Source organism: Myotis myotis, unplaced genomic scaffold, assembly GCF_014108235.1.
Source record: "Myotis myotis isolate mMyoMyo1 unplaced genomic scaffold, mMyoMyo1.p scaffold_m19_p_12, whole genome shotgun sequence".
NCBI lineage: Eukaryota > Metazoa > Chordata > Mammalia > Chiroptera > Vespertilionidae > Myotis > Myotis myotis.
This window is the reverse complement of record NW_023416316.1, coordinates 5,358,734-5,645,206: the sequence shown is the minus strand read 5'-3', so window position 1 is coordinate 5,645,206 and position 286,473 is coordinate 5,358,734. Positions and strand designations below refer to the sequence as shown.

Genomic DNA, 286,473 nt, shown 5'->3' with positions numbered 1-286,473 from the left:
CTGTTTAAACACTTCAGTACCTTCTCATCGATTCTGCTACTCACCAAAAATAAAAAATATTTTGGTACTGCAAATAAAAGCAAATATTTGATACCACTTGGCATTTTTCAAAGCATTAATTAGCAATTTGCTGAATAAACATTGCTGTGTAAATCAGCAACCATTTCCTAATAATTAAAAGCCAGTCAGATACTATCAGAACACCCCCTCGGTGTCTGCTCCAGCTCCAGGAAATGGAGCTATTTCTGCTGCAGCCACCCTTACAGCTGTGGCTGCAGCAGGAGTAGCCGGGAGAGGGTGCCAGTGGTCCTGGGCGGGCCAGCCCCTGAATTACAGCTTGGGCTTGGGAGGGAGGGAGCCGGAGGTGCTAGCAACGGGCTGGAAGGGGAAGGGCACCCACCTTCTCTCTGGGGGCCTGGGCCTCTCAGGGCCCCACAGGTGGTTGAGGCAAATGTGAGAAGCAGATCTGGCCAAGGTTTTGTGATTAGAGTGGGAGTCAGTCTGGAGTAGGAGTCGCCCGGGCTCGGGAATCCGACTGACATGCTGGCTTTGTGACCCCTACAAGGCACTTCTCTGAGTCTCAGGCCTGTAAAATGGGTATCATAAACGTCCTACCTCATTGGATTAGCCTGAGGATGAATGGATGGAGTTCATGTGCTTTGCCCATAGTGTGCGCTCAGCAAATACGGATGGTCGGTTGGTTCTGAGTGGGTTTTCGTCTGGGTGACTTTCTCTGGGTCCAGTCTCTGCCCCTCTATCTCTCATCTTCCAGCTCTTTCTACCCAATGAAGATGGTGGAGGCATCTTTGCCCATCAGCTCTTTACTCAGCTGCTCTTCAAAGCATCTTCCTGGTCTGGGAAGCAAAGTCCTAATGACCGACTGAATCCTCCCCAGTCCCTGGGCTTGGCTGGGATGGGAGGGAGGAGGGCGGGGATGGCCAGCTGGTGGGCTACTGGAGGGCTAGGGCTGCACCAGGCGGACTCTCACCCCTAAACTGTGTGATCTCAGACCCGGGGCATCCACAGCACTTGGGGCGGACGGGAAGATTGGTCTGAGCAAGCCGAATTGGGGGGTGGGGGGGGGCACTCATGCTGGAGAGCAAGCAGGTGACCTGAGCCTTTTTGTTTTAATGCTTCCTCCCTTCCTGCCGTTTGCTTTGAAAGGACCCCGGTTATAGGGGAAATGGGGGAGTGCAGAGGACATGGGCCACCAGGAATGCAGGGGAGCGGGGCCCCAATGCTTAGAAATGGGAGGAATTTCTAGCGATCCTGGAGGCACCTGCCGGGGGCAGGGCTGGCCCTTGGTGGGACCGACGGTGAGAAGGAGGAGCCATCCCCGGGGTCATTGGAACCTCCAGTGATGGTGCACCTACTGTGTGCCAGACCCGGGCCAAGAAAGTCCCATGCGTGTCCTAGTGCACCCTCCTCACACACGGGGATGAGGTACTACTGCTGACCCCATTTTGCACAAGAGGAAGCGAAGGCCCTGAGAGTCTGACCCTTGCCCAGGGTTACAGAGCTAAGAAGTGGCAGAACTGAAACGAAGCCAGGCCCCTCTGACTCCAGAGGCCATATCCTTAATGACCAGGCCAGGCGGCCTCTGTGAGTATAAGGGACGGATCAGAAACCCCTGGCCCACCTGAGCACGGGAGGCAGAGCCTGAAGAGGAGGTGGGCAGGCGGTGGTAGGTGGGAGCAGATTCTGCAAGCACTTGACACGGCCCCGAGGTGCTAGCCTGCAGCACTCCTAGGAGGCTGGCTGGGTCCTGGTGCGCCCCAGCCATCAGGGAGCTGCAACCCCAGCTTCAGGCCTGAGCTGACTGCAGAGGGAGGGAGGGAGGGAGCTGATGTCCCAAGACCTTGTGCCATGGCATCTCACCCGCCTTACTGCTCTCGGACAGTGACACCCAGAAAGAGCAGACAAAACCTTCCTGAATGGGATTTCTTTCAAGTAACTTTATGGTGATTCTCTGTTAATTTTTTAAGGTAGTAAATTGCATGAATTTCCTCATAATACATGTTGAGTTTAAATCCAAATTTGCCTTTTTATTTTTTCACCCAGAACCCGGTCAAAGCCCCAAAACAAGGGGCAAGGGGGGGGGTTCAATTTCCTGAGGCTTCTGCTCACATGACCACAGACTGGCCTAAACAAACAGGAACTTGTGCCGTCCTGGGGCTGTGCTCCCTGGAAGGGGGCCAGAGGAGGGTCCTTCCTGCCTCATCATCTTCTGAGGGCTCCTGGCTGCGTCCCTCCAATCTTTAGCAGCCCACCTTCAGTCCTCAGGCCCTTTCCCCCATGTTTGTGGCCCTGGCCCGTTGTTCCCAAGCCAGCATCCGGTTATCAGGGTGCTCTGTGCCCTCATTCAAGTGCCCACTTCCAGTTCATCAGGTGGCCCTGCCTCCTTGTTCGCCTGTCCACTTAGGGCTGATCAAGTGGCTCTGCCCCCTTGGTGAGGAGACCACTTTTGCTTGATCAGGTGGCCCCACCTTCTTGTTTTTGATCACCTGTCTCCACCCCTCTTGGCAGCTGGGGGAGCTGCCTGTGAGGTCGGCTGAGTTATTGGGAAATTGGCTTTGGATGGAGACCTCTCTTCCCTCTGTCAGAGCCTCCGTTTTTGCATTGGAAGTATGTGTACCACAACCCAGGTGCTCCAAGAAGGGCCTGGCCTGGGACTACCCTGCACCACCCTGCCGGGCGGAAGCACAGATGCAGGGCTGTCTCCCCCTGTGATCCTCTTCACTGAGAGGTCGAGTGGGTGTCCCTGGCGGAGACCGGTGCTCAGCTGTTCCCAGAACCTGGTCAAAGCCTCAAAAGGAGGGGCCCGTTTCTTGAGGCCGCTGCCCAGATAACTACAGACTGGCTGAAACAACCACCAACACATGCTCTCCCAGTTCCTGCGTCAGAATCTGAACTCTAAGTTCTGGGGCTGTGCTCCCTAGAAGGGGTCCTGCGGTGGTTCTATCCTGTTTTTTTTTTTTTTATCTTCTGGGGGCGCCTGGCCTCATCCTCTCAATATTCACGTGGCCCCTCATCAGTACTCACTTGACTTGTTTAAGATTTTTGCGTGGCCCCACCTCCTTGTTCACGTGCCCACTTCGGGTTGATCAGATGGCCCCTCCCCCTTGTTCACTAGCCCACTTCCTTTTGATCACGTGGCCCCACCCCCTTGCCAGTTCGGGGAGCAGCCTGTGAGCTCCGCTGAGTTGAGGGGGACATGGGCTGGGGGTAGGCACCTCTGCTCCCCCTCTCTGACCGTCAGCTTTGGCATTTAGAGACTATGGTCGCCCAGGTGCTCCAGGAGGCGGAGGCCCAGGCTGGACTTATTAGGGATAAGGCCTGGGAGTTACGGGTGGGGCTGGGTGCTTGGCAAGGTGGCGAGGAGTCCCTGAGCCATGTAACCTGCACTGCCCACCGAGGAGCCTGCCCTGGTGTGACCACTGCATTGTCATTGAGGAGGAGCCCCTGGGGTAGCAGGAAACAAGTCCGAGGCACAGACACAGGGATGAATCTCCCTGCAGTGAGAGTTCCAGGGGTGTCTCCCCTGCTGGCGACCAGGGCTCAGCTCTTCCCAGAACCTGGTCAAAGCCCCAAAAGGAGGGGCAAGGAGGGGTCAATTTCCGGAGGCTCCTGCTCAGAGCACTACAGACTGGCCGAAACAATGAGGAGAATATGCTCTCCCAGTTCTCAGGGCTCCTGGCTGCTTCTCTTCAACCTTCCTGTGGCCCCTAGTCAAACCTCACTTGACTCTCTACCATTTTTTTGTGCAATGATAGATTTTGTCTGTGAATGTTTCATTCAGGATTTTTGCCTCCATGTTCATGAAATAAAACTTTATTTTTCATACTGTTATCTTTTTTATGATTGTTATTAAAATACTACTAACCTAGAAAGAGTTGGGAAACAGTACCTCCTGTTCTGCTCTTTCACATACACTGGTATGCTGGTTAATTTTCTGTGTCAGCTTGACTGGGCCATGGGGTGCCCCAATAATCGGTCAAACAAGATTCTGGGTGTGTCTGTGGGGTGTTTTGGATGAGATTACCGTTTGGATTGGTGGACTCAGTAAAGCAGATTGCCCTCCCTACTGTGGGTGGGCCCCGCCCAACCAGGGGAAGGCCTGAATAGAATAAAACGTCTGGCTCCTCCCCGAGGAAGTGGGAACTCCTCCTACCTGACTGCCTGGAGCTGGGACATTGGTTTTTCCTGCCTTTCTTTCTTTCCTCAAATGGAAACATTGGCTCTTACCAGGTCTCACGCCCGCCAGCACCTGGACTGGAATTACACTGTCTGCTGTCCTGGATCTCCAGCTTGCAGACTGCAGCTCCCGGGTGTTGTCAGCCTTCACAATCATGTGAGTCAATGTCTTCTAGTCTTTATATATATATATAATCTCCCACTGGTTCTGTTTCTCTGGTGAGTCCCAGTACAACTGTGATTATCAATTCATTGAATGTTGGTCCTTGTGGGCTTATGGGAGGTGGTTTGGGGTTAAATTTTACATTAATGATCCAATTTTTACTGATAATAGGTCTCTTTAGAGCAGGGGTCCTCAAACTTTTTAAACAGGGGGCCAGTTCACTGTCCCTCAGACCGTTGGAGGGCCGGACTATAGTTTAAAAAAAAAAGCTATGAACAAATTCCTATGAACACCGCACATATCTTATTTTGAAGTAAAAAACCAAAACGGGAACAAATACAGTATTTGCATTTGCATGTGGCCCGCAGGCCGTAGTCTGAGGACCCCTGGGATAGAGTTTCTAATTCTTCTTGAGACAGTTTCGGTGTGTTACATTTCCAGGAAATTGGTCGTTTTGGGTTAGGTGTTTAATTTTATTGGCCTAAGGTTGTTTAAAACATTCTTTCGTGGTTTAAAACATCACTGTTTTCTCTTCTTTGTTAATTCCTCGTGTCCGTTATTTGTGCCTTCTCTTTTTCTTAACTAGCTTTGGGTTTATTGATTTTATCATTGTTTGGTTTTAAACTTATTTGCTTCTGCTCTTCATTATTTCCTTTGCTTTTCTTTTTTTGGGTCACTCTGCTATTTTCCGCCCTAATTCTAGAGTTGGGTGCTTAGCTTATTAATTTCTCTCTTGTTGTCTAATATAAATCGAAGCCTTGCCCTCCAAGGCTTAGCTGCACCTACAAGTTTTGACATGTACAATCTGAACAATCCGTAATTATTCGTTTTTTGATATATGTTATTTACAACTCTGCCGTGATAGGGAATGTCATTCCTTATCTTTTTATTAATTCTAATTTTTTGCATCGTGGTAAAAACAAGGTGATTTGTATGCTAGAAACTCTTTGGGATTTGTTGAGATTTGCTTCATGGTCTGGTATCGGTCATTTTTGCAAACACTTCTTATGTCCTTGAAAAGAATAGGTTTTCTATAATTGTTTGTTGCACAGTTCTATGTTTATTCATCATATCAAACACATTTATTGTCTTGGTCAAATGTGACTCACCTTACAAAAGTTTTGCCTGCTTTATCTATAAATTACTGATTATTTTTTTAAATTTTCCACTATGATAGTGGATTTGTCAGTTGTAAAAACATTTTTTTATGTTTTTGCTTTATATATTTAGTGAAGTTATGGTGTTAGGTACATGCATAATAATATAATGTAATTATTATATACTAGTGGCCCATTGCACGAAGATTCCTGCAATAGGCCTTCCTTCCCCTGGCTGCTGGCACTGGTTTTCCTCCGGCACCTGGGACCCAGGCCTTTGGTCCGGCCACAGCAGCAAGGCTTGGCTTCTTTCCCGGCGACCCAGGCCCCCAGCCACTCCTTGAGCGGAGTCCAGGGCCGGAGGGAAGCTTGGCCTTCTCTGTCACCGGGAGCAACCCAAGCCTCCTGCTCGCTCCAGCTCCGTGACTGCTGCCATCTTCAGTCATCTTCAGTCTTCGCTCTGTGCCCGTGTATGCAAATAAACCGCCATCTTTGTTGGGTTAATTTGCATAGTCACTCTGATTGGCTGATGGGTGTAACGGAGTGATGGTTAATTTGCATGTTTCTCTTTTATTATATAGAATACAGGTGAGGTGTTCCTTTTGTCATTATGTACTGTTGATATTCTCTTGCCCTAATCATGGTTTTTGTAGTCTGTTTTTCCCCCTGATGTTAATATAGCCACCCCAACTATTATTTGGTTAATATTTGCTTGGTATAATTTTTATCCCTTTGCTTTCTATTTTTCTTGCATACAAATAACTAGATTTTGACTTTTCAAATTCATTCTGAAATCTGATCTTTAATTGGATAATGTTTAGTCTATTTGCATTGATTTTAAGCTGTCAATAGATCTATATTTAATTCAATTGTATTATTTTGTACTTTTTACCATACTTTCTATAAAGTGTATTTTTATTGATTTCAGAGAGGAAGGGAAAGGGAGAGATAGAAACATTAATGATGAGAAAGAATCATTGATTGGCTATCTCCTGCACATCCTCCACTGAGGATCGAGCCCGCAACCCAGGCATGTGCTCTGACCTGGAATCGAACCATGACCTCCTGGTTCATAGGTCAATGCTCAACCAGTGAGCCACACTGGCTGGGCCAGCATACTTTTTATTTGCTTATTTTCCCCTCTTCTTTTGGACTGGTTGAATTTATACTCCCCCTTTCCCCTCTCCATTCTATTTTTAGCCTTATAGTGGTTACCTTTAACCTTTTAAACATTAATTTAAATTTTAGAATAGCTTTAGACTTATGGCAAAATTTTGAGAGAGAAAAACAGAGGTTCTCATATACCCCACCCTCAGTTCTCTCTGTGATTAACACCTTACATTACTATGGTTCAATACAGTGAATGAGCCAGCACCGATCCATTAATATTACCTACAGTATATGCTTTATTCGCATTTCCTTAGATTTCCCCGAATTGCTCTTTTCTATCCCAGGATCCCATCCGAGTTACCACATTCCACTCAGGTCTCCTTCGCTCCTCTTCGCTGTGATAGTTTCTCAGTTTCTTTGTTTGGGATGATAGTTTTGAGGAACACTGGTCAGTGATTTTCTAGAATATTCTTCAACAGGGATTTGCCTGGTGGTCTTTCTATGATTGGCCTGCGGTTATGAATTGTGCAGAGGAAAATTACAGAGTTAAAGTGCCGTTTTCACGTATCAGGTCAGAGGCATCAGCATGACGTTTCCCTGTTGACAGTGACCCTGAGGTTGTGTTTGTCTGGTTTCCCCTCTGAAATGCTGCTCGTTTCCCCCTTCCCATGCTCTGCCTACTCGTTGGGAGAGAGTCACTGTGTGAGAGAATTCACTCTGTGCAGCCACAGCTTGGGGGGCGGGGCGTTACCCTCCACCTTTCTGAGGGCAGAGTATCCACGTAAATTATTTGGAATTCTACTGCATGGAAGATTTGTCTGTTTTCTCCCATTTATTTATTAATTCAATAATTTATTTACATAAATGTACACTCATAGAGATTTATTTTATATTTTGGGTATAATCTTCAACTTTGGCCTTTGGGAACTTACTCAACTGGCTCCTGTCTGCCTCTGAAATATTGCTATCTTTGTGTGGGGGCATGAGCACACGTGTGTGTGTGTGTGTGTGTGTGTGTGAGCACTTTCTTACTTTCTGGCACTACAAGACACACCAGGTTCATTTGGTATATTCCCTCCCCCATTCCTAGAATCAGCCATTTCTCCAAGAGGTCCTCATTCTTTTATTGGAAATGGCATGCAGGAGAAACTTGCCTCTAACTTGTTAACCTTAATGCTTGACTTCACAGGTATTAAGCCTAATCAATAATAATGACCTTCCTCTTTCAAAACCTTAAACATTTTAACTCTTAATACAACCTCTAGGATTGCATGTTATACTCGTACAGTATTCCGGTTCTGTCTTATTTTTAAACCTCCTAAATTCATCATCATTATTATTGGTCTGTCCAGCCCAAAGCTTGTTCAGATTTACCCAGGTTTAAGCATGTCTCACCATTGCTCACCGTTGCTCTTGCGTCTTCCCCTTTCCTTCTGGGTTCAAGTTCATTTTACTTGAAATACATCCTCTAGTCGCTCTTTCTGAAGCAGCCTGAGAATTACAGTTATTTCTTCCTTATTCGTGAGTAATCGTTTAGTTATGCACCGGATTCTAAGTTGACCGTTGTTTTCCCCTCATCACTTCGAAAATCTTATTCCGTTGTCTTTGGCTTTTATTGTTGCCCGAAACCTGCTTTCAGTCTAATTTTCATCCTCTACTGGCGATCTTCTTTCCTCTCTGATTATTTTGAAAGTTCTTTTCTTTGGCTTCAGTGTCTTACAATTTCATTCTGGTATGTCAGGATATGAGTTCTTTTTAAATTATCCTTCTCAGAACATATTAAACTTTTTGAGTTGCAAATATTTAAAATTATTTTTTTCGAAAATTGTGATAAATTACACATGGCATAAAATTTATCATCTTAAGCATTTTCAAGTGTGCAGTCCAGTGGCATTAAGTACGTTCACATTGTTGTACAACGGTCACCACCATCCATCCACAGATCCCTTCTCATCCTGCAGGGCTGAAACCCTGTACCCATTCCCCGTCCCCGGCCCCTGACAACCACCGCGACGCATGTATCTCTATGAATTCGGCTACTCTAGGTTCCTCATAAAACTGGACTCATACAGGATTTGTCTTTTTTGTGACTGGCTTATTTCGCTGAGCACAATGTCCTCAAGGTTCGTCTATGTTGTAGTAGATGTCAGAATATCCTTCCTTTTTAAGGCCGAGTAATATTCCATTGTATGTATACACGTTTTGTTCATCCCTTTCACCTGCCAGTGGGCACCTGGGTTGCTTCCATCTCTTGGCTACTGTGAATAATGCTGCGGTGAACATGGTGTGCAAATATCTCACATCCTATTTTCCGTTCTTTTGGGTATATACCCAGAAGCGGAATTGCTGGATCATATGGTAATCCTGTTTTTAATTTTTTGAGGAACTGCCTACTGTTTTTCATATTGGCTGCACTATTTTACATTCCCACCAGCAGGACACAAAGTCCCCATTTCTTCATATCCTTGCCAGTGGCTGTTATTTATTATTTTGTATTTTTTGCAAGTAGCCATATTAATGGGTGTGAGTTGGTATCTCATCGTAATTTTGATATGCATTTCCCTACTGATCAATGATGGTGAGTACATTATGGTGGGTACTGAATATTTAAAATCAATTCTGGATCGTTCTCAATCCTTCTCTCCAGCAGCTGTTTCTCTCATTCCCTCTCTCCCCTGCCTGAACCGCAGTGGGGAGCGAGGGAATAAAGTCCACCCTTCCCTGAGAGCACAGCCCCTGGGGATGTCAGGTCCGGCTTCCCTCCCAGCTGAGACCCAAAGCCGAGCCTCCTGTCCCCGTGTGAGCAACCCCCTCCTCCCGCCCTGTTCCCAGCCGCCCACCCTGGCAGCTCACCCGCTTACTCTCCGGTTTTCAGCTCCCACTCTGTTTCCTGCTCCTGGAAATTTCCTCTGTGTTTCTGTAAGCTCATGTGTCCCATGGTGGTGAGCCCTTCTAGGTGTTGGTGGCAGGAAGGTTTTGGGGGTAACTGGTCCACAGCAGTTCCAGAACCACAAGCTCTGCCAGGTCATTTGCAAAGCGAAACAAACCTGACAAGAGAGAGCAGCACAAAGAAGGCTGCAGGCTAATCTCATTTACAAATATAGATGCAAAATCTTCAATAAAATATTAGCAAATTGCATCTAGCAGTGGAGTAAATGAACATTCCAGTGACCAGGTAGGGGATATTATTGGAAAGCAAGGACAGTTCTATTTTAGGAACTCTATTAATATAATTCATCATATTAATAGGCCAAAAGGGAAAAACCAGGGATGATAAAAAGGCACTTGATAACATTCAGCATCCATTTCAGAGAAAAACCTCTCTTGGAAAAATAAAAATAGAAGGACCCTTCTGTAGCATGATCAGAAAGGCCTGCAGGGACCTCTCATCCTTGACGGGGGAGGAACCGCAGCCCGGGGGCCTTCTGAAGCCAGAGAGGGTCCCCTCCAGTTGCCCGTTTCTTCTGCCCGAAATGAAGAGCAAGTGCCATGTCCCCACATCTCTGACTTCGTTGAAGCAAAACATTCTGCTCACCCCGAGAAGCCCTGGCTGTCTTGCTTCCCAAGCGCACACTTTGGACCCAGACGACTAGAATGGCTGTGTCATGTTGGACAAGCTGCTGGGTGTCTCTGAGCCTCAGTTTTCTCATATGTGAAATGGGGCTAAGATTCTCTATTCCATGGGGCACAGAGAACCTCCCTCCTTCCCCATCTCTCCTCTAGCTCTTTCCTCCCCTCCCCTCCCCTCCCCTCCCCTCCCCTCCCCTCCCCTCTCCTCTCCTTTCTCATACCTCCATAACCCCCAGGCCTGGCCTGCTAGGTCTCCTTACCCCAAATAGGCTCACTGAGTAGGGGCATTTGGGGAGACCCCAGAGTTAGCACCCAAGGACAGGAAGGTAGCCTGGGGCCGGACGGGGGGCTGGCCTGGGACCTCTCCCCAGGGCTTCCCACCCTGAGGACAGGAGCCCTGGAGGTCATGAGGTCCATCTGGACAACTGGTCCCACTGCGGGAGGTGTCTGCGGTCTGGCCTAACAGGGGAGTCCCCAGGGCGAGTGGACACCAGCTTGGAGAAGAGAACTCTGTGCTCCTCTGGAAAGACAGCCTCCTGCTAATTTCTTCTTCCTCCTGGGTTCCTGCCTCGGGCAGAGTCTGGAGTCACTGCCCGAAGCTTCTCAGAGGAAGACCAAAGCCGGAGCTGGGCTCCCAGGCCTCCTGGTCTCTGCTGGCTGTGCCCAGCCTTCTCTTCCCCTGAACTTCACCATTCTTTATCACCCCCAAACTTTCCTTATGCGTCCCCACCCACACCTCTATCCACACGGTGCCCCTTCTGTTTCTCACCCAGTAGTCCTTGGCCCATCAGCGAGCATCTAGTCCTCTCCCGGCTACAATAGCTCAGTAACCCCTGTGTTAGTCAGTGTATCTGCCAGGCCTTTTCTCTTCTGCATCCTGACGCTCTGACGTCTTGGGAGCTGCTGCCACGGGAGGGACTGCCCCTCCCAGGGTTAGCTGGTTCCTGGAGATAGTTCATGTCTCACCTGGGAGTGCACCTGTCACATACAAATCAACCAATAGAGAGCCCACACCCCAAGCACCTCCATCATGGGCTCTGACACTCTGGGCTACTATCCACCTGCCCTAATCCCCCCAGGGCAGGTGCCAGATGGCTAGGGGCCGTCCCTATGCCCTAGAGCCTGCAGCGATTATTCAAACTAGCTTACTAGCCATTCTAAACCAGTTTACCCCGCCTCAGCCATTCCTTCTCAGGAAGCTACAATCCATGAGGACTCTTCCGCATATCTCCCCTTCCTTCCTCTGCTTCCTGGCCCACCCTGGTGCTTCCCGGTGAATGTCCCATGTCCCGTGTGGTTCAGGGTTTGGGCTCTGGAAGAGGGGCCACAGGCAAATGAAAGAGAGAAGACAAGAAATAATAATTTGGAAATTGGGGGGCCAGGCGGGAGCCCAGTGCAAGAGGAAGGACTCCGCTTGTGCTCAGGCCTTGCCATCCTTTTATTCAGTTTGGGATCCACCTATAGCCCTTAGGCAAGTTCCAGTAGCAGGCAGCCTATCGTATCAGTAAGGATTTACATGACTATCTGGTGGGGAAGTTGCTTCAGCTACCATTGTCTCACTAAACAGTGGGTGCATAGCTCTGCCCTTTGCCAGGACTCAAGGGCCACCAGCCTTCCGGGCTCCTTGTCCACACCTCTCTGCTAGTGAAGACAGTAGGCGGCTTCCCACACTTCTTCATGTGGCCCCTGGTGGCGTGGTCCCTTGTGGGTGACCCCTCATGGGTGGCATGCCCCCTCCTCTTGGGATCTGTGAATATAGCAAACTGCCTTTTCAGTGGCTCATCTTCTGACCTATTGGCCTCACGTTCTCTGAATAACAATAAGACCTACATTTTAAACAGTCAGGATAGGCTCAGTTATGCTGCGGCAGCGAACTGCCCTCCAGGTTTCAGGACACACAAGGCTTGTTGGTCAGTGACCTTCCAGGTCAGTGTCCTCCACGGGGACTCAGCGACCCAGGCCGCCGGAGGCTGCCCCCTCCTGTAGCTGCACCTCTGGGGACAGTCTTCCCTCCGCAGTCCAGGTGGAGGGTCAGGAAGTTCTGGAGGATGCGCACAGCCCACTGGGCCGAATCAGCGCCGTAGACCCACTGACCGCAGGGGCTGGGCGGTGTGAGTCTCCTCTGTGCATGCGCAGAGGGAGAAACGGGAGGTGGGTGTGGCCGGAAGCCTCTGCCACACCCTTCCAGCCGGGTGTCAGTGTGGGTGTGTCCCCCTCATGTTCACCCCAAAGATTCACTGGGTGCGTAGGCTCCTGTCACCTGCGGGAGGTGGTGGCTGCAGCTGGACATCTCAGTTGGTTCAGTGGAAACCTCATTTTATCATCTCCCTGGGACAAAGCAGCCCAGCTTGGGTTTGCCTGTCTACAACTTAAAACATGTACAAGGAGAGAGAGAGAAAGAGAAAGAGAAAGAGATAGACAAACAACTCCAATCCCAACCAGGCAGAGACACAAATAGCGACTTTTAATTATATAATCTGCTTCTGATGAATTTATTTCTGACAGTTTTATAGGTTGACGAGAGAGTGCATTTTAGATGCACCCCCTCTCCCCCCTCCACCACCATTATTCATTCTGGGCTCTTTGAGCATAAAAATTGTCAAATGATTTTAATACAGTTTTGAGTTTTATGTTTATTGTCAAGGGGAAAAAAAGTCCACAGCAATTACCGAGTCACATGCCCCTTAAATCGTGGTGTTCCTGACAGCAAGAACAATAAAATATGTTTTTGCCCAAACCTTTTACTGCTCGGATGGACGTGGCTTCAGCGACAGCTGCTTTTCTTCCTCTGAGAACCGATTATGAGAAGCTGACTTGGAGCCGCTCCTCGGCGGGTGGTGGGAGGCTGCTCTGCACAACACATGTTTGTTCCTTTGGAGAAAGGTCTAGGCCAGTGGTCGGCAAACTGCGGCTCGGCAAACCGCGGCTCGCGAGCCACATGCGGCTCTTTGGCCCCTAGAGTGTGGCTCTTCCACAAAATACCAACTTCTGTGCATGGGCCACGAAGTTTCAATTGCACTGTACGTGCACGTCCGCACGTGGTATTTTGTGGAAGAGCCACACTCAAGGGGCCAAAGAGCCGCATGTGGCTCGCGAGCCGCGGTTTGCCGACCACGGGTCTAGGCCCAGATCTGGGCCCAGAGAGGGAACCAGGTAAACTGAGATGGGGCAGGTCTGTGCCTTCACCCCAGTGTACGCTGTCTCGTCGGTTTGCGGGGGACCTGGGAGGCTCACCTGGCCTGGTTGGTGTTAACCCCTGGCCCCGGGCCGCCCTCCAATCAGAGAGCCACGGAGAAGGCTCACCCATCAGATAACCTGCCAGGAGTCAGCCTGGCACCTTGGGTTGGTTCCCCCACAAGCAGAGCCTGGGCGGGGGTCTCGGAGCAGGTAGTCCACATGGCACAGCAGCAGGAGAGGGGAGGAGAGGGAAGGGAAGGGAGCTGAGAAATGGTGAGTGGCCTGCAGGTTGCCATCAGGCAGCGAGAACATTTTGCCGGGAGCTGCAGGGGACACGGGAGAAGCCGCCTCAGAGCTGTCCCAACGGAAGGGCAGGCGAGCGTGGGGTTGTGCCTTTCTGCCTCCCTTCTCGGCTCTGGGCTGCTTCTAGGGGATGAGCTCCCTAGACCTCATCCTCAGGAGTCACTGTAACAGTCACTGCTTCAGGGAAGCCCCCCGGATGCCTCCGTTTTGCTCAGGTCCCGTGGTCCATGCAGTCCCCCCCGCCCCCCGCCCCGTTCGGTAGCACTTACTAGAGTTTCAGTGAGAACACATGTGTGGCGCTGCTGTGATTTCATGCTTCTCTTTCCCGCTGGGCTCACACTCTACAGCAGCGGTTCTCAAGCTGTGGGTCGAGACCCCTTTGGGGGTCGAACGACCCTTTCACAGGGGCCGCCTAAGACCATCGGAAAACACATATATAAATTACATATTGTTTTTGTGATTCATCACTACGCTTTAATTATGTTCAATTTGTAACCATGAAATTGGGGGTCACCACAACATGAGGAGCTGTATTAAAGGGTCGCGGCATTAGGAAGGCTGAGAACCACTGCTCTACAGGGACAAGGTCTTGGTTCGTTTTATGCGGCTCTACCTAAACACTGCTGATACCCAGCCGACTGCAGAACTCATTAGCTTTTTAGTGTCATTTTTCTTTCATCCTATCTCCCCTGTCTCCCTGGCAAAGACATGGCCATGTGACTAGGTCTGGCCAGTAGAATATAACTGGAGGTAAGGTTCACCCAGATGTGAGGTATACCTTTAGTGAGATACATACACCTGGAAGTGAGCGACACCTGGAGGTGAGGGACACCTGGAGGTGAGGGACACCTGGAGGTGAGGGACACCTGGAGGTGAGGGACACCTGGAGGTGAGCGACACCTGGAGGTGAGGGACACCTGGAGGTGAGGGACACCTGGAGGTGAGCGACACCTGGAGGTGAGCGACACCTGGAGACGAGGGACACCTGGAGGTGAGGGACACCTGGAGGTGAGGGACACCTGGAGGTGAGCGACACCTGGAGGTGAGGGACACCTGGAGGTGAGCGACACCTGGAGGTGAGGGACACCTGGAGGTGAGGGACACCTGGAGACGAGGGACACCTGGAGGTGAGGGACACCTGGAGGTGAGGGACACCTGGAGGTGAGCGACACCTGGAGGTGAGGGACACCTGGAGGTGAGCGACACCTGGAGGTGAGGGACACCTGGAGGTGAGGGACACCTGGAGGTGAGGGACACCTGGAGATGAGCGACACCTGGAGGTGAGCGACACCTGGAGGTGAGGGACACCTGGAGGTGAGGGGCACCTGGAGGTGAGCGACACCTGGAGGTGAGGGGCACCTGGAGGTGAGGGACACCTGGAGGTGAGGGACACCTGGAAGTGAGCGACACCTGGAGATGAAGTATACTTTTAAGTGAGATGCACCCGGATGTGAAATACCCCTGGACGTAAGGAACACCTATAAGTGAGGTGCACCTGGACCTGAGGTACTTCCAGAGCTGATCTGTGCAGCCTTCTGTGTTCCTCCTCCCGCTGTGCCAGTGGGAGAGGACCCCACAGAGAACTCGGAGGCCCTAGGGGACATCAGAGCCACCGATGCAAGGCGCCCGGGCTGCTGAATGACTGTGTGGAGCAGAACACAGCCCTCTCCACACCCGTGGACTTGACTCCTTTGCCCTGGTGGGAAAGAAGCCTCTGTTGTGGGAAGCTGCTGAGGTTTGGAAGCTGACTTGTTACAGCAGCGAGCAGACTTGCCCTAGCTAATATATGTCCTGTGACGAGGCCCCAGGAGTGACCAGGTTCCATCTTTCTCTGCTTTCAGTGTCTGCCTGGCTGCCACCCTCCATCAGCACAGGCTGATGTGTCCAGGGGAGGCGGGAGGGGGCGGTTTTCAGGCATTGGTTCTCGGACCCACCCTCTCCCAGGAAGGTGTGAGCCACGTGAACACATGGAGTCCTGCAGCAGGGACAGCGGGGAGGACCTGGGACTCCGAAGTCAGGCAGGTATGCGAGCCTGTGCTGTCTGGACCGTCACTTGTCATTTCTGATGATCATGCCCGCCTCCGGAGACACCTGAACATTAGAGGAGCTCGAAAGTGAAGCTCTCGGCGGAGCACTTGGCACCCAGCAAACACCCCATAAAAGGGAGTTATCACAGTTACGATGATGCCTCTCAGGTCTCAGTTGAAGGAAGCCCCGAGTTGAAAGCCTTTTGTCTCATTCCATTCCCACGCCAGATGGCCCCATTTTTCCTCGCAGGTTTCGCAGTTCTGGAGCGGCCCGGGGACTATTACACAAACCCCAATGCATCTTTGAAGTTAGCAGCTAATTAAGTTCCGGGAACTTATAGATCTGGAGTTTTCCATGTGCCAGAGGCAATTGCTTGCCGGCTCTCATTTCCACACGTGGCCTTCCAGGGCCTGATGGAGGCTGTAATTGGGAGCCCTCTCCCCGACCCCTGGCGCCTTCTGGGGCAGCCCCTCTGCCTGGAGCCAGGCTGCCCTTCTCTCTCCCACCTCCCAGCCGGGCCCACTCTGAGCCTTCCTCTGCTGCCCCTTGCCGGGTGGGGGAAGGGCCCGGGCTGCCTGTGCTTGGGCTGGGAGGCAGGGGAGGATCTCCAGCCCCAGTGCTAGGAACCCATGGAAATCACCCCTCCTGTAAGGCACATGAGGTCCTTTGTTATGATGAGTAAAATGAGTTTTTGCTGCTGAATGACTGAGCGACTTGTGTCTGTTCAATGTGTAAGTGATCACCCCCTTTCCCACCGCACTGCCTCTCCACCCTGGCAGCCGGGTGGGCACCCCACCCCCAGCCCCTACTGGGCTGTCCCCAGGAGAGCCAGTTCCCCCCTCCACATGCAGAACTCCCCAGCCCAGGACTGGGACTGGAGTGAGGCCGGTGAGGTGCTAAAGGTGCTGACCACCCACTGGCATGCCCCTGAGAATGGGCACCTCTTTGACTGAGATGCCCCACTCTCCTCACCCTTGTCGGGACCCTGTCCCAGAGAGCCCCTCCCATCTCTGTGGGAGATGGACTTCCCTGGACACAGACCAGCAGAGGCGGCTCTCTCCTCCCCTGCCACCTCCAGCTGTGGGCTCTGTGAGGCCAAAGCAGCCGTCCTTGTCCTTTGCCTAACCTGGCTCACAGTAGGTGCGCAATAAACACTGGCGAATAAAAGAAACTAATTGCTCCCAACCACTCAGATAAAATTTAGCCAGAGGTGATGTTGGTAAGGCACCGAGCTAGACTCTGAGCACGCAGTAGGTGCTTTACACATGGGAGGGCTGTTTGAATTGAAGTCCTCCATGAACAGCCTCAGCAGGGGAGCATGGGGGCGAGTCTCTGATCTGGTTCACGGGATGAAGATCTAGGTTTTTAAGAGGAACTCAGATCCAGTCTGGGCCTAAAGTGTGACAGACCCTGAAAGGAGTGCTGTCCCACCCCTAATATGTGCGACGCTACTGGGCATCCCTACATCGTCGCCTCATTTGATCTCTCTTACTTTATTAATGGTTGTTTCAGCAGCATGATTCTATCCTTCACCCACCCAGCTACTCTGTGCTTGTTTTGGCTTTGAATCTTGTTTGGCTCTGAATATGTCTGGGTGGTTCTTGAAACTTCCAGCACAATCTTATATAACACTGTGCCAGACACAGTACAAAGCACTTCCACATACGTTAGATCATTTGATTTCTGATCTCAGGCTATATTAATAGATATATAGAGTCTAAAACAAAGGAGATGATAATCCTGATCATTTCTGATTTAGTGAGAATGTACCCAGTGTTCCCTCCTCAGGGTGCCCCACTTAAAAGAAATACCTTGGTAATTCTGAGAGCTCAGAACCACCCAGATGCATAAGTACTCTACGTAGTAAGAACAGATGAAGGCTAGAGGGATGCTTTGTCCATGGATGAGAGGAGTCACTGCCTTCCATTTTGTGGTTTAACTTGTTTCATGAAGGATTAAACTTAATGGTGGGAGGCAGCTCCCCAAGAGCCATCCAGCCATGAAGTAGGCTGCCTGGCTAAGTGGTGAGCTCCCTTCACCTGTGGCCAGTGAATCAAAGGGAATAGCCATGCTGCAGAGACAACTGTATGGAAGGAATAAGCTTTTAAACTCTTTCAGATGTGAGGCCAGGAGCCTCTCTTGTTGTAGAAGACCAAAGAAACCCAAGCGACGCTTAGAGAAATAGAGTTACACAGCTTTATGACGCCGGTGGTCTCGGAGGAGTTGCCTCCAAAGTCGAAGCAAATCAATATGGTGGAAGCTCTTCTTTTATCCCCTTTGGTTTCTTTGTCCCCCAAATATGGCATGAGACTCCCGGACCTTTCTCGGGCTTTGCAAAAAGCCCTGTGCATTGGGGTGGGGGCCGTGAGACCACATCTAAAGGCCTGGCCTGGTGCCAGTGCTGATAACCCGCGCCGGGGGTTGTGTATTGTTCATGGCTTATGGTCTCTGTAAAATGTGAGCATTTAGGTAACAGGTCTTGCAAGACCGGATTGTGGAGAAAGGGACAGTGACTTAATTATAGGTTATCAAGAATGTACATTAGGGTACTGGCACAGGTTCAGATTGCTAGCCCCCTCAAACATCAGGGTTACATTGGAATTAGCCTTTTAGCCTTCTCACTCTGAGCTACAAATACTTCAGCCAGCCAGCCGTCTTTCTCCATTCATCTTTATCCACTCATCCACCCATCCATCCACCCATCCATCCATCCATCCATCCAATAAATAATTATTGAGCCCCAGCCATGTGCAAGGTTCCATGTCAAGTGCTGGAGGAACAGTGGTGAGAAATACAGCCAGGTTCTTGCCCTCATCAAGCTTCCATTCTAATGGAGGAAAAGTAATGAAGGTGAATGAGTCTTCTGACAGGGGAGGGACCCACCTCTAGGAGGCTTTTAAATCTGGATTATTTTGTGGCCCAAGGCTCAGCTCACCAGCTCAGTGATCTGCCAGTCCCTTGCAGGATGTCCAGCTCACGTATAAAAACTTGAAACAGGATACATTGCAACCTGTCCCCCATCCCCCGCTCCCCAACGGGGCTGTGGGTGTGCTGAAGCCCCCTCGGGAGCCCTAGCCTCTCGCACGGTGCGTGGCACAGAGGAGGAAGGCATAAAGAGTTAGATGACTGAAGGGGTGGAAGGATGGGAGGAAGGGTAGGCAGATGGGAGGACTGACAGATGAACTGCAGGCCAAAGCCAGAGAGCTGTGGCCCGCCATGGCTGTAGTGAATTTCAGAGGCTCCTTTATCCCCGGCCAGTCGCCTCTGAGGCGCCACACAGTCTGTTGGTTGAGGGCCTTGGCCACTCTTGTCTGGGTCAGGTGACCTGAGCTCCGACTGAGCCACTGAGCTGAGCCTCCAACCGCCTCTCACCTGCCCCTCGCTAATGGGAAGATCAATCTCCTGGATGGAGGGGATGGAATCGATAGGGAGTTGATTAGTTCTGTCTTCTCTCTGCCATCTGTTAGCAGCACGATGGTGTCATGGAAAGGGCACAGGCCAGCATCCGACAGGCTGGAGTGCATCCTGCCTCACCCCGGACACACTGGGAGCAAATTGCATCCTCCCTCCAGGCCTCAGCCTTCTCATCTCTAAAATGGGAGTAATCTACCGCCCCGTGGGCTTGCTGTAAGAGCTCCTGGGCATCGGAAGAACCAAGGAGGTGGGCACAGCAAAGGCAAGGTGGCCTTGGGCAATGAGCTCCCAGGGCAGGCAGCGAAGGGCCCGCGACTTTTTGCCACACGCTGGCATCAGCGTTCCTAGCAAGAGCCTCAGACTCACTTCGGAGGCTCTGTGAGCTGCTTGGCAGGAACAGGTGGGTCTAATTGGCGCCCGTGCCAGGGTACCCTCCCCTCCCTGCTGGAGGAAACGGGGGTCATGGACTCTGGGGGTCCCATGTATATCCCTGGACTTAAGGACAGCCCTGAGCTCCCGGGACACAAACTCAGCCCCGGGCTCAGTGGCCACACACTCACTCTCAGAACTTTGTGATGCGATTTCTTATTTATTTTAAAACCAATTTATTACTTTTTTTCTGATTATAAAGCCACCTTAGACTTGACAAATACAGAAAAAAAACAAAACAAAAAGAAAATGAAAATCTTTCTTAATCCCATCACTCCCCACCCTTAACCTGCATCCTTCTTCCTTTTTCCTCCTATTGATGGTAATAGAAATAGCCACCCTCATCTCTTTCTTGCTGGTCGGATGACTGCACCTGCTTATCTGGTTTGCACGCACAATGGTCCGTGACACAGGAACTCTTTCGCCTCCGATAAAGTGAAGGGTGGCGAGGGGAAGCACCTTGCCCAAGGTCACTCAGCTTGAGAGTGGCAGATGATTTATTCATTCAGCAAATATTTGAGTGACGGGTGAGATGTATAAAAATCTCTGACCTCGGGGAGTTTGCATTCAAGTGGATCTGTCAGACCCAGACCTGGTGCTCTCTGTCCCGAGCCCCACCTTCCTGAGACAGCCCTCTCTGAAACAGGAATTTTAGGAGAACATAGGCAGGTTTAGGGAATTTTTAGAATTGGGGTCCATGGAAAATAAACAGGGCTACAGACCCGGAGAAGATACATCTCCATAACACAAGGAAGCCAGGTGCAGTTACATTTCCATAAGACAAGGGAGCAGCAACAGGTATATTTCCATAAAACAAGGGAACTGGAAGTAGCCAAAAAGGTCTATAGTTAACAAAAAAAAGAAGAAGGAAGAAAGTCCCCAAGGAATAGGAGGACAATGAGGGAGGAGGGCCTCAAGAGTCACTATAGTAACCAATTTGAATGGGAATATTGACCAATCAGAGGGGATATCAGGACACAGGAACTACCTTTATAAACCATGGAAATAGGAAGTTGGTGGGACCTTTTCCCCCTTCCCATGCAGGAGTCCATTCTGTGGGACTCTTTCCCTCTCCCCACATGGGAGCCTGTACTTGTTTTTCAATTAATCTCCACCTTTGCTATACTACCCTCTGTCCATGGATTCATTTTTGACTCCGGCGGACAAAGAATCCGGGTCCCAGTCCAAAAATTCCATATCATCTCCATCTTTGTAGGCATGCGGAGTGGGGGCTAGGATGTGTCATCCGCTGATGCTCTTCTGTGAGCCCTGCATCCCACATCCTCAAACCGCAGGCTTGATTTTCGGCCATGGAGCAGCCTGTTAGGTGACTGGGGCTGAAGTCTCCAACTGCAGGTGCCTGGCGAATGACGCACAGGGGTCTGCCTTGGGGCCCCTGTGGGCTGTGGCCACCCATGACCAGGCCTCTGAGGTTGGCTGGAGCTCTGGGTGGCCTGGCCAGGCCCATTCTTCCTGCCCATGGATCCCAGCTCTCCTCACAACTCTGTGGGCCCATCCGCCAGTTAGGGAATGAGGCTCAGAGAGATGCGGTCACTTGCTCAGGTCACACAGCAGAGGAGGCAGAGTGTCTGCTGGAAGGCAAGGCACGGGCTTCCCTCTGCCCTCCGCTGTAGTGATCTGGGGTCACACCGTCCCTGGGGTGAGCGGCCCTTGGTTTCTGTTGGTTGTTTTCTGTCTATCTGTCCATCGCTCTTCCCCCTCTCTCTGTATTCATCTCTCACCTTACCTCATTTTTATTTATTTTTATTTCTCAGTCTTTCCCTTTTACTCTCTCTGGTGTCTTTTTCTCTCCGTGTCTATCTCTTTATGTCTTTCTTCCTTCACTCCACGTCTCTCTTCCTTCTGCCCCTCCCACCCCAGCCCGAGAGCTCTCTCTCTCCTGGCCCCTGGGGTGTCCCCCCAGTTGGAGAGGCGGCCGAGGCCAGGTTGGGCCAGGCTGTGTCAGGTGCCGTCACCTCACCTCCTTCCCGTGCACAGGAAGGTGGCTCTGTCCGCTCTGCCTGGCGTGGGTGCCTGCGATTTCATCTGCCTTTGGATTTGAAGCTCAAATTGCACATCAAAAAGGATAATGCATCTTTAAGCTGTTACAACGACTTCTCAATTTTTCATTTCCTGTCAGGGTGGGAGCTGCAGGAGGCAGGGGCGGCGTGGAGCCTGTCTCCTGCCAGTGAAGTGTCTGCCCGGATTGGAGCAGTAGGAAACCCAGGGGTGATAAATCGCTATTTCTAAGTAAATTTCATGCATTTGCCCTTTGGTTAAAGTCTCCCTTCTCAGTGCTTTCCCTGTGCACACAGCCCGACTAATAACGCGCCGTGCAAGCTCTCTCCGCTGTGACAACTGATTGCACTTTGAAGTAATAATGGCTGATTTAATAATTGGTATAATTTTTCACTAGTACCTGAATGTCATCGACGCAAAAAATAAGCTACCTGGACCCATGGCGGCAGCACTTTACCTTCCTGGGGAAATCAATAATGCATTAACCCCCCACCCAGGACCCCAAGAAGCCAACCTCTGGTGGATGCTGTTATTGGGGGGTGGGGTCACCCATGGAGCCTTGAGGGCAGCAGTGTTGGACAGAGAGTCCTTAGGGTGGGCTGGGCCCTAGCCTTCCCAGGCTAGAGGAGCAGTGACAGAGAGCCGTGAGCCCCCCAGGACCCAGCCCACCCTCCAGGTGCCCCCTGCAGAGGTCCAACCCTGCTGGGGGTGCAGAGACTTGCCCCCGCCCCCCACCCCCCAGCACCAGCTGCCATGCGCACAGATCACGTGTCTGTCTGTGTATGCGCACACGCGAGGGAATTGAATTCAACTTCATCATTATGTATAGGACCCCACTCCGAGCCAGGAACTGTGCTGGGGACAGAGTGGTGAGCAAGATCGACGAGGGTCCTGCCCCCAAGGGGTTTTCAGTCTGAGGCCACCTGTGAGCATGGGTGTGAGCATGTGACACATCTAGACACACATTTCTGGTGGTGCGTGTGATGTACGTGTGCTCATAAATGTGTGCGTCTGTCTAGGTCTGCAGGTTTGGGTGATGAGCATCACCCACGTGACAATCAGGGTGTCGCACCCCCGCACCCTGCCTCGCTTGGCTTTGAGAGTGCGTCCCTTCCCAGACCTAAGCTAGGCAGCTTCTCCACATTGAGCGGGGCCAGGTGCCACAGGTGCTCCTGCTGCCCAGATCTACCTTCCCAAGGCCCTGCTGCCCGTGTCTTTTCATGCCCTGAGCTCCCCCTTTTGTACCGTCCTGCCCTGCCCCTGCCACCTGCCTGGGCAGAATATCCCCCCAGGCACAGGGCACAGGCTGCAGTGAAATCTGGATGCCATCCTTGGAAGAGTCAGATACGCATGTCTGAGGCCAATTTTCCATCTGAAAAGAGGGCACCAGAATCCCCAACTCCCGGGTCCCGCAAGGATGCAGGGGGTGTGTGAATGTAGCACATTTAGCCAATGCCGGCCCAGAGTAGTCCTTCCATCAACAGCTCCTGACTCGCCATCCCGGCCCCAGCTGACACTCCTGAGTTCCCTGAGGACAGGGAATATGTTGCATTTAAGTCTGGAGGTCCATTGACTAGGACAGCCACGACACACAGTAGGTCCACCACAAACATCTGTTAAGCAGAGGCATGGGTTCATTTTGTCAACCATTAGCATAAGAGATGAATGGGTATGTGGAGATACCAAAGGACTTGGTGTCTACCTTTGGGGCGATGGGGCTGGGGTTGCCTCCCATCCAATAGGTAGTTTGCCAGAGTTTTATAGGGAACAGCGGCGGGGGGTCGGGGGGGGGGGGGGCGTTCCCTGGCCAGATCTGGGCCCGGGTCAGAAAATCCACAGCCCTCCCGCCCACTGCTGTCTGACTGTGAACTGGGAAATCGATTTCAACTTCATCTCATCTCAAGATCAAACATCTTAAGTGAGATTATTCACGTTCCTCCATTGTTTCTAACTCATTTCCCATTTTCCAGTTGAGAAACCCTGCCAGAAGCGTTCTGTGGCAGAGATTAAAACAATTTCGGAAGCAGGCACCCAGTTCTTCTCTTTGGATGGTAAGCAAATTGGATGCCTGTGAGAAGCAGGCAAATTTTATTATGAACACATAGTTTGCTACTTAACTATCCTTAAGACCCAGGGTGCCGTGAGTTCACAGCAGGGGGGCTCCCGAGGGGGCAAGATGAAGGGCAGGGAGAGGTGGGGGCAAAACAGACCCCCAGCTGGGCCACCAGCCTTTTCTGCACAGCAGGCGCCAGTGAGATCCTCACCGCCAGAACCCCAGTCTCTTGGGGTGGAGGGAATGGGGGGGGGGAGGGAGGGGGGAAGGGAGCCACATTTGCTGGCACCCACTAGGTCCCAGGCACCATGCCAGGCGCTTCCAATGCATAACTTCTCTGAATTGTCACAGAACTCCTGAGGGAGGAGGAATTGCTTTGACCACATTTTAAATGAGGAATCAGAGCTTCAGAGAAGGAAAGTAACTTACCTAAGATCACCCAGCAAGTGGTTTGTGAATCGGAATTTGAATCCAACCCCTGTTCTTCCCCGCTGTGGTGGCCTGGCTGCCGGAATGGCCACGGCGCTTCACCTCTCCCTGCGCCCCAGAGCAGCATCTAGCTCCCCCCCTCCGTCTGGCTGGCCTGCGACCCGCTTGGGCAACAGAAACCGATGGAAGAGACGCTTGGGCAACAGAAACTGATGGAAGAGACGCTGTGCTAGCTCTGAGCCTTGGCTTCATAGAGTCTGTGCACCCCGCCGCCCACCCCCCCCAATTGAACTGCTCATCCCAATTCAATGGAAACCCTTTATGAGCCACTGTGACCCTCATGCGGAATCACAAACATCTTCCTGGAGGGTTCTGGCACTCCTTCAGCACCAGAGGGCCCGTGGACAGGCACCTGTCACTGTCCCCTTCCGAGTGCCTTTGCCCCGCGAGGCTGTATCCAAGTTCCCTTTGGCCGTCGCTATTTGTAACTGTCACCCACATGGCCCCGTCTTGCTAACGAGTAGCCTGACCAGGGCACAGAGGAGGCAGGGTCCTGCCCTCCAGGGACCAGTGCCTGGCGGGTAGACAGCAGAGCAGACCTGGGGAAGCACGGGGGACCCCCGCCCCCCATGGCTGCGGAGGTGGGGTGACTTCATCTTCACAAGTCTCTTCCCAGGCGGTTCCCTTAGCAACAGGGCCTTGCTTTGACAGCCGCCTTCACAGACAGTCTGCTTTCGGGGCTCCTTCCTCAACCCCGTGCCCCTTGTGCAGAGCTCTTTGCAGGGAGTGGAAGTCAAGGCCAGAAGCAGCCCCTTCCTGACCCCGGGAGTCAGGCTGCCCTGGACCCTCAGGCCTCCTGGGCTGCTCAGGGCTGGTCCTCGCATCCCTCCCGCTCCCCGCTTCCTCCTGCTGCAAACCCTAGTTAATTGAATCTTGCTTCTCTCCCCACCACTCTCTCTGCCTCCTCCTTGCTTTTATCTACCTCCTGACTTCTCTTCCCTCCAACACACCTGCACTCCACCTGCCTTTCACCCGCACATTAGCGATGAGAGCGTCTGCACTGACATTTAAAGTTCTTAATATAGGCCTTGGTGACAGAGGAGGGGCACAGAGTTCCCACACGGGGGGCAGGGGGACCGCCCTCCCCCAGTCAGAGAGGAGGGGCAGCCGGAATTGGGCCCACAAGCCTGCAGGCGTGCGCAGGCTCTTCTGTCTGTCACGTCCTGGGCCCCTTGTCTAGGGGCTCCTTGAGGCCGCCAGGCGTGCTGGTGAGAACCCGCTGCCGTGTACTGAGTTCTTTCACCCCGTCAGGCCCTGTGCAGGGAGCCCCTCTCCCCGCGGTATCACCGACTCCCGATAGCAGCCTACAGGGACTAAGCGTAGTATTCCCATTTCACAGGTTAGCAAACGGAGCTCCCAAGAGGTTGGCTAACTTACTGGAGGAGAGGAGGCCAAGGCGCGTGTCCTGGATTTAGCCACAGCAGTATCGCTGGGGATCTTAGAAAAGCATCAGTGTGAGAGGGAGATTGATCAGCTGCCTCCCACATGCACCCTGACTGGGGCTGGGGATCAAACCTGCAACCCAGGTATGTGCTCTTGACCGGAATCGAACCCATGACCCTTCAGTGCCCGTGTTGAGTCTCTAACCATTGAGCAACAATGCCAGGGCATCACTGGAGATCTTGATGAGCGTTTCCGTAAAGAGCTGGGGGAAGAAGCCAATTGCCGGGGGAGAAGAGGTAGAGCAGAGCAGACAGTTCCTGGGAAATACTGTTCGTGAGGTCCAGTAGCGACACAGAGAGGGGTTGAAGGTGAGGAGTTGTTCTTGTTTGCTTATTTTTAGGATTGGAGAGACTTGAGTGTTTAAATGTGAATGAAAAAACTCCAATAGAGAGGGAAGGAACGGGGGTGAGGGAGGGCGTGGACCCCCAGGCGTGGAAGGGGCCAGAGCATTGGTAGTGGCCTGGGGTGAATTTCTCCAGGAGGAAGCCATGTTCCCTCCACCATCCAGGAGGGAAGGAGGCAATGATGGATGCTGGTAGAGATAAGCAAGTCGGTTCTATGGGAGGAAGCAGCGACATCACCAGCTTGGGGAAGCGGGGGGACGCAGGTGGTTTGAGGAGAGCTGAGAAAGTTGGCAAGAGAAGAGAATGGGAGAGAGAGCTGACCAGGGAAACAAAAGAATTGCTAGGCAACCACCTGAGCTGGGGCCATGAATGTATCGGGGCATCCGGAGAGGGGCACCTCTCTTCCCAGTGCGCCCAGTGACTCTGCGCCGGGAGCTGGAAATTGGCCATGGTGGGAGGATTTACACCATGGAAAGTGGCAACTGCTACAAACCAGGATTTAGCTCTTCTTTATTCCAAAAAACTTGTATTGGTCAAAAAATGGAAAAATACGTTACAGGATTTCTCAGTCTTTAGTATGCTAGTGTACATGGTAACCTGGTAGAAGTGGATGTATATTTATACATGCAGCACTCCAGTTCTTATTTTTGACCACAGCATTTCCCCCCCACCAGACCATCTCCTGGGTCCAGTGGTCCATTCAGTGGTGAGCTAGAGCTGGCTCACACTGGCTCGTGAGAGCAAAGCTTTGCATCTCTTCCCAGCGAGGCCAGTGACATCATGTTGTAACTTGAAAATTGGCCATGGTGACAGTACTTACACCATGGAAATGGGAAAATGCTATAAATCTGGGTTATTTTCTCTAGAGAGCTGGTTGTTAAATGTTTACCAGCACACCATGGAAATCCCCCACTGGTCAATGCAGCACAAAATAAAAGAAAAAGAAATATGTAGTAAAACTACATAGAGAGAAGGGACAGAATTGTTTTTCACATATTATATGCTTATTTACCTAGGAAATCTGAAAGCTCAACTAGAAACTATTACAATTAATCAGGGAATTCAGTAAGATGCTGACTTCAAAGAAGTATTCAAAAATCAATACCTTTCCTATGTACCAGCATTAATCATCTGGAATATATGATGGAAAAAAGATGATATCCACAATGGCAACAAAAATATAAAATACTTAGCAATGAACTTAGCAATAAATGTGTGAGACTAAACTTAACATAAAAATAAGAATTGACTGCGTGGAAACGCCTGCCGTGTTCACGGAAAAGAAGATTAAAAAATCATCAATTCCATTAAGATTAATCCATACATTTAATTCAGTGCCAATTAAATCCCAAATGTATTTTCTTACTTGCCAACATCAGTTCATTGGGAGTTATATATAGGCAAGAACGCCTAAGAACATCTTAATAAATAAAATTGATTAAGGTGGGAGCCACTTCCAAGGTCAGATATTAAAATTCATGTACCGGGAGGGAGATGTTGCTGGCTGCTCCATTGTCCACCGCTGATTCACAGTTTGCAGAATAGCACCTGGCCCACCGACGTGCTCAATACATATCTGTTGAATAAGTGAGGGAGTGAGTGAGTGGATGAATGAATGAATGAAATGCCTTGTGAAGGTATAATGACTCAAAATAGTATGAATTAGTCCAATTAAAAAAAATGAGCCAATACGAAAAAATAACAAGTATATATAACGACTATATGATAAAGGTGGCATTTCAAATCGGTAGGAAAAAACACGAATAATTGGTGAGCCATTTGAAAAAAATAAAGTCAGACAATTGGACATATATTAGTAACAGGATTGGTTAAGCAAATTATGTTGCATCCTTAGGATGGAATGCTGCGGACCCATGAGGCGATCTTACGGATGGTATCTGTCGGCATGGGCCACTAAATTGCTAGGCCGAAAGGGGACCAGGGAACAGAATTTAAATGCGGTTAAAAGAACAAGTGATGGAGTCAGAACTTGGGCTCCTGGTTCAGCTCTCGGACTTCTGCTGTGTGACCTTAAGCGAGTTGCTTCAGTTGTCTGTGCCTCAGTCTCCTCTTTGGTAAAACAGCCATAATCAAAGTGCCTGCCTTCATTTTTTTTTTTTTTATTGTGAGTGATAAGTATGAGGAAATACCTGTAACGTGCTTGGCATTGTGGCTGCACATAGTAGGTCCTCAATAGATGTTTGCCATTACCACAGCTTTTGCTGAGCACCTCCAGTGAGCCCTAGAGGGACAGGGATGCGTGGATGCAGTCCTCGCCTTGGAGGGGCTCACGGGCTGTGAGGAGACCAGGGAGAGGTGGACGTGGCTGTGAGCGATGGCGAATGCTCTCCGGGGTGGGCTCTCCTCAGGGGAAGTGCCTGGCGTTCTGGGGACAGAGCAGGCACGGCGCCAGCCAGCAGGTAAGAGACGGTTCCTGAGTGTCCCCTCCCCTCAGTCCTGAGGGACCATCAGGCATTAGAGAACAAGGGAGGGAAGAGCATTCTGGATTGAGGGACAGCATGGGCAAAGGACCAGTGGCCAATCGTGTGGGGGTGGAGATGGTGTTAAGGTAGAGGCAGCAGGTGAAGATGAGACAAAAGAGTGAAGGGCCATGGGTGCCGCGTTGAGGCATTGCAGGCAGATGGCCACAGGGTCAGATGGGCAGTTCACAGTCGCCACCCTGGCTGCTGTGTAGAGAATGAATTAAGTGGGGGCGACTGGAGTGGGCATCCAGGCCAGTGACGGAAGTGGCCAGGTAGTGACAGCGCTGGCTGAAGCCTCTGAGCCAGCATTAAGGACCTAGCTTTTGAGGATACAGGAGCAGATGGGATGTCCCAGATGAGCAGCGGAAAGAGCCCAGAACCACATGCAGGGCTCAGCCTCAGACCCCCGGGGCGGGGGCGGTAGTGATGCCACTCGCTGAGGTGGAGGACAGAGGGGAAGCACTGGCTTAAAGGAAGGTTAACTGGCTGGTTTTGGACCGTCGATGAGATGCACAGCCGACCTCCACACAAGGATGCTCCAGAACAAGACGGACGCTCGGCTCTGAGTCACAGTGCCAGCCAGCAGGGAAGAGGCCCACCTAGACCCAGCCTGTCTCACGGGGAGCATGTGGGCCAAGAGGGGCCAGGAGGAGCCCCGAAGGACTTGGGGTGGCCGTGGCGTGGAAGCCAGAAGAGGGTGCACAGGGGTGATGACCAGATCAGTAGCAGGAGAACCAGGGGCGCCCCGGGCCATGGCTGAGTCAGGGAGGGGGAGTCAGGAAGGCATGAGCTGGGAGCAGAGCCAAACCCAGAAGGTCAGGGAAGATGAGCAAAGGGGCCACCAGCTGGCGAGGCGGGTTTTGGAGGCGAGTTCGTGGGAGCAGTCAGTGCAGCGGGGAGCAGGGGCACGGGTGGAGCAGAGAGGAGCCAGCTCACCGGGGACCTGGGGGCCAATCAGGTTTTTAATAAATGCGTTGTTTTAGAACAGTGTTAGGTTCACAGAAAAATGAAGGGACTACAGAGAGTTCCCATATACTCCATAGCCAGTCTTTCCATTATTTGCATCTTACATTGCTATGGTACATTTTTCACAGTTAATGACCCAATATTGACCCATAATTATGACCTAAACTCTGTGCTATGCTCAGATTTCTTTGGTTTGTACGCAATGCCCTTTTCCTGTTCCAGAATCCCAAGTTACCTTCAGTCGTCACACCACCTGGGTGCAAATCCTGGCTCCAGCATTTGCAAGCTCTGTGACCTTGGGCAGGTTGCTAACCTCTCTGTGCCTCAGTTTTCTCATCATAAAACGGGCATGTTGATAATAGCCGTTCCTTCCTCATTAGTTTTTTTTGGTGAGGATTCAATAAACTACGACTTGTAAAGTGCTTACAATAGTGCTGCTGCGTGTGTCTGAAAGCAGTATAGCAGATCCTCAAATACCATCATTTTGTTATGTTGATGAGATGCTATAGGAACGTAACTCTTTTCTTTTATCCTCACCTGAGGACATGTTTTTATTGACTTGAGAGAGAAAGAGAGGAACATCGATGTGAGGGAGAAACATTAATTGGTTGCCTCCCGTACGCGCCCCCAACTGGGAATTGAACCCGCAACCTAGGTATGTACCCCAACCAGGAGTCGAATCCGCATCTATTTTTCTTTTCTTTCTCTCTCTCTTTTTTTTTTTGGTGTACAGACAAGGCACAGCCAACTGAGCCACTCAGCTAGGGTGGAACATAACTCTTGTTTATTTAAATTAGCCTATGATAAATTTAAGTTTATTATACATTGTTTTGCTTAACGTTTCAGAACCTATTGATGATGTTAAGTGAGGACTTAAACATTATATAACTGTCATTTATGATAATAAAAGCATAATATGCTAATTAGACTGGCCGTCCTTCCGGATGACCTTCTGGATGAAGCCAGGGCTGCGAGGGAAGCCCGGGTCCCGGGTGCCGGAGGGAAGCCGGTGCGGGAAGCCGGGGGAAGGAAGGCCTACTCTTGCACGAATTTCGTGCATCGGGCCTCTAGTAATAACTACAATTATTTATTGAGGTCGTGACCACATGCCAGGTACTGGGCCTAGCGTTGTACCTGCTGTATCTCCCTGAGTCCTCCCACAAACTCCAGGATGTATATATTGCTGTGCCCATTTCACAGAGGCATACATAGGCGGGGCCCACACAGCTCCTCACACGTCACTCACCCCTTTTTCTCTCTTTTTGTTTCACTCCGATTTTTTTTCTGTCCAGATACACAGAGCCACGTGTTTCTCCCAGGACCCAGGCTTCTCCCGATGGTCACTTTATTTCTTGAGTTGTACATTTATTTATCATTTTAAACCTTTATTTATTTATTTATTTATTTTATTTTTTTATTTTTTTTTTGCCATCTTTTTTTTAAAATTTTTTTTAAATTTTTTATTTATTTTTATTTTATTTTTTTTTATTGCTTAAAGTATTACAAAGGGTATTACATATGTGTCCATTTTATCCCCCCGCCCTAGACAGTCCCCTAGCCTCCCCTATCACCCAATGTCTTATGTCCACTGGTTATGCTTATATGCATGCATACAAGTCCTTTAGTTGATCTCTTACCCCCCTACCTCCTGCCCCGCAACCCTCCCCGGCCTTCCTGCTGCAGTTTGACAATCTGTTCGAGGCAGCTCTGCCTCTGTATCTATTATTGTTCAAAAGTTTATAATGGTCTCTATTATCCATGAATGAGTGAGATCATGTGGTATTTTTCCTTCATTGACTGGCTTATTTCACTTAGCATAATGCTCTCCAGTTCCATCCATGACGTTGCAAATGGTAAGAGTTCCTTCCTTTTTAGAGCAGCATAGTATTCCATCGTGTAGATGTACCACAGTTTTCTGATCCATTCATCTACTGATGGGCACTTAGGCTGTTTCCAGATCTTAGCTATGGTGAATTGTGCTGCTATGAACATAGGGATGCATATATCCTTTCTGATTGGTGTTTCTGGTTTCTTGGGATATATTCCTAGAAGTGGGATCACAGGGTCAAATGGGAGTTCCATTTTCAGTTTTTTAAGGAAACTCCATACTGTCTTCCATAATGGCTGCACCAGTCTGCATTCCCACCAGCAGTGCACAAGTAAAAACATAATTTCACAATTATAGAAAATTCGAGAATAGTACAAAAATACCTATATACCCTTCACTCTTATTTTTATTTTGCCTCATTTACTTTATCATATCATTGCACTCTCTCCCTCTAAATGGTATAAACAATTTTAAAGTGTACAATTAAGACTTTTTTTGTATATTCACAATTTTTTTTGTATATTCACAACCATCGCCACTGTCTATTTCCAGAACATTCCATCCCCCTAAAAAGAAAGCCTGTATCCTTTAAGCGGTTACTCCCCATGCTCCTTCCCCCAAGATCCTGGCAACCAGTATTCTATTTTCTGTCTCTATAGATTTGCTCACTCTGGACATTTTTTATAAATAGAATCATAAAATATGTAGCTTTTTGGTTCTGGGATCTTATACTTAGCATACTGCAGGGGTCCTCAAACTTTTTAAATAGGGGGCCAGTTCACTGTCCCTCAGACCGTTGGAGGGCCGGACTATAGTTTAAAAAAAACTATGAACAAATTCCTATGCACACTGCACATATCTTATTTTGAAGTAAACAAACAAAACGGGAACAAATACAATATTCGTATTTGCATGTGGCCCGTGGGCCGTAGTTTGAAGACCCCTGGCATACTGTTTTGAAGGTTCCCCCACGTTGTAGCATGTATCAGAACTTCATTCCTTTTTTTTTTTTTTTTAATATATTTTATTGACTTTTTTACAGAGTGGAAGGAAGAGGGATAGAGAATTAGAAACATCAAAGAGAGAGAAACCTCAATCAGCTGCCTCCTGCACACCCCCTACTGGGGATGTGCCCACAACCAAGGTACATGCCCTTGACCGGAATCGAACCTGTGGCCCTTCAGTCCGCAGGCCGACGTTCTACCCACTGAGCCAAACCAGTTAGGGCGGAACTTCATTCCTTTTTATGACTGAATAGCAACATTCTATTGTATGGATATACCACAATTTGTTCATCCATTTATCCGTTAATGGATAGTGGGGTTGTTTCCACTGTTTGGTTCTTATGAATATTGTTACTATGAACATTTGTTGAAGTTTGTGTGTGAACATGCTGTTAATTCTTTTTAGTAGGTACCTAAAAGTGAAATTGCTGGGTCATATGGTAACTATGGTTTTTCAGAAACTTCCAAACTGTTTTTCACAGCAGCAGTACTGTTAAACATTCCCGCTGGCAATATACTGGAATTCTAATTACTCCACATCCTTGCCAACACGTGCTATTTTCCATTAAACAATTATTATTCTAGCCATCCCAGCGAGTGTGAAGTGGTATCTCATGTGGTTATGGTTTTCATTTCCCTAATGACTAATGATGTTGAGTATCTTTTTCCTGAGCTTATTGGCCATTTGTTTATCTTCTTTAAAGAAACGTTTATTCAAGTTCTTTGCCCATTTTAAATTGGATTATTTATCTTTTTGTCGTAGAGTTGTGAGAGTTCTTTATACATTCTGCATAGTGAAACTTTTTGCAAGCAGTTTCTCCAGTTCTGTGGGGATTTTTTCATGTTCTTGATAATGTCCTTTAATGCACAAAATTTTTAGTTTTGATTTTATGTAGTTGTTGTTTTTTGTGCTTTTGGTATTATATTTAAGAAATCACTGCCTAATTCGTTGTCATGAAGGTTTACATTTACATCTATGTTTTCTTCCAAGAGTTTTATTATAGTTTTAGCTGTTACATTTAGGTCTTTAATCTATTTTGAATTAATTTTCATATTTCGTGTGAAATTGGGGTCCAATTTCCTTCTTCTGCAGTTGTCCAAGTACTATTTGTTGAAGGGACTCTTCTTTCCTCCATTGAATGGCTTTGGTATTCTTAATTTTTCCTTTTTTTTTTTTTTTTTAAGCATAGTTTTGCTAAATTTAGAATTCTTAGCTGACAATTTTTCTCTCTCCAACTTCCATGGTTCCTGTGAGAAGTTGGCTGTTCATATTATGGAGGAGTCCTTGTGTATGTAACTAGTCACTTCTCTCTGGCTGCTTCCAGGATTCTCCTTTTGTCTTTGTATTTCTGCAGTTTGATTACAACGTATGTCTGTGGATGTCTTTGGGCTTATCCAAATGGAGGTTCTTTTAGTTTCTTGGGTATGTAGATTCATGATTTTTAAAAATCAACTTTGGGAAGTCTTTGGCTCTTATTTTGTCAAACATTCTTTCTGCCCCTTTCTCTCTCCTCTCCTTCTGGATTTCCGGTATGTGTTTGTGGACGGCGGGATGATATCCCACAGGTCTCTTAGGCTGGGCTCATTTATCTTCATTCTTTTTTTTTTGTTCTGCTCCTCACACTGAATCATCTCACTTGACCTGCTTTCAAATTTGCTGATTCTTTCTTTTGCCTGATCAAATCTGCTACTGATCCCCCCTGGGTGAATTTTAAAATTTTAGTTATTGTACTTTTTAACTCCAGATTTTCTATTTGGTTCCTTTTTATAACTGCTAAGCCTTGATTGGTGTCCTCTATCTGGCAAGACAGCATTCTCACAGGTTCATTTTAGTTCTTCAGACATGGTCCCCTTGCGCTCCTGGTCTCACCTAAGATAGCTAATTGAGTAAGTGCGATGTCTGGGTTTCCATAGGTTCAGCTTTATTCACTGCTTTTCCCCGTGTCTGGGCCGTGCTTGCTTGCTCCTTTGCCTGCCCCTTTCCTTGCTTTCTGTGCTCCACAGGCTCAGCTGCCTTCCAGGTCTTCACAAGCTGCACCTCCCCGCTCAGAACCTTTACGCACACCAATGCCTTAGCTCAGTCGTTGGCAAACTCATTAGTCAACAGAGCCAAATATCAACAGTACAACGATTGAAATGTCTTTTGAGAGCCAAATTTTTTAAACTTAAACTATATAGATAGGTACATTGTTATTAACTTAATTAGGGTACTCCTAAGGCTTAGGAAGAGCCACACTCAAGGGGCCAAAGAGCCGCATGTGGCTCGAGAGCCGCAGTTTGCCGACCACGGCCTTAGCTGGAATGGCTGCACCCCCCCCCCCCCCCTCCGCCTCATTAATGCCTCCTCACACCTTAAAGCAGCGGTTCTCAACCTGTGGGTCACGACCCCTTTGGGGGTCAAACGACCCTTTCACAGGGGTCGCCTAAGACCATCAGAAAACACATATATAATTACATATTGTCTTGTGATTAATCACTATGCTTTAATTATGTTCAATTTGTAACAATGAAATTGGGGGTCACCACAACATGAGGGTCGCGGCATTCGGAAGGTTGAGAACCACTGCCTTGAAGCTTTTATCACATTAAAGAATTCCCTCTTTGGTGTGGGTAAGAACATCAGTGCTAACACTGTGGTATGCTGTTCCATTTAAACTGTCCATTTTTTCCATGTCCCAGCATCATTTCTGATCCTGAGTTCTCAATCCATGGGCTATGGTGGGAGAGGGAAAAATTTCATCTTTCCACGGTTTACACTCCCATCCTTGCCTCCTTTGGGATGACGCATGGGGTGTGGGAAACCTCGCCTTATCCCACACAGCCGGCTCTCCCTGGGCCTCTTCATCCCTGGTGAGGCCCAACCCCTCTCCTATGGCCCCACAGATCTCTGTCCCTCTCTTTTCTCTCTTCCCTCCAGTTAATAATCTCTTCTCTGTGATAAAATCAGTCCTTCCTTCACCTTTGTGGCCAAGCCCCTTGTCTATGCCGTATGTCTCTACCTGGGGACCAATGCCAGCTGGGATTGGATCAGTAGTGAGTGAGATGAGCCCTCGCTGCTCCAGGTGAGCAGTGTTGGCCCAGCGTCCTGGGTGCTCAGAGGAAGGAAGACTCAGGGGCACCATTGGGTGATCTGTGACCATCATGAGGCATCATGGGCATCCATGGCGACAAGGGCAGTGCCTGGACTCCACGGGGGAGGCGAGAGGAACCAGGATTGACTCTGGTTTAGGGGAGCCCAGGACAAGTGGGAGGCGGGGCGGAATGAGCGGTGACTTGGGGATCAGTGCGGAAGCAGGGGCTCCCGGGAACCTGGCAGCTGCGCGTGGACTCATTATTCAGGGGATGATCCCTTGAATAATGTGAAAACTTCACTCTGCTCCATGGCCTCAGGCTGGTGAGGGTTGAGGACATTTGGATTCCATTGAGAAAAAGAAAAAGGGGACAAGATCAAGGAGACAGGGAGGCAGGGTGAGGCCGAGGAGGAGAAGGAGAGAGAGGGACAAAGACTGAGTGAGGAGGGAAGGGAGATGGAGGAGAGGGAGATGGAGGAGAGGGAGATGGAGGAGAGGGAGAAGGGGAAACAGTTAGCAGTGGATACAAGTTGAAAGTGAAAGGCATCCGGCAACCTTGCACTGCCTATGAAATGATATTAACATTTTATTATTGTAAGGTGAGCTTTTTAAAACGGAATTTTAAATGTTACCCTGCTGTTCGGGAACACAAAAACCTTTAATTTTATGCAAATGAACAGCGAGGAGCTGAGCGCTTAATGTAAACGAACACTTTCTTTGTAGGAGAGGTTGGAAGAGAGAGAGAGAAAAATTCCCCCGGATTCTTTAATTGCTGTCTGAAATTATGTAAATCCTAGCACCAGGCAGATCACAATCACCCCGCGGCCCTCCCTGCCAGCACCGCTAATGTCTAACAAAATATCGGTGGGTGACATTTAGACGAGGTAATGCAAATGAGAATTAATTTTTTTCCAAGACAAAGGGCAGCTGAAAGATCACCTCCTTCCTACACAGGAGTGGGGAGAGCTCCGGAATGCCAGCGCTGGGCTGGGCTGGGGCGGACACAGAGCCCTGGGGCATGGACCTGACCTGGGGCCCAGGTCCCCGGATTTCCGGCCTCGAGGAGTCTTACTAACTCTCTGGCTATGGTTCCCAAGTAATTTCTCATGGAAACCAGGTTAACAAATGTAAATAGCCATAAAAATATATATTCCTGTACATGGAGGTGAGTGATCCAGTCTCGGCTATAAGGCAGGTCCACACACTTGCCCTTGTCCCCTGCTCAGGATAGCCCCACAAGGTGTGGATACGAACCTCTTACATGAGGCGGAAATCGGGGCTCAGAGAAGTCTGGGCACCTGGCCAAAGGCAGGTACAGCTGATGGCAAGACCTGTGTCCGCTATAGAAGGGAGTGCTCTGTGCTCTTCTCTCTGTCTCTCTCTCTTGCTCTTGTCCCTCCATCTCCCTTCCTTCCTTCTTTCCTTCCTTCCTTCCTTCCTTCCTTCCTTCCTTCCTTCCTTCCTTCCTTCCTTCCTTCCTTCCTTCCTTCCTTCCTTCCTCCCTCCCTCCCTCCCTCCCTCCCTCCCTCCCTCCCTCTCTCCCTCCCTCCCTACCTTTCTTCCTCTTTCTTTCTTTCTTTAGCCCTTCTTCCCTCCTTCCCTTGCTTCCTGGCCCTTTCACTGAAGATGCTTTTCATTTAAAAAATGCTTTTAATAAAGAGGGCATGCAGAGAGAAAGCCAGGGTTTCCCATTAAACACCTCCCTCCCCGCCAAGTTCTTTTTTCTCCTTGAAATAACCTCCATACACATAACACAGCCGGGTCAGCTCCGGCTCATCCCTAAGTTACACAAATGTCACTTCCTCAAGAAAGCCTTCCTCGGCCCCCTCCCCCGGACATTGACCATGAGGTCGTACATTCCAGCAGGGCAGGGACAGGGTCTGTGAGGTTGTCACTGCCGCCCCAGCATCTAGAACATTGCCTGGCACTGCCTTTGCTCAGTAAATGTTTAATGAACTCATGAATAAATTAGTGATAGGAAAGGAGGTTGTGTACTGGTCCAAGTGATCGTGGTGGTTTATGTATAAAAAAATGTGAAGCAAGAAGCAGGAATGATTCTCTTAACGGTTATTCCTGGACTTGCAGAAGCACGGTTAGCAGTTGGAGGGAAGGGGTCAAGATTCTTGCGCGTTAAGAGAACTTTCTCCTGTTAACTTTGTCTCAGTGCCAACACACTCACACCTTGAATCCCACAGGCGGTTGTGACTCAGCTCAGCCAACTCCTGGTTGTCTTACGAGTCTTTCAAGGCAGTTTTTCATCCTGAGACAACCCCTCCAGTCACTCTGAAAGAGGCTTTGGGCTTGAGCCAAATCTGGAGGCGGGCAAGTCTGTTAAAAACAAAACAAAACCACTCTATTTTTTATTGTCTGCCTTAAAAAGATAGTATCTGAGTCGCATAGCTTCTCAAGGGTGATCTGAGACGTAACCTATTTTTCCTGCTTCAACAATCGGGGGAGAAACTGAGAAATTCTTCCCGTTTCCCACCTCAAAAAGTTTGAGGTCCAGACAAGTTCAAAGGTGACTTCACTCAAACCTAAGAAAAAGCACAGCAGTGCTCTCACATTCTTTTCAAGCACAGAGAAAGAAAATTTTCTTTTTTTTTTCTTTTTTTAAAAAAGCCTCAGTTAATGCTCATGAGCTCCAGGAATTAAAAACAACAACAACAACAACAAAAAACCAACAACAACAAAACACACACACACTCTGGGTGTGTCAACCAGCGGGAATTTAACATGGGGATTGGTGGCTGTGATAGAAGAGCCCAGAATCCCAATGGCGGGCAATGACGCCACCCCGATATTGGCAGCAGCAAGAAGCTGCCACCATGAGATGGACAAAGGGAGGAGAGATGATGCCAGAGACCAAAGGCAGAGGTCACCAGGAGGAGGCTGGAGCCAGAGGCACAGGGGTCCAGCTAGAGTCGGGGGAAATGCAAAGCTGAGGATGGAGACACATCGGAAGGAGGGGGAGGAGCGCCACCCCCTGGCAGCCCTCCCAGATCCTGCTGGCGCCTCCCAGGGGACTTACCCAGCTGGCATCCTGTTGAGACAGGAGGTGGGAAATGCAGCCTGTCTGGGTCGGTCCTCTTCCCCTACCCTGACCCAGACCAGAGCAGAGAAGGGCTGAGGCGTGGATGTGAGAACCAGCAGACAGAACATGAAACCTCTGAGGTGGACCTCAAACAAAACCAGCCAATGATTGAAATCAAAGCAGATGGGCACTTGTTAACGTGTGACCCAGTTGACAACACCTGAACTCTGATTAATCTTAACATCGCCAATTAAATCTAAAAGCACATTGATCCAAAGCACCAGAAGGAGATAAGAGAGAGCATGGAGGGAGAGAGAATGTTTGAGGAGATATTATCAAATAAAGACATTTTAAAGCAAACAAAAACACAGAGACTTTATATTCAGTCTTTTGCTAAAGGACCTTCTAAAAAAGAAGAAAAGTGACCCTAAAAGGAAAGTTCAAAATGTAGATAGGAATGATGTGTAAAGAAAATGGTGAACATGTGGGTATATCTAAGTAAACATCTATGATAATAAAAGGGTAATATGCTATTTAGACCCGATGTCATTCTGGACATCCTTCCTGACGAAGCCGGGGCCAGAGGGAAATAGCCTGGGTCCCGGGTGCTGGAGGGAAGCCGGTGCCAGCAGCGGGGGGAAGGAAAGCCTACTCTTGCACGAATTTTTGTGCATCAAGCCTCTAGTTTATCATATAAAAGAGTAAAAGAACCTATCAAACTTGGAAGGATTACAAAAGGATGGAAGAAAATACTGGATAAAAATAGCATGTAAGTCAGGAGGGGTTATTTGAGTTAAAATGTGTTAAGGTCCTTGAATTGTTTGGGGTAGGGTAAAGATACTGATTAGTTTCAGTATCTGTTCAGCAAAATAAGCCTGTTCATTTTCACAGGCATGAACAGATACGTTGGCATTTGAAACCATTAGGTTTTGGCTTGTTTGTTACACACCAATGTATAGCTGGTACATTTGCCCTACCAGATACTAAAAATGCAGAAAGCTGCAGTACTAAAGCACAAAATAACGGAACAGACTAGAGTCTAAAGATGGGCCAAGCCCTAGCCGGTTTGGCTCAGTGGATAGGTCCTGGGTTCGATTCTGGTTAAGGGCACATGCCCAGGTTGCAGGCTTGATCCCCAGTAGGGGTCATGTAGGAGGCAGCCAATCAATGATTCTCTCTCATCATTGATGTTTCTATCCCTCTCTCCCTCTCCCTTCATCTCTGAAATCAATAAAAATATTTTTTTAAAAAATTAAAAAAAAATAAAAATGGGCCAAAATAGTCCAAAAATTATTCCACAAGTGATATGAGGACAATTAGCTACCCATTTGGTGGAGGGGGGCGGGGGGGGGGGGGGTGGAACCTATTCATTTTCGAGTGCTGTTGGGTGGTTGATTTTTGTATTTTGCACAAAATTTATAATTATCGCCTGTGTGTGGATAAGTGCAGTAGGAATAAAACTCTCCAGGGTTTTACTTTTGCTGTTATTTGCCATTCATAATGAATGAAAACTATAAAAGTGAAACCGTAAAATGCTAGGTTTCATTGGAGTTGTGTGGTCTTGGTAGTAAGTGCCTATCAAATGTCATGTGCTCCTCCACCTTTGCAGCCGCCTCTACATGAGGTGAGAACATATCAGTTTCTTGTGGAAACACTGCTAGTTGCTTACCCAATACCCAACCTTCCCCTTGTGGTTCTCAGGAGAAGGCTAGATTTGAGGGGAGCAGCAATGTGCCCCGCTAGGGGAATAATCAACAAAAGCACATTGAAGTGTGAGGCAGTCACCAAAAGGATTATAAACAAAAGAAAAGACAAAGAGAAAAATGAACTCATTAAAAGGCATTTTTGAGGGGGAAAAACCAGAGTGCAATGACTCATATCGAAAAGCTATCCTCTCTCGGCTGCTGAAATCGTGATTTTTGTTTTCATCTTCAAACTGGTCTGTGTTTTCTGAGTTTTCTACAAATCTGATTTAGATTCTTTTCTTAAAAAATATTGTAGAAAATTTATTCAAAATAGCACATTGTTTCCTATGATTTCATGAAGTGCCCTGCCTTTCATGAATTACTGGCTCAGGTCCTTGGCCAACTTCGTTTTTATTGGGGTTTCATTTGCCCCTTATTGATACATAGCATCCTATATAATAAAAGGCTAATATGCAAATTGACTGAACAGCAGAACGACCGGTCACTATGACGTGCACTGACCATAAGGGGCAGATCCCCAAAGCAGGAGCTGCCCCCTGGTGGTCAGTGCACTCCCACAGGGGGAGTGCTCTTAGCCAGAAGCCGGGCTCAGGGCTGGCTAGTGCAGCAGTGGTGGCGGGAGCCTGTTTCGCCTCCATGCCTCCATGGCAGCGCTAAGGATGTCTGACTGTGGGGGGAGGGAGGGGTGGGCCTAAGCCATCAGTTGGACATCCCTTGAGGGCTTCTGGACTGCGAGACGGCACAGGCTGGGCCAAGGGACACCACTGAGTGCATGATTTTCGTTCACCAGGCCTCTAGTATATAATAAGGATGCTAACACTTTATGAGTCCTTAGTTAGTTGCTTGCCTTTTAATTTTGTCAATGGGATTTTTAACATGTAGAATTGAATTATTTGACTCCAGTGAAATTCATCAATATGTTCCTTTGATAGTGATTCCTTAGGGTATAAGCCTGCAAAGTTCTTTTCCTTTCAATCAAGTAAAATATAGTCTTTATTGCATGTGTAGTCTTCTAGGTTTTTCCTATTTTAATTTTTGTTGTTGTTGTTAATCCTCACCCGAGGATATTTTTTCCATTGATTTTATATAGAGTGGGAGGAAGGGAAGGAGAGAGAGGGAGAGGGAGAGACAGACAGAGACATCGTCAATCCCACAAACACCTCAACTAGGGACTGGGGCTGGGGATCAGAACTGCAGCCCAGGTATGTGCCTTTGACCTGGAATTAAACCCGAGACCTTCAGTGCTCAGGCCGGCACTCTAACGGTCCAAGGTCCTGTTTTAATTTTAATCCTATAAATCCTATGGAGATTATATTGGTAATTGATAAGATAAAAATGTAACTTGAGTTTGCTTTTTGTTTTGTGAAAACAGATGGTTTCTCTAACCTCCTTTGTCAAAGCGTTGCTCCTTCCTACCCTCCCACCTCACAAGGATTGGCATGTGTTCTACAACATAAACACAATAGAAACAGACTCATAGATACAGAGAACAGACTGAGGGAAGCCAAAGGGGAGGGATGTTAGGGGTCGGGGTGGGAAAAGGTGATGGAATTAAGAAGCACTAATTGGTAGCTACGACATAGGCACAGGGATATGTAAGGTAAAGCACAGGGAATACAGTCAACGCTATTGCAATCATTGCCTATGGCGCCAGGTGGGCGCTTGAACTATCGGAGGGAACACTTGGCAACCTGTATGCATGTCTATCCGCTGTGCTGTACACCTGAAACGAATGCCACAGTGTTTAACACAAACTGTAATTGGAAAATGAAATAATTAAAATAAAGCATTTCTCCCAGATGCCCGTACAGCTGGGGGTGGCAGTGGGACTTGATTCTGGCCAATGAGATACAAGTGGTTGGTTGTCTGCTGGGGACTTCTCGGGAGAGTCCTGCTTCTCAGGATAGATACTGGTCCTTCCTTGTTCCTCTCCTCCCTCCTCCTCCCTCCCCTGGCTCTCCCCTTTCCTCCCTCCTTTCTGCTTTCTTCATTAGGTCTGTAATGTGGGTGGGATGTCTCAAGACAGAGCAGCAATTTTTCAAACTCAGGATGAAAGACATACACCGAGCCCTAGCTGGTTTGGCTCAGTGGATAGAGCATCGGCCTGCGGACCAAAGAGTGAGATTCCCAGCGAGAGCACATGCCCGGGTTGTGGGCTTGATCCCCAGTGTGGGGCGTGCAGGAGGCAGCCGACCAATAATTCTCTCTCATCATTGATGTTTCTATCTCTCTCTCCCTCTCCCTTCTTCTCTGAAATCAATAAATATATATATAAGGGGAAGGACATACTAGTACCGCGAGCACGGTGGAGGCGGAAGGAAGCAGCACTACTCCTGAAGTAGCTCTGTCACCCTTGAACTGTCCACCTCTGGCCAGCTCGCTTCGTAAGAGGGGCCCTGCTCTCAGGCAGGGGCTCAACACCAGGAGTTGGGTGCCTGTTATATGCAACCAAATGCAACTTACCTTACACGTCAATGGAACGTATATGCGAATGCAACATCGTATATGTAAGTTCTTATCACTAAAGTCTGTTTTGAGTGGCTTATCATGTTCTGCTGAGGTGTCTGTCAAATACCTAAACCACAAAACTCTGGTATTCATCTTCCTATTATTATTATTTTTTTAATCCTCACCCGAGGATATTTTTTCCATTGATTTTTAGCTAGAGTGGAAAAGAGAGGGAGAGACAGAGCGAAACACCGATGTGAGAGAGACACATCGATTGGTTGCCACCCACATGCCCCCGACCAGGGCTGGGAGCCTGCAACTGAGGTATGGGCCCTTGAATGGAACCAAACTCGGGACCCTCAGTCCGCAGGCTGATGCGCTATCCACTGAGCCAAACCGGCTAGGGCACCATGACACGCTTTTTAAGTCATACACTAGTGCCCAATCAGGTTTATATTTGGATAGGGGTAGTCCTCCCTGACTACCTCCTTTTTTTAAAAAAAATATCTGTACTCAAAGCTTTATTCTTCCTGGTAAACTCTAGAATTACTTTATCAAGTTGGTCCAGCCCATTTTGTCTGTTGACTGGAGCTGTATTAAACCTATGAAGTAATTTAGGAAGAATCCACATCTTAACCACATGCATCTTCCCATCCTTGAGCCTGGTGTGTATGTGCCTTTCCATCTGTTCCAGTCCTCTCTATCCCTGAATAGAGGTTGGCAGCATCTTTCACATACAATTTCTGCACAAGTCTTGTTATGGTAACTGCTAAATTGTATGCTTTTATTGCTGTTATAAATAGAATCTATTTTATCTTATATCTTATAACTGGTTATTGCTAGCATATAGAAAAATTACTGATTTTCAAATATTTATTTTGTATTTGACTGTTTATTTATCCTAAGCGTTTTTCAGTTGATGCTGTTCTGTTTTCTAGGCATATAATTGTATCATCTGTAAATAATGATGATCTCCTATTTGCCTTTCTAGTAGTTAAACTATTATCTCTGCTTATATATTTTATTGCATCGAGCAGGAAAATGTTGAATAAAGATCAAAGTAGTCATGCTTATTTGCTTTTGAGCTCACAGGGAATGTGTCTAATGTTTCCCCGTAAGTGCAGTTCTATGGTTGTTTTAACATAAGTATTCTTTATTATGTTAATGAAGTCTCCCAGTCCCAGGTTTTGAAGAGTTAAAATTAGTAATGAGTGTCAAGTTTTATTCTATCTCTTTTCTGCATCAATTGAGATTCTCTCTCTCTTTTTTTTTATTGGTCCTTCTAATAGTATGTATTATGTTATTGGGTTTCTTACATTTAAGTAATCCTTAAAATTGTGGGGTAAATCATACTTGGTTGTGAAATATGATTTTAGGGCTATCATTATTTAAATTTCCTCACTTTACAGGATTTTCACATCTAAGCTCATAAAAGAGGTTCATCTATAACATGGTTTTTGTGGTAACTCTCTTCGGTGTTGGCTTTAGGTTCCACCAGGTCCGTAGAATGAAACAGGGAAGGTAAATTAAATTAGGGTGAAGGATGGACCCAAATCTCTACGCCTCTGTGGTACAATTAGACACCCACACCTTCATCTCTTCATATTGTGCAGAGTGTGTCCTGCCCCTTGGCGCTGGGTTCGTCCATGTGACTTACTTTGGCCAATGGAATGAGAGTAAACGTTTTAAGAGCCTGACATGTGCTTGCCATTCTGCCAACACCGTGCAAACACACACACCCCAGTTAGTTTACTGGCTCCCAAACTGAGAGACACATAGAACACACCTGGGCCCTACAGCTTGGACTCAAGTCCAGCTAAGGCAAGATGAGATCAGCCAAGGCCCAGGTGACATGCAGATGGGTAAGCAAGAATGAATGATTGTAGTTTGGAGGTGGCTTGTTAGGTAGCGATATTGTGGTAATCGCTGACTAATACACTAGGTAACTTCCCACCTTTCCTGGCATATACTATTTTCCTTTTCTCTAAAGGACTTCTTTTCACATTTCTTGCAAGGTAGGTTACTGGCAACAAATTCCATCCATTTTTTGGTGCTCAGAGAAACACTATTTCTCCTTCATTTTGAAATGATAATTTCACAGGGTAGGTAATTTTATGCTAGTGATTTTTTAAAATTTTAATACATTAAATATTTCACTGCAGTATCTTCTTGCTGACATGGTTTCTGAGGAGAAGTTGGAAGTAATTCTTTGTTCCTCTCTAGGTAGGATGTTTTATTCCTCTGGTTTCTTTCAGGATATCTTTTTTATCTTTGATTTTCTGTAGTTTGAAAATGATATGCCGAGATGTGTGTGTGTGTGTGTGTGTGTGTGTGTGTGTGTATGGAGGCATTTATCATGGTTGGTGTTCTCTGAGCTGCTTGGATCTGTGGTTTGGTATCTGACATTAATTTGGGGGAAGTATCAGTTGTTATTGTTTGAAGTAATGTTTTCTGCTTCTCTCTCTCTCTCCTTCCCTTCTGGTATTCCCATTGTGTGTATGTTATACCTTTTGTAGTTGTCTCACATTCCATGGACATTCTCTTGTTTTTTTCAATCTTTGTTCTCTTTGATTTTTAGTTTTGAAGATTTCTATGGCTATATCCTCGAGCTCAGAGATTCTTTCCTCAGCTGTGTCTCGTCTCCTAATAAGCCCATCAAAGCACTCTTCATTTCTGTCACGGTGTACCTGGTCGCTAGCATTTCCTTTTTGTTCTTTCTGAGGACGTGCATGTCTCCGTTTCTCCGCTCACATGGTCCATCTGCTGTTGCCTGGGTGCTGGTGTTGTCCCTTAGAGCTCTTAGCATAAGAATCATATTCGTCTTAAATCCCTGGTCTGATCACCCCAACATTCCTTCCTTGTCTGATTCTGATGCTTGTCCTGTCTCTCCAAATGGTGTTTTTTGTCCTTTACTCTGTCCTTTTTTCTTGATGGCCAGACATGAGGTAAAAGAAGCTGCTGCCAAGAGGCCTTTGGTGGTGTGGCGGTGAGGTGTGGGGGAGGGAAGTAGCCTGTAGTCCTGTGGTTAGGTCTCAGTAGGTTTTTTTACTGAGCCTTTGCCTCTGGCTGTGAACTTCACAACGTTTCTCAATTCCCCCCTCCCCCCCCCCCCCCTCCCCCCCTCCCCCCCCTCCCTCCCTCCCTCCCTCCCTCCCTCCCCCACTTAGGTCGGACAGGATGGCTGGAGTGGCTGGAGTGGCTATTCCCCTTCCCCCGACCAGTGAGGCTCTGTTAACTCAGTTTCCCCCAGAGCCAGCCTTGCTAAGAAGATTGGATAGTCTGGTCTATTTCAGAATGGTTCCTTTCTCCTTCCCCTGCCTGAGGCAGGGGGGTTTTGTTTTTTCTTCTCCTGGAGTTGACAAGTGTGGGGGAACCTGACTGGGTCCCCTGGAGTGTTTAAGTCTTGGCCTTGTCCACACTGAACCTCCCTCACTTTGCCAATTACAGTTCAGATTTGCCTCCTGGGCACTGGTTCCTGCGGTGGGTTCACTGTTCTGGTTGCTGTGACTCCCTGCATTTGAGGCCCAGGTCCCTTGAGTTCCGGTGCAGGAGGTCTGGGGAGGGACCGGAGGATTTGCGTGTCTAACATGTTCCCAGATGCTGCTGATGCTGGCCGGGGACCACCCTTCAATCTCGGGCTTAAATGTGGAAGTTTGGCATCACGGACCCTGGAGTTCTAATTGGATCCACTAGTTACGTCTGTGTGTGTGTGTGTGTGTGTGTGTGTGTGTGTGTGTGTGTGTGTCACATGATGTCGCTGAGCCTTGACCTTCTCATCCCTAAGTGGGGAAGCTTATCACCTCCCTTTCCAGGCTTGTTCTGACGTGAAGTGAAGGCTGTATTTAGGGTGTTGGTGTTAGGGGGCCCTCAAAGATTTGAGATTGATTATTATTAGTCTCCGTGACTTGGGCATCCATGGGGGATACTTCAGTCTGGGCTTGACTGGCCTTGGGCGTGACAGGAGCGGAGATGTGGGTCTGGCCAGGGTAGGGGAGTCAGTGGATTGGTGGCTGTGTCTTTAACTCCATCTTCCACCCCAGTGCCCTGCAGTCAGGGGATGGGGTGTGGAAACTGGGGTTCCCCTGTTTCTGCCAACATAACTAGAGAGATGCGTGCCAGGCAGAGTCCCCCAGAAGCAGGTCCTCAGCCCAGGGGGCTGCTCCCATTGCTGGGTGTGGCCCAAGCCCCGGAAAGCGGGCTGTGGAGCCAGGCAGATGTGGTTCTAGCCCAGGGGTGGGCAAACTTTTTGACTCGAGGGCCACAGTGGGTTCTTAAATTGGACCGGAGGGCCGGAACAAAAGCATGGATGGAGTGTTTGTGTGAACTAATATAAATTCAAAGTAAACATCATTACATAAAAGGGTACGGTCTTTTTTTTCAATAGTTTTATTCATTTCAAACGGGCCGGATCTGGCCCGTGGGCCGTAGTTTGCCCACGGCTGTTCTAGTCCCAGTCCCCACTCATGCGTGGAAGCCCCTTTGGGCCTCCCCCTGCTTCTGCAACAGTGATAACAACCGCAGTTCTGTCTGCGAGTTGCCGGGGTTCCGGAGGCCGTGCTTCCAGAGCGCCCACACAGGGCAGGCCAGGAAGGGGGCTCGGGAGGATTCAGGTCTCGCTCGAAGCAGGTGCTTTGTCAGCATCTGTCTAACGAGTAAAAGGCAGCTGTAGTTGGTGTTCCTCACAACCTCACTCTCCATTGCTCCAAGCCACCCTGAGCCCCACCCAGGGCCAGGGCCAGGGCCACTGCGCACCCCCCCCCCCATCCCCCCGGGTCCCTCTACCACTTCCCAGGTCACTGGCTCCCAGAGCATCCACTCTCCATGGCCGCCCCGCCCCGCCCCCCAGCTTTGCGCACAGAGTCCTAAGCACCTTAACCAAATGGCGAGGGTGCTGGCATTGGGGTAAGTGCTCCAGTGGCCTTGCTCTGATCAGGAGACCCCGAGTGACCTAGCTGCTTCCAGAGCTCCCCTGCTGGGTGGAGCCACGGTTGTGGTGATGGTTCATTTTCTGTGTCAATTTGACGAGGCCACGGGGTGCCCAGATAGTTTGTCAGGCATTATTCTAGGGTGTCTGAGGGGATGTTTTGGATGAGATTTACATTTGAATTGGTGGACTGAGTAAAGCGGATTGCCCTCCCCAGTGTGGGTGGGCCCCGTCCAATCAGTTGAAGGCCTGAAGAGAAAATAATAAAGGCCAGCTGTCTTGCAAACAAGGGGAACCCCTCCTGCTGACTGGAGCTGGGCCATCAATTACCCTTGCCTTCGGCTGCCTTTTGGGCTGGGTCCACACCATCGGCTTTCCTGGGCCTCCAGCTTGTCTCCTGCAGATCTGGGACTTGTCAGCCTCCATAATTGTGTGGCCCATTCCTGTAATCTCTCTGTTGTTCTGTTTCTCTGACGAACAGTTGCTTCATTGTGCCCAGCCCACCACCCCCATTTTCCATCCCAGTGCAGCTCATTCATGGGGATCCTCATTTCACCTTCTCACTCTCAGCCTCTTTCACACTCACACACACTACCCCCGACTCCACACCCAGCCCCCTGACTATGGAGTGCTGGTCCATAGTCCCCCCAAACATTCCTTCCCTGTCCCTCACTGTGACACGTATACTCCCGCTCTGGCCAGAGCTGATCAGCCACAAGGCTGGGTAGGGGGAGGCCTGCCCCAAACCCCAGCCTGACCAGGGACAAGTAGGGGCCACGCCCTTTCCTTAATACTCACTCCTGGTTAAGTGCCTGGCAGAGGACTCAGCCCACCGTCTGCCCCGGGTAGGAGCCATGCATGTGTGTGAGTGTGTGTGTGAGTGTGTGTGAGTGTGTGAGTGTGTGTGTGAGTGTGTGAGTGTGTGTGTGTAAGTGTTGAGTGTGTGTGTGTGTGTGAGGGAAGCTGCTGCCCTCCTCACCTCCAGCCCAGTCCTCCTCTTCTCTCCCCAGCAGGCTAGGGGGCCAGTGGTTGCTGCCGGAGCCGGCTGCTGTCTGCCCTCATTAATATTTATGACAAGGAGAGGAAGTTGCATAAATCTTCCCTGATACTTAATTAAACCAAACTTCTTTTGATTTCCCCTCTTTCTGCCTCACCGACTGTGGCCAGCATGCCTATTAGACGGGCTTCCTCCTGAGTGACCAGGAGAGGACGGGAGCCCCCGCGCATTCCAGTCATCAGCTGGAGCTTGGGGAGCCGGGGACCCTCCACACCCTCCGAAGACTGTGCACGTGGCTTTGGGCAGAGGCTCTTGGCAGCCTTGGGGAGGGGCAGAGACCTGGGAAGATGCTGGCTGCACCCCTTAAACATGCCTCTTCCAGACTGGAAAGATGGAGGTTTGCAGGTGCCTGGGGAGAGCTGCTGCCTGCCCTCCTTCCTGCTCAGACAGGGAGGCTGGAACTAGTCCCAAAGCTCTGAGGAGAAGCTGAGTCCCCTGGAGAAGTGGCACTGGCGGGAGCCCCTCCTCCCCTCCCCACTTACCACACTGGCACCCGCGGACCCACGTGAACCTGGTCAGAGCTCGCGGCTCCCTGCCCTCCAGGAGCTGCTTAGCACCGGCTGACATATCTTTGATGGGGAATCATATACAGGAAGCAGCTTGACCCCTGAAGGCCCCTCTTAGCGTGGGATTGACACCGAGCATTGACTTTGCTTCAGGCTTATCCACAAATCTCAGCCAATTTTATTAAAGAGCCGCGTGTGGTGTGGAACATGCCAGGGAGACAACTTTATTTATAGATCTTGATCGGCAGAGAGGAGCCCGCGCTGGATTCCGGTGGTGCCCCGGCCGCAGGTGGGAGGGGGTGATTGGCAGGTGTGGCTCCTCACTGCCCCCCTCCAACCCAGCTGCAGGAAGAGACACACAACGCACGTGCAGACAGACACATGGGCATGAATGCAGGACAGACACATGTACATTCACAGGGGCATGAGCAAACACACACACATACAGATGGGTGCTCACAAGTCCCACAATGCTGTGGGCTGAACCGTGCCCTACCTCCCCCCGAAATTTATATGTAAAACCCTAACCCCAATGTGGCTACACAGTTGAACCTTGAACAATGAGAGGATCAGGGGCGCCAAACACCTGCACAGTCTGAAATCTGTGTGTAACTTTTGACTCCCCCAGAACTTCACTATCCTTGGTATCCATGGGGATTGGTTCTAGGACCCCTGGCAAATACCAAAATCCACGAGTGCCCAACTCCCCTACCTGAAGTGGTGTAGAGCCATCATACAGGTGGGCCTCCCCATCCTCAGACTCCCGGGCGGGGGAGGGGGGGTCAAAAACAGTCCAGGAATTTATTGAAAAAGATCCATGTATAAGTGGGTGCATGCCATTCAAGCCATGTTGGTCAAGGGTCAACTGTATTTAGAGACAGGACCTTTAGGGAGATAATAAGGTTAAAGGAGGTCATGAGGGTGGAGCCCAAATCTAATAGGACAGGCACGTAAGAAAAGGTACATCTCTCTCTCTGAGTGTGAAGCGGGAAGGCCACGCGAGGACACAGTGAGAAGGTGGCCATCTGCAAGGCACGAAGAGATTCTCGCCAGAAACCGAATTTGCAACGTCGAGACCATGGGCTTCTAGCCTCCAGAATTAGGAGAAAACAAATGTCTGCTGTTCAGGCCACTCAGCCTGTGGAACTGTATGTCAGCTCATGCAGACCGATGCACACAGGGCCGCCTCATACACCTCATACACAGGAACAGACCCGTGGAGCCATCCCTACAGACATGCTCACAGCCGTGCACCACTTCGCTCACCTGAGACCCAGGCACACAGACACACACACTGACCCGCTGGACCAAGGCAGTGCCTTCCCTGATTGGCCCCTAGCCCTAGAGAGCTGCTCAGTGATGGGCTGGTGACCGGGGGGTGGGGGGCAGGGGAGGGCGAGTGGAGGTACACATGCATGTGGGCTGTAGGAACTTAGACCTGTAGAGATGCATGTGCAGACATTCGTGCCCTGCAGTCCCACAGACAGCGTGTGCAGACATCTAGAATTAGTCACAATAAACAATACCTACAGGACCGGCTTGCCCTACATAAATGCAGTCGGCGTTTATTGGGTTAACTATGAGCCAGCCATCTCACACATAACGACTCATTTTCACTTTCTCAGCTTTGTAAAGCATGACACTACAGGGATGTCAGGAAAGGGGCACCAGGTGACACAGCGGGAGGCAGGCTGAGCTGGTCCACCCAGGGCCACCCTTAACCACGGCATGGGGCAATCACAGTAATGCTGATAACCGCCACCTTTTCTTTCTATTTTTTAAACAAAGATTTTTATTGACTTCCGAGAGGAAGGAAGGAGAGAGATAGAAACATCAAGGATGAGAGAAAAATCATTGATTGACTGCCTCCTGCACACCCCCTGCAACCTGGGCATGTGCCCTTGACCAGAATCGAACCTGGGACCCTTCAATGCGCAGGCTGACGCTCTATCCACTGAGCCAAACCAGCTAGGGCGTCTTGAGGGCTCCCCATGTGCCAGGCACGGGTGAGCCAAGCAGCAGAAATCCTGGGGAGACATTCCTCTCCGTGCCTGTAGTCTTGTTGACGGGGTGATAACTGACACTACACGTGCAGGGCTCCAGACCTGGCTGACTCAGTCATCCGGGAAGGGCAGGGCAGAGAGGCACCGCCAGCCATGCCGCCGTGGAGGCCAGCTAATGGCGAGGTCCCCGGGTCTCCTCATCATTAATTTCACATGCCATGTGGCCATTAATGTGGACGAGACGTAGACACGAGTAGGTGACCTGTCTGGGCTGGGCAGACAGGCCTTCTCCCTGGCTGCATCGAGGTCAGACCGACAATGTTCTGGCTCCAGAAGCCTCTCTCTGTGGAGACAAGGGTCCTGAAGGACACGTGGATTTCCGCCAAGTGTGCATGTTCAAGGAAGATGGACTTGAACCGAATTTCCTGCGGCTCCTTGTGCTGAGCCTGGGCGTAAGGTTCAATGACCACTCAGAGCTGCTGACCCTGAGGACTCTGGGTATTGGGAGGACATGGTAGGGCTGAGAACTGTCCCCCCAGACAGCAGAGGCCCACGGGTTAGGAAGAGAGGGGAGACACTGAGCCGGGATCGGGGCACCAGGACTGGGACCAGTGGCCTCTGGGCTCCAAGCTGCATGGCCTCGGGGACGTGGTAGTAAGGGCAGTAAGGGCGCCACCCAGGCAGGACTCCTGACCTCGTGTGAAAGAGCCTGGGCCTGGGTAGGAAACGGAGGCAGGCAACCAGCAGTTAGGACAGGGCATCCAGGTGAGCGGGAACAGTGGGAGGGAACCAGGCTGCAGGGATCGGGCTTCTCCCACCCGGCTGGTGAGGGGACTGGCCTGGGGCAGGGCTGCTGGGGAGGGAGGCAGGCAGGGGTGACAGGGCTCCTGTGATGGCAGCAGGGCCACCTGTAAAGATGGAGTTTCCAGCGTGGCTGAGAAGGAATGTGGAGTGACTGCTTAATGGGCTTGGGATTTTACTTTGGGGTCATGAAAATGTTTGGGAACTAGATAGAGGTAATGGTTGTACAACATTGTGAAGGTACTAAATGCCACGGAATTGTACACTTTCAAACGGTTGATTTTATGTTATGTGGCTTTCACTTAAATTGAGAGAGAGAGAGAGAGAGAGAGAGAGAGAGAGAGAGAGAGAGAGAGAGAGAGAGGACGGGAGGGAGAGAGTTGGGCATTGAGCTGTATGCATCTCCCCTTGAATATCAGCTCTGTCACTCACTAGCCGGCTAACATTGGAAGCATGTTTACTATAACCACTGTCCTCATCTGTTAGATGGGATAATAGTAGCACTCACCTAACATATTGTTCTGGATAAAATGATGAGATGGATTTGAGAGTATCTAGAACATAATAGAAACTCTGCCAGTTTAAAAAAATAAGCCAAAGGACTTTCTAAATTGCCTTATGGTCTCCTACCATCCCAAGCCTCACACACACACACACACACACACACACACACACACACACCATAGACACACACAAAAAATGGCAAGTTTCAACAGCACTTGGGACCACAGCTTTGGTTCAAAACTTTGCCAGCCCATGGGCAAGGTTTCCAGTAGCAAGGATGCCCTCTACCCCTCCTACCCCCACCCTCACTACACACATCATCCGCCCATCCCTGAATCAAGGCCTCCCTGAAGTATGCATCCCAGTGGAGAAGTGCTGTGGGGTGTCACCCATGTGGGGTTGAGAGGCCCTTAAGAAAATCGAACCAGAAGAGTAGCAGGACAGGAGAGGTGCATTCTGGGAATTGTAGTTGGTCATAATTTCCTATAAGGAAAGAACTATAGAGGGTTCAGAGCACCCAGACTTATTCAAAACACTAAGAACACAATGAAGCAAAACTGTAAGAGTGATAGGGAAAAGCCTTAGGGGCCTCAGAATTTTACGCCCATGTTGTCCAGTGTGAAAGCCGCCGATGTGCTTCTATAGATAAGAACAGGCCTGGAACGTCATCCTGAAAAAATACTTTAAGGACTGTTCTAGCGCAGCTCTTCCTCACCTTTTTCATGTGATGGCACGACAATAAGGTGATCATGTTTGCACCAGTCACTGGTTTAAGAACGTCTGCTCTCTCTGGGACCTGTAGAATGAGATGCGGGCCTTGGGAAGATCATTCTGGTTGTGTGCGTAGAACTGATTGGGGGGACACGACTGGGAGCACAAAGCTGTTAGGAGGATGTCTCCGGCAAGGGGAGCAGCTGTGAGCTGGGCGGACAACTGGGAGGCCAAGCGGGGGACGTGCTTCCGAGAGGGCGAACAGCCATGCCGGGTGCTGCTGCGCGGCCACGGAAAGTGAGACCTGGAACCGACCCCCAGAATTAGCCGTGGAGGTCACTGGTGGCTTGGGTGTGAGTGGTTTCCAAGGAGTGGTGGGTTTATCGGAGAATGGAAGGAAGAAAAGGGGAGCAAAGGGTACTGATGGTGCTTTTGAGGATTTTGCTGCAAAAGGGGTTGAGTGACAGGGCAATAGAGGGAAAGACAGAATCAAAAGTTGTGTTTTGTATAAGATGGGAGAGATGTCAGGAACTGGGCAAGGGGAATGGTTCATCGGGAGGGAAATTCGGTGATGTGGGAGAGAGGCTGCAGAATTAATGGGCCATGTCCACCCTTAGTAGCAAGAAGGGTAGAATCTGCTGTGTCCTGCCTCGGTTGGTTGGGCGTCGTCCTATGCACCGAAAGGTTGCTGGTTTGATTCCCAGTCAGGGCACATGCCTGGGTTTCGGGCTCAGTCCCCTGTGGGGGGTGTGCAGGAGGCAGCCTGAGGACCTATCAATATTCCACTCTCACATCGATGTTTCTCTCCCCCTCTCCCTCTATAAATCAATAAAAATATATTTTTAAAAATAAGGGTAGAATCTAATGCTCTAATGGAGGGGTGGTTTAGTGTGATGGGAAAGAAGCCAGAGGGTAGATGGTGCCTATGCTGGTGAGTGGATAGATGTGGTGGTGGGTTCCGAGACAGAAAGGATGGCAAAGGTGGTGTTTGACGGATGAGAAAAGGGAAGGTTTGAAATCATCTAGGAAATGAAAGAAGGTCTGGACTGGGGAAACACAGTACAATTGCTGGGTTATATCAAGGCCCATTGAGACTCCAGGTCATAATTTTAAAGTGAGAGCGATGGTCATGGTTGTGTGGTTTTCTCTAGTCACACTGAGCTGACTGGACGCAGGGAAGGAACTTGATTGAACGTGGATTGTGTGTTTTTTTCCCACGTGTGTATCCTAATGTGAGAGAAGGGTAGGGTGAAGATAAGGGAGATTTTAATGGCTGGCCATGAATTGGAAGCTGAGTAGGAAGGAAAGCAGGTGGGAAGGTGGCATCAATGACTGCAAGTCTGTATGGGGTGGAGGTAGAGAAGGAGTAGGCTGGAGAGACAGAACTGATGTTCAGAAAGTGTGGAGCATGAAATGGAAATTAGGGGGATGCTACTGGAATGAGAAAGTCTACAGTATGACCATAGGGTAGAGTGGCTGAGGCAGAGTGGAGGAGATGATAGAAGAAAAAGAACTTGGACACTGGAAGCCCAATGTGTTAGAAGGAACATCTTGGGGTATCTTGAAACCATAAAGAATAAGACATAGAAATGTTGAAGGGAGTACCAGTAAGCCAGGAGCTAGACTCAGTGAGCCATGAGGAGCAAAGGGCATCAGTGGATTACAGCAACAATCAGGGACAGAGTAATTGGTGTGACAACTTGAGGTTCAAAGCAGGGGTTTTTCAGGGAGAAGAGAGGAAACGAGATTGATCGTGGCCCCAACTTTTCCTACTTTCCTGTATCCATGCCCATTGCAATGTGACCTGGCAGAAACTTCTATCAAGAGCTCAGATCTATTCCCTACACCTTGAGTTGCGTTGGCCAATAGAATGCAGCAGAAGCAATGGTGTACCAGGAACTCAGGAGGCCCAGCAGCTTTCAACTCTTTCTCAGAACCCGGCCCAGCTGCCATACGAGCAAACATAGGCTAGAAGCTGAGGGACCACATGAGGCAGAACCCGGTCATCCCAGCTGAGGCCATCCGCCATTAGCCTATGGATCTGCAGAGCTGCCTGCCCAATGCACAGCTGACCAGAGACAGTCGAGTGAGCCCAGATAAAACTAGAAGAACCAGCCAGCACACCTGGAAACTCGCAAACCAAGCAAATGCTTTTGGTTGGGAGCTGTTTGCTTCTCTCTTGCTGTGTAACAAATCACCTTGAACTTAGGGGCTTCAAACATCACCCATTTATTAGCTCACAGTTCTGTAGGTTAGAAGTCTGGTTGGGTTCTCTGCTTAGGGTCTCGTGGTCAGTGTGTTTTTTGTTTTTTTTTCACTGTTGAGCCAGGTAGCGTACTATATTTATATTCTTTTCTTATGCAACTTGGAGTTGATAGCCACTGGCTTTTTTTTTTTTTATTCACTTAGATTTTTATGTCACTATGACTATTGAAAAGAATTGTAGGACCTGAATACTCCTTCTTACAAGGCCAAAATCAGGTCTTCTCCACTTTCTGTGCCTGCGCTCTGGGCCCATCGTCCAGCTGTGGTCCCTTCACCTCTCTTGTGTTCTAGACCCTGAGGCTTCCTCCTTCACTCCCTCTGTTTCATAGGATCCATCTATCAGTAAGTCCTTGACAGAGAGGAGGATGTTTTTCTGCATGTGCTTTATTCCCCCTCTCACCATCGGTTACCCTGTGGGCCGCGTAGAGACTTCCAGATAGAAAATCACTTCCTCTCAGAGCGGTCCGGACGTTTGCTCCCCCGTCTTCTGGTCTCACTGTAACTGTGGAGAATTCTTTGCGTGTGGTCTGTTTCTTTCCTTCTATGGAAGCTTTTAGGGTTGATTTTTGGGGCCTCATGCTCTGAGATTCCACAAGGATGGGCTTTACGGTGGGGCCTTCTCCCTCACGGCTCTGGATCTTCAGCGGACCTTTCCGTTTGGAAACTCATGTCCTTTACGTTCTGGGAACGTGTCTTCTATTGTTTCTTCCTCAGTTTCCTCCCTGTTGGGAGCTCTCTTCTCCGTTGTTGGAGCGCCTACTAGTGCGATGTTGGATAACCTCAACTGGTCCTTTACGTTTTTAATCTTTTTCCCATTTTTTTTTTTTTCATTTCGGCTCCTTTGGCCTGAAGAGCACCTAAGTGGGAGAGTTCTTCAATTTGTCTTTGAGCCTTTCTATTAATTTTAACATTTCTCTTAGCATGTTTTACATTCCAGCAGTGGAGGACTGTCCACCATATTGAATACTGGAAGGCAATGCTTGACGAGCCTTTTAATTTTTTTTTCATATTTGAGATTGTGGGCTTTGAAAATCACTTTGGAAGCCCTGTGTGCCAGGCAGGGAGGGGGGAACCTGCAAATTGGTGGGCTCCGCCAGCACTGACCAGGCAGGGCCGTGCTCATGTCACCGGGACTCCCACATGTTAGCGTCCATGAATCTAGGACTCGCATCTCTCAAAAACAAAAGAGCAAACTAAACCAAAGCAAACTCAGAAATTCTCTCATTTCTTCTTGGGGATAGATTCCCGGCGGTTAGAGCTCTAGAAGGTGAGTGGCAGAAGGAGCAGAAGGTGGGGTGGGGTATCGGGGTCGGGAGGGATGGGGCCTCACCATGTAGCATGCAGTCTTGGGTTTCATCCTGTTTTGGGCACAGGGCCTCTCACCTTCCTCTGAATCAGGGTGCCTGGGTCCAAGCCTTTCTGACTTGTCCAGAGAGCAAACACGTCGTCTCCCGCTGGTAGGAGGGGAACACTTGCTGTGAGGGTTAGAAAAATAGGCCAGGGAGGGGCGGGCGTCTGACAGCTCCTTCTACAGGCTCCCAACCAAATCCACCAACATACAAGCATCCTTCCATTTCTCTCATTAAAAACACACCTCACTTCCACTCCCTTCCTCAGCTTCCGATCTCATCTCTTCCTTTTATTTACAGCAAAACTCATTGAAAGAATTGTCTTCTGCCCAGTATGGCAGCCACTGCCTGCATGTGGCTATTGAGCACATGTGGGCAGCCAGCCGAGATGGGAAGGTGAAATGCCCACCAGATTTCAAAGCCTTGGTATGACAAAAAACACAAAATATCTCCTTAATAATTTTTATGTTGATTCCATGTGGAAGTGATAATATCTTGTGCGTATTGGGTTAGGGAAAAATCTTTTACTGAAATTGATCCCCCGTTAGTTTTTTTTCCCCCTGTTTTAAATGTGGCTGCCGAGAACTTCCTATGTAGCTTGCATTCTGTTTGCATTGGGCAGGGCTGGTCTGAACTCATGCTCCAATTTCTCCCTTCTTGTACCCTCTCGACCTCACTCCGCACTGGCCTCCACCTTGGCCATTCCACTGAAGCAGTTCTCTTACGGGTCACTGACAACTGCCAGGGCACTGACCCCCAGTTCTCGAACCACAGCGTGACCACAGCTTGCTTGTGACGCGAGCCGCTTTCTTTCCTTGAACTCCAGGGCACCACAGTCTTCTGGTCTCCCTCCTACCCCTTTGACGGCCCTGCCCCGGCCCTTTGCCCAGGCCTCCACCTCCCCCACCTCTAGGTGCTGCCACGCTCCAGAGCTTGGCCCCCGGTTTTCTTGTCTACCCATACGCATTCCCTTGGCGATCTCATCACTCTCACAGCTTTAAATACTACCTGTACATCACCGGGGCCACCAGCCTCGGCTTCTGCCAGCCTCCCCACCCTGGCTTCCTTCCTCAGACCCTGCAGATGCAGGCCAGCCCCAGGGCCTTTGCATCTGCGGCTTGTTCCCTCTGGTGGAATACTCTGTCCTCAGCTTCCTGAATCACTCCTTCCCTTTCCTCAGACAAGGCTCTACTCACCTTCTTGGGGAGACCTCCCTAGCCGCTCTGTCTAAAATCGCACCCCTCCCCATGCAGTACTTCCTATCTTTTCTGTCCCTCGCTTTCCTCCTGAGCTCTTCTTGCCGTCGGATACCCTGTTTCACCAACTCCGAGTCTGCCTCCCCAGCTAGAATGCAGGCTCCGTGAAAGCCCCGCTCCAGCACAGCCGACCTCGACTGGACTAACCCTCCTGCTCCAGCCCCGTCTTCCTTGCTTCCTGGAAAGCCGATGCCCCCACTCTCAGCACCTTTCTGGGGTGCTGGGCTGCGCTTCGGGGAGCTCACTGTTGGCAGGCAGCCCCTCTGCTGGCTCTCGCTGTTTGTCTCTTCCAGCCTTCCTCACTCCTCATCCTCATTCCACTCCCAGCGCGTCCTGACATCTCTCTCTCCTCTCACATGCGCTTTGTGCTGGTGGGCTGATGTCCTTTCCCTGCCTTTTCCTTTAATGAGGTTTCAGAAGGAAGCAGAAATAAAAACATTTTTCAGCCGACCTCATTTAGCTGTTAAGTCCCAACGTACTATGGCGGGGGACACCTTTCTACCCTTGATTGTATAGGGTCTTTGTCCGTGTGCACGTGTGCACGTGCATATGTGTGTGTGTGTGTGTGTGTGTGTGTGTGTGTGTGTGTGTGTTTCCATTGTAATTGGCTGCATGGGACTCTGCTGTGTAGACAGACTATAACTTATTACACTAATTCCCAGCACTGGACTATTAAAGTTGTTTCTAATTTTTTTGTTATGATAAAATACTATAATTCACATTGTTATAATGTATCCCCTCCTATCTGTATGATTATTTAAATTCTCAGGAGTGGATTTTCAGAGGCCAAAAGGCATGTATATTTTTAAGCCTTCTGATACATGTTGCTAAATTACAATTCCAAAAAATATTCCAATTTACAGTCCTCCCAGCAACAACTGGGGAGGGGGGAGGAGCCTGCTTCTCCCTGCCTACACCAGCGGTGGGTATTATCATCATTTTAAATCGTGAACAATGCGATAGGTGAGAATCTATCTCACTGTTATTGTAGTTTGTATTTTCCTTAATTCCTAGTAAGGCCGAGCATCTTTTCATAGCTATTTGCCTCTTACATTTCTTCATCTGTTCATGACATATTGTAAAAGATAAAAACAGGTTACAAAACATTATGTATGGTGTGATCCTACGTTTGCAAAAAAACCCCAGTTTATCTGTGAGTAGAAAAATAAGACGGGCAAGAAATAAGCTAAATATGGACCGTGAATGAGTTTTATTTTTCAAACTCTTGTGTATTTTCCCAATTTTACACAATGAATGTACATTATTTTTGTAACCAAAAAAAATGTGATTTTAAAAGTAGCCATTACAGTAATCACACTAAAGCAGCCCAAAGTTTTAAGAATAAAGTTGGGTAACCACAGCAGCCACGGGTTCATGCAAAAGCCCAGCAAAGCCCCAAGGACATCAAAGATGGGTTTCCTTATAACTGCAGAAACCCTGTGTGATCTATTCTGCCTCCAGAAAGGGCAAAGGTGGGCGGCTGGGGGCGGGGCAGCGGGCCCAGGATGTGGCCAGTGGATACCAGGCGCTCACAGGCATCAGTGGGTAATTACATCTCCTTTTAACGCATGCAAATTGTATCAGTATTATTTATATATTCAAAGCCACGGATGAATAATATATGCATTTATGCAGAGGTAATTGCCTTAGCCAGGTTCTTCCTGGGACTTTTATTGTCTCCCCAGACACTGAATATTCAGCTCCCCTCTCCTGTCGTGGGAGGGTAGGGGGGGTGCAGTGATCATGTTCGCAGCCCCCACCTCTTCAGGGAAGGGGAGGAGGCTGAGCAGGGGAAGGAGACCCCGATTCGGTGTGTGGGGGCAGTGGAGGCCAGGGCGCTGGACTTCCCACTCCAGCTGATTCCTCTGCGGCACCTTTGGGAAGGGGATTCTGGGGCCGAGGGACAGGTCTTGGTTCTGAATCCCTGAACCTGGCCCCGGCGATGACATTCGGCTTCGTTCTTTGGTGCAAACTGTTAGTCCTGCAAGTGTCTTAGTGAACCCTGGACGTCAGCCCTGTCCGTGCAGCAGCTCCCTATAAAAGGCCTCCACCACCCTTGCTCTGTAGACAGTCATCTTTCTGAACCTCCAACCTTGACCTCTAACCTGTGCCTTTTTCAGCCTACTCCAGCCAGATTGGGCGGGGCTGGCTGGGACTGTCGAAGGCCTGTGGTCTCTGCCGGAGCCTCCTGGGTAAAGACCTCCCCGTCTTCTCTAGCCCCTGCACCCCTGGCCATTTCCTGAGGGGGTGCAGGAGGGAGCTACGAGGCATCTTCAGTGAAGAAATGGGAAACCAAGTCAGGCTGCAGTGGGTGAAGGACATGGTAGAATGTCGGGATCCACGGTGGAGGGACAGACCCGTAAGCCGGGCGCCGCCCTGTGTCACCTTTTCTGCGCATCTCATGTCTGAGAAGGTGCCACGTTGGGAGAATAAGCTCAGGGGCTCACCTGTCCCCCTGGCCCCCCACCACCCGGCTTCCCTCCCTCATATGCCAGGACCAGGTGGCAAGCCCACGAGGGGATCTATGTGGACTATTTTAAGGGAACTGGAGGAGAAAGGATTGAGAGATTTGATGGAAAGAAAAACATGCTCAAGAAAATAATTTAAGCCGCGGCTGGTGTGGCTCAGTCGGTTGGAGCATTGAATGCACCAACGGAAAGCGGAGAGCCCTGTGTTCTTCTGAGGCAGGAGGGACAGGGCGGGCGTGTGAGTGCCAGAGATGGTGCGGGTTCGTCAGGTGGAAGCTGGGGAGCTGTGGCCTGGGGCCCTGTTCTGTCCACTAACACGAGACAAGATAGGCCCTTGAGCCAAAACCGGTTTGGCTCAGTGGATAGAGCGTCAGCCTGTGGACTGAAGGGTCCCAGGTTCGATTCCAGTCAAGGGCATGTACCTGGGTTGCGGGCACATCCCCAGTGGGGGATGTGCGGGAGGTAGCTGATCGATGTTTCTCTCTCATCGATGTTTCTAACTATCTCTCTCCCTTCCTCTCTGTAAAAAATCAATAAAATATATTTAAAAAAAAAAAAAGATAGGCCCTTGAGAGCGGGTGAAGGGGTGAGGAGGGAGTAGACTGGGGAACATGGTAAAAAAAATTGCAGTAACTTCTGAAGGAGCGGGAGAGGAGTCCCACATTCTCTCTCGCATTCGCCTTTGTCAGGAGCCATACTTTCAAAAGCCATCCCGCGCCCTGGCCAGGTGGCTCAGTGGTTGGAGCATCATCCCGTACACTGAGAGGTTGTGGTTTGATTCCTGGTCAGGGCACATACCTGTGTTGCGGGTTCCATCCCTGGTCGGGGCATGTGCGGGAGACAACCAATCAATGTTTCTCTCACATCAATGTTTCTCTTTCTTCCTCTCTCCCTTCCTCTTTCTAAAATCAACAAACATATCCTTGGCCCTGGCAGGTTTTTCCAGTGGTTAGAGCGTCCGCCTGTGGACCCAAAGGTCACAGGTTCGATTCCTGGTCAAGGGCACACAGCTCAGTGGCAGGTTTGATCCCTGCCCCGGTCAGGGTGAATGTGGGAGGCAACCAGTTCATTGCTGTTTACCTCTTTCTCTTCCCCTCCTCCTCCCTTCCACTCTCTCTCTAAAGATCAACGGGGAACCCCCCCCCCCAAATATTTGGGTGATCCTTGGATTAAAACTACATACATACATACATACATACATACATGCATCCCAAAGCAGACCACCTCTGACGACCTTCACTGCCACCACCCTGGTGCAAGCCCGCACCCTCTCTCACCTGGGTGGCGCAGGAGCCTCCTCACCTGTCTGCTCCCGTCCAGCTTCCTCCAGGCAGTCCTCCACAGCAGCCAGAGGCTCCTCCAGGGGTCTCACCTCACAATCCAGTAAAAGCCAGAGTCTTGCCAAGGCCTCTGACGCCCTACAAGATCAGCTCAGCACACCCCTCCCTGCCCACTTCTCTGCCATCGTCTCCGACAACCCCACCCCGGCTGTCCCTGCCTGGGGCTGGCCTGGGCCCTGCTTTGGGTTGTGGGTGTCAGCTGCTGTGGTTCAATCATCTTAAAACTCATCTGAGGTGGTGTGGAAACCCACCTGCCAACACCACGCCAGGAAAGGCCCAGACACGGCCAACTGCACAGCCAGGTCATGCTCCCACCGGGGCAGCGGCTGCTCGCCAGGCACAGGCTGTGGGGGTGTGGGGCAGCCGCTGGGGGCCCTGCAGATGGCAAAGGGGATGCCATGAGACAGGGAGCAGCAGGGGCCAAGCCCGGGCTTGGGGAAAATGATGGGGGAGAGGGGTGTTTCGAGGGTGTATTTAAAAAAATAAATTTATCATGAAAATATTCAAGCATTCTAAATTGCAAAGCATAATGAACACTCTGTACCCATCAACCATTTCCAATTATTATCAACTCATGACCAGTTTTGTTTCATCTCTATTGCCATTCACTCTTCCTCGGTCATTTTGAAGCCCATCCCAGACATGATCATAGTTGAACCTTAAATACCTTAGCAACATATGGGGTTTAAATTTCACCCAGAGCTGCCCCCTGGGCCAGGTAATCTCTTGCTTCTTCATTCTCGGGACCAGACTGGGCTCAGAGTCCAGGCCCCAGGCTGGGTTTGGGGTTCCTTGGACACCCCAGCCTTCCCCCTCTGGGCTAGGTTTGCAGTGAAGGACAGTGTCTGGGGTAGGACGCTGATCTTTCAGGAAATGATGTTGCCGAAGAGGGTGGTTGAGGGTGGCTGCTTGGAAACAGGGACTTCCGGTGCCAGCCTGGAGCTCGGGCCACGCTGGCAGAGGGGGCTCAGCAGCAGGGGTGGGGACCAGGCAGCCTTCGGGGGCCCTTTCCGAAGTGGCCTACAGCAAAGCGCAGATCCTCCTCAAAATCCCAGCCGGCTTTTCAGTTGAAATTGACAACTGGATTCTAAAACATTTATGGAAAAACAAAAGACCTATGATAGTCTGACCAATCTTATAAAAGGAAAATAAAGTTGGAGGAATTATTCTACCTGATTTTAAAACTTACTATAAAGGTATAGTAATGAAGACAGCAAGATCCGGCATAAGGGTAAATCAAATGGGTCAACGGAACCAAATGGAGTCAAGAAACCACAATGAAATACCATCACACCACACACAGTCAGTTGGTTTTTTGTTTGTTTTTTACAAATATCTTTATTGTTGAAAGTATTACATTTGTCTCCTTTCCCCCCTCCTGCCCCCGTTGACTCCTTCTAGCCCTCACCCACCTCCCACCCCCACCCCAGACCTTCACCACACTATGTCTGTCTCCATTGGTTATGCATATATGCATACAAGTTCTTTGGTTGGTCTCTTTCAATGTGAATAAGAAAAGCATTTTCAATAAATAATGCTGGAACAACTGGATAAAGTTATGGGGAACAAAAAAAAACACAAACCCTTGACCCCTACCTCACACCACACACAAAGATTACTTCAAGAGAATCATAAAAGCTATAAATATAAAGGAAATACAGGAGAAATACATTTGTGACTTTAGCATAGGCAAAAAATTTATTAGAGAGGACACAGAAGAACTAAAAAAGAAAAAGTTGATAAATTGGACATTGTAAACATTGAAAACTTTTTATCAAGGGACACTTATGAAAATAAATGGGTAAGGCAGATTAAGAAATAATATTAGCGTTTATCTGGCAGAGGACTTGTATTCTTTCTAAATTTTTTCTTATTGGTTGATTTTAGAGAGAGAAGAAAGGAGGGAGAGAGGAAGGGAGGGATGGAGGGAAGGAAGGAGAGAGAGAGAGAGAGAGAGAGAGAGAGAGAGAGAGAGAGAGAGAAACCCTGATTTGTTGTTTCACTTATTTATGCATTGGTAGCTTCTTGTTACGTGGGATCGAACCTCAACCTTGGCGTTTCTAGACAATGCTCTAACCAACTGAGCTACCCAGCCAGGGCCAGACTTGTATTCTTAGCATATAACTAATGTCCTACAAATCAGTAATAAAAAGGCAATCTAAATAAAATTGAGCAAAATACTTGGCCACTTCACAAAAGAAAATATGTAAACGGCCAATAATCACATGAAAAGCTGATCAATAGCATTAGTCATAAGGAAATGCACATTAAAACCACAACGAAATACCATCCCACGTCACAGAACAGAGAAAAGGTGTAGAAGTTGACAATATCAAATGTTGGCAAGGACATGGTGCAACCAGAAGACGAACTTGGCTGGCGAGAGTGTAAAATAGTACAGCCTTTTGGAAACAGTTTAAACGTTACTTAAAAAGTAAGAGACACTCACTCTACTGAGCAATTTCCCTTCTACGTATTTACCCAAGAGAAATGAAACGTATTTCCACACACACGTTTGTGTACAAATGTCCACGGAAGCTACTTTTCATAATAACCACACACTGGGAACAACTCAAGTGATTCTCAACAGGTAAATGTCCCCGTCAGCACACTGTTGTGTGGTCATGCCACGTTGTCTACTCAGGAATACAAAGGCACAGCTTGCTGATGCAGATCACAGGAGTGCATACTATCTGATTTCATGGACAGGAAGTTCAAGAACAACTCACGTATTTGTGGCAAAAAAAAAATCAAACAGTGGGACTAGGGGGAGAGAGTTGACTGCAAGGGAGCAAGACAAAATGTCACAGGAGAAGGCAAGTGTCCTGTGCCTTGGTTGGGATGGTGATCTCATGGGCAACACATTAGTCTGTATTTAGGATCGTACACTTCAGATCTGTGCATTTCATTCTGTGCAATCCCTTCCTCCCACCCAAAGCTGGGAAACTTTCAGATGATTCCCCTCAATCCCTGAGACCCAGAGAAGGCAAGGCACCAGCCTAAGACCACACAGCCAGTTGGGGCACAAGTAAGTGCTGGAACCCAGTCCGCCCCCCACCCCAACTCTCCCATTGTGTCCACCAATTGGGTCACCTCTGACTTCCCTGCCTTCTGAGGTCTCCCGGGGAAAGAGCTGAGAGAAGAAAGAAAGAAGGATGGAGTGAAAGAGGGACACCCCCCACCCCAACCCCGCACGGCTTCCACAAAGCTGGGGAGAGGCTTCTGCCGGCCAGGCTTGGGCAGCCTGACTATCCTCTTATGTTAAGGAGAATCCTCAGTAATGAGAGGGTTACCAGGGCACCCACGGGTGGTGGGCACAGCCCTCCCCACCTTGCAAGGGCTGTGAGGATGCGCCTGCACAGTGCAGGCAGGGAGGGGGGCTAGGTGAGAGAGGGGGAGTACATGGGAGGGGTCGGCAGGGAGGGGAAGCCGTGCTCGGGAAGAGGCGGCCGAGCAGGAGCCTCCAAGGACTGGTTCGCCCCTAAATCACCGGCCCCATGAATAATAAATAAGGACCGCTCGGATCCTTAATAGTAGTCGCATGTCTTATTAAACTAATATTTCACAAACTTTTATTCTCCCTGTGGTTGGAGGTCAGGAACAAAGCTCCCCACCCCCCCAACACACACACACACACACACACACACACACACACACACACACACACACAGTGGGCGGGTGGCCTGCAGTGAGGACTGGGGGGCTGGAGGCAACTGGGGTGTCGGGATGTGCTGAATGAAATGCACACCCCAGCCTGCCCCCTCCCAGAGGGCCTGGAGGGGACCCATCAGTCTCCATCATTTGTTCATTCATTCAGCACATGACGGGGTTCCTTGTCAGTGCTAGGCCCGGTGCAGGGGACACGGAGATGGGTGAGACCCCGTTTCTGCTGTGAGGGGCTCCTGGGCGCAGCAAGGGGGTGACAGACCCCTAAGCAAACCTTTGTCCTTGGGAGTGAGCAGTGCCCGGCATGGAGGCCTGAGCTGCTTGGAGGAGGGACAGCGTGGAGGGACAGCATGTGCAGGAGGTGGGAGGCTTTGCAGAGGACAGACCTTGTCGCTGAGTCCTGGCTGCCAACCTCAGGACAAGGGGACACACGGCAGGCGGGCGAGCCGACCTGGTGTCAGCCCTGCTTCTGCCACCAGCCACGTGGCCTGGGGACTGTCTCCTTGCTGTCTGAGGGTCTAGAGAGGACAAGGGACATTCCCAGAGAGCCTGCTGTGCAGGGAGCCGGGAGGGGCCCCGGAGACCTGGGGGGCTCAGCCAGGAGCTGGAAGGGCAGGGACCCTGGGGAGCCCGAGGCCCAGGATGGGGATCCAAGCATGCCCCTACTTTCCTCTCCGCCAAGGATTGTTTTCCGTAAAGATCTGGGCTCCAATCCTGGCCTGTCACTCATCGGTACAAGCAGACTCCTAGTCTGTGTTCACCTTGTCTCGAGCAACTTGCAGGGTTGTTGAAGGAACGGTTTGATATTAAAAGCACACAGTGGTGCCTAATCCATGTCTGTTCCCATCACTCCCCCTTGCAACCAGTCTTCTGGTCCATCCCATCCACTTCCCTCCACTCCCCCCCCCCCCCCAGAGGCTCCAGTGGTTGGGCTCTGGGTACCAAATCCAGGATATCCCATCCCCACGGCACCGCTGACCACGGCTCTCCCTCCCCAGCCCTCTGACTGGCTTGCTCAGCTCCATCACTCTCCCTGCTGGGGCCAGACCAGCCCCGCGCCAGGCCCTGTGTGAGCCGCGGGCTCTGGGCTGGGTGGAGACACAGACATGCCCTGAGGAGCTCCCAGCCTTCCCGTCTCACTGGGAGGCAGCCGCCAAGGCCCACACCACCGCCCAGGGGAATGCAGGTCCTGCTGGCACCTTATTCCCTCTAGTGAATCCGGCCACCAACCCTGCGGTGCCAACCCCAGGTCTCTATTTCCAGCCCAGACCATTCTCCTGAGCATCAGGCCCTGTCTCCAAGGCCCCCCAGATGTGATGTCTCCCAGGTCCTTCCGACTGGACAGGGCCCACACTGAATTGCCCACCTGCCCTGCGGCCTTTACCCTTTACGAATGGCGGCATCACGCCTCCATGGATGGGGTTCCCCACCCCCAGCCCCATCCGGGCAACTGAAATCCAGCCAGTCCTGCCTCTGGGCGGACTCTCAGACCTCTCCTGCCCTCGCACCTGCTCCCACTGCCCCGGCACTGGCCTCTCCTCCCTGCCTCCCACCTTCTTTCCCCAGACCCTCCGCAGTCTCCCTGCTTCCACTCTCCCCCAACCCCCTTCCTCTTACACCCACTGTCAGCTTAATCCACCAACCGCTCAGGCCGAACCTCAGCGAGAGTCCCTGGCTCTCCCCTGCCCGCACAGTGACACTCGGGCTCAGGAACCTACATTCCCCACGAACAGCTGGTCCCGACCTGGCACTCTATAAACATACAGCGTGGGCAGAGGTGGGTTTACAGTTGTGAGTACGTGAAACACAGCTTATTCTTGTATTATTAGTTATTAGTTATTGTACTGTTTTCCATATGAGTAACTGTAACCCTCCTTTTACCATCCCTGTAGTTCCCTCTACACCCACGCCCCCAATAGACACACATGCGCGCGCGCGCGCGCACACACACACACACACACACACACACACACACACACTGGTCCAGTCACCCATTGTGAGCTATGTCCCTTGGAGATATATATATATATATATATATATATATATATATATATATTTTTTTTTTTTTAATGCAGAAGAAGAAGGAATTAGAAGAATATAGACCAGTGATGGCAAACCTATGACACTCATTTTTTTGGTTGATTTTTCTTTGTTAAATGGATTTAAATATATAAAATAAATATCAAAAAAATAAGTCTTTGTTTTACTATGGTTGCAAATATCAAAAAATTTCTATATGTTACACGGCACCAGAGTTAAGTTAGGGTTTTTCAAAATGCTGACACGCCGAACTCAAAAGGTTCGCCATCCCTGGTATAGACCAATAAATTGCATTTCTTGGAATGAGCTATTTAACCTTTCTGAGATTCCTCATCTATAAAGTGGGAAGGCAATGAACTATTATCAGTAACAACAGGATCATCGTATGAGTTGCAGTATCTCACTTAAGACTCTAGAGTGAAGTGTAAAGCGATGATCTGTGAGCACACACGAGGAGGAAGTGTGCCAGCCCAGGAGAGGGATGGGTTCTTAAGGAAAAGCCACCTCTGCGTGGCCCGTGTTCGTGTCGACGGGTGGCCACTCTAGCAGCTCAGGAAGTGAGGCTGAGGGAAGGAAGCCAGGCTCCTGGGAGGTGGGACACACCTGTAGAAGCGACAGGAAACGTGGGATGGACAAAGAGCTGAGTGAGTAACCACCAGTATGGCAGCCTCTGTGCACAGGGGGCTCTGGGGGAGGGCCCAGGCTCGGTCTACAGCTGTCTTCGCAGTTCCTGGCGCAGGAAGGCGGAGGGAGCTCTGCTGGTCCCAAGGGGCTGGGGGCAGAGAGAGATGCTGGCTCCGAACCAGGGCAAAGAGAGATAAGCTCAGTCGCTTCAAGGCATGAACCAGGGACCCATGGGAGCTCTTCTGCTTGGAAATGACTTAAAGGAGAGAGTCCCAAGCGGTGGTGATGGGGAGGGTGATAATGACAGCAGCGGCCCCTGATGGGGCTTTCCCTCCGTTGTTCGCCCCTTATACTCACAGGCTCTATGATCCTAGAGCAGCGGTTCTCAACCTGTGGGTCGGGACCCCTTTGGCGGTCGAACGGCCCTTTCACAGGGGTCGCCTGAGACCATCCTGCAGATCAGATATTTACATGACGATTCATCACAGTAGCAACATGACAGTGATGAAGTAGCAACAAAAATAATGTTATGGCTGGGTCACAACATGAGGCACTGTATTTAAAGGGCCAGAAGGTTGAGAACCGCTGCCCTAGAGGAAACTGGGGCTCCAGCAGGTCAAAGGACTTGTGCAAGGTCACCTGGGCATTGAGTGTCGGGACCAGGACCCAACCTGGGACACACGGCGTTAGCACCTGCTGCCCGGAGCTGCCTCCCTCGGGGCGGCCACCTCAACAGCCTGCACACCAGGGGTTTTCATGCTCTTGACAACGCGAAGCAAATCACAGAAGAGATGAATGGGAGAGGACTCCGTGGCTCCTCGCCAAGAAGCCTCAGGGCCCCGGGGAGTACTCCGAACCCGTGCATTGAGGGTAAGGAGGACGCGTGTTTCCTGGTAACCCAGAAGTCACAGTTTTTCCAGTTAATCACGGCACGTAAAATCGTCCCCCTCCGGCTTGCATGAAGAAAGCAAGAAGAATGGCTCAGCGAGGAACCTGGCATTCTGCGGGGTATATTTCCCCGGGACTAACACAAGATCTTTTAAAGTGTAAAAAAAGTTCAGAAAGAACCCCCTCCTCCCAATCTTCAAATAAGACGGATTTCAGGAGGGGGCTGTTGGCTTTCTCTCGTGGTTTCATACATACCTGGCGCGTGACTCCGAGGGGCCCATGTCCTCTCGGCGGAGGAGCACAGTGCCAGGGAAAGAGGCTGGGGAACATGTCCCAGAACATTGATTCCCGAGTCCACAGCACAGGACAGGGGCGTGTTGAACATGGTTTGGACGGAGGGCCTCTCAGGAATGTTGTCTCCATGTATCAACAGATAAAAACGAGTGCCAGTTCGGGGCCACTGTGGTCTGGGAACCACACATCTTTTTTTTTTTTTTTTTTAATATATTTTATTGATTTTTTACAGAGAGGAAAGGAGAGAGATAGAGAGTTAGAAACATCGATAAGAGAGAAACATCGACCAGCTGCCTCCTGCACACTCCCTACTGGGGATGTGCCCGCAACCAAGGCACATGCCCTTGACCGGAATCGAACCTGGGACCCCTCAGTGCACAGGCCGACGCTCCATCCACTGAGCCAAACCGGTTTCGGCGGGAACCACACATCTTGCCACAACGCGCTCAGAGGCTCTTATTGCATCTGCCTAGAAGGATATCGAGCCACAAGCAACAACAAGACATTCATTCCCAACCACAGCACCTTTTGCACAGGTACTCAGAAGGGGGCTGTGGCCATGGCAACTGGGTGGTGGCAGGTCAGTGTCCAGGATTTGGCGAAGGGAGAGGGCAGGGCCAGGACTGGTGTGATTTAAGGGAGGGACTCTGCTGTAAGAAAATTTGTTTTTGTTTTGTTAATCCTCACCTGAGGATATTTTTTTCCATTGATTTTTAGAGAGAGTGGAAGGGAGGGAGGAATAGAGAGAGAGAGACATTGATTGGTTGCTTCCCGCATGCGGCCCAAGTGGGGCCAGGGATTGGACCTGCAGCCCAGGTACGTGACCTTGACTGGGAATCAAACCTGAGACCCTTCAATGTGCAGGCCGACCACCGAGCAATACCAGACAGGGCATAGGAGTGAGATTTGGACATGGCCTGAGTGTTAGTTCGTATTAGAGAATTATTGTTAATTTTATTAGCTGGGATAATGGTGGCATTTAGGTAACATTCTTATTTGGGGAGACACATGCTGAAGTATCTGGGATATTATGAAGTACCTCGTGTTGTTAGATCTGTAAGGTACTTTAAATGTAAATAATTGTTCATTCTTGGGGGTGTGGGTCTATGGGAGTTCAGTGTAATGGTCCTTTTAATTTTTAAAATACATTTTTATTGATTTCACAGAGGAAGGGAGAGGGAGAGAGAGATAGAAGCATCAATGATGAGAGAGAATCGTTGATTGGATGCCTCCTGCACACCCCACACTGGGGATCAAGACTGCAACCCAGGCATGTGCCTTGACTGGGAATTGAACCGTGGCTTCTTGGTTCATAGGTTGATGCTCAACCACTGAGCCATGTCTCTGGGCAGTAATGTTCCTTTTCCTGTTCTGTGTGTTTGGACATTTTCATAATAAATAACAAGGAGGGGCCCTCAGAGATGGTGTGTCATCTGCAGGTTCCTGGAACCCCAGATGGGCTGTTTGTTCTTGGGGTGACTGGCATGTACCAGCTTGTGCACATGTCCCCTAAGGTCCCAGGGGCTGGGCACCGTGATGCTGGCTCCCGGGAGGTCAGAGTGCCGCTCCCATTAGAGCTGTGGATCCACCTCCCACAGGAATAAGTGAGGAGTGTAACTTTGGGAACCTCAGTAGCTTAGGGGTCAGTTTTCTGGGCATATGTTGGTCGAATACAATGGGGTGGGCAAAACCCTCCTAATTGTCAGTGGCCCCTGTATTATCTGACCTCTACTTACATCCTGCCATGATAGTATAGCTCTTTGGTTTTCTTAGAAAATCTTTGAATAGTAATGAAGAGAAAAGGCAGGAAGAGACGGCTGATTCTAAGATGGGTTTGTACAGACCTAATGGCTGCTCAAAAGCTTTATTATTTAAGGTTTCCAGGGAAAAGAAAGGGAGAGGAGAACATGGCATCTTCCTGACCCAGAACCACAGGCTCTGATGCTCTGATGCATTCTCCCTCTTGACCTGTACCGAGGTAAAGGTCCCTCCAAGGGTCCATTTGATCTCTTCTTGACACAAATGAGCACATTCCTTCAGAAAAGACATTTGTTCGATTCTGGTGAAGGGCACATGCCCGGGTTTGGGCTCGATCCCCAGTGTGGGGCATGCAGGAGGCAGCCGATCAGTAGTTCTCTCTCATCACTGATGTTTCTATCTCTCTCTCCCTCTCCCTTTCTCTCTGAAATCAATGGGGGTGGGAGTGGGGGGGGGGGAGGGAAGGCAGCAATTTTTTTAAAAAAGTACCCATTTAAAACAACTTTACAAGATGATGATCTGGGGTTCAGTTCATTCGGTACACATTTCTCATGCTCTTCTGTGTGCTAAGGCTATGCTAGTGGGAGGTTAATTTCAGGATAAGGTATCAATGATAGGTAAGCAAAGGGTGCGTACTGGAAGCCATAATCCACAGGGCACTTATCTTGGAGGTGGGAAAGAGAATGGGCAACTTACTGAGGACATGATACCTGAAATTGTTTTCAAGGTTGTGGAATTTGCCAGGAAAAAAAAGTTTTTAATATGTTTTATTGATTTTAGAGAGAAAGGAAGGGAGAGGGAGAGAGAGATAGAAACATGAGTGAGATACATCAATGGAGCCCGCAACCCTGCCTGACTGGAAATTGAACTGGTGACCTTTTGGTGCATGGTCGACGCTCAGCCACTGAGCCACACCAGCTGGGAACCAGGAAAAACTTTTATAACTATGTCACTATAGTTCTCACGGATGTATTCTACTTTTAAAAAGATAGAAAAATGAAGAAACATTCATGCAAGGGTTAAATAGTTGTCAGCCTAATAAGAACCGATCCTCCTGGGAAAAAAATCTGATCTGGGCCCTGCTTCTATTTATTCTACTTCTTGTAATTATTTAGTGACCTTTCTTTTTCTTTAAAAAAAAAAATTGAGTTATAATTCACATACCATAAAATTCGCCCTTTTGAAGTATACAGTTTAGTGGTTTTTAGTATATTCACAAAGTTGTACAACAATCACCACTATTGAATTTTATAACATCATCTCCCCTCAAAGAAGCCCCATGTCATTCATTCCCAGGACCTTTCCTCTTGAGGTCTCCATTTATTGCTTGGCGAAAGCTGATGGATTACTTCTCTTGATACTGAGTGTCTTTCAGAATCACAGTTGCCACAGGCTGTGGATATTAGCTGGGGCAGAGGCTTAGCAAGTTTTGGGGTATCAGCAGTTAGCCACCGTTTGCCTGGAACCACAGGATGTGAGTCATAGCTCTAGAATTAGGAGGAATCCTGTGACCAGATGTTTCTCATACTTTGCAGAGTTCAGGTCAAATTCAGGAGCTGGTTGCAGGTAGCCTCTTTGGATGTCACCAAGGATGGATGGCGAATGAGTGCAGGGGTTCTAGTTGTGGGGAACCTGCAGATGTTCTGACCCCCAGGGCACCCCCCCTGAATGACTCCTGGGGATCATGGAAACTTTGCCATGTGCCACACCCCGGAGGGAGAAGCTCTGGGGTACTTCCAGGGTGAGGGTGCTTTGACTTGGGTGGGCCTAGAGTAAATAGAGAGAAATGAGACTGCTGTGGAAATAAGGCCTGGGGCTGGCCTCTCCCAGCCAACGGGGCCTTAGGAAAGAACCTGGGGTATCCGTTTGCTGTCCATGGGCAGCGCCCCCCTCCCTCCCTCCTCCCCCAGCGGTGCTCCCCCCTCCTCCCTCGCGTCTCTCTCTCTCTCTCTCTCTCTCTCTCTCTCTCTCTCTCTCTCTCTCTCTCTCTCTCTCTCGTCCTTGGCTGCATTCGAACCTCAGGCCCTTCAATCCCCAGGCCAATGCTCTATCCACTGAGCCAAACCAATCTGCACTCCTCTACCTCTCTTTTTTTTTAGGGCCTAGGGTAGAGGGTTTCAATCACCTTCTTCTTTCTGGTAGACTCAACTAAGACCACTTGCTGAGGGTGAAGCACTCACATTTACCTCTTGTTGATCACTGAGAGAGAAAGAATTCTACAGGGCCCCTGTAGTTACATTGTGAAAACCCTACATGAGGAGAGAGAAAAGGAGAATATGTCATTTCTTTCCATGTCTCTAATATTCAGAAATATTCCTCCAAGAAAATTGGGGAGAAGAGACAGGGAATAAGGTTATGGGTGCCTAGCTCCTGAGAAGCCTTCTCAGACTCTGAAATAACAGGATAACTCCCTGTGCACTAAAAGGCATCTCTGGTCCGCCTCGGTCTTGAAGAATGTCTTGGCTTAATAGTCCTTTTCCAGTGAGCAGGTTGCCTAACTTAGTGAAAAAGTTGCACCATGTCTATGTTTTCCATCCCATTCCTCTGACCTCATCTTCTTGGATTTCTTCTCTGCAAAGCCAATTGAACAGTTGTATCTCAGACTCAGGCTCAAAAATCTCTCGGATGAGTTGTCACACCTGTATCCTACTCTCACCTCACCCTAGCATAACCATGTGTACATATTTATCTACATTAAAAGATGGTGAGAACATCAAGAGAGAATATTGGGAGAGCTATGGGTATATTGACTACTTATTATCTCATCCTAATCTCTATTATTGCAGTTCTTCCAGAACACTAGTATTTTGCTGTGCTTTTCTCTGAAGTTTTCCCTGCCCCTTTGCTTCACCATTGACTGCACCCACTCTACAGGGATTGTCATGTGTTAAAAGCACAGTGTAACTAATAGAAATAAAGAGTGCAATGCCCCCTCCCCTAAGGTACTCCTCCTACATGGAGTCTCTCACGGATGGTCAAAGACAAGCAGGGTAGGTGCATGGTAGAGGGTTCAGTGGGAATGGGTAGCAATTGGAGAGACAAAACCTTGAAAGAATGGTTCTTTCTCTTGTTCTTTTCCCTTTCTCGCTTTGGAATGACCCACCTGTTGCAACTCCAGTGTGACTGGTTGAATGAGAAGGGACTGGGATCTTCTCTCACCTGTAAGAATGAGCTTCCCTTCTGAAATGCTCATCTACTAAGACTTTATGAAACACTGATGGTAGGGTGGGAGGGAGAAGACTGCTTAGACCTGCCAGTAGGGAAGGGAAATCACATTAAAAGGGAGAGGAAGGTGACGTTATGTCCTTCTTGTGAAAAAGTCAGCCCTTAGATTCTGAGAATATGGGGTTCTCTTAACAGAAATAGGGTGGATGAACAGCTTGGAAAGAAAGGTTCTGAGTTGGATTATAGATATGTTGATTTTATTGATCTTTTTGCTGGACATAAGTAGGTGGATTGTTGGTTCCCAGGAAACTTCTCGTTGAAAATACCCTTCATAGCTCACCCCTTTCTCTGGGGAATCCTTTTTCTTTCCCCACCTTCCCCTCACACCTACACATAAAGCAAAAATGCAGTTATGTGATTTGTCTGGAAGCAGCCATTCTCTTACTTGACCCTGTCTTCTTGACTTTTATCATGGAATAAGAAGAGCACTTGACTCATGTGGGACCTCTCTGGGTCTCCACAGTGATTGGATCTGGGACTGACACATGACTCAGCCTGAACCTACGAAATAAGGGTGTCCCAAAATTCACGCAAGAAGTAATTTTGATAGAAAACACAGGTTTATAATTAAAAATTGTAAATTTTTTATTGATTCATAAAGTATACAGTATAGGGTTATGTATGGAATAGCATATCGGGTAAACGGATTATCATGTTGCGATAGTGAGCACCATTAACTGTTATTGCCTAACCAGCCCCATTAAAGGGTGACGGCATTGGGAAGGTTGAGAAGCACTGTAATTAGACAAGAGGACCAGAGTGGTTATTTCCATCCAATGTGACCAGAACCAGGACAGAGAGAAGCACAGGCTGGCACTGGGCCCCGGGGAGAGGACCTGGCACAGACAGGAACAGGTCATTATAAAGACTCTCCTGGAGCACATACCCTTGACCAGAATCGAACCTGGGACCCTTGAGTCCACAGGCCAATGCTCTATCCACTGAGCCAAACCACTCAGGGCTCTTCTCCTCTCTTCTTTTTCCCTAGAAGAAGGAAAGGAGAAAGGCAGAGGGTTTTGAATCCGTACCAAAAGGAGGGAAAAAGAAATCTACATGGACACAGAGCTGTCCAAGTAAGACCCCAGAGGCTTGACATAGTGTACAACTTGAGGAATTATGATGTGTTCCAACCATAAAGTGAAAGAAAGGATGGAAGGAGATGAGGTTGGAGAAAGGGGGGGTCTCAGCCTGTCCGCACACGGAAGTCATTACAAAGCCTCTCTTTCCCACACTCCATCTTCACTCTCTTTCTCCCTTTCGCCAGGTCATCTATTTGCTTTAAGATAACCCCTCAATTGAAAATTGAAAACAATTCAGGCCTTCGTCAGGATTTTCACCTTTATCCTGAGAACAATAGGAAACCATTTGGCAGACTTAATTACATGAGTGGTCAGAGCAGGTTTTCTTTTTAAGTTTATTCTCGTTGCTGCATTGAGAATGGTCTGAGAAGGAATGGACAAGAAAGATTTGCACAGAGCAGTCAGGTGGTGACAGGTAAGAGAGATCATGGTGAACTGAAGTGGTGGTAGCGATAACACAGAAGGAGCATTGGACAGGTGTGGAAAGTATTTCCAAGGTAGAATTGATAGGTCTTGCTGATGGGTTGAATGATCTTTTACTCTCTCTGCCTCCACCCCCTTGGGCATTTAACTTTGACATGTCCTCTGCCTCTGTCTCTGGACTTGACCGTGTGCCCGGCTTTGGGTAATAGAATGAAGCAGGAGTGCAAGTATGGTGCTTCTAAGTCTACAACTCAAGAGGCCTTGCTCTTTCTTGTGTTTCTGTCAGCTCCATGAGGACATTCCTGAGGTCGCCTCCTGGCATGGAACAGATATGTGGCAGAGACTTGAAGTGCCCAGTCAGCCCAGTTGAGACTCGTCTAGACTCTAGCCCAGCCGTGGGCAAACTACGGCCTGCGGGCCGGATCCGGCCCGTTTGAAATGAATAAAACTAAAAAAAAAAAAAGACCGTACCCTTTTATGTAATGATGTTTACTTTGAATTTATATGAGTTCACACAAACACTCCATCCATGCTTTTGTTCCGGCCCTCCCGTCCAGTTTAAGAACCCATTGTGGCCCTCGAGTCAAAAAGTTTGCCCACCCCTGGTCTAGCCTGTCCGCCCTGCTCAGCACGAAGCAGGTCCCTGGTTCCGCCCTTGGAGGCCTGGCTGGCTGGAGCCGCTCGGGGAGTAGCCAGCACCGGGAGGGGCCTGGCTGGCCAGCCTGGGAGGAGCGCTTGGAGCAGCTGAGAGTGGTGGCACCTGATTGTCAGGAAGTGGGAGGGGTGGGTGCTGTGACTAGCTCCCAGGTACAGGCATGAATGGGCAGGCCGAGGCGGGGAGGGAGAATGGGGGCAGCACATCAGTTCGATTTTGAGGAAGGACTTTGTCAAGTCAGAGTTCCTCAAGGATGGTAATGAGTTCTCCGTCCTTGGAGGTGGCCAAGTGAAGGCTGGGTGACATTCTGGGGAGATAAAGAGGGGGGTCCAGGTATTAGTGGATGCACTGGGCCTTCAAGGGTCCCTCCAGCCTGGGAATTTCAGAGGGTTTCCCGTAGACCGAGCCTGCCACCGGAATGCCTGTCCTTCCAAACCCACCTCAAGGCCCACATCCAGCACTGCCTCTTGCAGGGGGCGTCCCTGCCGCTGCCCGGTCAGATCCCGTCTCCTTTTCCCGGCTCATTCATGGTGAACTAGACGCCCTATCAAACGGGAAGAATCAAGTGAAATGGAATTGCGTGGAGCTGACCAGAGCCAGGCCCTACAGTCGCACCCACTCCGACAGCAAACGCTGGTGCAGGCCCAGCTCGCTCGCGCTGTGTCTCTGTCTCTGGCTTTGTGCCTTTCCCCCTCTCCCTGCCGCCTCTCTGTCCTCACACCTGCCTCTCTTCCTGCCCTGTCTCTCGCCGCGTCCCTGTCCACTTTGTCCTCTCTGTAACTCCTGCCCCTTGCCCCGCACAGCCGCCACAGGGCCCACTTCCCCTGTCTTGCCGGTGCGTCCTTTGTCTTCGTGGCCAGTCCGGGCCGCTCTCCCTCTCTCCCTCCATTTATGAGCCTGTGTGTGAGTGGACAGGGCAGTGGGCTGGAGGCCACTCGCTAGTGACCCGTCTCCGCGATCACCTCATTATTTATCACCAGGGACGCCAGTGCTTCCATAAATTACCCCAACCCGGAGCCGCCTGCGCCAGAATCAATAGTCGCCTCTCGACTAATATCCAATTATTAATAACCACGGGGAAGGGTGGCCAGCCGCGGCGCTCTGGGTCCTGGCCTGGTGGGGAGAGGAGGGGAGGGCTGGGTGGGCGCTGGCACCCCTGTTGTGAAATACCTGTGCAGGGCACGAGGTGGCGACCAAGGTGCCCACATTCTCTCCAGGGCTGGGCGATAGAAGCACAGACATGGTTTCACCCTGAGGTCAGAGGGCGGGAGGCAGAGCCCCACCTTCAAGCACCTCCAGTCTGAGGGCGGAGACACGTCATGCCTTGAAGTCTGCTTGTTGAGGACCTACCCAGGGCCCGAGAAGAGGTGCAGCTTCCCCAGGGAGGGGAGCTGTGGCAGGACCTCACTCTGCAGGCACACCGGAGGCTGCTAGAGGCAGGGTGCTGGGGAGGGGGTGGGTTCCAGCAGGACAATGGGGTCAGCAAGGACTTGAGCCCTGCAGATACATCTGGATAAATACCTGAGCCCTAGGGGGAGGGGCATCAGAGAGAAAGCTGTAAGGACAGGGGAGGGACAGGGGTGCCCTGACTGATAGAACCAGGGGCCGAGGGGTAGGAATCAGAGCAGCTGTCCATGCAGGTGATGGGGGTGCGGGGTAGAGGCCAGCGGAGGGGAGACTGGGTCTCAGAGGTCCCTAACCTTGAGATATCCAGCACCCAGACACACACCCCTCAACTACTGGCTCTCTCCTAACTGCACCCAGAGGCCCAGTGGGAAACACACCCTTAGATCAACACAGTCACAAAGCGAAGGCAGAGACACTAAAAACAGAAGTGCAGAGAGGCAGAAAGAGGTCACACAAAGTCAGATACGTGCCCTGGTAGGCACAAAGGCACACACACACACACACACACACACACACACACACACACAATCAGAGACACACAGATAAACAGGGACACACAAACACACCCAAACACAGAAATGCTAACACACCCTGGTACCTACCCATGGAGGCATTTCCTCCCACACACACATGCCCGCACGTGTGGACACAAGTGCACGCTCGCAGCCCGTCCCGCACACCCCGCTTTGTGCACACACTGGGCACATGCAGCAGCGAAGGCCTCTGAGGGCGTCTTGCAGGAGCCAGGATGAGGCTTCTGCTCCTCCGGAGCCCAGTTGGTGCCAACACTGCCACCGTGTGGCCGCAGGGGCACAGTGCAGGCCGCAAGGCAGGAATGCCAGGAAATGCTGGCCAGGGGGACCAGGCTCAGAGGGACGCCACCTAGGTCTTGCCCCCAAACTTGGAACATTTCATCTACTGGTAGATGAGCCCATTTTGGCCACCTCCCAGTGAGACCAGACGCGGTCTGGGAAAATGGGGGTCAGATCGTGTGGCAGCGGGGGCTGGCTACTGTGGACCCGTGCTGACCACTCCAGAGGGCCTGGCCGGCCCCCTCGGCTGGTGTCTGGGAAAACTGTGATTGGTGCCAAGGGATAACCAGGCGGCACCCACGCTAGTGTAGACTGGGTGCCAGGTTGGCTAACCTCTCCCAGAGAGACGGGTTCAATCCCAACTTGCAACCTCATCATCCATTCACCAGAATGTATTGATGTTGTAGTTTGGGTGCAGGTACAGTGCTGGGGTGACACAATGGTGAGCCCTGTGTTAATGCTGAGCATTTCCTAAATGTCAGGGGCCCAACACTGAAGACATAATACAATAAATACTCACTAGGTTGATAACAGGAAACTGGCATTAGTGTGGGGCAAATGGTCAATGATTGGCAATTACCTGTGATCCACCCTAACGACGATGGGTGTGTAACTATTACAGAACAAGACAGAGGCTTAACCTGGCATGTCTTGGACGGCTCCCGTAAGAAGGGGACCCTCAGCTGAATCTGAAAGGATTAGTAGAGGTTAAGGAGTTAACAGCAGTGGGAAAGCTGTGCAAAGGGAAGGCTTGAGGCTGGAGGAAACCAAGAGCTTAGAGCTGAGCACTAAGAGGTGAGGGGTGTGAGGGAAGCCGAGGGGTTTGGCGTGATCCTAAGTTTGCCATCTTCAGGACTGTGGACTCTTCCCCAAGGGCCCTGGGGAGACACGCAGAAGAGGGTCAGTCGCAAGCAGAAGAATGTCACAGGCTGCCCGGTGCTTTGAAAAGCTCACGGTGGCTGCCGAGTGGAGCAGGACTCGGGGGGGGGGGGCGCAGGGAGTGGAGAGGAGGGGTGCTGGTGGGAGCAATGGGCGGAGTTGAGATCTTGGGCAGTCATGCTCTGAGTGCAAGCTTTGTCCTCTCTAAAGTGGGGCTGTAATTTCCACCTTTCAAGGAAGATGAACAGAAAGCCCTGGCTGGGGTGGCTCCGTTGGCTGAAGGGTCGCCCCGTACACCAGAAGGAGGCGTGTTCGAGTCCTGGTCGGGGCACACACCCAGGCTGCAGATTCGATCCCTGGTCGAGGCACAAGTGGGAGGCAACCGATTGATGTAAGGACGCATTTGGTAGGTGCTCGGCACATAATGGGTACTTAACAAATGGCCGCGATGCTGCCTCATCTTCTGGTCACTAGAAACCCAAAGGACCTCTCACTGTGGGTCCCGGTGGTTTGTGCCACTTGGGGCCAAGCTCACTTATGGGGCCCCGAGCCCACTGAGGCACAGATGTCCTTGCTCTGGTTCCCAGGTGCCCCCCACCTCCAGCTTCTACTCCAGATCTCCCCGCGGTGGCTCCCTAGGGAGAACAGTACCTTTCAGGACCAAGCCCAGGCTCCCCATCCTCTGAGATAGGGCAGTGCCAGGGCAGACACTCAGCCACACTGACCTATATGATCCTCCCCACCCCCCCTACAATAGGAAATGGAGGCCCCAGGAGATGGTCACACACGGCGTAAACCTCCCACTGTTTTCATGTCTCATTGCAGACAGTTGAGTTATTCACACGTCTCAGTCCCAGGCAGGGTGTTCATGGGAGGTCAGCTACTCCCGGAGCCCCATGTGCAGCAGGCTCAGTGACAGGACCCCAAGCTGAGGACCCACAGGTGGCTCAGCAACGGTCCCTTCCTTAGGGAGAACATGCATTTGTATAGCCAAGTCCTGGGCAAAGAGCTTTATCTCCCCCCCACCCCCCATGCTGATGGGAGGAATTTATCTTAAGGAAAATAAGGATGAGGGTATATAAATGTGTTTGTATCAGAATGATAATAAAAAATGCATGCCCTTCAGTGAGGAATAAATGTACATCGTATATCAATGTGATGGAATACTATGCAGCCATTAAAATAGATGGTGTGGGCATTAATTTATTGATGCAGAAAGATGGCCAAGCTTTGCTGTTCAGATGTTTAAAAATTAGGCCATAAACAGTATTCATAGATTACCATTTTGAAAAACAGATATACACTTACATTTTCTTGAATCTGAGGTGTACAAGTTTTCACATCTTAAATTTCTGAAATCAGGATGACCTTGCAATTAATATATATGTTTGATGCAATAGTTCTTTTCTCCCTGAAGACCGTGCAGTTAAATCAATGGTGCCTCCCAGAATCAGTGATGTCCTAGAATCAAGAAACACACACACACACACACACACACACACACACTTCCAGAAAGATATCAACCAAAAGGTTCAGCCATTCATTTTAGTTGCTTTACACTTTCTTTTTTTAAAGCTGAGCACCATTTATTTCTATAATGTTATCTTTAAAAAGTTTTTATTGATTTCAGAGAGAGGAAGGGAAAGGGTGAGAGATAGAAACATCGATCAGTTGCCTCCTGCACGTCCCCTACTGGGGATCGAGCCCGCAACCCGGGCATGTGCCCTGACCAGGAAATCAAACTGGTGACCTCCTGGTGCAGGGACCAATGCTCAAACAATGGGGCTATAATGTTATTTTAATATTTTAAAAGCCGATTTTTATGTTGGAAAACAAAGGCACAGCTCAAACAGCCAAAGCTGTGCGTACACAGCAAGCCAGAGCAACTGCTAACCCGTCTCCAACATGAGCTGAGGGGTGCAGAGGAAGGAGGGGGGAAACAGGCAGACTCGTGGAGAGGGGTGCCGGGGGAGCCGGGCCTCCTGAGACAGGAAGACCTGGGTGCATGGAGAGCAGGAGAGGAGATAGCCTAAGCAAAGGCCCGGGGGTCCAGAGCTGTCCGCCGTGCACGGAGGCAGGTGGGTGGTGTGGCCACACAGATGACAGTGGTGGTGGCAGCACAGCAAGTACAGCAATAACACAGCTACCCCAGAGTGCTTGCTCCGGCGAGGCACTGCTCTAAGTATTTCATGTGCATTTACTTATTGTTACAGGCGGAACTGTATTCCCCCGGATTCAAATGTTGAAGTCCTTACCCTCTGTACCTTAGAATGTAACTGTATTTAGAAATGGGTCTCTCCTCTCCCCAGTTATTAAAAAACAAAACAAAAAACACACATATTTTTTATTGATTGCAGAGAGGAAGGGAGATGGAGAGAGATAGAAACATCAATGATGAAAGAGAATCATTGATCGGCCGCATCCTGCACACCCCCACACTGGGGATGGAGCCCACAACCCAGGCATGTGCCCTGACCGGGAATCGAACCATGACCTCCTGGCTCATAGGTCAATACTCAACTACCGAGCCACATCGACCAGGCCCCTCCCCGGTTTCACTGAGATAGAATTGACATATGAGACAGGATCTTTAACGAGTCAATAAGTTAAAATGAGGTCGCTAGGGTGGGCCCTAACCCAGGATGACTGGCATCCTTGGGAGGAGAGGAATTAGGACACAGATGTATGAGAGGGTTGGCCTCTAAAGCTAAGAGAAGGTCTCAGAGGGAACCAAACCCGCAGACGCCTTGATCTCAGACTTCCAGCTTCCAGAATTGTGTGAGAGTACGTTTCTGTCGCCTAAGCCACCCGGTCGGTGGTATTTTGTTACAGCAGCCCTAGCAAACTGATACACTTCCTTACCCCTCAACCACCCTCCGGGAATAGGTGTTTCAGTTCCCTTCTGCTGCCAACAAGCTGCCCCAAAATTTAGTGGCTTAAAACAACAGCTGTCACGTATTTTGCTCTAGGGCTTGGCAGGGTCAGCTCATCTAGGCTCCACGTGACATTGGCGGGGCAGATGGCTTCAGGCTGGCCACTGGTGCCCCGTCAGCCAGGACGTCCGCGTGGCTGCTTGGCTGCCTCACAGCGTGGCCGCAGGATTCCAGCAGTGAGTGTCCCGGGAGAACAAGATGGGAGAACCTGGCATTTCTACGACCTAGACTCAGGAATCACGTACCCGTCAAGGCAGTGAGGAAGGCCCACCCACGTTCAAGGGGAGGGGACACTGTTCCCAGGATCCCCTGGGGAAGTCGGTGGTTCTTGTAGGAAGAGCTTATGGGCTGGGATACACATCACGGCTTCAGCCTTTGGAAAACGCGTCTGCTGGAGGAGGCACTGTCATTACCCCATTTCACAGCGGAGGAGGCTCAGGCAGAGAGAAGCTTGAAGAGTCGGGCTAAGGTCAAGCTTGGGGCACTGGGTAGGTTGGTGCTGGAGCGTAAAAGGCCTTGAATGGCGAGTTAAAGGTTTAGGTTTCAAGTAGGTGGGCACTGGGGAGCCACTGAGGGTTTTGAAACAGAAGGTGAAGTATTGGATTCTGTGTCGAAGCAGAATCACTCGGGCTGCAGAACAGAAAGAAAGGGAGGAGGAGGGCCCGGGGGTGCTGAGGAGGCTGTGCCCACAGTTGCATCCGGAGTAGATGTGGCCCAGCCCAGGGCAGCGCTGGGAAATGGAAGGGAGGGCCCAGCTGCTACTCCTGGCCTCAGGGGGGTGAACAGCACCCTCCCCACCCCTCCTTGGACTGGCCAGGCTCCAGGCTCCCTGGGGTCTTCCAGGATCCACTGCCTCACAAGCTGTCTTGCAGGTGGCCCTGCCACCACCTTCAAGGCGCCTGGCCAGGCCCTCCCAGTCCCTTTCACTGGCTCTCACCACCGGCTGGTTTGATCTCACTGCACATAATCAGTCCTTAGTATTTGCTGAGTGAACAAATGAATGAGAGAATAAAGACACGAATGCATGGGAGACAAGCCACACACAAAAATTCTAATAAACGATGGGACTAAAAGGGAAAATACGCTTTAAACATAACATTGCACGGAATAGCGTATGGGGCGCTGCTACAGTGTTTTGGCCAGGATCAAGCCTGGGACTAATGAAAGGACAGGGTCCTCTCATTGCCACGTGCGAGTCCCAGCTGGAGGCCCGGGCCCTCCCAGCACAATCATAGCCAACGGCTGTGGTTCTAAGCTTGAACCTGTGGTCCAAGCACGTAGCCCCACGTGCCTTGTGCTAGAGTTCGGGTGCATGTAGTTGAGTGAGGTTGGAACTCACGAGAATGCTGTAAACAGCGTGATCACGCCCCTACTTTGCCTCGTGGGCACTGTCTCCTCCTCAGGGAGCAGCGTCCCACGGAGACCCAGCTTTCATCCTCTCATCTGTCTTTCCTTAATCCTTTCACACCCCCACTCAGTTTACCTGTGGCCGCGACAATAGCGGAGCTGGAGTTTCTCACTGGAAACCCCGCAGGAATGGAAAGCGGGAGTTTAAACCGCGTCCAGGAACGAGCAGAGCAGAGGGACCTGAGCAGAAGCGGGGTGAGTTCTGATTGGATGCAGTGGCATCTTGGAACCAGAGGAAGACGGGGTACCCTCACCTAGGCCCCTCGCCCCAGGCACCTCTGCTTGGGCTCCTCCTGAGTTAGTCCCTATAGTTTCTCCAACGAGCATTCCTTCTGGGCTCAACCAGCCCAGACTGACGGGGAGGAGGGGCAAAGAAAAAGCCAACTTCTCTCCCGTGGGCCCGGAGCGGGGGGCAGCTGAGTGTCCCTGGCCCAGCCAGTGGGGGCAGTGGGTAGTGGAGACAGTGGCAGGCGGGTACCCTGGAGGATGGGCCAGGGGCGAGACCGTGCAGAGCGAACCCAAGAGAGGAAGGCCCAGAGGCCGGGCTGGTGCTCCTGGACCCCCATTCTCCCTGGGGCAGCTTTACCTCCGGTCCTGGAGCCCACCCCTCCGTGGCCCAGCCCTACCCTGATGAGGCCCCCACATCCCCACGTTCCTGGGGCGGCTCTGGGCAGGACTTCAAGCGGAACTCATCCACCTCGTTAGCCTCATGCGGTCTTCTCCCTCCTGGCATCCCATGGCCCCTCGGCCATCCTGATCCGGGCAGGAAGCTCAGCAATAGGCACCAGAACTGGCCACGCTGCCTGAAGGCCATCAGCAGCCCCGCAGGCCCCAGCCTGGCCCGTGCCCTCTCCAGCTGGCTCAGCTCAAGGCCAGGCTCTTACAGCCCTTTGGACACGGGTTCAAACAGCTCCCCGTACAGCGGGCTGGCCCACAGCCAGGCCAGGTCCTGAGAGATGCTTCCTTGCCTCCCCCCGCCCAGCCCAGCTTGTCCAGAGCCCCCGTGCCCCCCTGCTCCCAGAGCCTGCCTCCCCCACTGATTGCTGTTGGACTTGACATTCGCCCTGTGGCTCAGACTCTAGGACCCCCCGCCGCCCCGCCTGGGGACCCTGCCTGGGTTCCAGCTGGCTGGCGAGCCCAGCCAAGCGTCACGGCTCCCGCGACATCCCTGAGTGACAGGAAACAGCTCGCTCCTTCCAAGAGGCTCGGCTCTGACAAACACTCACTAGGAAATAATAAAGTGGCAAAATAATTCTGCATCGGACACACTTACCAGAGCAGAAAGCGTCTGTGGAGGAGACAACATCTTGTACCATCTATCTTCCTTAAATCCCCACGCTGTGACAAAGTGGAGGGCAAAATCATGATGAATGATCGGACACATTTAGCCGGTACCTGGGCTCTGTAACTCGCGCGGCCCGGGAAGGGCGCTAATGAAGATCTGTGCCCCCGCCCCAAACCCGGCCTCGTCGGAAACAAGTCTTTATTACGACATTGGTGCCTGGTTCTCCTCCCACGGCGGGTGGAGGCCCGAGGTGTGACATGAATTAACGCCGGCACCTGCAGGGTCAGCCCAGCCCCCGACGGCGGTACAGAGACAAACGGGTTCAGCTCCCGCCACCACCCTGCGTCTGGTTGACAAGGCGCCAGTCGCCTTCCAATTGTGCGGGAACACGCCTGGGTTTTGTTCCTGCCCGGCCCCCCATCATTTATTCTGCTGCCTCATTTGAATATGATGAATACTGTAGTCCTTTATTTGTTCACAACAACCAAATAATTGTAGATCCGTGGGCTTCGGGGCAATTAATCACATTTTTCCCTCCACCAATCCACTATAAACATGACATTGAACAATAAAGTACATTAACCTCTGCTTTGCACAAAACTTTGCTTATTTAAACACTGCGAGGCTATTTGTTTTCCTTCTTGCCAGGCCCCTGCCGCCAGGGAAGGGTGGTGAGGAGAGAGGGCCCGCCCCATACCAGCCAAGCCCCTCCAGCCCTTCCTGGCCCAGCTCGGCCATGCACGGGGCAAGGAGCGTGCAGCTGTGGCTGCAGGTGCTGGAGGAGGCATCTCCCGGGCAGGGCTTGCAGCTGTGAGCATGTGTGTGTGTGCACAGGTGTGCCTAGGTATGACGATGGGTGTACCTGTGTGAATGTGTCTATATTACATGTGTGTTGATATGCACATATGTGTTGGTCTAAGTCTGCTCTCAGAATAGAGGTTCTGAGGGCAAGGCCTAAGTGTGTGTATGCACACGTGTATGTTTACAGGTGTATATTGTGTGTATGTGCGTCATGTATGTGTGTGCATGTGTGTGGCCACTTTAAATATGAGCGTTACTTCCTTCACATGTCTCCCATCAAGAGGTGGGTCTGTGTCCTCCGCCCCTTGGATCTGGGTTGAGCTGTGACTCTTAGACTAAATGAGAATGAAGGGCGTGATGCGATGTCACCTTGTTCACGAGACACTCACTCTTGGAGCCCTGAGCTGCCCTTTAAGAAGCCCGGCGACTCCCAGGCCACGGTGCTGGAGGGGCCGGAGAGAGGCCACATGGAGAGGCCCTGCGACCTCAAGGGAGGGGAAGCGCCTGATGAGCACCAGCCATTAGGCTGCCCGGCCCAGGCGGCAAACATGAGGGAAGACGCCTCCAGGCCTGAGTCTTCAGCGGAGGCCCCGGCTGTGGTGGGGCAGAGACCAGCCGTCTCCACAGAGCCATGAGCAAGTGAAGAGGCTGTGGCTTCCAGCCATCGTGTTTGGGTGGTTTGCCTGCAGCAGTAGATGACTGGAACTGTAGGTATGTGTTACATGCATGTGCGCATGTGTATGTACATGTGCGAGAACTGAGCATGCATATGCATCAGTATGTCTCAGAATAGAGATTCCCAGGGCAGGGCCTGAAAGTCGAAGCATGTATGTAAAGGGCATGTACATGTGTGCCTCTGTATATGTATGTGCAAATGGTATCTGTGAGCATGCATGTTTGTTAGTGTGCATAGGTATGCCTGTGCATGTGTCTGCGTGCATTTTTGAATGCACTATGAGCTTAAATGGGTCTGTGTGCTTTTGGATATGTTTAGGGATAACACTTGTGTCTTTAAGAAGAGCTGGAGTGGGTATCTGTCTGTTTGTGCGTATCTGTGGAGGGACAGTGCTAGGGAGGCCAGCCCCGGCCAAAGGGCTTGTGTTGGGTGAGTGGGGTGGAGGTGGGGTTCTCACAGGCAGGGCTGGGCCCACGGAGTTCATGGGAGCAGCATCCTGGGGCAGGGAGAACCCCTTCATCCAGGTCTCATGGAGAAGGAGGTGCTGGAAGTGGTGGGCCTCCATGGGTGGGCCGGGGCGAGCTGCACAGGTGGTGTCCGCAGGCCGACAACAGGGCCTTGGCCAAATGGATTGGGCATCTCCAGGGAATGGAATGTGAGGTGGCCTCCTTAAAAAAATGGCAGCTTCCAGAAATAGTTTATTATTGGGAAAATTCTCCCCTAATACTGATAAAGGTAAAAGGCAGTTCTTCCAAAGAAAAGAGAAGCCATCAGATGCATACCCCCTTCGCTGACAGCCGCCCCACATGTTGGCTGTGGGGTCCCGTGCCTGCTGGCGCTCTCCTCCTTCCCACCTGGCTGAGCAAGGACCTGCCCCTCCTCCCCCAAAGAACCTCATTCCGTCCGTCCGTCAATCACCGTGGCCCTGATTGCAGTTGCCAGGTAGGGCACGGTGTCGTTGCTGGGGTGGGTTAATAAAGCCTCAGGTACGTGGTATGTGGCTATTGATTCGGTGAACTCATTCTTTTCTATTTTGATCAGAAAAGAGCATGTGAAACAGAGCAACCATAGTTATTTGTAGGTTTGCCCCAGGGCTATGTTAACTCTCCCATACCTCTGTCATAAAATAGCCCAGGGAGATCTGGACTTCATCCAGGTGGCACAGAAGAATTATGTGGATCTATGAACATCAACGTGCTGATACGAGCGAGCAAAAGGAGGCCAGTTCGCTGGAGGTTCCGGCAAGACCCACACACACCAGAGGGAGTGCAGGCATTTACAATTTACGTCAACGGCGTTGTGTAACGTTACCGTTCTTTTATTTTTTTCAATTGTCACTCTGTTTTTAAGGCCTATTTGTGTTATCTGTACGTAGGATCCTTGGCTTCATAAGAATAGTGTGGGCCAACCCAGATTGCTAATATCTCTCCTTCCCCCAACAAATCAATTTGTAGATTTCACTTTGCGTGCGCCTTAGAATTTCTTTGGGTCCCCGGGTCTGAGTGTGGTTAATTTGCATAAGTAGTTTGGGACCCGCTGTCCAAAAAGACTTTACTAAGTTGCGCTCCCAGGGGCCATGTGTGAGGGAGGCGATCTTCATCACGTCTGCCATTAATTGGTGTTACCCGGCATTCTGGTTTTTGCCTGTCGGAAGGTGTAAAGCGCGATCTCGCTTTAATTTGCATTTCTTTGACGACTAATGAGTTTGAGCATCACTTCGTGTGCTTATTAGCTTTTGGGGCTTCCTTTTCTGTAAATTGCCTGTCATATCACTTGCCCGTTTTGCTATTGGAGTTGATGTTTCTTCTTGTTGCTTTGCAGAGTTCCTTGTATAGTCTAGATGTTAACCCCTTGTCAGTTTTAGACTTTGAAAAAAATCTCAACCCTATCATCTGACTCTTAATTGGCCCATGGTTTTTTTTTTTTAATTAAGCACAACTTCTTAATTTTGATGTCATGAAATTCAGTGAATCTGTGCATTATGGTTTGTGCTTTTAATGTCTTGTTAAATAGTAAGCCTCCTTGCCTTTCCCTAAGCCTACAGATAATCTTCCCGTTTTTGTTTCTATTGAACCTATGATTTTTAACATTCACGTCGAGATCTGTAATTCACCTTCAGTCCCCCTTATACGTGAAGCTAAACAGGGATTCAGCAATAATTTTCTTAGTAGACTGAGCCCAGAGGTTTTACAACCAGAGAGACAGAAGTGCTGGTTCCTGAGACGGGGAAAAACAGGAAAAAGCAATTTGGGAGTTGAAATGCAGAACTGGGACTCGTTTGGGGCACATGATGCTTAGATTCGGTTTGATCAGTGCAAGGAGTAAGGGTGCAGGGCTAGAGAGGGTGGGATGATGGAGGAGGGAGGTGGGCAGGTCCAGGTAACCCATCTTAGAGACCATGAATCTTCTCGTGAGAGCGTTGGGAAGAAGTGTTAAGCAGGAGCTGGGCCTGGTTCATAATGAGTTCTAGGAACACCACTGACTCCAGTATGGAGAATGGGTTGTAGGAAGAGAGCAGAGGAAGCAGACAAGTTGGAAGGGACTGGCTTTACCAGACACGGGGCACCACCAGGGCCCTTCAAGCCAAAGGAGCTTGCATCTGGCTTAATGCTTTGCTTTCGCTATCTTGACATTCTTAGTCATTTTGTCTTCCAACTTGTGCTTTGTAAGTCAGGTGCTATGGGACCAGGGAGCAGGTGCATGAACAAGGGAGATGTACGCAGTATATGTATGCTTGCCACGATTCCTGGCTGCCCGTTTGTATATAGTGTGTGTGGTACTCCAGGAGCACAGAATTCCGGTGGACCTACAGTCCAGGGCGTCTTACGTGTTCATTACTATTTGGTGGGTGGCCTTTAAGTTTGAACTTGCCTAAATGTAAAATCTTTGGCCCATTTCCCCACGTCTGCATTTTTCAAAGCACTGCTTTGTTTCTAAAATATTAAAATGTTACTGTCTAGTATCTTGATGCCATTCTGATTTTCTTTTCCTCCGAAGTAAGTTGGACTTAACCTGAATGATGAAAGGATTTTTATTTTATCTCCAAGGAGCAATAACATCACTAAGCTAAGTGTCAGTGTTGATCAGTCTTGGTTTGTGCTCATGGGACAGAGTATGCCCTTTTAATACTTAGATTCAAGGCTTCTATTTTAGGAAATGTTTTTAATTCCATTTTTAAATGTTTATTCTGTTTCAGTGGGTAGGCTTCATTCTTTAAGACTCTCAATTATACATCGGTTGGATTTCCTTTAGCTACTTATATCACTTTCAAGTCCTTTTAATCTCTTTCATTTCTGCTTGATTTTCTTTACTTATCTGTTCTACATACTCCATATTCCTTACTGTTCCCATCAAGGTGTTTACCCTCCTTTGTGTTCCTTCTAAATTAATCTTTATTTCTGGGTCGTTTCTCTCTCTCTCTCTCTCTCTCTCTCTCTCTCTCTCTCTCTCTCTCTCTCTTCCAATTTGATCCGATTGTTTGAAATTCTCCTGTATCCCAGCCATCTCATTTCTGAGTGCTTTGATTCTGTATGTGCTGTTCTTTCACATTTTCTGAATTGCTTTCAACTCATTCAGCTTTGTGTCCACATATGTTCTCTTTGCCTACCAGGATAGTGTTTCATTTATTTCCATTTCCATCTTTTTATTTTCTTGTAAAAACCTTTGCTTGCAGTTATATTGTATTTTTCTTCATTTCCTGAATTTAAAAAGATGTTTATTCCTAGATTCTTGGGAGAAGGTTGCCACGGGAGGGGCAGAAATGGGCCAGGTGGCTTTCCCTGCGTTTTCTGTTGTTGCTGTGAAACGCTCAAATGGTGGTTTCTTATGTGTAACTGTTTTTTCGCTTCTCAGAACTACACCTGAATCAAAAGGCTTCCCGCCTCCCTCCCTGGGTTTCCTATTGCTCTTTAAGGCCATGCTCTAATCTTTGCACTTTCCATGTCCAGTGAACTCGCCTGTAGCCACATGCGGCTACGGAGCCCTTGAAATATGTGTCATCTGAATTGAGGTGTAAAATACACACCAGATCCCCAAGACTTAGGATGTAAGAGTACGCCAGCTCATTAATCATTTTTATGTTGATTACATGTTGAACCAATATTTTGAGTATATTCGATTAAATCAAACATTAAAATTAATTTCACCTGCTTTCATTTACCTTTGAATGTGGCTATTAGGAAATACGACATGCGTGGCTGACACTTGTGGCTCAGACAGCTCCAGTGGACAGCCCAGCTTTAGGCTTTATATTTTGCCGTTATAAGACAGCAACATCGGCTTCCTATCAGTGACCTCCTCCCTGTTCTCCGAACCTCTTCGCTCACTGCCCCTGAGTGTTCCTTCCTTGTTCAATGAGTTTTCTGCTTCCAGCCGTTTTCTCCCAGGCTTTCCCTCTGGAAGTGAGTCTTTTCTGGAAATCTGTGACATCCCTGAGGACTCGGAGTCCCGTAGAGCCCAACCCTCTGCACCACCTTTGTGGACCCAGCTGCAACTTGCGGTTTGTGGGGGGACAACCCCAGCTTGGTTAGTGGTCCTCATGTCTGCTGGCCCAGAGCCCACTCAGGATGGAGTGCTTTCCCCTTGGGTCTGCGCATATTTCAGAGCTCTGGGGCGCCGTGGCCATCAGGAGTCCACTCTCAGTTCCTGGTGCTCCTGATTCGCGGCTGCCGCCCTGTCCTGTGCTTTCTGTCGCTCGGTTGATCTGCGACATCTGCCCGCACACTGGCCCGATGGAGACTCGTCATCGCCTCGATTTGTGGGAGAGATTGTCTCTGGATTCTCTTACGTTTGCGGCTGTATTGATTTTGAGGAAATGCTTTGTGTTATTGAAAAGCTACACTGCTGCCAGTCTCACTCTGACTAGAATTCTCTTATTTTCCATATTCGGCTCTTTACTCTATCTGAGACTTAGTTTGATGAACAGTGTGAACTGGCTATCTCCCCCCCATTTTTAAGCAATCCCACCTTTTTATTTAGGTTAGATGTACATATCGAAGAAAACATGAATGAGCCAAAGGGGGGGAAAATGAATTATAATCCTGACACCTGGAGAGAACCATTGTAACATTTGATCTCTATGCTCCCAAGCATTTTAAGCCGGCTGACCTGGGGCAAATCACTTACCATCCTTGAGATTCAGCACTGTCATCTATGAGACAGGGAAATGACATATTCCATTAAATCTAATATGCCATCATTTGTAAGAATTACCTTTTTTTGCCACTGAGAAAGAAAAAAACACACTGCCAATTAAACTATGACACATAAGCAATCAATTTTAGGTATGCCAATATATAAAATTTAATCTTAGAGTCAATTCAAAATGGTAATAATGACCTTATGGGACTGTTATAGGAGCGAAATGATATAATGTGTGTAAAGTATAAGAAATTGTAAGTGTTATCTCATTACATAAGGCAACATTTATAAATGTAACCTATTGTTCAACATGTAGGTTTTCTCAAGTTTTTAGCTATTATAAACATTAATAATTTATTAATAGGTAATGCAAATGATCAAAAAATCTTAAATCTTAACACTAAGAAATGCAAATCAAAATGGCAATGAAATACCATTTCACTTTTCAAATGAGTAGGATTCTTTCACTTTAAAGCAACATTAGGAAAACCTCAATACCTAGCAATACAATGTAACTAAATAATTGTGATTCAGTAGTATTCTCAGCCATAAAAAAAAGACAAAGGTGAACAATTTATGTTCAACTGCTGCAGTTCATAATGAAAGCACAGTTACGCATATCTGTGCACTTAGCAATAGGAGCTACAAGAAAAAACAGAGACAAATTAGTAGTAGTAGTAGGCTTTAAGTCACCTAGGCTTATGACATACATTAAAAAGTAATAATATAAAACACCTAAAAAGATAAAGAGTGAGTTAAGTCTAATATGTAACCACCCTGACGAATCCTTAGAACAGTGCTTCCACATGCCTTTCAAGTAGTCCTGTTGGTTCACAAAATTGGCCACATGTTAATCCAAAAAGAAAACAAAGGTAAGAATGGTGGTACAATCTTCTCTCATCACCATGCAGTTAAAGTAAAAATAACAATACTCAAATGCAAAAAAAAAAAAAAATTTTTCTGACTATCAAATTTAGAACTTTCAAACAATTCTTAGGTCAAGAAGAAATCAGACCCCAAACTTCAAAGTATTTAAAAAAGAGCGATAACAAAAGTCCTAAATATTAGACCTATGCGATAGAGTTAGAACACTGATCAGAGGAAAATTCATAGCCTTTGACATGTATATTGATAATCAAGTAAGAATGAACAAAATGCATCATGTTTAACTCAAGCAGTTAGAAAGAATAAACCTTTAAAAATCAGAAGGAAGGAATCATAAAGGGAAAAGCAGACACCAATAAAATAGAAAAGAGAAGGAGAAGAAGAAAAAGAACACTGCTGATCCCAGATGCCGGTTCTTTGCGATGGGAAACAAGTATTTCTGTGATTTGGTAAACTGATTAAACAAATGAGAAAGTAAAAACACACCAAGTAATCATGACAATTGTAAAGTAAATACAGAGGCAATTATAAGGATTGCGAGAGACACGTTGCTCAACTTTATGCAAATACATTTGACAACTAGAAGAAATCGATACTTTTATTAGGAAAAAATAATTTATCAATTTATCAAAACTGACTTCAGAAGAGAAAGAAATAATAAACAGACAAATTACCAAAGAGGAAATAATAGAAAATGCTCTTAAAGATTTATCCGCTCTCTTGAAAAAGAATCTGTCCCAAACAGTTTTACAGGGGAATTCTACCAGTTTTCTGAGGGACAAATAATTGCAGTGCTACTAAAACTGTTTTAGTGCCTAAAAGTCTTTTTTTTTACAGTTCAAATTGTTTTTGTGAAGCAAACAAAGGTACATGGTCATACATATACATCACATGTACATATATTTTTGTACATTGCCTCAAAACCAAATTAAAACACTAGCAAACAAAATATAACCATGCTTATAAACAAAACTAATATACTATGACCAAGTATTTACTGCAGTCATACAAAAATGGTTCAATATTTTAAAATATAATTTAACTCTGTTATGTGATAAAGCAAGGACAGTAACATGTTCATGGTAGAATGTAGGTGGTAGATATGTGCTTTTTGGTGTAACATTATTTCAACTTTGGTATGTTTGAAAAATTTCATAATAAAATGGTGGCAAAATATTTATTAATATAATTCATCATATGAATAGGTCTAAGGAGAAAGATCCTAAGATCATCTTCATAAACACTGAAAAGGCATTTGACAAAATTCATTATCTATTCTTAATTTTTAAAACATTTCATAAAATAGGAAGATATAGTTATTTCTTTAACATATAAAGTAGATTCATCTCAACCCATAAGCCAGCATTATGCTTAATGGGGAAAACACTAAAAGCATTCCCATTAAAGTCAAGATAAAACAAAAATGCCCAATATCATTATTGGACTATTATTTAGCATTGTCCTGGAAGAAATAACCAATGTAATTAAAGAAAGATATTAGAGGTATGAAAATAAGAAAGTGGGACATTAAATTATCTTTATTTGCAGTTGATAAGATGAGATGATATAATTATATAGCTGTAAAACCCAAGAGACTCAACTGAAAAACCATTATTAAAATAAGGTAGCTCAATAATGTGGTTGGGTACAAAATTAAAAGAAACATCAAGAGTGCATGTATATCGATACAACATACGCCATGATTCTTAACACACTCAATGTTTTGTCAAAATAAGAAAGGTGTTATATATATGTGAATAAAATTTTGAAATATTGAGGATCACAAGTGATAACTTGAAAATGAAAACTTATTTCATATTCTTGGGTAGAAGACAAAATAAAGATGCCAGTTCTTTTAAATTCGTTTACAGTGTAATGGGACCTTACCAAAATGCCAACAGAATTATTTAATGAAACCAGATGATTCTAAAGTTCAGATAAAAATGAGCAAACCAAATTAGGAAACCAGGTTTTTAAAATGTCAAGAAATTAGGGGGAAATAAGGCACCAAACAATAAAACATATTGCAAGGCTACAATAAGTAGAACTGTGCAGGTGATAGTACTTGCACATATAGGCAGATCAGTAGTACAGACTAAAAGTTCAGAATTAGACCCAATGGGTTAGTATAGCACAGAAATGGCATTTCTTGCATTTCATACCAATGCAAGAAAGATTGATATTTCAGTACTATGTCTTGAGATCATTGAAAAGTCATCTGGGGGGAAAAGTTGGATCCCCGATGTGGTGGTAAGAGAGAATTTTTATGAATTTATTTGAGTCAAACTGACAATTGCCAGGAAGCAAAACCTTAACAATGGAGAAAGTGCTCCAGAGAATGGCAGTTTTACAGCTTAATTTATACATTAGAATCGAAAGAGGAGACGTAAGGAAAGTGGCATTCCGAAGGTATGTTCTTTTTGATGCAGAAAGGCAATGGACGGGCTCACTTCAGGGGAAGCTCGACCTTTGTCAGGGAGGCTACAGGCCTCACTGTGGCTGCCGTGACTCGCTTGCCATTGGCGGTTTCTGTCTTCAGACCACCCAGGTGGTGATTTTCCCTCTGAGTGTGTAAGGCCCACACACCCGCTATAGTTTGCACGTCCACGCTATAGTTTGCACCTTACACCAAAATACACTTCAGGTGGGTCAGAGATTTAAACCTGAAAAATGGAAGCAGGAGCCACAAAACAATGTTTGGATAATTTTGGAATGGCAAAGGCCTATCTAAGTGACCAAAACCCAGAAGCCATAAAAAGATTGATTAATTCAACTACATTTTTAATTCAACTACAGGCAAAAACCCACCAGAAAGCTAAGTCCCAAGAAACTACAAACTGGGGGAGTTATTTGCAACTTCTATCACAAAGAGCCGGGTTCTCTTGCGTATAAAGCATCTCTGAGAATGAAAAGAGCCAGAGCAGCAGCCCCATGGTGGGGAGTATGTGGAGGCTCTGAAGCTGCTTTCTCTCCCAGCGGGTGCAACATCGCCCCCAGCAGGGCACAAATCATTTCTTAAGGGGCAAACCCTTATGAATTATAATGCTTTGTGGCCCTCCAATGCTCAACTCTAAGGAATTAAATACTTTCTTCTTAGTATTTAATTTCTTTAGTTAAGAAAAAATTAAACTTGCCCTAGCTGGTTTGGCTCAGTGGATAGAGCCTGCAGATTGAGGGGTCCCAGGTTCAATTATGGTCAAGGGCATGTGCCCAAGTTGTGGGTTCAGTGTCCAGTAGGGGGTGTGCAGGAGGCAGCCAATTAATGATTCATCATTGATGTTTCTATCTCTCTCTCCCTCTACCGTCCTCTCTGAAATCAATTAAAAATATGTTTTAAAAGAAGAAATTAAACTTAATGTTTTAATTGGTCATTTAAGCAAATTTATTAATGGTAATATAAATGAATATAATAATTTAATAATTCAAATAATCGCTGGATTAATTTAATTTATTAATTAAATGAATTAAACGTTTCTCCTTATGGAGTTGATAATAAAAAAAGGGTCTGCAAATATAGATCTAAACAAATGGTTGATAGAAAATGAAATACAGGCGGTTGATCATGTCATAGGCTCGCACAAAAAATGTACATAAATGATCGCAGCATGAATAGAAGCCACATGCTTAAAACAGCTCAGATGTCTATCAACTGATGAATGAATAAGAAAATGCGATCTATTCACACAACAGAATATTACTCAGCCATGAGGAAGGAAATACCGGCACGTGTTGCAACATGAATGAACCTTGACCACACCGTGCCAAGGGAAAGAAGCCAGTTGCAATGGGCCCCATATTGTATGATTTTATTACTATGAAATGTCCAGAAAAATCTATAGAGACAGAAAGTACGTGAGTGGTTGCTGAGGGCTGGTGACGATGGGTGTTTGGGGGATGATAGCTAAAGGGTATGGACTTCCATTTGGGGTAATGGCTGCACAACTCTGAGAATATATCAAAAGGCACTTATTTGTATATTTTATATATTTTTTATTGATTTCAGAGAGAAAGGGAGAAGGAGAGGGAGGGACAGAAACATCCATGAGGAGAGAGAATCATTGATCGGCTGCCTCCCGCACGTCCCACACTGGGGATCAAGCCCCCAACCTGAGCATGTGCCCCAGCCGGAAATCAAACCGTGACCTCCAGGTTCATAGGTCGATGCTCAACCGCTGAGCTATGCCGGCTGGCCCTTAGTTGTACATTTTAAATGGGTGAATTGTGTGGTATGTGAATTATATCCAGTAAAACTGTTGCAGAAGAAAAAAAGAAAAAGAAAGGATCAATCATAGAAGTTCTTAGTCTTTCTTTGGAATAGGTCACTGGGGGAACTCTTAAAAGCTATGATACTCCCCCAGAAAAATCACATGTGCAGAGATGTTTGCATTTAATTTCAGTGAGTTTAAGGACCCCCCCCCTAGACTCCCTCGGAGTCCATGTGGCTCAGATTAAGAACTTCTGCTGCGAAATATTCAGTGATGTGGAAACCTATTAATTGTCATTAAGTATAAAGCGCTGGTCTGTGAAGGTAGAATGGTAAGCGGGAGTCCCTTTCTGTGCTGTGTGCGCGCAGGCGTTGAGGAGAATAACCATCTGCAGAACATAGCTCTTCCCCTTCCTGAACATTCCTCCTTTATTCAGGTCCCCTGTTATGCGAAGTTTTATGGTTCTCTTCATATGCCTGCACATTTTTTTGGTTGTTTAATAATTTGGGTTGCTTTTCTGAATTGTATTTTTATTCCAATATTGCTTTATAGACTTTTATTGCCGCCACATTTATTTCATAAGCTGCTACCTTACCGAATGTTATTAGGTTTTTTTTTTTTTTTTGACTTTTTACCCCTCCATTTTATTTAATTTTCAAAATGAAAATATCATTATTGTTTTCTGAATATAAGAGTAATACATGTTCATCATTTTCAAATTCGAACCGTTGAAAAGATTAGAAAGTGAAAGTACCTCGATAATTCTCCCCCTAGGGATAGCCACTGCTTCTTATTAGCTTTGAGTATTTTTCAGTTAATTATCTGGGGTTTCCCGGATAGAAAGATCATATCATCCTTAGTGAATGTTTGACAAGGATAATGTTTTGAGGATATTAAACCAATGCATTTTCTTTAAAAAGGAATTTTAATTATGAAATATTTAAAATATACAAAAAAGTATAGAAAATGATATAACAGACATCCATTTCATCATCATTGGCGTTTTGGAGTCTCTTCCCCCTCCCCCAATCGTTTCTCCCCTCCTTCCCCCATTGACGAGTATCACTCCCATATGCTTACATTACAAGTATATATCCATAAGCGATACATAGAATCCTTTTGTGTGTTTTAAGTTTACATGAACGGTAGCATACTGTGCATACCTTTTTAAAACCTGGCCTTCCCTGACCTACTCTCTTAGCAACTTTCAAAGATACAGTACAGTACTGGTAACGATAGTCACGTGCTGTCCATCAGAGCCCAGAACACACCCATCTCACTCTGGAAGCTTGTACCCTTTGGCCAACAAATAGTCCTCAGGAGATTCTGTAAACTCTTCTCTCTTTCCTAGATAACGTCTCATAGATGAGCATGCAGTGTGTGTGTGTGTGTGTGTGTGTGTGTGTGTGTGTGTGTGTGTGTGTGTTTATGTTTGCATTGATTTCAGAGAGGAAGGGAGAGGAAGAGAGAGGCAGAAACATCAATGATGAGAGAGAATCATTGATCAGCTGCCTTCTGCATGCCCCACAATGCGGTTGGAGCCCGAAACCTGGGCACATGCCCTGACTGGGAATCGAACCATGGCCTCCTGGTTCATTGGTCTACGCTCAACCACTGAACCACCGTGGCTGGGCAAGCATGCGGTTTTATCACATGCTTTCCCCCTCATCTGTTGAGATGACAATATGGTTTTTCGCTTTTACTGTATCAGTGGGCTAATTACATTAATATTTTTAAATGCTACAGTATCTGTGCATTCCTCGTGTGCGAGTGTGTGTGTGTGTGTACTAAAGAGAGAAGGAGAGAGAGAATTGATGTCTGTATTTTGAAAATGTGGGATATTTTATGCAGGATTTCTAGGACGGTTCCAGGTAATAGCAGAAGGGCTCCCCCAGCACCTCTGCCGGCTGTACTGACTGGTATCCAGACTGTTCAGGCATTTACGTACAGGAACTTAGGAAAAGAATCGTTTCTTTGGCTGTGGGTTTTTTAAAACCATATAAAGCATCATGTTGTGTGTTCTGCACCTTTCTTTCTTTGGTCGATCGTAAGCATCTTTTCCTGCCCGTGTCTATACATCAAACTGATTCACTTTAACGACTGCCGTGTACTGCGCAGTATGGATTTAATATAGTTGGTCCAACCCCGTTCTGTTTGATGGGCATCTGGATTGTTTCCAGGTTGTGCTGTTACGGAATGCTGCCGTCGGCATCCTGCGCAAGCTGCCTTAGGAATGTGGGCCAGTGTTTCTCCCAGGGAGAAGCAAACGTGCAGTTGTCATCTCACAGAGCGTGCGTGTTTTCATTGTGGTCCCGTCCAAATGCCCTTCGAAGTGGAAATGCCATTGTATGTACATTTTCATAGACACTTTATATTTCCCCTCAAAATGTATGAATCTATTACCCCATCCTGCCAATACTTGTTATAGTCACACTTGGGGAAAAAATGTTAAACTAATGAGTGAGAAACAGTATCTCTGTTTTACTTTGCAGTTAGTTCCCCGATGACTGGTGAAATAAACATCTTTTTAAAATCTGATTACTGACCATTTGTATTTTATCTTCTGTGAGTTGCCTGTTCATATCCTTTGTCCATTTTCTATTAGATTGTTTATCTTTTTCTTATGGACTTAATTTAATTCTGTATTTATTCTTGATCCTAATCCTTTGTCTCTTAGTAATAGATGGCCAATATTTTTAGCATTTGTTATTTTTCAGAAACTTTAGTGGTGTCATTTTTTACACCACAATTAAAACTTATAGTGTCGTCAAGTTTATTAAACTTTGCATTTATGGCTTTTGATGTCTGTGCTTTGTCTAAGAAACTGTCCATTCCTCAAGTTGACAACACAGTCCCCTCTATTTCTTCTGACACAGTTGTTTTGTGTTTTGCTTTCAGGACTTTAATCCATTGGAATTTTTTCCTTATGGATAGTGTGAGGTAAGGACCTAATTTTATATTTCCTCAGTGGGAGGCAGTTGTCCCAATATCACTTATTGAATGATACGCAATTTCTTCATGCTTTTGACATTGTATCTTATTTAGATTAATACATCAATGGACAGGATGTATCTGAACTCTCTACTCTGTTGTATTATCTATTAATTTAATAGTCTTTTCCTGCACCAATATCACACCATTTTAATGTCTATAATTTATAAAGTTATTAGTCTGATAGAATGAAAAATAGATTACGTTTAATATTTATCTGGTTGATTCATGCACATTTGCTCTTCCATATTAATCTTGGAATCAGCTTGTAAAATTCCATGAAAAATCCTATCGAGTTGCAACTGGTATTATATTGACTTTAGAAATTATTTGAGAGGAAATTTTTTTTCTTTTCCAAATGCTTTGAGCTTTCCATTTGTTCAAACTTTCATTATAAATTTTTTATTTTATTGCATTTACGTGAGGAAATACAGACTTCCTCCAACAATAATGTTTATTGGGCATCTACTTTGTAGCAGCAGCCATGCTAGGCACTAAGGATCAATGCTAACAAGTCAGACCTGTTCTCTGCCCCTGGTGAGGTATTAACATTTCCTTTGTGGGCAGGAAAATGTTTCATTTTTTAAAATGTTAAGTAAAATGTATTAAGATTGAGTATTCTATGTATGTAGATTACAGGATTTTAAATATACCTAGTAAATAACCTTATTAATGAAGTTATTTGTATCTTCCATATTTTTATTTCTTTTCCTACTTGATGTGACAAAGATAAAGCAATGCAATACTATTAAGGTATCTTGTTAAGGTTTTGATTTTGCCAAATTCATCTTGGTATTTCTAATAGCTTTTGCTTTGTATATTGCTTTTTTTAAAAAAATACTACTTATTAGATTTTTTAATAAAGAAGGTGTTAAAGAATATCCCATAATCCCACCCTCAACATAATACTCAACAGCTCCAAAACACACACACACACACACACACACACACACAGGAAATTCAAATTGTACAGAAAACCAGAGAACAAAAACTCAAGTTTCCTGCTCCACTGTCCCTCTTCCTAAAGGTTGCCTCTCTTAACACTTTGGGGAATTTTGTCTGAAGTCACCTCCCTTCCCTGCAGCGTGGTTCCATGGAGCCTCATGTTTCAGGAACGCCCGTGGTGAACGGAATGGGCTCTCTCTCTCTCTCTCTCAGGACACAGCCCCGCGCACTTGGAGCGGGTGTTTCCGGAGCGGGTGTGCCCCAGCGCTGGCTGCCAGTGCCTCCTGCTGTGGAACTGCTTAGGCCTAAGCCGCCTGCCCCCCAGAGCACTGCCTCTCAGACACGTCTGTCTGTCCCAGTGCCTGGAGATACGGACACAAAGCAGATGTTAATTCACTGGCTCTAAGGCAGTGGATCTCAACCTTCTGGCCCTTTAAATACAGTGCCTCATGTTGTGACCCAACCAGAAAATTATTTTCGTTGCTACTTCATAACTGTAATGTTGCTACTGTGATGAATCGTCATGTAAATATCTGATATGCAGGATGGTCTTAGGCGACCCCTGTGAAAGGATCGTTCGACCGCCAAAGGGGTCGCGACCCACAGGTTGAGAACCGTTGGTAAGATAAGCCCTGAGCTTCTGTATTTCTCATCAGCTCCCAGCTAATGCCCAGGCTGCTGGCTCATGGGTCACATTCTGAATAGCAAGGCCCTATTCTTAAACATGGCTACACTTTGGAATCCTCTGAGGTGTTTTAGGAAAATACGGATGTCTGGGTACCACCCCCAGAAATTCTGATATAATTGGATGTGTTGTGGCCTGGCCATTGTGGCTCAGTGGTTGATCATTGACCCATGAACCCGGAGGTCACAGTTTGATTCCCGGTCAGGGCACATACCTGGGTCGCAGGCTTGATCCTCGGTAGGGGCGTGCAGGAGGCAGCCAATCGATGTTTCTCTCTCATTGATGTTACTATCTCTCTGTTCCCTCTCCCTTCCTCTTTCTCTAAAATCAATTAAAAAAATAAAATATTAATTGGATGGGTCCTGGACCAGGTAATTCTAATGTGTAGCGAAATATGAGAACCACTGGTCTCAGGAAACTGCCTTCTCCATCACCACACCTACTTGGCTGCAGAGCTGCTCTCAGCAGATGCCTGAATGAAAGCTGTGATTGACGCTCCTGTAGCCTGTTCTGCCGGGATCTGGTGAGGACCAGGACCTTGACCGTGTGCTTTGCAGGCACAGACTTCACTTTGGACCTCAAAGGGGACTTTCTACCTTGCCTTTTTCTGTAGCTATGTCCCTGCAGTTTCATGCCCCTGTGTGTTCCCTTTCTCCTTTCAGGAGTCATTGTTTTTACCCTGTGGTAGCTCCGAGAGAGAGAGAGAGAGAGAGAGAGAGAGAGAGAGAGAGAGAGAGAGAGAGAGAACGAACTCAGAAAGTTCTGGCTGTGCTAAAGGCATTGGTTGAGCAAACCAATCTTGCCCATCTTCACCTCCTAAATGGGACAATCCTGGCCAGATGTTGTCCATCAGCCAGTCCCTAACGTAGGCTTGCCTCCGTCTGTCCTTGTCCTGCTGGCCCCCATTGTTTGTCTCACCTTTGCAGGGCCTTCCCTTAGTAAAAGTGGTTCTCAACGTGGGGCGCATAGGCAGCAGTCTCAGCATCACCTGGGAATTGCTTAGAAATTCAAAAATCTCAACCACCACCCCAACCCTATTGATCAGAGACTTTGAGGGTGGGGCCTTGAAATCAGTGTTTTATCCAGCCCTCCAGGGGAGTCTTATGCCCACTCAAGTTCAAGGACTCCCCCTCCCCCATTGATCCGCACCTGACCTTCAAAACTGTATGCCTTTGTGAAACTTGCAACGCAGGAGGGTCCCAGCTCGGGGTGCTAACCTGAGAGCAAGCCGTCTCTCCATACTTCAGTCCTGGGTAATTTGGGAAGAGGGTCAGCCCAAAACATTGCAGCTGGAAACAAAGTCTTGAGTTAGAAACACAGGTTTGGCATTGCCACTCCCTTGCTGAGAAAACCCTCTGTGCCTCCACGTTGCTCTTGGGAAAAGTTCCAGCCGTTGAAGGTGGCCCGTGTGGCCTTGCCGGGTCTGGTGACTGCTCATCTTGCTCGTCTCCTTTCAAGCCGCCTCCTGATTTCTTTTTCTTAAATTGAATTTTAAAATTCATATCAAAGTGCACGTACATGCTTTAAAAGAGTCCAACAGCAGCATAATGCTTACGCTAAAAAACGGTGGTCCCTGCTACAGCCTCAGTTTTCCCCTCCCACGAGACAACTTTCAACTCTCCAGCCATCTCTTCTGCTGTTTAGCTTTGTACTATATGTCAAAACCACTTCTTATACTGATGGTTCCACCTTTTTGAAGAACTGTAAGTTGACTTTCTAGTAAGAATGCTGAGGTCTTAGCTCTTTACATCACACTGAACGCGCCCTCTTCACATCCTTCCAGCATAATTACATCACCATGTTTATTAGGTGAATACTCAATCTATATATATAAAGGCCAAGTGACCGTCCGACCGTCTGACCATCCGACCGGCCGGTAGGTATGACGTGCACTGACCACCAGGGGGCAGACGCTCAACGCAGGAGCTACAGTGACTTGGCAGCAGCGGTTTTCGGGTGACGCACCCCAGAACCAGAGAGGAGGGAGCCTGATTCCTCGCGGGGCCTCACAATTCCACCTTCGGCCATGGGTTATGTTGTTGCTGGGGTACTATTGGCCCCAAATCTGGTTTCCTGTTGAGCTGCAGTGACCGCAGACACCCTTCAGATGCACCCAGCCAGGGAGGGACCACAGGAGGTTGGCTCCAGGTGTGTCCGGCCCTGTCTAGCCCAGTCCCACCCCCCACCCCCACCTTCTAATTAATTTCCTTTTAATGTGCACAAATCCATGCATGGGGCCACTAGTGTTTATATAATTGGGGCTATGTAAATATTGGCCACAGCTGAGCCATGCAGTGTACTAGTCACACATTCTTTTTTTGGTACAACTTGCATTTTTCCCAGAGTTAACACTTGCCTTGTTTTTTTCACTTGCCCAGTTTTTGTGACTCTTTCACCACTCCAGCCTCAAACTTGCCAATGAACTCTAAAACGCCTCCCAATATGGTCAGACTTCTCGGGTAACCTAGCATTGCTTTTTCTTCATTGGACTCAGCCCTCCTGCACCCTTCCAGGTTCCTGCCATCATCCGGGGTGGTTTGTCCCAAGGCTTGCCTGGTATACGACTTGTCATCCTGACACATTTCCTTCCCATTGTTTCAGGTTTTCCTTTTGCCTTTCTATTGGATTCCGTTCCCCATGCCTCATGCTTTCCTCTTTCTTGGTTTTCTCCCTCATTTAGCTATAGTATGTCTTCCAGTAGCACCCTGAGGAGAAACACAGAGGGGCTAAGATATTTGTTTAATCTTGCATGTCTGAAAATATCTTTATTTTTCTTTCACGGTTAATGGATGACTAGGTGAGATTCAGAATTCTTGGTTGGAAATTATTTTCCTTTATAATTTGTAAATCTTTGCTTCATGTTTTCTGACTTCCAGGGTTGCTATTGGAAAGTTCAATAGTATTCTGGGTTCCAATTCTTTGTACACAACTTTCTTTCTTTCAGGAAGTTTCCAGGATCTCTCTTTATTCCAAGTGTTCGGAAACGTTACAATAACCTGACTAATTGCAGGTCTTTTATTCAGTGGGCTGGTTTGTTTGCTTTCAATTTGCAAATTCATGTCCTTTAATTATGGAAAGTTTTTGGTAGTATTTCTTTGGTAACATTCTATTTTCTGTTTTCTCTTTTCTTTCTTCATTAAAAAATTATTTATTGATTTGAGAGATTTCAGGAGGGAGTAGAAGTGAACACACCTTCAGTCATCCATTTTACCTGAAGTTCTATATACCTTTCTCCATTATTGTCTCTGCTCTCTCTCTCTGACTCATAAGCATGCTCAATTCTTACCTGCTTCTGGGCCTTTGCACATCCTGTGCCCCATCTCCTGGACCCCTCTTCCCTTCTTTCACCTGCTCTTCACCTGGCTAACGGTGACTTGTCATACATGTCTCAGCTTAAAAGTCACGCCCTCAGAGAGACGTCCCCGATCCTGGGCCTTCTATCTGCGTAAAGTACCTCCCGTGGCCACCTCTGCACGGGCCAGAGCTGCTTCCCTGATCTTCTAGGTCCTGCCTCCTCCTCTCAGACCCAGGGCTTTCAGAAAGATGAAGGAAGGAGGAGAGCTTCCTTCCCAGAGCCCCGAGCATCCCGCTAGAAGGCCACGCAGGCCTGGCCACCGCCTCATCCCCCCTGTGACCATATGTCTGCTCAGCTGGTCCCTGGGATCCCTTCCAGCGGCCAGCCAAGAGCAAAAGGTCAGAAGAAACAAGGCCTTCCTTTTGTTCCCGCGGCCTCACCACACATCTGGGACATTTTCCTCCCACCCTGTTTTTCTTCGTCTCTGGCCTTCTCTCTCTCTGGGTCTCTCTTTGTCTCCATCTCAGGGTCCCTCTCCCTTTCTCTCTCTGGGCCCCAGTTCTCTCTGCACCGTTCTGTCCTCCTCCCCTCCCACCTGCTCTCCTCCCGTTCTCTGCCCCCCCTTCCCGTCCACCCACCTCATTTTTCCCTTTGTCTTTCTCCACATTCCTACTCTGGCTCTGGCTCTGGCTCTGGCCCTGGGAACACCTCTCTCCCCCCGGCACCCACACAGAGCTCCTCTGCGCCCTTCTCCTCTGGTGCATGGGCGGCGGGGCTCTCCGGCAGCAGGGCCCCAGGTGTGGCGTGGCCTGGTGGCCGGCCGGACCGCCTGCTGTCTAACACTCTTGTAAGGTTACTATTTATCTAGTGCAACCAGAGTTGGCACACACATCTGGCGCCTGGTACTTAGTGCAATTATTTATGATTTCCACCAAGATTTAAAAGCTCATCGCCGGCCTTGTAATGCAGTAACTGATTGCGCTGCTAATGTAATTAAGAAAAGATTATGATGTCCACGTGGCGTACCAGATGGTGGCATTCATAGCAATCGGCGTGCACAACTGGCAGACAACTGCACAAGGGCAGCCGAGCGGAGGCAGCTGGAGACCAGCGTCTTCCTCCCGCCACCCAGCAAGGATGGGAGGCTGCTGGGAGGGCCGGACAGTGCGGGGCGGGCAGGGGAGGGCGGGGACAGGAAGAGGGAGGCATGAGGAGGCCTGGAGAGGAGACGAGGGGCCCATCACCCCTGATCTGCTGCTCCTACGTGGGCCCCTTTTTATAGCTCCCCACCACACACACACACACACACCAGGGTTTTGCTGTACACATACGCACAGAGACACACAGACACCAATACTCAGACTGCCATAACTAAGGGACTTCCTTTACTAAACAGTGTTGAGTAAGCGACCAGTTGTGCTAAGCCCTGACTATGTCGACAAATAAAGCAGGTGCCGTCCCCTTCCTCGTGGAGCTCAACAGACTAGAAAAGGAATAAACCTTGATTCCGGTCAAGGGCACGTATCTTGGTTGCAGGCTCCTCCCCAGCCCGGGCCCTGGTCTGGGCGCGTGCAGGAGGCAACCAGTCGCTGTGTTTCTCCCTGTCTTTCCCTCCCTCTTACACTCTCTCTGAAAATCCATGGGGAAATATCGCCGGGTGAGGATGAACAACAACAACAAGTCAAGAGGAAGAAGGAGGAAGCGGCCGCGTGGCTGGAGCAGATCCAGGGAGAAGGAGCAGGATGAGGCTGGAGAGGAACCAAGCCGGTCCGGCAGGCCGTGTACGGAGCCGTGGGAACCACTGAAGGGCCTTAAGCAAGTCGGTGGGAGTGGAGGGCTGAGAGGTGGTGACCTTTTTGCATTTCATGCAGATCAGCCTGGACCTTTGTTTAAAGATGGCTCATTTCAAGGTGTGCTCACCTCCTTTCGCCCTGAGATGCCACCCGAATGAATGGAAAGAAATAAACAGGAGATAAACGTTCAGCGGCGAGAACAACCGGAAGAGATATTGGGGGCCAAAAGCTGTCACTGAATTTCTGGAAGCCAGAGCGTGGACGGGAGAGAGGGGTGAGGCAGTGGCTCAGAGGGAACTGCAGCTCCAGTGCAGTGCGAGCGGCTGGCGCTCTAACCACTGAGGAAACCCGGCCGGGGCTAAAATGAAGTCTCTCATCCATCTCCCTAACCAGTGCATTATGAAAATTCATTTAAAAACTTGATATGGAAAATGGAAAATGTATATTACAATTTTGGATAAATTCTTTTTAGGAATATGAAAGTGGTTTTATTGGGGTGGGAAGAAATGGGGCAAAGGAAACCTCATCTTGGAAAAGACTATAACAGATCCACCAAAAGTTGGATGAATGAATGAATGAGGGAGGGACTAGGGCAGAGATAACCGGATGTAGCAAGAGACAAAGTGGGAGGAGAAGAGCCGGCGTGTGAAATGCACTTGCTGGTTCTACAGTCTTGAGCTTGACTACCTCGTTTTTAAACCATATTTTAAGTCATTAATCTTTATTTTTTTAATAAAAATGAGCCCTTAATTGAAACAGAAGTTAACGGTTAACTAAGGATGCAGGTGGATGGAAAAATCTTAATTTAAAAATGTCCATTCTCCCAACACTAATGTATAAATTTTATATAATCCCAATTATAGTACCATTTTAATTGGATAAAATGATCATAAAGTTTATGTGGGAAAGTAAGTGTCTGAGAATGGCCAAAAAATATTTAAAGGAGTCCATCTCACCTGATAGATATTAAAATGTACTATAAAGCCACTAGAGGCCAACAGTATAGTGTGGGAATAGGATTGTTGAGTTGACAGAAAACTTTGGAACAGAATAAAGAGCCCCAAAATACATCCCAGTATATATGATAATTCAATACATAATAAATATTCCACCTCAGTAAAAAGAAAAGGTGAATTAATAAATAATGTGAGAGAAAAGCACCTTATCCATCTGTAAGACAGTGCAGTTGGAGCCTCACCTCACACCATATAAAATATTAAATCCCAATGGATTAATAGGACAAATGTAAAAATAAAATATAAAAACCTTAGGAGAGATTGCCAGTGAATATATGCAGAATCCAGGGATTAGAGGGGACATTTCTACCTGACAGGAAACCTAAAGTCTATTTAAAAAAATAGAATCACTTTTTACTACATAAAATTTAATCTCATCCAGTTAATTTTTTATTTGATATTGTACGTCTTGGCTGTAGAATTCCCATTTGCTTATTTTTATAGTCTATCTCTTTGCTGAGTTGTTCTATTTAAGCATTCATTACTGGCATATTTTCCTTCATGTCCTTCAAAGTTATGGTTCTGCTTGCTGCTTTAAAATGCTTGCTTCTTAATTCCAAGATCTGGGTCACCTTGAGGTTGGTCTCCACGATTGCCTTTTTTCCTTGAGTATGGGTCACATTGCCTATTTCTTATGTCTGGTAATTTTGGATTGACTCCTGGGCGCTATCCATGGTCAGTTGTAGGGACTCTGGATTCTGTGATGTTCTCTGGAAGATGGTTGATTTTCTTTTTTTCACTAGGCAGTGAACTTGGCTGAACTCCAACACCAAACTCGGTCTTCCCTGTGGTGGGCACCGCTGAAATCTCTGTTCAGACGGCACAGGGAGGCTTCTCAGAGTTTTTCCACTGAAGTCATAGTTCAGAAAAGACCTTGAGGTTTGGGCCAAGTTCATAAGCAGAATTTGAAACACCCCCTCCATGGATGTCTCCTTTCTGGGGTTTCCTCCGTCACTTTCTAACTCCTATGGAAGCCCCAAAATTTGTCCTCTGGTTCCTCAACAGGTAAAATGCAGGTTCCTATCCAGGTTTTAGCCGGCTCATGTGGCACTGCCTGGGGCCAGCCAGCCTTTAGGCACAAAGATGTAAAAATGAGAAACTCATTCAACATTGTCCCCTTCTTCCAAGTGTGAGTCTCTCCAGTTTCTGCCTGATTGTGATCCCTTTCAGTGCCTTAACATAGCCTTTAAATATTTTTTTAAAATATATTTTTACTAGAGGCCCAGTGCATGAAATTCCTGCAATGGGGGGGGGGGGGGTTGGCGGTCCCTCAGCCTGGCCTGCACCCTCTTGCAGTCCAGGAGCCCTTGGGGTATGTTCGACTGAAGCCATCAGTCAGACATTCTTAGCGCTGCCCTGAGGCCGGCTTCTGCCTAAGCTGTGCTTACCCTGTGGGAGTGCACGGACTACCAGGGACAGCTCTTGTGTTGAGTGTCTGCCCCCTGGTGGTCAGTGCATGTCATAGCAACCAGTTGTTCCACCATTCGGTTGATTTGCCTATTAGCCTTTTATTACATAGGATTGATTTCAGAGAGGAAGGGAGAGGGAGAGAGAGATAGAAACATCAATGATGAGAGAGAATCATTGGTCGGCTGCCTCCTGTGTGCTCCCTACAGGGGATTGAGCCCACAACCTGGGCATGTGCCCTTGACTGGAATCGAACCTGGGACCCTTCAGTCTGCAGGCCAATGCTCTATCTACTGAGCCAAACCAGCTAGGGCCCTTTAAAATATCTTGTCCAGGGTTTAGCATTGTCATCTGTCAGGGAAGTCACCTTTTCCAAGGTATTCTGTCATTGGAGTTGCAGCTCTCTGATGACATAAAATTTAAACTTTTTTAAATGGCTAGAGCAGCCGTGGGCAAACTACAGCCCGTGGGCCGGATCCGGCCCGTTTGAAATGAATAAAACTAAAAAAAAAAAAAGACCGTACCCTTTTATGTAATGATGTTTACTTTGAATTTATATTAGTTCACACAAACACTCCATCCATGCTTTTGTTCCGGCCCTCCGGTCCAGTTTAAGAACCCATTGTGGCCCTCAAGTCAAAAAGTTTGCCCACCCCTGACCTAGAGGTTTCCATAAAGAGACAAATGCAAAGTCGGGAAAAATATATTTGCCTTGCGTATGACAGATAAAGAGTTAATCCTGAGCTCTTACAGATTGTTCAGAAAAAGGCAAAGCATCCAGTAGAAAAAGCCTCCAGGATATGAAAAGGCTCAAAGAAGAGTGAACCCAAATGGCAGTAAACATGTGGCTCAACCCCCTTGTGCTCAGGGAAATGCAAGTTGAAGTAACGCCTTGCCCGTCAGATTGGCAGCATGCCAAAAGAATGTTAGCACCTACCACTGATGGGGTGGAAGGAAAAGTATATTTTCGTATGTGACTGGTGAAAAGGAGAATTGACGTTGCCTTTTTGGAAAGCAATATGGGGGGAAATCTATTGTAAACATTCAAATGTACATTCCCTTCAAGCCAACCATCTCACTAATCAGAAGTTGCCCCGTGGAAGTAAACAGAAGCACTCAAATGCAGAATCTACAAAGGTGTTTAGTGCAGAAATACTTATAGTGTCCAAAGAACTAGAAAGAGTCCATAATTGGATAATATTTAAATCACAGAACACTTGTGCCATGGAATAAGATGTAGCCATGAAAAAAAAAATAGATTCACACTTGCAAGAGTTTCCACAATATTATTAATTGAAAAACTAAAGAAATATATGCAATATGACCCATTTTGACAATGACTTGCAAGCTTCATCTATATATGAGTGCATGGGCACATAAGAGGGTATGAGAGGATGCAAGTCAAATTTAACATTGGCTGTTGGAATATTAGGGAAGGACCAGGGAGATGGAAAAGGGGATAAGATAAAAAAGTGTTTAAGCAGAGTTTTAAAAGTGTCCATAAAAGCACGTATGAATTGATCCATTAATGTACAAACAGGTGTGTGGAGGCAGAATACCAGGAAGTGTTTGAGGAATGATCATCAAACTGGGAGTGGTAAGGTTTGGGGAGTATTAATTCGTTCCTTCTATACGTCTATTTTTTTAAAAAAAGTCTTTTTAAAAGTATATGTAAATCACATAATGGAAAAATTAAAGCTGTTTTTTTAATCATGAAAATGATTTTAAAACTACAGAAGTTGACTTCAGCCCTAGATGGCATCATCCAGCCCAGGGCTACCTGTATACTCATGCCTCTTGAATTTTCATCTCTACTTCTAACCACGGTCAAGGGCTACAGGTTCATAGACTAAGATGTCTGTTTGACAACTCCACCTGTATGGGCATCTCACACTGGGCAAAGCCAGGCAGCCTGGATGGCTTCATTGTCACTTTGTCAATGGGCTCTTGCTTCAACTTTTCACCAGCATTTAATTAGCTGATCCAGCCCCAGTCTGGAACGTCATCCCGATCCTTCTTGCTCTCTTCAATCCCATGTTCAATCCAAGGGCAACCCCTGTCAGGTCTACGTTCGAAACGCGTCCTGTATCTCACCGTCTGCCATGCCAACTTAGATCCCTTGCTTCCGGTGGTGTCTGCCAGATTCTGCCTCTGTAAAGGGAACTTTTCTTACTTGAAATTGAAAAGTAATCTGTTCAGTGATACTTTGAAATGGTGTGAATGTCTTGTGTCCCCAACCTTTTATCCAACAACTCTGACATCCATTCGTGAGCCTTATTTGAATCAGTTCTTGCAGTGGTGATTGAAAAATGGTAATTTTTCTAATTGTATCATTTCTTCTGTTTTTAGTCTACATTGTTCTGTAAAGCATTTTCCCTCCTGTCCTCTCTTTGAGTACTGGTCTGGCTTCATGGGTTATTTTGTAATTCAGTGTGCTGTCGTCCAGTATTGCCATTACTCTTTTGTACGCTCAAATTGTTCAAGGTTTGGCCATCATGTGTCCATTTGACACGTCCTTGCCATTCTTGCAAGACACCCTTGCTTTCTGACACAACAGAACTGGGATAATTGGGAAAATTTGACTAGAAACTTTATATGAGGTATTATTTTAGCGGATGTCAGACTCTTGGGTGTGATCATGGTATTGTGGCCGGGTAGGCGAAGGTCCTTGCCCTTAGAAGATACTCAGAAACCTTCTGGGGTGAAATGGTGTTATGTCTGTAACTAACTCCCAAGTACCAGTAGTTGGAAAGGGGATGAAACAGATGTTGCAAACTCTAAACGGTTGGTGAGGCTGGCTAGCGTTTATTAAAACGACACCTTTCTGTCAACTATTTCTTAGGGTTGGACTTTTTAAAAATAAAAGTTGTATAAACAATAGGTCCTGTCTTGGTCACTGGTGATCCCCCCCCACCCCGCCCGCTCCCGCCGCTGCCATGGTGACCCTCAGTGCCGTCCTCGCTGGCCTACACTCCTTGCTGGCCCTGGCTTCTTCCATCCCTACCGTCCATTTCCAGAGAGCTGCCAAAGGGAGTGTTTTCGGATTTAAATCGGAACTTGGCATTCCCTTGCTCAAAGCTGTCCTGGGCTCCTGAGACAAAATCTCAGTTCCTTCCCGAGGACTCCAAGGCCTCCTGCCCCCTCGCTCTACTCCAGCCTCGGGGTCCAGGGCACCCCTGACATAGGGCGTCCCTGCCTTCTGAACACTCCCACCCAGGTTTGCACACGTGTTTCTTCGTTCCATTCACACTTTGAGAAGCCCTGTCTACCCCTCTCACTTAAATCACTTCTCTGTTCCACCGAGTCATACTCTACCCTCAACCCACTTAATTTTCCCCATAGTGCTAGTTTTCATCTGTCTTCCCTGCTGGACTCTAACGTGCTCAAAGCAGAGACTTTGTCTATTCAATACGACGTCCTTAGCATTGAGAACAAAGCCTAACACACAGGTGCACGATAAATACTCGCTGAGTAAAATGGTGCGGACGCTCACTGACACAGACGCACATATATAGATGTGCTTGCACACCCAGATGCATACTCGCACAGAGGAACATGCAGAGAAACAAGGTCATATACAAACTCCTGTGACCAGACATACAAGTATAGTTTCTATAATTCTCTCTCTTTCTCTCTTTCTCTCTCTCTCTCTCTCTCTCTCTCTCTCTCTCTCTCTCTCTCTCACACACACACACTCATACACTCATACAGGACATACAAAACAGATACACTCACACAACGATACACACTTATCTTTAGACATATATCCACTAATCCATATACATTCAAGCATTGACTCATTGGTGTACACATTTTCACACGCGCACACACACACACAAGCATAGGGGCATACAGTGAACACCTGCCACCCTCCCGCACGTGTGCGGGTGCACATACTTGGCCTTTGCCTGACCTAACTAGGCCTTCACATCCTTGCTAAGCCTGGTTTGGGTGGGCACTGCTGGGCCACTCTGTCCCCCTTGGCCAGGAGCGCCCCAACCCACCCTGCAGTGCTCCTGTCTCCGGGACAGGCCACCCGGGAGGGGTGGGAGCCGCTGGGCAGCACCCCCTGATTTGTGACTGCCCCAAGGCCACCGTTTGAGCAGCAATGTCATGGAGGGAGGCCGTTAGCTGCCTGGGCGGAGCCATCAAACATGCCTGGTGTGGCACCTGTACTCTGGGCACACTCACCTCTGCGCTCACCCTGCCCCACGGGTGGTGCCTGAATGCCAAGGCAGCGGCCTCTCAGAGCCGCACACTCAGGAGACAGGGGCAGAGGGGAATCCTCAGGACTCCCAGCTGGGAGGGGTGACCCTCTGGGGTGGGGGTCAGAGGGTCATGGCCCTCAGCAGCTTGAGACAAACTGGTCTGTGCTCTGCCCTCAAACAGCTAGAGCAGCGGCTGGGTCGGGAGAGGCTTTGGCTGCCAGGAGAGGGTCCGAGAGGGCACCAGGCCCCCAAGATGCACACGGCTGGTGCCTGGAACTTCCAGAGTACATTCAGTGCCAGGCACTGGGTAGCAGACCAGCCCCGGAACCAGTAGCTGGTGGCCCCACCCGTAGCTGAGGACATCCAGGCCGTGGGCCCCGAGGGAATCTCCGTGGCCAGCCCCTCGCGGCCTCCTGTCTCTACAGGGCCTCTGGGGAACACCCTCTGCTGGACTCGGGAAGGGGAGGGGCAGGTCCGCTCAGGGTCCCACCCATATGGAGGCTGGAGAGGACGGTGTGTCCCGGGACTCTGTGACACAGCCGTGAACGAGGGCCAGCGCCGCGGAGGGCCGGGGTGGGGGAGGACCGGTGTACAGGACTCCCAGCGGGGCAGCTCACGTGCCTGACCTCCTCTGGGGACATACCCACCCCATTTTACAGACAAGAAGACTGGGACTCCGGGAGTGAAGCCCCCTGCCCAAGTCCTCAGGGGGGCTCTAGCCCCAGGCAGAAAGGCCGCCAAGAGCACGAGCGAGCAGCCGAGGTCCTTCAAGGGTAATTTCCATCCTTGTCTTCATGCCCAGCGAGGTCCTGAAGTTCCCAGAAAGGATGAGACCCTGGGGAGTCGGACCAAGGGCCCGGCGCCGCCTCCCCCCAGCCCGTGATTAATGCCTGACAGTCCTTCCCCTCGCAGGGAACTCATCAGACTAATATTTCCTGATGTGAACTCCGCGTCGCCCTAGAATGAGAAATCCCAGCCCCCTCACGTTCCCGGCCCCAGATAAATGGGCTCCCGTCCCGGGCCTGTGAGTGATGCGGCAGGAGGCTGCAGAGGGAGGTCGATAAAGGCCCTTCATCAGCAGAACCGCGGCCTCTCCGGGCGGGCACGCCGGCAGGCCCCGCTCCGTCGCCGTGCTGATCCTCGGGGCTGGCCCCGACTGCCCCTCGGACATGGGGAGGCAAGGTCAGTGCCCAGCGACGGGCAGGGAGGACCAGGGGAAGGGAGGGGCTGGCCTTCTCCAGTCCTGCCACAGAGTCAGGCCCTGGTGGGTTGGAGGGACGGGGTAGGGTCTGCTAACATTTTGCCTTGACTTTGAAGCTCTAAGGAGCCCAAGGAGGCTTGAAGCTTGTAGTCCAAGGCTGTGAGCAAACGCCTGCTTAAGGCCAAGTAGGACCTCAAAGGCTTTGTGGAGGATGCTGGAACCAAGGGATTCTAGGAATAGGAACACCGGTGGTTGTTGCCTTGTAAGAGAAAAATAGGAATCATAACCAATACCATTAATTGAGTGCTCTTCCCATGTGCCAGGCATGACGCCAACATTGACATTCATTGTTGCGTTCAATCTTCACAGAGCCCCATTGAGTAAGGTGGCATGACCCCATTTTACAGATGAGAAGAGTGAGGCTTACCGCAGTTAAATGATACTCTAGAGGTGTCAGGATTCAAGAATAGATTTCCTACCTTCACAAGTGTGCTTTTAGCCATTCATCATCCAATCATTCTACTGCTATTCATTTTTTTGTTGTTGTTTGTTTTTTTAATATATTTTATTGTTTTTTTTACAGAGAGGAAGAGAGAGGGATAGAGAGTTAGAAACATTGATGAGAGAGAAACATCGATCAGCTGCCTCCTGCACACTCCCTACTGGGGATGTGCCCGCAACCAAGGTACATGCCCTTGACTGGAATCGAACCTGGGACCCTTCAGTCCACAGGCTGACACTCTATCCACTGAGCCAAACTGGTTAGGGCTCTACTGCTATTTGTAAAACGGCGTCTTTGTGCCCAGCATTGAGAGAGTTCTGGGGATGCAGGAGTCAGGGAGCACCCTGCCCTCAGGGGGCTTGCTGTCTCTTGGGAGACTGACATCAAACAAGGTGGCGGTGGTGCCTCATCGGGAGTGTGAGTGGGAACAGGGTGCTCAAGGCATTTCCTGCCAAGAGGAGGGGGAGTATCTCGTCTTGTCTCACACGGAGAGAAGCCAGTCCACTCCTGAGCGGGGGTCTTGAGGACAAGCCCCCTTGAGGTGGCCAAAGGTGGATAGAATCCGGGGCTGAAGGTCACAGCGTTGGAAGCCGAAGCCAGAGCAAAGGGAGTGTCCCTCCGGGGTAGCCAGGATGCGGGTGCGGGTGGGAAGGAAGTGGCTGGAAGGGGCGTCCTGTACGGGAAGCAGCCGTCATGAGCTGAGCTCTTTGGTACCTGGCCGGGGGCAGGTTGGATTGGCTTGAAGGTGGATGTTGACAAGGACAACTGTCCACACCTGAAAGGATGTCTCCTCCTGAGGGTGTCCTCCAACAATAGGAGACACCCCGGGTCAGGTCACAGTGCCCGCGTGATAGGCTTATGGGTCGTCCCAGGCCAGCAGCCAGAAGCTCAGGGAGCAGCTGTGACTTTGGGGTGGGAGCTGGCCTGGTTGTGCAGGGTGGGTTCGGAGCGGAGTCATGGTCCAGCAGGAGAGATGAGGCTGAGGGTGGTGGCCACACCTGAGCCCATCCAGAGCCAGAGCTCAGGGCAACATGAGTAATACTGGACGCCACCTGCTGGTGGCGCTGGAGCCACCCACTTGCTCTCCAGACAGTCAGGATTGCGTAGGTGGGGAGCTCCAGGTGGGAGGGGCTGGGAGGCAGGGTCTCCCATGCCCAGGGCTGCCAGGGGCTGGGAAGATGGGGAGGGAAGGGACCTCAGTCCTGGCTGCAGAGGGCTTGTCCTCTGCCTTTTGCTAGCGGTTTGTCCCCAGAACTTCAGCATCCTGCATCCTAAAGTCTGGGCCCATTAGACCCTCTCACCCGCTCCTTCCCTGAGCCCCTCCTACATGGTTCCACCCTGATTCTGACTGTGCCCTGAACCTGACCCCCAGTTCATCCTTGACCCTTATCCTGTCCCTGTCCCCCATTCCTGAGCCCACTCCAACCCTGAAATTTCTTCCATCTCTGAGCCTCAGCTCCTCCCTGAACATCCACCCCCCCTCATCCCACCCCAGTCCCCAGCTTCACCCCTCCCCCACTCAGTTACCCATTTTTGCCCCCGCCCCCCGCCCCCATCTCATACCAATCCCAGATTCTTTCTTTCTCCTCCTCCCTCACCCTGCCTCTGAATTGGGGCCAAAATTCCGTGGGAAGCTTGGGCGGAGAGACGAGAGTATCCGTTGCTCATATTCCTTGTACATTATTTTAAAAGTGAGAAGTTGCTGTTTTCTTTGGAGGCCAAAAGTCAGGTGGGAATTTCAAAATGCCCTCATTAAAATGCCACGTACAAAATCCACCCACAGCTGGAGACGGCAGACTAGGGGTCACCTTGGGGGGGTGGGGGAAGGGCATAGGGGCCATCTGGGGGAGTCTGTTCTGTTTCTTGACCTGGGTGTTGGGTACACTGGTGTATTCCGTTGGCAAAGATCGATCAAGCGAGACGTTTATGATCTGTGCACTTTCCTGTAACCGTGTTATACTTCATAGGAAGTTTTTCCAAAAAATACCCCATAGTCTGGGCATTTGGGGTCCTCGGGGGCAATGGAGCTGGCTGCAGGGTCCGCATGTCGCCTGGTTCTCAGTGCTCTCCGGATAAGCCTTCATCCCAATGGGACGCTGACAACAAGCCCCCTCCCCCCGCCCCCCTCGCAATACCCCACTGTCCACTGGGACTGCCTTGGTGCCAGCTGCCTTTCCTACCCTAACAGCTGTATTTTTCAGGTCCAATATGACAGGCTCAATCTATTCCCGTTATATATTTCCTAGTAAATGGACAAGGTGAACACAGTGTCAGTTCAAATCACTATCATGACACTTAATTCTGATTTACTGTACCTTTTGCTGCAATCTTGAAAGTGCCTGCGTCTGTGCCGAGCCGGATTGCCCAGGCAGGCCCCTGGGGGTCGATGTTAAGATCAGCTTCAATAAAAGAATTTAGGGTAAGGCGGCCCCGGTGGGCCGGGGGCAAGCCGGGGCCCAGAGGACCAGCCAGCGGAGACACCGAGGCTGCCGCCCTCCCGCGCCTGCCTCCCGGAGACTCTTTGTCCCCAGCCCTGTGTCTGCAGCAGCTGGGAAATTTATGGAGGCTCCATAAACGGGTTTTACAGACAGCTGTTAGAGCATGCCGAGCAAGGCTGGGTTGTCGGGGGACCTAGTCGCAGGCTTACAGCCAAGACACTTAAATATTATGGCCCCACATATATAAAAACTGTGCTGTGCACGTCCTCCACTCCCTCCCTCCTCCTGACCCAAGAGCAGGGGGTATGGCCAGAGAATAGCGGCTGCTTCCAGCCGCCGGGCTTGCCAGAGACAAAATGCCCACAACCCCTTGTTCCAGCCCCTGCAGCCGAGGCCAGGAGCCTCTGGCTGGGCTGGCAGCTCGGATGCAGCAGGGTGACTGGTCCAAACAGCCCGCGGTGCCAGGCATGCGCCGGCCTCCTCCCCACCCTCCTGGCCCGCTGTGCTCAGGCTCAGCTTACCACCTCCTTGCAGCCTCAGGCCTGGCTCCAGCTGTTTTCTCTGCCTTGAAAGCTTTCCCTTTCCCCCTCCACCCACCTTTTCTTGCCCTGGCCAGTTCCTGCCTCCCCTTCCAGAGCTCAGCTGGAATATTGCTTTCCCGGAGGCGTCGTCCCCATCCTCTGGAGTCAGGTCCCTTGTTGTAAATGCTCATATCCCCCCGGACTTCTTCATAACATTTATAACAATTGTAATTAAATAATTAGTGGTGTCATTATCTGTTTAATGTCTATCTTCCCCACTGGACAATAAACTCCGGGAAAGCAGAGATTCTATTTGAATGTATCCCTAGTGCTATGCACAGGGCCTGGCACTCAGTAAATACTCAATGAATGAATGAATGAATGAATGGACGAATGAACAAATGAATGAGCCAATGGAGATGCAGAGATGAATTCCACACAACCCTCAGACATAGCACAAGGCAAAATGCGCTCAGATCCTGTGAGCAGGAGAAAGGCTCAGTAAAGAAGCCACTTCGACAGGAGGGAATCGGGGGGGGGGGGGCTTCCAGGAAGAGGTGCCATCAGACCTCCTGCTATATATATATAAAATGCTTTCATTCAGAAGTACCAGCCGTGACACTTAAGATGTGAGTCAGAGGGCTAGTCCCTTAGTCTCACTGAATCTCAGCTTCCCCATCTTTAAAATGGGGCTAATGCCAGTGCCTATGTCACATGGTTGTTGTGAAGGTTAAATGTAATTAGCACAGCTCACATAATAAGAGTTCCTTAAGCTGTGTTACTACTGTAGCTAGAACTTGGTTATTCCCAGGGAAGGACACAGCATGTGTGCCAGTATTTATGAGAGACAAAAATCATTTCTCCCAGTGCTCTGTGGCCTCCAAGTCATGTTTTGTACCTTGTAACCTTAGCCTCCGCCACTTGACCTGGGAAAGTGTCTGACCCAATAAAAGCTAATCATACGCTGGCTAGTAACCTATGACCTGTGGCTGGGCCAATTAGATTACCTTTCGTGGTTGTCTGATTGGAGACCTGGGAAGAATTGGCAGGAGAGCTGAAACTGGGAGTTCCATGTTGGAGATATCATTGCACAACAACGGGGACATTAATTAAGAACAAGGAATCTCTAGGCAGAAACTCTTAAGAGCGAGTTTGTGGTTTGCCACACTCTTTCTTGCTGAAAAGATGACCACGACCAGCAATGTCCCAGAGGCGGCTCCAGAAGCTTCGGTCCTGGAAGAAAGGAAAAACATTGCCAAGCCATGGCCACTGTGCCCTCGACAAGGTAGCATGAGTGACAAATAGACTTTGGCAATTATAAGACCCTGGAATTTTGGAGTTGTTTGTTACTGCAGCATAGCCTGGCTTATCCTGACTAATAAGATGCTATGCAAATAGGTTAGCACAGAGTCTGGCTCAAAATAAATGCCATCATTTTTTTCCCTGTCTCTCTTTTTATTATTATTGATTTCAGAGAGGAAGGGTATGGGAGAGAGATAGAAACATCAATGATGAGAGAGAATCCTTAATTGGCTGCCTTCTGCACTCCCCCTACTGAGGAACGAGCCCGCAACCCCGGCATGTGCCCTTGACCAGAATTGAACCCAGGACCCTTCGGTCCAGGGGCCGACGCTCTATCCTCGGAGCCAAACCGGCTAGGGCTTTTCCTGTTTCTTAAAAGCCAAAGGGTCATACTCAAAGGCAGAAAGTGTGACTTCGGTTTGGTAAAGAATTCAATGTAACTGGAGTGAAGGTTACATGAAGGGGAAGAGTTGACAATAAAGTTGAAAAAGGGAGGCCAGATCATAAAGGACTTGGACTAGAAGCCATATGTCTGGCTTACTCAGCATAGCGGGCATAACATCATCATCTTTGAACATCCAGTGCCTCTCAGACCTCCATCTCCCCATCCAAGAGTGCCTTTCTTCTCTTTTCACAGCGCCTGCTCCCTAAGTCTCCCCTCCTCACCCCGCGGTAAGCCGGAGATCCTCAGCAGGAGTCTGTTGAAGCCACGGCTGTCTCAGGGCGAGGAACAGAAAGTCCGATCTGTCCACCAGAGGGAGGGCCTATGTTCCGGCTGCTGCTTTCCCTGCCTCTCCATATCACATCCGAAACCGGCCAAAAGCAAGCAGTGCACAAGAAGCAGTTGATAGATCTCACTCTACTAAAATGTAAAACTCCTAAATGACAACAGACACCATAAACAAGCTAAACACAAGCGATAGCCTGGGAGAAAATATTTGCAATTTATATAACAGAGAAGGGATTAGCATCCAAAATATATAAAGAATTCTAACAAATCAATAAGAAGAAGACAAATGGCCCAATAGAACACTCAGCAAATACTAAAATCAGTCGATTTATGGAAAAGGAAATTCAAATGGCCAATAAACTTGAAGAATGTTCGGTTTCACTAGTAATCAAGGAAATAAAACATTAAATTACCATGAACTATATGTCACTCATCAGATTGGCGCGCACACGGAAATTAAAGTTTGATGTTAAATGTTAGTGAGAGACCCTTGGATTCTGCTGGTGACGATGCAAATTGGCACAACCACTTTGAAGGACAACAAATCCACTTGCTAGCATCTCCCCCAGAGAAGACGTGTGTGCGTGCGCACGAGGAGGCTTGTTTGTGCAAGCACGTCTACTGCAATATTGTCCAGAGGCGTAAAAGGATGGAGCAAACCTGAATGCCCATCAGCTGAGGGTTAGCTACATAAACCATAGCATGGCCGTACTATGGAGTACCATGCAACTTAAAATTTAAAAGAATAAGGTAAATCCATGCCATAACATGAAGAAATATCGTTGCGTGAATAAAACAAGTGGCAGAAAGAACATAAAAACAGGACAACTTTTCACGAATAGACACAGAGAAACAGAAACACGCACTACACTTTTTAAAAATTTATAGGCACAAATGTATCAAACTATTAGAAAGGATGATTCGAAGGGGAATCAGAGTAGCAACCTGTGAGACTTGGAAAGGACCTGGTAGCCGGGAGGGAGTGGGAGAAGTGGTAGGTAAGTGGGATAGTGGGAAGGAGTCAAAGAGGACTTAGCTTTATTGTTGTTATTTCTGTGTTGTTGTTTTTTCCAAAGGAGAGAAAGGAGAAGGTATTTAGGGACTGCTCGTGCCATAAAAAGTGAATTATTTATGAAGAGAAAAACAGGCTGTCTGGCTTATGACTCCCCTCCCCACTCACAGACCAGGGGGGACCAGCAGCCCACACACATCCCACCGCTGATGGGCAATCATTCTTCAGGTGCAAGGCGGGCAGAGCCTGTGCTTTAGGATAAGCTAACAGCTCTACCTATGAACATGCCCTCGTGATGCCAGCATCCTGACGTTAGGTCAGCGGGAAGGATGGACTTCTAGCCACTGCGCGCTCTCTGCCACGGGGCCCAGAGCTGGACCACCTGGCAGGGCGGGGAGGTCGAGGAAGAGGCCAGGGACGGCCGTAGTCTTTCTGAGGAAGCAGCCAGGTCCCGGGAGGAGATGCTGCGAGCCCAGGCTGTCGTGGGTGCAGGGACATGGCCTGGGCCTGCAGGGCCGATTGACGGGCAGGTGACTCTGTGGTCACACTCACACTCAGGAGAGCCATGAGCTTGGCTTAGGGCTTTGCTGTTGCCATTTTGAAACTCTGAATACTTAGTTTAAGTTGAGGTATAATCGGCATACAACGTTATGTTAGTATCAGGTGTGCAGCATGAGTCGATATTTGTGTAAATAATTCTATCTTTGAACTTGCATTTTGTAGGTTAAGTCCAGCGGGTTGATGAAGCGTGCACGTGAGCAGAGGAGACGTGCGCAGTGTGCCAGCCCCTGCTCCTTGCCTCCCCTGTGGTGTATTGTGTTTGCCATGCCCCAGGAGCACGGAATTCCAGGGGATCCCCGATGCCTGGGAATCCAGTCTGACTCAAAGCAATTAGAAGGTAAGTGTGTCATTTTACCAGCTCAGTGGAGGTGCCACAGCCCCAAGAGGCCACACTTTTCCTTCAAATAAGAATTTGCTTGGGCCCTAGCAGATTTCACTCAGTGGATAGAGTATTGGCCTGCGGACTGAAGGGTCCCAGGTCCAATTTCGGTCAAGGGCACATGCTGGGTTTTAGGCTCAACCCCCAGGAGGGGGCATGTAGGAGGAGCCGGTCAATGATTCTCTTTCATCATCAATGTTTCTACCTCTCTCCCTCTCCCTTCCTCTCTAAAATCGATTATATATATATATATTTAAAAAATGGTTTTAAAAAAAGAATTTGCTTGGATAGAAGGCAAAAGTGTCCCCAGAAACACGAGCTACCAGCAACCCTATCAGGTCCTTTCTTATTCGTGCTACTCCCTGGGGTTAGCCAGGCCCCGGGCTGAAAGCCGTGACGCAGGAGGGAAGGCAAAGCCAGAGCAGCCAGAGTCCTTGCCCTCCGGCCCCTCCTTGCTCATCAGTCAGCTGTGGGTGGACGGAGGAGGAGAAAGTGCATATGTCAGGGAGTGAGACAGAAGCAGCTGAGCTCGTTTTATGCAGCATTCCTACTGTTCTGGTAGGAATGAAATGCGTGTCTAGCAGGTACAAAGTATGCGTGCTTTTTGGTGATTCCACCTACGAGCTAAATGCTCTTGTGTTTGCATTTAAAAACTGGCATTGCAAAATATAAAGTAAAATTTATATTTACATTACTTCTTTACTTAGAGTGGCATTAACTAGCAAATAAGAATATTATGATAAGAGAGGGAAGCCACTGAATAAAAGAAAAAACGTTCTATTTTAATATTTTTTATTGCATTTCCCCCCCTGCGTTTTGAACAAGGGGGCCTATGTTTTCATTTTGCACTGGGCCCCACAAATGCTGTTGCCAGCCCCTGCGTGCCCGTGGAGAAGCATTTTGGCTCACTTTCTCCTGGACCAAGCGTTTGACCTCTTCTGCAGGTCGGCCCTGTCTCTGATCTGCTGGCAGATTGCTCCGTGGTTCAGAGCTAGGCTTGGGCCAGGCCGCCCTGATTCCAGTCTCAGCTCTGCTTTGGTTGGCTGTGTGATCTCAGGCAGGTCACTTGACCTCTCTCTCCCCGGTTTCACCATCCCTTGAACAGGGATTTTGCTAACAGTACTGACCTTGAAGGAGAAGGTTGAGAAGGGTAGATGGATTAGTGCCCGCCAAGTGTTTGGAGCAGCCCTGGGAACCTACAGCTGTGTGAGCCCTTCTCATTATAGCATTTCCACGATGTGACTGTCCAGTCAGGACGTCCCAGGGTGCCTTCTCCTCTTGCTGGGAGACTGGACAGGACTCAGTCTCTGGGAGGAGGAAGGTGCTGTGGGGAACGGGGTTCGCCAGCAGGCCCCGGGCTTCTGGTCTGTGCATGGGGGGGCTCAGTGCAAGGCTGGGAAGGAGGCGGTGGGTGGTGTCCCCAGGTCTGTCTGAGCCGGCAGGGCTGCCAGGCCAAGTACCACAGGTGGGGGCTTAAAACAGAACTGTATTGTCCTCCCCGTTCTGGAGGCTGGAAGTCTGAGCTCAAGGTGTCGGCAGAGTTGAGTTCTGCCAAGGCCTCTCCCCTCAGCATGGAGATGACCGTCTCCTGCCTGTGTCCTCACAGGGTCATCCCTGTGTGTGTCTGGGTCCTAAAAGGACACCCATCGTATTGGATTAGGGCCCAACCATATGACCTTAATTTCCCCTTCAAAGGAAATTTGTCTCCAAATATAGTCACAGTCTGAGGTGTTGGGGGTTAGGCCTTCACCATGTGGATTTCAGGCGGACACAGTCCAGCTCAATATCTGTGAGCACATGGCTGTTCTGTGGGTCCCTGTGAGCACATGATTGCACATCTGTGTTTCTGTGTCCGTGTCTCTGTTCTTCAGTGTCCGGCCTTTGGGGACTTTGTCCTTGTGAGGGATGCCTGGTCCTGGGAATCAGCGGGCCTGTGTTCATGAGACCCCCGCGGTGTTCTGTCGGCCTGATAGTGCCATGTGTCTAAGTGGGTCTGTAATCCAGGACGTCACAGTCTGGGAAGGGGGCAGGGGGCAGGAACGGGAAATGCTCACCTCTGGGTCTCCGTGCACGTGGGTCCTCTGCTGGGTGTGTGTGTGTAGATCTGAAATCTGACCAGACATGTGTCTGGAAGGCAGGATCTGAAAGGAGAGGGGACGGATCATGTTAACTTGAGACTTGAAAGAAGACAGTGTGTTTACAACAGCAGAAGGACAGCGGGTTAAACATATGTTGGCGATGACGGCGAGAGGACGGCAGCTGAGGCGGGACTGGCTCCGGTGTGAATTCTGTGCCATGTTGGTGTCTTCAAAACTGTCACAAAACCAGATACAGGAGCAAAACAATGGGACTGAGCGGAATCCGCGGAGGGGGCAGGGAGAGGGGGAAGCCGCAGGGCTGGGAGGTGGCGGCATCCTGAAGGCCGCTGTGTCTCAGCCCCGTTGGAGCGCACAGAGCACACAGCCCAGCCTCCAACTTCGTCTCACTCTCCACCCACTTCCCAGCTGAAACGAACCCACACCCTGAGCCCTGGAACAGTGGGGTGGGGGTGCCTCTCGCACACACAGCTCCGGCTCAGGCTGGCTCGGTGCTTCACGTGCATTTTCTTTATTCCTCCCTACAAGCCTGCAAGAAGGGAATCATTATCTCCACTGAGGTGAGAACATGGAGACTCAGAGAGACACAGGGCCGTGGTGAAGGCTATCGCAGCTGGGATTGGAACGGAGGCCTGCTGACTTGCTCTTGGGATTCTTGGGATGGTGTTTGGTTAAAAAATAATGAATGAATGAATGAATGAATGAACGAATGAATGAACGAATGAATGAATGATACAATATTCCTGTGCTTTGAGGTAGAGTCTCTGCTCAGGCCCTAGTTGATACCCTGAAGAGCAGTAGGTAATCCTTACTTCCTCCTCCACACCTATCAGTCCTGCAGGAAAGCGGTTGGTCACTTGGACCTATTTTTTTTGGAAAGTCAGTGGCAGTTGACAGACGGTGGACACTGGTGGCTTCTAATCCAGGGAGCAGACTTTTGCTTGGAAAACAAACAGGGACGGGATGGTCAGGACAGAGATTTCTTTGTCCCCCGCCAGTCCTCCGACATGCAGACCCGAGGTGCCCGCATTGGATTGGCTCAGCTGCGGACCTGGGTTCGAATATCGGCTCTGCCCCACACTGGCCGATTTTCCTTACACTCCTTGCCTTACGTTTCATTCCTCCTTTGATTTCATTGAACAGGTTGAAATGCACGGCTCTTTCTGGTTGTTCTTTTCTCTCGGGTCTTGGGGTACAAACGGCCCCTTGGATGTACCCACAGGGTCTTTGTCTTGGTGGCTTGTTTCCTTGAGTGCTTTGTCACTGTTGTCCCCAAACTCACACGAAGGAGCGCTTGTTCCCCTGGGAGTCCCTCGTGCCCGGGTCGGATCCACAGAGCAGTGGGAAGCTCGCCTCCACTGGGCATCCCAAGCCTTTCTGTGGTCCCAGGCGAGGTTGCTTATTAATTCTCCAGGGTCGATCTCCATGGCTCAGGCTTTACAAAGCTGGAGCAGGTGCAGCCCTGGACTCCTGTTTTCTTTTCCACTCTTGGCCCAGGCGAATGCCAAGTCTTTTGGCCTCTTTTGCAGACCAGTGGGCAGAATCCCCCCTTTAAAATTTGATGGGTAGATTTCTGCCTTTATTGGTAAGAATGGTACTTTCTAATTACCATGACGATGTCTTCTTGAACCTGCCAGAATCCAGAAATGTCCTTGTACGGGCCCCTTTTCCCCTTTCTGATTCCCCCGTTTGTGTTGTCCTAAGGAGTGCTGTGTAGCCTTATTTGCAGCCTGACTCTTCCACACAGATTTTTTTTGAGGGTGAAAGTCCCTTGTAACCATGGCTTTGGCTCACAATCTACACGTTTTGATAAGGAGTGTGTTCCAACTCGAGCATCCTAATGACCCTTCATTGATTTACAAGTGCTTTGCTTACCTTCCGAGGTTTCCTTTTTCTTCTTTATCTTTTGTCAGAGCTAACAGACTTTTAGAGTGGATAGTAATGAGAAAGGACAACCCCGGGTGTCTAGAGATGGTTTGTTTAAGGTGCATGCTTAAATAAACGGCAGTGCTGACGGTCAGCACACAGCAGGAATCATGTGGCCAGGTCGGTCCCCTGCCCCAGGCCTGACTTAGTCGTGTCACTTGGGTGTTCCAGCTCCGCTGAAGGTCATGGGGCCTCTGGCTGCTCATGGGGGATCGGTGGCAGGAGAAGCCTGGGCTGAGTTGTCCTGATGCCGCTGTCTCTTAGCAAGCACTTCCCTGGGGCCCTGGCTTTGTGCACAAAGCTCAGTTCCAGCCCATTGCGTTCACAGGACCAGCTGCTCCCCAGCCCAGGCAGCTCTCAACCTCGGGGCCTGCTCATCTCACCAACATCAAGTTGCCTCTTTATCTGGTACCTGGGGCATCTTCTTTCTTGGCTTTGAATTCGGCTATGCATTTACATTCTGGGGTTATATTTTATCTAGTATTTTAATGTGTTTAGAATAGGATATGGGATTTCCCATATTGGCATAATGTACCACATTAACTAGAAGTTTCTCTCTCTCTCTCTCTCTCTCTCTCTGTCTCTCTCTCTGTCTCTCTCTCTCTCTCTCTCTCTCTCTCTCTCTATATATATATATATATATATATATATATGTATGTATTTGATTTTAGAAAGAAGGGAGAGAGAGAGAGAGAGAGAGAGAGAGAGAGAGAGAAGCAGTAATGATGAGAGAGAATCATTAATCAGCTGCCTCCTACACAGCCTCTCCTGGGGATTGAGCCTGCAATCTGGGCATGTGCTCTGACTGGGAAATCTAACTGTGACCTCCTGGTTCATAGGTGGATGCTCAACCACTGAGCCACACCAGGTGGGCTAACTAGAAGTTTCTGGCATGATTAGCTATTATTTGAGCAAGATACTTAAACTTCTCTGAATCTGTTTCTTCATCTATAAAATAAGTAGGCCCTATGATAGGAACATCTACAGAATAGGTTGTTATAAGGATTATGTGAGACAGGTACACAAAGAATTGGGCATATATGGTGCCTGGGACAGAGTAGGTGTCCAATAAATGGTAGGTGTTATCATTTCTGATCCTATTTTGCATATAAAGTTTTGGGGCTCAGAGAGATTAAGTAACTTGCCTAAAGTCACACAGCTGATTGGTGGACTAAGACCCCTATGTTTGAGTCTTCCCAGTCCAGGGGCCAGACATGTGAGTGAGTAGGTCTTTAGAATAACCCAGGCCCTAGGCACCATCTGAATGTACGCTCATGAGACACCCCGAGTGAGAATTGTCTAGCAGAACTGAGTCAACCCCCAGCTTCATGAACAAAGTAAACAATTGCTCTCATTATAAGTCACTGTGGGAAGCAGTAGAGAACAGGAACACTGTCCCATTGCTTACTAAGCACAGTTCACTCTTTGGGCAGACAGCAGAGACAGCGCTGTGTCATTTGTTCATTCATCCACTTACACAACAACCGTAGATCTTTTGAGCCTCAACTGTGCCCCCAGGCTCTTCACCAGGCACTGGGGACTCAGTGGTAAACAAGACAGGCAAGATGGGAAACAAACAAACAATTAAATAAAAAAAAGGAAATACCTGGTAGTGATAAACACCGGGATGAAAATAAAACATGATGAGACGGAGTGACAAATGGAGACTTTTCAACCGGGGTGATGAAGGAAGGTTTCTCTGAGGCAGTTGAGATGAATGTCAAGACGGAGTAAGATCTGGCTGCAGAATTTGCAGGTAGAAAGAATCACCAGTGGAAATGCCCATGGTGTGAATGATCTCAGTGCGTTTGGGCCTCCTTCAGTGGCTGCTGTGCCTAGAACATAGTGAATGTGGGGACAAGGGACAGGAGAGGAATGCCGAGAAGTAGGCAGGGGCACAACCGGTAGGGCTTTGTAGGCCAAGGAAAGTATTTTGGATCTTTTTCTGAACGCATTGGGAAGGCACTGGTGGGTGTTTTAGCAAGGGTGATTGTCAGTCAGGATAGGATAGGCTACGCTGCAGTAACAAATAAGCACTCAAATCTCAGTGGCTTTCCACAGGAGAAGTTTATTTCACTCTTATGTCACAGCTTACTGTGTGTCTGGAGGATTTCCTCTAAAACAACTAAGGAACTCAGCCTGCCTCCATGGTGTAGCTCCATCATCTTGTAGCTTCAAGTTCACCCTGATGTTATCTCCCTGGGGACAGGTAGAAGGAAAGGAGAGAATGGGGAAGGCACACCAGATACTTATCCACCTGGAAGTAATACCCATCACTGTGCTCATATCCCATTGGTCAGAACTAGTCACCTGGTCAACTAACCACAGAGGCAGCTGGGAAATGTAAATGGGCACACAGATACCTTGGTGAGCCCCAGCCATCTCTACCATAGACAGTAAAAGAATCTGATTTATATTTCGAATTGGCACGCTGGTTACTGTGTGAAAAATGTGACTCATGGCAGCAGTGGGAATCCCAGCTGTGACTCGGCTCTGAAATTGTAACCCAACTCCTTCCCTTTGGAATTTGTCACTTGTGGCTTTATGTGTTTCTTTATTTATTTATTTAATGTGTTTTTATTGATTTCAGAAACAGGAAGGGAAAGAGAGAGAGGAATAGAAACATCAATGATGAGAGAGAATCATTAATCGGCTGCCTCCTGCACGCTCCCTATTAGGGATGGTGTCCGCAACCTGGGCATGTGCTCTGACCAGGAATTGAATCGTGACCTCCTGGTTCATGGGTTGATGCTCAACCACTGAGCCACATTGGCCAGGCTCACTTGTGGCTTCAAATGGTATGCAAATTTTACCTCTTAGACCAAAAAACACAGAAAGTTGTATCCTGGAGGGACGCTCAGGCCAAAACTGGGGTCCAGAGTTCAGAACCAAAGTTTAATCAGGGAGGCCCTGATCCCAGATTTTGGGATCTTGGATTGGTAAATTACAAAATAATTTAGACGCTAACAAAGAGCAATTTTTGTCTCAGAAGTCTATACTGTCATCGTCCTTTCACAAAATAAAGGAAATCTTAATATTTATAAGCCAGAAGGAAATAATAGCACAATAAAGAACATTTCTTGCCCTAACTGGTTTGGCTCAGTGGATAGAGCGTCAGCCTGCAGACTGAAAGGTCCCAGGTTCGATTCCGGTCAAGGGCATGTACCTTGGTTGCGGGCACATCCCCAGTAGGAGGTGTGCAGGAGGCAGCTGATCGATGTTTCTCTCTCATCAATGTTTCTAACTCTCTATCCCTCTCTCTTCCTCTCTGTAAAAAATCAATAAAATATATGTTAAAAAAAGGGAACATTTCTTTCATAGAAAAGACAGTTGGCAGCTTTTCACCCACACAGACACATACACACACATGCACCAAGCACATGCATGACACATTAGTGGGTATACATGGATACTATACATTAATTGGCTTCCTGGAATTGCCCATAGAAGCTTTTATCATCATTAAGTAAGTATGCCTGTGCCATGACCCACTGTGGACCTGTTCAGAGTTGCATGGGTAAGAAGCTGCTTGAGGCAAACGACCACTTTTCATTCAAAGAACGCCTTCGAAAGTTTCAAGTTGGGAGTCACATTTAAAGTCACTGCTCATCTTCTTTTAATGTGACATGTTAATGCTCACATCATGTGGCCATGCCTGTAGCTCTCAATCGGCAGTCTCACAGGCCTTTATTATAATAACTGCTTACCTGTTTGGGGTGTCTTTCCCCTCCGGCCCCTAAAAATAAATGTTGGGCTCACCATGTGGCTTACATTTTGAGCCAGAGCATTCCAGACACTCCCCACACATTCACTATGTCCCGCCATCTTCCTGTGAATGGGCAGCGTGCAGATGGAAATGCAATTCTGCTTCTACAATGCTACCTTGTCCTTAGTTTTCTCATCTTCCTATCTGGAATTCCTGTCTCACTGACAAGGCCTGGCCCGTGAACTGGTACTTGGAGGCTACACGACTGGGTGGACAGCAGCAGCCAAGGTCCAGAGCCAAACACATAGGCTTAGGAACCAGGCTGCCGAGAGTCAAGGGCGGCCAAATGGGCAAAGGCTGGGAGTCTGGGGGAATGCTGGAGGAGCAGGCAATGCATTGGGGACTGGGGACAGGCTCTGGAGGGACCTGGAGAGAGAGCTGGGGGCAGGTACAGAACCCTGGTCAGGACCTGAGCAGCTGGCCAGATTCCACCCACTTCTCCAGTCTCACTTCACCCGGCCCCTCCAGTCAGGCTCACCTCCCTGTCATCTCCATGCAAGATCCCCTCCTATTTTGGGGCCCTTTGTGCTTGTCGTTTCCACCCACCTTCCTGTGCCCAACCCCACCGTTTCCTGCCTGGCCCACTTGTATGCATCCTCCCAATGGAGCATGCTCTGCCTTCTCCCACAGATCAAAATGAACTGGGCCCTCGGTAGAGGCACCTCCTTGACCATCCTGAGCCTTGAGGCTGACGTATTGGATGTGATGCATAAGAGAAAAAGGGGAGGCAAAGATGGCACCCAGGTGTTTGGCTGAGCAACTGGAAAGAACGTGTTTCCAGTAGATGAGACGGAGAAGACTCGGGGAGGAGCGGGTGTGGAAGCGATGCTCAGGAGCTGAATTCCAGATGTGTTATACTGGAGATGCCCACTAGCAATCCAAGGGCATGTCAGGTAGGCGATTGGATACACACGTTTGGAGTTCAGGGAAAATCCAGGCCAGGGACATACATTTGGGAGTCACCAGTACAACTGCCATTGAGAACTGACACTGTTCATTCAAGAGAAAAGGAAACAGCTTTTCTTCAATGCCTTCATTTAAAAAAAAATATTTTTAATTGCAGTTGACATATAATATTGTATTTGTTTCAGGTGTACAACCCACTCATAGATATTCTAGAACCTACTAAGTGATCATCCCTATAAATCTAGTGCCCACCTGATACCGTTCATAGTTATTACAATATTACTGCCTATATTCCCTGTGCTGTATTTTACATCCCTCTGACTATTCTATTACTATCAATTTGTATTTCTTAATCCCTTCACCTTTTTCACCCAGCCCCCCAAGGCCTCTCAACAGGAAACTGTCAGACTGATCTCTGAATCGATGAGTCTGTTTCCATTCTGCTTGTTTATTTATTTTTTTTAAGATTCCACATAGACGTGAAATCATATGGCATTTGTCTTCCTCTGCCTCATTGCACTCAGCACAATACCTTCTAGGGCCAGCCATGGTGTTGCAGATGGCAAGATTTCATTCTTTTTTACGGCCGAGTCATATTCCATTGACTATATGCACCATTTCTTCTTTATCCACTCACCTTTGATGGACACTTAGGTTGCTTCCATATCTTGGCTATTGTAAGCAATACTGCGGTGAACATATGGAATGTGTCTTCAATGCCTGCTTTGTGCCATCTCTCAGGTCAAGCTCCTCCTGATTAAGGAGGCTCTGGAAAGAATTACATTGTGGGTCTGTCATTATGTGGTGCCTCCTTGTGTAAGTTTAGGGTATGCAACATGATGATTTGATATTACACTGTTGTGAAATGATCACCACAATAAGGTTAGTTAACACATCCATCACCTTACAGTTACATTTTTTAAAATTCTTTTGCGGTAATCCTGCACGTGGTTATGGTTTCTTAGTTTCAACAGCACCGTTTGTGGTTATTCTGTGCTTATTTTTCACATCCTTCCAGTCAGCCTCTTGTGAAAAGGAGCCAGCCACATGTATACACCTGCCCCACAACACGTTCATCCCACCTGCTTGCCTCCTGCTCCCGCAAGCATCCGTGTTCAATCGGAGAGCGCAGATCAGATCAGAAACTCCTCAGACCACAGACAGGTTCTGTGTAGCTGGCAGGGCTGACAACTGATGAAATTTTACTCTCGCTCTCCCAAGGCAGAGTCAGTCCTTTCTGGGTCCCACAGATCAATACCAGACACAACCCTCGGAGTAAGGATGGAGAGGGCCCTGAAGGAGGACAAAAGTGAGTGGTGGAGAGCTCAGGTTCAGGAAGCTGCCCGAGTTGGTCCTTCACCTTCGTGGGCGAGACCTAGTAAGCAGCGAGGACCTGCTCTCCAAATTGTGGCCACACCTACCTACTTCTCTTTCAGGACAAGGAGCTTGTGGCATTGAATACCTCCTGGGATCTCATCACATCTGAAATACATTTACATTTTTTTCCTGATTGTAAAAGTTATATATGTTCATTATTTTAAAATTTTTAAATCTTAACCTTCCTCCCTGATAAGGAAACAGTGATTTTTTTTTGGAATCTTCTTTTTTTCTGCTTTATTAATATATATGTGACATACAGCATTGTGTAAGTTTAGGGTATGCAACATGATGATTTGATATTACACTGTTGTGAAATGATTACCACAATAAGGTTAGTTAACACATCCATCACCTTACAGTTACATTTTTTAAAATTCTTTTGCGGTAAGAACTTTTAAGATCTACTCTCGCCGAAACCGGTTTGGCTCAGTGGATAGAGTGTCAGACTGCGGACTGATAGGTCCCAGGTTCCATTCCAGTCAAGGGCATGTACCTGTGTTGCGGGCACATCCCCAGTGGGGGATGTGCAGGAGGCAGCTGATCAATGTTTCTCCCATCATCGTTGTTTCTAACTATCTCTCTCTCTTCCTCTCTGTAAAAAAAAAAAAAAATCAATAAAATATATTAAAAAAAAAAAAGATCTACTCTCCTAGCAACTTTCAAATATACAATATAGAACTGTTAACTCTAGTCACCATGCTGTACATTACACCCCCAGAACCTATTCATCTTATAATAGGAAACTTATACCCTCTGATTACCCTCACCCACCTCCCCATGCCCCTCTCCCCGACTCCTGGCAACCGCCAATCTACTCTCTGTTGCTGTGAGTTTGGTTTTTGTAGATTCCACATATAAGCGAGCTCACGCAGCATTTGTCTGTCTTTGTCTGGCTTATTTCAGCTTAGCATCATGTCCGCAGGGCTCACCCATGCTGTCACAGATAGCACGATGGCCTTTCTGCTTATGGCTGAACAATGTTCTGTTGCATCTGTATCCCACATTTTCTTTGTTCATTCATCCGTCAACAGACACCCGGTTGTTCCCATGTCTGGGCTATTGTAAATAATGCCTCAGTGAACAGGGGAGGGCAAATATGCCCTCCGATATACACCCAGAAGAGGAACTGCTGGATCACAGGGAGTTCTGTTTTCAATTGTGTGAGGAACCTCCACATTATTGTCCAAGGGGACGGGGGTTTTTATTGGCCTGACAATATAACCAGCCTCAGGAGATGACCATCATCGATAAAGCCGATTTCCTAGCCTCCCTTGCAGTTAGGAGTGGCCATGTTACCCATTTCTGGCCCGTGTGAACTTAGCAGGTCTGCTGGGGAGTTTCTGGGAGAGATTTTGCTCCCCACCCAATCTCCTGCCATGGGAGAGGAGGCCATGACTCTGAAGCTGGAGGAGCCATCTGTGCCCATGAGGCAACAAACGCAAACATAAAAGACAACCATCCTGAGGATGTCAGCAAAGGATGGAAGGCATGTTCTTAATGTCTTCATTCTCCTACAACAAGAAGACTGAGGTAGATGACTGCTGGCTTGTCAAGTCAATGCTTACTGTTCAAGCCACTGTTGTTGGGTATTCTGTTACTTGCATCCAAATTTCTAAGCTATGTAGATATAGATATGCTGAAAGAGAAAATAAAGTCTCTATCTTCCCTACAGATATAGCTGCCATTAAACTGTTCATGTTGGTATACATTTTCCCAAGTATTTTACACATATATTAGTACATATACATAACCACAATTAAGTATAAAATTAATGGGCTGGTAGAATAAATACATTCTGTTCTATAGCCTGCCTCTTTTACTTAACAAAATACCATGGTATATTTCTATGTCATTTTTTTAATGACTCCGTCTTCTAGTGCTAGACCTTTAGGATATATTCAATATTTCACCATTATCAGCAATGCTGAAATAATTATCCCTGAACATACATTTGTGTGCACTTGCCTGATTGTTTACTTTGGGTCATTATTGGACATGGGCAAAGGGTATGCACATATAAGTGTTGACACATCTATCTTTTACTGAGGGGCTAGTCTGGGGGCCCATTTATGCTTAACAGACAGATACCTTGGCGGAGCTTTTAGTCGGTGGGGAGACTGACAGTGGAACAGGTGAACAAACAGGAGGTGGTTACAAATTGTGATGAGTGATAAGCAGAGAATGAACTGATGCGGTAGGAAAACATCAGGGACCTACTTAGATGACCAGTGAAGGCTTCCAAAGGAGGTGACATTGATGCTGAGAGTTAAGGATGAGAGGGCCCAGACGCTGTAAAGATGGAGAGGAGGAGCGCTCCAGGTGAAATCCCCAGGGAGGACAGAGCTTTGATGTTTAAGGATCTCAAAGCAAACCCGTGGGTCTAGAGCAGCTGAGATGAAGGTGGAGGGTCAGGCAAGGTCCAGACACCATGAGCTCTTGTAGGTCACGCTGGAGCATTTGAATGTTATGAAAAGCCATGGAGGGCTTTAAGCAAGTGAGTGCCTTGTTGCATTTTATTATCTTTTTAAAATGATCATTCTGGTTGCTATTTTCCATTGTTTGGCTGGAGGCAAAACCAGGAGACCAGTAAAGAAATTATTGAAGTGGTCTAGGCAAGAGAATATAGCTTGGAGTTGGGTATTAAGAGTACAGATATAGGTCAGTGAATAAAAACAAAGCATTTATAAACAGGGAATTTAATATATGATAAAAGTGTGTATTTCTACACACAATACTGCTGTACCATATCAAAATGTAAAGTTTACATTATATTTTGTATTCATTATTATTATTATTGTAGTGTTATCATAATAATAATATAATTAGTCAATTTCAAAAAAAAATTCCTGGATTTCCCCCCATATTTATTTATCAAGATAAGTTTGAAAATAATTGTCATGTTCCATTGTACCCAAGCCCCCCAAATCATGTTGGTTCTATGATTTGGATTAAATTTATGAATTGAGTGGGGAAGAGATGACATCTTTGCAATATTGAGACTTCCTGCACAGAGATTTGTTACACTTTTCCATTTATTAAGGACTTCTTGTATGTCTTTATGTAAGCTTTTATAGTTTCTTTCTGTGCCTTACTATTTCTTGCTAAGTTTATGCCTAGGTATTTTATAGTATTCATTGCTAATGCAAATATATATATATATATATATATGTATATATATGTATATATATGTATATATATGTATATATATGTATATATATGTATATATATATAAGTATATAAGTATATATATAATATATAAGTAATATATAAGTATATATATAAGTAATATATAAGTATATATATAAGTATATATATATATATACACACATATATACTTTTTGAGTAGAAATTACTGGTATTTAGTGTTTTATTGAGGGGTTCCTATAAGTAATACTTTGCTCTCTCCTTTTAGTTTGGAAGAAACTGAGGCATAGTTATAGGAAAGAGACATAGGAAATGAAAATACTCCTTTTATTACTAATAAAGCTGACTGGAAACCGTAGCATTTGAACTGTAGCTAAGTGGGGCTCTCTGTATTTCCCCCTGAACTGGATAGATTTACTTCTATAGTAGCAGGCATTACTGGGCAACACTATCTCTCCACCCCAGGAACTTACTACACAGTGGAGAGTACATGAAAATATTTGCTTCACGCCATCAGACAATGCCAAAAAGAGACCTCAGAAGCATCTATTCTTGTCTGATTCCTTCTCCCAAACTCACGAATCAGACAATCATTCATCCTCCCCAGGGTGGAGAAAGGCGAAGTTCTTCAATATGGAGAAGAAGGCTTTTCCCTTAGTATTTAGGAAAGCCATTGGTTTTGATAACCTTGGCTTACCTGATAACTGGCCACTTTACCAAAACCTCTAAAATTTTTAGTTAATTCTCTTCAATTTTTATGTATGCACTTACATCATGAAGAAATAATGACAATTTTGTCTCTTCCTTTCCAATATTTGTATTTCCTATTTAGTTTTCTTATTTTATTGCATTGGCTACAGTTTTTAGCAGTTACAGCAGGCATCCTTGTTTTGATTTTTACTTAAATGAGAATACCTTTAGTGTTTCACCATTAGAATGTTTATTGATGGCTGTTGATAAATAAACTTTGTCATGCTAAGATGTTTAAATTTTCTCCCTAGTTTACTAAGAGGTTTTTAAAAATTTATAAGTAGTTGAAGTTTATTCAATATTTTTAAAGCATCTATCCTGTTGATAAGATCCTGTGATTTTTTTTTTCTTTAACAATGCAATGAATTTACAGATTTCCTAATATTGAATTATCCTTGTATTTTTGGAATAAATCTTGTTTGTTCTTGGTGGGTTCTTATTTGTTTTTCAGCAAGCTGGATTTGTAAAACTACTGAATAAAATTGCTAAAATTTTACTCAGTAGTTTTACAACTACTATATACTGAAGTGGGTTGGTCTATAGCAGTGATTTACAGACTGATCAGTAAACTTCTGGTCCTGGCTCAGATGAGTTTAAGAAATGCCAGGTTAAACAGGTTTCTTCACTCCTGTGTCTCACATAGACCTTCATATACTAATTCTTATTGTGGTTCTCCAAAAAGTAGACTATAAATGGTATGCACCATTTCCTCAAATTATTTGACTGCCAAAAATATATATTAGCTTCTCAGGGAGCTAGTGTTCTATATAGACCTGCCCTTCTCTTTCCTGGTGTTATCTCTGTTGGATTTGGGTATCGGGTTGTGCTGAACTTGAGAAATGACATTGAAAACTTTTTTTCTTCCCTGTGTAACCGTTTAAATAACGGTTGGGCTGGGTGGGCCAGGTGCCCCTGCAAGTGTGCATTTGTGTGCATGTGGGGGCATGGGTGTGTGAACCGTTATCCAAGGCTCCAGGATAATAGCATAGGGATTGTCTGTCCGTGAATGGTTTGCTGGAATCTGCCTGTGAAACCCTCGGAACCAGTGCCATTGGAGCGACACAGACACCTGCACGGCTTCCCCACGGGACCTCTTCTTCCACAGCCAATTCTGCTTGGCACCCTTTTCTTTAGGATCAGACAGCTGTTTTGGAAAAGCCTAGAATGTGTGAAAATGGGACTTGATGCATTAGCAAATTGATGCAGGTCACTCCTGCATGGGCTCAGCTTCAAATATTCCAGCCTTGTGACCAGAGGCCTTTCAAGTAGCACCCGGCCCCTGCGTGAGGTGCCTTGCTGGGGCTGTGCAGGGCGCCTTTGGCTTGTACCTTTCCCCTAGTGCTGGAGGGTAGGCACCTCTGCTTAAACCCCTCCTGCTAGATCAGGGGTGGGGAACCTTTCTTCCGCCAAGGGCCATACAAAAATTATCACCTTAAAAATCAGCCTGCTATATTTGGTCAAACATTTAACTAACTCACCCCTAATGCCTTGGCAGGGCCAGACCAAATGATTCCGTGGGCCTTACAGGAACCTGTTCTAGATGCTTCCCTGAGGCTGGCTCTGGGCCTGCGTGGGTAAATCATTTGCCCAGCGTATGGGCATGTGGACAATTGCTAGGAGATGGGGGTCTGTTTGGAGGCCTGGGATGAACCGTGGGCTCTGGGGTCTGACGAAGCTTGCGTTGGGTCAGGTGGGGCAGTAGGGTGCCCGGAACTGGAGTGAGCTGAGCCAAGAACTGGCCTGGGTTTCTAAAGCCTAGAAGGGCTGGGTGGGCCAGGTGCCCGTGTGTGTGTGTGTGTGTGTGTGTGTGTGTGTGTGTGTGTGTGTGTATGTGGGGGCGCGGGGGTGCGGAGTGCGGGGGGGTGCGGTGTGCGCACGGTTCTCCAAGGCTCCAGGAGGCCGGGGGCTCAGGGGGAGGAGGCAGCGCGCTGGCTGGTCTAGGGCACCGCCAGGCCTAGGGGAGCCCGGCGGCTGGGGGTCCGCGGCGAGGCCAGCGTGGGGGAGGGGCCGCCGGGTCCCGGGCTCCGCGAGGCCGGGCTCCTGGGGGTCGGGGCTGCACAGGGGCCGCCTGCAGGCGGGGGGCGGCCGGGCGGCGGGGAGGCGGGGTGGCGGCGCGGGCTCCGGACGCGAGTCCCCGGCTTCCCACTCCCCGCTCCCGCCCGAGCCAGCCTGGGGCGCCGCCGGGAGGCCCGCAGCCCGGCCCGCGCGGGGAGCGCCGCCGCCGTGGTCGCCGCCGCCAGGCCGCGCCCCGCCCCCGCCCCCGCCGCTGCCGGGGAGGCTCGCGCTCGAGCTGCGGCGCCGGCCCCGCCGCCTGGGCCCCGGCCCGGCCCCTCCCGCGCCGCCCGGGCGATGAGAAGCTGCTTCTGCGTGAGACGGAGCCGGGACCCGCCGCCGCCCCAGCGGGGAACAGTTAAGTGAGGCCGCGCGGCCGGGCGGCGGGGGCTGGGCGAGCCGGCCCTGCGGCCCCGGCGGGCGGGCGGGCGGGCGGGCGGGCGCGGGCCCCGGGCCGAGGGGCGGGCGGGCGGGCGGAGCGACGCACGGAGGCCTGCGGGCTCGGTGCCCGGCCCGCGCGCTCGGTGCCCGGCCCGCGCGGGGACAGGCCCTGCGGCCGCTGCCCGGCCCTGCGCCGCGGCTTCCCGTGCGCTCGGCCTTCAGCGCGCAGGCGGCGGGAGCTCGGGACCGAGGGGCGCGGCGCCCAGGGCCGGGCAGGGCGCCTCCCGGGAGCCGGGCCGGCGGGAGGGAGGGGAGGCGGCTCACCTGTGCCCGGGCCCGGGCCCCGCCTGCGGACCGCGGTCTGACCGGCCCGGCCTCGGGTCCAGCTCCCTGGAGTCACGTGGGTGCAGCCCTGCTCGCACCTGAGCCTCGGGCGGCGGGCGGCGTCTGGGGTGTGGCCTCCTCTGACCCGGGCACCCGGGAGCCAGGGCACCTGTCTGCAAGATGAGTGCCGGGCCTGGGCGCCGGAGACCCGGGGTGCTCACCCTGATGAGCACCCCACGGGCGCTCCAGCTCAAGTGAGGCTCCAGGGCTATGGCCTAGCGCCAGGGGCGGGGGACACCAGGTCCCCCAGACAGGCAGACCCCTGAGCATCTTTGTCCTCTTTGTTTCCAACACATCACTTTCCCCAAATCAACGCGGTGACCCTGTGCTCCCTGCCCCTCGGCAGCCTCTTCAGCCGGGCGTGGGGCAGAAGGCAAACGGCCGTTGCCCCTTCTCCGCTCCCGCCCCCCTCAAGAAGCAGCGCCCACTCCGATTTTTCTGCCACAAAAGCAGACAGCAGGCCGGTGCCTCCTCAGCGGCCTTTGTCTCTGGTGGTTCCTTCTCAGTAGAATCTCATTGTGCATTTGCCGACAGCTGGCTGGGTCTCATCTCGTTTTAACGGGGCTCGGACATCTTATCAGCTGCACCAGAGAAGCCTGAGAAAAGTCAGGAGATAAGCCCCGCGGACGCCCAGACTAACTGGAAGCCTCCGCGCGCCCGGGAGGGGAGCGCCCGGGGATGCGTGACCCCTCTCCTGCCCTCCAGAAATCGTGCCCGGCGCCCTGGGACGCGGTGCCACACATAGAATATTTCAATGGGGCCTCCGAGAGACAGGGCCTCTGCTGGGACCTGGGCCCCCGGACCCAGGTGACGCCGCTGACATGGCAATTACGGGTTCACTTGAGCCTAGAAGCGTCTTCGCTCGTCCACATGTTTCATCCCTTCCTTCCAGCTTCTTGGCCACACTCCTGATGGATGCTGAAGGCATGTTCCCTGCCCTGCCTGCATCCAGCTGGTGCGCTCCCCCCACTCCAGCTGCAATCGTGCGCCGTGCATGTTAGGTGCAAGGTGCTATTTTGAAATAGGCCCCGTTGGAAACCTTGGCTTTCCTACTCGCTGGGTGTTCTTGGGCAAATTCGTGAACTCTTCTGAGCCGCAGTTGCCTCGCCTGTAGAGTGAGGATGGTGATGCTCGTTCTCTCTCACAAGATTAGGGTGAGAATTAAATGAGATGTGACAAGAGACGCGCTTAGCTTCATGCCTGCCGCAGGTCAATAAAGGTTAGTGGATATTATCAAGGGTTTGTTAACTGATTAATCAGAAGGGTAGCTTCATTTTTTTTTTTTTTTTTTTTTTGGAATGCCTTTCTAGTTATTATTTAGCTCTTCTCAGGGCAACCTGGAAGGGATGGTAGAGTAGAAAGAACACTGGGCTTGAATTTAGGGGCTTGGATTTGGATTTCCCCGTACCTCCTGGAACTCAGGTGACCCTAGGCCAGTGGTTGGCAAACTCATTAGTCAACAGAGCCAAATGTCAACAGTACAACAATTGAAATTTCTTTTGAGAGCCAAATTTTTTAAACTTAAACTATAGAGGTAGGTATATTATTATTAACTTAATTAGAGTGCTCCTAAGGCTTAGGAAGAGCCACACTCAAGGGGCCAAAGAGCCGCATGTGGCTCGCGAGCTGCAGTTTGCCAATCACGGCTCTAGGCAAGTCATGGAACCTCTCTGAGTCCCTACTTCCTTATTTGATAAAGTGACTTAAGAATAATTCCTACCCCGCCAGGCTGAATGAGCTAATGTACGTGAGTGCATATGACGTTGTGGAGGATGTGGGGTCCTCGATAAATTTAAGTGGGATTTGGGGACAGACCCCAGTTTTGTGGGTCTGCCATTGAAACAATATGCATGTGGGGGGAGTGGCTGTAAGAAAAAGAAATACAAGACTATCTCCCTTTAGTACATTTGACAAAAACTGCATGATCATACGTATTGCGGGATCCCCTATCAGGGTCTTGGAAGGGGTGGGGTTGGGGATATGCTTTGATCTGGGTTTCACAGCAGATCAGCTTCTAGGGCAGTGATGGCAAACCTATGTCACACGTGTCAGAGGTGACACACGAACTCATTTTTTTGGTTGATTTTTCTTTGTTAACTGGCATTTAAATATATAAAATAAATATCAAAAATATAAATCTTTGTTTTACTATGGTTGCAAATATCAAGAAATTTCTGTATGTGACACGGCACCAGAGTTAAGTTAGGGTTTTTCAAAATGCTGACACGCCGAGCTCAGAAGGTTCGCCATCACTGTTCTAGGGCCTCCAAATCCAGACATCCAGGCCTCTTTGCCCTCGCAGGTTGAAGTACTGCATGCTTCATGCCAAAAGAGCGTATCCTTGCCACACTGGAAAGTAATGATGGTGTTGGAGTCAACGTGGGAAGTGTCAGAGGTGCTATTATGATGGTGAAGATCACAAATGACTACATGGCTGGACGTGGTGGGCTGGGAACACTGTGTTTAGCGGGCTGCGGTTGAGCGAGCAGAGTCTCCTTTGCTCGTGAGGCTGTGGGAGGCGAGGCCTGGGTTCCTTGAGGAGCTGCCTCTCCCCCAGGCGGTTCTTGCTCACGCGGAGGCTCTCCCTGGCCGACGTTTCACTGGCCCAGGGGCTCTCCTGGGTCTGTGGTTGCCGGGCTGCCCGCGGGGGTTGTGGTTTCTCTGGATCGTCTGTGCTGTTTGCAGGGGGTTGCCCGCAGCAGATCTCTCCCCAGCTGCTTGGGAAGTAGAGGCACTTGCTGCAGGGTGTGCTTGCCACCAGCTCCTGTTGGGGTCGTCGTGTGGCCATGTGGTTGGTTTACGGGATACACTTGTGGGGAGATGCAGAGCTTGTCTAGGCTGAAATGGGAGAGGCCCGGGCACCTGGATCCCAGGGGTGACATACTGGAGCTTTGTGGGCCACACTTGCCTGAGGTCTGGAGGGCCATCTTGCTGAGCCTGTGGCTAGAGCCAACAACACCAGGTCATCACACACACACACACACACACACACACACACACACTTACTTTAAAAAAACAACAACCAGGATACTGATCAATAAAGCAAAGTGTTCAAAGAATACCCCTTGACCTTCAGGAGAGATATATAGATGAATACATAATGAGCTAAACATCCATAGGATGTTTAGGAAAATGCAGATTCCAGGATGTCAAATCGAGACCCGGAATCAGAATACCTGGGATGGGGCCCCCAAATCTGCATGTTTGAAACAAAGTTCGGGTTGTACTGAGGCTTATTGACATTGAAAACCACAATTCACGATGTGTGTTTTTGTTTGAATTCTCACCTGAGGATATCTTTGTTTATATTTTTTAAGAGAGAGGGCAAGGGAGAGGAAGAAAAACATCGATGTGAGAGACACACATTGATTGGTTACCTCCTGCACACACCCCAACCTGGGATTGAACCCGCAACCGAGGTATATGCTCTGACCAAGAATCAAACCCGTAACCTTTCCATATCTGGGAAGATGCTCCAACCAACTGAGCACACCAGCCAGGGCTATAGATGCGTTTTTTAAAAAGTTGTAAAATATACATAACATAAAATTTGCCATCCTAATCATTTTTTAAAAATCTTTTTTCACAGTTTATTTATTTTTTAAATTGATTTCAGCAAGGAAGGGAGAGATAGAAACATCAATGATGAGAATCATTGATCCACACCGGGGATCGAGCCTGCAACTCAGACATGTGCCCCTGGCTGGAATCGAACTCAGGACCCTTTAATCCACAGGCCAACGCTCTATCCACTGAGCCAAACCAGCTAGGGCGATCTTAATCACTTTTAACTGTACAGATCAGTGGCATTAAGTACATTCATGTTGTGCAGCTAATCTCTGGAACTTTTTCATCTTGAGAAACTGAAACTCTATACTCTTGAAATAACTCTCATTTTCTCCTCCTCCAGCCCCAGGCAACTACCATTCTACTTTCTATTTCTATGAATTTGACTACTGAATGCCTCATATAAGTATTTAAACTTTTGTGACTGGTTTATTTCACTTAACATAACGTCTTAAGGGTCATTCATATCGTAGCATGTGTCACAATTTCCTCTTTTTTAACACTGAATAAATACTGCGTTGTATGGATATACCACATTTTGCTTATCCATTCCTTTGTCCTGGACACTTGGGTTGCTGTCACCTTTTTGCTTTTGTGAATAGTGTCACTAGGAACATGGATGTACAAATATCTCTTCGAGACCACGCTTTCAATTCTTTGGGTATATCCCCAGTGTAATTGCCAGATCACATAGAAATTCTATTAAAATTTTTTGAGGAATCACCATACTGTTTTCCCCAACAGCTGCATTTTCATTTCCACCAACAGTGTACCAGGGTTCTCATTTCTCCACATCCTTGCCAACACCGATTTGTTGGTTTTTGATACTAGCCCTCCTTATTGATATGAGGAGATACCTCATTGTGCCCTTGGTTTGCATTTCCCTACTGATTAGTGATGTTGGACATCCTTTCATGTGCTTGCTGGCCATTGTATGTCACCTTTGAAGAAATGTTTAGTCCGGTCCTTTGCCTGGTTTTTCATTTAATCATTTCAGGGTTTTTGTTGTTGTTGTTATTATTGTTGTTGAGTTATAGGAGTTCTTTGTAGATTTAGATTTTAATCCCTTATCAGATATATTGTTTGCAAATGTTTCTCCAATCTGTAAATTGTCTTTTTCACTGTGGATTGTGTGTATCTTTTTATACAAGTTCTGCAAGTTCTTTATATATATATTATAACGCTGCAGAGAAAATAGTATTATTTCATATCCCAGTTTTATAGGGATGGAAACTTAGGCTCAGTTTAGTGAGCTTGCCTGGGGCCACACAGCTGTAAGTAAGTGTCAGGGCTGGCATTCAAACTTGGGTCCCTCTGACTCCGAAGCTTGCAGCCTTTTCATTCCTCTCCTTTACCTCCCATGCTCCCACTGAGCTAATAGCATAAGGAGGCCGCGTGGGGGTCTGCAGGAAGTGGCATGGATTTGAGAAGCATTCAGTTACAAGAGAGGATGGACGGGAGACTTGGCAATTTTTCCCTTTGGGCCATTGGGTACTCCTTCCTGTAGGCCTGTGTCATTGCTTAGACCTGAGAAAGAGCAGAGACGTGCAGACTGTTTTGTTTGTTGGTTGGTTTAAACATTTCATAGGCTTGTTTCAGAGCCCATCTGCTAGTCAGAGTTCCCCCAACCATCCGCGTTTGCTCACACTGCTGCTGATGCCACGCCTTCTGCCTGTGGTCCCTTCTCTTCTCCACATGCACACTCCCTCTTCCAGGGAGGCCGCTGGAGTGGCAGCTCTTCCCTCGCGTCTCCATGGCTCACCAGGCAGAAGCCAGTGTCCCCTCATTGGTAGTCCCTTTCTATTTGTCACTGTATCACCCGGCACAGTGGCACTGTCCAGTCTCGGCCCCAGACCAGTTAAATCAGAACCCGGGTGTTGGGGTGGGCAGCTGTAGTCCTTACAGACTCCATGGCGAGTCTGCTGTGCAGGCAGCCAGAGCCCCGCCGGCCACTGCCAGGCCCTGGTCCAGCGGCGTGAACTGAAACTGCAGAGAGTGCTGCCGGGCCTCCCTTCCGCTGCAGGTGGCCATCCTGCAGTTGTGCTGTTTGTCCTGCATGGGCTCCTGGTGCCCTCCTTTACCCAGTGAAACATGGGTGATCCTGAGGGGATGGTAGGAACTTCATGCATCCACCTTCCTTCCATCTATCTATCTGTCCATAACCATTTATTGTATACCCACTATGAGTCAGGCCCTGGTGAACATAGCACCTTGGAACAGCTTACATTCTTCTAGGGCAGGGGTCCTCAAACTTTTTAAACAGGGGGCTAGTTCACTGTCCCTCAGACCGTTGGAGGGCCGGACTATAGTTTTAAAAAAAACTATGAACAAATTCCTATGCACACTGCACATATCTTATTTTGAAGTAAAAAAACAAAACGGGAACAAATACAATATTTGTATTTGTATTTGCATGTGGCCCGCGGGCCGTAGTTTGAGGACCCCTGTTCTAGGGGAAGTGTGTTATAACCTGAGTGACAAGGGTGTGTGTTCGCGTGTGTACATGTATGTGCACTGACCGTGTGCTTGGACTGCACCACAATGCTCAGGGACAGCACCTGTCTGGCTGGGCCTTTGGGGAAGTTTGGGGCCGAGTGGAAGGTGTGTCCCAGGTTTGGAATGGTGGGGGGAGTGTCATAGGGAAGGAATGAGGGGACCTGTGCTGCAGAGGGGGCGACAGGCTCTCGTTCTGAGGCTGTTCCTCATGGGTGATGACCTTCAGGGCCTCTCCATTCATTTGCTCACTCATTCAGTCAGTCATCAAACACCCCATGAACACCTACCGTCTTCAGAGTTGTTATTGGCCAGCTGTGGGCCCGCTGTTTGAGCATCCCCGGGGCTTGTTAGAAATGCAGCTTCTCGGGCTCCCTCCTGCACATGTTGAATCAGTACCTGGGAGTGGGTTCAACAAACCCACTCTGTTTTAACAAACCCTCCAGGTGACTCTTAGGCTCGCGTTTGGGGACTCCTGCTCCGGATTGCTGGGTTTCCCGTCCTCATCAGTGCACACCCGCCCTCCGTGCTCAGCGCCGAGGCGCTCCCTCCGCATTTGTGGGCTGACTGCTTTGCATCGGGTCCTGATAGGTTCTGGGAGTGTGGGAGCCCCTCCAGGGGGAGGACGACAAGGCCAGTGAGTCTGAGGTACTCATGGGACAGGCAGTTGGTGACAGACACTAGATACACACCTAGCTTTGGGAGGTATTTTGGAAGTCATCAGCATATGGGTAGAATGATTAAATGCCCAAATGTATGCAAGGAAACTCTCAACATCCATGTGAAAGTCGGAGGGGGTGGTGGTGGTGATGGTGGGCCTGGCGACCTGACGCCATGTGTCCTGATGATTCTGGCCTGGGGGCCCATGTGCCTGGTGTTGAGATGAATTGGCATTATTTTTCTCTGCAGACACTGTAGCCTTCAGGGCAAGGGGTGACTCATGTCACTGAACATCAAGAGAGCATTGCTCTGGGGCCTCCTGGGATAGTTTCATGACCTGAAGGGAGTGGGCAGGACAACCCTCACTTGCAGTCATGTGGGCAAGTCGGTGCAGGGCTCAAATGTTCTGGAAAATGCCACTCCCCCCACCAGCACCAGGAGCCCCGGTTTTGCAGAGTCAGGCTTGGGAGGGGCAGGACTTGGGCCACTGCAGTGCTGTAGAACTTGATCCCGGGTTTATTTTTGGAGTGAATTCCGGGATCTAGCACTGTACTTACTGGGCTGCCGCAACCTGAACCCCCGGCCTGCCTCACGTGGTTTATAGGAAATCTGTTTGGTGATCAAGTGGTTAATATAAATCTAATCATAGGTCAGATGGCGTGGATGTGTTTCTACACCAGATTCTTCTATTGGAAGCAGCAGACCTTTACTGGGGGAAAGGAAGTGCTTGCCATTGTTAGTGCCTGAGCTGGAAAATTCTTTGATCAAGGTATGCTTAGGAAAATATTTGCTTTCGTTTCCCAGTATCTTAGCAGCCTTCCCAGTAGCCTGTGGCTGTTGCCACCAGACCACACTCAACAGCACTTGTCAGAGTGACTTGGCTTCTGACTGGTCTCTAGATAAGTGGTCCAGACCAGAGTGCAGGAAGCAGCAGGATGCTATCCTGAGTCCACAGTGACGCCCGTCAGCCTGTGCACCGTCTCCCGATATCAGGCTGGCCACTCGCCGGGGTGCTGCATGGAGGTAGGTCTCTGCACCTTGGCTGTAAGGGAGGTGGCCCCGTGTGTGTGTTGAGGGGTGCATCGGTGAAGCTGGCCACGGGCTCCCTCTCGTGGGGTGGGCAGTGTCCTTCTGCGCCCTGCTTAAGTTTACCAGCAGAAAGATACCCGTTATCCTGGGCGACAGACAGGGGCATGGATTCCTGCAGACCCCCACTGCCCCTGGGAAGCAGGCAAAGCTGGCAGTCTCTCAGTAGTGAGACCCTGCTCTCAGGCCATTTCCCACTGCGAGTAAAATACTTATACACTGCTCTTCCCAGCCCTGCAAGCTGGTCGCTGTGGGCAGACACTTGATGTCTTTTGTGCCCTTGACTTTGGATTTCAAACAAGCTGATTGCAATTTCGGCCTTCTGTGGGGACTTAATTAACCCACTGTTTTTGTCATTTCAATTACAGTAGCCCAATTTAACCGGCCTCCCCCCCACCCCCGTCTCCCCGCCCCCCAAATAGTTTGAAATTACTCTCCTCAAAAGTTGTGTGCAAGTCACGCCTCAGCCTTGCGGGCAGTGCTGGCTGGCGCTGCTTCTGAGCTGCAGGGAATCCACGTCGGGGTTCCTGCTGCTCCTCCTTTGAAGGCCCCGCTCCCGGCCCCCTGCAGTGTTGTCCCCCATCTTTAAACTCCTCAGTCTGCACCCCACCCCCGCTGCTAAAGGGGCCTCAGTGGAGAGAGGTCTGAGCTCTGTTAGTTGGGGTTTGATTTCAGTACAGAAGTTGATAAAATGAGATAAACCCCAGGCTCACGGGGCCGGGGAAATTAAACAGAGATGATATCAAAGTTCCCCTGAGTTTTCAACTGTGATACAGTAGCTTAGTTTTCTCCCAGACTGGGGCCGGGAGGCACGCCTTTGATTCTGAAACAATGTTCAGCATCAGTTAAGCCCAGCACTGCTGACTTTTAGGGATTAAGCAAACTGTTGTAGTGATTCTTTGATCAGCTACAAGGGAGCAGTGTGCTGTCTGTATGAAGGGGCTTTATAGTTAAAGTTCATTTCTCTGTGAACCTGGGATGACAGCATTGGCGAGGTGCTGCAGTGCTGGGAGCTGGGGCCTCCCCCAGGCACTGTTGGCAGCATTGCAGGCAGAAGCAGGAAGCGGTTTTCTTCTTCCGCCCTGTGTTGTCGCATCGTATCCATCCGGCATGGCATGGAAAGAATCCTCTGGCTTGGAAAACACACCTCACCCTAACGGAACCCCAGCTGGTCCTAGTATGTATATGCAAGGCATGTGCGCGCGCGCACACACACACACACACATGCACACACGCACTCCCACCTTGCAGAATACAGGAAGAGCTGCCCAGAGCCAAGCTCTGCAGCCCCCAGACTCGCAGATGATCTAGCAGAGGCTGCCGGGGCGCTGAAGGTAGAGATTGGGATGGGGATTGGGACCAGATGGCCCAGGAGGTTCAATTAGGAGGATAAGCTCAAGGTCAGTGTTGCCACCGCACTCTCTCCATGCCCAAGAGCAGACCCAGCTCCCAGGTGCTGCCACCACCTTCATCCTTACCTGGCATTTACTGAGAAACTACTTAGTTTCATGCCGGCTCCGTCCTGTGATGCTCAGTAATTTCAGCATCTGTTGCCATCTGAAGTTCTGGGTCCACTTTGGCTTTCGCTGTGGAGACCCTCCTTGCAGCCACAGCCAGGATGGTAGAAGTTTCTCAGATTGCTCCCTCCCCCCGTTGGCCTGCGACTTGCCGCTGTAATGGAGCCCCTGTGTGCTGTGGATCGCTCGCACCGCACCATGCATCAGCCTCGTCCCTCTGTGCAGCGCTCGGATCTCCCTCATTAGGCCTAAATTTACCTCCGCCCTACACAAACGTGGCCTTAGCTCATTTTTATTGTTGTAAATTATTTATGAGGGAGATGCTGAATCTTGAAACGAGGTCCGAGGGAAATTAATCCCACGTTACTTTTATCTTGCTGTACTTCTCTCCCCCTGCTTCACTTACTGGGCTATGGCCAGGGGAAGAAGAGCTTTCCATTTTTACTATAATTAGTGTCGAAACTGGTTTTCCAGTCGGATATGGGATGGGATGGCGGCGTCCCTCTGCACAGTGTCATGGGAAGCAGACCTGGCGGGGAAGGAGGGCAGAGGTCCTGTTAGGCTCTGCCTCTGCCAGCTGCATGGTGTCAGAACGCCAGGCCTCAGCTTGCCCTCCTGTACCATAGGGACGATGCAACCCAGCCACCTCCCAGGTTTGGTGTGGGCATCGGTGGAGAAGCAGCCTGAGAAAGCTTCGTGAGGATCGCAGGGCTCTGTACACACACGCAGCGGGGGGGGTGTGCAGCAGGGGTGTGCGTGTGCAGCAGGGGTGTGCGTGTGCAGGGGGGGTGTGTGTGCAGCGGGGGGGGGTGTGCAGCGGGGGTGTGTGTGTGCAGCAGGGGTGTGCGTGTGCAGCAGGGGTGTGTGTGTGCAGCGGGGGGAGGGTGTGTGCAGCGGGGGGCGGGGTGTGTGCAGCGGAGGGGGTGTGTGCAGGAGGGGTGTGTGTGTGCAGCGGGGGTGTGCGTGTGCAGCGGGGGGGTGCGTGTGCAGCAGGGGTGTGCGTGTGCAGCGGGGGGGTGTGTGCAGCGGGGGGGTGTGTGCAGCGGGGGTGCGTGTGTGCAGCGGGGGTGCGTGTGCAGCGGGGGTGTGTGTGTGCAGCAGGCATGTGTGTGCAGCAGGGGTGTGTGTGTGCAGCAGGCATGTGTGTGCAGCAGGGGGGTGCGTGCAGCAGGGGTGCGTGCAGCAGGGGTGCGTATGCAGCAGGCGTGTGTGTGCAGCAGGGGTGTGTGTGCAGCAGGCGTGCGTGTGCAGCAGGGGTGCGTGTGCAGCAGGCGTGCGTGTGCAGCAGGCGTGTGTGTGCAGCAGGGGTGTGTGTGTGTGCAGCAGGGGGGGTGTGCAGCAGGGGTGTGTGTGTGTGCAGCAGGGGGGGTGTGCAGCAGGGGTGTGTGTGTGTGTGTGCAGCACGGGTGTGTGTGTGTGCAGCAGGGGTGTGTGTGTGTGTGTGCAGCAGGGGTGTGTGTGTGTGCAGCAGGGGGGGTGTGCAGCAGGGGTGTGTGTGTGTGTGCAGCAGGGGTGTGCGTGTGCAGCAGGGGTGTGTGTGTGTGTGTGCAGCACGGGTGTGTGTGTGTGCAGCAGGGGTGTGTGTGTGTGTGCAGCAGGGGTGTGTGTGTGTGCAGCAGGGGTGTGTGTGTGTGCAGCAGGGGTGCGTGTGTGCAGCAGGGGTGCGTGTGCAGCAGGGGTGTGTGTGTGTGTGTGCAGCACGGGTGTGTGTGTGTGCAGCAGGGGTGTGTGTGTGTGTGCAGCAGGGGTGTGTGTGTGTGCAGCAGGGGTGTGTGTGTGTGCAGCAGGGGTGCGTGTGTGCAGCAGGGGTGCGTGTGCAGCAGGGGTGCGTATGCAGCAGGCGTGTGTGTGCAGCAGGGGTGTGTGTGCAGCAGGCGTGCGTGTGCAGCAGGGGTGCGTGTGCAGCAGGCGTGCGTGTGCAGCAGGCGTGTGTGTGCAGCAGGGGTGTGTGTGTGTGCAGCAGGGGGGGTGTGCAGCAGGGGTGTGTGTGTGTGCAGCAGGGGGGGTGTGCAGCAGGGGTGTGTGTGTGTGTGTGTGTGCAGCACGGGTGTGTGTGTGTGCAGCAGGGGTGTGTGTGTGTGTGTGCAGCAGGGGTGTGTGTGTGTGTGCAGCAGGGGTGTGTGTGTGTGCAGCAGGGGTGTGTGTGTGTGCAGCAGGGGTGTGTGTGTGTGTGCAGCAGGGGGGTGTGTGCAGTTAGAGATGGAGGATGCTGGTGGGGAGCTGCTGAGGGCGAACCGGGAGTTGTGGCGAGTAGGCCCTGGGATCGTGCTCTAGACCAGCATGGCCTCTTGCAAGGCAGGTTCATGCTGGTTTTGAACACCCTGCGCGGCCTCGCCCTCCCCGGCAGATGTGCCCCCTCGCAGGGCATCCACGCCCCCCCCTCTCCCCCCCCCCAGGGGCCTGGCCAGTGACCCCCCCGCTCCAGGCTCCACAGCCCGCAGACGCGAGCGCCGGTTAATAAATGGCCTTTTGTTAGGAGGTCAATTGAAGTGACGGTGGAGGCGCTGTTAAAAGTAATTTGCAGTCAGAAAATATGTAACTCGGGGCGGCCGCTGAGTGATGGGCTCCGCCGTGGATGTCTTGGGCGTTTCTCATTAGCAGCTTCCGCCGCCGCCGGTGCTCCCTCCGCCGCCCCGCTGGCCTCGGCCCGGCCCGCGGCGTCATTTGTCTGCATTTCACAAAGGCTGCCCGGATCCCCGGGGTGAGCAGCCGGGGAAGGAAAGCCGACGGCGTGCGGGACGCCCCGCAGACGACGGAGCAGCCTCCCTCCGGCGGGCTGGGCTGCGCCCGCGGCCGAGGCCCTTTGTCTGCTCGGCCGGGAGCGGCCATCTTGGACCCGCTGCGGGGCTGCGCGGTGCATTCTGGGAGCGCAGCCCCGCCACCCGCGGTCCCGCCCGCACCCGACAGCGGCGCCGAGCAGAGCGGAGCCATTGTCATCAGTGCCTCGTGCAGGATATTGGAACCCGAGGACGCGAATCTGTCAGCAAATAGAATATTTCTTCTTTATTCCCAGGCTCACCTCCCCCTCCTGCTCTCTCAGATAGTAGAGGCAGTACTATCTTAATAAAGAAAAAACTTACCTCGCATGTTCTTTATTAAATTCACAGCGTGATGTTTCAGCACTAGTAGAATTCGTACATTCTGTTAATGAGTTGTTAATTGCAAAGCATTTTGGTAACCAACAGCAGGTACCCATATTTTGCAAACTGCAGCATTGTTGTTGTTAGGTTACCGATAAGAGGGGATTTTCCAAGTGAAGATACTTTTTGATCAGTGTTTGCTTGGGATTGTGCTGGTGCAGATAATTAATGACAAACCTTCTCTTACTGGGGGCGTGCGTGGGCATTCATTCATTCAATAAATATATACTTTAAATCTCCTGTGTGTGGGGAGCACTAAGCCCGGTGCTTTATGCAGATAACCCTACCTGATAAACGACACTTTAAAAAGAGAAAATGATGCAGTGATGCAACGTGGTATCCTGGGCCCTGCCCTGGGCTCCCAGAAGCTTATTTTCAGCAGACTTAAGTAAAGCATAACTTGGTTTGCTTTTGTCACAAACAGACGCTGGGAGTGCAGCTGCTGCCAGGCTAGGAAACACCTTGATCGGGGATTTGGCTGCATTGTGTTAAGTCTGTTTCCGGAGCCTTTTGTGGGGTCCTGGATGCTGATTACATGGGGGACTTGCATATAGCATTTTGGTTGTTCCTGTTTAGGAGGCAAACTCCTTTTTAATAGCCTCTGCCTTTTCTGATTCTCGGCTGAGAACTAAGAATATTCCTCCTGCCTGCCGAGTTAGGCAGGGTATGCGGTTTGCTTTAGAAGCAGTAACCATCCTTGAGAGATCTGGCAGACCTGCAGCCAGTAGAACTTAATTGTTGCAGAAGGAGGTGGAATTTAACTTGCTCTTTTTCAAGGCTTGTCCTTTTAAAAGTCCTAAAAGTCATTTACATAAGGTGTTACCTTTTTTATTTGCTTTCTGGTGCACTGCCACTCAGCTGCCCAGACCCAGTGCTCTCTATATACTGCTTGTCTCCTCTGGTCACATCAAGGGGCAGTCAGCAGCAGAATAATAATTCCATTTCCCCTCCCTTTCTCCCCAAGTGCCCAGCAAGAACTACAGTCATTGTTAGTGTTTAGCTTTGAGTAAATGCCCACGACCTGCAGGATTAAACACAAAAAAAGGACCTTCCAGTCCTCTTGAGAGTGATGCCTACCACGTTTCTGGTCAGTTACCCTGGGCATGTGCACCCCAAACCCCACCAGCCTCATCTGCTCTTAGTTGCGTGCCCACTGTGTGCAGGGACCGCTCCAGGACCTTCCTGTACGTGACTCTTGACTCTCACAGCAGCTCTGGGACTGTCAGTACCAAGACTCGGTGTCGCTCAGGCTGTGGAGCCTGGACTGGAACCATTCCTTTGCCGCTATGCCGGGAGACTTTCTTCCAGGCATGTGTTTGCAAAGCTCTGTCTGCTGCGCAGCCCCGCTTGGCTGTGGCAGAGACTGTAGGTTTGGAAGTCTGCACCTCTGTAGGAAATAGTACAAGGGAGGGAAATGCAAGGTGGGGTTAAACTTAGTCAAGTCTGACTTATTCTCAGAGAGGCTACTGGTGTCTGTTCAGAGTCAGGCAGCTGGGTGGGAGATTTGAGAATGGTTTGCCTTTGGGTCTGAGTTTAAATTACATGCATACTCAGAGCAGGGACAAGCCCACATTAACTGTGTTAGCTCAGTGTTCAAGGCTAACTTGAGACAAGCAGAGGCCAGTGATGTTTTGAATTCTTGCTCCGAGGAAAGAATCTGGTGGGGTCAGGGCTCCTTTAGCTCTTTCAGGAAGTGGAGCTCAGCTCAGGATATTGGCCCGGCGAGTCCGGTTCTATCTGTGTGAGACTTTGCGTTGTTCACGTTAAGCGCTGAGTTTGAATCCTGTGCTTTCTTTTTCCTTTTCGGAACCAGGACAAGTCCACCATGCCTGAAGTCAGAGACCTTTCAGAAGCCTTGCCGGAGACGCCCATGGACCCCATCACAGGCGTGGGGGTGGTGGCTTCGCGGAACCGTGCCCCGACAGGCTACGATGTAGTAAGTCAGGACTCCGCTTTGTACCTTTTGTTCACGGATTCAACAGATGTTTACCTCCTGTGTTCAAGACCCTCTGAACCTTGTGTGTAAGATATGTTTCTTCCCTCTAGGAACTTAAGCAGGGAGGGGGAGAGCACCAGTGGGCAGGCAGGGGAGTGCCCTGGACTGGGAGTCAGAGGGCCGGAGCCTGTCTGGGCTGTCCCTGGCCGAGTCCCTTGACCTCTGGGACGCTCACTTTCACCTCCTGTAAAATCCAAGGGCTGGATTCATTGATTTCCGGTCACTTCTCGTTGTGACATTGCATGAAAGGATCCAAGTGTCTGGAAGACCTTGGCGATTGTCATAGAGTGTCCCCCACGGACACACGTCACATACAATCGCGCCGCTCTTACCGCTTCCAGAGCAGTGTCCTCCCAGCAGCTCATGGAGCTCACGGCTGCGCTGGGAGGGCCAGTGGCTGCATCTCTGCTGCTGAGGAGAACCCGGGCTCCGGGAGGTGAAGGACAGAGTCCGCGTCCTTGGGGGCAGTCAGGACCCGACCCCCCCCACCCCCAAGCCCAGCCTCTGACTGACCCACCACCGCTTGGCAGGAACGTGCCGTGCGTTTCGGCAGGTGTCGGTGGCGGTCAGTAGCACTGATGGCCGGAACTGGTTCTTCTGTTGTTTCCATAAATAAACTCCGACTTGGGTGGAGCTTTAAAAAATGCAGAGTAACATCAGGAGGGTGTAGTAGACACTGACCCTGGTCCTGGTTCTGAGATTCCGAAGTGGCCTCGCTTCCCTCTTGTTTCGGGCAGCGTTTTATTCTTGTTCCTTGGGAGGGTGTACCAAGACTCGTAAAGAGGGAGGGCCTCGGCAGCCAGCACTGCGGACCTGCCGAGGTGATGAGACGAGTGTCTGGCTCCCAGGCGTGGGGATGCCAGGCCTGGCCCTGAAGGAGCCCCGCGGCAGCGTCTCTCAGCCTTGGCATGATGGACGTTTGGGGCCTGACAATCACATGCCTTTGTGCTGTGGGGCTGTCCTGTGGTCCTAGGATGTCTCGCAGCTTCCTTGGCCTTTACCTACCAGATGCCAGTGGCACCAACCCCCCAAATCGGACAACCAAAGACCTGTCCAGAAATTGCCAGGTGTGCCCAGGCTGAGGAGTGGGGGGGCAGGATCAGCCCCCGCTGAGAACGGTGCCGGGTGCAGGGGTCAGCGGCACTGGGTCCTGTGGGCGGGGAGCAGCCTGTTACAATGCTCCGCGTTACTTTCCCAGCTGTTTGAAAGCTTATAAACATTTTAAACGTGAAGGGACGAGGGAATCTTTTTTGACAAAGATTTGAGTCTTCCTGCTGCCTGACTTCAAAGCACTGTTTGAATGTATAACTTGTCATAAAATAGAATCATTAGGTATGGCTTCGTGCCATAAAACTCTTGAGGAAGCTAATAAAGCTGTTCCCAATTTGGGCAGCCAGTGTCTTTTGATGAATTAGATATGAAGCAGCACGCCGTGGTGGGGCAGGGCCAGCGCTCGCCATCTCTGGGGGGACTGGCCCTGGGTTGCCCTCCTGGGAGGGCTCCTGCTGGGCTCACCCCCTTGGCGCGGGTCTCCCACCTTCGTGCTCTGCCGTTTCGCTGATCTGTGTCCTTCACATTCTGCTGGTGCCTGTGGGGTCGTCTCGGATGCTTGCTGGTGGGCGGCAGATGGCCTTTGATCGTCTGGTTTTCTGAAAGTCTTGGTAAGTCTGACAGGAGCAGAATCCATCCCTATCATTTTCTCCTAACATCGAGCTCAGGGCAGAGGGGCGCAGTGTCAAATGAGTGAAATTAATAAGCACATCTCATGATTATGCCGCGCGTGCATTACAGTGGGGGTGAGCAGGGCAAGGGGCGCCAGGGTCGGCCTGGCAATTACCCAGCCTCCGCGCCGGGACGAGCGTGGCCGAGCTCCTCTGGAAGCCCTTTCTGGGAGAGAGTTGGAATCGTCTCGCTGTGCTGACCTCTGGACTCTTCTAGATACACAGCTGGTTCCCAGAGGCCTGACCCTGAGTTCAAGGGCAATGAGGGGATTTGCTTTTATCTGGAGTTTTGTGTGAAGTCAACATCCAAACCGGAATGTAAGGTGTTTGACGGTGGCTGGGCCGCTGCTTAGAGCCGCTGTGGGTGGTGGCGAGACTCGGCCTGTCCCACCCGCTGGGGAGCGATCTGTCCCTGCGCAGTCACACTGGGCACCGGGACCGCGCAGCCCGAGGGTTGGGCACCAGGTGGATGCCTACCTGGGCAGCACAGCCACTTTCACATGGGCACAGGCCCTGGTGCCGCTTCAAGTAGACGATGCCCAGCATTTGCTTATGAACATTTGATGTTATAGCTCCGCTCCAGGTCAGGGGAAGCTGCCTCTTAGGCGAGGGGCTGAGGATTATTTGCTAAACTTCATTTATTGTCCTGATTCCTGCATTCCTCTCTGAAATAGTGCGCCCCCCCTCCCCCCCCTCTGTTCCATGGCCTCGCTCTCTGGTCTTGGAGTGGCTGCTGCCGGCAGTGGGCGGGTGGGTCTCATGTGTCCTTGTGATGCCATCGCACCTGTATAATGACTCTTTAGATGTCGGGTGTTTGCTGAGGGTAGTACATGCTGTTTTTTTCATACGTGGATGCTTCAGAGTTGCCTAAAGGGTGAGTGAAATGAGACTGGAAGGTGGAGGTGGCTGTGAACTTGGTGCCAGGCCCATGAGCAAGATTGGAGTGGACTGACGAGCCCGGTGGAAGTGGGAGTGACGATGGGAGGCCGCGTGACGGCGGCCTTTAAAGGAGGAGGATAGAGGGAAGTGGTCCCTAGAGGACGACGTGGGCTCATGGGTCTGTTTTTCTTTGTTTAAAGGTGGAAGGTGTTGGGCACGTTCAGTTGCTGATGGGAAGGAACGGAATGGGCAGTGTGTGTGTGGCCGGGGAGCGGGGGGTGGACAGTGTAGGACAGAGCTGCTGGCTGACAGGGCCGAGCTCCAGAGGGCAGAGGACTGGCATCCTGAGCAGCAGAGTGAAGCCAGGAAGTCATGTTTTCTAGCTCTTCTTCCTATGGCTGGGAAGCCAGCTGTGACCTCTGACCTCCGAGGGGGCCTCCCGGGGCTGTGCATGGGCCAGTCATCGGGAAGTCCCCGCTTTCATTCCTTCCTTTCTGCTTTCTCGCTCCCTCCATCTCCCTTCCTCTCAGCACTCCTGTTCATTTCTGAAACCATTAGACCACAGAACATTTCTTAAAAACCATGGGCCTGTATAATTTGTATGTGCCCTAAATGTGTTTGGGAGTTTCTAAATAATTGGAAGGTTCAGTTGCTTGAACGGTCAAGTGTGAGGACTTTGGGGTACCAGGAGCGATCAGCTCCTCTCTGGACCAGTGGGCCCTGTCTAGGGGACATAGAGAGGGATATCTTTAAAACCCTAAACCTGCAAGTAAGGTCCTACATTTTACTCACCCAAGTAGAAAAAGAAAAGAAAAATCTTGTAAGTGCTGATGCAGATTCAAGCAGGCTGGTGTTTTTATATCGTGCTCAAGATATTGTAAAGGTCACATGAGAGCACGTGAAGGTGGCAACGATATCTAATTAGAAACATGGGGTAGATAGTGAGCGAGTGGAGGCTGTCCCGTCTGATCACAGCTGTCACTGTCGCTCCAGAAGCCGCAGTTGGGGAGGAGGGCGAGCAGGGCAGGAAGCCACCCTCTTCCTCCTGGCAGAGGACCGGTGGCCCACAGGCTCCAGGGCTGTCCTCCGGGACCCCTGCCTCTGAGAAGCAGAAGCAGAAGCAAGGCCAGCAGCTTTTTCCTGCTGCCTCCAGTTCCCTCCCCACGTGGCTCTGCCGTCAGGGCTGCTCCCAATTCGGAAATAACCACAGGCTAAGTCCCGCCTCACACGCTGGTTTATTTTCAGAACCAGAGCTTGTGCTGATAAAAGGTACCAGGTGTTCCTCCCTTTAGTTCTGTTAGAAAATACATTAAACTGAGATTTACTGGAAACACGGAAAGCGGTTTTACGACCAGTCCCTAGGCCTTTGTATAACTCTGGCATCTTCCCTGGCCATTGCGCTTTGCCCGGCAGAGCTCCGGCCTCGGGGTGTGGAGCGAGCCAGAGAGGAAGCACATGGGCTACTTGTGCCTGGCATCCAGGAGGTGGGCAAGAAGCAAACATTGGCCTTTGTTAGGATGAGTCGATCAGAAATAGTCCAGCCCAGGTGGCTCAGTGGTTGGGCTTTGGCCCAGGAACCAGGAGGTCAGGGTTCGATTCCTGGTCAGGGCACATGCCCAGGTTGCAGGCTCAATCCCCAGGAGAGGGCATGGAGGAGGCAGCCTATCAGTGATGTTTCTCTCTTATGGATGTTTCTAGCTATCCCTCTCCCTTCCTCTCTCTCTCTAAAAATCAATAAAAACATATTTTAAAAAAGGAAGAGAGAAAGAGTGCCTTAAACTGCCTCCTTCTGAACTTTTCTCCCCGACCAACTAGGAACCTTGGTTTTGACCCAAAGATTGCAATAATGACTTATTCCGTAGTGGAGGGGACCCCGGGGCACTTCCTCTGTTCACTGGAACTTCCTGTCCATTATTTAGGAAAGCTTCTAACAATGAAACCTCAGTTGGTTGGATTAATGGAAAAGATGAGGGACATGCTTTAATTTTCCTTTCATTGTTTTCAGTTAAACTTTCTATTTTGAGATCATTAGAATCCACGTGGAGTCTTAGGAAGTAGGATGCAGAGATCTTGTTTACCCTTTCCCCAGCTTCCCCCAGTGTAACACCTTGCAAACTGTAGTACAATCTCCCAACCTAGATGTTGACACGCATATGGTCAAGACACGGAACATTGCTGTTTTTAAATGTACTGAGGACTTTCTCTTTATTCCGGTGTGGTGAGGCCCACAAATCAGGAGACAACTGCCATCGAAAAGATGGTTTGTTCTCATGGACCCCAGAGGAGGGGCACACCACTCCACGCAGGACCGTGAGGGAGGGAGGGAGCGGAGCCTCCAGGGCTGGTCAGGAGGCAGAGGAGCGAGGGGAAAGCTTGGGCAAGAGCCTTTTTGTGGTTCCGCAGGAGAGGCAGGGAGAGGCAGGCTAAGCAGGCTGAGGACTGCCCAGTGTAAATGGTTCCAGTGGCTTTGGGCTGTAGAGATGGTCTCTAGTTGTCAGGTACCTGGCCCTGGGTGACTTAGGCGGGGAGAGTGTCCCAGACGGAAGGAGCCTGATGAAGGAGGCGGATAGAGATAGGGACTCAGGATTAGTTGGTTTATGTTCAAAAATGCTCATCGGTAGGTGGTTTACTGGTTCTAGGAACTAGCTAACCTCCTTTATAACCACCAATTTGTTCTCCATTTCTATAATTTTGTCATTTCAGAAATGTTTTAGAAACAGAATCATACAGCATGTAACCTTTGGAAATGTCCCCCCCGCCCCCCCCCCCCTCAAAAACAGCATAATTCTCAGGAAATTTATCTGGAGAATCTATTGCATGCATCAATAGTTTGTTCCTTTTTATTCCTGGACAGTGTTCATTGACAAACCTGCACCGTGATTTGTTTAACCGTGTACCCACCGAAGGACATCTTGTTTCATTTGGAGCCATCGTGAATAAAACTGCTACCGATACTCATGAACAGGTTTTATGTTAACGGAAGTTTTCATTCCTCTGGGATAAGTGTCCAGGAATACAATTACTGGTCATATGGTAGTTGCATATTTCGTGTTTTGTTTTGTTTTATGAAAATGCCCAACCACTTTCCTTTGTGGCTGTAACATTTTACATTTCCACCAGAAATGTACCAATGATCCAGTTTCTCCCCATCCTTTCCAGCCCTTGTCATTGTCAGTATTTTTTTTTGTTAGCCATTCTGATAGGTGTGTAGTGATAACTCACTTGGTTTTAATTTGTGTTACTCTAGTGGCTAATGATGTCCAACATCTTTTCATGTGCTTATTTGCCGTCTCTCTGTCCTCAATAAAATGCCACTTCACGTCTTCCTCATTTTCTAACTGAATTGTTTGTGTGTTTTTTTACTGTTGAGTTTTAAGAGGTCTTTGTATATTTGGGTATGAGTGTTTGGTTGATTATGTGATTTGCAAATATTTTCTTCTGGTCTGTACTTGTCTTTGTATCTTAATAGGATCTTTTACAGAGCAAAAATTTTTAATTTTCATGAAGTCCAATTTGTCACTTTTTAAATTTATCAATCATGTCTTTGGTGTCAAATCTAAGAACTCGTAGTCTAGCCCTAGATCCTGAAGATTTCTCCTATCTTTTCTATAAGTTTGATAGTTTTGTATTTAACATTTAATTTAAGTCTGGTACATTTTGACTTCGTTTTATGTAAGGTGTGAACTTAGGTTACAGTGCTTCTGCCCCCGCCACCTTATAGATGAACAGCTGCTCGGTACCATTTGTGAAAAGGCAATCTTTCCTTCTGAATTGCTTTTCAAACATAAAAAAAAATAATCAATTGGGCATATTTGGGTGGCCCTGTCTTCAGTTCCATTCTGTGTGTCTAGCCCTCTGCCAGTGCCACACAGTAGCGATTACTGGGGCTACACAGTGCGTCTTGAAATTGGGTGGAATGATACCTCGCTCTTTATTCTTCTTTTAAAAATGTTATAGCTTTCAGGTTTCTTTGTGTTGTTCCATATAAATTTTAGAATAGTCTTGTCTACATCAATAAAAATTTTGCTGGAATTTAGATGGTAAATATTTAAAAGGCGGTTTATACCCATGAGTCTAAAGAAGCGGTACGCTCAACAGTTCCGACACTCGCTACCTGGAGACAGCATCAGCATCCGACTCCACAGGCTAAGGCTCAGCCCCAAAGAACACCCCTGCCTCACTTCACATGCCAACTGCAAGTCCCAGTTGTCCCCTGTGCTTCTGCCAGACCAGCTATGGATCAGAAGTTCAACGACCCCCTTCTCGGGTCTGACTAATTTGAGTGGCCCAGGACTCAGAGAAAGCTTTTCTTTACTAGATCACTGGTTTCTTATAAAGGATACAACTCAGGAGCACGCAGATGGAAGACATGCTTAGGGCACAGTATGTGGGAAGGACACAGAGCTTCCGTCCCTCTCTCCCAGAGTGTCACTCTCCCCAAATCTCCACGGTCATGACCCTGGAAGCTCTCCGTACTCCATCCTTTTGGGGTTTTCAGGAGGCTTCATTACATTGATTAAATTATTGACCACTGATGGTTGGTTTAATGTGCTTATTTGCCATCTCTCTGTCCTCAATAAAATGCCACTGGAAATCAAGGGGAGGATTGTACTAAAAGTTCCAAATTTATGTGTAGAATTATTTGTAGCATTCTCTTATTATTTTGGTGTCTGCAGAGTCTATAATATTCTCTGATTCTGATATTGATCATTTGTATATTCTCTCTTTTTTCCTTGTCAGTCTTAGAAGTTTGTCAATTATATTAACGTTTTCAAAACAATCAACTCTTTGTTTCATTGTTTTTTACCCTATTTTCAATTTCATTGATTTCTGTTTTTATATTTATTATTTACTTCCTTCTGCTTGTTTTGGGTTTATTTTGCTCTTTTTCTAGGTTCTTAAGGTAGGAACTTAGATATTGCATTGAGACTTTTCTTCATTTCTAATATATACATTTAGTGCTATTAATTTCCCTCTCAGCACTACTGTAGCTATGTCCCACAAGGTTTCATATATTTTATCTTCATTTTCATTCTGTTCAATATATTTTTAATTTTTCTTTAGATTTCTTCTTTGACCTATGGGTTATTTAGAATTGTGTTGTTTAGTTTTTAAGCATTTAGAGCAGTGGTTCTCAATCTTCTGGCCCTTTAAATACAGTTCCTCATGTTGTGACCCAACCATAAAATTATTTTCGTTGCTACTTCATAACTGTAATGTTGCTACTGTTATGAATCGTAATGTAAATATCTGATATGCAGGATGGTCTTAGGCGACCCCTGTGAAAGGGTCATTCGACCACCAAAGGGGTCACGACCCACAGGTTGAGAACCACTGATTTAGAGATTGTCCAATAATCTGTTATTGTTTTCTAGTTTGATTTCATTGTGTTTGGAGAACACACTCTTGTATGATTTCAATTTTTAAAAATTTGTTGAGGTTTGTTTTATAGTCCATGAAATGGTCTGTTTTAGCATATGTTCCATGGTCACTTAAAAAGACTGTGTGCTCTGCTGTTATTGAGTGGAATTTTTAAAAAATACTGATTAGATCCTCTTGGTTGATAGTGCTGTTGTGTTCTTCTTTATCTTTGCTGGTTTTCTGTCTAGTTATTCTATCAGTTTTAGAGAGAGCGGTGAAGTTCCCAACTGTAATTTTGGAATTATTCTTTGTTCCTTTCATTTCATCAGTTTTTGCTTCACATGTTTTTCAGCAATGTTGTCTGATGCATGCACATTTAGGATTGCTATCTCCTTTTGGTGTGTTGACCATTTTATCATTATATAATGTCTCTTTCTGTCTTTTAATTATCTTAGCTTCCAATGTATGTTTTAGCTAATATCAGTATAGCTACTTCTGCTTCCTTTTAATTAATGTTTTTATGAGATATCTTTCTTTATACTTTTTCTTCCAATCTGCTTATACCGTTATATTGGAAATAAGTTTCTTGTAGACAGCATACAGTTAGATCATGTTTTTAAATCTATTCCTCTGCTAATTGGTGTATTTAGATCATTTATATTTAACATAATTATTGATATGTTTGGGCTTAAACCTGCCATTTTATTTTTTATTTTCTGTTTATTCTATGTTTTTTATTGTTTCTGTATTCTTTTTCCAGCCTTCTTTTGGATTATTTGAAAATTTGTTAGAATTCACTTTGGCTTATTGAAATGTTTTTGAGTTTACTTTGTTGTATAGCATTTTTAGTGATAGCTTTAGGTAGTACATTATGTGTGTCAGTATCTATGTGTGTGTATCTGGTAACTTAATTTTACTAGTTCAAGTGAAGCACAGAACCCTTACTCTCCTTCATGTCCCTTTATGTTCCCTTACTTATAATATAATTGGCTTAAATATTTCCATACCAGACAGTGTTATAATATTTGCTTCTACCATCAAACATAATTTAGAAAATTCAAAAGGAGAAGTCTATTTACCCATGTTTTTATATACCATGTTTTTTATTTCCTTCCTGATGTTTCAAAGTTTCTTTTAAAAAAAAATCATTTCTTTTCTGATTAGAGAACTTCTTTAGCAATTCTTTTAGAGTATGTCTGCTGGCGAAAAATTCTCTTAGTTTTCCTTTATCTGAGAAGGTCTTTATTTCCTGTTCATTTCTGAAGGATATTTCACTGAATGTAGGATTCTGAGTTGACAGTTCTTTTAGCACTTGACAAATGATGTGTTATTTCCCTCTGGCCACTGTGATTTCTAATGAGAAATCTGCCATCATTTGAATTGTTGTTCCCCTATAAGGAAAGTGTTGTTCCATTCTCAGTTCTTCAAACATTTTTCTTTGTCCTAATTTTTCAAGAGTTTGGTTATGATGTGTCCTGGTGTGGATTTATTTGGATTTATCATCTTTAGAGTCTGCTTACCTTCTTGACTCGGTAGAGTTATGCCTGCTGTTAAATTTAGGAAGTTTTTCGCCATTATTTCTTCAGGTACTTTTCCAGCCTCACCCTGTTCCTACTCTTCGGGAACTCTGATGAAAGGAGTGTTAGGTCTTTTGTTATAGTCCACAGTTCCCCGAGGCTCTGTTCATTTTTTGTTCAGTCTATTTTCTCTCTGTTGTTCATATTAGGTCATTTCTATTCTATCTCCCAGTTCACTGATTCTTTCTCTCTCTCTTCTATTCTGCGGCCGAGTCCATCCGTTAAGTTTATTTCAGTTATTGCATTTTTCAGTTCTAAAATTTCAATTTGGTTCTTTATATTTTCTGTTTATTCACTGAGACTTTCTATTTCTTTGCTGAGATTGTCTACTTTTCATTTGTTTCAAGCATGTTCATAATTGTTCAGTGAAGCATTTTCCTGATGGCTGCTTTAAACGTTTTTTTTTGTCTTTCCCCCCCAGATAATTCAAACATCTCTGTTGCCCCGATTTGGGCTCTGTAGATTTGTCTTTTTAAATTCAATTTGAGATTGTTGTTTCTTGGTGCTTTGCTTTGATGAGTGGGTTTTGACTGGAACCTGGAAAGGTTGGGTGTGTATCATGAGACTCCAGATCTTATCTAAACCTTGTATTTTGCCTGCCTCCTTCTGACACTGCCCTGGCAGAAGGAGGACGCCATCTCTTTACTGCCAGGTAGGAGTAGAAGTTCAGTCTCCCCATTTGGCTCCTGTTGACACTCAAGGAGATGGGGCTCCTTGTTACTGCTGGAAGGTGATGGAGTTCTGACTCCCCACTAGGCCTCCGCTGATAACCCCCTGGCGGGAGTGCCTCATTACAGCTCCCTGGTGGCCCCCACTGACATCATAGGGGTGAAAGTCCTAACTTTCCACAAGGTTTCTCCAGTATCACTCCACTGGGGAGAGAGGGAAGCCTCATTGCTGCCTGGTGGCGATGGAAGTCCTGGCTCTCTAGTGGGCCCGCCCTGACCCCATCTCATCAGAGACGTTGTGATGCCCCGTTAAAGCCCTGTGAGGGTGGAGGTCTAGTCCCCCTACTCTGGCTTTACTGGCACGGGTGGGGGTGGGCCACAGTGTTTTAGGTGGTGTTTGGCTGGAGTAGATCTGTTGTTGGCTAAATGACCTGTTACTGTCTAGAGAAAGCAGGCTTTTGTTAGGGCTTTTTGGTCTGTGTCTGTTGCTGCTCCAGGTGTGGGATATGTGGGGCACAAAGAAACCACAGGACTCACCACATTATTGCTCCTTGGGTCCCGAGGTCTCTGGCTGTCTGCCTTCTTCTCTCACCCTTTAGAGGCCACTTACGTTACTTTCATGTAATGTCCAGAATTTTTTGTTGTATTTAGTGGGAGGAATAGGAAAGGTGTATCTTATTTCATATTCCTGGAAGGGGAAGTCCTGGATTGCTCTAGTTTTATGTTAATTTGGGGTTAACCAGAGAATCTGTTTATTTCTAAGCCGGTCAGAAATCTTTCCTAAACATTGATGTTCAGCCTCACGTACAGAGGCAAGAAAGGTGCTACTGCATGTCTATAAACTACTTGCCAGTTATTCCTTAATGTCTACAAGATTGAAAATGCTTTAGGCCACCCTTCTCAATTTTGTGGTCCACAGTGATAGTATTAAGAGACTGCTTGCGTGAGGGATGGTGCATATGGGGAGGGGAGATGGAGCTGGAGCTGAGAATTGCGGGAGGTGACTGTATTATTGAGAGATGGAGGTCACTGAAGGGGACAGACCTCCCTTACTGTGAGAGACCTCCAAGTAAGGAGATGAGACTAGGAGGAAGAATCGGCTCTAGTTCTTGAAGTAGTCAGACATTCAGGGCATCTAGCAATCAGTTCTATTAATTAGTTGATTATTTGTTAAGTGATGTTTTGTTTTATTAATAGGTTAACAGTTTGGTCTATCTTTCCAATCCTTTTTCTATGATTTTGCAAATACCTTTCCATACACACACACACACGCACACATATACATATGCACATACATACATACACAGGGTGGGTTAAAAGTAGGTTTACAGTTGTTCACATGGAAAATAACACAATAATTAATAAATAATAATATAAGAATAAACTTTTGTTTACTCACAACGGTAAACCTACTTTTGCAATGCTGTGATAAGTATCCCTGTACATATGTCTCTGGATATGTGCTGATGGGTAAAAGGATGTGCGCATTTTAAATTTTAGTAGCTACCACCCATAGCCTTTCAAAAATGCTTTACTAACTTATATATACTCCCAATAAGTGGTATGCAGCAGTTTCTATTTACCCTCATTCTCACCATCACTCTTTATTATCAGTCTTACTTCCATTTTTTCCAAACTAGGAGCACATTGTGTGAATTTGGAGTTCTGTCATTGGTCAGGAGGTTGAGCATCTTTTCATGTTTATTGGCCATTTGTATTTTTTCTGTTACTTTCCTCTTTTTAAAGTTGACTCATTTGGTTGGCTTTTTCTTATTGACTGGTAGGATTCCCTGATATATTCCCTGATATAGTCAAAGAATAATGTTTATTCTTTGACTAGTGTATATGTTACATGTATTTTTCTCTCAGTCCATTATTGCCTTTCAACTTTGTTTATAGTATCAAAGTTTGTTGATTATTGTTCATCTTATCAAAGTTTTAGTTTTTACTAGTAGTCACATCTGTCAATTTCTTTTTGGTCTTAAAAGATATAGCTAGATGTTAAAGATACTAGGTGAAAGTATTATAAGAAGTGGTATATTTACATAGTCTCAAAGTATCTCTCACAAAATACTTAATTGAAAAGAATAAAATGAAGGTGGGGAACCAAACAGATAACTCTTATTCATTCCTAATCATGATCATTGGTGTTATCAATTTATTGATCTTTTTAAAGATATTAACATTATAGGGAATCTGTGTAAAGGGTAGTACACAGGAATTCTTTGTTATTTTTTGTAGCTTACCTCTAAATCTTAAATAATTTCAAAATAACATGATATAGCTCTTCATTTATTTTAAGTCTTCTTCAGTTTCTCTCACCAGCCATTTTTAGTTTTTAGTGTATAAATTAAACAGATATTTTGCCAAACTTATCCTTAAGCATTTCATATTTTTTATGCTATTGTAAATGGTATTCAGTGTTACTTAAAAAAAATTTTTTTCTTTATTGATTAAGGTATTATATATGTGTCCTTATCCTCCCATTGCCCCCCACCCCACCCCCCACTCATGCCCTCAGCCCCCTGGTGTCTGTGTCCATTGGTTAGGCTTATATGCATGCATACAAGTCCTTTGGTTGATCTCTCTCCCTTACCCCCACCACTTTTTAATGCCCAGTCTGTATGCCCTTTTATTTCTTTCTCTTGCCCTAGGGCACTAACTAGAACATTCAATACACTGTTAAGTTGAAGTTTGGAAGGCAGACATCCTTGCCTTATTCCAGATTGTAGGGGAAAATCACTCAGTATTTCACCACTTAAATGTAATATTAGCTGTAGCTTTTCTTTCTGTCTTTTTTTTTTTTTGGAGACACTATTTAATAAGCTTACTAAGTACCCTTCCAGAGAGTTTTGATCATACATGGATGTTGAATTTTGTCAAATGCTTTATTGAGATAATCATATTGCTTTTCCTTTTTAGTCTCTTAGTATGATGAAATATCTGATTGATTTTTGATGTTAAATCAAACTTAGATTTCTTGGATAAACCCCACAAGGACATAATACATTGCTCTTTTAATGCTCTTTTAATGTAGATTTGATTTGCTAAGATGTTGTTGAGACATTTTATGATATGTAGTGAGAAATATTGATTGATCTGTGGTTTTCTTTTATTAGAATGTTTTTGTCTGGTTTTGGTATTAGGGTAATGCTGGTCTCATATAATAAATTGGGAAGTGGTTCTTTCTCATCTGTTTTCTAGAATATTTAATGTAAAACTGGTATTTTTTCTTTAAATGTTTGTAGAATTTACTAGTGAAACTATCTGGACCTGGAACTGGGTAAGTTTTTAGCAACATTTCAAGTTTTAAAATAGATATAATTCTATTCAAGTTTTTCCATTTAAGTTTTTCAGTGCCTGGGCATAAAGTTATTCATAATATCTTCTTATATTTTTAACTAGAGGCCCTGTGCACGAAATTCATGCAAGAGTAGGCCTTTGCAGCCCCGGCTTCATCCAGAAGGGTCTCTGGACAGTCGTAATATGTCGATTTACATATTATGCTTTTATTATTACAGATATCTCTAGAACCTGTAGGATGTCCTCTTATTCATTCCTAATCATGATCATTGGTGTTATCTCTCTTTTTTCCTCCCCAGGCTGCCTAGATTTGTATCAATTTATTGATCTTTTCAAAGAACCAGCATTTGGTTTTATTTTCTTTATCATTTTTATGTATTCTGTTTTGTTGTTTTCCCTTTATTATTTCCTTTCTTCTGCTTACTTTGGGTTTAATGTTCTAGTTTTTTAAGGGAAAGTTTTGATTATTGATTTGCAATCTCTCTTCATTTCTAATATAAGCATTTTAATGCTATGAATTTCCCTCTAAACTCTGCATTAGCTGTATCCCTGAATGTTATTATTTTGTGTTTAAATTTCATTCTATTCACAATACTGGTTAATTTCCCTTTGACTTTTCTTTGACCCATGGGTTATTTAGATGTGTGTTGTCTTGCTTCCATGAATTTGGGGATTTTCTATATATTTTTTTCTGTTATTGACATCTTATGTAATTCCATGTCATCAGAGAGAAAACTCAGTTTTATGGCCTAGAAAAGGAGTTTTCTGTAGAGGTCCAGATAGTAAATATTTTAAGCTTTGCAGGCCACATGTGGTCTCTATTGCATATTAATTTTTTAATTCTTAAAAATATAAAAACCATTTGCAATTCCTAGGCTGTGCACAAAGAAGCTACAGGCTGTAGTTGGTCTGTGGGCTGTAGTTTATCGACTCCAGTCTGGACTGTGATCTGTCCTGGTAAATGTTCCCTGTACACCTGAGAAGAATGGATTTTCTGCTACTGTTGCAGTTGGAAATTTTCTGGGCATTATTAAAAGAGTTCACCTTCACCTCTCTTTTTTCCTGAGGCTCTAATTACAGGTATATTAGAGCAATTAATATTTTCCCACAGCTCAAGAAACTAGAAAAACACATGGAAGGAAATAATAAAGATAGAAGAGAAATCAGAAGCAAAGGAGGGAGAATTGGTAATTGAGAATTGATCCTTTGTAAAAAGCACAATAGATAAACATTTTGGCAAATATGATAGTAAAAGGAAATAAATATAAGCAGAATTTAGATTGAGAACAGGGAAGTAAAAGTATAAGGAGGTTTGAAAATTATAAGAGACTATGATGAGTAGCTCCTTTGTGTAACCTTATGTGACTAAAATTGAAAATCTTGATGAGTTAGATCATTGCCACAGCTATTTAAGAAGAAGAAATCCAATAACAAACCTGTATCAAAGAAAGAAATTGCAAAAGTCATTGGAGAATTATTTCCAACAAAAGCACTAGGCCTAAATTGTTTTAAGGTAACATTCCCTAAAATTGTCAAGGAACCGGTAATTCCCACATTCTGCAAACGATATAAAAGCTTTGAAAAAGGATGGGAAGCTTCTGAGCTAGTATAGAGGAAAGCTTATTTAAAAAAAAAAAAAATAGTAATTTTCTTTTGTGTAGCAACCTCATTGAATCTTTTATTGTTCCGAATTCCAACCTACCACTCACCCCCACCTGATTTCTGGGCTATTTCCTGACCCTTTGATCATGGTTTAAGCTGACGTGTTTGGAAGGTTTATGTGATAGGAAATTATGTGATTGCAGATTCCACTGTGTTTGTGGAGAGGACCAGACGAGAGGGCAAGAGTGTGAGAAGGGATTGATCCGTTGACTGAGGAAATATCCAGCAATTCTGTTCTCAATTTCCTTCCTTACAGCCACTGGAACTGTCCCCAGTGCGGCTCCCTAACTCCGTCCCAGCCTCACTTCCCTGTAGCATTGCCTGTGGGAACTGTCGGAAAAGCCGTACTACTCACCTGCTTAGAATTGCTCTCCAGCTTCCTATTTTTAGATTCAAAGGCAAATTCTTTGTTTTATTTATTTCTGAGTGTTCAGCAACTAGCACTCAGAAGGGGTTTATCAAACGGATGGACTTCTCTGGAACCTAAGACCTATTTTGATTTGCCCTTTGCCTTCTCGCCCTCATCCGATCCCCGTGAACTCCGCGTAGTTTCTCAGCTGTGCTGTTCCCACGCCTGCCCGTGCCTTGGCGCATGCACGCCGTCCCTCTCCCCGTGGAATGACGTGGTAGCGCCTTGTGCTCTGATGGTGGGTGTGCTCTCCTCTATTGTGGCTCTTACCACTTTTTAACCACAGCTGTCGGTGTATACGTGTCTCGGCATCGCAAGGCGTCTGCCTGGGGCTGCCCTCCAGCACCCAGCCGTGCCTGGGTGCACACATACACCACCGGGCATGCAAAGGCGCTGTATTGAATCGAGTTAGCTGGCTCCTTCCTCTTTGCCTTTCTGTGTCTGGGATACTGGATGCCAACATCCAGCTAAGTTATGTTTGTGTTAAACATGAATTGAAATGCAATTACAGCTGGCCATGCGGTTTGAGAGCTGAGTAATAGAGTCAGCAGGAAGGGTGACTTAGTCACAAGTGCCAGTTCATCTCCTTCGCTTTCTTGCTCCTGTCATTGAGCATGACTCATGACTCACCAGTTCCACTCGTCTCCTCTTAATCCCATCACTTTAACTCTTCCTGTCCTCCTCGTCTTGCTGGGTCTCTTTCAGGGCCCCTTTGTTAAAACCAGCCAGCAGCCCAGAGCCCGGCCTTGCAGTCTGAATGGTTTCCTCTTATCCAGCAGGAACCTGTACCACCACTCCAGGTGGTCCATGCGGAGAGCGTGGGCAGGGGTGGAGCCAGCAGCGTCGGGCAGGGGGTGTGGGGGAGGCTGGGCCAATGCGCAGACCCGTGTCCTTCCTCAAAGCCTGGGGGAGCCAGGAAGCATCACTGGATTTTCTGCTAATCCCAGGACCTCGAGTTTTCACTATTTTCTTAACCATATCCTGCTAGGGCCCTGGCTACGGGAAAACGGTGCCATTTGTTAAAGGTGTTGCCTTCGTACCTTAGACCCACGTTGTTTTCATAGGCGGACTGAACCGCATTCAGAAATGATGGCTTATAATTGGGCCGGCCTTGAGGGCTGGTGATTTGGTTTCATAGAAAACTCCCTTGTTCTTAAGAAGGCACTCAGATGTCCTGGAGTCTCAAAGCGGGGTCTCCAGGTCTTTCCGACTGTGCTGTGCTTGTTGGTGAGCACTCTCTGCCCCCCGCCCCGGCGGGCGTGTCCTTTACACAAGCCCACTCTCCTGGGCTCGGAGGAGCTTTCCATAAAGCATGGAGATGGACGGAGCAGAAGAGGGGACACATGCATTCACCAGCAGGGCCTGTGCCTGGCACTGGGAATCGTGAATCAGAGGTGGTCCCTGTCTGCCCGTAATTTACAGACCCGTCAAGAGGGAGAAAGTGAGAAAGAGGTGACACCGGTGGAGCCCCTGTGGGTGGCCCTCTTCCTTCCCAAATGAATTCCCCAGGGGAGGTCTCATTGCTACTTCCTTCTGTCTCCGTTCTTGCTTGTTAATCCTCCTTGTGTAAATCCATTCATTCTGTCTGCATTCTCTACCCCTTCCCACACACACCTGCTGCTGTCCCCATTCCTAAAAACGAGGAGATGTTGCCACTGCCACCATCCTGTCACCTCCCCAGCTTCCAGCCCTGTCTTTGTCAGTAAGCCCTGCCTGCCCAGGCCTCCTATTGCCATCTCTTTGTCATTATTTTCACTCGCCCCTTAGTTCCTAACTGTCTAACTCAGTAGTTTTTTGTTTGTTTATTTGTTTTTTCTAATTCTTGGCCTCGTCTCAGCTTTGAATGCTATTGACCAATGTCTTCCTTCCTTAATGTGTTCATTTTCTGAATACAGAACTAACACATGCTCTTTGTAAACAATTGGGAAGACACAGAAAAGTGCAAGACCGAGAATAAAAGTTACAGAATCTTACCAATCAGAGGGAGAATGCTAATAACATTTTGACAGAGACGCGCATTCATTGCTTTTGCTAAAAAGTATTAGACATTTTCAACTGAAGCTCTGTGGCCAAGTTGAGCTCTCCATTCAGGATACAAAGTGATACGATGCAAACGAAATCAGAACCAGAAAAACACCTGGAGTTCTTCAACTCAGCACGAGCCAGGTCGAATGGCTCTTTCCCCTTCATGGTGTTTAGAAGCACCTGGGGCACCCCTCCTGTGGGATCCGAGGATGGCTGCGCGGCCCCTGCCTCCCTGCGCCCGCACTGCTCCGGTTGAGAGCTGACGTGGCTCCGTGGTTGGCCACTGACCGGCTGACTGTGTTCCACAGCGCAGGCTCTCACACATCAAGGGCTCTTTGAAATCCATTCTTATTCGTAGTGTCAGCCAGATATTTCCTTTGGAATGTCTGCAGAGTTTCCTGGCCCCTGTGATTGCTTTCTGTCTGCCAAGCACATCTTTGAACTGCGGGTGGGCTCTCGTAACACACCGGCGTGTGAACAGGTTGAGGAATCTGGTGGTTAGCTGTGGTCTTTCAGGAGCTTCTCTTGGGCAAAGTGCTGGCCTGGCCTGAGGCTCAGCTAGACAGCTGCTCTACGGTGTTTCTCAGGCAGATCTTCATTTCTCCCCTCATCAAATGCAGTCTTTTAAGTTGTTGGTTTTCTTATGATAAAAGTTAGATAGAGTCAAAAGGCATAAACTTCCAGTTGTAAAATAATCAGGTCATGGGGATGCAGTGTACAGCCTTGTCTGAGGCCTGTCATTTCTCCGTAGAAGTGTTAGCGGTGGTTTTCTAAATCCCAGATTTGGTGGGATTCTGTTATTCTGCTTCGGGTAGGACTTTTCCGTTCACTGTGGTGGACACTCAGGACCGGCTACCCGCTCCCCTCCTGCCTTGCCTCCCGTTGGCCGGGGTCGGAGGGCATTACACATCTTTGCTTCATTGCAGGTGAGCTGTGGCCTCAGGGCAAGGCCTGGCCTTTGGTTTGGTTGTCCATTTATAATGCTTCTCAGACTTGGTCCGGGTGGAGAAGGGGGACTCTGAGGACGGGCCGGCCTATTGCCCTCACTCTGCTGCCCCGGCCTCTCCATCTTGTTCAAGTGTCTTCTCACTCAGACAAAGGGAAGTTCTGCCAGTGGCGGGAAGAGGGAATCGTCATTTCCTGGAAGCAGTAGCCTGGTGCCGTGCACACCCACTCCTCCGCCCCCCGTGGGAGCTGAGGACACAGCTTTCTTCCTTCTGGGGTAGCAGCCTGTGGCTCCTCAGACGTTGAGGGTTCTGCAGACTTGTTTTTAATGTATTAACAATAATGCATTTATTATAGAGAAACCAAATAGGTTTCAGGTGGCATGGCGTTTCTTTGTTCCTATACATTTTTTATTTTCACATTTTAGTGGTTCCGAAATTGGGATTCACCTAAAAATAGATTTGTACATTTTGATATGATACTATTTCTCTTTTTTTCTAAAGGGGTATTTCTTTATATCTCTGAGTGATCCCCAAATGACTCCATCCTAGAATTTAGGAAATACAGTAAAAGTAGAGTTTGAGAAAAAAAATCTTTCAAAACATGGGATCCAAGGAAGAAAACACACCAAGGGGTCCTTGGCAGTGGCCAGTTGGGGCCACTGCGTTAACTCTCATGTTTTTCAAGAAACTTGATGTGTGACCGTCACGGGAACGTGCTGATGAGGTCTCATCCCGAACTAGCATCTTTCTGTGGGGATGACGTCGGTGGAGCGAGCGGTTCCTACATTATCCCCATACATTTCTTCCAGATTCCAGGCCACACATATTTGCGTATTTAGCAGAAGTACCTTTGTCCGTCCTTCCCTTCGTAGCATTTGCTAATTGACCATCGTTGGGTTTGAAAAAAGGCATTTTCCTCTGCCTGTGGGGCTGTGGGCTTTCCTGGGGCAGCCTCCGAGAATGGCTGTGGGGCTCCGGCACCCCTGCTGGTGCGTGCAACTGGGCCGCTGTGCCGGGAGCTGCTCCCCTGCGGGGCTGACGCCAGCAGTGTCTGTGTGAAGGAAGGAGATGCTCTCAGTAGTTTGTCAGCACAGCCGGGAGGTCGTCAGATCGAGGACTGCAGCCCGAGGCTATGCCTCTCAGGGACGAGCAGGGAGACACCGAGTGCACCCCGGCAGGGATGCTGCTCCCTGAGCCTTCCTGGGGTCCCCCTGGGTGCCAGCTGAAGTGCTGGAGGCCGATGAATCCTCTGACGAGATGCTGGTAAGACTCGTGTTAGGCTACCGAGCGGAGGGCAGACCCAGCCCTGCCAGGCCCCCTGGAAGCATCTGGAGGTCCCTGTCCTCTTCAGTTCCTTCCCCCTTCCTCCCATCTCATCACAAGCCCTTCCCCCAACCTCCAGCCCTCACACCTGCCCCCACCCGCAGCCAGTGCACAGGTCCTGTGAGGCCCAAATCAAGGCTGGCTTTGTCCTTGAACTCTCCTTAGAGGAAAATGCCTGCATCTGTACACAAGCACACGGCTTCCTAGGGAGGCTGTAAGCCAGGAACTGGGTCTGCCTGGTTTTTCTAACATGATGCAGTTTCCGGCCTTGAATAGCACTCGCAGACCTGGTGCCGAGAAGATGCGCTGAGGAGCAGGCTTCCTGACACCTGCCCCGGCCCCAGTGGACCCCACTGACGAAGCACCTGGTGGGCCCCAGGGTCCTGGAGCAGGGCCGCGTCAGCCGCCCACAGCGGTGCCCTCTCAGGTGGCATTTCACACCCCATTGGACTTTTTCCTGCACCCCTACCGCCGCCCCCTCCCCCCCCCAAGTGAGTGGTAATGAGCAACCTAATGTGCTGACTTCTCCAATCCCTCCTTGGTCCATTACAACAAAAGTTGCTCTTTTCTCATTAGAACCACTTTTGTCAGGGTGTCTTTAATCAATGGCTTCCCCGGGGACAGTATTTTTAGAAGTTGTGTTTTTCACACTCTCCCTTTTCCCCTTTTGGAAAATCTCTTCCCAGGGCCCAGTGAAATGAACTAATGAGATGCCAGGAGAGTTCCGGCCGGTGTTAATTGGCACAGGTACGAAGAAGCGGCTCGCGCGCTCCCGTTCCACCGCCTTACCTGCGGTCCTCTGTCTCTTTGGTGTAGGTCGCACAGACAGCAGATGGTGTGGACGCTGACCTCTGGAAAGACGGCTTGTTTAAATCCAAGGTTACCAGATACCTGTGCTTCACAAGATCATTTTCCAAAGAAAATGTAAGTCTAGTAGTGCCTTTCCGTCTGCTGAGTGAGCACAAGCCACGCATGCTCCTGCCTGAATTTCCTCCAGTGTTTGTTGTGGTTGATCCTCATCACCATATTCACGTCTCTGTGGTTTCAGTGAACTGGGTAGAATCGGCAGCTCGCGCTGTGCTTCCCTGATGAAGAGTGTTACTAACCAGGTGCCCCGGTGAACTGTGAATCCCACTAAAATGTTCTCAGGGAAACCAGGAACTTCCTCAGCAGCTCCCCTGTGCCCACCTTCCCTCTGAGGAGCAAATCCCAGGTGGCGGGGACGGAGAACTTTCCAGCAGAGCCGGTTAAAAGCTGCCCCACACCTGGAGGCGCAGCTAGAAAGGCGCTGCATGGTCACCCCTTTCCACAGCTTCAGCCCTGGTCCCAGAATGAGTCCTTCCCCCGAGTCTCTGTACGACATGGGCGTTCCATTGTGTCTGCAGGTCGGCATTCACCAGTGCCCATTCCTGTTAGTTTTTCATACTCGGGCCCATAAATGGGGGAATTTTTGATGATACCTGTTCAAGCTTTTCCAATAGTGTTTCAATGGGCAGCTTTGGGAGAAGGAGCCCGCTTTCCTGAGTATGTCCCCTGCGTGGGGCCTGCCCTCGTCTTCCTGCCAGTACCCCTCCCCGCTCCCGGGACAGCCACCTGGAGCCTTCGCCCTTTCCGGAGCTCAGCGTTTGGGGCTTCTCCAAGGTCACCTTCATTCCTCGCCCCGAGAGGGAGCAGGTTTCCGTTCTCAGGGGAGCCTTTTTATTTTGGGCCTAAGTGTTCCTGTCTCTTTCTGATGCAAAGTTTTTTTGAAATATTTTTATTAATTTATTTTTATAAATTTTATTATAACAGTAAGCTATGCTATGGTTTAAAAAGGAAATAAAAACGGGGCTCTAGCTGGTTTGGCTCAGTGTATAGAGTGTCGGCCTGCGGAATGAAGGGTCTCGGGTTCGATTCCAGTCCAGGGCACATGCCTGGGTTGCTGGCTCAATCCCCAGGAGAAGGTGTGCAGGAGGCAGCTGATCAATGAGTCTCTCTCATCACTGATGTTTCTATCTCTCTCTCCCTCTCTTTTCCTCTCTGAAATCAATAAAAAATATGTGTTTTTTTAAAAAGAAAAAAAAAAGAAAAACAACTTTAGACATCTTCATTCAGAAGCATGAGCGGGAAGAGAAACGGTCATTCTCCCGTCACATAGCCCCACAGCCCACGGTCCAGGCCCGGGGTCCCGGCCTGTCCCTGCCGCGTTTTCTGGCTGGAGACAGTCACGCGGTTCTCTGGCCGCCACTCTTCCACCTAACATGCCTGTGCTTATTGCGAAGTCTTTGGAAGGAAAATTACTCATAGCATATGCAGGACTGGGGAGAAGTCATTGCTTTAATTCCCCCCCTAATTACGATGGTAACGTCTGCTTGTTGTGAAGTGCAGCTTCTAATGGAGGGGGCACAGTCCTGGTGCTACACTCCGACATCCTTCTCACCAGACAGGCCGGCAGGCGGCAGCTGCGCCGCAATGAGTCTGAGCAGGTCCCGGGGCTCACCGTGCCACCGAGGACACAGAGGGCAGGTCTGCAGGCCGGGTTGACATCCCCCCTGCCCCACCTTCCCTCTGGCATCGCATTCACACAGGGCATCCCTGCCCCTTTGTGCCAGAGTTACCTAAACCCTTTTCTGAAACTGTTCATGTGTTTAACTTTCGTCACCCCTCTTCTGTCCCTGGCCTCCCCTGTGTGCAGAGGTCAGCGTGCTCACTGCCGCTCGGGGCTGAGGACGGACTCCGGGGACGCCCTCGCTCTGCTCAGTGGCTTCACGGTGTCATTTCAGATCTCTGCTCAGTCTTCCCCCATCGGGCCTGAGGAGGCTTCGGCTCAAAACGGTGGCCTCCCAGGACAGCCATGATCTCGTATACCACTTTTTATTGTTGGTTTGTTGTGTGTGTGTGTGTGTGTGTGTGTGTGTGTGTGTGTGTGTCTGGGTGTGTCTGTGTGTGTCTGTGTCTCTGTGTGTGTCTCTCTGTGTGTGTGTGTGTGTGTCTGTGTGTGTCTGTGTGTTGTGTGTGTGTCTGTGTGTCTGTGTGTGTTGTGTGTGTGTGTGTCTGTGTGTGTGTGTGTGTCTCTGTGTGTGTGTCTGTGTGTGTGTGTCTGTGTGTGTGTTTGTGTGTGTGTGTGTCTGTGTGCTGTCTGTGTGTGTGTCTGTGTGCCTGTGTGTGTGTGTTTTCTTGATTTCTGTCTTTGTTGCGTTTCCCCCAAAGGCTGTGGGTTCTTGGTACTCTAGGCCAGAGTCGTCCCCGACCCTTCGTGTGGGGACAGTGACAAGTCTGAAGATGGCAGATGCGTGGCCTGCGCGTGCTAGCTTAGGTGTCACGGTAGACCTTCTGCAGAGAATGCGTGAGTTAGTCACCCTTCGCTGAACACTGAAGAGGTGCTCGTTGGGGGCTTCCTTTGTGTGTCTTCCTCCAGGAGGCCCAGGAGGCGGGTAGGGATGTGGGGTGAGGACCAGGCCGTGGGGGACCGCTGCCGCCCCTTTGAAGCAGCGTAGGAAATAGGTGCGTTCTGGTTTCAGAAAAAGAACGAATGGGTCCTGTGGTGACATCCAGAGGGGCCCCCGGCTGGCCAGGAGTGGACAGGAATGAGGCATAGTTTAATCTGCCGCAGCCATCCGGGCCAGCCCTGCTGTCAGGGAGTGCTCGGCATGGCATAATTTGTACGGCCGTGAAGGAGGGCCGGGGATCTCAGGCTGGACAGATTCTTAATTAGGTGACTTGAGACTCCCAATGTAGGAGTTTGGGGAGACTCCTTTGGAACTTAAATTTCCTTCCCCCAGTAATGCCATTAATACAGAAACCTGGCTTTGGAGTGACATTGCTTCCTGGGGAAGGATCGAGATTAATTGCACTTTTCATGCCCTGTACTTTCTGCATTACCTGTAATAATAATGTACATAGATTAGGTAGGGAGGATATTAAACAGAAGGATTTATGAACATTTGAATATTAAGTTGGTTATCTGTGGCTACCTTAAATGCAAGGTTGTCAAAAATAATTACAGTATACTAGCAACACTGGCTACCAGAGGCAATATAAATACCCTGAGTCAGTGCATATTGGGCCTTTGGCATGAATCATTTGCTCAACAAGGATTGGGAATACGCTCTTCATATTTATGAGGAGGAAATGAAAGGGAGCACGGGATGGGGGGGGGGAGAGGGACACGCGAAATTAATGGTGTCGCAGACCCACTGTATTAAACCCGAGCGCGGAGGGGCCCCACGCGGGCTGCGGGGAGCTCTGCAGTGCAGCTCCCGTTCGGTAGGCACGTGAGGGTTTGTGATGCTTTTAAAACGGCCACACCACCCGTGTTCTGCTTTCACGATCGGGGACATTTGTAGAGTGTGGAGGGTGCGGTCGCTAAGTGGTTTGCAGTTGACTTCCGTGAAACCCAGCTTGTCAAGCAGAAGACACCTGCAGAGGATATTGATGAACGCCCATCCATCTCCGGGGCAGGGACACATACCCAGTGTTAATTTCTCAATGCAGAAAGCAGTGATGACATGGAAACGCAGCTGCCATGAAAAAAAATGATGATCGATTAGATGAGGCAGCTTTGGAGGCAGCTCATGTCTGCAAGTTAGGCTAACAGTTCAAACCCTGCACACGGTCAGAGATGTGGTCTGCGCCCATGAGGGTCCCCAGTCCGCCTGCCGTGCTGCACTGGGCGCTGCTTCCCCGAGGCAGCCACCGAGGCAGACTAGTAGGAAGCAGTGGGCAAGCAGAGTTCTGTGAGAAGGAAATGGTTTTGTGACAGCAGGCCCTGGTGTGCACGGATTCATGCACCAGTGCGGTCCCTCAGCCTGGCCTGTGCCCTCTGCAATCCGGGACCCTCGAGGGATGTTGGAGAGCCAATTTTGGCCTGATTCCTGCAGGCCAGGCCGAAGGACCCCACCAGTGTACGAATCTTTGCACCAGGTCTCCAGTATGCATATAAGATCTTAATCTCTACCCACCCTCCCCACTCCCCCCCTCCCCTCTGAGATTCATCAGTCTATTCCATGTTTCCATGCCTGTGCATTGAGCATCTGCCCCCTGGTGGTCAGTGTGCATCATAGCTACCAGTCGAACAGTCACTTAGGCTTTTATATAAATGTAAATTTAATATATATATTAAATATACTTTTAATGTTTTTATTGATAGAGTTTAGATTCATCATCCCAGCAAATCCAATCTGATTTCTGACTTTGAGCAGCCCACCCAGTTGAAAATGTACCAAAAACATTAATTTTTTTCACCAAATAATGACTGACAACCTATTGTGTGCCAAGAACTGTGCTGGGCTTAGACTTACAGCAGTGACAGATAGTTTTGGTCCTGGTGGTTCTTAAACTCTAGGGGGGAGACAGATGTTAAATAACCTTGAAAATGTGCCATTATAAATTGATACGAAGGAAAATAGTGCCAAGAGAGAGGAGAGCGGAGAGTGTAGATGGAAAGAACTCCCTGAGTGGCCTTCAGAGAGCGTGTTCGCTGGCATTGGGCAGAGGGCAGGGGCTGGCGCTCATGCGCAGAGACGGACACAGGCCTGAGGAGGTGCTGTGGAGGCCAGAGTGACGGGCTGGTCATCTGGGTGCTTGTCCCAACACAGAGCAAGAGCCTGAGCGTGCTCACGCGGGCGAGGTGCTTCTGGGAAATGGGCACGCAGAGTGCGTGGCTGGCATCCTGACTGGGGAGATGGGGATCAGCAGCCATCCGTCTCTCCTTAACTGGCTCTACCGGAGTGGGGGCAGTAACTGCAGATTACGCGGAAGGCTTTAATGACGTCTTCGGGGTAGCCCCAGTATTGAAGTTGTAGGGTAGATATCTTTAGAGCTCGTTTCCAGTGCGTTCACTGATAATTCTCTCTCGCAGTTACAGGGGGTGGGAGCCGTCTTCGGAAGACGTTTTTGCACTGGTTACAGCAACTGCGCACCATGGACCCCATATACCACCACTAAATAGAAGCTTTAAGAGGCCCTGGTGCGTGTCATTCTGGAAGATGTGTAATAGTGAGGCAGCAGGGCTTTTCACGCTGTATTTTATGATTCTTGGGATTTTACAGAATGTATCTAGCAGCCGAAATGTGTGTCAATATGCAGGCTGGCAACCACTTAGGAGTGTGGTTGGTTCTCTGTTCGGTTTAGACGCAGCTCCCCGCTCACCCGTGCCCCCCCCCCCCCCCCACGGCTGCCCCAGGGATTTGCTCTCTCTAACCTGCTGGGCCTGAGAGCTGGTCCCGGGACGTGTGCACAGCTGCCCTCTTCTGGTTATGTCTCCGGCATCTCCTGGCTGCTCGTCCGCCTAGCCAAGGCGTGCCATGTCTGAGTGAGTGCCTTTGAGGTTCTGCAGATGAAACTCCTTCCCGGGCCACCGAGTCCCCGTGTGACCGCTGGGGAACAGTAAGTGGCACCCACCCTAACTAACCTGCTGTCGTCAAGCTGCAGGAGTCATGGTGTAAATGTGCATCTCGAAGCCAAAACAGCAAACCCACCACAGGCGTGTTTGGATTAATCGTCTGTCTCTCTCCTCTTTCCTCCCAAGAGTCATTTAGGGAACGTGTTGGTGGACATGAAGCTCATTGACATCAAGGACACTCTGCCTGTGGGCTTCATCCCGATCCAGGAGACGGTGGACACACGTGAGTCCCCCTTTAGTACCGCTCATCGCAATGCCGGTTTCCTTCCACCAGGTATATTTTTAGGTATTTTTTGTAAGCATTTTTCTTTGGAAATATTTTAGGAGTCCCTACTGCTTGCCCATGAATAAACTCGTGTCTGACTCAGTTCTCCCAGGAGTTCGTAGCGTTCCGGTTAGCACCCTGTAAGTGGGCCGATGTCCTTTTCCCCCAGAGCGGGCTTCCTGCTGAGCCGGTCGCTCAGGAATGGACGGAGAGGCGGGTGGTAGTTCGTCCTCAGTGCGTCCTCTGCGCTGCTGAAGCCAAGCTTGGCACAGACCCAGGCGCAAAAGGGAAAAACCAGAAGATTCCCAGGGAATACAAGTGCACTACTGTCCCCATTTGGGGCTCTGGGAGCTCACAAGAAAGGCCAGAACCAGGAAGACTGCCCATCAGAGGACACAGGATTCCGTGTGAGCGCTGAGCAGAACTGAGCAGAAGTCACTGACAAGTCAGAAGCTTCTTCAGGGTCCGTCATGCACATGAGCTGTCATGCAGCACCGGGAAAGTATTCATTTTGATGTGAAATAACTTGTTTCATTTTTAATTACTCTTACCAGCTAAGTTTAGGATGCCCACACCGTGAAGCAGTAAAATAAAAATGAACACAGAGACTCCTTTCTTTATGACACGTGATTTCTCTGTGAAGTTCTGGTCTCATTCTGCGTCATACATATTTGAGTTTTCCATATTTAGCCCCACTGGGACCCACTATTTTTGCTGGGTTTTTACTAGCATTTCATGTAGACCAGACTTTTCATATCCGCAGAGGCCAACTGTATATTAAAATATTCTTACAACTCAGTTAAACAAAGACAACCACTGCATAGCATATTTTCATTTTCTTAATAGTCTCCTCACTTTTGGACATTTTGCTATTACTTGCTTGTAATTATATGCATTAGTTAATAATTATAATAGCTGATATTTAGTATGTATTTTCTGTATGCTAACCCCTGTGATAAATGCTCTACATACCTGATATCATTGAATCTTCAGAGACCTCTCTTTGGAAATGGACATTATTGAACCCAGTTCACATCTGCGATAAGTGAGACTCAGTGACTGCTTAGGGGTTAAAGAATTTACCCAAGGCCGCGCCCCTCGGAGTGGGGAGGAACCAGACACACACGAGTCCGACACCAGCCACCCTTCTCACCACAGTGCCACTCGGCAAAAGCATGTGTTTAAGCACCTTTTACAAAAAGGTTTTATATATTTATGCATCGGGGGGTTTGGTAACGCTTTAGTGGATATACCAGTAGTTCACACACCATACAGTTTACCCATTAAAGTACACAGTTTAGAGGTTTTTAGTATATTCACAGGGTTTGCAAGCATTGCCATCAGTTTTAGAATATTTCATCCCCTCCCCAAGAATCCCAGCCCCATTAGCAGTCACTCTCCGCTTCTCTCCACCTCACCTTTGCCCCCGCGCTAGCCCCAGGCAGTCACCCGCCTGCTTGGTAGGTGTGCCTGTCCAGGACACTCCCTGTAAGTGGAATCGTGCAGTCTGTGGTCTTTCGTGATCAGCTCCTTTTACTGAGCATATGTTTTCAAGGTTCCTCCGTGTTGCAGCATCTATCAGTACCTCATTCCTTTTTATCGCCAAATAATCCGCCATTTATATGGATACGCTACACTTTGCATATCCATCCAACTGATGGATGTTTGGGTGGTTTCTGCTTTTGGCTGTTGTGAATAATGCTGCTATGAGCACTCGTGTGCAAGTTTTTGTGTGGACATATGTTTTCATTTCTCCTAGGCGTCTACTAGGCATGGAATGGCTGGTCCTATTCTAACTCTGTGCTTAACTCTCTGAGGAGCCACCTCACTGTTTCTAGAGGAGCAGCACTGTTTTACCTTCCCACCAGCAGCGCGCGGTTCCGAGCTTCCCCAGCACGTGTCACTGTCCTTGATTCCAGCCGTCTCCGTGGGTTCGAAGGGGTCTCTCGGTGTGGTTTCGGCGTGTGTTTCCCTGTTAGTTAATGATGCTGGGCATCTTTGCATGTGCTTGTTGGCCGTGGGTGTGTCTTCTCTGGAGAAAGGTCTCTTCTGATCCTTTGCCATTTTAAAGTGGGCTGTCTTTGTTTAACTGAGTTATAAGAATATTTTAATATACTGTTGACCCTTGAACAACATGGGTTTGTACTGGGTGGGTCCAGTTATACACAGATTTTTTTTTTTCAGTAAATACTGTAACCATATTTTCTTAACATTTTCTTTTCTCTAGCTTACTTTATTGTAAGGATACAGTGTACAATACATATAACATACAAAATATGTATTAATTGACTGTATATGTTATTGGCAAGGCTTCCAGTCAACAGTTAGCTATTAGTAGTTATATTTTGGGGGAGTCAAAAGTTATACCCGGATTTTTTATTATGAGGGGGATTGGTGCCCCTATCCCCTGGGTTTTTCAGGGTTTAACCGTATTCTAGATGTAAGGTTTGCAATATTTTCTCCCATTTTGTGGGGGTTTTTTTTCCACTTTCTTGTTGTCCTTCAAAAAGTTTTTTATTTTGATGGAATCCATTTACCTTTTTTTTTTTGGCTTATGCTTTTGGTAACATACCCAAGAAATCATTGCCTAAATCAAGGTCACCAAGATTCATGCCTCTGTTTTCTCCTAAGAGATTTATAGTTTTAACTCTTACATTTATGTCTTTAATCCATTTTGAGTTAATTTTTGTGAATGGTGTGAGGTAGGGGTCCAACTTCATTTTTGTGCATGTGAATTTCCAGTTGAATAACCATTCTTCCTCCACTGGCTTGTCTCAGCGTCCTTGTTGAACGTCAGTTGACCATAACTGTGCGAGTTTGTTTCTGGACCCTGAGTTCTTCCATCGATCTATACGTCTTTCCTTATGCCAGTCGTGATTGATTACTGTAGCTTTGTAGCAGGTTTTGAAACTATGAGTCCTCCAACTTTGTTCTTCTTTTTCAAGATGACCTGACTATTCTGGGTCCCTGGAATTTTCATATAAATTTTAGGATTTGTCGGTTTCTGCAAAGAAGCCAGCTGGGATTTTGATAGGAATGAGGTTGAGTCTGTAGGTCAGTTTGGCTGTGTACAGATTTTGAATAATTTCCTTGTGATAGGTTCCCAAGTACTTGAGCCTGCTGGGTCCTCGGCCTCTGTGGTCTGCCCAGCCTTCCTCCACAAGGTGTTCCTCATATTCAGACACCCTCTGCTTCACCCAAACCGAGCCACGTGCTGTGCGCTCTGCAGGCTCCTTTCCTTGCTGACTACGTATTTGCTACTGTTTTCCTTGCCTGAAATGCCTCTTCCCTCAACTCAGAATGCCCACACCCCAGATCTTTCTGGCTGAGCCAAAGTCCTCCCACCTGCATCAGGCAGTCTGTGGTCCCTACACACCAGTGTGAAGCAAGCTCTCTCCTCTCCACAGTCAGCAAAGCTTGGTGGGTGCCTGTGGCACTGCAGGCTTCGGGATGTGAAGGTGACGATGATATGGCCCTTTCCACAGGGACCTTAGTCTAGTGGGTGACCTGCGTGTGGCAACAAGAAGCTGCGTCAGCACACACCGAGCCAGGGCTAACCAGTCGGAGGTCAGGTCCCGTCTGCCTTCTCAGTGCACACACTCACTGAAGGGCAGGAGGGGAGTAAGCCATGCAAGTCAGTGTGGGAAGCCCAAGGGCGTGATTCTGCCTCTGAATTCCCATCGTTACCTCCACGAGGACGAAGTGCAGGGTGGTCTGTGGAGAACTTGGGCTGTGGAGTCGAGTCGCCTGGTATTGAGTCTGGCTTTGCACTTACAACTATAGGACTTCACCCTCCTGGGCCTCAGTTTCCTCATCTGTAAAATGGGGAGGGGGGGTATTAGCTACCTCATAATAATGTTTCTAGCTGCATTTTAGCCATTTATGTGTTTTCTTCATGTCTTTGCTACTTATCTCTTTCTTTGAGGGCAAGATCCGTGTTTAATTCATCTTTGAATTGCCTAAGGCAGCGGTTGCCAACCGCTGGTGGTCCATGAGGTCCGAAAGGTTGGCGACCCCTGGCCTAAGGTACCCATTGCACACAGTGCCATGCTCGGAGGATGGGCTCAATAAAGATAAGCGTTATTACTCTCTGTTGCCAAAGTAACTTCCAGAAATACCAATACATGGTGCCACTAATGACACAGGTTTGTACCTGTTCTCCACAGACCTGCCAGCATAGGCTTTAAATTTTTTACTTAGTTTTGCTATCCCATTTTATTGAATTTTCATCTCGTTATTTATTAGCAAGACTGAACATTTCACAAGAGTGTGCTTGCTACCTTTGCTTATTCTTAAATGGCTTCTCTGCTTGAGAACTAAAATTGCCTGTAGACTTGCGTTAATTTTCCACTCCCCCCCCTGCTTTTTTCGTTTTAGAATTGGTGTTCATTTTTGACAACTAATTGACTTACAGTGTCTTTATGTTGATACTGCAGAGCCACAAGGGATTTCCCATGCTGCACTTTCCTCTCGTTGAACCAGTTCAGCGAGGAAGCCCAGGGTGGGGGCCTGCCTGGGCCACAGGCGGTGTGGCTGCCGTGGGGTGAGCCTGGGCCGTGATCCGGGCTGGGCAGCCTCTCCCCGTGGACTTTCTGAGGTTGTCCAGGCCTCTCCACCAGGTGTCTTATCTCACAAGGTGGGTGGGATCGGGGTAGCCTCTTCATTTCAGGTCACATGGCCATTTCCTGGAGACTTTACCAGGGGACAGGTCAGTTTGGGTGCATGTAAGGCCCTGATTTTACAAAGTCAGCCGAAAGGAGGAGACTCCTGTAATCAATTTAAAATACAGTTTGTTGCAATCCACATAGTACTTAGACACTGGAAGGCTGTTTGTTTTAGTAAAGTGCTGTGTCCTTTCTGTGTTCATTAGCATGACTGAACACATTTCTATTGACTCTGCATAATATATTTACTTAAAACCAGGCCCGCTGAAGCGTGTGTAATTAGTGGCTCCATGCTGTAGGGGGAGGAAGGGAGCAGAGAGCAGCGCTGCAAGAGCAAGTGAAATACCTGCATTCTCACCTGCGGTGCGGGATCTTCCATGGTGCGCGGCTGCTGTTGGGGTCTGGATTCAGGGCCTTGTTACTCTCGGTTGTAGGTCCCATCCAGCCCTCGGTGTCCTCACCAAGGAAGAGAACCCACAGTTTCTGAGTTCCATCTGGCTCTTACCGCCCCACCCCTCCCCAAACAACAACACAGCACCCAGCACCTCTGATCCTTGGTAAAGTCCAGATGGCCACAGGCCTGCCCTGCCCTCCTCATGCTGCTCCCTGATTTGATGCCTATTTCCTGACCCGAATGGAAAGGTCTTGAAAGTCAGGGCTGAGCCCTGACTTAAACCGTGTGCTGGAGGCTTCCTTGATGGCGATAAGAACGTTCATGCTGTTCCTTATTGAGCTCATGCGTGTGCCAGGCACGGGGCTAAGGGAAGCCTATCCCACCCCACTTCATCCACCGGCCACCCTCCGGGTGGGGTTTCATTCGCCCCCTTTTACAGACAGCAGGGCAGAGCTCGGAGAGATTAAAGTCACGGTGTTGGGAAGTGGCGGAGGTGGGGTTCAACCCAGGTCTGTCTGACTCATGTCTGAGTGATGCAGTTAATTGAAACTCGTGTTTAAAAACCACAGAGGAGCAAGCAAACACCTGGCTGGCCACCGAGGGCGGGGGCTGCGAGGGCACAGACTCATCACTAAGACTTGATAAAGAATCACATATTTATCTTGTTTTCTATACAACATATTTCAGAGAGACCAAGTAGTTGAAGAAAAGTTTTTTTATATAGAAGAATTCCAGCTAAAAATGGGGAAGGATGACAGATTTAGAAAATCGCCACTTTGAAACCTTTAATGCAGTGGTTCTCCACCCTCCTAACGCCGCGACCCTTTAATACAGTTCCTCATGGTGTGGTGACCCCCAACCATAAAATTATTTTCGTTGCTACTTCATAACTGTAATTTTGCTACTGTTATGAATCGTCATGTAAATATCTGATATGCAGGATGTATTTTCATTGTTACAAATTGAACATAATTAAAGCATAGTGATTAATCACAAAAACAATATGTAATTATAGATGTGTTTTCCAGTCTTAGGCGACCCCTTGAAAGGGTCGTTCCACCCCCAAAGGGGTCGCGACCCACAGGTTGAGAACCACTGCTTTAATGAAATGATGGATCTAAGCAGCAGTCGTCAGGGGAGGTGAATACTCAGAGAGTAGCTGCTGGGGACTTCATCACGGGGGACAGGCCGACACCCCCAGAAGCCGAGGGGGTGAGCTGTCACTGCAGGATGTACCTGCACCACCAGGGAAGTGTTATTGCCTAAAGAACCCTAACTTGCCTCTTACTGGGCCTTTAGCTGTAGCTGCCAGTTCGTAGGTACAGGGAAGTGACCCAGTTTCTCCAGTACCAGCGCCCCGAAGACAGGGAAGGGGAGAGACTGAAACAGAATAAAAGGGACTTGAGAGACCTGACAGCCACAGTCAGACAAGCCAGCAGTGAAATGACATTCTTGAGATAATGAAGGGAACTTGAATACAGACTATTTATTGGATGATATTAGGAATTGTTGTTCATTTTCTTAAGGATGATCATGGCATGGTGATTGCGTTAAAAAAGATTGTCTGCCCCAGATGCCTACTGAGCTATCGACAGGTGACAAGACACGGTGTTAGGGATTCATCTTAAATCCTTCAGCCAGGCCACGTGGGATGAAACCAGCCTGTTCACTGGGGGCAGCGTTGAAACTAGATGACAGGAACATGTGGGGTCATGTGCTTCGGGGAATGTTTGAAAATTTCTACAATGAAAAGGAAAAAATGGAAACAGTCCGTGCAGTAACGTGTGCTCACGCGCCGGTGTCCGTGTGCCTGTGTCTGAAGGCTGCCGCAGTGAGCAGGTGTGACGTCTCCTCGCAGAGGGGGCGCACCCCAGGAGCCCCTCTCCGCGGGGAAAGGCTGCGCTCCGGCTGCACACCCGGCTGCCCGCTGTGGGCCCGGGGAGGGCAGGAGGCGCAGGGCCAGCCCTTCTGTCGGGCGCTTGGATGACCAGCCCCTTCCGCCGCCAGAAAGGGAACGTTAGGGGAGACCTGATGCTCCATATAGAGCAGCGGTTCTCAACCTTCCTAACGCCGCGACCCTTTAATACAGGTCCTCATGTTGTGACCCCCAATTTCATTGTTACAAACTGAACATAATTAAAGCATAGTGATTAATCACAAAACAATATGTAATTATATATGTGTTTTCCGATGGTCTTAGGCAACCCCTGTGAAAGGGTCGTTCGCCCCCCAAAGGGCTCGCGACCCACATGTTGAAAACCGCTGATACAGAGACTCACACCTTTCCTTGTTGTTCTTTCCTGCAGAGGAAGTGGCTTTCAGAAAGAAGAGGCTGTGCATTAAATTCATCCCCCGGGATTCCACGGAGGCGGCGATCTGTGACATCCGGATCATGGGCCGGACCAAGCAGGCCCCCCCGCAGTACACGTTCATTGGGTGAGTCCATAGCCAGGCCTCTCTCGCCTCCTCTCCCTGTGCGAGCTGCAGCCGGTCCAGACCACCACGCTGTCCACCCCCGCGCCTCAGCGCGTGCCCCTCGCCGCACTCAGGGCCTTCCGTGCCCTTGTCCTGGTGTTTATCCTTGACGCTCTGTGGGCCTTTCCAGGTGCCCCCAAGCCCAGGGGTTCTCTCCTTCGGGACCCCTGAGCCTCGGCTCTCGGCAGTTTATTCACCCCCTGAGTTCACGGCACCTTCGTTCCATGGCCAGAGACCTGGCAGGTGGCGACTGAGGCAAACGAAGAGCCTGCTCTCAGAGTTGTGCTCTGACAGGAGAGGCGAGCAACCAACAGGACAATGATGATGATATCATTTTAGGGAGCAACAAAAACGAGACGCTACAGTGAACCAGCGGCCCTTCAGCGAGGGGGTCAGGTGGGGAGGCTTGAGCAGAGGCCTCCAGCGTGAGAAGAAGCCGCCCTGCAGAGTGTGAGAGGCAGGGCCTCCGACAGAGGAGGGGACGCCCGTGGGAACGGGCGTGGCATGTCCGGGAGCAGCGTGGCTGGCTGGGCGAGCGAGGGGGAGTCGGGAGAGGGGAGGGGAGCGGCCACCAGGACCTCGTGGGACATGATCGTGGTGTGGATTTTCTCCCAGTGCACCGGATGCCAGTGGGGGGCTCTGAGTCGAGAAAAACGTGCTATTTCATGACCACATGGTAATTCCTTGTGCAGTTTTCTGGCTGCACGTTCATCTTCCCTGATGAGCAGAGGGCTGGTTCACCGGTGGCCTTAGTATCGGCACAGGCCTGGCTCTGAAGCCATTTCATAAGCACGAAGTACAAGGAATCTCAGGATTTCACTCTGGGCTCTTTTGACTGTGGGTGAGAGGGAACCCAGCCCAGGCTGGCGAAGTGTGGCCCGAAGTAGGTGCTCGGAGAACATCACTAGGATCTAGTTTCTCCCTCCCTCCTCCTGGCACTGATTCCAGGAGACCCCATCCCTAGACATGTTCTCCCCAGTGGGGGAATGGTGGCCCGCTTGGTTCGCCTACTTTTCCTCCAGGTTCAAGTCCCGAGGCAAAGAGCAAGTCTGTGTTCTCAATCATTCAAACAGAAGTGCCAGAACTCAGTCTCATTGGTCTTGATGGATGCCCCTGGGGTCCTGTGCACCCCGGCCCTGTCACTGCTGCCTGGGAAATGTCGTTCTCTCTCCCAGGCCCGAGCCATTGGAACTCAGAGACCAACAATGAGGGGTGGCTGCCCCCAGATGCAGAGGGGAGATATAAAGTCAGACTGTGGAGTGAATGGATGCTGGGTGTCCTAAAGACAATAAGTGTTCATTGTACTCAGTCACCCGAGACCCAGGATTTCATCGGTGTGGTAGATGGTTGTCGGCCCTCGGCCGCGTGCCTCTCTCCCTGGCTGGCTCTGCAGGCATCTCACTGGACCCCGTGGGGCCCCACAGATAAGTTCTCCTATTGGCTTTTGAGATTGCCTCCTGGATCTGGGTCATGTTCTGTTTCTCTTCTTGTTCATTTAATCCAGACCTTCCTCTTTCCCCTGAAAGCCAGGCCTTTGCCCATCGGCCTGGCACAAGCTGGGTGACAGGCAAGCTGTGGTGTTTGCTTGAAGTGCGAGGGGAGCCGGTATCACTGAACTAGAAGTGGGGCTTGAAGTGGATCGTCATGTAAACACCCACAATTAAATGACAAAATTAAAAAAAGTTTAAAGACTGAGAACCAAGGAAAGTGCAGTAGGAAGGCAGGAAGGCCAGCTCCGAACTGTGACACCCAGGGCCCAAGGGGGTGATGTGACCAGTCTGTGGACAACAGTTCCCTGGTATTTGAGGCTGTGATTCTTTTAAAGGAGTTGGTTTGCCTTGTCGCTCAGGTAAATGCTTTGTGCTAAACTGCACCATGAAGTTTTCTGTTTTCTCCTACAGGGAACTGAACAGCATGGGGATCTGGTATCGAATGGGCAGAGTTCCAAGAAACCATGACTCATCTCAACCCACAACACCTTCCCAGTCGTCAGCTGCTTCCACCCCAGCCCCCAGCCTTCCCAGGTGAGGCCTGGTCCTGGCATCTCGTGCTGCGATGCATGTTACAGTCACGTGGTCTTGGGTTCCAGGGCACATGTTTCAGAACCCCTTCAGTATCTGCTGAAATCGTGCAGAAGCAATCTACCTTCTGCACGAAGGTAGGATGTTTTAAAATCCAATTAGAAATCTTTGCATTACTTGAATATAAAGGCCATTGTGTATTCTGTCCTGCACACGTTCTGAAGGCCCCTAAAGTAGCAGAGCATGCAGCTGGAAGGGCTGGTGGCTGCACGCAGGCAGGGCCCGCAGCCCCGTGGCTGGAGCCTGGCCGGAAGAAGTTGCAGCTCCTTCTCTGCCTGGGCCAGCCACTCATTTGAAACCCAGGAGGGTTGGTAAGTAATTGTGTTCATTTTCACATTGTTCCTTTTCCCAATGAGTAGAACTAAGACATGAGCAGTTTGGGTTTGAGAGAATAGTGAGAAGTTTTTCAGGAGATGTTAGTTTTAATCATTGTTTCCACAAAGAAATTCCGGAGAGCAACCTGGGCGCTCTGCAGCCGATTTCAGTCGGAATCGAGGTGGACACGGTCTCCACTTTCTGCAAGACGGGGGTGGGAAAGGAATTCTGTCTCTAAAGAAACCTCGAATCACTAGGAGGAAGTTATTTGAGGACAAGGAACAACAAACAGTGATGATGGATTAAGTTTGAGACGGGGATTACAAAAGTAAATAAAACAAGAAAGGTTTGGCAGGGCAGTGTCATTGGGGATTGATGTAACATAAATGAGAATGGATCTAGAAGCTTCCGTGTGGGCCAATAGAGATGAACACAATCTGTCAGGATCAGGGCAAAATGGTCACTGGCGGGCTCCCCCTCCTGATCCACGACCCACGCCTTGCCCGTGGAGGTGCAGGGGTGGCGAGGCTGCACTGGTCTCTGAGCATCCACCTCCTGGAAGAAGCCAACAGCTCCGAGGGCTCCGTCCTTCAGCTCATCCTCCATAAAGATAGTCTGGGCTTTCCCCTGACAGACCCACAACCAAGAGTGGTCCTTCAGCTTAACTACCCCTGGAACCGCCTGAGGCTTCAGAAGCGGTTTTCCAGTTCACTTCGATGGGAAAAGACACAGATAGCGAATGAGTAGCCAGAGGGCAGGTGGAGCAGCTGAGTGTCTCTGTTTGGTTTAGGACAGGGGTGGGGAACGGCCAGCCATGGGCCGTATAAGGCCTTCGAAATCGTTTGGTCTGGCCCTGCCAAGGCATTAGGGGAGTTAATGAATTAAATGTTTGCCCAAATACAGCAGGCTACTTTTAAGTTGATAATTGCTATGGCCTTCGAATGATGTTGTAAATATCCAGTGGCCCTTGGCAGAAGAAAGGTTCCCCACCCCTGGGTTAGGCGCTCGAGGCTAATGCAACTCAGTTCAGCGCTTGCTCACTACGCAGGGCACGGTCAGAGGTACAGTTACCATGGTCACCTGTGCTCAGGGGCAGCTCAGGCCCATCACCTGTGGGCGGGTTCATTTAGGCTCATCCCTGGGGTAGTTACAGCTGCTCCCTGTTGACATCATATGGCTTGGAAGGACCTAGAAACGGGCACAACCTCAGGGCAGGTTCTACCTTTCTGTTGGGTAAAGAAAGTGCTGCTTCTCCCAGGGAGTTAAAGCAGAAGGCTGCCGGTCAGTGGTGGAGCACGGTCGCTGGCCACTGAGGTGAGAGGGCCCGAGACACCCGGGGCGGCACCGGGCGGAACTGCAGGTGGTGTTTATAAGGCTTATATATTTTATAACCTCTTGTTGTATAGTTTATGGTTTACAGTGGTTGTAAGGAAATTGGATCAGTTTTGTTTTACTTGCCAAATAAAACAAATGTCAAAATAGTCAATATAAAATGTATTCTAATTTGGCTGAGTTAAGTCAGCCAGTAGGCAGTAGGATAATTGAATGTTACAGTAGTGCTTCCCAGTCAAAACCACTGTCTGTCCCAGCTCTCCGCTGCCGCTGGGCGGCGGGTTTCAGGCGCCCGCACACCTGCCGAGCCTCCCGAGTCATAGGGCTTCTGTGCCTTTGGTTTCTGTGTTGTTTTCTTATCCAGCATCTTCGATAATTTTTAAAGATGAAATGCTGATCACTTACTCAAGTTTTCCATTGAAGATTGATGAACGGATGAGTGCGTTACTTTACCCCTTGAGGCTTCAGGTCTCTCTAACCTCCCAGCAGAGGAATCTGGCAGCTTCTGCTCTCCCCTCCCCAAGCCTCAGACCTTACACTGACCTGGCAGCGTCTTCTTCCCTTCCTGTTTCCTGCGTCTGCGTCTTTGCTCATGTGACACCTGTGCTATCAGCTCCATGCCCCCTCTCCCATTAAGCCTTCCCTGAACACCAGGGGCTGGGCCTGGGTCTTGGCTTTCTGTTCTGAGCGCCTCTCGGCTGTTAAGCGTTCACTCTGTGCTGTGCTCATGTTGGGACCTCCTCGAGGCAGGGCTGTGTCCACTCCGGGATCTCCCAGCGCTCAGCGCAGGTCCAGGCAAGTACTCAGTTTTGCAGAAATGCTTCTCCATCAGCCTAGGGACCTCGTGCTGCTCTCATCCACCGCCTCCCTCCCCCCAAAAACTCCCGAGCCCCTGAACAATCTTGGGGATTTTCTGATTATGAGAGTAAGACAGACTTGTTGAAAATCGGCAGAATACAGAAATAACAAACACACAGAAACCCCATTTCCGTGAGCAAAGGTGCATCATTGTCATTTTACTGTGCACTTTTACATAGGTGATATCACGTCATAGCAGGTTTGTGTTTTGCTGCTTCTTACTCCTGTAGTATTGAACCACAAGCATAAGAACAACTCCCTCAAGCCGGGTCTTTGTGTGAACCAAGGATCGGGTTGCAAGGCCTAGGCTGGAGTGAGAGTGTGGTGATGCAGCGCCCTCTACCGGCCAAACGTGGAGGCGGAGGCGGCGGCAGCGCGGAGGCCTGGCCGGCTGGTTCCTGAGCACTGGGCATCGGCCGTTTCCCCAGCAAATCCCTTGTGGGGCCTGGAAGGGAACGAGGAGCAGGGCCAGGAGCAGACCTCACTGCTTTCTTGAGCTCCAGGCTTTGTCTCAAAAGTTAAAATTGTGTTGCTCTACCCGTTTCTATGTTGTCACTCATGTTTAAAAGAATTCCCTGCCGTTTTTTGGTGATCTCTGATCTCCAGCTTCATTCAGACAGAAGGGGCAGTTGGTGGACCTCTCCAGGTAGAGGGGGTCATCACCGGAGGGCCTCGTGCTCCCAGCAGAGCTGCCTTCTCGCTCCGGAGGCCGGGGCTGCCCAGGATGGGTGCTTTCTGCCCGCGTCCTCCCTGTGGCTACCACAGTGCCAGTCCTGGGCCGGAGACCATGCTGTCCTTTCACGGTGGGCCTGCCGGAGCCCGGAGACGAGGCTGCCCCTGGCTGTGTCCACTGAGCTGGACACAGTGTTTGGTGACATTTGTGGCAAAAGGCGGGATTCGGTCTTGGCAGAGCTGCCCTTCCTCATTCAGCGACTCTCTCACTCATCTCCGCACACGTTTCTGAGCTTCCAAATGGAGAAGGTGATGCTGCCTCTCCCAGGAGCTCGGAGCCTCTGTTTCCTCTCTGGGCATCAGCCCCCCCTCTCCCCCCCGCGCAGGTCGGCTGCAGGATGGCGCTGGCCGTGGGCTGGGGCCCTGACACCTCCCCTTCTCTTCTGGGCAGGCCAGGCCTGAGCTCTGCAAGTCCGCTGGTGCAGGCCTTTCCAGTTCTCTTCCGTGCCACTGCCTGGGGGCCGGTGCAGATGGGGAAGCACCTTCCAGCTTCAACCAGGTCAGCCCTCCACTCCTCTCACACACGGGGTCTCACCCACGATTCTGCTGAGGAGAGAAGGTGCCGCCGCTGCCGGCACCAAGGTGTGGAGACGTTCTGGGAGGCAGATGCATTCACCATGATGGAGTCCCGCAGCCCTGGGGTGTGGGTGAGGGGATGGTCTGTGTCGTCCCAGCAGGGCCCTGGTGCACTGCACCGCCCAGCTGCTCAGGTGCAGAGCCAGTGGCTTGATCAGACCTCAGAAGCCTGTGGATCAAATGTGCAGACGACAGAGTTGTTGGGGAGCTGAAGTTCTGAGTGACAGAGCCGATCCTCCACCACTCGCTCCTCCGCTGGGAGGGTCACGTCACCTGCACACATACCTCGGGAGGCCACCGCCTCCAGCACTGCCTGAGTGTGAGGCCTCGCTGCGTTCAGACCTGGTGGAGGGAGACACGGCAGCTGGCTGCGGGGTTTGCATGGTCGTCATGTGGGAGGTTTAAACATGGAGGAGATGTCAGTGGTGTTTCCAGGTGGGGAGGGGTCATTGAAAGCCCTGGAGGCAAAATTAGATCAGGAAGTTAGAAGGCGGGAGATCTGGGCTTAACATTTTAAAAATTGAGCAAAGAAAACCTCCCCAAAGTAAACTGCTTGGCCTCAGAGAAGCCAACTTAAGGGGGGTGAGTTCCCAGCTGCTGGCGTCAGTCAGACAGCCTCTGGATTCCGCAGACGTTATGCGATGTCATATTCCCTGCCCCACGCTCAGAAGTTCAGGCTCAGGAGACCATGTTAGGGCCGCACGCACTTTGCCAAGGGGCCCTGGGAGCTCCATGGGCGGGGAGGGTGCCGAGCAGTAGGTGTCTGTCCCCGAGGTCTGCTCACCCGACTTGTAGCTGTCACCTTCTGAGGTCCCAGAGCCGGTGTCAGAGGAGGCCAGGATGACCGCAGAGTGACTGCCTGACCCTCACCACGGCCCGGCCCAGCCTTGGCACCGTGAGCTTGTCCCTTTCCGAGTCCATCTGAAATATGCAGTCCGGACTCGAGCGCTGGAATTCTCAGGACACCTCGTGTTTATGCAGTTGTTGGGCTCGGGGTGTCCTGGAGAATGTGGTTCCAGTAGCTCCACCCCGCCCTTCCCGCCGGCCTGGGGCGCTGAGGCTTGTCCATCCTGCTCCACACAGACCTCAGGCCGTGGGCTGGGCCTATGACCCTCCTGACACTGTCCCTCCCAGAGCCACAGAGCAGCCTGTACCTGCGTGGCGCCCCGGGGCCTCTCCCAGGAGCTTCCTGCAGAGGGTGTGTGGCGCCCCTGAGCTGTTCACAGTCTCCCGGTGATTTGTCAGCTCCCAGCGAGATGTCAGTCACCGGTGCCGAAGTATGTTTCTAGTGACAGACATAATTGTACTTAACTTTGTGCGTGGATGTTATCAATCTGTGACAGGTACTCTGGGAAATGGGGCATTTGGATTGCAGAGGATCTGTCGCATGCACTTACTCTTCCTCTCAGGGACACCCGGGTTCAGTCACAACTTTTGCATGTCGATGTCAGGTTTTGAGAACATAGATCCTTGCTGACCTCAAAAACCGTTCCGTCATTCCCACCCCAGGGCTGTCTTCTGAAAGGTTAATGGCTCCTCCTGAAGGAGAGAGAACCAGGCCGCGGTGATCTGAATTCAGGCCATGCGCCCAGGCCTGTCCCCGTCGGCCCATTGTCAGAGCCCATGAGCTGCGGTGTGTCCAGCCTCGCTGACCCACCTGCCGAATAAGCCAGTGACGGGCGGAGCCTTAGCTCAGGGCGGGCGTCCTGTTGTTCATGCTGACAGCCCCAAATCCTCAGGCTGCCTATTGTCAGTGACAGTGATAAGATGCTCTTTGTACCACAGGTGACACCTCACCTGCTGTTGCTGCAGGACTTGAACGAGAGGCCCCAAGTGGCGTAGATCGGGGGCTGTGTCCTCCTTTTCCTGTCCAGGTATTTGCCACCCGGCCCGAGTGGCAGTGGGTTTGGCGAACCTTGACCATCTGCAGGGCTTGTCCAGGCGTAGTAGCCGTGTCTGGCTTCACTTGGAATAATTAGCCCTCCTTTTCCTTCACAAAGAAACCACACACATGTTTATTGCTTTGTTTAACCAAGAGGACACACATTTTCCCATTCTTCCTCGATGTGACACCTCTTGCAGTTTTTTTCTTTGTTTTTGCACAGGGACACAGGCGGGCATCGCGCATTGTGCATGTGACCTGTCCTCTCTCTGAAGTGCTACCTCCCACTGACTCCAGGCGAAAGTACCGACAGCCGGGGTGTCTCACAGAGGACCCTCGAGGGTGGGGCTTCCAGGGGCTCAGGTGTCACTGAACGGCCACGTGGACTCCCCCGTAACCTTAAAGTCCCAGGCCTCCTGCCATCCCGGTGGGCTTTTCACACGCACAGGTTCTCTTTCTGTGTGGAACCTTCCCTGGCTTCCTGTTGTCTGACGTGTCTCCCACATCGACTCACGTTAACGGGGAGTCACCTCTCGCTCCTGAGCACGGCATCCTCATTCCGGAAGCCTCTCCGCTCCGGCCAGTGCGGTGCCTCACCTCTGCCGCACCTGCCCTCCTGCGAGGCCGGCTGGACCCCCGCGTGCCGAGCCTGGCCTGTCCGCCCCACACCTGGGGTGCCCTCGCCTCGTCTGGGAAGCCCGCGCGCTCTCGCTTCCCTTCCTCTCCTGCCGTCGCCGGGCACAGTGTGGCCTTCACGGGCCTGTCTCGCTGCCTGCCTGTGTTTGTCTTACGGCTACACTGGCGGGCTTAGTGATGACAGGGATTCTCATGCTCCTTCTTCCCTTTAAAGCAGTGGTTCTCAACCTTCTGGCCCTTTAAATACAGTTCCTCATGTTGTGACCCAACCATAAAATTATTTTCGTTGCTACTTCATCACTGTCATGTTGCTACTGTTATGAATCGTCATGTACATATCTGATAAGCAGGATGGTTATGGGCGACCCCTGTGAAAGGGTCGTTCGGCCACCAAAGGGGTCGCGACCCACAGGTTGAGAACCACTGCTTTAAAGCCTCGGGAAAGGCTAGTGGCACAGAAAGAACAGCGATGGCAGCACCGCATCCCTGTGCCTCCAAACTCAGCAGTACTTTCTTCAACTGTTGTCTCATTGGATGCTCACGGCAAGTGCTCAGGGAGGAATGTGTGGCCTGGAAATATTCATTACACATACACAGTGCGCTGGCTTAGCCACATGAGACGGGGGCTCACATACTAGTATTTATACGTGGTTCCTTTCACCTGTTCTTCCGTCCCATCAGCAGACTTACCTGCACTTCTTAGGTGTCAGGCCCTGTTCCAGGTGCTTGATGAGCAATAACTCACTTAACCCCAATACAGCGCTGTGGGCCCGGTACTGTTATCACCTCTGTTCTGAGATGAGGAAACGGGGGTCAAGGAAGTTGAATGCCTTTCCCAGGGTCACACAGCTGGGTGTTGAGGTGGGATCTGAACCCAGGCAGGTGAGCTCCCTTGGGGTTACACACTGTCCCTGCGCCCTGATGCTGACGGTCGCTGGTCGTCCCTGGTTGTGAATCACTTCATCAGGGGCCGGTGGTGGGTGCAGCCACTCCAGTGCGTGTCCCAGCCGTCTTCACACGCGGCGTCCCGGGCTCCTGCCCAGCAACTGGGAGACAGGACTGCCCGGCGCGTGCCCGTGGGGGTGGGGGGCTCATCCGCTTCCCTGTCTGCGTCCCCACCTTTTGGGAGACGAGCAAACGCCGGCTGGGGTCCAGTCCCCTTGAGGTTTAGATGGTGACCGAGGGAACAGGCACAGGCCTACGCACCAGGGTCCCGGCGTTGGGTCCTCGGGCCCTTGGGTGGCTCCCGAGTCCTTGATGAAGCGAGGCTACAGCCGTTGGATTTGTTCTGGTGATCAGCAGCGCGGTGAGCAGAGACCTACAGGGGAAGGCTCTCCGAGTCTTTCCAGCGCTGTCACAGGATCACACTTAGTGGTGGAGTCACAAGACCAGTGAAGGCGTGATGTCACCGGATTGCAGTTTGGTTTTGTTAGACAGGAATGATGAGCTCAGGCCGAGCAATACACTTTTTATATCAGTGTTTCCTGTGGCCTCTTGGGAAGCCAGAGCTTCCGTTTAAGGAAGAAGGGACTATTGGTCTGTGCAGCGCCCCCGGAGCTGGCCTTCTCGGCCCCCCTCGAACCTCCAGTTCTGACCAGGCACTTGCTGCCTGGGAGTGTGTTCTCTCTGTCACATCTGTGACTGTCCGTGGTTTTTCTTGGTGGCTCTGGTGGTGGCGTGTGCCCCGTTGTCCTGAGAACAGGGCTGCAGACGTGGGATGGCTTTCTCCCGTGCTGGTTCTCCGTGCGCTGGAGCGCCCTGTGCAGTGGGCTGAGCCCTGAGAACAGGGCTGCAGACGTGGGATGGCTTTCTCCCGTGCTGGTTCTCCGTGCGCTGGAGCGCCCTGTGCAGTGGGCTGAGCCCTGAGAACAGGGCTGCAGACGTGGGATGGCTTTCTCCCGTGCTGGTTCTCCGTGCACTGGAGCGCCCTGTGCAGTGGGCTGAGCCCTGAGAACAGGGCTGCAGACGTGGGACGGCTTTCTCCCGTGCTGGTTCTCCGTGCACTGGAGCGCCCTGTGCAGTGGGCTGAGCCCTGAGAACAGGGCTGCAGACGTGGGACGGCTTTCTCCCGTGCTGGTTCTCCGTGCACTGGAGCGCCCTGTGCAGTGGGCTGAGCCCTGAGAACAGGGCTGCAGACGTGGGATGGCTTTCTCCCGTGCTGGTTCTCCGTGCGCTGGAGCGCCCTGTGCAGTGGGGCTGAGCCCGGGGCTGGGAGAAAGGCCTTCCTCAGGTTATGAAAATAGCTCTCCGTGTGCCAGGACACATTTGTCAGTTCCCTTCAGGGTCGGTTTTGTGAGCCGGAGCATTTAGAGGCGCACATTTTGCCTTTTATCAGAGTGGAGGCTGACAGTCTATTTGCAGGTAGCTAGTCTGTGGAATATTTCACCTCGTCTCTTGGTGTGAATTTAGCTGCCAAACAAAGTAAAAATGGGTGTTAAACAAGCAATATTTCCCAGGACTTTACCACCACCACCACCACCATCTCCCTCCCCCCCCCCCTTGCCGTTCTATTTCAAGACAGGGTTTCAATTATTGGATATTTAACAAAATCCTTGGCTTGCAGTAATTTTTCTAAGGCCCTTCTGATTGATTTGGGGTGGGCTTCTGCCCACGGGGAGGGCAGCATTGAACTTGAGCAGCAGGTGTTTCATTTCCAGTTGAATAATAATACTAATTATTATTATGAGAATAAACACAGTTATCATCATTATTATTTCAGCTACAATTTTTTGAGCATCGTGTATCAGGCACCATGTAAACATTTGGTGTGTGTTGTTTTAATCTGCATAACCGTGCCGTGAGGTGAGTCACAGGTCCTCCTCTTAACAAGGGAGGAGACTGAAGCTTGCAGAGGCGGAGACTGACTTACCCAAGGGCAGAGCGTTAGGATTAGAGGAGGCAGGATCGGAACCCAGGTCCCACCATTGCATCTCCCTGCCTTCCAGGAGCCTCAAGGCTCCCTGAGTTTGGGGACTCTCCGTCTCAGAGTGCGCTGCACCCAGTGGGCACTGCCAGGCACCAGACGTGGCCACGAACTGTTCCAGACCGTGGCCAGCATCCCCGCCCCCCATTAGTCATGGTTGTACTTTGCTCAGCACATTGTCTTCTCCCGATCTGGGGACTGGGCAAGGAGGGGGCGAACGTTGCCGGAGGTTCTTTGTTACGGTCTGGTGTTTTCTGTGGGCCGTTCACCGCCTGCCCTGCGCTCTCACGCTCGCGGCCTTTTATGAATCTGAGTTTGGCAGCCTCACTCCTCTTGGAGTTTGGAAAGGGGATATTTTAGAAGGCTGGAAGAAGATGAAAAGCTAGCTGTGTCCATATGTTCCTTGTTTTTAAAAGTAGGGTCAGTGAGGTTTAGAGACTCTTTAAATATTTCAGTTTTTAAGATTAGACCCGATCATCTGGAGTGGACGTGCGGTGCCCGCGGCCCCAGACGGGCTTTTTTCTTCATTTCTTTTATATGGGAGGTAGGTGTCTGGGCATCGCAGGGTTCAGTGTAATAAAACTGAAATGCGGTGAATAAATGCCGTGATTCGGAGCTGCTGCAGCTATGAAGCTCTGCTTCCTTTTTTTTTTTTTTTTTTTTGGTAATCAGTGACTTGAAAAATAGCAGATTGGTACAAGGATGATAATTTAAAGAACCGAAAACTCCAAGCTTCAAAGGAGTACAGTCCTGGGCGTTTTTCTAAGGAAGCATTTTCCTGGCTCAGTCAGGTTTTCCCCGTTGAGATTAGACATCCATTCTGAAATGTGAATGGTTCAAATTCCACATGTTAGTTAAGACAGGGCCGCCGTGTGCCCCTTTTCTCCTGAGTTACGAGTGGGAAATGACATGGTTGTTTTTCTTGATCCCAAGATCCTTATAGAAGCCCAGAATCAGAGTGACTGTCGGGCCAACCCTGAGACTCCAGTGGGGACCTGGGAGAGGCCTGAGGGCCACACTCGGGGAGAGGCATAGCGGGCCCGGCCCGGCCGCCGTCCTGTGCACCTGGCACTTACACGCTCCACCCTGAGGTGAGACCAGAGCGAGTTCATTGCCCGTGGCCACCGCATGCGCGACCTGCTGGAGCCAGCGCCTGGGGTGGGTGGCCGTGGTCACACCCTTGGCCTTGACTGCCTCCCAGGGCCCTGCCCGTCTCCCACGCAGAGGAAGCGGAGCGCTCTGCCCGCTGGCATCCTGTCAGGTTCTGTTCACTCTTCATACCTCTTCCATCCTCAATTTCAGATGTGATTTGTCAGTTTAGAGGAGGGAGTCATTAATAACCATTATTTAGAACTGTCGAGTCTTCCTCTCTGTGTGTGAGTGTCTGAGTTAAGCATCCAAAAAATTGGCCTTGTTGGTGGCAAACGGGGCCTCCACGGGGACAGAGCCGACCGCCCCGCCCCCACCCGCCTTTCTCGCGTGCCAGTTGCTCCAAGTCTGTCTTTAATCACCGAGGGGCAGCGACCGAGTGGCTAAAGCACGTCCTCCTGGAATTCATTAGTGTTATTACCAAGGACCGTGCTGTAAATTGTTGATTTTTTTTAACTGCTTGGAAAAAATTTCTCCTTAACTGTTTCATTTTAATGTGCTTCAAGAAAGGAAAGTTTTTTCTTGTCAAACATTTGAGACAAAATTGTTCAGAAACCCTGACTTCAGTTTCCACTGGGCGTGGGCTCGGAGCCGTTTCCCGAAACGAAGCCGGTGCCCTGTCATCACCGTCAGGCTCGGGGGCTGCGGAAGAACCCCCAAACCTTCCGACGGTGGTTAAGGAATCGGCATTCAGTGTATCTGTTAATGCACGTTGTTATTCTTTAACATTAAAATTCCACTAAAGTACTAATAATTACTGTTAATATCTTCCCGTGGAAACTTACAGCAAAGGAGCAATAGTAGAAACAGTATTTAAGGGAGAGCCGCCGGCATGATAAGAATGCAAATAAGTGTTATTAGCCTAATGATTTTGTCGTCGCCATGGCTGTGCGGCGGCAGTGTTGTGAATATGTCATCCGGCACCCGTGAATTTGGAAAGTGTGTCAAAACACAACTTCAATTAGTTTGCTCTAATTATGGCTCTGGAGAGTTTGTAACTACATCACTCCTCATTAAAAGAGATTTTCTTCTACGGATTAATGCAATATACAAAGGAAAGTTTCAAAGTTCTCGACGCCATTTGCTCCCGCCAGGAGCAGGCTTGGAGCAGGGCTGACGGATGCTGGGTGCCCCCTGCCAGCCTGGCGGGGTGGCGGGGTCGAGCCCAGGGCAGCGTGGGCCGCTCATTCCTCTGTCCCGCGATCAGCTTCCTGCTCAAAGTGGCCATCGCAAATGGAGCCTCCACAATTTCCAAAAGAGGGTAATTGAACCCATCTCGAGCTTTTAAGGGAAATTTGCTAATCTGAAATGATTGGCATGCCCCTCATCGTGAGCTTCTCATGGGGGTGTGGGGACCTTCAGACCTACCATTTCCAAGTGCCGCGTGCAGTCAGCCTTGGTCCTGTCCTGGGGGCCCGGGAGGAGACTGCGAGGGGAAGTGTGTTGTTCTTGGTCATGCAGAATCACATGGTGTCTATGGAATGTCAGTAAAAGTTTTCATATAGTGAAAAAGAGGACTTTAAGGAAATGTTAATCTCTTGTCTAAACTGATAGTTATAAATGCTATTGTCGAGCTGTTACCATTTGGAGAAGAGAAAAATAAATTCACACTTTCTTGTCCTGTTACCGACGTTCCCCTCCCCTTGGACACCAGAGGTGTTCCCACCGTGCCCGCCTCTGCGAGGGTGTGGATGGCGTCTGTGTCAAGGGGGCTGGACCAGGCTGGACCTGGAGCCGCTGCCTCTCCTCACCCCACACCACCCTGTGACTCCACTACATGGGCAGCGCAGGGTGCATTTTTAATCCAAGTGTTAAATTTTAGGGTGCTGGCTGAGGCGGCCTGGGTTTTGGTTGCCCCCCATCCAGTTTATTTGTGCAGTGCCGAATATCCACAAGACAGCTGTGAGTACGTTTTTGTTGACTTTAAGCGCTCTCGTTGTCATTATTTTTGGTGAGCACAAGGGGTGTGTGTGTGAGATGAGTGACTCGACCACCTTTACAGCACCGTCCCTGTGACCTGGAGCGAGTTTCTTCACTCCTCTGAGCCTCAGTTTCCTCTTCTGTAAAATGGGGATGAGAACCCCTTCTTTGCAGGGTTGTCGTGAGAACTAAGTGCCCCTCCAGGCACACAGTGGGCACTCACCCATATGCTTTCTGCCCAGAGTTCCTTCCGGAGCTGAGTCCCGGCACAGGCAGCCCACGCCCTCAGGCCTTGCTGTTGCCACCGTTGGCTCCTTTCTGCTCCGGGGGTAGCGTCAGTCACCAGCACTCTGAGTGCCACAGGTCAGCCTGTGGGCGCAGGCGTTCTCCCCTGCAGAGCGGGGGCAAGAATCTGTGCTCACGGAGAGCAGCTGGTAAGGGGTTAAGATAGTAATTGTGTAAGTCTTCCAGGCTTTCTCCCAGTTCTGCGATAATTTGATGAAGAACTTCACCCTAATTAAATATTCAAATTAGGAATAAGTGTCAATATGGCTTCCCATTGCCTGGAATGATGATTTATTGTATTCGAAACTCTAGTGGCTCACTGTAATCTAAGCCGAACCGTGCCCTTGATTATTTCTGCACCACACTTGCCATGCCTGTGTTTTAAGATTTAAACTAGTAATTGATTTGCCATATGCTGTCGAGCTCCGCGTGGAGGAACTCGGGGGGTTTGGAATTGTGGTTTCCTCCGTCTTCCAGGGGCAGCTTTTCTTCCTGGTCCGTGCGGGGCGGTGTGTTTGGGGGTGCGCGCGTCTGTGTTGCCCAGGAGGAAAACTCATTACACAGCCCGGTTGGCAGTTTGAAGTTATACTGACCCTGGCCAGTGGGTTGCTCGAACGGAAAGTGAGCGAGCCTGCGTTTGTGCTTCCTTCGTGCTGGCGCCGCCTCGCAGCGGAGCATGGCATGGGGGCAAACGCGTACGCCCACCTCCTGCGCGCCCGTCGCCCTCGCTGTGTGACCGTGGGCACGTTTCCTACCCTCCGAACCTCCTCTCCCCCGCCTGTAGAATGAAGCTGACCTGCTGGGTTGGGAAGGTTAGAGGTGAGTGTGGAGCGTGAGGAATCGTGCAGGTGCTCAGTGAGTGGTCGCTGTCATAGTCCCCCAGGTGGCTCCAGGGGCAGGGCCTTCAGCCCCCTCCCCCCACCTCGTCCTGCAGAAAGCCACTCCCGACCTTCCGATCAGAGGTCCTCTCGCATTGGCCATGCAGAATCACATGCTGTCATGGTCCCCGGGTGGCCTCGTGGGAACCTCCATGCCCGTGTCTTACTTTGTGGCAGCGCTTGGGTCTGTCTGGACTCTGGCGTTTCCTGCCACACTGTGCTCTCTCCTCCCGGCCGGGGAGCCGGCTGCCGTGTCCCTGGGCGCTTCGCAGGGCCTGGTGCAGTGTCTGCGGCCGGTGCTCCTTTTGTTTTAAAATGAAAGCACGTAACCTATAGTCCTTTATTTGCATATCTTCCGACATTTAGAGCTTTGTACTTCCTAATTTAGGGATTTGTATATGTTTCCATTTAATTTCCTAAAGGGGGAAAGCTGTGGGTCTCCTTTGTTTTTGTTTTCATTTTTTTTAGTTTTGTTGTTTTTTATTTTTGTTTTCATGTTTTGTTCTTTTAGAGAAGTTTTAGGTTTACATCAAAATTGAGCGGAAGGTACAGAGATGTTGCATATGCCTCCAACCCCATTATCAGCGTCACTCACCAGATGGTACTTTTTTTTCCACTCAAGGACGAACCTGTATTGACACGTCATAATCACCCAAAGCCCACAGTTACCTCAGGGCGCACATTGGTGCTGCACATCCTATGGGTTTGGACAAATGTGTAGCGACATGCCTGCCATTATAGCGTCACACAGGGCATCTTCACGGCCCTAAAACCCTCTGTGTACTGCCGCCTCCTCTTCTCCCGCAACCCCCGCTGGCAACCGCTGATCTTTTCACTGTCTCTATAGTTTTGCCTTTTCCAGAAGGTCATATAGTTGGAATCATACAGTGTCCAGCCTTTCAGCTGGCTTCTTTCTCTTAGTAATATACCCTTATCATTTGGTTTTTTAAAGTGTCTCAGTGCCAACACAGTGCTTGGCATATAGCAGGAGCACAGCGTCTAATTAGAGCCGCCCGTGTGCCTGTCGACACCAGGCCCAGTCTCCCCTGGAAGGGCGTTGTTTCATTGGGTGTATTTGGAATTAAGTTTCGGGTCCGGGCATAGAACTTTATGAATATAGTTGTAGAGGAAATAGGTCTGTTTTACGTTTTGCAAAACCTCACTTGACTTTCTTGGTATCATTACAAAACAAAAACAATGTTTCATCAGACCATGAGAAATGATAGTAAACTTTGCACACTTTTCTCTCTGAGGTTGGCTCCAAAATCAATAAGGGAAAATAAAGAAAGCCACACCTAAAAATATTTTAGGGCCTACAATCATGAAAATCACAGCATTTCTGGCCCGGCCGGTGTGGCTCAGTGGTTGAGCATTGACCTATGAACCAAGAGGTCACAGTTCGATTCCCGGTCAGGGCACATGCCCGGGTTGCGGGCTCGATCCCCAGTGTGGGGCGTGCGGGAGGCAGCTGATCGGTGACTCTCTCTCATCATTGATGTTTCTGTCTCCCTCTCCCTACCTCTCTTAAATCAATAAAAATATATATTTTTAAAAATCATAGCATTTCTGTTTTAGTGGAACCAAGTTACAAGAAAAAATTTGCAAGATTTTCTCCATCTCTGGGTCTTTAGAGATCTGAATCCTAACTCGGAATCTCAGTGTGGAAGCCAAGGGACCTGGAGCGGGAATCCAGGCTGTGAGGTCTTTGAGGGGGTGCTGGTCAGGCCCTTTTGGCGGAAAATGATTCATTTTAATTACCTTCCAGGGTGATCGGTACCTGAGCATATGGTCCTTAAGAAATAAGTTCCCTGAACTGTCAGCGAGTGTGGGCAGCGGGCAGGGACCTGGTCTGACACCGCTGACCAGCCTTGGAGAGTGGATGCTGGAAAGGTGCTTATTAAAATGCCAGCAGGTGTGGCTGCGGCCCCCGCCTGTGGCTCCCGCACCCTGCCTGTGCCAGGTGTTTTATAAGAGCCTTTTTCTTCATTAAATGGCATTCATTAAGCACGTCCTTACACCTGGCACGGAAGCTGCGCGTCACAGATGACTTCTTCCCAGTGGTGTTTGCAGGAATAAAGTGGAATTTCATTTAGCCATTTGCTCTGTTCTTGCTCCCCCTGACCACCGTAACTCAATTAGTGTGGCTTTTGCATGTTCCTCCCCCAACCCCAGTCTGTGACTTTCCTCTGCACATTCCCGCTGGTCCTCGCCCACCAGCAGATGTGAAGCTAGAAAACCAGATGTGGCTTGAGCAGCGAGAGCTGTGTGCTGTCCTGTACAAGCCCGTCTAACGCTCCCAACACGTGAGAAGAGCTCTCCTCCTACTTTTGCCATCTCCTTTTTCCCAATAAATAGAAAAGATAGTTCTCATTGGAAAAGAAAGAAAGAAAGAAAGAAAGAAAGAAAGAAAGAAAGAAAGAAAGAAAGAAAGAAAGAAAGCAAGCAGAATCACACTCCCGTCTCAGAGACTTCTGCTGGCCACAGCGCGAGCACCGTTCCTGGTCACACCCCTGCCTGCAGCAGGGCCAACCCTGCTGAGGTGGCAGAGCCTTCCCACCTCATGGCATGTATGTAGATGTATAACCACAGAAAAATATTGTACGTGTGGTATTTACATACTACATGTCATTCTGCAACTTGGTGTGGTTTTTCCCCCTTTTTTGACCTAACATGTGTTCTTTGAGATTTGGCCTTGTTGAAATAGAAATGTCTGGCTCATTCTTTCTCCTTGTTCTGTCCTAGTTTAGTGTTACATGAACATTTCACCAATTCGATGCTCTTCACGAATGCTGCCCAAGGACCCAGTTCCTGCCTCTTCTGCCCAGATCGCCCTCCCCACTTGGTCTGCACCCCGATCCCTCTCTCAGAGCCATGGCATAAGCACCCTCCGTCAGTCCCACCCAGAACACCTGTAAACATCACTTCATGGCTGCCAGCTATTCTGAATCAGACATAATGTTGTTTCCGGTATTTGAGTAGAGCATCATAATTCGGAGCTGAACTTTGTCCCTTTCCCCATCAGGGTTCACATCCAAGCTGTGCGCCTTGGGCAAGCTGCAGGACCTCTCTGAGACCGTCTGTCAGAGACTTCTCAGCGCCCCCGGGGATTGCCTGTGCGGTGAAGGGTGCCCCTCCACGGTGCCAGCGGGTGGTTTTATCGTTACTTCCTCAGGCTGGGTTCCCCCGGGAAAGAGTCAGTGCCGGTCCTTTGGTCTCACCTCCTCCCCATCCTGAAGTCTTAATTCTGAATCACCAGAGCCTGTTAAACGTATTCCTTTCAGAGAAAGGGCCATGAGTGGTCTTTCTGTGTTGTCGCCTTCACATGTGAGGGACAACTTGGAGGAGAAGATTTCTGACTCGCGACTTCCTTTCCCGCCCACGTGCTCAGGCTCCACCATCCTCAGCTGGTCTGAGGGGTCATCTCTCCCTGGCTCTCTCTTCCCTCCCTTTTCTGCAGTACGGTGGGCCCTATGGCTTCTTTACTTAGGGTGTATCTTCCCATTTCTTTAGCGCAGGAAAGCATTTACTGAAGTGTACTCAGTGTAAAGTGTAAGTTGGTGCTCTCTCCCTCTGGGAGCATGTCCACACCACAACTTTCCATTCCTCCTTTCCTTCCCCCAGAGGCCTGCATCTCCTAAGCTCTAAGGGACCCCACAAGGCTTGCAACCAGAGAGCAGTGGACAGCAGCAGCTCGTCCCGGGCCAACCCCCTGTCCCTGTCCCCAAGACCCCCTTTTCTCCAACTTCTTCGTGAGCCAGAGCGGCCAGCCTGGGCTCCCTTCCCACCTACTCCTCTCCTGCTGCTTCTATCCTAGGCCCTTCCTTGTTTCACTGTCTCCAGCTTCAGTGAACGTCCTCTAAAAATCCCCTGGACTGTCCTGTGTGTGGGGTGAAACAGGGCCGCGTTCAGCAACCTCCGTACTTGAGTTCTGGCCAGGAAAGAATTCAGAACCAGGACTCAAACGATAAGAGAACATTTATTTATAAAACCACAGAGGTAATTCGTAGAGGAAATGGGCTGAGGAAGCAAGTTTTGGAGGCAAAGGAAAGGGCCTTGATGCGTGGCAGTGAGGAAGGTAATGGTAATGCACCTGGTGGGGGGAGCAGGAGAGGAAGGCATGGAGCACTCAGTCCTCGGGGTTTTAAGGGTGGCGATTTAGGGGAGGTTCCAGGGAGGATCTTAATAGAATATTCAGCCACGTTCCAGGTGTGTCCTTTCAGGGTCTAGGTCTCCAACGATTGATTGGTCAGCACCAGGGCCGGGGTCATTATGCCATGCTGCTGCTCCTGAGGTCAGCCTTGTCTGGGTTTGCTGCTTTTCTGGGCCTGGAGCTGAAATACATTGAGGCCTAGACATTATCTCTAGGGAGGAAAGGTCAAGGGGCACAGACTGCATGGCCAGTGATGTGCTGGAGGAGGAAAGGTCAGCCTGGGGCGAGGAAAAAAAGAAGCATAATTTGATGCACTTGTCTAGTTTGTGCTTTTTTGTGTCCTATTGAAGACGTCTCTGCCAAACCTGAGGGCACAAAGACGATCTCTCGTGGTTCTTCTAGAAGAGCTCATGCTGTTCTTGTTAAATCGAGATGCATTTAAATAGAGTCTCAAGCCCTCGGCCTCCTGGACTTCATCATTTATTCCTTCCCTTTCCTCTTTTCCAGAATAGCCCCATGAATCTCTTAGGTAATTTTTAATATGTGTGTGTGTGTATGGTGTGAGGTAAGCATCAAGGTTTGTTTGTTGTTTTAACATGTGGTTATCCAGTTGTTCCAGCATCATTTACTGAGAAGATCACCCTTTCCCCATTGAGTCGTCTTGGCACCTTTGTTGAAATTCAATTGATCACATATGTGTGGCTCTGTTTGGACGCCGTTCTGTTCCATTGATCTGTGTGTCTATCTTTATGCCAACGCCACCCTGTCTTGATTACTGTAACTTTACACTAAGTCTTGAAATCAGGATTGATTTAGTCATGAGTCACTTTATTGATTTTGTTTGGAATGTTGGAAGCCCTATCAGCTTCTATATTTAGTTGTTTTATTTTTAATTCAGCAAGCTTTAGACTTTTTAAGTTGTTATTTCTCTTAATTGTTCTGATTTCTTTCTAACACCTAGAATATTTAGGTTGGTCTTTTTTCTCCATATCTATCATGGTTTTCTCATCATTGTCATTTCTGGGCTCTTTCTCTGTATTCTGAAAAATCGTGGTGGGCTTATCCTACTATGCTACTAATTTAGATTTTTGAAATTTTATTTCTGCACAATTTCTAATGCAGTTCATCTTTCTACACCCAACAGTAAGTTGTTTTCCCAGAGGAAATGTTCTTTTCATCTTGTCATGTGACACTTTTTAAAAAATATTTTTTTATTGCTTTCAGAGAGGAAGGGAGAGGGAGAGAGAGAAACATCAATGATGAGAGAGAATCATTGACTGCATGTCCCCAACGGGGGACTAAGTCCGCAACCCAGGCGCATGCCCTTGACCAGAATCGAACCTGGGATCCTTCAGTCCACAGACTGACACTCTGTCCACTGAGCCACACTGGCCAGGGCTCACGTGGCACATTTTGGGTGCCTTCACGATGATGTATCCCCAGATGGGTGTTGGCCAACAGGCAGGCTGTGTAATTCTTCCTCTGCTTCCCCCTCATCTCACTTGGGTGCTCATTATTGGTAGATGATCTTCTGAATCTTCATTATCTTTCTCTGTTCTCATCGATTTTGTTCTTGTTTTTTGTGTGTGTGTTTTGTTTTGTTTTGTTTTGTTAATCCTCACCTGATTTTTTTTTCCATTGACTTTAGAGATAGTGGAAGGCAGGAAGGGGGAGAGAGGGAGAGAGAGACACACATCAATGGGAGAGAGACACACAGATTAGTTGCCTCCCCTGGGGCAACTAATATCTCGTGTCCCACCCCCTACACACTAATATCTTGTCTTGCTTATTTTGTCTCATAAACACAAGTTGTGCTCTCTGATGGGTACAACCCAGGTACATGTCCTTGGTTGGGAATCGAACCCATGACCCTTCAATGCTCCGGGCCGATGCTCTAACCACTGAGCACACTGGCCAGGGCTCTCATTCGTTTTTGTAGAACCTGGGTGACAGGCTGGCCCTACAAATCACAGAGACCTGGTTTCTTTTTAAGGCATGTAGAACTTTATCCTCCTAATTTGAACTTTTTCAGTCTTTTAAATATTTTCAACTATTGATCCTTTATACCAGCAGTTGTCAACCTGTGGGTCACGACCCCTTTGGCGGTCGAACGACCCTTTCACAGGGGTCGCCTAAGACCATCCTGCACATCAGATATTTACATTACGATTCAAAACAGTAGCAACATTACAGTTATGAAGTAGCAACAAAAATAATTTTATGGTTGGGTCACAACATGAGGAACTGTATTTAAAGGGCCAGAAGGTTGAGAACCACTGCTTTATACCATTGAAAGTGAATAAACTAAATGTAATTCTTCGTTACGTGGGGAGATGCTGTTTAAATATCTTGTCTTGCTTATTTTGTCTCATAAACACAAGTGTGCTCTCTGAGGGGTCCATCACTGCCACTAAGAAAAGGGATCCCCTGGCTGTTTGGGGACTCGAAGGTGACTTGTACGAGGAGCAGCAGGATCCAGGGTGAGCACCACATCCGGCTCCTCCTCACTGGCTGTGATTTTCCAATCGAGATGTATTTAAACAGAAGCACCAAACCCTTGGCCTGGACGTATTGCTTTCACCCCTTGGCTTTCCTCTTCTCTAGAACAGGCCCAGGAGTCTCCCGGGTCATTTTACATTGTTAGTCCTGCTCTGCCTCTCGCCCTTGCACAGGTTCAGGCACATGAACAGCCGGGAAAGGAAAACCCTCACATGTCTCGGGCTTCACAACCCAGGCTTTTTCAGAGTCACATTCAACACATTGTCCTACAGCAGTGGCTTTCAAACTCTTTGGTGTAGGAATTTTATAGTCTTTAAAATTGAGAATTCCAAGGAATTTGTGTTTGTGTGGGTTATGTTTATCCATATTTACCTTATTAGAACTGAAATTTACTTCAGAACAATGACACCATCATGTCACGTAGCTTCGGGAACATTCTTTTGATGGGAGAGGATGAGAGTGAAAGGCGGGTGATGTCTGGGTATTCTCATGAAAAGGCTGTGGCCTTCTGGACTCTGAGTCTGGGGAGCCCTCAGGGGTCCGTGGGGCACCCACTGAAAGCTGCCCCAAAAGGAGCATTATATAGGGTGTCCCAAGATTCACGCAAGAAGTAATTTTGATAGAAAACACAGGTTTATAATTAAAAATTGTAAATTTTTTATTGATTCATAAAGTATATAGTATAGGGCAGGGGTCCTCAAACTTTTTAAACAGGGGGCCAGTTCACTGTCCCGCAGACTGTTGGAGGGCCGGACTATAGTTTAAAAAAACTATGAACAAATACCTATGCACACTGCACATATCTTATTTTGAAGTAAAAACACAAAACGGGAACAAATACAATATTTGTATTTGCATGTGGCCCGCGGGCCGTAGTTTGAGGACCCCTGGTATAGTGTTATGTATGGAATAGCACATCGGGTAAATGGCCTCCACGGCTTTGCTGGCACATACGCAAAGCCGTGGTCTTCATTGGTCTTCATTGTCCCTGCTCCTGGGCCATAATTGGTACTTGGTAATGCTTATCAAACTGAAGGGATTGAAATCAAAGGGCAACAGATATTAGAATCTGATTCAATAAACCAAGTCAAATTAGGCTTTTATTTTTTGTTGTTGTTGTTGTTGTTAATGCTCACGCAAAATTCAAATCTTGCATGAATTTTGGGACACCCTATACAACACTCAACCCCAGAAACAGGACGGGAGCTGTAATTTCATGTCTCAGAGTTTGTTTTGGCTGTGTGTGTGTGTGTGTCTGTGTGTGCATGCATGCATGCATGCATGTGTGTGCATGCGCGTGTGTGTCGGGGTGGGAGATAACAGTGACATTTGTCTCTGACTGTGAGTGGCCGCCTCGCTGTCCTCTGACAGTCTGAGAGAACAGAGGCGTCTCCGGTGCCTGGGCAGAGCCGTCTTCCTTATACGTGGCCACTGGGTCCGGAAGATTAATGGTCACATTTTAAAAATTCACACAGACCTGGAATCAGCACTAGAAAATACAGATTTAAATTAACAAGGAAAAAGCAGAATCCCATCAAAGGAAATAAATCGTGCTGGCAACTATTGTCACATAATAAAATGTATTCTGGAACTGAAGGGCTTTCATATGGAGCTGTCTGCAGCTTCGTGGCCATGTTAATTGAATAAGGTGCCTGACTGGGGGGAGGCGGGGAATGAAATTTCCCTCAGCATCTGCTCAGCCGAGCCGTTGGCAGCCGCGTATGGGATGCTGACCTGTTTGTCACGGGACAGCCCTCGCTCCTGCAGGGAGGTGGCGGCTCAGCAGGGGCGGCTCCCTGAGTGGGGGACAGAGAACGCTCAGTAACGTGCCCGAGCACTTGGGGGTGCTCTAGTTAGAATCCTCCCATTACCAAGCGGGTGTTAGGATATTAATTCATCATTTGAGTCGAGTGGCAGAAATCGTTGGCCTCTGACGGCCTGCCCCTTCTTCCAACGGCCCAGGGCCTGCGGGAGGTCCCAGAGGCCTTCATCTCTGGGCGCAACGCCAGGGAGAGCCGGTTTCCTGGCGGCTTCGCCCTTCTGTTCAGTAAATGTAATTATTCCCACCTTAGAAGGTTGCTGAGAGGATGAGGCAAGGCGATGTGTGTGAAGGAACCTAGCCCCATGCCTGGCAGGTGGGTCCCCACCAGACACAGGGGACTAGAATGTCCCTTCGCTGAGACTCAGCTGACTGCAGAGCTCCCCTGACCCTGGTAGGCTAATCCGACAGGCGGAGCCCGGCCACTTCTCCTTCGGCAGGTGACTTCCATTCAGTTTAACCACAGGTGATCGGTCCCTCGGCCCAGCCTGTTCCTTCTCATTAACAGGAGGCCTTGATTGCCTTCTTCCCCACCTCCCCTCCTTTCTGGGCCCCGGAAAGCAGCAGCAGCTTTTGCAGCGTAGGAACTCTTCTCCCCGGGGCTGCGGGCCGAGGCCTGACCACTCCCTGCTCTCTGAGAGCTGCCCACCCCCACACTGCTGCATCAGCCGCTGTAGCTGGAGTTCCTGGCAGCTTGATTTCAATTCAACCAATACCTATTGAGCAATTACTCTATAAAAGAGAGAGAGAGAGAGATGTGAGAGAGGCACATCGATTGATTGCCTCCCGCACACCCCACTGGGACCAGGGATCGAACCTGCAATCCAGGTATGTGCCCTTGACTAGAAATTGAACCCATGACCCTTCATGCATTGGGGTGATGCTCTAACCACTTACCCACACTGCCAGGGTTTGAATCATCTTTTGATTTTATTTTTTTTATTTATTTTTTTTTCATCTTTTGATTTTACATTTACCGTATCACCAGACATTGCCTGTGGCATGAGATCAGAAATGCCCCCCCCCCCCTTGTAAATTCCTGGCTGCTGCCGCCACTGACTTCTTGTTACATTATGCCTATTTTCCTCCATAGCAAAGAGGAGTGGGGTGCACGGCATAATGGATCTCCCAGAGTCCTTGAATCTAACTGGGGAACACACACATGCAGAAATGAAATAATAGAGGCTCACAGCACTTCATGTCCAAGAAGGGCCCCGGGGGTTTTCATGGAGTAGGTTCAACACTGGATTTGGTTGACAAATATTCAGTAATCTAAAGCAGACATTGCCCTAGAAAAGGGGGTACAAAAGCGATAAGATTTGGCCCTGCTCTTGAGGAGGTCACAGTCATAGTAGGGAGATAGGCTTATATCAAATGGTTAAGTATATTGGGGTACCTGGAGTGGGAGAGGTCATTCAGGCATCCAGCCCAGCCTGGAGCAAGCCCAGGGCCGGCCCTACCGAAGAGTGGGTGCCTAGAGGGGGTCTTGAAGGATAAGTAGGAGTTTGGAGAGTCCATAAGGAATGGCGGCGATTCTAGGAAGGGGGAGCAGCGTGAATAAAGAACCAGGCTAAGGCATGAAAAAGCCATGGCATCGGCACAGACTCACAAGACTTCCCTTCCTGTCAGAGGGAGACACAGGCTGGCGAGCTGGGCAGGTGTGTGAAAACGGCTAGAACCGGGGTGTGGATGTGGGAGCCCAGGGCAGGTGTGTGGAGTGAGAAGGGAGCTAAACCAGAACCCTTGGAAACAGCAACCTTGAAAAGGTGGGAGGAGGAGCCAGAAAGGACCATCTGCAAGGAAGAAAGAGAACCAGGCCCCGGGGCGGCGGGGGGTTGGAAGGGTGCGGTCAGCCAGGTGGGATCCGGTGGCCAGGAGAGGCAGCGGAGGTCAGACCACGTTGGTCCAGGGCAGCTAAGGAGCAAGTCCCCTGTGCCATAGAATGATCCCAAAACTATTTGCTTAGAGGGTGGCAGCAGGTCATTTTGGCAGGAACTGTTGAGGGTCTGTAAACTGTAGGTGCTGAATAATTGTTTGCAGTTTCATGGTCATCTCCATCATAATTTGCTGCTCCATTTCCACCACTCAGGGCAATGCAGGTTTTTGCCCTCATGTTCCCACAGGCAGGCAATCTTTTAAAATTGCAAATTGGGTCTTGTCACATCTCTGCTTAAAATCCTTCTGGATAAAGTCAGAGCTCTAGCTGGGCCCTGAGGGCCTCCAGCCCGGAGTGGCTCCTGCTCTGCACAGGTGTTCTGTCCTTAGTTAGAGCAGATGTGTCTTTTGGGGGCTTTCAAGGCTCAGAAATCTCAGGGTGTGGCAGCCCCGAAGCACACCTCTTCCCTGGCAATCCCCTCATTGGTATAGTCACTATGCTATAGTGCAGGGGTCCTCAAACTTTTTAAACAGGGGGCCAGTTCGCTGTCCCTCAGACCGTTGGAGGGCCGGACTATAGTTTAAAAATAAACTATGAACAAATTCCTATGCATACAGCGGCGGCAAAAACACCCGGCGGGCCGGATAAATGTTTTCGGCGGGCCGCATGTGGCCCACGGGCCGTAGTTTGAGGACCCCTGCTATAGTGGGTGCAGCAACAGCACCTGCCCAGCCAGCTTCACGGTGTGCAGCTGGGGCAGTCCCCCGGCGCCCGTGCTCAGAAGGGCCTCACGCTTGCTCGATGCCCTGCTGTCACCGTCTTGAATTCCTAATGATGTTTGGACCAGAGCCCCACATTTCCATCTTGCACCGAGCCCTGCCCGTCGCAGAGCTGGCCCCGTGTCCGCCTCGGGGGGCGGTGTGAGGAGCCATAGGGAACTTGGGAGACCCGCACACCCCAGGGCCCGGCGCATGGCAGGCCCTCGCTGCAGGGTCACCTGTCATCATTTCAGCTCTGCTCAACCACAACCGCAGCCAATAATTCATTCTCGTGTTTGCTCAGCCTCATTGACTAAGTGCTGTGGTCAGAGGCATTGATCAACTGCTTAAACCGTCTGCAGCTGCTCCTCACCTCCGGTTTCCCAAACCTGGCCAGGCCCAGTCACTGCGGAGCTGGTTAAGAATAGATGCCTGTGGCCTGCACCCCAGGCCCCCCGAACCGGCTCCCAGGTTCTGGGCTGTGAGTCTGTATCGTTAGCAAGTTCCCAGGTGACTCTAATGCCTTCGTCTGTGCCGTGATGGGCAGAACAGAGTTGGGAACCTGCATCTTCGGGCGGAGAACCCAAACCCCTTTCCTCTCTGGCCCTGGCTGAGAAGGTGTTACAAGAAGCTCTGGCCCCTTTATCCGCGTGTGCTGTTCCTTCCTTCGGGGCTCACTCGGCACCCAGTTTGTATTCTCCTCCGAGCCGGTCATGTTGAAGGTACTTGTTCCTGCACCTCTATCCCCTGCGGCCTGAGGGCTCCTCGGGGCTCGCCTGCACCCTCAGTTAGCATCGCGCACATTCACTGCCCACGGCAGAGCGCCCAGTGGCCACATGTCCATCGTTATGCTGCTGCTTCCCCTGCAGCCCCGGGCGCGCCCTCCGTGCTCAGTGAAGCCGGTCAGCTGGGCTGGTTGGTGTCACCGCCTTCAGTGCTCCCTCCACAACCGGCAAACCAAACGCCTTCACAGCAGGCGTGTCAAACGCGCGCCCGCGGGCCGCATGCCTCATTTATTTGGCCCGTGTTAGCCTTTGCGTTTGACATGCATGCTTTACAGCCTCGGCGCCGGGTCCTCCTGGGCGGCTCCTGCTCGCTCCTAGTCCATGGGAACAGGCCTCCCCGGAGAAGCCTTCCTCCCAGGAGTCCCTGCGTACCAGTCGTTCTAGGACATCCCCCACGTGTGATGTGGAAAAGGCAGCGTGTGAAACGTAAAGCTTTCTTATGTTGTAGATGCTTCCTCCCTTTTGGAAAGGACTGAGTGTGGCCGAAGCTCAGGTACTGAGCTACTTCAGCGCCCTCCAACCCCCGTCGTGCCAAGAAGAGGGAGTTTTGTTGTTGTCCCCTCAGACCTATGGGGTTTAAATGTTTCTCCTGTTGTTTTCGTCCTGCTTTTCTGCATTTGCTAAAGGCAGCTGACAACCACACCAAATGGGTTATTGGCTTTGGTTGGATACTCGTAGCTTTAATGGCCAACACCTGTGCCACAAAAGACATGCTGGTCAATCGAGGGTGCTTTCCTGAGCACCTGCTGTGTGCTCCCACCAGAGGGGACTCACGGACAAGCAGTTCAGAGGAGCAGGCCATTCCCATCCTCCGTGGTCCTTAGTTTCCCGGACTCACGGGGTATCCGTGCCCAGCACCTTATTCACAAAGCGCTTCCTGAGCTGCTGTCCTAGCTGCCCTGCAGGGCAGGTGTGGAAGCCGAGGGATGGAAAATGGGACCAAGACACAGAATAGCCGAGGCTCATGTCCAAAGCCTGAGGGTTCGGGGCCCATTGGTGTGTTTTACCTGCTGGGCAGAGACCTGGACGGAGCTGCCCACCTCCTTGAAGCCCTGGGCTGGGAAACCCTTTCTTCCTCTCAGATGCCCTTCCATGTGGCAAGGTGGCTGCTGATGTCGGGAAACTTCTGAATTCCTCCAGGAACTCGGGCTGGTGGAGGAGGCCTGCTCGCCAGGAGCGCCTACTCCGCGCCACGCTGCTGGGGGCCGCCGATGACCCCGGTGCGTTCCGCGCCCCGGGAACACTTCCTGCACCCGTAACCTCCTGTCTCCCCGTCTCTCCCCAGGCACATCTCCCTGACGCTGCCCGCCACCTTCCGGGGCAGGAGCAGCACGCGGGCTGACTACGAGTACCAGCACTCCAACCTGTACGCCATCTCAGGTACGTGGGCCCCGCCAGCGGCAGCTACCGACAGTCCCGCGCCCCCTCCCTCGCCGTTTCCAGGCTTCTGGTGGCATCCGTCCTGCCTCCTTCTCCCTACAAGGGGCCTGTTCCCAGCAGCGACCAGGCCTCCCTTTCCTTTGTGTCACCGCAGCACTCAGAGGAGGGCCAGATACGCAGCATGTTTTGAAACTAATGATGAAAAACAATGTGTGGGTTTCACAAGCTTGAAGGGAAGTTTCCAGAGAATAGTCACCACATTGTTCACCTGCCAGGTCCAGGGCAGGTTTCCCACGGGGCCCGCGGCAGCGCAGAGCTGGGGCCTGGCCCCTCCGCCCGCATCCAGGGCTGTCCGCCTCTCATCTCTCACAGCCAGGTCTGTGGCCAGAGGGTCTGCGGGCGGCCTCCCCCTCACCCCCACATATGAGTCTGTGATTTCTGAACTCGGCCTTGAAATTGATAGTGTTACCTTGGCAGGAACTTCATCAGTCCTGGTTTTCCTTTCCCCTTCGCCAGGGAGGGGAGCTCACAGCCTTGTTACAGAATTGAGATTCATTAGGTGCCTGGCGGGCGGGTGACTTGCTAAGAGCTTCGGAAACCCACAAGCTCCCCTGGATTATACTGGGCCTCCGGTCCAGGGTCTGTCTGAGGGGGAAGTGGCAAATCAGTGCCACTTCCCAGCGCACGCCTTAATGGTGAGTGGCATTTCGAACACGGGAACATGGCATTCACTCATGTACCATAATGAATCGGTTATTTAAGAGGTAATCTTTTCTCTAAAAATCGCAACTTCGGGTTACTAAATAGACGAAATAGAACAATGGTGTAATTCGTGTCAGTATTAGTTTTTCTTGTTATGATCACTCCCTAATAGGTTTGGAAGTAAAAGCTAAAGCCAGTTGTTCCATTTCTGGGTGGCACACCTGCAGGGAGAGGTGAGGACAGGGGTGTCCCTGAGCCCAGGGCCTGGCTGCACTCCCGGAGCCAGGTGCCCGGAGGGTGGGGGGACGCGTCTGAGAACAGCATCTCCAGGGAGAGCTGCGCTTGTGCGGCGGCTGGTTCAGCAGAGTCAACGAGGAGCATAACAAGGGTGGAAAGATGGCCTGTTCTGTGGAAGAGCTAACCGTGTCCCCAGGTGCCGCAGGCAGAGCAGCTCTGAAATCCAGCGGGAGCTCGTTCGGAGGCACATGTGGAGGCTCAGGAAAGCAGGGACTGTTCCCTCCAGCTCGCAAATCTTCAGCAGTGAGTGCGCTGCCCCCTGGCTGGGTTCTCTGATGGCTTTCCCAGCTGTTGGCGCTTCTGCGGAAAAGGGCCCACAGAGCGCAGCCTCCCGGTCTGGCAGGAGCGCCTGTGCCTCGGACCGCCGCTTCCTCGCCCGGCCCTGATGAGGTGTTGTCTGGGTTCCTTTCAGCTGTTAGCTTAGCAACACCGAGGTAACAGCCTCAAGACACGGGGGAAGCCATTCGGCAGCTTCCTGTTACATTTATGTAAATGGCAGGCGGTTGGGTTTTATCTTCCAAGCAGAGGTAGTTGAGGCTGCAGCCCAGAGCAGCAGGCAGCTCGGCCTGGACGACTGCAGGCACCAAATCGCTCTGCCAGGGTCCAGGAATGCTTTGTTGTGATGCTGCCAGAAATACTCCGCAGGACCCGCTGGCTCCAGAAGCCTGCAAGCTCAGCACCGGGCAGCCATGGTGCGGCTGGCAAGCCTGCCCGCCGACCCCGGCAGCCTGCCTGCGGCGTGCTGGCTGGAAGGGGCAGAGAATGCCCTCCCCCATATGAGCAGGATTTGGCACCAAGTGGCACTTCTCAGTTTGGTATCGTGAAGTTAAGGTTTCAGTGGTTTATTCCAAAAACAGTCAAGGCAGAGTGTGCCCTAGGCCTTAGCCCTTGCCCGTTGCCTGATGCCATGGTAGCTGGAGCTCCGCACACGCTCACTGCCGGCTTCAGGGCCTGAGTCTTTGGTGCAAAATCCTGGTGGGCTGGTTCATGCCTGAGAATATTTGATTAGTTTGCAGTCCTTCCTAAGATAAGTAGATTTCCAAACAGTGTAACTAGAATTTGCAAAAGCAGCCCACATTTGATTTGAATGTGTGGTTATTGAAGTAATATTTACTTAGAAATGTTTTCCCAAGGGCATGCCTGAATTTCACTAAGACATCTATCCATGCCACATGCAAAAGGAAGACACTGCTCAGAGGAGCTCTGTCCCCAGCACCAGAGGTGCTCATGAAATGTTTAGGGAGGGAGGGAGGCATCTAGCCAGCGTCCGCCTTGCCCAGGAATGCCCTCTGTGACCTCAGGGCAGATGGTCATCCTGATTTGCTGCTCAAGCGCCTGCAGCCTCTGGGGCTGCCACCTCCCGTGAGCTCACTCATGTCTGCGAGGTCCTCCCTGTTCGGCTGGGCTCTGCCGTCCTCTGTGCATATCCCGCCGGCCTTTTGGGGTCCTGTGCATTGTCTGCCAGGACGTGTCAGCTGTGCCGTGTGGTCCAGCCGGCGGCTTTCTCTTGCGCTCAGAGGTGGTGAGGAGCTTCGGATCCTGCTGAAATCCTGAGAAGCTAGGCCTTGCGGCTACCCTGCACCCTGGTCAGAATGGCATGAAGATGCCATCAGTCCTCACACCTCCTCCCCTGGAAACTGCTCCTCGAATGTCACAGTGTGCAAAGAGACTTACGCATAGGATGGGCACTGCTGCTTTTAAATAATAAACGCCCCAAAGAGGTGTGGGGTGGACTCTCAGTGGTTGCTAGGGTTCTTTTTACAAATATCTTACCTCTCCTGAAAAGTCTTCTATTTTTGTCCCAAATGATAGCATTCTACCTTTTCTTAGAGTTTTTTCAGATGCTTAGATGTCTGAACATTTATTCATATCTATTTCATCTGTTCCAGGAAGATTTAAGGTAGCTCCAAAAATACATGTAACAAAATAAAAATGGGAGTGAAAAGATAAGAGTGAACAAAGCCTGGGCCAGGAGTGTAGGGCGCCGCTGCGGGTGGAGGGGAGCCTGGGTCCGGGGCTGGGCCAGGGCAGCTTCCCTACGGGCAGCAAGAAACAAGCTGCTGCTCAGGAAGAGACTGACTGTCCTTTCACTGAACCCTCCCCATCAGGAGGCCCCTAAGGGGCAGTGAGTAGCAAAACTACTGCTTTTCAGTGAGTTTAAAAGGTCCACCTGAGCCTGGCCGGTGTGGCTCAGTGGTTGAGCACCAACCTATAAACCAGAAGGTTGTGGTTTAATTCCCGGTCAGGGTGCAGGCCCAGGTTTCTGGCTCGATCCCCAGTGTGGGGCGTGCAGGAGGCAGCCAATCAATGATTCTCTCTCATCACTGATGTTTCTATCTCTCCTTTGCCATTCCTCTCTGAAATCAATAAAAATATATATATTTTTAAAAAGGTCCACCTGAATGATCATGTAGGGGGATCCGCTCAGGTGAACCCCAGAAATGTTTGGGAGTTGAGTAAGGGGTTTCCTTGTGCTGAGCGTCCCATACCTTGGGGACTTGAGACCTCGGGGGCCTTCAGGGAGGAGGCGCTCCCCTCCTGTCCAGCCTGAGGGACACCCTGTGCCAGGCAGCCTGCAGCACAGGCTTCTGCCTTTCACCGAGGACTGCCTCTGTCCGTCCATGACCGGTTTCACCTCGTGAGCCGGTGACTGGGGTGGTTGTTGTAAACTGATTTATATTCCCAACTGAAGAATTTTTGCAAAAGAAAACCTGTTTTTCTCCCTTTTGAAAAATTGACATGGGAGCTTAAAATAGTAAAATTAAGCAAATGCATATTAAAACAGGCAGGTAATCAAACTGAAAATCTCACATACCCCACGGATTCAGGAGGCTCCGCCGAGCAAAATTCCCCGACGCCTCACAGTGCAGGGAGCCGCGGGGCTCTGTGTCCTTCCCTGTTAGTCAGGGGCAGCCCCCCATGCTGACATCCTCATTTATCCATCAGCGTTAGGCTGACCACATACTCATTAACCACGTCGTCACATTGGAGAGTGAAAAGCGCACAGTGGCCCCAGACAACAGCCATCACCTGGAACCGACCTGGTGGGCGTGCGTGCGTGTGTGTGTGTGTGTGTGTGTGTATTTTTTTTTTCTCGATTTCCTTTTTGATTGCTGGAAAAGCCAGCTTATTGCCTTCTCCAGCTGTTCCCTCTTAAAAACCAGTCCCCATTCAAGATGCTGACGCCAGGATCGTGCGAGCGTGGGCAAGTCTGAGTCCATCAGCCCATCCGTTTGGCCCGCGGCTCGCGTACGGAGTGGAGGAGGGTTTTATCTGAAACAGAACCCTGTATGAGCCATGTAACCGACATCAGACCAGGAAAGTGCAAAGCAATTAAAAATAATTAATGATTTCTGAATATCGGCCTTCTCCATGCAGTTTTAATCTAGTCCTCATTTAAATGGGAAGATGGACATTTAATTATCAGTATTATGAAATTCATGATTTATATATTTCATCCAATGGGATAAAATTTCTGCCACCAGCTCTTCATCTTATTATGAGGAGAATCTGTATATTTTAAGATATGATCCTTTAAAAATGCACCCGCAGCATACTGGGCAGCTGTAAGCATCTTTTCCTTTCACTTGTAGTGATTACGTTATTTCTACCTTTTAATTAGGGGAGAACAGTCTCACCTGGAAAATCAAATATAAGCTTAAGACTTCAATGTTCATAAAGCGTTGCCGGGTGGGAAGCGAAGGCCGGCAGACGGAAACAGCAGCGTGCCTGAGGAATGCCTTTTTTTTCCGTGGAATCTAACCCATCTGCCCCGTGTGATGTGCACGTGTCACGCTGCAGAGCTTGCGCCCGTGCTCTGTGTGCGCGTGCCTGTGGCTCCCCTCCCCGTGTATCGGGGGTCAGCTCGTGGGTGGGGTAAGCACCTGTGAGGTCAACAACCACCAGTGAGGGAAAGCCCTTCTTCTGGTGGAAGCCTGAGTCATCCGGCACCTTCTGCATTTGCAGTATCCCTCTGGCCTTTGTCTGTAGCGGACACATCCATGGGGTCCTGTGGCCTCGTGTTTCAGACCCCTCTTCCCTGCATCCTTCGATGAGGATTTTCGGAATCGCCCGAGGCTGGTGGGAGAGGCGGTGGGGAGTGTGGGGAAGGGTGGCAAGGACCCAAGAGAGGGACAGCGTGTTGACGCAGCCACAGATAATAGGCTAAGAGGAAAATTCCTGAATGAAGTGCAAAACATATTTACAACGGTGCTCAAATCAAGGAGGGAATAAGTCTTTTTAAAGGCGTATAAATTTTTATCATCACCTCTAGCAGCCATTCCGTCCCTCGTCTATCCATCTATTCTTGCCCTGACTGACAACAAAATCGAGCACAAAGAAAAATATAATAAGAAAAAGAAGCAATGGATCGGAGCGAATGGGGAATTGATCACACGGTGTATTTGTATATCCTGATGTAAAAGGTGCGCTTGACAGGTGGCCGGTGTGCTCTGCACACAGCCATGTGTGTGCTGTCAGGCGCACGCACGCTGCCTTGTTTCGATTGATGAATTGCCTGCTTTCTTGATTAAACCTTCCGTCACTTAAGAAACAAAAAGCCTGTGTTTAGATGGCAGAGTGGGACATGTCAAAAAAATCTGTCTCCTTTACCTTTGTGCAGATGTTGGGCACAGACTGTAACATGTATTATTAAAATGAATGTGGCATTTACTGTGCATTATTCCTTTCCTGGGAGAAAGGACTGTAAATTATATGCTAATAATAAGCTTTAACCCTTTCGAAATGCAGAAGATTTAAGAGTGCAAATATTCACGTAGGCCTGGCTAATTGGATGTGCTTTTATATGTCTGCTGCGTGGCTGTGTCGCCGACGCTAATGAACATTGTGCGTGGCACATGCGGGCGCCGGGGGCTCGCCTCCTGGAGGTGTCCACTCTGCGCGTCTCTCCTTGGGGTTTCATAGAGAGACCTGGGACCCTGCGCCGGGCTCTGGGTGGTATTGCTCAGGATGAGTCGACAGCCACGTCCAGGTCCCCCAGCGCGTCTCCTGTCCTGGGGGACCCTCTCTTCACCCTCCTGTGTTCCGTTCCCACTTATAGGGCTGGGCCCACGGGGCTGGCTGGGCTCGGGCCTGCAGGTACCAGGTATTGGTGCCGCCCACTTGGCTGTCTTCCTCAGCCCGGCTTTTCCATCCTCAGTCCAGTAGCCGAGGTGGCAGACTTATCTTCCCAAAGCGTGGCTCCTCGGATCAGACCTCCATGCCCTGTCCCAGCCCACTGCCTGCTGCATCCATTCAGACCCACTGCCCATGGCAGGGCCCATCTCCACCTGTCCTTGTCTCCTCCCCTGCGCCCACCAGCCGGGGCTGTCCGTGTCTCACCTTTGTGTCTGTGCGTTTGCCCTGCCACTCGCTGGCTCAGGCTGCCCCACCGCCCTTCTCTGTTGACCCTCTTGGAAGGCCAGTCCCCACAAGGCCGCTGGCCCGCAGCTCCTCTGCCTGCCCTCCCGCGGGGGGTGCTGGCTCCGCCTGCTCCGTGTGGCAGAGATGTCGGCTGTGAGCACTGGAGGAGGCGGAGGCTGGTGTAGAGGCTGGAGGCCCCTCCGATCCCTTCAGAATCAAGGAGGGTGTGGTTAGACAAAGGCAAGGAGACGACAAAGGCTGTTGACCCCCCTGGGCCTCAGCAGACAGAGCCGCCATGTGGCCAGGCCCGCGTTCCCTCCCGGGGGCAGCAGGGCGTCTGTGGAAGAAGACGACGCAGCAGGTGACGGATGAGCATTGGGGGTCAGAAGCCCGTGAGGCCGTCACAGAGCTGCTGCACAGCGTATGCGAACGGCACCTGGTAGGCTGCCAGGGCCCTGCGTGGTGTTACCTTCATGCCCTTAGAACAGCTCAGTGTCGCCCACTCTCCCCCAGGGTCGCTGCGAGGATCGGGGACGTAGGAACACTTTGTAACTGGGAAGCAGGTCAGGAATGTCACTTCCCTCCCCACCCGCCTCCCCTGCAGGGCTGCCATCAGAGCGGGAGCCCAAAGATTTGCTGAGAATCATGGCTCGGGACCCACCGCTCGTGCCCAGCACGGCCTTCCTCTTCCTGCACCGTGCTCCTTCGGTGGCTTTACATAGAAGATTCCGTCTCAGGAAGCAGTGTGTGCGGGTGCTCGGGGAAAATTTCTCCCTTCGCCCAGAGAAACTCGCAGCAGGCTCTCTGGCATGGCTCCGCTCGGCACCCCGTGGAGACCAAGACATTCCGTCACGCATGGCCCTTAGAGGTGGGCTATTTTCCGTGGCAAGCAGCCCAGGAGCCTTTCTCGGGAAGGGGCAGAGCGATGGCTTGGGGGCTGGAAGGAGAGGGTGCCTGGCAGAATGAGCCGCCGCGCCTATAAAATCTTCCCATGTGCCTTTCTTTGCTTTTTTGGAGGAAAGTGCTTGGGGGCTGCTTTCTGCTCCAGGCTTCATTTCTGCTTTTCCTGTGCTGCGTGGGTAGGAAAAAGTTAAGCCTTTTTCCAGTTTCGTCATCATGAAAAATAAAAACATTATTAGGTGACAGATACTTCAGTGCTCTTAAAAGGGTGGGCACGCTCCCGCTGTGCTTTCATTCTCTCTCTGGTTTTTAAGCATGTCAGAGTGTAGGCGACATTGGTTTAATGGGCCACATCCCCCTCTTAAATCCGAGAGCGAGGCGGGGGTGGGGGTGGGGGGAACCGTGGCGGGAGCCGGAGAAGCCAGGTTCTCGGCAGGCCCAGCACCAAGCCCTCCTGGCTCTAAATTCCCACATGGCCCTGCATCGGTAATTGCAATAACAGCATCAGTGGTTTAAACATAGTTCAGCTAATATTTATTGGAAGCTCCTATGTATCCGGCATCTAAGGCAGCAGGGATGACACCCACCGTCCAGGGCCAAGGATACGGGGAAGGAGTGTGGTTTGCAGATTGGGTTCCGCGATGTCACCAGCAAAAGTGCGTTGTTGCCTCCGGACTTCGCGGGCATTCCATCCGAACGCTGCCTGATTGCGAAGAACACGGACAACTGGAGAAACGCAGCTTCCGGACACTTCTCCCTGTGGGTTTATCTTCTTTGTCTGGTTTTCAAATCAGAGATACGTCCCCGTTTCCCCAGCATAATTCCTTCCTGGCAGGCGCCGTGTGTGAGGGTGGGCAGCACAAGGCCTTTCTGACGGCCTCGCCCGGGAGCGCGGGGAGCACGCTCAGTCCCCGCCCTTCCCTGCTCTTAGCACTTCCTGAGAGGTTTGCTGTGGGCTGAACAAGGTCTAGTTCACCACACGCTCCTGCCTGGGGCAGCTTATGTCAGATTTGCCTTTTTTTCTTTATCTGTCTCTGTCTCTCTCAAAATAATAGACTAGCAACTGAGAGAAAAATGATGTAATTAAGGCAACTTCTTTAATTTAAATACATTTAGGGAGCTGAAGTTGTTTTTGCCTTTATTAAAATGGATCGTGTTAATTTATTTTAATAATACCTAACCTTCCTTTAGCACTTACCATGTACAAGACTCGATAGTAAGCAGTTTCCATGCATTTTACCATTTAGTCCCAATAAATCCTTACCCAGGAAACCTTACGGCTTTGTGCTATCACTCTTATCGTCTGTATTTTATAGACACGGCACAGCTGCCAGTGTTGCTGCACTCCCGTGCTCCAGCCTTGTAAAATAAACATCTCTAATAAATATACTTTATCGTTATAAATATTTTACAGGTGGGAAAAACCGAGGTTTTGAGAGGTTGTGATTTGCCCAAAGTTACGCTGCTCGTAGTGGGATTCGAGCCCAGCCTCTGACTCCATCCTAAGCTCCGGCTCCCTGTGCTGCGGGTGCTGCCCTTGTCAAACTCAAGGTGGAAACGGCACACACACCTGGAGTGAATATGCTGGGACAAAGTTGGTATATGAGGCCTCGGCGTTACTTAAATCCCAAATGATTCCTGGCCCGTCATCTCCGGGGCCTCATCAGAGTGAGGCCTCTGTTGCTTGACTGATGACAGTCCCTAGTGTGTGGGATGTCTTGAGTAGTGGCCATGGCTCCCACTGGCTGTTGCTGGGCAGAGCACTGAGGGTGAGCACAGAGCCCCCTCGCTCAATGCTGAGTGACCTCAGGCAAGGAGCGTAACCTTTCTGTGCCTCAGTCTCCTTATCTGTTAAATGGGTGGCAGTGGTTTATGGTGAGGGTTAGAGTTGTGCCTGGTCGTAGCAAGTGCTGTAGATGTGTGACTGTGACTGTGGCTGTAACAGTTTCACTGCTCCTCCCTCCCACCCCTTGCCAGATCTTTTGCCGACCCGGAAAGGAAATATTCCAGGAACCTCAGGAGCCGCCTCTCCTTCAGTAGGTGGGGCTGTCACCGCTCTTGCTGTTGGGCCTTTGTCTGGGGAGCTCTAGGCACCTGGCTGTCCCCAACCGTGGCCTTCTCTTAGTCCTATGCCCACATTTTCCTTTATTAGGACTGAACTCCATGTGCCCCCCACCCCCACCCCGGCCCTCCTGGACCCTGGCAACAGCAAGGCTCTTGTTTGAATGACAGCCACCTAAGTGCCTCCCCTTCTTTGAAGCTTCATTTTCTAGATTGGGCCTCCTAAGATGCCAGGCCAGGCTGACACCAAGCCCGAGGCTGCTGAGCCATGTCAGGCCCTGTGCGTCCCACCAGCTCCAGCCCCACTTCCCCTCCTGCCATCCCAGCTCTGTGAGTCCCCCCGCTGCCCCTGCGGGCGGCCCAGCTCCTGGGCTCCGGCCTGGCCAACATGACAGTGGTCACCGGCGTCAGATTCCAGGTCAGCACGTTTAAACCGCCGGCGACTCAGAGAGCAGAGTGGGCGTTGGCAGAACCTGGGAGAAGTTGGACCAGCAACCCAAGATCCGGAGAGGAGAGGAGACTCATCCTTTGTCCGTTAAATGACATAAGCGCTTCCCTTTTGTGCCAGAATGAACGCATTTAGCTGCCAACATCAGGACCGAATAAACTCTGGCCTGCTTCAGAACAAAAAAGCCCCCTTCCTGTGGATGATGCCTGGATCCATCCCTTGTCACACGCGTGTGTTTGTGTTCTGAATACCCAGTGCTTTCCCCCCTCTTGTTATGAATCACCAGTGATAGGTTTTTTAAAAACATAAACAGGACGGTGCCCCATTTATGTTTAAAAAAAAAATCTTCAGTGCCCCAGCCTGGAGTTTGGATGGAACCTATCTGTCACCCATCCCAAGAACGAGACTCCTCGTGCTCGTATTTGTCTTCGATCGTCTCTGAGACGATGAGTGATGCGCAGCTCTCAGCCCAGGTGAGGTCCTTTGTGAGGGAGCAGTTCCTCATGCCTGACTTGTTTTAGAGCACCAGCGGTCTCGAGACCCGCTGGCAAGGCAACATCCATAATTTTGAATGAGTGAGAAAAGCCTGCCTCGCCGGCCCCCAGCATCGCTCCTGGTGACACACTTAGAAGCACTTAATCGCTTGCTACCTGGAGGCAGTGAACGCACCCATCTTTATGTCCCGTGGCCTCGTGCGTTTTCCTTAAACACGCCCGTGCCAGCAGAACGCCAGGCCGCTCCTGTCAGGAGCACCTCTGTCTCAAGGATTACACAGGTGTCACTCATCCGTCTGCCAGAGGTGGTTGTACCTTTTTAGGCCCCAGATGGGCAGCTTCTTTGGCCATAAGCCTCTTGGCTATTTATGCTTCTTGTGAAACATTGGCCCTCTGATTGGTTTTCCAATTCTAAGGACGTCGATTTGTCTCTGGTTATAGCATCCCATTTGGAGCCCAGTTCCCTGCTGGAGTTCAGGGTCCCTCTGGGAGGGTGGGACGGTGGAGCCTCGTTCACTGGCGTGGGCCTGGCCCCCAGGGGCTCAGGGCTGTTTGTTCCGTTGATTTTTGAGATCCACCCTTTTGCACCTGCCTTTTCCCGCCGCATGACTGGATAGTTTACATAACATTTCAGCCCATTTTGTCTTCCAGAATTTTGAGGGTTAGAGATAATGGACGTGAAGTTCCTAGTCCTGAGGGGCACCCCAGAACTGGTCACTGGCATGACCGTCACAAATACTGTTATTCCAGTGAAGTGCTTCCTGTGATTCCAGGAGGCTTGGGTCTTACTCTCTCTACAGTTTGACCCTCCCACCTCATCTAAAGATGCAGTCGGGTGAGGGGCGGCTAGCTGGTCCACTGAGGCAGGGCCAGGAGGGAGCCCACCTGGAGGGGTCCCGCCCGGCTCAGGGGACCCTGTGCCCTAACACAAAGCAAACCCTCCTTTCGAGTTCAGAAATCAGTGATTGCTTAAGATCTCAATGTGCTGCTGGGTAACACGCGTCTAAAGAGAACTTCTCAGCCGTGAGTCGGCCCGATGTCCCCTTCTCGCCGGATCAGCTCTGATGAAGAAAGGATCTATGTGTGCTCAAGGATCTGAATGGTTTGACTTCTTTCTCCTCTGCCTTTTGGTTCGTGGCTCTTTCCTGTCCCCTTATCCCTCCCATCGCAGGACCCGTTAGCAAACCAAACCAAAACAAAAACCCTTTCCTTGTCCCAGAATCCTTACCTAGCTGTGAGCAAGGCTTGGTTAAGGGTACACGGAAGTCACATCATGAAGTCCCTGCTCCAGGCCCTGGGTCCCCGGACTCAAAGGCCTGCGCCAAGACTGGCCCGGCGGCCACAGGACGCACCGTGCGTTCAAGGCGTCCTTTCTCGGGGTTCCAGAGAGTAAACTAAACAACTTCCGTAGATGTCCGTCTCATGGGAGGGTGCTGGGCCGTCTGTCCATGCTGAGGGCTCGCTCCTTCGTCAGGCTCCGTTTTTAAAAAAGATATTGTACCTTTTATTTGGATGTAATGAGGACAGACATTTTAATCAGAGGTTAGTCATTTATTTTTGCAAACTATTGTTTTGATTCATCATTTTTGCAGATAATTAAATGGTTCAGTTGGCACAGTGTGTCTACTTATTAAAACAGGTAATTTTGGGGGGGAAAAAAGATGCTGTTTTTTGGATCACTGCACATGAATTGTTTTTATCTTCATCTTTGAGCATAGTTTCTGGTTGTTTTGCCAGATGCTTTCTCGTGTTCCAGAATTTGGTGTCCTCTCTAGGTGGGGGCGGGGTGTAGCAGGGAGCTTGCCCTTGGATGATTGGGGTGTTGGCCACCACGCCCTCTGAAAGCGGAGACTAAGTGAACTGCGCTGTTACCTTTCAGGACTCGGGTTTAATTGGACTGGGGAGAGAGCCTACAAGTTACGAACCTCACAGCGGTTCTTATACTAAAAACAGATTAATTGTAGCCCTCGCAGTGGGTGGAGTTTAAAAGTCAATTACTGCTTGTCCTGTTGTAATTTACACACCTAGGATCTGAAAAAGTCTGTCACTTCGTGTGAAAATGAAAAGGTTACGTGCCCTAGTTGGAGTATGCCTACAACTTTCCATTTGTAAAGGCCTCGGCTACATGTGTTTGTGTGTGTGCAACTTGTAGCTGCAGAGCTACATGTAACTCCACCTGGAGCACGGTCCCTTCTGAAGAGGAGCCGTCAAGGTTTCATCTTTAAATCCACAAAGGCTTAGAATGCAGCCCTTTGTCAGTTTAATCCACTTGTAGGCTCTGTGGCCAGCGCCTGCAGAGCCGTGGGACCACTCCACTCCCGGGTCAAGAACCAGTAGAGAAATGGCCCTTCAGGGGTCAATTTTTTTAAAAACAAATTGCTCATGAGATTTGCCTTCTTTGATTTTTCCATGTTTGCGTCCTGAATCAGTTCGTTTACTCATTAAAAGGATTTATTTTAGGTGGACCAATTAAAACTTTGGAAGCTAATTTTTTGCTGAGCTGTGCAGACCTCTGAAAACGCAATTTATAACATGGCTTCTGCCCTTTTCCACCGAGAGCGGATGATGGAGCTGCAGCCGCTGGCTCTGGAAGTCGAGAACTGCTGTTCTTTGTCCTCCCCTCCGCCACGGCCGCAGCGTCGGTCAGTTTCTCCCACCTCCATTGTTTTAAGGTGAACAGGCAAGTCTGGGACGTCCGGCCCGCCCGGCCCGGGAGTGGCACGCCGGATTTGTTTGCTTGCACAAACCCCATGGTTTAATTTTTTTAATAGGAAGCTGCTGTGCAGTTTGGATATTTAAACAGTTATTAACCGAATGACAATTAACAGATTGCATAGACAGATTTTCTTTTGAAAACCTCTGAAATTGAGTACAGTTTGCAAAACTATCACGGCATAGTAATGACAATGAATTTTGATTTCCCGGAACTGATATTAGACTCCTTATTAAACTATGTGCATCTGCTTTTAATTTACTCCAAATAATTGGAAAATGCAATGAAGCTTTCCAATTAAAGCACGGCTTTATGCTGTTTAATAATACCCCCATAATATTATAGCTTATGAAGTGACAGGTGAGTTGGTGTATGAATAAAACATAAAGGCAGCAATAAGGGACAGAAAACCGGAGACAGTTGTGGGGATTTTAAATGCTGGATGTAATTTGCATATATTAATCTCTTCTTTTCAGCCTTATCAGGCGTTCTTCAGTATTTGAAGTTAAAATAGCGTTGACAGGCGGGAGTACGCTTAGTTTTTTCAAGGATTTATTACTTGTATAATTTCTGATCTTTAATAAGCAGATATGACTGATCCTCATAGTTCTATAGAAATCGGTTAATTGTTCCAGATGGCGTGTACTGATTATGCAAAATTACTTTTCACACCATTTTTTTTGTGATGGAGTTTGGAGTAAAATTAAATTTTTTATAGCCTTCTTATCATGCTGTTTTACAGTGGTTTTTCCACAGAAGTTGAATTTAATCTACTATATTACATTGACCAGCACAGTTATTCTAATGTAGCATTTTGTGATTTGACAAAGAATAATAGAACACATTGCTCATTGTTCATTACTGTGTTCCTAATAAAAAGGAGCTCCTGTGTATAGCACATAGCTGTTATTTATGAAGAATGCCTAATTCATGCCGTGAAAAATGCGAAATTGTACTATGAAGTAGCTCCTTTTGGGGAGAGACTATCTGGGAGAAGCAAATGGAAATGGGCTTGTTGCTACCGATTTTACATGCTAAAGGAGGGGTTGTCTTTTAATGACCAGAGTGTTGAAATTGTGCTACTTCCTTCTTCTTTGAAGGGGGAAAAAAAAGGCTAGCTAATCTCATTCTATTAGGAGAGGTGTCACCGGTTGAGTCGTCTTGATTTCCATAATCCCAGAAGCCTTTCATAATTGAATAGCATTTATAAAAGGTGGTTACACTTTGGTGTAAAGTATCAAAAAAAAGCTTCAGTGATTGTTCATCTCTAACGCTGTCCGAAGTGTCGGTTTTTGCAAAGCACTTGGTGCTGGTGCTGGTGCAGGTCCACGCCCGGGCTGTGGCTGCCGCCGGGCGGCACTGATCCAGGTCCTCCTGTCCAGGTCTCTGCGGCTCCGTCCATGTGAGATGTGAGGACTCGGCAGAGTCACCCCAGAATGGGGTTGTGGGCTGTTCCCTTGATGCAGGGGAGATGCAGTTTCACGGGGAGGGAGTGGTTTTTGTTGCTGTTGTTGCATCGAAACTCCTGGCTGGGTGTATCGTATTTTAAATGCGTGGGTGTTTTGTGTGTGTGTGTGTGTTTTTTATATTTTTATTGATTTCAGAGAGGAAAGGAGAGGGAGAAACATCAATGATGAGAATCACTGATCGGCTGCCTCTGCATGCCCCACACTGGGGATCGAGCCCACAACCCGGGCATCTGTCCACGACTCTCTGGTTCATAGGTCAGCGCTCAACCACTGACCCACACCAGCCAGGCAAGGGTATATAGTATTTTAAATAGAGCGAATAACTATAAAGAAAAATATGTACGTGTATATAATCTGAAGTTTGACCTGTTTTCCAAAAAGGCCGCTGTGTATTAAGTCTCATCGGGATTTCATAGGCCCGGGAATATATTCCTATTTTAAATGGAGTAGATCCCCGTGTGCAGAGACACTCCGTTCTTCCTGTGGCTGGACTGCTTACTTCCAGTAGCTCATCCTGCCCTGCAGCCCCTTCCCGCCCACGTCTGTCATCCCAAAGGCCTTCCTTGTTTGAACAGACTGGAGCCAGATTTGGGTCTGTTTAAAGGCTTCAGTTCCCGTAGCCCTAGGGGAATCAGACCTTTTTTTTAATATCCTTCCTCCAGCAGCACCGATTGCGCTCTCAGTGTCCCTGGGTGGGAGCAGGGCTCCGAGGGGCCTCCGCGGCCGGCTGTAGGGGAACAGACAAACGGGCCACAGACCTGGAACTAAGAGGAAGTCTGTCTGTCTGTGTCTGCTGGGGGGGAGGGCGGGTATGGGGTTAGGGAGGGATGGGGCGCCACGTCAGGGTGGAGGTTCCTCTCTGGGGCCGCGTACATTGCTCCGCACCCTGGTGTTCAGAATGTTTTGGTCGAGTACTGTTTTGGGTCTGGTCCGGTTCTGAAGGAAGGTGATGGTGAGGTCGGCATGCTTGGCTGCCGACAGCACGAGGGACTAACTAACCTAACGGTGTGACTGGCGGCCGGAGCACTTGCCACGAGCAGCACCCACTACGTTCTGTTTGCTTCCCTGCCGTGTGCCTCGGACGTCTGAATCCTTTCACGCACACTTTTTGTAAACTCAAAACGTATTTTTTGTGAAAATGAAAATTCTGTGAAAAGGAGAATGCGTAAATCAGACATGATTAAAAATATTTGTTCTAATGCAGTAATAATTTGGTAGTAATGCTTTCATCAGTATAGCTTAAGGCTACATTAAGTGGACAGACTTTATATGGATTCTCTCATTTTCATCTTCAAAATGCTATCTAATGTCTCATTAAGACTTGCATATAATGTATCTTAAGTACAGTCATTAAATATAGTTTAGGGAGATTTATGTTCAGATTTTGCTTAAAGATGTTTTAATAGGCCCATTTACTCTGATGATATTAATGAGCTCTTACTACAGACGAAGCTTCTAAAACTAGTGGTAAGGACTCCAGCCTGAACACAACGTGGGATCAGTGCCTGGTTTGGCCGAGAGCCCGCAGGTTAGGTCCGCTGACCCCAGGGTCAGTGCCAGCCCCTCCGTGAGCCCAGACTTTCGGCAAAGGGCCGCCTCTGACCCGGTCCGGCGGCTACCCCAGAGGATTCCGCTTTTCTGCAAGACTGAGCACAGTCCTCCTTCTTGCCCAAAACCCTGCATGGGACGCGTGCAGTGTGGCCACACTGTGCATCTCCAAGGCCATTTGAGTGGCGCTGACGCTCTTGGCACCGGGCACGGAGGGTTAAAGAAGGCTGTTGCCGGGCATCTCGAGGGAGCATCTGCCCGGAAGGTGTGCGTGACCTGCGGAGGCCGCAGGGGTGCGCGTCCCCGCCCAGGCACTGGCAGCGGCTGCGTGTCCGTGATACGGCGGCCCTGCACACCCACAGCAGGAATCGGCGTGCCCTGCGCCAGCCGGCTCTCTCCACGCCTCACTTTTAACCGCGTGGCCAGAGGTCTCCGTGCTGGTATTTCCTTCTCTTTCAGAGAAATGCTGAAAAACAGATTTTTTTGTTTCAGTTATTTTAAGGGAGAAGGGATGTGGGGGGAAGAACCTGTGAGTTCAAAGACTTTTCTAATCACTAAATTGGTTTGTTATAAAAAGATAATAGCAAATTTCTTCGTTCCGTAATTGGACATTTCTTCCCCGTGGGCTGATGCCGGCTCAGCCCGTGCATGCACAATAAGTCGTGCTTTTGAAAAGCCGTAACTGGCTAATAACAGCTACCGTGTCATCAGAGAGTAATGGTGTGCTGATTAGCATAATTAATGACAAATGGTGGTGCGGATTGGTGGATTGGTTTAGCGGATGATGAATGCGGCCGGCCGGGCTGGGGCCTGCCAACGAGGCCTCGCTGGCTGTCAGCCCTTCTGTTCTCGCCGAGGCAGCCCTCATTAGTCACCATGGGAGGTGCCAGTTTGTATTCTGTTTGGAACACAGAAAACTTAATAATCCAAGCGAATGTGGCTCTCCCTCTTCCTCTGTATTTACTCACAAAAATCCCTTCTCTCGCATCCCCATTGTGGCTGAGCCGTGGAGACACGGCTATTGCTGGAGGCGCCCGTGGTGTCTGAAAGGGACAAAAGGCACCAGGATAGAGACACACGGAGAGCAGCGCGCTCCCCGGACCAGGGACGAGTTACTCCGCCAGGAAGACCTCCGCTCGTGAGCTGTCTGAGTGTTTCTAAGCCGCACATTCTGTCCTGAAGTAAGACTAGCACATTTATCTTCGACCTGGTTAATCGGACCTAATTTGCATTCTCAAATGAGACTGATAAAAATGGATTTACCTTCTAACCTTTAGAGGGGGAAAGTATTTCTCTGCAAGATTTCTGGGGCTATCTTCCCTTAACTGATAAGAAGCAACTCCTTTATCAATAAAGATGAAAATCCTTAATTTGCATTAGTGAATGAGACTAATTATTATATAGTTAATTAGCATCTGGAAATGAGGATTATCTTAATTACAAAGCACAATTTCCCTAATAGCTACAAAACTGTAAGTTTGATCCGTGTGGAAACTGGTAACTATTATTACATAATTAGTGATAACATTAATAGTACAGAGTATTTAGGCATAATTTGCATATGCAAATGTAAGTTACCTGAGCCAAACAAGTGGACCATTAATGACTGGAGCACGATAGAGCTGACAGAAAGTTCTATATAGCTGCACGGTACCCACGTTACACCGGTACCTACGTTAGTAAGCGGTAGAGGAGGTAGGATCTTTTATATTGAGGTGGTCAGAGCGGAGTGTGTTTGAAGAGGGAAAAGCTGTCGGTTAAGTAATGGAGCCACTGCTTAGGGAAACAGCGGCCACGCAGTCACCTCCTTGACTTTGCTTTCCTGTTGCTTCCCAGTCACCCTGGAGTCTCAGGGTCCTCCCCCTGCACATGTTAACATCTCTGAACGGGGACCCGTCTTACAATGAAGTGCACTTTTAAAGCAGTCATACACACACACGTGAACACAGCCAATTATGAAGCTGACGGTGTAGTTTACAGCTCTTGGGGGTGGGGGGAAGCCAGAGCTTTCTGAACTTAGTCCATCTGGCCGCAGAGTCTCCTTCCTTCGGAGCTGCTCCTTTCTCTGCATCTTGTCTGGTGCCGCCTGCTCTCCCTCCAGGCTCCAATGGCGTTTCCCAAAACACGTGTGCCCGTGAGGAAATGGGAGATGTGGACGGCCAATGCAATTGTGTCATTTCCCGCCGCAGCGTCTCAGAGGATAGCCTTGTTCGAGTGGGAGTGAAGTGGGCGTGTCCATGGTCTCGGCTGGTCCTGCTGCAGTGGCACATGGCCTCCCAAGTGGCAGCGGCTGACAAGACTGCCGTCTGTGTGTCACTCAGGTCCCAAGTCGGTGACGGCGGAGTGGTGGGGTCCTGGCTTCTGGTCTGGGGTGCAGGCTGAGGGAGCAGCCCCTTACCTGCAACTGAAGCCCACACACCTGGGAGCCTCCGGTCACATGTGGCAAGGCCAGCCCAGCCAGCAGGCACAGAGCATGGCCCCGCCTTCCCCAGGAGGCCCCACTTTCCCCAGGAGCCCCACCTTCCCCAGGAGGCCCCCACCTTCCCCAGGAGGTCCCCACCTTCCCCAGGAAGCCCCCGCCTTCCCCAGGAGGTCCCCACCTTCCCCAGGAAGCCCCCGCCTTCCCCAGGAGGTCCCCACCTTCCCCAGGAGGCCCCCGCCTTCCCCAGGAGGCCCCCACCTTCCCATGGCAGTGCATGACGTCAGGCTCTCACAGGTGTGGTAATTTTGAGTTTTAAAAAGTGAGTCTCAGTTGTAAAGAAAAATATAAAGTCAGCAATTATACTGGAAAAAAAACAAGTGAAGCTGGGATGCGGCACTGTCCTAAGTACGGGAAACGTTGACCTGTGGTGTCTGTAGCTTATCTCTGTTATCAGGAGCTTGACTTCCCCTGGACAGTAGGGGTCACCTCGGGGGTTTCAGGGGTGCTCCCTCTGGGATTGAGGGCTCATTTGATCACCTCCAAACTCAAGTCACCGCCTTGCCCTGGAACTCGGTTTTCTCAGCTGCAAAAGGAAATTGTTGGGCTGTGCTGCCCTCGCCACCCTCTGAGCACCTGCTGGGAGCCGGGCCCCTCGCTGGGCCCCTCACTGGGCACCCTGCTGAGCACCTCGCTGGGCCCCTCGCTGGGCACCCGGCTGGTGGAACGAGAGCTCCAGAAAGCTCTGCCCAGGCTGCTAGGACTCAGCGGTTCCTATAGAACAGTGATGGCGAACCTTTGAGCTCGGCGTGTCAGCATTTTGAAAAACCCTAACTTAACTCTGGGGCCGTGTCACATATAGAAATTTTTTGATATTTGCAACCATAGTAAAACAAAGACTTATATTTTTGATATTTATTTTATATATTTAAATGCCATTTAACAAAGAAAAATCAACCAAAAAAATGAGTTCGCGTGTCACCTCTGACACGCGTGTCATAGGTTCGCCATCACTGCTATAGAACCTTTAAAACAAGTTTTGCTAGACAGAACAATACATTGCTATATTGTTCTTTATCAAAAACAGACACAAACTTTTCTGAGTTAGAAAAGAAACATATTCATTGTAGAAAAATTGGAAAATACATCAAAATACATCAAAGTATAGAGAAGAAAATTAATATTATTCTCAATCCCATTACCTCTAGAGAAACAGTATTTTAAGGTAATCGTTTCAACTTTTTTCTATACCATATATATTTTTATGTAAAAGTATATTCCTACCAAATCATCCATCTGTCAGATTTATTGAGGTGTAATTTACACACAATCAAATTCATCCTTTTAATGTGTGTAGTGCAATGAATTTTGTTAATGCCGAATTACATGATAAATGTCATGTATCCCCCACCAGAAGTCAGACACGGAGTTTTCCTGTCGCCCCAAGCATTCTCTTTTCTGCTTCCAGCCATTTCCAGTCCTGCCCCGTCCCTGGCGGCCAGTTGGGTTTCATGCCTCATGAGTGGACTCACCTGGCGTGCAGCCTGTGTGTCCCTCAGCGCAGCGGCTTTGAGATTCGTCCATGTTGTTGCGTGTATGGAACTTGCTCCTTTTTGTCCCTGAGAATGTAATTCTGTTTTGAGACCTGGTCACACTGCTTTCTTCTTGTCATTCAAGTCTTGGGGGGCAGGGGGCGGGAGGAGGGGGTTAGGGTTAGGGAATTCAGTGTTTGTATAATCTTCCTCACGGATACAATGTACTTTATCTAACCAGTCCTCTGAGACTGGATACTTACATTATCATCACTTCTAAATGTCATACACTGCTGACCATTCCTTTAGGTAAACCTTTGTTCCTTAGGATAAGTGTGAATTTTTAAGCATTTTGATATATAATAACAAACTGATCACCAAAATGGTTGAATCCGTTTACACTTCCACATGAGCAAAAGGGGTTTCTCCTTTAAAATACTTGGTCTTTCCGTACTAACTTACTATTATTCTGTAAAATCCTTGTCCATCGGGAAGATGAGATGGCATCGTATTGTTAGTTTACATCCCTTGACTACACTGAGGCCCACTTCCCCGCGGTTGGCCACTCGCACCCTCTCCCTGCGCCTCTGTGAGTCTGGCTTTTTTATGGCAGCTCCTTACGGAAAGGGGCTGCTTTTGTTCTCAAGTTACTGCTTTTTGCCAGTTTGTAGTTCGGCCTTTAATTTTGCTTTTCTTTCTGTTTTGTGCCTTTGCCATCACATTTTAGAAAGGTCTCCTCTATCTCATGGCATATTCTGGAATCTTATTTTTCCTGTTTTTAACATTTTAATCTAAAATTCACCTGTAATTTGTTTGGATGTATAACATAAGGATCTGTTTTTCCAAATTATTTTTTTATTGTCCCAGCACCACTTACTACATAATCTTTCCTTTGAAAACAATATTATTAGCCGCCTATTATCTGCGATGATATATTTTGTGATGTGTGTCCTGTTCCTTTGACTTAAATGCATATTCTAGTGGGAGGAATACTTTTAATTTTGATATCCGGTCTTACTATTCTTTATAGTTGTTTTTCAAAATGTTTCTGGTAATTCTAGTTCAATTGTTTACCCAGTTGATATTTAGAATCACTCTAAGTTTCACGGAAAATACTTTCAAAATTTTGAGAAATTATTGAAGTTATAACTTAATTTGGGAAGAATGGTCATCTTTAAAATACTTGGTCTTTCCTTCTAGAAATGTAAAGTGACTCTCCATTTATTCAAATGTCCCTCTTTATCATTCAGTAAAATACTATTCATTCCTAGATTTAAATGTTTTTCCTTTTTCTTGGCCCATTCTTTTTCACTTGGAATTGTGTATGTATGTAATTGTATATAAATGCATATATATAGTTGGATTTTGAATATTCATGTTGTAAGTGGCCACCTCTCTGCATTTGCTATTTCCAGTAGCTTCCAATTGATTTACTTGCGTTTTCTCAGTAGACAACAATGTCACCTGCAAATACAGTTTTATCTCTTTGATAGCAGTGGACCTCGTTTCTTTTTCCTGCTTTATAGACAACGCAGCAAACGGTAGTGGCAGTAGCTTGCATTCTTATCTGGTTCGTGACTTCCGTGGGATGTTCCTGGTGTCCTGCAGTCAGGTCTGAGGGAGGCTGGTAACTGAGAACGGGGAGTCTGGTCATGCTAAAGAAAGTATTCCCCTACTCCTATTTCCTGGGAGTCTTTAAAAATTAAACTCAGGCACTGCTTGTAATTAATTAACTAATTCATTTTTATTTATTTTTATTTTATTTTTTCCATCACCATTTATCCCCTCTATTCCCTCTGCCTCCTCCTCGCCCTCCTTCAGTGACCACACTGTTGTCCATGACCAGGAGTTCTCTCCTCATCTCATACAAAAATAACTTCAGCATCTTGTATTCTTTCTTACTTAGCTTATTAATACGAAACATTTTTTGATAATTTAGCACTTAGAAATTTATTGTTATACTTATGAAATAAATCCTAGTTTACTCTGGCACATTATTCTTTAAATTAAGTACTTGATTTTAAGCTGCTGTAAAGTTAGGTGTTTTATATAAGTGAAACTGGGCTTAATACTTATCGAGATATTATTTTTGACAGATCTAAGAATCAGAGGTTTTTCTTTCAAATGTAAGGACATTTTTGAAGTATTGTCATTTCTATTCCTTGGAGGGGAAAGAAAATGAAAAAACGTCCCTGTGAAAGCTGAGCCCTGGGAGCACGTGGAGCTGGCGGACTCCGGGGGAGGGACAGGAGCGTCCGTTTCTTTCTCAGTGACCGGTTTTCTTTCAGGCTTTCTGCTTTTTCTTGAGTCAATTTTGTCATTTTTTTTTTGAAAGAAAAGTCAGCCTTTTCATTTAAATTTTAAACTTTAGTGGTATAAAATTATGTCTAAGAGTTTTTAATTTTAAAATTAATATACCTATGGTCAAATATATCCCTAATGTTATTGTTTTTTCCTCCCTTTTCTTGGTTATCCTTGCTAAGGATTTGTTTTATTTATCTTTTCAAATGACCAGTTTTTTATTTATGTATAAAGGCATTAGGCTTTTGTTCTATATTTCATTATTTAATTCTATCTTTAGTTCCTTTTTTCTAATTTGGTTTTGCTTATTTTGTTTTTAAACCTTCTTGGGTTGAGTGGTCACCTCATTTGTTTTCAGGTTTTTTTGCTTTTGAATACAAGTATTTAAAGCTACATATATACACATATATATTTGTGTATTTTTATGGTGTTCTTATATATAGGACTCACATTTATAAATTGTAGTAATTTTAGTGTTGATTGTCTCTCTGGCTCAAGTGTTAAAAATACTTTTTCCGAGTGATTGAGATAGATTTTATTTAACCTTTTCTTATTAATTTTTAATGTTATTACTTGGTGGTCAGAGAATGTGACCTGTATAATTTTTTATTTTTTAAAAATGCATTTAGACTTTCATTGTCTACTATGTGATCAGTTTTTGTCAATGTTCCCTTGGCCCGGAAAATATTTCTTCTTTCTGGAAGGTATAATGTTTGAGATACACACACACTCACTCTACCATTCTTTGATCAAGTAGGATTGACGAGTATATTTATGTTCATATCCATACTAGAGGCCCAGCACGCAATTGAAATTGCTCAAGGAGGCGCCCTGCCTCCCGCCGTGCGAGGAGGCACCCCTGTCTCTGTCTCCGCTCGGGGCCTTACCTGCACGCACGCACGCACGCAACCTCCTCCTGTCCAGTCGTGACCTGTTAAGGCGTCCTGGCCTAATTTGCATATTACCTCTTTAGATAGATAGATAGATAGATAGATAGATAGATAGATAGATAGATATGCATTTATTCATCATACTTGACCAGAGAATGGCAGCTCTTACTGGTTTGTCAATTTCTTCTAATGTCATTATCATTTCTGAGCATCAGTTTTGTTTGTTTCAATGTAGTGTTAGGCAGGCCGTGAAGGTGTATGACTGTATTTTACTCTGCCTCAAGGTGAAATGCCCCCTTTTGGTCCAGGTTGTGTTTGGGGCCTTAAGTTCTATAATGTTCTGGTCCCATGTTGGCTCTCGGGCACTTGGCAGGGCCGCGGGGCCCCAGCTGAGGGAGGAGCGGCAAGCATTTCACCACAGTGAGTCATGGCAGTGGCCCCTGGGCGCCTGCGTTGTGCCTTCCACAGAATTCCACCGTCGCCGCTCACACGGTCTGCTCCTGCTGTAAGTTTCTCCCACCTCCCTAGACTGTACGCTCCCGAGGGAAGGGCTGGCCCCATCAGCCTGTGCCCCAGCATCCTACTGTGAATCAGGGACGACTCTGAGGGCTCTGCCGTCAAGTTCATATCACCTGATCTCTCCTCTGGGACCGCGGGGCCACCACGCGGCTGCGGAGAAGCAGGGGCAGGGAGGCTCGCCGGGCGATGCACGCTGCTGGCTCCGGCACTGTGTAGAGCAAAGGCCCCGGCCACCCTGGGAAGGAAGGCCTGGCTCCCAGGGAGGCGGGGGGCGCAGCCCATTTCCTCTCATTAGGCAGCCTAACTGATGGCCGGCTGAGCTTGCAGATCTGTCCGGGGCTGGGTGGACCTGCCCTGGCCCCCTCGGCAGCCTGGGAAGCCAGCCCCCGCGCGCGGCACAGATGGCAAGCCCCAGCGACAGAGTAAACTCCAATATGTCTCGGCGACACGTCAGCCTGCAGCTTATTTGTCATGTCACAGCCTCCTGATTCAGGGCCACCTCCCTCCCAGTCCCACCCCCACCCTGGGGAGGATTATGTACAGGAAATTGCTGAGTATAGGGTTGGGGGGTGGGGGCAGGGCAGAGACAGGGTTTCCAGACGCACATTGGTCATTTCTATTATGTTAATAACAAAACAAATGCGAAGCATTTATAGTCTCAGCCCCTGTTCTAGCTCTTCACGCAAACACCCCCAAGAGTGTAGGCAGCATCAACCCCTGTTTGCAGGTGAGGAATGAAAGCACAGAGAGCTCAGTTCATTTACCCAGAGTCACACAGCTCAGGCAGCTGGCCCAGCATCTGCCCTTGACCTCCACGGCCTGTGGTCCAGTGTGTGGGCCAGGCTGAGGGCACTTGTCCCTTGCCCGAGCAGGAGAAATGGCACCTGGGATCAAGGGGGGTAGGGCAGCTGAGGGGTTCCCGGGGCATCCTCTGGGCCTTGTGGGTGAAGACCAGCTGCGCCCCTCAGCCTGGAACGGGGAGCACTAAGGCAGGCGCGTCTCAACGCTCTGGCCTCCTCCCACTGATGACAAGGCCCCAGGTGACAATGGGGCACCACTGGGCAGAAATGCCTTCGTCTGCCCTCGGGTGCAGCTGGCTCCTCACTGGTGACATCTTTGCGTCTCTGGAAGGGCAGAGCTTAGAAGAGGAACCAGAGGACCGGAAGCTGAGTGTCCTCCCTCTGCCTTTCACCCCAGACCTGATCAGGAGCCAGGCCCTTCACCATCTGGGTCTTGGTTTCCTCAGTTGTGGAAATAAATGGAGGCGGGAAAGCCTGGAAGGTACAGTGAAGTTCAGGGGGGTGAGGCTGCAGTGGCCGGGCCCATGGAAGGTGTCCCACTGCACAGCGTGGGCTGGGAGCAGCCAGGGGGACACCCCCCTCTGCCACCTCCGGTGAGCCTGCTGAAGGGGGTCCTGAGAGCCAGCTGCACCTCCGTCCCTTGGTGCTGCCCGGAGGACCCTGGAGCTCCAGCAGAGCAAGGCTCTGTGAAGAGTGGGTTCAACCAAGCCTGTACCCCAGCCCCATAGGTAGTGGGCGTTCAAACACTGAGGGCAGGAGGCAGAGAAAGGGGCAAAGGCCCCGGGTGCTCTGAGGTGGGTCAGGCCTCGCCCCTCGCCTCCCACAGGTAGGAAGAGAGGACACAGGAGGCCTGGGCTGGGCGCCCAAGACGTGTGTCCTTTGAAAGGGTTTATTTATCTTTTGGTTTAGCTGGAAGATGCGCAGGAACTCAGCCTGTGGTCAGGGGTAGACCGTGGAAAGCCCGGTGGCATATAAAGAGCAGATGAGGTGAGTCTGCACTGGATCCCGCTGTTGGCCGAGTCCCGGGTAAATTCCATGCAGCTTGGCTGATTGAGGACACCTGGATGCGGGTTTGGCTGTGAGGAAAGTCACGGTTTCGTTCCTCAGCCCTCCTACTAGTTATGTGGGTTTGTATGGAAAACCCATTCCCAGCAGCGCCCAGCACGAGTGGGAGGCAGGGTCAGCCCCTCAAGCCTCGTCAGGGGCGTGGCCAGCAGAGGGGAGAGGTTACCAAGTGCCCTGGAGGATCTTCATTTCCTGTGTGCGCATACACATGCATGTACACCCGTGTGGCCGCACACACATGCCGGCCACACATGGACACACAGCCAGGCCCCAAGTAGAGCAAGCATTGTAAACATGGAAGCCAGCACGGCCTTTCAGCCAGTTGTTTGCTCGCCCTGCTCCTGGCTGGTCCTCTGGGTGGTTCTGGGCCACAAAAGGCAAAGACAGGCCCTGCCCTTGGCCGTGGGAGTGCTTTCCCTCAGGCATCTCCTCGCCAGCACTCGCTGCGCGTGTGGCCGTGGCCCTGGGCGCACAGTCTGCTCGGTGGTTTGGGGCAGCTGGCTGTCCTGGAAATGCGTTATGTCCCGAATGTTGCACCCGGCCCCGCGGTGCAGCCTCCTGTGCGGTTAGTGAGGGAAAGTGTTCCAGCCGGTCCCCTGCCTGTGCTCTGCCGGGTGTGTTTGCGTGTGGGGTGCAGGGCGGGGGGAGGGGGTGAATAGGGTTTGGGTGAGCTTCTTGGCTGAAGTAATTGGAACAGTAATTGGAATACCTTGGGGGGAGGGAGAAGGGAAGTTCAAGGGTAATTGCTAACTGATGCCAAAAAGAAAAGAACTGCGAAGGGCTCAGCAAGTTCACAGGTCGCTCTTTTCCAGCCGCTTCTACACATTGCAGGACAGGCCTTTGTCTGGGACCCGTGTCCTGCTAATATCGGGGTGTGGCTGTAGGACAATGTGGCTTCATTCTAAATGCCCTGGAGTCAAGTCCCAGGTCTCCCCTAAGACAAGTCACTCCCCTCCTTTGAGCCTCAGGTTAGCCTCTGTCAGGCGGGGCTGTGGGAAAGACTCCTAAGGAAAAGACGCCGAAGTGCCTTGTCAGGTGAGATGCGTGAGGATGACAGTCCCATGTCTTCAACTCAGCGCGATTCCATTGAGCATCGGTTCTGTCTGTGCTGGTGTCATACGCACAAACCCCAGCAGAGAGCCGCCTCTGCGTTCCCAGGCCCGGAGCTCTATCTTCAGCCTTGAGGTTGGACCCTGCAGTGGCTGTTTCCGCCCTGCCTGCTCGGGCTTTGAAAGAACCCCATTCCCCACTGGGCCTCGCGTCCCGGGTTCGGTGGGGGAGCTGGCGGGTCACACAGGCTTGGCCCCTGCTCACCTGCGAGGCTCATGCTGTTTCTTTCTTGTTGCTATGCCACCTATTCACACATCATGTGTGCACCCATCACACACGTGCACACATGGCAAAGTGCACACATCACATGTGCCTACACCACACACACGTCAACGTGCGCACATCACACACATGCATGCATTACACACGTGCACATGCACACATCAGACACACACACACAGCTCCCCTTCTCTCTGAATTGTCATTGACAAACTTGGTTTCCACCCAGGCCCGGGTGAGGGTTCATCGGGCGCTGGCAGGGCAAAGGGCCCCGAGAGAGAAAAGGAATAGCTCCTGAACCGTCGGGAGAACCTGAGAGAAGGAGTGGGACCTCAGAGCCCATCCCCCCATGCGGGGCCACTTACGCCCATTAGCGCCTTCCTTTGCCCCTTCAGCAGTTTGAAACCTTCTCTCTACTGAGAAACAGCCTTCCTGCTTTAATTTTCAAACTTCAAAGATTACTTTCGAAATATCGTTTTTCCAGTGAAATTCCAGAGGCTTTACACATGTGTGAAAGGAGGGGCTTGGCTGTTAAAATGTGTTTGCTCTGCCCCTCGGTCCCTCAACTACAAAGGTTCCACGACCGCCTGCACTTTGTTCTCTTAAATATTACACCAGCTTGCCGCGCTCCGCAAGTTGCTGCAGCCTCTTCCTCCCCCCCCAACCCCCGCCCCGCCTCCCCAGGTGAAAGCCCAGTGGGGCAAAGTAGATGTTTCTCCCTTGGCAGAAATTTCCCTGTTTGGGCACTTTTCCCAACCCCACAGCTGCTCTCTGGCCCCCAGTCTCTGTAACGGCGAGAGCCGCAGTGGCCCGGGACTGGCCACTGGACTGGTCGCAGCCAAAGGAATTTTTTTTTAATTTTTCGGTTACAGTTTGCAGTCAACACTTTTTTTATATTAGTTTCAGGTGTGCCAAAGGGCTTTCAGAGCACGGATGTTTGCAGTGGCTGGGGAGGTAGGCGGGGTTGCTTTCCACCATCATCCGCACAGAACCCGGCTGAGTAATTGGGGGCGGGGTGGGGTGAATGTTGAGCCTCTAATGCTCCATGTTACGGCCTTTGCTGTGGTGAGAGATTTTAGAACAACGAGCTTTGATAAGCCGTCTTGAGAATCTCTTCCCAAGCCGGTCATGGGCCATAAATGTTTCCGTAGGATAATTCCCCAGATAGTCCCAAAGGCCCAGATTTTAAAACGGCTCTTTAGCACATATTTCTCCCACAAAAATGTGGTAATATAAAAGTGAAACATTTTGATGAACTTGTAGAACTAATGATCTATAAATAAAAATCAACGTCATGTATAAGTTATTTAAATGAATTTTGTCACTAGAATAAATTCCTCCGCGTTTACATCGGTTAATAATTTTAACGGTGAGTTTGTTCATGTAAAAGGGAATTGGGCGGAGACCAGGGTTCCTCTCATCAGGCCGTGGGCACGCCTGTCCCGGCTCAGGTTTGCCCTCCCGGTCCCCACCTCGGGAGGCTCCGCACGTTGGCAGGAGCCGCTGAGAGCCGGGGAGGAACAGGACCCGTGGCTCCTCGGCCACCACAGCTCGGCTGGGAGGTTCTCCTCCTCCCGGGAACTGAGGTTTGCAGAGGCACCGTCCCGCCTCCTGGCCGAAGCCGTTTCATCTGCACCGAACCCCAGCCTGCGCCCCGTTCCTCCCGCTCCTGGGGCTGTCGGTGCCGCCACACCTGCAGTGCATGGGCTCCCGCCTCCCAGCACCCCCTTGTGCAAATGGGGGGAAAGGCCTGCAGATTCTCTAACCACCCTCCCTCCTGGAAGTGGCCCCGGCTCCCGCTTCTCCTGAACCAGAGAGAGCCCCGTCCTCCTGCCTCCGTCCTCACACAGTCCGCCAGCTCTTCCCAGAGGAGCCGACCGTCTGGCTGCCCCACGCCGCGCGTCCCCACTCGCTATGCCACGCTGGCCGGGCTCACCCCCACGCAGAGCAGCGTCCAGCCGCTCCGGCCACATTCCACCTGTCACTGATCCCAGACTCCTCCGCACCCTCCCGGCCACCCCTGCCTTCTCTCGGGCCTCTGTGACTCCCGCCCCTCCCAGCACCGGCGGGTGGCTCTTTGGTGGGGTCAGGTTTTTACAGAAATAGTCACTTTGAGACAGTTACTGCTTTTATAGGAGGAAAGCGGGGAGTAGCCCATTCGGGCTGAACTTCGGGTGCTGTGTCTGTTGGGCTTGCTGGCCGACCAGACGCCCCGCTCTCGGCTTCCCGGTTTCACTGATGTCAAAACGACAGATTAAGCCACGTCATGACCTTCAGGGTTTCATTCTCAAGAACCAAGAACAGCCTGTTTTAGGCATAAGGACACGGCTCCCTCTGGTCCTGCCTCCTCTGCATCTCATCCTCAGACACCCCTGGGAAGAGGAAGGGCTGGAGCAACACCGGTTTAGGGGAACCTGGAGGCCGCCTGTGTTCCCGCAGCCTCAGGTGAAAGTGGAAGCACGACTTGGCACTTGCCAGCCTGTGGGAGGGAGCGAGCGGAGAGCCCGGGCATCAGGCTGGCACCCCCCCACCCCACCCCCACCACCGAAACAACAGTTTACCCGAAAGGATGCACTCTCAGAGTGTGCCTGTCGAAGACAGCTTGGAAATTCTTCTGCAGTGAAGCCGGGCTGCTGCTAAGGACCCGTGTCCTCTGAGACCCCGGGCCAGCAGCTCTGAGCGTCCTCTCGCCGAGCGGCAGCCTTGGACTTGGGATTCTGGGGTCCTGTCCCGGCCTCACCCCGACGGCTTTTCCACTGACCCAGTAAACGATGACATGGCATTTATGTCAATAGGGGAGCCCCGTATTCCACACCCGGTTCTGTTGGTGGCCCGCCTGGTCCCATTGGGCAAGCAGTAAACCTCTGCTGGTGTCGTCAGTTTGAAACTGGAACGGGGTCGGCCCCACGGGCACAGGTAGAAGCGAGGACCCAGGAGGTGACGGGTGTTGGCCACGTGGGAGAGCTACGAGGCTCCCGAGGGCTCACCACGTGGTGGTTCTTACAAATCTCCTTGCTAAGCTGCTGCATGCTGGCTGCCTGTGGGATTTGCTCCCCTGAAGGCTGGGCTTTTGTTTTGGGGTATTTGTTTATTTGCTGATGTAATAGTCCCTGGGGCATTAAAGGAAGGTTTTTAAGAAGAGGCCTCTGGACAGTACCCCGCACTCTTTCTTTCCAACTTGCCGGCAGGATGGCTCCCGCAAAGAAGGGTGGCGAGAAGAAGGGCCGCTCCGCCCTCAGCGAGGTGGTGACCGGGAGCACCACCTACATTCATAAGCGCATCCACCCTGTGGGGTTCAGGAAGCGCACCCCTCGGGCACTCAAGGAGACCCGGAAAGTCGCCATGAAGAGATGGGGACTCCGGACGTGCGCATGGACACCAGGCTCAACAGAGCAGGCCGGGCCAAAGGAGTAAGGAATGTCCCATATCGTGTCTGGGTACGTTTGTCCAGAAAACTAATGAGGATGAAGACTCACCGAACAAGCTGTATGCGTTGGTCACCACCTTCAGAAATCTACAGGCCGTTCATGTGGACGAGAACGAATGCTGATGGTCCAGTAAAGTTATACAACTGCCTTGGGGGCGGGGGGAGACGAGGCCTCTGGTTTCCTTCGGGGCCTTGCGCTTCCCGAAGGCCCCCATCCTGATTCTGGCCGGCGGTGCGTCGTTCCTTGTGCTGTAGCCCCAAAAGCCTCACGTGGAGAAACCATTCTCCGTGTCTTTTTAAGCTGCCAGGCTCCACTGAGTGTGTCCTCTTGTTCTGACAAAAGGGTCCCTTTAAATAATCCAGGGCAGATTTCCAGTGGCTGGAAGTCATTCCTCGGAAGCGCAGGGCTAGCGGAGGAAGTCAGGACCAGCGCAGGTGGGAGGCATGCTCCTCAGCCCTGGGCAGGGCGGGCTCCGGCTCGACGTGAGTCAGAGAGAGACCGTGCCTTCTGTCGGATTCCAGAAAAGACGGTCGTGAGGTGCCTGAATGTGTTACCTTTTCCCTGCTATTGGAGGTGAAGCCACAGAAACCCAGAGCATGCGAGTGTTCGGAAAACACTGTAGAGCAGTGGTTCTCAACCATCTGGCCCTTTAAATACAGTTCCTCATGTGGTGACCCAACCATAAAATTATTTTCGTTGCTACTTCCTAACTGTCATGCTGCTACAGTGATGAATCGTCATGTAAATATCTGATATGCAGGGTGGTCTTAGGCGACCCCTGTGAAAGGGTTGTTTGACCGCCAAAGGGGTCACGACCCACAGGGTGAGAACCGCTGCAGAGAGAGCCAGACAGACCAGGGTTCCTCTCCTCCTGTGAGTCCTAGAGGCTCAGCCCACAAAAGGCGTGGACCGAAGAGACACCGGGGTCAGGGGTCATAATAAGTGATCAATAGCCAGTGAGCTGAGTGCCCCTGTGCTGGGCCCTGGTGTTTCCCAACATCTGGTCTGCGGTGGCGGAGGAGCCCCCAGAGTCTGCCTCTGGGCTACACAGACACGCGCCCTGCTGGCCTCCGTCTGCCTGGAAACTGCCCCCTTTCAGGGTGGTGGCGCCGGAAGTGCTGTGGGTTACGGGCGTCCTGTGGGGATGGAGAGTCCTGTTGGTGCAGGACAGCTTCATGGAACTGGACCCAGGAGACCTGGACCATGAGATCCTCTGACGCCAGGCAGAGTGCGCCGCTGGGCAGAGCTCCTCAGCGGAGTCTCGGAGGTGTGGGGCTAGTGGTTTGCATTTTTAACGAGCACCCAGGCCATTCTGACTCACCTGGGAGTTAAAGAGCCTGTGGTTCGGGGAGAGAGGCTGCGTCTCCCGGGGTGTGGGCCAGCGTTGAGGATCCATCCTTAAGGCACTAACCAAGGCCGAGCCCACTCGCACGCCGTGTCCCACGGCCCCTCTCCCACAGGGGAGCCCGGCACCCTCGGGACAGTGCTCTCCCGCGAGAGGGCTCAGGTCAGATGGTTCTCGGAGGGCTGGCCTCCGGAGAGGGGTGGCCCGGCTGAGCAGCCGCGCCCCTGCGGGTTGGGTGTCTGCCCGGCTGCTCCCTGCGGGGCTCCCTGAAACCAGTGTTTTCCCTGCCTATGCATCTGCAGTCCCTGCCCTGGGGCTCAGCTGCCCTGGTGCCCACCTCTCTCTCTGAGGAGCCCCCAGCACTCTCCCCGATGAATCTGTGATACACCCCACGGCCTCTGGGCTTGGCACAGTTCCTCCCGGTCGCGTGGCTGAGGCTGCCCGCCGTGCGGGGACCAGCACGCCTTGCCTGGGGCAGACCCTGGGCTGCCACTCGCTGGAGCTGTCCCTGTGAGAGTCGTGGCAGTGGGCCCAGTGTCTCCCGCATAAGGAAGGCAGTCCCCAAAGAGGCCCCAGACCGGCCCATGTCCTTTGACCATTTATCCTCGGACTTCTAACCCCCACGGCCACTGCATCACGTGTGTGTCCTCAGCTGTGCCAGCGCAGGCCAGGCGTCCACTGTGCTGCACCTTGCTGTGGCAGCAGCTGCAGGCGCCCATTTCTTCCCAGGTCTTCCTCTCCGTGGGCGGCCTCGGGAACGGAGCGGAGGCGTGTGCACCAGGAGCAGCGACAGCCGTGTCAGGGCCGGGCAGTGGGCGGGGGGCGGGGGGACAGGCTCCGGGGAGATCTCTGGACAGAATCAGGCACCGCAGTCGCAGGCAGGAGTGGATCCCGGGGTCTGATTCTGCCTCTGCTTCCTGTAGCTGTGTGTCCCGGGAGCTCGCGTGACCGCGGTTTGCTGAGTGTCGTGTGTAAAATGGGGATGATGATGATGATGATACAGATACATCCCTCCCCACCCCACCCCCATGGGATTATCATGTCAACACACAGAAAGCACCCCACCCCCATGGGATTATCATGTCAACACACAGAAAGCACCCAGACTAGGGGCGACACAGAGTAGGAGCTCACACAAGTGAGCTGCCGCCACCACCCTCTGGGACTTGGGGCCTGGTGGCCAGCGAGGTGTGGGGACAGGTCCCTGTTGCTGCAGGCCCCTGCTTGACCGTCCGAGTGGCTGACAGCAACGCTCTGCGATCAGAGGACAGACACAGGAAGCGCGTGAGGGAAGAGAAGCCCACCTTCCTCTCCGGAGAGGGCGGAGCAAGGCCTCCCCGCCTTTCCCGCTGCCCGGCCCCTGCCCGGTGGGCTTGTGCTCAGCAGCCCATTGCCCGCGGGCAGAGCTGCACTCGGCTCCTCAGGCCGTGTCTTTGTCTTAGAACGACACTGCCAGGGAGCAGTTTGTCTAGATTCCCAAGTTTGTAATTAAAACAATTGAGAAACAATTTTCACTATGAAAAAAAAGGAATAGCTGAACAGGAAGTCTCCTTTAAGCAGATGTGGTGCTGTGAGCCGTGTAGAAATACCATTTTGTCATCAACCCAGCACAGTTATCTCAAGGCTTAAAAGAAACGAAGGGAACGTCTTTTCTCCTACCCCAGCGTTTTTAGCACCTAATATCATTTCACATTTAAAGGTGACAGCAATATCTTTAACGTTTTTCTATTGGATTAATAACGTTTAATGTTCAAAGCAATAAAGCGAAATGTTTTCGTGAAGGTGCTTTATATCACTGGTGGAAAATTCAAGTAAAAAAAAAAGAAAGAAAGAAAGAAAGACCACACGCACAAAGTAATAGACATCGAGAGCCATAAACTCAAGGGAGCCGGGGCGTGGAGGTGGTTTTGTGGAGCCGCGGGTGTGCGAGGCCTGAGCCCGCGGGAGGGGCTGCGCACCCCTGGCAGCGGGCTCCCGGGCCCTCGCCCACGCCCCCCGCCATTCATCTCCACCCAGCAGTGGAATATGACAATGTTAGCATTTTTCATTTCCCTGACGTTACCATTAATAAAGCAATGATCCAAAAGGGGCTTTGCTGAGTCTGTTCTTTATGCTCCCATCACTCACGACGAGATAATTTCACACAGGATCGTTTTAAAATTAAACGGCGATAAAAGCGCTCTGCTGTTCTGTGTTCACCAGTTCATAGAAGTCTATCAAGTCATTAACGTGTCATGACAGACTGCTCGATGGCTACAAGAGTAATTAATTATTTGAATAAATAACAAGTTGAACTTGGGGCTTTGAACCACCCTGACACCCGCATCCCATTAGGGGCATCCGGAACCTCGCAGGGCACCGGTGCGCGGAGTCAAAACGCAGGCCAGGGCACCAGGGCTGATGGGAAACAATTTCGTAAACACGGGGCGACACTGCCGGGGAGAGAGCCAAAGTGTCACGTCCCCACGCCCACGTGGAGTTCGGTGCGAGAGGTTCCCTGGCAGCGGCCATTTCAAGACACCCTCGATCAGTGATGCTCTCGGAACAATGACACAGATTTTCATAATCACCATTAATCTCTGCACGTTTTCCAAGATAATTGCAGCAATTATTAGCTGGATTTCTTTTTTCTGTGCCCATTGTGGAGAGGAACAAGTACTTATTATCCTGGGTGGTTCAGAGAGCCCCGGCTAAACCTCTGTCATCTGCGAGCACGTCCTTTCAGCTCCTGAAAGTTCATCGGCGCCGGAAGCGAGGGTGGCATCAGCGGGCGCTATTGTTACCCCTTCAGGCTGCGCGGCGAGGCGGTTAGAGTGGATGGCTGAATTGTTCGTCGGTGGGACTGCTGGGCTCGGTTGGAATTACTGTCAGGTGGCGGGCGATGCCGTGACAGGTGCAGGCAGACGGGCGGCAGCTCACCCCGTTTCCACCGCGGACTTGCACAGCGAGCTAAAGACCAGTGTTTAGAGAATGCGTTTTTGTGACATGCCCTTTAAAGGTTAATATTCAATCTGAAATCTGGGTAATGTGCGGCATTGCACTTCATAGACACAGCAACTAGTCAGAAGGACGCACGCGCCCGGTTTTCCCAAATCGGGTGGGCGTCGGCCGGACGTCAGTCCTGCCTGGAGCCGCCCCTGCTCCCCGTGTCCCTGTGGGCCGGAGAGTGTGTCCATGGAGCTGGGTTTGGGGAGGCGACACCCTGCTCTCAGGAGAAGCCATTTCCACAGGGAAGCGTTTCTTGAAAACCCTGTGGTTTGGCACTGGACCTGCGTGTACCTGTGTGTCCAGCGTAGGGACTCCTGCGCCCCATCGGGAAAGGGTGCGCGGGCCGGGCAGCTGGGTCCGCAGGTGGGAGCAGGGCGTGGGGGGCGGGTAGGCGGGGAACGGGCCCCAGCCTGCCGGCAGCCGGTGAGGGCCTGGCTGCGGCTTCGGACGTCACCTGGAAGCTTCAGGCAGCGGTGGAAGTTTTTAAGAGAAGGAATGCTAACAAGGAGGGAGACCTGCACTTGAAAGCGAGTGAACGCCCAAGGTCCCTGCAGCGGGCACACCGTTTTGGCCACGCGGGGTGTCTCCCTGGTCGCAGGATCGCTCCTTCACTTCTTCAGGCCCAGTGGCTGCCTTCACCTCCTCAGCCTCCTGGTTCCGCCGTCCGCTTCCACCTCCAGGTGGCTTCTTCGCGTCGTGTAGGACGCTGTTCCCACCACATGCTTCCCTTACTCCGAGCACAATGCACTTGGTCTCTGCCAGGCCATTCAGTACTTAGGGAGTTTTAAAAAGCGTTTCTGTGGCCGGGAATGTTCCTGTTCGTGTACTTGGAGTTCCTCGTGGGCGTTGAGTGTGGGGCCCCTGCCCGGCCCTGCTCACTGGACTCCCGCCCTCCTGCTCCTCCTGCAGCTCAGAGGCCCACAGAGCCTCCCCCTCCCCCCAGGCTGCTCTGAGGGGCTGGAGGGCCCTCAGACCCCCCTCAGGACGCGGGACTGTGGGAGGGGGTTACTGGCAGGCATTTTGTGTAGAGATGGGGGACTGAGGAAGGGGAGACGTGAAAGGGGGGGGACTCCCTAACTGCCAGCTAGAAGCTCGGAGAACCTTCCTTGGTGGTGTGAAGGCACCTTTATCTTAAAGAGCCTGGCCCTTCCGACCGACCTGGCAAATCACTCCTGACTCCAGTTTATTCGCTTTGCATTGGGGCTCGTTTCCAGGGCACGTCAGGCAGCCTGGGCCCGCCTGGGGCTGCTCCTGCTCCACGGGGACGGCAGGTGCCAGGGGAGAGCCGGTCCGGGCACCCAGCGGGTCCCCCGGGCAGGCCTTGCTTCCGCGCCTCCAGGTGCCTTTCGGTTGGGACTCACAGCCCATAGGCTACGTAATTTAACGTGGCCGCACTTAGGTGTCCATGTAAAAGAAGGTGGAAGAAGAAAAGGTCTGCTACCTCAGAAAGGCACTGTCCTCTAGTGCAGCCGTATAATAATGATGGCGATGACGACAGTTACTGAGCAGTGAGTTCATACCTGGCCTTGTGTTGTTAGCTCATCCCAATGTCACAGCAACCCAGATATTCCCTTCCTTCCGCCGTCGAGGAGAGAGAGGCTCAGAGATTAAACGTGTGTCCTAAGTCAAAGGGGGCGGAAGAGCTGGCCGAATGTGGGCACTGGCTGCGAACGCTAAGGCTCGGCCGTGGCTGCCGCGTGTCGGTGCCTGCGCGGGGCGGCTGTGCGGGCCTCTCGGGGGCGGCTCACCCGGCAGAACGGCAGAGGGCCCTGCACGTGAAACTCAGAGGCTCAGCACTCACCCAGAGCCCACGCGTGGCCGAGCTCACGCGTGTCTGACCCGTGCCCATTCCCTCCTCCCCCGGGGGCCGCCTCCCATGTGTGGGGCTCCCTCGGCTGACAAGTCACTCCTCTGGGCTTATGAGTGACATGACAACGCCGATCGCCGTGGGCCGAGAAGGAAGTCGTTGGCCTGTGTAGACTCAATTGGAATGTCAGCGAGCAGACAGCTCTGGAGGCGTCTACAAATATCTCCCAGAGAGAACCCCCAGCGTGAAGTCACCAAGGATGCAGAGCGCGCGGCGTTCTGGTTTGCAAGTGCGTTTTGAGAAATGGCCTTGAGATCTTGAGTCGTTGGCATTTTGCCGCACGAATTGTGAAGGACTGGAACGGAGCAGGCAAGGGGAGAGGGGCCGGTGGCTGGTTATTTACCCCCGAGCCCGGCAGCTCACAGACCCACAGGCCCCACCTCCCAGCGGCGTGGTTTTACGCTGAGGGCGGCCTGCCAGGGCCACGTGCTCCCGCCGCCTCGAAGGCACCGTGACCTGAGCTCACTCACTTCACCCCCTCGGCAACGGAGCAGACAACGACCCAGGAGCTGGAAATGGAGTCTTTTTTTTTTTAATTTTACATTTCCTACCACATGATTTTGTGACCGTCAGGCATGTTGAAATTAATGCTGTGCTGCTTGGAGGCTTTGTGGTGGTGGAGACACCAGTGAGGAAAGGCGGTGGCCCTGGGCGACGGTGGGTGCCCAAGGCGATGGGGTGGCCCTGGGCTGGAGCCCGTGGCAGTTGGTGAGCTGGGCTTGGGCGCCCGCAGCCGTCCCCGGTGTGTGCTGGTGGGAAGTTCAGGGGCGGCTGGGGGGCTGCCTGGGCAAGTAGCGTGATCGTTCCCCTCGGAAGGAAGACGCAGGGGCTGTCACCCCACCCCGTTGCCCGGCGAAGTCCCCGCGGGGCATGGCCCAGCTGCCTGTGCGAGCAGGAGCCCGAGTTCATGTCCAACAGACGCCCGTGCAGGCGGCCACTTCCCCGCGCACGGCACCCGGTGTTCGGGGCGGTTGGGAAGGAAATCCCCCACCTTTTCCTTCTGCGACATTGGGGGTGGCATCCCTGCAGGAGCAGCTTCGAGCTTTATTTGTTTAAACCTCGCAGGTCCCGGGAGCACTCCCAGGCCTCTGCACTCGGGTGCCTGGCTGAAAAGAGAACAGTTGCATGAGCTCATTGTTTCCTGTTTTTTTCTTTAATGTATTTTACAAACACTCCGGTGACAGGCCTGACACGCTGATTCCTATGTAGGCGCACTTCAGTTGGGGATTACAGCATTAATAACAGCGTTCCATGCATCACGCCATCTTTAAGCATGATCGTTATGATAAAGGGCATACTCTTAATTACAGGCCTGCTTAATTACAGCTCTGCCGAAGCGCGTTTGTTTAGGAGAATGCTAATTGTGCTACGGAGCCCGCGGCACTTCCTCGCTTTCATCTGCTGTAGGTCGCTCGCTCGGTGCGCGGATCAGCGTTTTGTTCAAACTGCCACCAAAAGCAAATTTGAAAAGCAAAATTAGGAAACACTGTGCTGGTACTCGAAGGAAACCGGCCTGGCACGAGCCCCTCACCGCACCAGGCGCTCCGCCGCCTGTCCGTCACGTTTCCTCTCTCCCCACAGCAGCCCTGAGAGAGTGCTGTATTGTCCCCATTTTACAGACAGGCTCACCAAGGCTCTGAGAGCTGAGGCACCTGCCGGCCGCACATCTGCCACCTGCTCACTTGGAGTTAAGGCCCCGGTCTGTTGACCCCCAGCCCGTCCGCCCCGTCACCTCCCCAGCATGCGCCCCACCCCCCAAGCTGGCCTCGGGCTCGAATCCTGGCTCCATAATTGCTCTGAGACTCAGTTTCCCTAATAACCTGCAAGTGACCGTGTTGAGGGTTATCTCGTCTGGGATCAGTACGTTTGGGTTTCCTCCTTTTCTTTCTCTGGAGAACGGGGCTGGGGACAGGTCGGGTTACCTCTGAGCTTAGCGGGAGGGGCGGGGAGGCGTGGCCTTTGCTGTGTCATAGGGGAGTCGAGGGACTGCCCTGTGCCTGGGAAGGCTGCTTTGGCCCGTGAGGAAAAGGACAGGCTCTGTCCCTGCCTCTGGGTCGTGACCACTCAGTCAGACCGGTCAGGTGAGAGCCTCCTGGGAACCCCAGGCTGCCTGGAGGGCAGGTTGGAGAAGAAGATGCAGCCCCGGACAGTGGCTCCCTGAGGACAGGGACCTTGCTCGGCTGTCTCCCCTCCCCACCCACCTCCCACCCCCGCCCATCCCGTATCATCCTGAGAGGACTCAGCAGTAGACAATGTAGAACACGCATCATCCTCTGTGCACAGAGCAGTGAAGACAAAATACTGGCTTCAGCTGGGAAGGAGGGAGGGAGGGAGGGAGGGAGGGAGGGAGGGAGGGAGGGAAGGAGGGGAGGCCTGGCTCCCCCACGAGGAGCCAGGATGGGGGTGATTGATGAACGTGCGTTTGGAGCACATGAAAAACGTGTGCCGTTGATTTTAAGAATTATGTTTGGCAAACCTCTAGATATTTTAAAACATGAAAAGGCTGCCCAGATAAGGAGAGTCGAAATGAGCGTTATAGAATTAGAAGGGGATTTAGTGGTCCCACAGGTCAGCTTTGTACCCCACACAGAACACCCACCCCCCCCCAAGCTCCCCGACACATGGCCACCTGCCTGGCGCTCCCACCCAGCTCTGCTGGCCCTTCCTCGGATCCCCCCCGAGGAGGGCAGCTCCCCTCTGCACCTCACCCCACCTCTCTGCCGCTCCCCCTGTGGCAGCGCTGAGAATACATGTGGTCACCTTACAGCCTCCTCTTCCAGGGCCAGGGCCCCATCTGCTGACCTTCCGTGTGCTGGCCCAGCGCTGGGACCCAGTGGGGCCACAGTGAACAAGAGTGGACAGGATCAGCCTCCCTGGAGCATCAGGCCTGACAGCGTCCTCTCCTCTCCTCACTGGTCTGGCTTCGGGTTCCCCACCATCTTGGGCCTCCTTAGAGCTGCCGGTAACGCTCAGAAGATTCGGCCCCGCACTGAGCTCCGGCAGACACAGCGACCGCCTGGCTCTGGTGGCAGGACTCAGCCTGTGCCTCACCATGGCATCCCTGCCCCTTTCACGTGGTGAAGTCACATTATTGTTCATCTCTTCTGCTGTGACTCCACATCTCTTTCATTCCACCTAATACCATCGGCTTGGGGCCTAAAGTACCAACTGGACTTAATGACCTTTAGTAAGTTCAATCCATCTGTTAAGTGTAGCCCATGATCCCAACTTTTTGAGATCTTTCTTGGATTTCTCTCTGTTACCAGTTTATAAACTGCCCTCCCTGACTCCCCGTCAGCCACATCCTGTATAATAAAAGGGTAATATGTAAATCAACCGAACAGTGGAATTACCATCGCTATGATGCGCACTGACCACCAGGGGGCAGATGCCCAATGCAGGAGCTGCCCCCTGGTGGTCAGTGCGCTCCCACAGGGGGAGCACCGCTCAGCCACAAGCCGGGCTGATGGCTGGTGAGCGCAGCGGTAGTGGCGCAGCAGCGCTAAGGATGTCCACGGAGCAGGCCTAAGCTGTCAGTCGGACATCCCCCAAGGGCTCCCAGACTGCTAAAGGGTGCAGGCTGGGCTGAGGGACCCAGCCCCACCCCCTTGCCCCCAGTGCATGAATGATCATGCACCAGGCCTCTATATATATAAAAGGCTAATATGCTAAGTGTCCGACCTTCCGATTGGTCGCTATGACGTGCACTAACCACCAGGGGGCAAACGCTCAACGCAGGAGCTGCCGACCTGCAGTGATTTGGCAGCAGCAGTTCTCAGGTGACACACCCTGAAACCAGAGAGGAGGAGCCTGATTCCTCACGGGGCCGTATGATTCCACCTTCGGCCGTGGGTTATGTTGTTGCTGGGGCACTGTCAGCCCGAATCTGGTTTACTGCACACTTGCATTTGCGTTCCACACCGTGTACAAAGCAACTTTGCAGAGTGCCCTCTCGCACTTCGGGACCCCTTGGGGGATGTCAGAGAGCCGGTTTCGCCCCATCCCCTCAGGCCAGGCCGAGTGACCCCACCTGCTGGAGGGACCCCGCTCACTCCGTAGACGCCCTTTGAGCCACGGCGCCACCCCAGGTGCAGCCAGCCAGGGAGGGACTGCGGGAGGTTGGCTCCAGGGCGTGTCCAGCCCGTCTTGACCAGTCCCACCCTGCTGGCCACCTTCTAATTAATTTCCTTTCAATGTGCATGAATCCATGCACCGGGTCACTAGTATTACGTAAGCATTCTATGCACATCTTCACTGAAGTCATTGATAACACCCTGGGCAACCAGAGAGATTGCTCAAGGTCAACATCAATCTGTTAATCAGCTGCTTGGGCATCTAGTCCAGCCAGTTAGGGATTCTCCCCCTTCACATTGTCAGCGTATTTATCTGTCTTATCCACATGGCTAACATGAGATGTTTTGTCAAATGCTTTGCAAAATCCACATTCCTTCCTCCTACCATAATCTTTGACATTTAGATTTTTTAAATAAGTGAAGTTTGGCAGGCAGATTCTCTGTTTGGCAAGCTTTTGCTGGCGCCTGGGGACTCTGCCCCCGTATGAGGAGCTCCACCCATGGGTGGAAGTGTCTAGAGCGAGTTCCATTGCCATCCCAGCCACAGAGTCCCGGCCACTCGCTTTCCTTCCTTCTGAGTGTGTTCTTCCGTTTTCTAGAAGACTGAAGAGCATCTGACTGAGCCTCTTTCTATCCTGAACTCTAAGATAAAGTGGTACTTTGTCCCAGATGTCCTCCCTTCTCTCCACACGGCTGCCTCTGGGGGTCCCACCTGGCATCGCTCTGGCCTCTCTCTTCAGCCTCCTCAGTGCTTCCCTGAGGACAGGTGTGCCTCAGCCCTACACCTTGATGGCCCACTTGGCGGCTTAGGCCTCGCTCGGTCCCAACAACCCCCACTGTGCCCTGGGTTCTCCAGGTGTGGAGCGGGGACCTCTCCCTGGACGGCAGGTGGGGAAGGCCTGCTGGGGGAGGCACTGTCTCCCCGCTCCCTTCAGTCTCTTAGAAGCTAAGAGCAGGCCTTAGAAAATGCTGCATATGTGGGCACATGTATGTATACGTGTGTATATAGATGTATAATGTAAGATGTATGTTGCCTATTACCTGCGTATGCTATAAGATAGACATGACACATTATACAGGGGCGGCAGAAGTGGGTTTATATCTGATCATATGGAAACACATGCAGGTTATGATTATTGCAGCAGCTTTATTAACAAAAGGTCGCAATGCAACTATACATAGATTCACATAAAAATGCTACTGTTGCTAATATCCGAGTCTTGCAAGTTACTTTTTTCTGGGTCTTTTTCTCCTCGGTTTGTATTTACATCCTTCGGAGTCCAATCAGCCAACCTGGGCAAGGGCCCTTCCCCGTCGGTCACAGCTAGCGCGGCAGGAGCTGACAAACAGCCCAGGGACCACCACGGCCCAGAACGCAGTCATGTTTCTAGATCTTTCTTCTGAAATACATGACTGTCAGTTGGAAGGAGGGATAAAAACCCGATCCAGGGCCCTGCTAAGGGCCCCACAGCCTGGATGTGACCCTCAGCTGAGAGCATGTCTAACGCGCCTGCTGTGCTCTCAGCCTTGGGCACCCCATCCTGCTGGCAGCCCCTCCCCGGCTCCTGCCACTCACAGGCCAGAGGCCAGGCTCCGGGGCGGGTGCTGGCCCGCTCTGCTCTCACTGCTCTTGTCTACACAGCTGCCTGCTCTTCCGGGGACGTGGGGGTGTCTGCCTCCTGCACCAGGGGTGTCCCAGGAGCAGGGATGGTGCCTGTGTGCACACCCCTGGGCCTCACGCTCCTGCGTGCAGGTTGGCTGGCTCCAGCCACTGACTGGCTTGTACTGTCGATGTTGACGTCTCAATTCTTTGACATGGATGGTATCTACAATGCCCTTTCCTCTCTCTTCTTTTGCAGCAATGGATGGTGTGCCTTTTATGATTTCAGAGAAGTTTTCTTGTGTTCCAGAAAGTGTAAGTGTCGTGCATGATTTCCCTTCCCTCCCCGACCCCCGGCCTGAGCGCCCTCTGCCCCGTGGCGCGATGGCATGCAGGGCTCTCCTGGTGACCCTCACACCCCCGCCCCATTCGGGTCATTTCTGCTGACCCCCCTGCAAAACCCCCCCTCCACGCTGGTCGGAAGCTCAGCCCTGCAGACAGCGACAGGCTGAGGGGGAGGGGCTCAGGCCCCTCTGAGCCTGGCAGCCAGTGCTGCCCAGTGAGGTCCTTGAGAACGAATGAAAGGAGGGCGCCAGAGGGACTAGCAAACTCAGAGGCAGCCAAGCCTTTTTGCTTCAAATGTGATGGTCAATTGGACTGAACTTCACTTGGTTTCCAAGTTCAGCTTCATTTGGGTTTTTTATTTAACGATGATGATGTTCTACAAAAATGGAGGCTGCCTCGCTTTCCCATTTTAATTGCTACACTCGGTGATTCCCGCTCTCCGCTCTCGCCGGGAGTCCCCGTGGGCTGGGCTGGCCCGGCACGCAGTGTCAGGCAGCGGTGGGTTTCCATGTACCGCCGGCCTCGCCACCGGCCAGCACGGACACCCTCTACACGGGAGCCCCCCAAGGCCCGTGCCAGCCCCGCTGCCTTTAGGGCGGGGGCACTGAGTGGGCTGCCTGGGCCTGAAGGCGGAGCTCAGACCTGAGAGGCAGGCGCCCACCCCAGGCCTCTCTCCTGCTGCCTGCCCCCCGGGTGGCAGTGGCCCTCCCTCCGCTGTGCAGGCCTGGCCCAGGCTGGCTGCATAGCCTGGTTCCCGGGATTTTTTGTCCTTTCCGAAGAAGTTTGCTTTAAGCAGCTAAGAAACGTGAAGGCCCTGGTGGGGGCACCAGCTAAAGAATCCGTCAGTGTTTCTCTTGGATCCGACTTAAAACCACCCGGCTTGCCATGTGACCTGCTCTGTAGTCTCCATTTTCATGAAATATAATAGGCCTCCTCTGAACCCTTCTGGTAAGCAGCTTAATCTTGAAAAATGCTCCTGACGTGACACGCGGAGCATGAGTAACTTCAGCCGACTCCACTCGGCCGCGTTGCCATGGCGACGCTGGCGCCTCTCCCGCCGGCTCCTGGGAGAGGCAGCTCTGTCCTGCGCACCAGCTCCGGCCGGGAAGTTTAGTGGGGCAGTTAGAGCCTAATGATACAACAGCTGGACCTCAGCTGGATCCCGGGCAGCCGGGCAGGCGGCCCATGTGCGCCGCACGGCCTGGCAGCAGGCGAGCGCCAAACTGCTTTCTGGCTACGGGCAGCGCAGCCCGGAGCCCAGTGCCTAATCTGGTGGCCCTGCCCCAAGATCGCCCTCACTAATGGGCTGCTACCCAGGCGCTGCCGACTCAGCAAGTGCCCAAGGCGCGCACTCAGGCCAAGCCCGGTGCCAAGAGCTTCCCTGCTTCCCTCACTTCACCCTCCCAGCAGCCTGGCCTGGGGGCCCAGCTGCTCTCCAGCAGGAGAGGAAATGATGGAGTGATGGAACCTGAGGCCGGTTTCGAGTCCCGGGCCTTGGACTTGGAAGTGGCCTCTTCCTACCTGTCTCACAGGAGACCCCCGGCCCAGCTCAGGCCCCGCCCCCTCGCGCTGCAGTTCAGAGCCTAAAAGGCCCTGGGCTCAGGGGGCGGGCCGGTGCCCTTGGGGGACTGGAGAAGGCCCATGTGCCCAGAGGGGGCCAGACGGGCTCAGAGTCTGCCCTCTGCCCTCTCACCATGCACTCAGCCCCCACTTCTCTGGGCCTCCCGCTGACTCTTGGAGCCGCATGTGTTTGACTTTGCATGCCGTCTGTTGAAAAGCCAGCATCTTTTATTAAAAGGTCCCCATATTCATGATATTATAGAAACACCCATCAAAACGCGGTATTATTTTTCACCACCTTTCGTTTCGCAAATGACCATTAGTAGGCAGTGATTTCGTTCACCTTGCATTTTCAAAGCCCTGGAGTTCCCCCAGCTCCTCCCCGGACACCTGAGTCCGGGAGGAGAGACTCGCTACCTGCCTCCTGGAACGACTCAGCCCCACGCCCCGCAGCGGCCTGGCGGCCTCCGGGAAAGGCGGGGCAGCTCCAGCCCCACAGCCGTGGAAAGAAAGCAAACGGCTTCTCCCGTGGGCAGGGGACGGGGAGCTGGGAGTTACTGGTGACAGTCACTGCCTTTCCGGACGGCGTGACCCGCCCAGGTGCTGAAGGCAGATGACTAAGCAGCAGTCCCTACACAGGGCACTTTCTGGAAGCGCCCTCACTAATCCCTGCAGGGTCCCCCTGACGGGTCCCAGGTTCCGTGGGGAGGGTGGAGGAAACACTGGGTCACACGGGGGCGGAGGTCACGGTCTGTGCACGACCGCCCGCGTGAGGGAGCAGTGCCAGCCCTGAAGGGCGCTGTGGTCTGTGCTTTCAGATGCAGCCCTTTGACCTGCTGGGAATCACCATCAAGTCTCTGGCGGAGATAGAGAAAGAGGTAAGCAGGTCCCAGCGCGGGAGGGGCTGGCCGGCTCGCGCACCTGGGTCTCTCCAGTTAGGGATCTGCTCCGGATCAGGAAGGACCGGGGTTGGGGTGCCCTTTGCAGAAAGCCACCCCCATGTCACTCACATGTATCGCTTGGAAAAAGAACCCACTTTTCATGTTTATTACCCCAGTCCGGCGTGCCAGCCTCTCCCCGTCCTCCTCGCTCAGAAGGCTGTAAGAGACGGAGGGAACAGTTGTGCTTTATTTTTTTCTCAGTGTCTCAGCTTAAAGAAGGTGGGGGTTCGGGGAGGGGCTGCGTGTGCCGAGCCACCAGGAGGGGCGTGGGACGGGTCCCGCCTCTGTGACTTAGAGGCCCGGGTGCTCCGCTGTGCGTGGTCAGCCAGACCCCATGGGGCAGCCTGGTTCAAACAGTTTGGATGTTTCTCTACTAAAAGGAAAGACACCCCAGCTGGGGCACATGTGGCAGCTCTGACGAAAGGGCGTCGAGATCATGGAGTGGGATGGGGTGGGACGTGCTCCCGCTCCCAGGACAGCGTGCGTGCGCGTCTTTGTGTGGAGCGGGCTGCGGAGCGTCACGTGCTTGCAGCAGCCCCGCTGAGGGGAACATTTGTCTCGGAGATGGAAGTGCGAGGACCATTTCCATATCCCCGCTCCTCTGGGCTTTCTCTGCTGTGCCAGCGAGCGGAAGGGGCTGCATTATTGAAAGATGGCTGAAATCAAGGAAAATGGAATCAATGTAGTACAACAGATTCCTAAACCTGTCACAGCAAAAACAAGACGGAAAAGCCCCCCTTGTCTTTGCCTTCCAGTAAATCATAAAACCAACCTGATTGTCATCTGTAGACCGGGGGGCGGGCGGGGGGGTGCTTTTCTGTCTGTAAACTTCGGGGAAAGACAGGCCGCTGCCACGCTGGGAGGCGCCTAGGACCCCGTCAGCCCGTCTCAGGTCCAGGAGCCGATGGCCCTGCTCAGCCCGGCCTCGGCGCGGGGTCCTCGGCGGTGGCGCCCGGTGTGTGGGGGAAGGGGAGGCCTCGAGGGTGGCCTGCTCTGGCTGCAGGTGGTGCCGCAGGGCACAGCCTGGGACCGTTCAGGATGGTGAAGTTCAGACGGACGGCTCTGGCCCACACTGACTGGGGGCAAGTCACACCCGCTCTCTGTTTAAAGCAGGGCTCTCCGTAGACCGATCCCACAGGGTTTTTCGTGAATACTTGGCAGACAGGTGCCCGTCGCCGTGGCTGGGTGCTGTGAGGTGGCACGTGCTGGCGATGGGGCAGCCCCCAGCGTGGCCTTCGCGCCCCTGGGTCCCGAGTGTTTAAGCACCTGCTGTGTGCTCAGCGCGGGCTCCCGGCTCCACCTGCCGCCTCCCCGGCCCTCGCCCACGCTGACCCGGGGGGTGTCATTCCTCCCATGTCGTGGGCAGAAATGGAGGCTCGGAGGGTGGGGAAAAGATTGAGGCCCAGTGTGTCACACCCCAAATCCTCTCCCTCATGACTCGAAGTCTGTGGCTCCGAGGACCTGCGAGGGGCTGGTGAGGAGTGAGGAGGGGGAGGGAGGGACACCTGCGTCCTGACCCTGGCCTTCGGGTCACGGGGAGCACAGGAGGGGGGATGTGGGAGAGGCCGGTGCAGAGCCATGCCTGTGGTGGAACCGCTGTAAACCTCAGTTCTCTTCCCGCTCTCAGGACTGACGTCCGGACCAGACGTGTCGAGCTGGGCTGTCTTGTCTTGAGGTCAGAGGCTCTGAGCGGAGCTGGTGGGCAGACGGGCTCTGCAGTCCGCGGCCCTGGGCCTTTCTGAGCCTCAGTTTCCTCGTCTGAAAACTGGGGCAGTAATGAAAACGCTGCCCCTGCAGCCCCTGTGGGGTTTGACTGGGCACCGTGTGATGGCTGAGAGCAGGGCCTGCGCTGGCTCCCGCTCCGTGGCTGCCGTGGCCGCGGCCGCCTCCGTGTCCACGGGAGGGCGTGAACAGCCGAGCCCAGCCCTCGGCACGCGCTGATCGGGCCATGGCTGAGCGGTGGCATCGGGGGACCGAGCCAAGCTCTAGTTCTTGTTTCTAGTGACGGGCTAATCACACACGTCCGTCCTCTCTGTTGAAGGAAGTTGAAGCCGAGTTGGAAATGTGGGGAAACGGGAAGAGGCTGGAAACGGCAAACAGGGTGTGAAGCCGCCGCAAACACCCCGCCGTCAGAAGCTGTGGAGTTTTGCCTCTAATCTGAGGATTGACATGTGACACCAGCCGTCCGCGTGCATGTAGTGGTGACTAGTATGTTGATATCCGTACACTTTGGTGAACAGCTCCATCTTCTGCAGCCACGTGTGAGGGTGTGAGGGTTTTCTCCATAAATACACCTGAGCTTGCTCCTTCTAGGCCCTGAGCCCAGCCTTGCGGGGTGGCTGAGGCCTGGTCTGGGCCCCGGGGCTGGCCCTGGGCAGCGGCTGTCTCCTCCATGGGATGATTGTCCCCTTTTTATCCCCAGCAGGTCTGGCTGCTCTTGGTGGGGAGGGGTGGGGCCCAGGGCAGGGGGAGCTCTGCTGGCAGCTTCCCTGCTCCCGCTACTCCAGCGGTTCTCAACCTGTGGGTCGCGACCCCTTTGGCCCTTTGGCGGTCGAACGACCCTTTCACAGGGGTCGCCTAAGACCATCCTGCAGATCAGATATTTACATTATGGTTCATAACAGTAGCAACATGACAGTTATGAAGTAGCAACAAAAATAATTTTATGGTTGGGTCACAACATGAGGAGCTGTATTTATAGGGCCAGAAGTTTGAGAACCACTGCTGTAAATTGTTTCATCCCATTAAGCCAAGCCTCCTACCCCCAAAGGCGGGAGACTGCCTATTGGGGCTCCTCCCTGGTCTCCCCTGGCTCCCTGCCAAGTAAATGGGTCCCAGGCTTGAGAGAGTGAGATTTTGTTCCTCTCCCCTCAGCCCCGGGAGGTGGCCAGGGGGTGACCAGTGGCAGGAGTGGCAGCACCGGGAGGTCTTCTGGCCCAGCCTGGCCCCTCCCCAGGGGGCTGGGCAGCAGCCGGGGGCCTGGGGCCGTGTCCCCTGCAGGCCTCCTTGTCCTCCCGCTGCCCAAACAAAAGGCTCTCCCCTGGGAGTCGGGAGGTGTAATTTTGCAGCCAGCCCCTGTGATGAAGCGTCTTCCCTCCAAGCGAGCTGGGCATAGAAATGCGCGTTACTTCCCTCGGAAGCAGTCGCCCTTTCTCCATCCGTTGTATTCCCGTCCAGGCAGCAGCTTCCCCTGTCGGTCACCTGAACCGGAGCCTGTGTGCTCCTCCCCCACGGCCCCACCCTGCCTCCCTCACAGGCCAATCTGTCCCTTGTCTCGGGGAATGATGGTCAGGAGAGAGTGGCCTTGATGGTGGTAGATTTCACGCTGCGTGCATGACGACCGGCGAGCCTTTTAAAAATAGGAGCTGGCGATTCCTGTGATGGACGGGCATCCGGATGCCGGGCAGCTCCACACACAGCCATCTCCCCGCCTGCTGCCCGCCTCCCACGGAAACCATGGGCTCCCCGCCCTTCAGGGGCACCGCACTCAGACCCAACAAGGGATGTGCTGGTCGCCACCGGCTTCCTGGTGGAGCAAACAGCCTCCATTTTCACGGATCTAAGGCCGAAAGACAAGGGAGAGTCTAATTAGTAAAGGGACGATCTCGTATTAATCACTCCCTTAAAATTGACAAGGGAGGCAGTTCATTTAACCACTTAATTGCTGCAGGTTTTTATGGGCTGCTGTTTGCAGGCGTATTTAATGAAGAAGTTATAAATCTAAGGGAGCTTAAAATTTTAATTTTATACCTAAATATTTTCCTTGTTCTCGTGTTTGTAGTCAATCCTCAAGAGTGTAGTCACGTGGAATGTTCTTTAAATGAACATATTTGCTAACTGGCATGATTTCAGTTTTTAAAACATTGGTTCCAGCAATTAGGCATTTTTTTTTCAGTCCCCAAATGACTAGAGAAATTCGTCTTGATTATAATTGCTCTTAGCCACGCATATCTAATTTGTGTCTTTTTAAGCGTTAATTAGTAAACAGCCTGAGCTGACATCTTTATGTGTTTGTATGTTGAAAAATGGGGCTTATTGCTTATTTAGCTTGGGGCCCACTCCTCAAGCAGCGACGTCACGACATGGAGGTGAAATTAACGGGACACATGTGGCAGCTCGAGGTAAAAAGAATTTTTGAATTCAACTTTTGGACATTCGGTTTTCATGGGCTTCTGCTGGCCCCTTCAAACAGCTGAGATGCAGTGTGGATTTGGAACCTGCATAGGCGGGCAGAAAGTGAAACAGAAGATTTTTGTATCAGTAATGAAATGGCAGAGTCCCAATTTTATAAAAGCAAAACGTTCATATCCCAGCACAATTGCTCATTCTCTGGAAAGCTTTCATTGTGCTTATTAACGCGGAAGAATTCTGTGCAGGGAGAGGGCGCAAAATGTGTGGTCCCTTTGCACCATCTAGTGGTCAGGTCTTAAACTGCAACAGGAAATAAGCTGCCTTCTCTCCACCTGTGAGATTTAACCTCTTCACCACCCAGATCCTTTTTCTTTATTTATATTTCAGTAAGGACGCTGATATTTCCCCCCCCCCCCGCCCTTTTTTATATTGCTCACCGACAGCTGCACCAGATGCTACAGTGCTGTCGCAGAGTGGAGATCATCCCGGCCCAAAACAAAGTGACCTGATGCCGTCCAGTGGATGGCCCTTCCGAAGGCACAAAAGAAGTGTTGTCCTTACTGTGAAATGTGGGAAGCAGCTTGGGGACCATGTCAGGAGCCTGGCCACCGTTTTGGGGCCAGTTTTAGGCCCGAGACAAGACCAGTTCTCTCCCCATAAATCCCGGCAGGTGTCCTGGGCAGTTTTTCCTCTTAAGCAGCTCCCCTGCCCATCAAAATCAGCTTTTAACATTTAGTGTTTTCCCCCTGAGTTCACAGGTTTTACATGTTTATAAAAATGCAAACATTTCAGACACATAAACTTCCCCACATTCCACTCCGGGGATACACACATACACACACGTAAACATTACACAGGCTCACAATACACACAGTATTCTGTGCCTTGTTGCACACTCACCATGCACCTTGCACATCCTGCCATGTCAGTGCGCACAGATCTGCTCCCCCCTTTCCGCGACTGCATGTTTCCTCTGTGATAACTTCCGCAACCTCTGCGGACTGCCTTTTGAGCTGTTCCGGTCATCTGCTGTCAGGCTGCTGCGGTGTACTTCCTTGTACGTGTGTCCTTGCTCCCCTGGGCCTTCTTACAATACGTTCCCATCCTGCCTTCCCAGGAGGAGGGGTGTGCCTTCATGACTCTACCGTCAGCATGGGAGGGTGCCCGCTTCCCACATCTGCTCTGGCTACACTTCCCTGGTATTTAAAAGTGAACATCTTTTCATGTTTATTGCTCATTTGTATGTCTTTTATGAATGTCTCCTGTTTGTACCCTTTGCCTAATGTCCTCTATTGGCTTCTTTAGCTTTTCTCGTTCAGTTTTAAAGAGTCCTTTATGCTCTTTATAACAACCTTCTCTCTATTCTGGGTACACACACACACAGACACACACACACACACACCACTCTCACCAGCGGCTTCTCACCTTGTTAATAATGTGTTCTAAATTTTTTCATGGGCAGATTAATTTTTGGCTTCAGAGCATACTTAGAAGATTATAAAAATATTCACTCCTATTTTCTCTACCCTTTTGTACTTTAATATATTAAAATATTAAATGCTTCTCAACTCCTTAACCCACCTGAATTGTATTAGAAGATGAGGGCTAGAACCAGATTTACTTCATCTTAAAGTGTTAGCCAGTTTTCTCAGCATTGATCATTTTCTTCAGGGAATTGTAAATACTACCTTCATCATACACAGTCATGCACCGCGTGTACCAGTGGTCCCATGGACTGTAATGGAGCTGGGAAATTCCTAACGCCATAGCACAACACGGGACCCACCTGTCCGGGTGGTGCTGTCTGTGGCTTGTACCACCTGCGCGCCAGTCGTACACAGTGTGGCAGGTACATTACGCAGAGTACGTCAGACTTGATAATGATGATAATTGCCCGTGTTACTGGTTTCTGTACTTACATACTCTTTATTGTTATTTTAGAGTGTGCTCTTTCTACGCACAACAACTGTTCGCCCTAGAACAGAAGCGGCTGTCTCGTGCTTCCCGCACCCCTCGTGCTTGATTTACCCTCCTGTTGCTTCGCGCAGTGGCGTGCTGTCCGGGCGCGTGGCTCGGGGCGCGGGCTGTGCCGTGCAGGTGTGTCTAAGTGTGCGATGATCTCCTACAACGAAGTCTCCGACGGCACCTGCATCCCCTCGTCGCTAAGTGGCACGTGACTGTCTAGTTCCCCGTGTAAGTTAATTAATGGGCATTTTCCTGGACTCTTCTTTTGATCGGTTACCACACTGTTTTGAATCTTACAGCTTTGTGATAAGCCTTAATGCGTGGTAGGGCTAGCTCTTCTTCCCCCCAAAAATCCTAATTATAGTCACATGACTATTCCTCCAGCTGAGCCTCAGAATCGTTTGGGGGCAGGGGGTCCAGAAGCTCCATTTCCGGTTTATTGTAAGTGGAGGACATGGTGATGGGGCTGGCATTTCCGGGGAAGCATCTCGCCTCACTCGGGGAGTAGAATGGAGTTCTTTGCAGAGTTCCTGCCATTCCTTCCAGGCTGTTCCTAGGTGTTTCATGTGTCTGTGGCTCTTGTAAATGGGGTCTTTGCTCCGTTAGCTCTTCTGTTACTCGTGTATCCAGAAGCTGTCGGCTTCGCATTGCGTGTCTGGAGTTGGCTGTCTCACCGCTCACTTTCCTGACGGTTCCTCGGTCGCTTTGCGCAGGCGGGCAGTTCTGTCATCTGCAAACCCGACCCCAGCCCCCTCCTTCCCAGGGTTTGTCCCTCGCCGGTGCCTTCGCCCGGCCGGCGCGGTCCGGTCACTGGGCCGCCGTGTCTTCATGTTTTTAATGCAGGTTTCTAGTTTCAGTATTCATCCAGGGTTCCCTTTTGGCTTGTCATATGTATGGACGTGTCCCTTTTCTCTCGTGTTAAAGAATTAGCCATCTATTTTTATTTTCCTAAATGTTTTTATTAGAAATGGATGGTGGCTTTTGATAAATGTCTTTTAATCATCTCTTGAGATGCTCATTTTTTTCTCCACGAGCATATTAATATGGTAGATGATATTAATAGAGTTCCTAATTCGGAGAGTCTCGGGCTCCCTCCTCCCCGCCCTGTGGTCCTGTGGCCCGAGCGGCAGCCCCCACAGTTGCTCCCACAGTGGCCCCGGCATTCAGCACACACATGAGCGAGCCAGGCCGGGCGTGGGAATGGCTGAGGCAGCGATGACGCCTGGCGGACAAATCGCCCGCCTGGGCACTGTCCTGGGTAGTATTCCTGCTCGTGCAAAACTAGAGTCAAGGTGATGCAAGTCCTTCATAGAAGGGTGTTTCTCTTCTTACGGTTTGGGGCTCTTTCATCCCCCGACGTTTAAAGTACTAGCCCCTCACATTGAACTTGTGGAAGGCTACCTGCACGTAGGTATGACGTGAGCACAAAGGAGCTGAGGAGGGGGAGGCACCTTCCCAGTGTGACCACAGCTTCTCCTCACCCCAAACCAGGGCCAAAAAGCAGGATCGTTTCAAACATTTTCTGCAAATAACCCAGGAGAGGAGAAATGCAGACGTCTGCTTCAGGTGATACTCAGGTAAACTCTGAAATGCTGGCGCAGTGACGGGGGACCCGGCTGTTGGTGGACACAGAAGTGGTGTTTATTCGCAGGGGTGAGGAGGGCTCGGGGCTCTGCCCCAGGGTGGGGACGTAGGCGTCACCAACCCCTCCTGCGCGCCCCAGGTTTGGAGCAGGACAGGGTGACTGATAAGGAGGGATGAAGTGACCGGAGGCCTCAGAGCAGGCGGCGGCCGGGCTGAACCAGCGCCTCACCCAGCCGTTCTCGGGCAGCCCTGTGCCCACAGACGTGGTTCCTGCTCCCGGAGCAGGTGGGCCTGGGGGGGCCTTGTCCACCCCCTCCCCTAGGGCGACCCGCGGTGGGACAGGCTCCCGATCCCGGGGTTGCTCGGGAAGCCACCTGGGAGCCAGCGCAGGGACCGGCCGAGCACCCTCACCGACTGTGATGGTCAGAGGCCCTCCAGCGTGTCCCCGGCCCTGGTGGCCTGGTGGCCTGGGTCAGCCTCTCTGAGCCCGGGTTGCTCACTGTTGTGGGAAGAACAGTACCAGCCCCACGGGGCGTGAGGATTTGGTCCCAACACTCACTCTGGACCCGGCAGCCCCTGCCGCCCTGTCACCTGTGGAGCCATAACCCAGGAGCCCTGAGCGGCCGCCCTTCCTTGAGGGAGGTGCCAGGCGTGCTCCCTGCTCTGGGAATTCTGGGACCTCCCCCCCGAGGGGAGGGCAGGCCTGGCTTCCCCGCAGCCCAAGCCTCTGCAGTGTCCAGCCCCGAGGCGTCCCCTTTCCCAGCTTTGAGATGTCCCTGAGGTGACGCCGTCCAAGTACGAACAGGCCTCCCGCAGGGCAGGAGCCGACAGGACAGGCCGGAGGAGGCCAGCTGCCCAGGCCACCTGCCCCGGCTGGGTCCCCGCAGCCCGGCTTCCAGAGGAGCGGGGAGAGGACACTGCCCATCGCCCCGAGGGGCTGAGCCGTGGGCGGTGAGCACAGCAGGTCGGGGCCTGGGCTGTGCAGCCAAGGCAGGTGCCCAGAGCCCTGCCCGCCTCCCTCTGACTGTGCAGGGACCTCCATGCCTTCCGGAGCCCGCCCTTCACTGGGCCGACCCCTGCACCCGACTCCTCTCCTTGGCCTGAGTCTTGCCCCTTTACCTCCCCTCCACCTGTGCTCCCCTGGCCGGGCCTTCCAGGCCCCTCTCACCGAAGTGCCCTCCGTGTTGGCGCCCATCAGTTCTACCCCCACCTCCGGATTGCATCCCATGAGGAAGTGGGTGCAGACACGTGCCAGCTGCTGGGCCTGTCCCCCTGCCCCCGCTCGGTCTGTGACCCTGTGCAGCGCGGCGCTTCCCGCAGCTTCCACAGCTGGGCACACCCCGAGCGCCGCTCTTTCTGGTCGGGAGCTCTGACTGCTGCTGGACCCAGGGAGGGAAGGGGGGGGATGTGCCTTTCTCTGGGGGAGCTGGTAAATGTTTGCAGGCAAATGCTGGTGCCTGTCCGACCCGGCCAGGCCCAGCACCCTGATGCTGGCGAAGCCTTTGGTCCTGAGGCACGGAGGACGCGCTCCACACGAATCAGCGCCGCGCCCATGAGTGGGCCGGTGGGTGGGATGGTCGCCACCTTTGGCCAGTGGCCCGGCAGTGAAACGCCAGCTCCAGGTGCCCTGGAAGCTGTGGTCTGCACCTCCCACTGCCGGGATGCCGCCTCGCCGCGACAACAGGACAACAGCCGTGGGGAAGGTGGGAGGGGTGCGCGGTGAGGCCTGATGCTCCGTTGCAGGGCCCCAGGCCCCTGGGAAGCCCCAGGCGGGGCCCTGACAGTGATGTCTCTTTCCTGGAGAGGCCGCCCAGGCCGGGCTGCTGCTGCTGCTGCTGCGATGGCGGCCTGTGCCCACCAGAGGGCGCCAAGGCCTGGCGCCGCTCCGCTGAGCTGGCTCTGCAAACCCAAATTCTTTTTAATTGAAAATTTTTTTAATTCAAAAAGGATTTGCTGTTTGTAGGCGAGTGCAGGTTTTCCTTATGTGGGAGACTAATGTCTTGAGTAAACAGATCTGGGCCCAAATCCACCTTCAAAGGTGCTCGCTGTTTGCCCAGGGGAGAGAGGGGCTTCCAGAGGCGGCCCTAGTCTCTTGGGCAAACACTTTGGGGCCGCAATCCCGCCGAGGACAGCGTCTGTGGGAAGGGTTATCCGCAGCCTAAGGGGGATTATGTCAGGGGACATATGTTGAAATTTCATTTGGGGAGTTAGAGAACACAAGGGGGGGAGTCTCCTTCTCTCCAGCCAATATAACCTAAAAAGGGAAAATCCCAAGGGCAGAGGTGGGGGACAGCAATCTGTGCTGCGCCCGGATCCAGGCGGGGGTGAGGGGAGGGCTGTGCACTTGGGCTGTGAGTCAGGAAAGGGCTCTGTGTGCTCTCCTCCTGCCCCTGCCCAGACATGAGAGGAGGAGGATTTAGCACTTCATCCTGGAAGGCCCATCTGTGCCTCCTTCCTAGGGACCCTGCCCTACTCCTGGCCACAAAGACTGGCCTCAGGGCTCCCTCAGCCCAGGCCAGCACTTGCTTTCCCAGGCTGGGAGTGTCGCGATCCTGCTCTGGCCCCCACCTTTTCTGGGGCCACCCCTGCTGGCACCCAGTCAGCAGAGGGCTCAGGCCTCTGGCTCTGGACATCTGGGAACTACTGCCTCTGCCTCCACCTCCCTTCATGGGCTCTCTGTGCTGAGCAGCCCCCACAGATGCAGGCCCAACCGCCCCCGTGTCCCCACCACCCCGGAGCCGGAGCCGGCACAAAGCCTGCCCAGCAGGGCCCCGCAAAGCCTCCCAAAGGAGGGCCTGGCCACTGGCACTGGCGCCTCCTCATTTGAGAGGTGCCTCGCCCCTGCTGCTGCCCCAGGCAGGCGTTTCCCAGCTGGTCTCAGAGCAGCCGAAGTGAAGCCCCCAGCCTCCTGCACCCCCTCAGCCTCTGGGTCCTCATCCCTAGTGCTGGGCCCGGCCTCTTCTCTCCCCACCTTGAAACATCTTCACACCTGAGTCCAGCTACCCGGACCCCAAGTGCTCCCACTTCCCCCCTCACCCCCAGTTCCACGTCTCCCCAGAGTGCTCCTTGGCCACTGGCAGCAAAGCTCTCGTGCTCTCTCCCCCGCCTTGTCTCCTGTGCGCTCATTTGGCCCCCAGCGCCCAGCCCTGGGTGGATGCGGTGGATTAGCTAAGGCAGCCCAGGAAGGAACACTTACTGCTGTGATGCACCTGAGCAGCCACCAGGTGGTGGTATTGTCCCAGACTTCGCCCGGAGTCCACCGCCTCCTGCTGCAGGTCTGCCAGCCGCCTGGGAGCTGAACCCGAAGGTCCTGGCCTGGTCCCTGGTCCCTAGAGAGCAGAAGAGTGACCGGGCTGGTCACCAACGTACCCGGAGGCCAGGGGAGGTCAAAGGCACAACCTCATCCCACCCGCAGCGCAGCCCTGGGAGGGCCGATTGTGACTCCACTCCATTGAGGTATAATTGACATAAAACATTGTATTCGTTTCAGAGGTACAACATAACATAAGGCTTCACTGTTTGTATGTATCTCAGAATGATCAGTCCCGTTAACATCCATCACCATAGTTACAGAATCTTTTTCCCGTGATGAGAACTTCTAAGATTTACTCTTAGCAGCTTTCAAATATGCAAAACAGCATCAGCCATCGTCACCACGCTGCCGCGTCCAGGGCACCTCCACTTCCCCGAGACTCCTTAGAACCGGAAGTTTGTACCTTTGACCCCCCCCCCCCCCCCCCGCCACCAATCTGCTCTCTGGCCTGGTTGGGGTTTTTTGTTTTGTTTTTTAGATTCCACACGTAAGTGAGATCATGTGGTACTTTTCCTCCATCTGACTTATGTCACTTAGCATAATGCGTCACCAACAGCAGGACTTCACTCTTCTCAGCCGAACAATATTCCACCGTGTGTATACAGGGCTGGGCCGAAGCTTGCCGCTGCCTGTGCCGCTCTGTTGGGTTACTAAAGCTGCTGTAATAGTCACACCCGCACGTCTTTCCCATGCGAGCAGCTGTACTGTGTGCCACGCTTCCGCTATCCCTGAGCCGGTGAGGGCATTCGGGGTGTGCTCTGCCCGGATCATGTGAGTGAGCTGCGGGGGGCAGACAGCTCCTCGTTTGTCTCTTCACTTCCTTGGGCTCAGAGCCGGCAGTGGGACTGCTGGGTCGCGTGGTGGTTCTGTTTTTAGTTTTTAAAGGGTCTCCAAGCTGCTTTCCTTGCGGCGGCAGCAGTTGACATTCCCAGCAATGCACGCGGGTTCCCTTTTCTCCGTGCCCTCACCAACCCTTGTCACTTCCTGGTGACCCCACTGCAGAGGTGAGCTTACCGAGGTCCCGAGAGGAGCAGAGACCTGCCCAAGGTGCCCCGCGACGTGAGCGCCTCTCCCGCCCTCCGCCCTCGGAGACAGGCTGTCTGTAGGGTCCCCATCCTTCCCCCACCGGGGCCTGTGGCTCCGCACCTCCACCTTCGCACAGGGATGGTCAACCGGGCCTCCCCCAGCCCCAGCGCACATCTGTGTCTGTCTGTCTGTCCTGGGCCAGTGCTGTGGGACTGCCAGGCAGGGGGGTTGAGGACACTATCAAACCTGAAACCTTTCAACTTCCAGCTGCTCTCACTCAGCGCGGCCCCAGAAGTGCCTCCTGGCTGCAGGGGTGCAGGGGTGCTGGGCAGGTTCTGCCAGGTGCCTGGTGGGAGCAGAGCGTCCGGAGCCCTCCCTGTGGGGGTGCCCGGGGGATGCCCCCCTGCTGCCAGGGCTCCACCCCATCTTCCTACCAGCCTCCCCAGTGTCCCCGCAGAGGCGGCGGTGGGCGCTGCTTTAAGTAGGCGAGCCCTTTTCTGGTGATTCCAGCTGCTGAAAAGGTTTCAAATTGTATTTTAAACGCTTGACAACCACTGACCTAGTGTAAGCTCCTCATTCCCAAAACCTGTAGGAGCACCTGGCCGTCAAGGTGACCCTCAGGTCCCCTGGCCCCACAGTAAAGGCGCTGCCCTCGGCCCAGGATCTGCTGGGTGCGCTCGGGGGCCAGTGGGTGCAGCCCTAGAGGGTCCTCGGCAGCTCATGAGGCCACTCGCACACCCGCAGGGAGCGGGCACGGGCAGGGTGTGTCCGTCACCAGCAGTGCTCGAGGGGCACGTACGCGGAGCGGCAAGTGGGGTCCCCTGGGCCTGGGGGCTGCACTGCCCTTGGTCAGGCTTGGGACGGAGACCCAGATCTGCCCTTGCCAGTGTGGGCCTCCGTCCAGCAGGACCATCTGCAGGGGTGGGAGGCGGAGGGCGCCGGCGTGCAGCCTGGCACACGGTCAGGGGCGCGTGTTTGCCGCTGGCATCGTGGCTCAGGCACTGCCGGTGCTGAGGTCTCACCTCTCGGGCGTGGGGCAGGGACTGTGAGAGGTACCAGCCCTCAGAGACCAGCAGGCACGGCAGCCCCACGGGCGGGTCTGCAGGCACATGCTCGCACCCACAGCCCGTGTGCACGCACAGGGCCTGGCGCCCCGGGTCCCGCACACTGACTCTCTGTCCGTCCCTCCGCAGTACGAGTACAGCTTCCGCACCGAGCAGAGCGCCGCCGCCAGGCTCCCGCCCAGCCCCACGCGCTGCCAGCAGATCCCGCAGTCCTGAGGGCCCAGCTGCCTCCTGCCTCCTGCGGGGAGAAGACGCATCGCCCGGCGCCCGAGTGCCCGCCTCGCCCGCCCCCTCCGCCGCCCTCCACTGCCCCACCGGCTCGGTGGGGCGACTCGGGCAGCTGAGCTCTCCATCCCGGTCATCAGCTTGCCTGACATGACGCCCCCCTCCCTGGGGACATTCATAACCTCGACTAACCTGTGTGTGCCGTAGCGACGGCTCCTGACGTGTCCGTGTGAGGAGCAGTCATCCTTAAACAGCCCTGCAGCCGGGGCCACCAGTGACTCCCTTCCCTCCCGTCGCTGCCGCCAGCCACTGCCCCTCCTGGGAGACCCAGGCGGCTCCCATCACCCGCCCAGCGGCTGGAGCAAGGCCCTCAGCCCCACTGCATCAGGTGCCCCAGCGCCTCACGACGGCTCTGCCCGAGGAGGAAGAGCCGGTGGCCCAGGTGGACCGCGCCTGACTCCCCACCCGCCGTGAGCATCCGAGCTGGGACTCGGCACAGGATCCACACGGACGCCCTGAGGTCAGGGGCAGCGTGCCCGGCGCTCCCTGCCCAGGACGCTGTGCTCACCACCTCACACCCACGTCCCCCCAAAGGGCTCGTCTCTGCAGTGCCCACGTGCCATCAGCAGTGCCAACTGCCTCTGCCCGGTGCCTGACCCGGGACCACAGCCACTGGCCTCCCAGGTTGTCGAGGAAAGAGGCTCTGAGCAGGGCCTGCCGCGTCCCACCGCCTCCGCTCACAGGAACAGCTGGGAACAGTCCGTCTGACCCTGGTCGTCGAACCGGGACCGGCACTGACCTTTCTGCCACGAGTGGCCAGTGGACACAGCGCCGCTGCGGAGTCCACCTCGACCCGCATCTGCCATGAGCACGGGGTCCGCTGTGCCTGGAGCAGTGAGGGCCCCACCAGGACGGCAGCACGGGGGGGGGGGGGGGGGAGGTGGGGCCCACCAGGGACAGACCTTCTTCCCTGCGGCCCCTGGGAGGGCACAGGGTGACGGTGCCACAGGAGCCAGCCCCGTTAGGAAGCAGGGCCGGCGAAAAATACCTCACGCACCTGTCCCCCACCACCCCCAGGCCCCTCGCCGCCTGCCCCTGGGCCACCCCCTGGGTCTTCATTGTAATACCTCCTGCTTTCTGGACATTGGGGTGTGGTTGCCTCACCTCCCCAAAACCTGAGGACACCCCTGGTGAGACCGGCCTTCCCGTGCCTCCCTCGCGGCCAGGTGGCAGGAGACGCAGTGCGTGGAGCCCGCAGGGCCCCGGGGCTTTGGGATTGGTGCTTACCCAGGGCCCGGAGAGCTGCCGGGGCTCAGTGTGCCACAGGCATAAGCTCGTTGAGTTTCGAGGAGTTAGGGGAGCCCCAGGCCCGGAAAACGTGTGTCTACTGCTGCTTTGTGGTGGCGGCTGGTTCAGAACCAGGTGACCTGTGTAACTTGAAGGCCGACAGACGGTGGCGTCCAGCAGGCGGGGGACAGAGGGTGGGGGGGAGGCAGAGCCCCGATTCCTCCTGTGGCTCCCGTGGTCAGTGCGCTCTGGCCTTCGACCTTTCTCACGCCCTGGTAGGGAGATTATCTCGACCAGGAGCACCCGGCAGCCCCTCTCCCTTGACTGACGTCTCAGCCGCTCTGCTGGGACCTGGGTGAGGGCGGCCATCAGTGGAAGGGGAGGGGTGACCACAGCTCCCTGACCACGCCCCTGGGGGGCCACCTGGCAGAGGCGAGACGAGAGCCCTCCCCGCATCGCAGACCTGGTCTAGGGCGTGGCCTCGCCTGAGCATCGCGATAAACGTGGCCTAGACCGCAGGGTGACCGCGTTAGTAGCTGGTGGTGGCTTCCAGGCTGCTCCTAACCCTGCTGCTTTGCCTCGTGAGGGGGTGAGGATGAGCAAGTGTGGGGGTGACAAGGCTCGGAGCCGGGCTCTGGCTCACACCTACCTGCTTCTTCCTGGAGGGCACTCTTCTTGACAAACCGCTGCCCGGGGGGAGGGGGCGGGAGGGGGAGGCTCCCTTGGAAAGGTGAAGGCAGCGGCCCTCCCTCCGCCCGGCCCCCCGTCCCTCTGAGAAGACTGAGCGGAGCACAGCGCCCCCTTCCTTCTCTCCCCCTGACATTCCGGCTCTCTGCACGCCTCGGAGGTGGCACATGACGAGGAGGAAGTGCCTGCTGCAGGTTCTCTTGTAAATTTATAAGCAGCTTCTACCCGACCCAAGTCCAAGAGCTGATCTTGGCCACGGCCCTCCTCCACTTGGTGAGGGAGGAACCCGCCTGCGGAAGAAATAGCAGGTAAGGCCCCAGGCTCCCGGCTGCGTCTCGTCCCCCCACCCCTGCCCGGGTGGTGGTGGTGAGGAGCCTCGGGGTTGGTGGGGACTGGCCCGTCCTTCAGGGAGGGGCGGGCGCAGGGCGACACGCGGAACTCACATGCACTAAGCCCACCCTCCTTGCCAGGCCTCAGGCCGGCACCTTAAGCACATTTCTCCCCGTCATCCCCCTCGAAAGGCAAACACCCAGACGTGGGCACTGTTCACTCCGTCAGATGGAGGAGCCGAGACTTGTCCAAGGGCACAAGGCTGGTGGGTGGCAGAGACGGGTTTGGAGCCGTGTCGTTGGCCCCAGAGCCGCGGTGCCAGCCCTCCCACCATAAGCACACGCCTCGGAGCCGGGCCAGGGCGCGAGCTGGCTACCCCTCACTTGCCATTTGTGGGGAAGCCCAGCCCGCAGCTCCTCGGGGGCCAGGGACCCTGAGGGCGAGGGCAGAGGGGCCTGCAAGGCGCACAGGCTGAGCGGTTCGGAGGCTCCCTGCCTGCTGTGCCCGAGGCCTGCAGGCGCCCGGGGGTCAGCCAGCTTTCTTCGCCTTCTGTAAACGTGGCCTCGGCCGCCAGGGCTGTCACCCCCTGAGCCGGGCCTGCCCTCCCAGCGAAGGCGCGAGCTGCCGCGGGCCGAGGCCACTGCACTCGCCGCAGGACCTGTTCTCGCCGCGCGTATTTATTCGAGGCGACTCCTGCGGTTGACAAAGGGAAGTTTCACTGTGTGATCGTCTGTCTCTTAATATAATTTGTTAAATAAATGTTTTAACCTTTTCCCGGCTCGCTGCTGTCTCTGAAGCCACCTGATAAAGCGCCCCCAGGCCCCCGCTGGTCCCAGACGCCACCCCCTGGCCTCCCAGCCTAGAAAGAGCTGGGGCTGCTTTGCCCGGTTTCGGTTTCGCTTAGACGGGCTGGTCCGCGCAGGGGGATCAGGAGGCCGGGCCGGCCCGTGCTCGCTGGCACTGGCTCAGGAGTGGCCCCTGGAGCGGGAGTCCCGTTGCCCACGACAGGCGAGCGTGCGCTGCGCTCCGCGGGTCACAGTGAGGAATGCAGGCCTTTCCTCTGCGCCTGCCCGCGCCGTCTGCAGAGGCTGGCCCGTGGGGGACGGCAGCCGCGGTGTCGGTCCGGCCCACGGCTCACCTGCGTGAGACGCGCTCCCAGCGCCGGGAAGGACGGCAGTTCAGGGCTCACCGTCAAAGCGCTCTGCCGTGACGGTGACCTTGCATGTTTGGGCTTGACAGCGTGGTCGGGACCTGCACGGCCTCCAGCCCTGCTCCTGCTGGACTCCGGCGGGACCGGGGTGCCCCGGGGGTCCCCACAAGTGGCCGCGCCTCCAGCCCGGGCCCCGCCTGTGGCATCCCTCAGCAGGAGGAGAGGAAAACCCCGAAAACTAATTTCATGAGGAGTCCGAAGAGCTGGGCTCACGTTCTGGCTCTGCTACATCCTTCAGCTGGTGGCCCACCCCGTCAGGATGGGGGCCGGGCCTCCCTCGGTGCCTGGCGCACCTTGGGAAGGCGGACCGAGGACGTTCGCAGGGCGTGTAGCATGAGCAGAGCCCGAGCGACACGTGGGCCTCGTCTGGGCCTGGGTTCTGTGGTGCCGTCCATAGCGTGTGCCGAGTCCTGCCCAGGGCGGGTCACCAGCAAGTGCAAGTGGTGGCCTTCGGCATCCAGGACCCAGAGTCTGACTGCAAGAGGCCTCAGGGGAAGGCAGGTGGACGGGTGCTCAGAGCCCCGGGAGAGGCACCTCACACACTGGCCGGGGGAGCGGGGGGGCAGCAAAAAACTGAGATCCACACACAGCGGCCAAGGCCAAGGCAGGGTTAGCAGCCAGACCCAGGGGACACTGAGCCCAAAGCAGGACCTGGCCAAGCCTCAGAGAGGCCAGAGCCAGGGAACACCTGCCTCTCCTGTCTTGCCCACGCCACCTCGTCTGCCTCTACCTCCCATTCTCTTGCACCCTGGCTCTCCCTCTCATGTTCTCTGCACACCAGCATTCTTGGCACATACATGTGGGTGTACACACAGTCACCCAAGTTTACACATGCTCATTCAGAAGATCCAGAGGCAAGAGTCCCAGGTCAGACTCTGATTGGCCGGCCTGGGTCAGGTGACCCCTTCTATTCCTGGTAGCTCTGGCCCAGGTGGGAGGGGGGATATGTGATCACAGATTATCTGGAGCCAGTTTAGGTTTGGGTCCTATAGAGGCATCTGCTACAGAGGAAGGCAGGACTGTGGGCAGAGGGGTGGGAGACCTTCCCAGGAAGACAGAAAAGCACCCCACCAGGACACCCAGGTGGCTGCTGGGAACTGTGAGGTGGATGACGCATCATTCATCCTTCCATCCGTCCGCCTAGCCATCTAAGTTAAGTGTGAGCACCTTCCAGATGCAGGCCCTGAGCCGGGCACTGGGATTCAGCAGTCGCATCCCTGTCTTCACAAAGCTGAAGGTCTGGCCCAGTGGTCGGCAAACTGCGGCTCAGCAAACTGGCTCGCGAGCCACATGTGGCTCTCTGGCCCCTTCAGTGTGGCTCTTCCACAAAATACTGACTTCTGCGCATGGGCCATGAAGTTTCAGTCGCACTGTACCTGTGCGCCCGCACGTGGCATTTTGTGGAAGAGCCACACTGAAGGGGCCAGAGAGCCGCATGTGGCTCGCGAGCTGCGGTTTGCCGACCACGGGTCTAGCCCATCTCACTCCACAGTGTGTACACACCCCAGCCATATCTCTCCTACTTCTTCCCCTGCTCTGCCTATTTTTTCCAGACAAACTGGCTCATCCCTAAAACTTGGGGGCATCCCTGGGCCCCACCCTTGCCTTTCTCTCCCCCTTCTTCCTCCTCCCAGCAGCCGGGAGCAGCCCATGTCTTTATGCTTAGCTCTGTCACGGGCCCATCTCCCTGAGCTCCAGCCACACAGTCCCAGCAGCTACCCGGATGTCCCACCCTGACCCCAGCGTATCCTCAGCTGAATGTCCCATCTCCCTCCTTCCCCCGCAGGACTCCCCTTCCGACAGCTACACCTCCCCCAGAGTCACCCACACCTCCCCTGGAGCCATCTGGGGTCACCCCATCGCCAGCTCATCTAAATTTGCTTTCAAACTCGGCCACTGTATTCTCTTCTTGCTGCTCCTGTTTTAGTTCTGGCCCTCAACTCTCCTCGCCTGGATTCCCGCCATTCCTCTGCCTCCAGGGCCTTCCCCTCTGGGCCATTTCTCACACAGCCAAGGTCCATCTAACAAGACGTACAGGGCTTTGCCCCTCACCCCCAGAGTGAAGTCCCAGTCCCTCCGGTTTCTGCCCACCACCATCCTATGACCTCCACCTCCCAGGCCAGCCTCCGCTCCCACTAATCTCGCTGCTATATTTCTGGTTCCCTAAACTCTGTGCTGCTTTGCCTTTGCAGATGCTATTCCCTCTGCCTAGAAAGCATTTTCCTGATTTCCTGCCGGATAAACTCCTACTTGTCCTTCAAAGCCCCGCTCATACACCGCCTCCGTGATGTCCTTCTAGGCCCCTTGGAGGTAATGGGCACCCTACCCCGAGCCACGCCATGCAGCGCACATGAGAGCCGTGGCTCCATTGGTGGCATTGGAGCCATCTGATCCACTCATGAGAGTATTTGCTCCTGGAGGAAGGGGGACGTGTCTCGCTTATCATACTGCCCTCCCCAGCCACAGAGACACTCCATCTGAGCACCAGCACAGGCCCAGAAAAGCAGCAGGCAAATACTCTGAATAAATTTCCTGAAGCCGGCGGGGAGACCGGATTCAATTGCTGAGAAGCTCAAGAATAGACCCCAGTGGCACTTGCTGTGAGGCTTGTGACCAGTCCAGGGACCGTGATGACCGATGGCCAGCCTACCGGGCGGGTCCTGATGCTGGCCCCAAAGACGCCAGAGATGAGAGTGAGCCCTCGGCCCTCATCCAGCTCGTCTCTGAAGCCACAGTGCCCAACACGTCCCATGATGGTGGGTGAGGCAGGAAGATGAACTGCCACAGAGGGCTGGTTCTCTCCCTCAACCCCAACTCAGAGATGCCAGAGAAAGAGAGAAGATCGATGGATCACAGGACCCAACACTACAGCCAGGAGGGCCAGGGTCTTGGAGTGAGGAACAGCAGCAGGCAGAGGGGAAGATGGCCAAGGACACGGGTGAGAGATGGCGTGGGGCGGGGGGGGGACAGTTTTCTGGCTGTGCTCATCATTTCTGCCTTGTTCCCTCCGGTTCATCCTTTTACCACCAAAACAGCAGCTGGGCCCCCTCTTCCCCTCTCACCATACCCTGGACCAGGTAGGGGCAACCAGAGACACAGGTCTTGGGGAAGGCAGGAGTCTTGGATGTCTTCTTGAGGGTCTGGATCTCCTGATATGGGAGGACAAGGTTGGCACATCTGAGGTACATTCACATCCCCCCCCCACCTTCTCCGGGGGGGGGGGGGCGGGGGGGGCACAGGGTTCCCAACCTGGACTGCACATTAGAACTTCCTGTGCCAGGCCACACCTGGGTCACTGAACTCAGAATCTTCAGGTGATGGACCCAGGACTCAGTCATTTGTCAAGCTCCCCAGTGACGTCGATGTGCAGCCAAAGTTAAGAACCCCTGGCATGGTACCAGCCCGTGGAGCTGAGAGTCCCAAAGAACAGTGAGTTCACAGGAAAAACATACAGGAAGAGCTAAACAAGAAGCTGACACCAGAAACACTGAGAGACCAGACAGAACATGAGTTTGATATACATTTAAAAACAGCTCCCAAGGGATAAAGGAGACACTGGAAACATTAGGCAGCAGCAAGTTGCTTTGAATTAAGAGTCTATTGGTTTTAAAATACTGAGACTAAAGACAAAAAGAAACAGATAAATCAGCAATTGCACTTGAAGATTTTACTACATTTTTCCCAGTAACTATAGCCAAGTTGATAAAATATGAGCAAATATACAAGGCCAGCATTATCCTGATACCAAAACCAGACAAGGATACTACGTGAAAAGAAAATTATAGGCCAAATATCCCTGATGGACACAGATGTAAAAATCCTCGACAAAACAATAGCAAACTAAATTCAACAATACATGAAAAAGGATCACATGCCGTGATCAAGTGGAATTTATTGCAATGATGCAAGGATGGTTCAACATCTGCAAATCAACCAATGTTATACACCACATGAACAAATGAGGGATAAAAATCATACGATCATCTCAATTGCAGAAAAAGTATTTGACAAACTCCAACATCCATTTATCATAAAAACTTTCAAAAAAAGCAGGTATAGAAGAAACATACCTCAACATAATAAAGGCAATATATGACAACTAACATCACACGTGATGGTGAAAAGCGAAAAACTTTCTTCAAGATCAGGAAAAAGATAAGAATACCCATTCTCACTACTTTTATTTAACCCAGTGTTGGAAGCCCCAGCCACAGCAATTGGGGGGCGGGGGGGGGGGGAGGGAAAGAAAAGTCACCCAAATTGGAAAGGAAAAAGTAAAACTGTCACTATTTGCAGATGACATGATATTATATATTGAAAACCCCAAAGACTCCACACACAAAAAAAAAACTGTGAATAAATGAATTCATAAATTTGCAGGATACAAAACCAATATACAGAAATATGTTACTTTCCTGTACACTAATAATGAACTCTCGGAAAGATAAATTAAGAAAACAATTGCATTTACAATTGCATCAAAAAGAATAAAATATCCAGGAATAAATTTAACCAAGGACATGAAAATGGAAGACATGGACACTGAGAACTATAAGGCACTGATGAAAGAAACTGAAAATGACACAAATAAATGGAAAGATTTTTTTAATGTTCATAGGTGGTTAGAATAAATAACTGGAAGAATTAATGTTGTTAAAAAGTCCATACTACCCGAAGCCATCTACAGATTCAATGCAATCCCTATCAAAATTCCAATGGCATTTTTCACAGAAATAGAACAGAACAATCCTAATTTTGTATGGAACCACAAAAGACCCCAAATAGCCAAAGCAATCTTGGGGGGGGAGGGGGGGATAAAGCGGGAGGTATCATGCTCCCTGGTTTCAAACTGTATTACAAAGCTACAGTAAGTAATCAAAAATATATGACAGCACGGTATTGGCACACAGACACATAGAGCAATGGCACAATTAATTTATGACAAAGGAGCCAAGATTATACAATGGGGTAAAGACAGTCTTTTCAATAAATGATGTTGTGGAAACTAGACACCCACATGCAAAAGAATGAGACTGGACCACTGTGTTACACCATGTACTAAACTGAACTCAAAATGGATTGAAGGCTTCAATGTAAGACCTGAAACCATAGACCTCCTAGAAAAAAACATAGGAAACTCCTTGACATTGGTCTCAGCAATGAGTTTTTGGATCTGACTCCCAAAGCAAAAATAAACAAGTGGGCCTACATCAAAAGAAAAAGTTTCTGCTCAGTAAAGGAAATCAATACAATGAAAAAGCAACCTATGGAAGGAAGAAAATGTTTGCATATCATATATCTGACAAGGTATTAAATCCAACTATATAAAGAACTCATACAACTCAATCGTAAAACAAACAACCGATTAAAAAATTGGCAGAGGTCTGAGTAGACATTTTTCCAAAGAAGACATTCAGATGGCCAACAGGGACGTGAGCACGTGCTCACCATCACTAATCACCAGAGAAATGCAAATCAAAACCACAACAAGCTGTCACCTCACGCCTGTCAGAATGGCTCCTATCAAAAAGACAAGAAATTACAAGTGTTGGCGAGGATGTGGGAAAGGGAACCCTCGCTCACTCGTTGGTGAGAATGTAAGTGGGCGCAGCCACTGTGGAAAACAGTATGGAGGTGCCCCGGAAAATCAAGCACAGAACTACCACAGGATCCAGCAATTCCACTTCTGGGTATTTATCCAAAGAAAACAAAAACACTAATTCAAAAAGATATATGCGCCCCTGTGTTCCTTGAAGCACTGTTTTCCATTGCACACAACCTTAGTGTGCATCAATGGATGAAGAAGATGTGGATACACACAATAGAATGCTGTTCAGCCATAAGGAAGAATGAAATCTTGCCATTTGCAGCAGCAGGGAGGAATCGTGAGGGCATTCTGCTCAGTGGAAAAAAGTCGGACAGAAAGATAAATACTGTGCCATCTCACTTATGTGTGGATTTTTTTAAAAAATAAAAACTACAATAAAAAACCAAGCTCGTGGATACAGAGAACAGAGTGGTGGTTGCCTGAGCCAGCGGGCGGAAGGGAGGCAAAACGGATTTAGGGGATCAAAAGGCACAAACTGCTGGTTACACAAGTAAGTCATCGGGCTGTAATACACCGCATGGTGCCCATAACTAACGATGCGGATCTGAGAGTGGCTAAGTATGGTGACCCAGGTTAACTAGACTTCCGGTGACCGTCGCACCATATTTACAAATACTGAATCATCGTTGTACGCCTGAAACTAATGTTGCATGTCAATTATTCTTCAATAAAAAATGACTTTTACATTTGAAAAGTCACTAATAAACAAGAGTCCAATTATTAATATTTCCCTTTAAAAATGGCTCTTATACGCGCAGTACCTTCTGGCGGAGAGCAGTTCCGGAAGATGGGGTGGAGGGGTTCGTGGAGGAGACAACGCCTGCTGAGCTCTAGGGGTGCTGGGCGGGGTGAGCGATGCTCCGAGTGGCGGGGAAATCAATGGCGGGGGAGCCCTGCCCTCTTCATTGGGCACCGACAAGCACTCACGGAGGACAAGGGCAGTGCGCCTTGTGCGCTACCACCAGTCCCGCACTCAGGGGTCCACCTCCCCATTTAGCAGACATGGAAACAGACTCCCGAGAGCTCCGAAGCTCACAGCCAAGTATGCAGCTTCCGTGCTGGGCCTGGAGGCAGCCCGAGTTACGTCCACCCGGAGGAAGTGTCCTGTGTGCCGTGGTTCTTCCTGAGGTCAGAGGGGCCCCGCTCGGCCCCCTCCCCGGTCTGTGACCCTAAGGCTCTGGGTTCACAGCAACCAGCCACCAGGGCTTCCCAGAGAAGACACTGAGCTCAGCCCCTCCATGCACTTGGCTCAGGGTGCAGCTCAGTGTCGGGGGACACCCAGCAAAGGGCATTTGGCCTTGGGGAGGCCCCCTAAGGCCCCTTCAATGTGGGCAGGAAGGGAGACAGGTGCAAGGTGCCCTGTCCACCCAGGATGGGAGCCCTTGGCCTAGTGCATGCTAGTGTTTCATTCACGTGCCTTGGCAGGAATTTGCCAGAAAATGCAAGTGCTCCAGGCTCGTACCAGCCCCACTGCACCCATCACTGCATCCTGCTGGGGTCAGGGCCGCAGAGCTGCAGGGCTGGGCCGCCACACCCCCCGCACTGACCGGCAGGGCTCCCAAGGGTGGCCCTCTTGCAACCCCCAAGGAGGAGGCACTTTGCAGGGAGCAGACTCCCTTTGAGTCCCAGCCGGGGAAACCGGAGGGCGCTGGCCCTTTTCTCTTGCCTGTTTTCTCCTCTGAAATGGGGGCCGTCCTGCGGATCAGGCCCGAGGCCCCACTCTGCCCACAGCCCTGGGCCACCGCATGAGGGGTGGGGGGGGGGGCTCGCTCTTCTGCGCCAGGCCGGGCCCTGGCTCTGCGGGGACCCCACCGCATCCTGGCAGTTCTCGCGCCTTGCAAAAAGCAAGCAGAGCCCAGCCAGCTCCTCCGGCGGTCGGAAAATAAATCCACGGCTCCACGCTGCGGACGTTGGTTTGGACCGCGTCCAGCCTGCACCCAGGGCCCTCATGGGTTCCACCCCTGCTGCACCCACTGGCTTGCGGGCAGAGGCCCGAGAGGACGATGGAGTCCCGGTGGAGGACAGGCCGGCCCAGCCTCGCGGTGATCTGGGATCCAGATCCGCTGGAAGAGCCTGAGCCTGGGGACCCCCAGCTCTCGGCTCTGCCCTCCCCTGCCGCTCGGCTTGGACAAGTCACATCAGCTCTGAGCCTCAACTTCCACATCCATAAAATGGGGACATCCACAGTCCCAGCTTTGAAAAGTCGCTGAGGTTAAAGGAGACAGCGCTGTTGTCCAGTGTCCTGGCCTGTGGCAAGTGACCTCCCAGCCCTGTAATGAGATGACAAAGTCCTTACTCCCAGGGCCACCAGGGGCAGCATCCCCATGAGACTGCAGCGGCTGCCGCTCCCCCTGCGCTGTCAGCAAACAGCCACTGGGGCCAGGAAAGCTCAGCCGAGGCCCCCAGGCCGCAGCCACAGCCTGTGGCCCAGCACCCACCACGGCCCTTTGGGGACCCAGGCCACCCCATTTGGCGGCTGCTGGCTGAGAGCACAGCTGGTGCGCCCCCTGGTTCCTGGCTGGAATGGGGCTCCGTGTGTAGCCCACAGCAGCTGGGAGGGGAGTGAGAGGGGAGGCAGTGCCCACCCCCCGCCCCGCTGGCCTGCAGGCCGCTCTGGTTGAGTCACCTGGCAAAAGCTCTCAGCTTTTGACACCATCCAGAAAATGAAAATGTCCCAGGCGTCTAATCCTTCCCTTCCTTTTGGCAACTTAAGCCGCCCTGAAACATAACCAAGGCAGTGAGCGAGCAGGGTGAGCCTCCACGTGGGGGTGGCGCCTCCAGAAACGCCCACCTCAGGGACCCGGGAAGCAAAGCCAGGCCTGGAGGCAGACCCAGGCTCAGCAGGGATGGGGTGACCCCGACCCCCCCAGCCCCCACCACAATGTGCCTCCAAACCAGCCAGCCTGAGGGGCACCCTGCGAACCCTGACTTTATTCCCAACCAGGGCTGCTGCCTTCCCTCATCTCCCTGCCCCCCCCCCCCAAAAAAAAAGATCTGAAATGGTCTTTGACTGAAGCGAGATTAATCCTCGCTGCTGACAGTGTCCTTGGGCATGTGTTTTTATAACCTCCCTTTCAAATGAGAACCATTTGTCGCAGAGAAGCCTGGCCCCACGGCGGGGCAGACATCACCGGCACCTGATTGAATGTCAAGGACAGTGCGAGGGGCCAGGGCCGAGGCGAGAGCCGGATGTAGGCAGCGATAACCTGTCTTTTCCTGGTCGCTGCTTGGTCCTCAGCTCCAGCCAGTGGAGTAAGCGGAAGGATCCTGACTCCAACCCCGACTCCCCCCCCC

General features: G+C 50.5%; 1 protein-coding gene and 1 pseudogene across 4 annotated transcripts; both read left to right on the top strand.

Annotated features, from left to right (window-relative positions):
* Nucleotides 1-137,848: 137,848 nt before the first annotated feature.
* On the top strand, nucleotides 137,849-274,989 carry MVB12B (multivesicular body subunit 12B). 4 transcript variants are annotated; one of them, XR_004971149.1, is made up of 12 exons: nucleotides 137,849-137,998; nucleotides 152,683-152,805; nucleotides 173,557-173,664; nucleotides 179,249-179,345; nucleotides 186,752-186,881; nucleotides 188,822-188,944; nucleotides 192,630-192,737; nucleotides 215,660-215,754; nucleotides 258,163-258,218; nucleotides 260,627-260,686; nucleotides 266,822-267,073; nucleotides 273,962-274,052. XR_004971149.1 is itself a non-coding variant. In XM_036329633.1 (10 exons), the coding sequence occupies exons 1-10, from the start codon at nucleotides 137,939-137,941 to the stop codon at nucleotides 274,046-274,048; spliced, it is 939 nt and encodes a 312-aa protein (XP_036185526.1). In that variant the 5' UTR covers nucleotides 137,849-137,938; the 3' UTR covers nucleotides 274,049-274,989. The 4 variants fall into 4 exon arrangements, 3 of the variants coding, with proteins under 3 accessions (XP_036185526.1, XP_036185525.1, XP_036185527.1); XM_036329633.1 differs by lacking the exons at nucleotides 192,630-192,737; nucleotides 266,822-267,073 and having other exon boundaries at nucleotides 273,962-274,989; XM_036329632.1 differs by lacking the exons at nucleotides 192,630-192,737; nucleotides 273,962-274,052 and having other exon boundaries at nucleotides 266,822-267,015.
* LOC118667656 lies at nucleotides 245,786-246,152 on the top strand (annotated as a pseudogene).
* Nucleotides 274,990-286,473: the final 11,484 nt, after the last annotated feature.

What these genes read in the sequence shown, in the direction of transcription:
- MVB12B (XM_036329632.1), top strand. Translation starts at nt 137,939, where the DNA reads ATGAGAAGCTGCTTCTGCGTGAGACGGAGCCGGGACCCGCCGCCGCCC. An exon ending in GATCATTTTCCAAAGAAAAT is followed by an intron (nt 173,665 to 179,248) that starts GTAAGTCTAGTA and finishes TTTCCTCCCAAG; the next exon opens with AGTCATTTAGGGAACGTGTT. An exon ending in TTTCTTGTGTTCCAGAAAGT is followed by an intron (nt 258,219 to 260,626) that starts GTAAGTGTCGTG and finishes CTGTGCTTTCAG; the next exon opens with ATGCAGCCCTTTGACCTGCT.